The sequence below is a fragment of the Mauremys mutica genome, chromosome 11 (genome assembly GCF_020497125.1).
Source record: "Mauremys mutica isolate MM-2020 ecotype Southern chromosome 11, ASM2049712v1, whole genome shotgun sequence".
In the NCBI taxonomy this organism is placed as follows: domain Eukaryota; kingdom Metazoa; phylum Chordata; order Testudines; family Geoemydidae; genus Mauremys; species Mauremys mutica.
Genome location: NC_059082.1, coordinates 16,064,923 through 16,353,280, shown reverse-complemented (window position 1 = coordinate 16,353,280; position 288,358 = coordinate 16,064,923). Strand labels below are relative to the sequence as shown.

The 288,358-nt window shown below is 43.2% G+C and overlaps 5 protein-coding genes across 5 annotated transcripts; 1 reads left to right on the top strand and 4 right to left on the bottom strand.

Moving 5' to 3' along the window:
- Positions 1 to 19,563: 19,563 nt before the first annotated feature.
- Positions 19,564 to 22,645, bottom strand: TLNRD1 (talin rod domain containing 1). Its single transcript, XM_044981098.1, has one exon. It carries the CDS (start codon positions 21,376 to 21,378, stop codon positions 20,311 to 20,313), a length of 1,068 nt encoding a protein of 355 aa, XP_044837033.1. The 5' UTR covers positions 21,379 to 22,645; the 3' UTR covers positions 19,564 to 20,310.
- A 13,526-nt stretch (positions 22,646 to 36,171) lies between these two features.
- MESD (mesoderm development LRP chaperone) lies at positions 36,172 to 46,505 on the top strand. The gene is made up of 3 exons (XM_044981100.1): positions 36,172 to 36,520; positions 42,048 to 42,280; positions 44,525 to 46,505. The coding sequence occupies exons 1-3, from the start codon at positions 36,350 to 36,352 to the stop codon at positions 44,781 to 44,783; spliced, it is 663 nt and encodes a 220-aa protein (XP_044837035.1). The 5' UTR covers positions 36,172 to 36,349; the 3' UTR covers positions 44,784 to 46,505.
- Positions 46,506 to 73,319: 26,814 nt separating this feature from the next.
- LOC123344548 (cell migration inducing hyaluronidase 1) lies at positions 73,320 to 217,349 on the bottom strand. Its single transcript, XM_044980893.1, has 29 exons — positions 217,264 to 217,349; positions 140,851 to 140,953; positions 137,592 to 137,744; positions 136,757 to 136,895; positions 134,266 to 134,502; positions 132,771 to 132,950; positions 127,255 to 127,325; positions 126,411 to 126,506; positions 125,642 to 125,763; positions 123,128 to 123,269; positions 121,865 to 122,056; positions 111,304 to 111,479; positions 110,310 to 110,519; positions 103,088 to 103,293; positions 101,296 to 101,365; positions 100,302 to 100,430; positions 98,941 to 99,026; positions 95,748 to 95,879; positions 93,661 to 93,696; positions 93,398 to 93,553; positions 91,779 to 91,959; positions 89,669 to 89,884; positions 88,762 to 88,973; positions 88,132 to 88,317; positions 86,700 to 86,904; positions 85,801 to 85,890; positions 85,319 to 85,476; positions 80,343 to 80,443; positions 73,320 to 78,280 (listed from the first exon to the last, which is right to left on the bottom strand). Exons 2-29 carry the CDS (start codon positions 140,906 to 140,908, stop codon positions 78,153 to 78,155), a joined length of 4,068 nt encoding a protein of 1,355 aa, XP_044836828.1. The 5' UTR covers positions 140,909 to 140,953; positions 217,264 to 217,349; the 3' UTR covers positions 73,320 to 78,152.
- On the bottom strand, positions 152,060 to 229,122 carry LOC123344547 (cell surface hyaluronidase-like). The gene is made up of 25 exons (XM_044980892.1): positions 228,978 to 229,122; positions 228,174 to 228,450; positions 222,561 to 222,620; positions 216,464 to 216,604; positions 215,497 to 216,052; positions 214,517 to 214,686; positions 214,069 to 214,257; positions 213,530 to 213,699; positions 212,130 to 212,339; positions 207,633 to 207,838; positions 205,878 to 205,947; positions 205,058 to 205,186; positions 203,812 to 203,897; positions 202,236 to 202,367; positions 202,081 to 202,116; positions 201,023 to 201,175; positions 198,239 to 198,416; positions 191,551 to 191,766; positions 181,555 to 181,763; positions 167,423 to 167,605; positions 163,364 to 163,583; positions 161,307 to 161,408; positions 157,640 to 157,800; positions 155,641 to 155,750; positions 152,060 to 152,416 (listed from the first exon to the last, which is right to left on the bottom strand). Exons 2-25 carry the CDS (start codon positions 228,436 to 228,438, stop codon positions 152,262 to 152,264), a joined length of 4,107 nt encoding a protein of 1,368 aa, XP_044836827.1. The 5' UTR covers positions 228,439 to 228,450; positions 228,978 to 229,122; the 3' UTR covers positions 152,060 to 152,261.
- A 3,179-nt stretch (positions 229,123 to 232,301) lies between these two features.
- ABHD17C (abhydrolase domain containing 17C, depalmitoylase) lies at positions 232,302 to 287,336 on the bottom strand. The gene is made up of 3 exons (XM_044980894.1): positions 286,388 to 287,336; positions 238,868 to 239,047; positions 232,302 to 233,809 (listed from the first exon to the last, which is right to left on the bottom strand). The coding sequence occupies exons 1-3, from the start codon at positions 286,927 to 286,929 to the stop codon at positions 233,590 to 233,592; spliced, it is 942 nt and encodes a 313-aa protein (XP_044836829.1). The 5' UTR covers positions 286,930 to 287,336; the 3' UTR covers positions 232,302 to 233,589.
- Between the last annotated feature and the right edge of the window lie 1,022 nt (positions 287,337 to 288,358).

Here is a 288,358-nt window from a genome sequence, read left to right as displayed (position 1 = left end):
TTTTCGGTACTGACGTATTGTACAAGGATATGTGAGAGGTTGGATTGCTACAATGGTTGCCATTAAAAAGAAACGCTAGTTGACAATAGCTCGTCTTAATTAATTCGCCTCTTAGAGTTGGTAGAGGAACTCTCACCTTTTCATGGGGGGCTGGGGGTGTGTGTGTGTGTGTGTGTGTGTGTGTGTGTGTGTGTGTGTGTGTGTGTGTGTGTGTGTGTGTCCTCGCTATATGTACCATTCTATGTATCTGATGAAGTGGGCTGTAGCCCACGAAAGCTTATGCTCAAATAAACTTGTTAGTCTCTAAAGGGCCACAAGGACTCCTGTTCTTTTAGCTTTTGCCATCAGTCACCACAACAGTGGTATTTGAGAACAGGTAATAACAGAATAGAGTGGTAACATAGAACAGGAAATAAGCATACAGAAAAACTCTGGTGCCTGTGGGCAAATAAGCATACAGAAAAACTCTGGTGCCTGTGGGCAAATGTTAATGTTTTAATAGCCACTGTTCAAAACAAATCAGTCACTTTGGTGACTTTCAGTACAATAATCTCAAAGTTAAGATTGGTATAAAAGTGAAAAAATGCCAGCAGAAATTTTCTAGCCATTCATGTACTGCTCTGCCTTTTAGGCTCAAACTGGGTTTTGTTTTGGTTAGACTCTACATTTCTTTGGTTTGGCTGGTTTGAATCCCAGTGTGAACTAGAATGACGAACTGCAGCCCTAAAACAAAAGGCCTCTTCTACTGACCTTTACATTAGGCCTTGAATGGCATTTATAACTAGTTTAGCTTTCAGTCCCATTTGAGCTGTACCTGGAAAGGTGGCTGTTCCTGAGTGAGCCTGGATAGTCTCCTCTCACAAGAGGACTTCAAAGCCAAAAATTCAGTCACTTTACCTTCCATTTCTAATGCTGTCTTGAGGGAGAGAATTTTTGATAGAAAGCTGCAGATCCTAGAGCTTGATGCATGAGAACAGATCAGTGCTCCATCTATTCCCATTTCCTGTCTCTGATATTGAGCAATGCCACATGCTGTAGAGGAGGCATACCTTGCCAACCCCTCCATGCCTTCCAGCTTGTGAAATACTGTGCCCTTGGGGATGGGCCATTTCTTCTTGACCCCAGCTGGTCAGTAGTTTATGCCCGGATGCACAGGCCTTTAATTTATTATTGCTAGTGATAATGTTCAGATGCCTCTATTCTTATTCACATAAAGGTCAAATCCTTTGAATATCACTACAAGTATTTGTTGCAATAATATTCTGCAGCAAGTTATGTTGCAAGAAAAGTTCCATGAGCCTGTAATAAGTTCTCAGAGGGGCTTCCTGAGGAGAGACTCCCTGACTTCAGATTCCCTCCTCACATTTGGCCAGAGGAGGGAATCCTCTGCATATGCAGCATACCACAGGTTCACTGTGGGCACACAGTGTTCATGGCCTTCACTATTTAAATTGTACCATGCAACAGCTGCACATAGGGCTCAGTTGTGCCTGACAGACACAATAAGGGGGTGTGCAGAGCTGCCTATCATCCTCTGAGAAGAACTATACTTGGGAGGCTCAATACTCAGAACGCCTATGAAAATGCAGTATGCTACTCCCTGGATATCCACCCGGGAGACCTGTTTCATTTGGGATGGCTAGTGCCTTCAGGGGCACTATTAGGGAGCACTCCATGCAGCAAATGGGATTCCAGCTCGACAACTGTATGGATTACCTCTAGGTGCTGCCATTTGGCCTCTCTGCATGTATTGTTGCTGTCACGCACATTTTTCATGTAGATGGCATAATTATTGTGGCAGTGACTCTGGTGGCTCCTGTTTGCTCTTCTAACAATTTCTATTCTCTAAGTCCATTACTGTAGGGGTCCTAGCTTTTACTATCAGAAAGACTTTTTTTGCTTCATAATCTCTTAAGTACAGTATTGATTTATAAAAGTATATCCCCCTTCCTTCTTCGTGGCTGTTTCTCATCTGCTTTTAGTATACCTTTTGATCATACTTTTGACAGTCACTCATCCAATTCCTCTTTAAGTAACCCTCCTTCCCCCCAGCCAACAAACTAAAGGAAACAAGTGTTCATGGTCCATTTGCTGGAGGGTACATGCAAATTAAGCATAGGCGTGTACACACAGTCACCTAGGGAAAGCAAAGTATTGGTTAGGAGAGTTATCTGTAAAACACTACCCATCTCTTCCCCAGGAGCCGGTGTGGGGGATTCCTCCAGCAGGGTTGGTTTCCATTGTTGTGGCTGTATCTTTGATATTTTGTCAGGTATCTACAACCGGGGCCAGCCATCTTCTTGTATATTTTATATTAAAAGAAGAATCAGTCAGCAAGTGCTGCTAGATTCTATATAACTATCCAGAAAAGGCTGGTACTATGGCATAAGTAAGCACTTTTGAGGCTTTGTTAGTCTTGTTCTCTCAAATCTCCCCATGTCTATTTCTGATCCCAACCCTCTTGGAGGCGGGACAGGGGGAGGAGGAGTTCCCCAGTGTGCCTGAAATATTGAACTACTCCCAAAGGACAAAACCTAAACAAACAGTATCCTGCTGCTTGTCACACCCAATCCTTCCCTAACCTAAACAGCCACTGACCTGCTTATCGCCCTCAGTCAACAACTCTGTGAAGGTTTTATTGTGAGAGGGGAAAGCCTTTTACTGCTTTCACTGGTTTTATTGCTACCTCTGTACATTACATGCCTTAAACAGCCAGCTGTGTGTGCTTGCCATTTAGAGAGGTAGGCATGCACAGAAACGGATGCTAAATTAGTCAGTTACTGCAATAGTCTTAGGACATCCTGTGTTGAAGGGGGGGAAGGCGGGGGGGGGGGCAGAAATCATGACAGAACAACCTTTGATTGACATACTTCCCCTTCTTGGTACATCCTGTCCGTTCAAATATTTCTGTCAGGACTAAATCCCACCTCTATTTTGAACTGACTGGTTGAGCTTTTCATAGGCAATCAATCACTAATGCATGCTTTGGCTCCTGCAAGGTATCCACATCACAATGGAAACAAACCATGCACCTCTAATGCCAACTGCTAACTCACCACAAAAGTAAACAGGGATTGACAGCCTTGATATGAGACGCCACAAGAATTCAGGGCTAGCTGGAAAAAAATGACGATCACTTAACACAAAACAGAAAGCTCTTGAGATCAAATGTCAGATCCTTGAATGCGATCTCCAATAGTCCCATATCAGTCTTTCGAGAAGTGCACCAACCCTTCCCCCATCACACAGCTGTATTGAGCCTATGGCATTTGAATTCAGTTCAGAGCTATTTTCAAGGTGACAAGAACTTTTTCTACCCTATTGTCAAGCAGAAGTTCTTAGCATTGTATAAAGCCCTTTTCACCTGTGGCTCTTAAAGCACTTCATAAAAGGTGGATAGGCAGAACCAGGTCTCAGGACTCCAAGTCCTATGCCCAATCCACTAAACCATGCATTGCAGACAACAAAATATGCATCATGTGTGAACAGTTTAATAGAAAATGCAAATACATATTTTAAATTTCATATCAATCCAATGGACTAAAACAGGAATGCACTGTCCTACTAGATAATTAGCAGTTACTTTTTAAAATGTGTGTATCATATATAATGTCCAGCCACCTTTGTAAAGCGCTTTGAGATCCATGGACAAAGAGCACTATTTAGTATATGTGTGCAAGAATAGGAACATCAGGAGAGAACAGGGAAAGGTGGGAGGGTGAAATTCACCCAATACAGATGGACTGCACAAGGCCCTAAATCCACATAGCTCCCACTTAAACCCTTAATAAAGAGCTTACCTGGGGTGCGGTCCCTCAACGCTGAAGTAAATTTCATCCTTACACTATTTTTATGGTCTAGACTGAAGTGTGAATAAAGCAGTAACATAACAAAAGTTGACTGTTCCTTTTGGCATAAGGAGCTGAACTTGGAACAAACTCGGTTAAACGTATGTAACCGTAAAAGGGCTGCTTGCCAATTCCTGGAGAGGAAAGATTTTTAAATAGCCACTGCACTATAGCTCTGGCCTACAGAGCAAATAGTGTAGGCTGAATTTACTGGGATCTTCGGGTCTGAGTGCACAGTAAATGGAATTCACGCGCCTTTCCAAGTCACCTCCTGTGCCCTGAACAGGCAGCCCTAAAGTGAAATACTCCCCCCACACCCCCAACCCCTTAGGGTTGTGCAAACCCATGCTCTTAGCAGTAGCTAAAGGAGAAGAACACCTATCTCCACTTCACTGCAATTGAGGAAAGAATGGAAATGAGAAACAGGTAAGTTGCTGAGCTAATCTTGCATACAAAGCAGCTTCCAACTCTCTTCGCTGATGATTTTTAAGATCAAAATTTTTTACTTGTATTCCATTAAAAAAAAAACCTGGCCCAGGAGTACGTGCTATATACACAGATGAAAGCAGCAAAATGCTCTAAATGACTTCAGCAGGAAACTACTGGGAAGAGGAGTGGTGTGTTTTCTGACAGACCCATTGCACATTTCTAGGAAAAACTTTTCAAGCTCTTGTGTCCTGAAATGAAACAGAATTTTACAGGATTGCCTCACTGCAGAGGTTTTCTACAACACTCCTTCCCTGAATCCCAGGCTATATGCACTAGATGAACTCCTTTAAAACACATCCCAGCGTCAATGGTTCAGAAAAAAAAGAGAGAGGAAGAAAGCTCTAAAGACAGCAAGTTTAAAATCAGCACCAATAGGACCAAAACCTGTCTCAGATAAAATGCATATTTTGTTCTGCTCACATTCATAAATCCTTCTCTCACCAGCCATACACATGCCTCATATAAAATGCTCAGTGAGCTCAGAATCTACCCACATCGTAGTGATGACAAAGCATGAGACTACTGCAGTCTCCATGATGGAGAAGCTGAGTAATAACTGACTCCAGCCAACTAGATCACTGGGGTGTAAGGTCATCCTGGAACTCCATTTCCATTATTTCTTCTGGGTAAAATTGCTCTGGGAACAATCCTCTTTTCTAGCATAACGTAATCAAGAACTAGAAAGTCACTGCCACTTACCACAGGGTTGCAATTCCTGGCCCGACTGGCTGTGTTGGGAATTTAAATGATGTCTCCACCCTAGCAGCATGTGGAACCAATGTAATGGCTAATACAAATCAGGCTTAAAATGGAGTAGTGCTGCAGTTCCTGCTGTTTTTGTAAGCCAGCAAGAATGATTTTTGGACAAAACCATAAGCATTAAAGGGAACCAAAAAAAAAAAAAATCAAAAAAATCAGCAGAAGTGAGGAATGGCTTCTAATCTAACAATATACACCAAGAAACATCCTAGTGACCAAAAAAAACAAAACACAAAACAACCCACCATCAGTGGGCTGTATTACATAATACCGTACTCAGGAGCAAGTCAATGAAAAGAATGCAATTTTTCACCAACCCTGGATTATTTTGTGGGGGAGAGATGTACAGTTCTTTACCTGCATTTTAAACAATGCTCAGAACCCGCTACATCCGAAAAGGTTAAGATATGTGGCCTAAGGGTGAACGGTAGTGGCTCCCCAGTGAAACTTTCACTCCAGGAAGTGAGGTAGTTTCTTGACTCTAAACTAGGTTTGGCTAAAAGTGTTGTTAACAAGCATTAACGGAGGTCTACAATACAGTTCCCTTGCTCAGCTGTGCACATTTCCCTGTTGAACATATGCCAGGGCCCAGCATTTAGTGTGCCATCTTGACCCAAGCTAACTCTGGAAGAGCCCTGAGTCTCCAATTTACAGCTCTAGATCACACAATGAGTCACAAGAGTTAACACACACATTAATTCTGCCCATCAGGCAACATCCAGCCTCATTTCTTTTCTCCTAACCGCCAGAGACAGTCTTTTTTTGTTACATTTGAAGTCACTGGCAGGACATGTTGAGAAAAACCATTCATGTTATCACTAGAGTTGCCTTTTCAAAACTCTCTGCCTATGCACATAAGTCCTAGTCTACGGCTAATGTAAAGCCATACTTTTAGCATGTCATTGTTTCCCCATTGTCTCCCTCCTTCCCGGGCTTCCTTTAGCACAGTTCTCCCACTCACGGGTAGCTGACTAGACTGCCACAAGGGCTGCCGGCCTGACACAGAACCCTGCCTTGTAGTTGTTGGATCTTTTGGGTCTCGTGGATGAGCTGTGATTTCTGGGCTTCGGAACGAGTGCCAGCCATTCCTTTCATTCAACATATTTGGAGAGTACTGTCACCGAACACGTCAGATTCGTGTTAGATTAAGTACTGCTGAAGGGGTTAAACTGCCTTTGACAAATAGATCTCCAGCTCTACATTAATCCAGCTTAAAATTATATGTTTCTTACATGTTCCAGGAGCAATTCTCAAGGGTTTATTTAATTGTATAATGTGGCATTATGAAAAGTCCTGCCAGTTTTACCTGGCTATCTCTACTGTTTTTTTAAGAAACATTTTCTATGGACGATTTGGCCAATCCCAGGCTTCCTGCCCACCCAAGGTCCCTATCCCTCCTGCGTAGGGTCTGCTATTCCCCAGGGAGAACGTACCCTTTTGGGGCCACAAGGGTGTGGGGAGTGAAGCTTTAATCACAGACCACAGGAAGGACCACAACACCCCAGCAGCCCGAAATGTTTCTGACTGGATTTCTCCATGTCCCTTCTGCAGGAATATCTTCAGACCATCTCCATGCCAGTTAAGTGGAACCCCTGCCCATACACTGCTTGCTGGGATCATAGGCAAAGCCGACACTTTCAAAGATCATACTCCATCAGTAAAGACTGAAGGTCAGTGGTGAAAACTATGAGCAAGATCACTGGTCCCCAAACTTCTCCGGGTTGCGCGCCCCTGCCCCCAACCATTTCTGCACAGAGCCGGGGATGGGTATGGGGCCATGAGATGGGGGTGAGGATGCAGACAGGGGTAAAGGGGCCGAGGCTGGGGGCAGAGCGGGGCTGGGTGGTGCTCCCTCCTTGCCCCCCGTGGGGGCTGGCCCAGGCCCAGCTGTGCCCCCCTCGAACGGTCCTCTGTGCTCCCCAACGGGGGGAACACCCCACAGTTTGGGGACCTCTGGGCTAGATCCAGTCTCACTGAAAACAATGAACGTTTTGCCATTGACTTCAATGGGTACAAGACTACCATGTAGGCACAAGGCCACTAATTTTTGTTTAGGTAATGCCAAGGGTTAACAAGGGGAAGTGACTGGCCTTGACAACACACACTCCCATTCAAAAAGCTCCCAAGAGCGTTTTATAATTCCACAAACAGATGGGGAAGGGGAAGGAGATTGAGGGAATCTCTTACAAGCATAGGAGTCTGGAATTCCTTGGGATACATGGAATTTTTTCAGTCAATCTCAGTAAGATGCAGAATGCATAATCCAGCATTAAACACAAACACTACACACACTAAACCTGTCCAGAACAGAATAACTCTAGGTAGAAATCACTGCAAACTAGATCAGAATGACTTTTTTTTTTGTTTTACTGAATATACTCCACTAAACATTAATTCCTAAGTAGCTGGAGAGTGGGGGATGAGACAGTGATGCACTCTCAGGAGGTTGTGACAAAAGGAAATAGTTTAAAAATAATTTGCTTCAGTCTTGAAAAAGTCCTGAAACAAGCTTCTACAAATGCAACGACCATTACAATTATTAAGCTAAACCTCTCATCTTCTGACCCGGGTAATTTTTTTTCCCCAGAATTAATCTTCGTAAAATGATTAGGTAGGGTTATTTCGTCGTGAGTGAAGAGGATTCAGATGTGTGACTGAAGTAAACTAGATAAAGACTTTTTAGAAAATGAAGCCAGGTGATCTATTTGAGGTCAGCGGACAGACTGGACCTAGAGGACAGATATAAGTGAAGGGGGAATGTATGTAAAATGACTTTAAGGAAGTATCTTACTGAGTGCAGTGAGTAAGTGGAGTTAAGCAGTAAGTATATGGCCTCTAGTATGTGAAAGGGGTATTAATTACTTTTGAACCCTTCGCTCTGTCTGAGAGACCAGGAGGGAGTGTCTCACTGATCATGCTTCCCCACTGCAACTGGCAATGGGTTTTCTTTCAATGTCTGGCACCAATAAATAAATAATAAAAAGAGAAAACGTTTATTTTTTTATTTAAAAAGACGTCTAGACTAGAGATAGTAATGAAACAACCCTTCAGCTCATTTCTTTCTTCTGATCCTACATAACCACACTAGCTGGAAAAAGCTGCATTTATTTTTTTTTAAATTGGATAAATCCAGGTCTTACAGTATTTTAAACTTAATTATTCTGTAGGAGTAAAAAGGTATTTTACATAAATAAAATAAACGTCTGAACTAGGGCATCTGAAAGAGTCCCTTTTAGACTTGTCCTAAAATATTTTTGATGTTTTATTCCCTGTCTATATTTGTTTCTACCGTGGTACCATGAATTATGAGATTCATTTTAAAAACAGTGCAAACAACCAGAACATCAAAGGCTCCCAAGAGTGCAGAGGATATTCAGCACCTTGCAGGATAGGACCCTGAGTGAGTTACTTAAAAGGGATATAATGTGAGCCAATGACTGCAATAGATAAATCTTCCTTAAGTACAACAAATTCTTACTATAACAGTCTCTAAGGGGAGGGAAATATCCAACATAGTTTAAGTTAAATGAGCACAACAAAGAAGCAATCGCTAACGTAACATTCCTGAAAAAAGAACGAGGAGTACTTGTGACACCTTAGAGACTAACAAATTTATTTGGCCATAAGCTTTCGTAGCCTAAAACCTACTGGAAAGGCTTTGAAAAATCCACTATTTGGCAACTCATATTTTTATTAGATGGATATATTAGTTTTTAAAAAAAAATCTGTCTACTCAGCAAACCCCTCAGCCCCATGAGCTACGTTTCAAAGCATATTTATCCCCCAAAGAGCCATTCACAGACTGCATTGTCGTTTTCAAAGGAAAAGACAAAGGATTTCAAAGATATTTGAGTGGGTTATTTCATCCCATCACTACAGAGCAAGTGTAGCATGTGCTCTCTGTTTTAGAATAGAACAGCACAGAATACAAGATGTAATTAAAACATTTCTTTTATCAAACGAGCGAGATCTTATAAAATAATTAGCAGATAATTCAGGCCTTTTTGTCTTATTCAAGGAAAAAACTTTCCACTCAAGTCAATGAAGAATTTTGTCTGTGTAAAACATACAGGATCGGATCCCTGTGTGGAAGTTCTCAGTATTACAAGTAGCCTACCTACAATTGAGTCTGCACAGGAAGACCCATTGTGCCCACACGGAAGACCCATTGAAGTCAACACACTTTTGCAGATTATAATACTAGCCTCACATAAATCAATCAAAGCAGCCTATCTGATCTTTAGTTGTGCCATGCCAATAAACTTAATCCTGTATAGTAAATAACATGCACTTTCTTCCTTCATATCCAAACAACAGATGTGTTAAACAAACACCCTACCCAACCTTCACGCAGGGCGTTTGAAAATTAAAATGAAAAGGAAGTGTTTGGGGGCTATTTTTGATTATAGTGTCCTTTAAAGACTACTAGGGAAATGGATAATTACACAAAGCACTTCTTTCCTAATTGGAAACAAATGAAGACCATCTTGAAAAACTACTCTCGAAATCCCGTGAGATGATGACACAGGCAGGAGCTAAGAATTTTTGCTCCTGTAAGATTTAAAAACAAACAAACAAACAAACCCAAGTGAGCAGATTTCGAGCCCAATACAGAGATCTATTAGGAGATGCAGCAATAAACAAACTGTTGTTAGACTTTACAAAGTGGTGTAGTCGATCCAGGCACTGGTTCTTTATTACTGAATTCAAAGTTCAGGATCAAGCCAAGACAAAAAGCTTTTCGGGATACCTAGCCCCTTAAAAATGTTTGTGTAAAGTTATAGTTAGACCAAACAAAAAAACTAAATGCTACATAGCTGGGACATTTGCACTTGAAGCTTCAACATCAACAACATTAACTTAGTGACTAACACCCATCTTCTCTCCACCGGCAGGCTAGAGATCCAACCCCAAACTACCTCCTCTACAAAACAGATGAACCAACACCAAAAAAGCTGCCACATAAAAGAAATGTAAGTCTGCTTTGTGTATCGGAATTGCATTGTTATTGGCTTTTGACATACTATGTAAGGCACGCTTCTAGGATATATTGATTACAGGAGAATTTCTATTCTGCATTTTGGAAGGATGCATGAGGTGGAATCTGGAACCAGTACATGTGGAACAAAGGTATACTTCCAGCCTGATCTGGATGGTGTAGTCTCAGACCATAATTTGCAGGGGAAATGACGTACCCTGGAGCATACAATATAGGGAGAGTGCATGGAGTACAGTGCAGTCTCTGTTCCACATCAGGGTGTTGTACTGGGCATGGAAGATGGAGGAGGTGAAGCCTCTGGCTAATAAATGAATGTAATATGCAAGGTGCTGGCATGTGAATTATGAGAAGGAAGTGGGGTGGAGCAGTCAGCCAGAAACAGAGCATGGTCAGAGGCAGTGCCACTGACCCATACTGGAAAGCCGGGATAGTGGCCAGGAAACAAGGGTAATTTACAATGGAAACTTAATTGCATTTGCAACACAACCTTGTAGTGTTTTGTTTTATTTTTACCACAACATTCTATTAACTTTTTTTAAAAACCCACATACTGTCAAACTTTATCACAGAATTCATAGTTTTTCTTCCTTAATAGTCACATCACATTCCCATGCCCACCGATCTCAAACAACTTCATCTTAATCTTGCTTGTTAAGATTTTTCAGACCTGTCTTTCATTACCAGAACTAACAAACGTTACAGACTCCAGTGACATAGCCAGCAGAACGTAAATCGGGGTTATTTCAAATGTGATTCTCGTGATTTCACAAAACTCCACTGGCCGATCCTCTGGAGCCACTCTTCAGGCCAATGGAGGACCAGTCTAACCACCCAAGCTCGGCCCCACTGGGTCAGAGCTTGGGTGGCTAGACTGAGTCATCATCAGTGAAGCAACGTCCACTCTGTTGTTTTTGTGCACTAGCTCAAGCCCTGCTAGCAGGAGTCTGTCTAGCCAGGTTAGGAGGCTCACTCCCAGCTGCAGAGTAGACATACCCCAAGAAGTCACAAGTTCCACAGGCATAGACTGTTAGGATAAGCTCCTCTAGTATGGCGTTCACCTCATTTATTTACCAGGTTTCTGAAAGAAGTTACAATACATCTCTGTATGAGTGCCTGACAGAATTCCCACCATTAATTGAACATGTGTAATTTTAGTATACTGGTCCAGGGCACAAGTTCTCATTAAGGACTTATGCATAAGACCAATTTCAATTTTACAAAGTAACCAATTTTTTTAAAAACTATAAGAAAAAAATAGTTCACTTGCACATCAAAAACACACCCCTATTTTTGTGTGTCCCATCATTCAGAAGTTATTTCTCCAATAACTTCCAACTTAAAAATAAAAAAGGGCTCATGGGTTTGTTTGTTTTTTGGCCAGGCACATAGCAAGAGAAGTTTCATTCTTACAGGTGTCCTAAGCCAGCAGAAAGGGGTCAAAAATATGGCCTAAAATTAAAACATTCCGTTTTAATTATGGAGTTGCTACTATGACTCTAATATTGTAAAGTCAAGTTTATTCTGTGGTAAATTTTTTAATGAGACCAATTTTAACATCAAGGTTACAGATTCAAGCACACAATAGGCAGAATATGCAAAAGTTAAGCTTCCCATAGTAATCTTAACTTGCCACCCTGCACACCCAGCTCTGTGCATCTCTTCTAAAAGGCAATCAGGTGGTGCATTTTCAGAGTGCAAAACTGAGCCCCAGACACATTAAGGTTACATTGGCTAGTAATTCAAGAGAGTCCACATAGAATCATAGAATGTTAGGGTTGGAAGGGACCTCAGGAGGTCATCTAGTCCAACCCCCTGCTCAAAGCAGGACCAATCCCCAGATTTTTACCCCAGTTCTCCAAATGGCCCCCTCAAGGACTGAACTCACAACCCTGGGTTTACCAGGCCAATGCTCAAACCACTGAGTGGACAAATTAAAATCCTAGCATACTGAGAAAATCTTTATGGGAAATGGCAGGTTTTTACTTGATGCATCTACAGCTGCTCTACAAACACAATCCCAGGGACCCACATGCCTGCTGCAATACCTGTGAGATGATTCATGGCCAATGAATCAACAGAATAATAGATTCAGTGGTCACCCTCTTACAACTTTCCCTAGCACCTTCTAAACAACTTTCAGGGATGGACTGGTATACATGGTCCTGGCTCAGCGTGTGGGGATGGACTAGATGGCCTCGCAAGGTTCCTTCCAGCCCTACGTTATGTGGAGATCTTAGTTCCACTGCATATGAGGCAGAGAGTCCCACAGTACATCCAGGTTTCTCTGTATGTATAAATATCTCCTGTCTGTGTGTTCCATTCTATGCATCCGAAGAAGTGAGCTTTAGCTCACGAAAGCTCATGCTACAATAAATTTGTTAGTCTTTAAGGTGCCACAAGTACTCCTGTTTTTTTACAGTACATCCACTCCATAGCCATCTAACTCCTTTCAACAGACCCACTCAGGTTCTGCTGCATTAGGAACCATCAGCAGCCCCTGATGAATGAATATTGACCAAACGAAAACCAAGCTAACAATACCCATATAAAGAAAAAGGTACCATCCACTAAAAGCTAAACAAAAGCAAATTAACATTGGTCTGGCATTATTGCTGATGATCCACTGCACTAGTGCACCCTGCGGTCCTGAATGATTGATCATGCCAAGAAATAAGCATTTGAAAGGGTAGGAAGTAATGGTGGTTTCAATTCCCTTGATTTTAGGGCTCTCTAGACACTGGTCTGTTCTCTAGTGTAAATTACACTGACTACAAAGGGCCTCGGGGGGCGATTCTGACGCCTGGGGATCGGGGGTGCCCAGGCTAGGCCTCCTTTCTCCTGACCAGACCCCAAACCTTGAGTCAGGAAGATGGGAGACATAGGAGCTGCTATGGCAGTTCTAAATCATTCTATATGGCTAATTAAGCTAATTCAGGAGTGTTTTGTGATGCTGGAGCTGCACATGCAGCCTATCATACCAATGTACCAGACCCTATGAATTATTTAGAGCCGGGGTTGGCAACCTCTGGCACGCGGCTCGCCAGGGTAAGCACCCTGGCGGTCCAGGCTAGTTTACCTGCTGCGTCAGCAGGTTCGGCCAATCGCGGCTCCCACTGGCCGTGATTTGCCGTCCCAGGCCAATGGGGGCAGCAGGAAGCACCAAGGGAGCCGCAATTGGCCGAAACTGCCGACGCAGCAGGTAAAAAAAACTGACCCGGCCCGCCAGGGTGCTTACCCTGGCGAGCTGCATGCCAGAGGTTGCCGACCCCTGATTTAGAACAATACCAGCAGCCACTATAGTCCAGATTGTACCGGAGTTTCCAGTTTAAGCCCTGATCCTGCAACAGGATCTGCAAAGAAGAATCTCTGAGCCTGTGCAGAGTCCCACTGATTTCAGTGGAACTCTGTATGGACACAGAGGTCCAGTCATGTGGCTCTTGTTGCAGGACTGTCCCTGATCTGTGCTTTTTAGGATTCTGTATATTTATTGACTAGACCAGTGTTAGGAAGTGCCATTTCCCTGCCTCCCAAACAAACATACCTGAAAGACAACTATCAAATATTTGTGTATAAACAAAAACCCAGAAAAAAAACAACTACTTTGAGACATCCTTTCTTTCAATCATTTCACCTCAAACTAATTCAATTTAAAACTAAGCAAGTTGTTAGTAATAATCACTTTTGATAGTTTGGGAAAAAACCTTCAAAATATTTAGCTTTCAAAAGTGTTTAACACCACAAACCGAAAGAGCGGCATCTGGCAACCAGCAGGATTTCAAAATATATTAAATGGTATTTACATAAAAGTGAGGCTATCAATACAGTACAGCAATCACAACTTTTACCGCCAGGAGAAACCTTTAACATAAAAGAGAAATTATAAAAATTAAATTAGAACAGTATCAAGGGTCTGGCAAACCACCAAAAAGCCAGGAAATTCTGAGTTAATGCTGACACTCCATTCTTGACTGTGTCTAAATATAGTATCATGTAGTGTATTGTATGATAAAAATCATTTACTGCTGAGAGAACTTTGCAATCGTGTGATAGACTACAGCATGTTGTTAATGAGAGTCTGAATCTGTGTCCATACATTTCCTAGCTTGGCAATATAAGCCAGACTCTTGATGTTATTTTAACATAGTTTGTGAAAACAACATTATATTACCAAGAATATAAATTGACATTGATTTCAGTGGGCTATGGATCAGGCCCTTAATGCCCATAGGGAGCCTTTCAAAAGCATTTATAGTTATGCTGATTATTAGGCTAATTTATACAAATTCAAAAAGATCTGATAGAATAACTCTTTACACTATGTATTCAGAGTCAACAACTTCCTATAAATAAATCAGGAGTTTCTTGGGGGAATCTGATGTCTTAAGGGATCTATAATGGAAGAAAAAGCCGTTCACTTAGTAGGCGGCCAGTTTGATTTTTGGCCCAGAGTGGGAGTTACCCAAAACTATAGATGTCAAATGAATGAATGGTCTCAGTCCAATTTCCGATAGACAGATGTTCATGTCACCACTGAGGCTGTGGCTACACTTAGCACTTCAAAGCGCTGCCACGGTAGCGCTGCCGCGGCAGCGCTTTGAAGCACTAAGTGTAGTCAAAGCGCCAGCGCTGGGAGAGAGCTCTCCCAGCGCTGTCCGTACTCCACCTCCCTGTGGGGAATAACGGACAGCGCTGGGAGCCGCGCTCCCAGCGCTGGGGCTTTGACCACACTGGTGCTTTGCAGCGCCGCAATTTGCAGCGCTGGAGAGGGTGTGTTTTCACACCCTGCTGCAGCGCTGCAAATTTGTAAGTGTAGCCAAGCCCTCATCTTTGCTGGCTTCTCAGCAGTGAGCCAAAGGATTTAACTGAATGGACCGGAGACCAATCTAGGAGGTCTGTGGGAAGAGGACTTTTGTCTTCCTAGCTGTAAATCTGGCATTTTTCACAGGCACTAAGATAACATAAAATTTTAAAGACATCTAAGACACAGGCCCTTCTCAGACCCTTCCACTTCTAAAGCCCTGAGAGCCAAAGGTAAGCTAGCAAAGACTACAATTTCTAACAAATCGTCCTGTCAGGGTAACAGTGTTTGCCACTCTCACATAATGGTGTGGCCCTCCAAACCTGTGGAATATCCTGAGATCCTCAGGCAAATTCCACAAATGCCCCATGGCTACTCCACAGGCCCCTTGTTCCCTCTGGCAGCACAGCTCCCAACGGCAGCCAGAATGTACCTAATCCGATCCTTCCATACAGAGAGCAATCTGACAGCTTGGAAAGGGCATCCGTATCATTTACTGGATCAGTCCCAGCATTAGCTAGCATAGGGAAATTCCTGGTGGTTTACAGGAGATATTACCCCTGTGGAGCATTTCCTCTTTCTTGGCTCCACCCCTTCTCTAATCAGGCACACCCCCTAACACTACAGAGCTGCAGACACCATAACGGCTCAAGCCCTTCTCCCTCTGACAGAAGTCTAGCTAAGAGCAGGTTTTCTGCCTCTGATCATTTCCTGTAGCAAAAAGTGAAGGGGATGGTAAGACCCATTCCCCTCCCCCTCCTCCCCCAGTTTTGCAAATAGCAAGGATAGCTTTAAATAGTCAACCTTACTTACTTTTAGTTTTCAGTTATACTTTTTGTGGCTAGTTTACAGGTTCTCCTGCAGTTTTTACATTTTTTGAAAACAACAAGCAAATTGCTCTTAACTTCTAAGCCCTTGCAGTTACTTCTTTAGTCAAACTGCATTATAATGGAGAAAGAAACAAGGTAACCGTCAACCTACAGACAATATGAAAGTGCTTTTTTCCTCGTTATGGCGATAGTGTTATTTTTGGCTGACATGATGCTCCTTGCACAGTGAGCTTCAAAAAAAAAAAAAAAAGGGTTAACCCTTTTACTCAGTGTACTAGTAGAATAGATCTGCTACAAATGGGACATAAGCTGCCTGAAAAATTAAGTTTGCTGCTGTCAAACAACATTTGATCCAGCAAAAACTCTCACACACCTGACTTGACAATGAAATCAACAGCACTACTTGCTTGCCATAGGGCTAAGCATATGAGTAAGTATTTGGACAACTGGGGCCTAAAGTATGAAGTACAAAACCAGATGATAATCAAAGACCCTCTATAATGGCTTTCTACCTACAAAGGTGGAAGGAGAAAAAACAAAAACAATACCACCCTCACCACACACACACACATATAGAAATACTTCCTTCTATGACTCATTTTCTCTGACTTGGAAAATCCAAAGTGTATCAACAACATACATATATTGCTGGAATACTTCCTCCTATACCAGACTTGACTATTCCATGATAATTATCACAATACATGTTTTGTTTTGTTTTTTTTTATAAACGTGAGACTAAATTTTTTTTTTAATATTCTACTGCTTTGTAATTAAGTTATGCTTTTTCCAGCTGAAAAGCTGCCATTTTTTTGGTTACTCATTAATTCCGTGCAAAAAAAATCTGTATCAGTTCATATCAAAAGTCTTTTTCCGCCCCCAATTTTTTTACATTCAAAGTATGTGAATACATTTTCAGGGATATACTCTGAACTCAATCCATAGGCATGCAGTTCCCTTTGTCATCAGGGGAAGTTCCGCTATGGAACGAAATCAGCACATGGCCTACCTTAAGTATTTTGAGAGGTGTTTAAATAATTAGTTTTTAAATTTATGGTAAATTATTTTTGCCAAGTTACTGATTACATTTTTTTTTTAAGTCTCCACTAATGAAAATCATGACCCTGACAACTGTATTTCTCAGACTTTATTCCCAGGTTTCATTTAACAATGAAACATAATTCACGCCTCACAAGGAAAAGAAATCTAGAGCAGCACATTTTACTTCAGAACACCTAGAAAAACTAAATTCTGAAGTAAGTTACATCTGTACATCAGAGAGTGGGGAGAAATCTGTGGCATTATTGTTAAAACCAAAGTAATATACTAAAGCACTCAAAAAAAAAATCTTACCACAACAAAATCAACACTATTGTGATTAATAATCTATTGCCTTTCATATTCAGAGGTAATAAGACTTTACTGTTTCATATAACCTCACTAACAACATATAAATGCATCAAAATGAGTCTAATTATACAGCAATGACTATTCAATAGTCAATAATTATTAAGTTCACACATCAAAAGACACAGGAGGACATTACTTTTCTGTCAGTCACACTACAGAGCTGCCCTTCAGAATCCTTGGCTTATATATCTGGAAGCAGGTTTGGGAAATTTAGGTCATAGCAAATTAAAATAAATTAGAGCTAGATGATACCACCTAGATACATGCACAGAGGGGACCCTCCGAAAGATGTCTCAGGGGAGGGAGAAGCAGGTGAAGGCAGTAGCTGCCTTCATAGCACCACTCCTACGGATCCTATCCTACAGACACCTCTCACTTGGTCCAGGGTCTGTGCTAAACAAAAGGGTGGCGCCCACTCCTCATCCCCTATCCCTCCCCAGGGAAGTTAGTCAAAAAAAGATAATACCTGCTGGGACTTATCTTTTCCACTGAACATCTCTTCTTCCGTCCTAAGGACGGCTGTGATCAGGGAGAGGCCCTGGTAGCTTGGTTTTAATGGAGACAGACTACTAAGAAGACAAGGAAGGAGGGGCCATAGGAATCACTGACAGTGCAGTGGCACAGCAACTCCATGTAGATGCCCCTGGCCTGCTGTGGGTTCCCAACGGCCTCCAAAACCATTCCTGAGGAAGACAAACCCTGCCATCCTGATGGGAATGTGAATGTGGGGAATCTGAGGGAATCCTCATGTAGATTTCCTCCAAGGGAGTTTCCTCCTGTGGGCTCTTCCTGTGGGAGATTATCTGAGCCAAAGTTAGAAAGTTATGCCTGAAGAAACTGGATCAGATTGCATTAAGAGGGTTTACACTAGAGTTATACAGATGCAGTCATTATATCTGTGTTGCATAAATTACACAGAATAAATTAGTAACTTAGTGAGGAACACACAAAGGCATTAAACTCAAGGCTGCGCCTCCAAAAATAAAATTCCTAGCCACAGAGGTTGCTGAACTCCAATTAGTTTCAATAAGGAAAATACCCTAATTTCAGGATCCATTGAATTTCAGTAAGGAAAAAACTAGCAAACATCCTTCCAAATCCAATGAAATACTGTACAAATAGATACATATAATCTCATCTTAAAAAACGTTCAGACTGTTAGGGCCTAGTGCAGTGTATCTCAAACTGTGGTCGCCGCTTGTGTAGGGAAAGCCCCTGGCGCGCCGGGCCGGTTTGTTTACCTGCCCTGTCCACAGGTCCAGCCGATCGCGGCTCCCGCTGGCCGCGGTTTGCTGCTCCAGGCCAATGGGAGCTGCTGGAAGCGGCGCGGGCCAAGGGACATACTGGCCGCCGCTTCCAGCAGCCCCCATTGGCCTGCAGCAGTGAACCGCGGCCACTGGGAGCTGCGATCGGCCGGACCTGCGGACGGGGCAGGTAAACAAACCGGCCCGGCGCGCCAGGGGCTTTCCCTACACAAGCGACGACCCCAGTTTGAGAAACGCTGGCCTAGTGAATCAAGTGATCTTTTTCTTATGTTTGAGGCTAGGAAAATAAAAGCACCATATCTGCCACCAGCCTTGCTGTAATAGGAAGACACTTCAATAGTCTAGGACAGTTTATATTCTAATGCAGACATCAGCTTTACTTCTTGTTAAAACAAATACAATAGTCTATGGCAGTGGTCCAAAACATGGTAGTAATATTTTTTTAGGTACAGTTTTAGACAATTCCTGTAAAATTCTATAGTACTGTTTATATGCCAAGTCTAACTTCCACTGCTGGACCAGGCCTTCCTAGGTAGGTCTCTTAGTCAGCGAACCTTTAATTGTACCTGCATTATCAAACTTGTTATACTTGACCTATGTCAAAGAATTACAAATGCAAGTCTTTGTGGGATCATAGGGCCTGATCCTGCAAAGCTTTATGTACAAAAGCAGGCCCAATGAAATCAATGGGACTTCATCTGCAGGTAAAAGTTTGCAGGAATAAGTCTTCCAACCAAAACTCACAGGCTTAACATATTAGAATCCATAATACCAACAAAAGCTAAAATACACAGTAAAACTTCTCGAAGACTACATGAAACTTACTTAACTTGACAATATAGATTTGCAAACCCTCCCTGTGCCACCCAGAACCAACAACCACTTCTTTACAAGTGTGTGATCTCTACACATAGTATGGTCCAGCTTTTAAAAAAAAAAAATAGACTAATTCAATGGGTTCTCTTTTGGGGGAAGGAACAGGAGTGGGGAAAATGGGAAGAAAAGTATTTGTTAGAATAAAATAAATTGAATTCAAGTCTGCATGCTGCTCTGTCTAAATTACAGCTGCATTTGTACCATGCATTCCCTGGGGAAAGTGACATATAATGCAAACAGGCCTAGTTGTTCAATTATTCAGGTTTTAAGAGAGTCACAGAAAGACATCTGAGAAACATAACATTTTAATAGATGAAATAAATACTCCAGTACATGCAAGATAAAAACTGACATTGGAAAAAAAATTAAAAATCATTTTAGTTATAGTGTAATTTTTTGTTTGTTTAAACACTCACAGTAGCTTTTCCCCCAGTTTGGAAATCAACACATGGAAAACATAATCACAATCTCCACTCCTGCACACCAAATGCACTTCTCTAACCTAACACTTGATTCAAAAGAAATTAGATCCCCCGTTCTCCTCCCCCCTCCCGAAAGTAGCTACATCCATCATCTAGGTGGTGTTGGTTTGTTTTTATACGTGAAAACTGAGGTAACTTCTTTTTCCCGCACAACTGAACAGTGGAATTTAGAAGGGAAATTTTGGAAGACAAGACAAGACAAAACTTTAAAAACCGCACCCAGCGCGATTAAAGCTTTTTAGATTCCCCCACCTCCTCGGGTATAAAACTTTTTTGATTACCTTTTGTTTGTATATAGACCTTATTGATTGATGGAAAATATATTTGTGAATAATTACTCAATTACAAAAATGCCTAAATTGGCCACTAATTATTTTGTCCACCTCTTCTTGTGTATATATAGTTTAGGTATGTTGCTGCTGTGTTCCCTCACCACATAAAATCAAAGGATTGGGCTCATCTAAGCAAATTCTTTGGTATACAAAAACCAGGGCTTGGGGAGGTGGGATATTATTTTCCTTTAGTAATGACTGAGATCTAAATGGGGGTGGAGGTTAATTCACAGAATTGGAGTTCACTGGCGGTAAAGTCCTGGGTGAAGATCTTTCTCTTAGTGCCTGAGATAGCAGGTTGCAACCTTCTGAGACGGCGCAAGCCGAGTTCCTCAACCTTTCCCTGTAATCTGTCATTTTGGTGCTACTTTCTGGGTGTTGGGCTATATCCCTGAGGCATTGGGTCAGGAGCACGCAAGCAGATACCACGCTCATGGCCCCTCCTAGAATGGCAGTTTGCACAGCTTTGCCCTCTGGATTAATGGTGGCAGCTTTACCCAAAAACTGGGGCTCAGTGGCAAAGCCCACCAGAGCATGGACAGATTGCACCAAGGGTCCACTGAACAAGACGCACCGGTTCCTGGTCAGCTCACTGGGTGAAGTCTTGACCTCCTTGACACATGCCAGGAGGGCAGAGGCGCTGGTGCTCATGCACTTGACGCTGAGTTTGAACTGCTCCTTGGCAAACCTATCCTTGGATTTCTCACTGGCCAAGACACAGGCATCTGTCAGGAATTTCAAGTTCTTGGACATGTTCTGGGAAACCTCCAGCAGGAGCTGAGGGCTCATGTCTGGCAAAGGGGTGTTTTTTAAGATCCCACAGCCATGCTCCACCTCGTGCCTGCATCTGGTCACCTTGTAGCGATCCACCAAGCCGGGCAGAGCAGGCTGAGCCCCTGGGGTCTCCACAGCAGCCAGGTAGGCAGCATGGGCAGAGCACTCAGTGAGGGAGACCACCAGGTTCCCCATATCCACCAGGCTGTCCCCCACTTCCCCGAAGCGCCCCATGTTGAGCTGGCTCTGGACATCGTGGGTCAGGATGGAGAGCCCCTTGGTCCTGGCAATGATCGTGTCCCTGCACTTCTCGAAGGACTCCCCGAAGACCGAGAGGCTCTCGGTGTTCACCGGCCTGGTCTCGCTGGACAGCAGGAGCAGATCCGCCACCAGTTGCATCTTGATCTTGCAGTGGTCGCAGATGGAGACGAGTTTCTTCCTCTGCAGCGAGCTGCTGCTGGGGACGGCGCTGCTGGACACCTCGCTAGTGGACTTGCCAGAGCCACCGCTAGCCATCGCGCCGGGGGGGCACTCGCATGCCTCTTGCGACCCCACTGCCACCGCCTCTCCCGCCGCCCGAGCAGTCCCGACTGAGCCCGGCAGGATCGCTCTGCCTTTCCCGCACCATCATTCCATTAATCTCCGCGAGTAAAAAAAAAGCCTCTGGGCGCCGGGGCTGGGGCTGCTGGGAGTGGGTGGGTGGAAAAGCAAAATCCTCCGCACTTGAGCGAGCCCCGGCCTCTCCCCTTTGCAATGCACTGGCTAGACCTCCGGGCCAGCGGCGGGGTGCTGCTCTGGGGGAGCCGCCGGGTCCCTTCCCGGCATGATCTAGGCTTTGTAGTTATGTTGCACGCTGATCTGTGCCGCGGTGGTTGGTTTGCTTCCCGGCAGCTGGATTTTGCAAAGTTCCCTCTTCACGGTGAATAAATGACGGATGCAAACCGGCTGACATGAATTAGAAAAGAAACACCCAACTTATTACCGTGTAACTCCTTCAAAAAAAAATCCCACTGCTCCGAAAGGAGGCGACTGCGAACCATGTGCTCCTCCTTTACATGTCCCCGAGAAGTCAGTCGCAGGCGGCGGCAGACCCGCATCTCCTGGTATCAGGAAGCACAGCCGAGGGTGTGGCCCGGTCGCGCTGCACGAGCCCTGGAGGAGCTGGGCACAGACTTAGTGTTTGCGCTGCTGGGCTCGCGGGCTGTTTGCACACACCCCAGCTCGGTGCAACGGGCGGGGCGGGGAGAGCAAAAGCGCCACCGGATCCGGCAGCTGGCGGGGAGGGAGGGATCCTCTCCCCTTCCCCTTCCCTCTGTGGCTGGCTCACGCCTTCCTTCCTTGCTCATGCATCCAGCCGCCCCGAGCTCGCTCCCGGCCGCCTGGCTCCATCCCCTCCTCGCTGCGGGCCCTCCGGACGTGGGCGCATCCGCTCCGACTGCGCCCGGCTCCTCGGTGGCCTCCTGCTGCCGCGGCACGAACTTAGACTCTCGCCGCCAACAAGGGTGGTGGCTCCGGGCTGCAGCCGCGGCAGATGCTGCGACCCGCTCGGCCTGGCTCTGCTCCTGCCATTTTTCTGGCCGAATCACCAACTTCCAGGGACGGGACGGGGGGGGGGGGGGGAACAGCCCTTCGGCCGCCTTCTCTCCTCCGATTCCTCTGCCCGGGCCCTCAAACAAACTACTGGGAAGAGGCGGCTGCTGCCGCGGCTCTGCCAGCCAGACGCTGCATGGCTCTAAGGGAGGCTGCTTCGCCCACTCCTCCCCCGCCGCCGCCTCCCCGTTGCCTTTGCTGTAACCTCGCTTAAGCCTATAGAAATCTTTTGTGCGGTGTCACCGCCCTTCGTTCAAATCCTGCCCTCCCCCCTCCGGCGCTCTCCACGCCCGCTGCTTGACGCTCCTCCCAGGGAAAGGGGGCAGCAGCGCCTGGCTGCGGCCAGCCCGGTCCCATTCATCCGCCCCGGCGGCGCGCCCCGCACAGCCATGGCTCTACGCGCCGCTGCTTTGAACCTCTCCCCCCGCCCCACCTCCCCTGGGTCCTGTGCCTGGGTCTGGGGCTGTCGCGGGTGCCAACAGCGCGGCTCAGTCTGTCAGGAGCTTTTGTGGCTAGAAGCGGGTTAGCGTCATCCAGAGGGGAGGTGATTAAAAAGCAGGTGATTGATTCATAAATAAAACCTCTCTCAAATAAACACAAGAGGGAGGAGATGAAAGGGACGGCAGAACACAAGGAAAATAAAATGCACAAGGGAAGGGGCTTGCCTCGCCTGATCAGCCTCTATGGATTGGCTTATGGTTGCTCACTGACCAATTAGGTGAAAGCACATAATATGCAATGCAGTCATATTAGTTGGAGATGGAAAAGATACTGTGGTGAAAAAAAGGCAATTGATGCGGGGGGGGACCATTCCCACACCCACACGCAAATTGACCAGTTCACAAAGACTACGGTGTCAGATGAATATATCAAAGGCTCTGTCACAGCTACATGTAGAGTTCCCTTGCTGCGGATTTCCATGTTGGATTAATTCTATCTGCAACTACAGTACTGCTACTCTGAGTAGGGATTTTTTAGTGGGAGTTTGATATACCTATTCAATTCCCAGCATTATTGCAACTTGTTCTGTATTATACAATGAAGTAAAATACTTTGCACAAGCATGGTCTTAAGTTTAATAGTATATCAGGTTTGCAATACAGAATGCAATTTGTGAATTAGTAAAGTGCAATAGAGGAATCTGGTTCATAGTTCAGTTCATATTGTCATAATTTACTGAAAACTTTTTGTTGTGTTAGTTTGTTGTAATGGGTCGGCCACTGTCAAGTCAGTTGAGGACCCAAACTTAGTTTTTATAAAAGGTAGGTGTTGTAAAACCAAATATAAATAGAAAAAATAGAGTGTATTTATAATGCCAAATATTACCTTTTTCTGTTTATATCTAAACTTTCCCCTGCACTGTTTGCAGTGACCTTGTACGTTGGCCGAGGCAGGGACAAGTTTGAATCCTATTTTGGTCCGGTGTGAAAATGAATTTTGGTGCTCTCCTTACATTTGTGCACATCACATTTTAAAGATCTGTTGCTATCTGTCAGAACTTTTTCACTGGGGAAGGCAGGATCCTGCTTCTGATGATGTTAAGGAAAAAAAAACGCTTTCCTCTGACTGATTTCCCTTCCAGAACTTATCAAGGGCAGTATAAGAAGATTCTTGGCATAACATCTCATCCAATACAAGAAAGTTTTGGAGGCAATAGAGTTGTCTTAAATAAAAATTAAATGAAAATTACTTTTTTTAAAGATACAACTGTTTGTCATATTTAATGGGACATTTCCATAGAAAATTTACATTTCAGTAAAGTGGTGGTGAATGATGCACAATATTTGAAGTCCATAGGTCTGATTCTCAGCTATTACACCATTTTTATGCTAGTGTAATTCTGTTGAAGTGAATGGATTTCCAGCAGCATAAAACTGGTGTAATACAATGTAGACTCAGGCCCAGCCTGTGACCAGGGCCGGCTCCAGGCACCGGCTTATCAAGCAGGTGCTTGGGGCGGCAACTCCGGAGGGGGGCGGCACTTTAAGGTATTCGGCGGCAATTCGGCGGAGGGTCCCTCACTCCCACTTGGAGCGAAGGACCTCCCGCTGAATTACCGCAGATCGCGGCTTTTTTTTTTTTTTTTCTGCTTGAGGCGACAAAACCCCTGTAGCCAGCCCTGCCTGTGACCACATGTTACGTTTTTATATATTTTGCTGCTGCTGCTAACTCAGCAAAGCAAGGGTTAAATAGTAATATTAATCTTTTGACTTCTTTCATATCACTTTGACTTTCTTATAAGTCAAACTCCTTGTTACACATGTAACGCTGGGTTTAGCAGGCCAATGCTCAAACCACTGAGCTATCCCTCCCCCCTAACTAACTATAAATTAGTTTATATTTTCAAATATTTCCAGCCATACTCATGGGAAAACCAGATATTTTCTGTACCAAGATGAGCACCTATTATTTAAATCTTAACTTAGGTAATTGTTGAGGATGGCCAAAGTTGAAGAAGGCTTTGAAAGCTCATCTTGGAAGCTGTTTAGTCTCTGCACTGGCAGAAAGAACTAGTAGATAACCTATTCGATCTTTTCCATCTCTAGACTCTGTGGCCCCGGTTCTCCATTATATTAAGTCTGCTTTGTGCCATTCCTCCTGGGCCAAAGCAGACAGATCCTTGGGTTGGGTAGAATCTCTGTAGCATCTCCTGTACCACCTTTCCTCCCAGCTGCCAGCACGAGGGACATGGCTGATCTTTACAATCCTGGCAATTCCTAGCTGCTGGAATGTCCCATGGGGCCATTAGCAACCAACACAATTTAAAGCAGACAACCTTTAGGCTTCTCTAAGTTGCCCCAGAAGACTGGAACACTGCTCACTAGCCTCACGATTGGGGATGAGCAAAAATAGCAAATGTTGCCCTTCGGTGTGTTGCTGAAACTCTGACTCTGAATTACTGTTTGTCCTTTACAGTGTATTTTTCCTCCCCAGTGACAGTTGGTGTTCTGCTCCTCTGCACATGAAATGTATGACCGTGACCAAGCCATGTGATTTGGTTTATTGCTAATCATAGAGCTGGGAGAATTTGTTTAGTGTGTCCTCTAATTTCTATACTAGGACATGCATAAATCTCTTGAAGCATCTGCTACTGAATTCTTCCCACTGACGTGCTGCATTAGTGCCTCTGTAAGCGCCATATATTCTGCACCACAAGCCAGATAGAGCGCAAGCATTGTAGACACAGATTTCGATTGATCTTGCGACAGATTTGTTTGCTTAGATTTTCAGCAGTTGACTGAATGCCCTATTGGCCTTTTTGACTCACCTGATCATTTTTATCTGAGAGTGATGTGAGCAGGATGAACAACAATTCTGAAAGCAATTATGTTAGCAGGATGCACACCGTTCTGAAACAAAAAAAATGTTGCTGCAGAGCTGGTGGAGTGTGTTTTGGGTGTGTCCAGAATATGGCAGTTCTTCACCCTCGATGCACCCTCTCTTCATAGTGACAATGGTGGTTATTATAGCAGTTTTAGGTAAGGTCATAATTTTAAAGTAAAGTTAAGACAGATTCTCAATAGGTATTAATAGGCTTAGCTCTAGTGACTAGTGGAGCTACACCAATTTACACCAGCTAAATTTCTGGTCCTTACATTTTTAGGATCCAATATAGATGCAGCTACATTGTTTAAGATTAAACTTTTAAATGACTCAATAGTGTCTTTATTAGCTCTTTAGAAAGATCTTTACAAAGAGAACCTCTGCAGATCTGCTGGGCTCCACAGCTGCAGAGGTCAAAGAGTAACTCTAGGACATTTTTTAATAGTCCGTCCGACAAACTGGTAAACAAAGATACCATACCTCCTATTTTGTGCTTCCTAGCTTGATTATCAGACATGGAAATCAGGTGGCAGTGCTTGACTTTCAAGAGATTCCACTGAGCATGTCTGAGGCTCAAACCACTCTCAAGGCTAAAAATTGCTTGCATTGCTACATTGGAAGGGATTAAAAATGCTTTTTAATATGGATTAGCAGTGTGTGGCAGGCTGACTCACTTGTGTGAGCTCTTCTCTTTGGCCACGTTCATGCTTCCCTTTCCTTGTGCTTAATAAAACAAAAATGAAAAGCTTTAATTAGCTGGGTGGAGTTTTGTTTCCTGAATCTTTCGATCATGTTATAAAGTTAATTTCTCTAGATCAGCTTGGGCTTCCATATTGCAGAAACTTGAACTTTTTTATTGCTTAATAGAAATGTTGTGAAAGATTGATTTGTCAGTGTGACAGATATGGAGATGCTATTTAATAATGCAAGAATACTTGTAACCATTTGATGAATTGTTCCCTGGTCAGTGAGGGGAGGGTATTATATAGAGTATAGATTATAAGATTTTCCTGAATTAAAGCACTTAGCAAGTTTAATAGGGGGTTGTGGGAAGAAGAAATAGGAAGGCAACACAATGGCTCCCCAGATAAGTAACCTCTGACCAAACACTTGAGGTGGCAATTACAAGACAATGGCACTAAGAACCAGCTTGAAATTACACAGCTGTTTTGCCAGGCTGGGAAGTAGAGATCAAAATGACATTAAACAGTTAAAAAGCCCTTTTCAGGAGAAGACAGGAGAGAGAGAGTGTGTGTGTGTGAGAGAGAGACAGAGAGACAGAGATGATTGTCAGAAAGACAGGCTAACTGACACAGAGAGATGGTCTGCAGAGCAGGCTGAAAGAAATTGGATCTTCCTAGATCCCGGAAATGATAAGCCTTAGGGAAACACAGGCAAGTGTGTAGACTGCTTTCTTGTTTTTAAGATCTGTTTTCTTTTAAATACTTTGATTCTAAATAAATAATATGTTACTTTAAGAAAGCTGTCTAGTCACTGGTTACAACTGTCATTGCTCCATGAGGGAACACAATGGCAGGGTCAGAGCCCAAGTCAGACCTGCCAAAGTAATCAGGGTTGATACACCAGGGACTGCAACTCAAAGCCTGTTTTGAGAGCAGGAGAATCCCATGATTTCATCCCAAGAGCCATGATAGCCCAAGTCCTGAGACCTGGATTGGGGGTGCACTCAATGAGGCCAGGAGGAGTTACAGACGTAGTTAAACTGGTAACTGTGACAGTCGGCAAAATACAAATAACACAAATGTTATATCTTTGCACAAGTTTAATTTTTTCATATTTTAAAATCATTTTATGTATTTAGTTTTTGACATAGTAGCAGTGTTCTTTTTTTTTTTTAAGACCTGATTTTTCACATTTTGAGCAACTTTAGTTTCACACTGTATGATCAAAAGTTCTATATGCGACATAAGAAACATACAATTAAATAAAAATACCAGCACCTTAAACGTCACAATTATGTTTGAAATGTGTTTAGTTCCTGTTGCTGCATATGACATCAGAAGAAAACAACTGTTTTTCATTTTGTGCTCCTTTTTTATTTGACACAACTTTGTGTATAGTTCTTTTCACTGTTTCCCATATATAGTTAGTTTCCCCCTACTGTTTGTGTGGGTCTTTCACACAGCAACAGAAAAGAGAAAAACATTTAATGAAAAAGAAAATGTAGCTATAAAACTGCTCTGCCACTCTTTGGAAAGCTGCAGCATACATTTTCTATGCTGGCCCAATCTGAGAGCTCTAATGGCCTCCACATCGTGTTTCCATCTTCCCTCCCTACAAGCCATTTCATGAGGCTGGCACCTAGAGCTAGGCAGAGGGCAAAGTGGCTCCTTGTGGCCTCTCTCTTCTCTTTGCACACCCAAACATGGCCAGACACAATCTAGCATGCTTGTAGACACAGACTGGTATGAAATTGCAAAGCACTTTATAGAGTTGTGAATACCAGATTGATAAGAATGGTCCAACATAAATAGGAATCCCAGACCTTCCCTTAAAACCCTTAGGTCTGTTTTTGTTAAGATCAAAAGTGTTCTGTACAAAATGTGCAGAGGCCCACCCTTCCTGGATTGCACTTTTGGTAAATGGGTTGTGTCCTGCAGCTGTACAGCTCTGAAAGGTTTTTTGTTTTTTTTTAAATGTATATCATCAGACTGCTTTAATAGATGTTTTTCACGTGATCCCTGCAGGAATTCCCCAATCTTACAATCTCCCCACATTGTGTGTGTTCTGTAAGGAGATCTGCTAATAATTAGATGTATCTCATTCTGGCACCTTAACTCCCATTGAGTAGTAACTTACTCTGCAAGTAGTCATACTAAAAATCAATGGGACTCCTTGCAAAATAAGGTACCCCTTACTCTGAGTAAGGGTGCCAGAACTGGACTGTAAATAACCTAAAACCAAACTGAGACTCTAAAATTAATTTAACTTGGAATGGGAAATTAGACTACAAATGGAGTCCCTAGGGGAGATGCATGAGCCTCATCCAACATTCATTTCCCCTAATTCTTTCCTAACATGATCATCTGAATCTATGTGATCAATATGTAGGTATAATCAGTGAAAATTTGCAGTTCAAATAAAAGCAAATTTTACAGTGAGACTAACATCAACATGGATATTCTACAGCATTGCAGAGATTAAAGATAATGTCTAGCCCTACTGGAGCTGATTGAATAATGCAGCACTCGGACAGAATTTATATCCATGGAATTTGTGCCAGCCGGTGAAACCAATGGATTCCAGCAACAAATCTGGCACAGCACTTCCCCCAAAAGCTCAGTTTAGTCTGTCAGGATGCAGTTAATTCATAATGGCATTATATAAATAAAATACATGACTGTGTATGTATGTGTATGGTTAATTGTAAAGCTATGGCCAAGTCTAAACTCCAGACCAGTATAGCCCTGAATTTTGGAGAAGTCAGTGTCTGAATCAGAGTTTCATGGCTGGCTCAGACTATGACCTAGATCCCAACCAACCCAAACTTTGGAGAAGTTTGGATTCAGTCCTGAATTTTGCAGCTTCAGCCTATATCTGGGCTCTGGCTAGCTGTTCTCTAAACCTAACCAAGCTACTTAGTGTGTATTCTCACTTCATGAGTGAAATGGATTCAAGGCTCCTGACGTCATACTGAGGTCATGTCTACACTACAAACTTTTGCTGCTGCAAGTTATATTGGCCACCACAGTTTATTGCTTGTGTGCATGCATACTTGGCTCCCCGTGTTGATGGTGTGCGTACTCCCCAGGGGTGCTTTTGTCAATGCACCATGGATAGGTATCCAAGTGTGCAATGCATCTGTGTCCAACACATTGTCTTTTAGGATGTTTTGACAATGCATGGTGGCTCAGAAATGTGCCAGGGGGACTGGGAGCAAGAGGTTAACTTCCCAGCAAGCAACTTTCTCCATCCCATAACATCATCCATATCCAATAATTTTTTTTTTAAATCTCACACATCCATGTGACCCTGCTTGTTGCCCACCATCTCTGACAGAAGCTCATAGCTTTGAACTATTATCATGAGCACTGCAAGCCCAGGATGCATGATCCTCCAGCATTGCTGTGTTACATAGTGAAAACCAATTCAAGGTTGTTGGTAGCACAGAGCAGCTGCAGATCATGGAGTGCTGCTTCTGGGCCTCAGAAACGAGCACGGACTGATGGGATTGCATTGTCATGCAGGTTATGCCCGACAACGAGTGACTGCAAAACTTTCAGATGCACAACCTCCAAGGCCACAATCCTGGATCTATATGCCAAACTCACCCCAGACCTCCAGCTCAGGGACACTAGAATGAGAGCTGCATTGACAATAGAGAATTGAGTGGTGACTGCACTGTGGAAACTTGTAATTTTGGATTGATTCTGGTCAGTGGGAAAACATTCTGGAAGTGGAAAATCCACTGTGGGGGCCATTAAAAGTCTCCTGTTATGCAGCACTGTGACTCTTGGCAATGCAGGACATAGTGGATGGAGTTGCAGCAACGTGCTTCCTGAACTGCAGTGGAGCAACAGGCAGCACACATATCCCTATTTTGGCACTGGACCAGCTTGCCACAGAGAATGTCAACAAAAAGGGTCACTTTTCTATGATTATGCAAGCACTGGTGTATCACTGGCAATGCTTCACCCACATCAGTGTTGGCTGGTCAGGGAAGGTGCAGGATGCTTGCATCTTTAAGAACATAGGAATGCTCAGAAAGCTGCAAGCCAGGACTTCCTTTTCCAACCAGTGGATTACCATTGGCAATGTTGAAATGATAATAGTGATCCTGGTGGACCCAGTCTACCCTTGCTTCCCTGGCTCATAAAGCCATATACTTGCCACAACAGCACCAAAGAAAGATTCAACGACCAGCTCAGCAGGGGCAGAATGACAGTTGAATGTACTTTTGGTAGAATGAAAGGATGCTGGCACGGTTTACTCATAAGACTGGATATCAGTGAAAAAAATATCCCAATGGTTATAGCTACCTGTTGTGTCCAGCACAGTACCTTGTGAAGCTAAGGGGAGAAGGGCGCAGGTGAAGCAGCTATCTGCTGAGTTCAAACAGCCTGACACAAGGGCTATTAGAAAAGCTCAGTACAAAGCTATAGGGCGCAGGGAGGCTTTGAAGGAGCACTTTAACAGCAAGCCACAGTAACATGTTACGGTAGACTGTGATCTACCTGGCCCTGCAGTTTTGAGGGCTATTAGGAATTGTGTGGTGCTTGGTGTACATCTATGAATATATCACTGTCAATACACCTATTCATTTTGTGGTGCTCACTGTACATTTAGGATTATTACACTGTCACTGATCCTATTAGTTGTCATACTGTACAACAAGGGTAGGCAACCTATGGCACGTGTGCCAAAGGCAGCACGCGAGCTGATTTTCAGTGGCACTCACACTGCCCGGGTCCTGGCCACCGGTCTGTTGGGTAAAATCTGTTTCTGACCTGGTTTATGTAATGTCCATCTTGGATTTGTAAAAGGACAGCTAAGCTTCCATCTTGGATACTCTTCTTCTCAGATGATTTAGTGCCCTTTCAGCCTTTTGCAAATCAAGGAGAGGAAAGGTCAAGGCAGTTAGAGTCATGTGACAGCCATAATCTGCCTAGCAACTGCAGGTTATTTAGTGAGTGGCACACCTGTCACTCAGAGCTGTCCATCTGAGTGGCAGCCAGTGTCCCACACAGTTCAGCTAGCTGCCAGGAGCCCCAGAGGGACCAGGACTCATAGGACTTTAGATTCTTGGTCTCCATTAACATACTTGCTCTCAACTGCTACACGTCATTAGTGAGCGCATACTTGCACTGGACTACGAGGTCAAGCAGAGACTGTGTGGGCAAGCACTGAAGACCTACCTGAGGGAGAAGATCTACCCAAGAGGGAGAAGACCTGCTCAGAGGGAGAAGAATACCCAGTTCCTGAGTTTCTGTTTGGTGTCCAGCGCCCCTGATTTTCACTATTCCTGTCGGTATCCTGAGATTTTGTCATTGTGTCCCTGTCTTCAGGATATGGTACTGTAATACCCATTGTGGTTTTCCTCTGCTTTACATCCATAGGTTAAGGGGGTTTAAGGGCTCTGAGCTTCGCGCTTTGGTAAATGTTAACAACCGAGTGTGTCTTGCTTATGTTGTTTATTGTCTGAAGGGTTCCTTGTCTAGTTTACTGACTAGTGACATAATAAATATTTGTGTGTTACATCTTATTCTGCCTCTGTCTTAATAAATCACCCGATGATAGATGCGGGAGGAGGTGGGATCTGCAGACAACCCATCTTCTGATCTGTGTAGACCATAGTTAAACTGTTTTGGGCTAACAGGTCCGGGGGGGCTCTGCATTTTAATTTAATTTTAAATGAAGCTTCTTAAACATTTTAAAAACCTTATTTACTTTACATACAACAATCGTTTAGTTATATATTATAGACTTATAGAAAGAGACCCTCCTAAAAAGTTAAAATGTATTACCGGCACGCAAAACCTTATATTAGAGTGTATACTCGGTACACCACTTCTGAAAGGTTGCCGACCAGTGCTGTACAATAACATGTAAGTGGGTGCTTTCAGTACCATCCGGCATTCTGTAGCACATGGAACAGAACTTAACAAGGGGAAATATCCATTTTGGGGACACCCCTACAGCAAGCATGGCTCTCACTGGTCAATATGTGTGAAGCTGTGGTTGTCCTAACTGTCTCCCAGTATGGAATGAGAGGACGCAACCCCTGATGCCACATGGAATATTGAGGGGGATTAAGGGAGGTGCTAAAATTGAGTTATCCAGGGATTGCAAAGGTGGGGGGGCGAGCCCGTGATTGTTGAACCTGTAGGTCCACAAGAGTCTACAGCATCTGTGTTTGCTGCTGGAAAAGCCCCATTATGTCCTGGTGAATCTCCCTCTCCTTTTCCTGTTGTAACTCCTGGGCCTCTCTCATGTCCACTCTTTCCTTCACCATATAGTCTGCAATATTCATCCTCCAGGCCCTCTGCTCATGGTCTGATGAAGCACTGGCTTGTAGGATCTTGCTCAATGTGTCATCTCAAGACCTCTTCTTTCTCCTCATCTGGTTCAGGCATTCCAGGAGGTGTGGAGGGGGAACCCCTCAAGGCCACTACAGCAGCAGCTACAGACAAAACCCAGAGAGGTACCATTGTCAGTATAGTCACAATGGAAAGTGAAAATTAAGATTCAGAACTCCCTTCCCTTGCTCCCCTAAAGTTTTATGCTTATTAACAAGACATGCTTATTGACGCTTCGCATGGCACCATTCACAGTATCAGCCATGGTAAGTATGGCCCACTAGGGATGAAGGAAATGAGGAAAGAATTGTTCAACTGCATGAAACTATGAATATAGAGCAATGGCATTGATTATGCGCACCATTTTCCACAAGCAGTGGTGATTTTAGCGGATATCTCACTTCTGAGTGTAACAAAGGCACAGAGAGCACAGCTGCTGCTGGCATCCTGAAGCTGCCCAGACTCATATTCTGCTAGGCTGTTAATTGCAATGGTGTCTTATGAAGTTATCACTGACTGGCATGGGAAAGCATCCTACCACAGAGGGGAGGGATAGCTCAGTGGTTTGAGCAGTGGCCTGCTAAACCCAGGGTTGTGAGTTCAATCCTTGAGGGGGGCCACTTAGGGATCTGGGGCAAAATCAGTACTTGGTCCTGCTAGTGAAGGCAGGGGGCCAGACTCAATGACCTTTCAAGGTCCTTTCTAGTTCTAAGAGATGGGTACCGGTATATCTTTATATTATAATAAGGCTGCCATCCCTAGGAACCTTTGTGAAAGGATTGCTGAGAACATGAATGTTTCAAAGATCTTTCAGGATTCAAGGGGCATCCTTGTGTACATAAATGAACTGCTCCATATCCCTCCCCCCCTCGCCTAAATCTACAGGGAAATAGAATGCAGATAACTTTACCTCTGTTGTACTGCTATCTTTTCTAGTACAAATTAACAAAATGTCGATAGCTGCATCCTATTAAGTTGGGAACACCATTATTGTAATGGGAACTGCTCATATACACTTAGCTCAAACTTCCTTCCCCTGGATCAAGCTCACCTGTGCTCAACTGCTAGGTCTGACTGGATTGCGGTGGAGGCTCAAATGGGTCCTGGCTTGCAGCATAACTGGACCCCCAGCTGCATGTCCTCCAGCTACCTCTTCTTCCTCCTTCTCCTAATATTTATCGAACAGCAGGAGCAGCAGGCCAAAGTGCTGGCCTTGCAGTGAGCTGAGGCTGCGGGGGAGGGGGGACAGCAGGGGAGGGGCCGGGGGCTAGCCTCCCCCACCAGGAGCTCAAGGGCCAGGCAGGACAGTCTGGATGTGGCCTGTGGGCCGTAGTTTGCCCACCTCTGTTCTATGCTATATACTTAGGATTGCATTATTCTTGTTTTCCACGAGTATCACTGGGGTAGGAAGAACCATAAAGCTCACAAACATTCCCCTTGCTAAGGCCCTGATCCTGCAAATGGCTTCATGCAAGCCATAATTGATTTGAGTGAGGTTCTCCTCACACAGAGACAGTTGTAAGATCCTAGCCTAGTACAAGAAACACTTCTTTCCCTGAAATTCAGAATACAACATACAAAAACTTTAGTACATTTAGAAGGAATGCATAATATTGTGCATTATAGGATATTCAGAACCATCTGCTCACCTGACTCATACAAATAGTTCTATTTAGGTAAAGTGAACTACTCAGGCAAGCAGAACTTGTATGTGCAATAGGAGCACCAGAAGACAAAGTAAAGAGGGGTTTTTTGGTTTTGGAGGGAAAATGTGGTATTAGAGACAATATTTAAAATTAGAAACTTAGTGGTATGTATTTTTTTATTTGCATAGACCAAAATCAGAGACAGAGATCCAGCTTTCTAAACTTTGAATATTTAGTCTGTAAATGTGAATGTTTTCAGTAAATGTAAATATCTTCCAGCAGTAAGAATGTTACCAGAATCATCTTTAATAAAAGCAACATTAACTATGGCAATCTGATATATCAGACCAGATATTAGATACAGTGCCAAATCCTTGAACAAATATGTTAATTAATAATTTATGGGACAGCTTTGTGAAATGGCAGCTAATTAAAACACTGATTTGGTTACTGTTCATTTAATAAGCTAGAGGAATAGGCTTATGGTTTAACAGCTTCCTGTTTCTTCTGCTCATTTGTAGTAAAAATGTTAGAAAATGATAACATATGGTTTTTACAGCCCTAGCTGAGCACACCATGGCAGACCAAGGCGGTTGTAACTAGGGTGACCAGATAGCAAATGTGAAAAATCGGGACGGGGGTGGGGGTAATAGGCATCTATAAGAAAAAGCCCCAAATATCGGGACTGTCCCTATAAAATCAGGACATCTGGTCACCGTAGCTGTAACAGACCCAAACCTTGGATCGCATGGGCTCTTAGATTTGTTGGGTCTGGAACAGAAGCCGGTCACTGCTTTAAACTCCAGACTTCTGGGCATACACTCAGGCACATCCTCTATCCAGCTTCCTTTCCTTTGATATGGACTCCAGTCCACCTGCCAAGATCCTGAAAGCAGTGCTGGCTTAGAAGCTATGACCCCTCATGGTTTCCTTTCCAAGCTGCCTTAGAAGCTATGACCCCTCATGGTTTCAACCTTCAGAGACTACATGGCAGTTAAAGCAAGTCTTCTGCTACAATTGCATGAGATCTCTGGGACATGTTCCAAAAGCCAGAGGATCTCCAACACTGGGAGCCAATCCTTACAGCACAGACTAAACATATCTGCAGTATTGCCAACTCTCATGCTTTTGTCATGAGTCTCATGATACTTATTGTTTTCTTTAAAGCCCCAGCTCCGGGAGTCAAGTGGATATGTGATGATTTCAGCCGCCTTTCTTAAAGAAAAAGTTTCTAGCCCTCATGGCTGCAGAGACAGCTTCAAAATGTGACCCCAGAAGGCTCAAAAAGCAGAAGGCAAGTACAAAGAACACGAAATCTATTATTTTTACCTAGTCTCATGATTTTAAAGCCAATTTCAAGCTTGACTCATGACTTTTGAGCATTTGGGGTTGGCAATGCCGCATCCGTTCCCCCAACTGAAGGAAAGGCGAGGGCAGCAATCACTTACAGATGTTAAAACTTTACATTACTTTCTGAACGGTCTTTTCAAACCTAGGGTCTCTTTCGTAACAGTGATCGGGCCGAACCCCGCACTGGGTTACGCCCAGGCAGTCCCCTGGCCTCCAGGAGGGCTTGAGCTGCGCTGGGCCTACGTGTGCAGGGGCTGCCCCCGGTGTCATGCCAGGCTGGGAGTGGATGGGTGACGCCTCCCTGTTAAAGGTGAGGCGGGCGGCACTTCTGCCTTTGGGCTCCCATCCCTGACCGGTCTCTGGCCAGCCCCTGCTGCCGCTCCCTCACAGGCTGGTGGCAGCTGCTGCCCTACCCCCATCTCCCGCCTCCCTCGCCCGGATCTCAGGCCGGGCCCCCGGGCAGAGGCCGAGCCGCTGTTGCCCCCGCCCCCGGAGGCAGGACTCGGAGGAGGCACCTCCTCCCCGCGGCGCCCGGAGAAGATGGCGGCGGCCGCTAGCTGGGCCGGCCTGGGCCTGGTGCTGCTGTTGCTGGCCGCGGCCGCCGGGGCTGGCGAGCCGGAGGGGAAGCGGCGGGCCCAGCCCGCCAAGAAGAAGAAGGACATTCGGGATTATAACGATGCGGACATGGCGCGGCTGCTGGAGCAGTGGGAGGTACGGGCTGGGGCGGGGCTCCGCGGCGCCCCCCCTCACCGAGCTCCCCTCAGTCCCCCGCCGCTCCCCGGTGTCCACGTGGTGCGCCCCCCCCCTGCGCTCAGCTTCCCGACCCCCGCTGCTTAGCCCTGAGCTGAATCGACATGTGCTCCCCGCGTCCCCATCGCTGCCCGCTCCTTCCCCTCCCGCGCCACGGGGCTCCGCGCAGCTCGGCCGCGGCCGACGGGAGGGCGCCCTCCTGCCCCAGCGGGCGGCGGGACGCTTCCCCAAAGCTGCTGTTGGAGCCGTGTCCGGCTGGGCGGGGAGCGCTGGGCGGGGGAGAACCGGCCGGGGTTCCCCTGGCAGGGGGTGGGGGGCGAGCTGTGCTCGTGGGGTCGGGGTTCCCTTGCCGACAAAGGGGTTCGGCCCCGCTGTGACACATTCCACCTCCATCAGGTAGAGGCGATAAAAGGTTGTGTGTGGGGGAGGGGATGGAATAGGTAGGATCCTAGGCCCCGCATGACACCCTCCCCATCTCCCTGAAAGCCCCAGTTACAGCCTGGGATGAGTATAAGTAACCCTGGGAGTTGGCAGTTTGCGCCCTGTCCACTTTACCATGGCCAGAACTTGATTCCCTTCCTGCTGGAGAGCTCTGCTGGGGTCAAAGCTCATGAGCAAGTAGATAGTTATTTTGTGAGATTGAATGAACAGATACATGGTTTCTACTAGGTAGTTGTGGTTGAGAGCACAAATTAAGGTACCACGTATCATCAGTTATTTAGTTCAGCTAATTGTAGCCCACCTTATTTTCCACTATCTCTTCCCAACTAGACTGACTTTCAAAGTAGTTACTATTCGAGGCCCCAATCTTGCGGATGTGTACTACTCATACATGTTAACAACTTCATTTATTAAACAGTAATAAGTCACCAGGGCCAAATGTTATTCGCCCAAGAGTTCTGAAGGAACTCAAATATGAAAGTGCAGAACTACTAAGTGTGGTATGTAACCTATTGCTTAAATCAGTCTGTTACATTAGCTATCCACCAGTCAGCTGGTAAAGGCCAATTTTTAAAAAAAGGGCTTCTGAGGCATTCCTGGCAATTACAGGCTGGTAAGCCTAACTTCAGTACCAGGCAGATGGGCTGAAATTATACTAAAGGACAGAATTATCAGACACACAGATGAACACAGTTAGTTGGAGGAGAGTCAACACACCTTTTGAAAAGGGAAATCATACCTCACCAATCTATTAGAATTCTTTGAGGCGATCAACAAATGTGGATCAGGGTGATATAGTGGATATAGTGTACTTGGACTTTCAGAAAGCCTTTGACAAGATCCCTCACCAAGGGTTCTTAAGCAAACTAAGCAGTTATAGGCTAAGATTGATGGATCAGTAACTGGCTAAAAGGAAACAATTGGAAGGAGTAAATGGTGATTTTTTCATGATGGAGAGAGGTGAATAGCAGTGTCTTCCAGGGATCTGTACTGGGGCTATTACTGTTCAAACATATTCATACGAGGTCTGGAAAATGGGGTACACAATGATGTGGCAAAGTTTGGAGATGATACAAAATTACTCAAGATAGTTAGGTCCAAAGCTGACTGCAGCGAGTTACAAAGGGATCTCACAAAACTGGGGTGGTTTGGGCAACAGAATGGCAGGTGACATTCAGTGTTGTCAAATGCAAAGTAATGCACACTGGAAAACATAATCCCAGCTATACATACAAAATGATGACTGCCAGATGATGGGATGGATCACTCAATAATTGCCTGGTTCTGTTCATTCCCTTTGAAGAATCTGACATCAGCCGCTCTAGCAGGGGTAGGCAACCTATGGCACCATGCCGAAGGTGGCACACAAGCTGATTTTCAGCGGCACTCACACTGCCCAGGTCCTGGCCACCGATCGAGGGGGCGGGGGGCCTCTGCATTTTAATTAAATTTTAAATGAATCTTCTTAAACATTTTAAAAACCTTATTTACTTTACATACAACAATAGTTTAGTTATATATTATAGACTTATAGAAAGAGACCTTCTAAAAACATTACAATGTATTACCGGCATGCGAAACCTTAAATTAGAGTGCATAAATGAAGACTCGGCACACTACTTCTGAAAGGTTGCTGACCCCTGCGCTATAGGAAGAAAGGATACTGGGCTAGATGGATCATTGGCCATACTGGGTCAGATGGTTCTTATGTTCTGTTTACTTTCCTTTATTGCCTGTTTCCTGTCTCCCTGTGGGTCCTTCTGTCGCTACAGTGTCTTCTATTTCTTTTCTCCCCATCTGCTGCCTTTTCTATTTGTCTCTCCCAAATGCCGCAGATCCTTCTGATTCCATTCCTTCCCCTACGGTTGTGGTTCAGAATGTTTTGTGCTGTTTTTGAAAGCAGCAGGGGTAAAAATATATCACTTTTATCTGTACCCAGTTTCACAGGGTTTCAAGTCAATGTGTGGGAACTGGTTTTTGCATGTGCCTTTTGCACAGGAGATTTTTGTAGAGAAGAAAAAAAGCCATCTGATTCTGCTGAACTGTGTATTTTTGTTGAGCAGCTTCTGAACTTCTCATTCTATGAACTGGCACTAAGGCCTTGTCTATAGGAAAAAAGCATTGCATTAGAAATTGTGTTACCTAATATGTTTTAACTAAAATGATGTTAAAACATGATTTAACCCTTGGTTTAAAATGATGGTAATCATGACTAGCTAATATGTTTCCTTGTGGAGAGCCTTATTTTTTTAGTGTTTCCTATCTCTATGGTAACCAACAGCAAGGCTTGGAAAGTGGGAGTCACGCCCTGCCTTCCCAGGGGGCTGCCAAAAGAGCACACAGGCCTTGTGAGGCTGAAGAATTTGTAAGATGGCTATATATGCACTCCTCATGTCCCCCTGCCTTCGCCACCCCCTCCCCCAACCTTCTGGGTGTCAGAAGGAAAATTTGAAGTAGTTGTAAATGTGTGGGATGAGGAAACTGGAAGTGTCAGATAAAGGGCAGAGGAAGAAAAGGAGAGTTATAACAGAGCATGTGATTGATAAAAATGAGACCATATGGAAGAATGATTGTGGTGTTAGGAGTCAGGAAATATTAAAATTCAAATCCTGGCTCAGCTACTAACTTACTATCTGGCTTTGGACAAGTTACTTTACCCCTCTATCTCAGGTTTCCCGCTTGTATAATGAGAATATTTGCCAGTCTCACAGGGATGTTGAGGATTAATTCCTGATTATTAAATAATCTACCATATAGCTTTTTATATACACAGGGCATAATCTTCAACTGTTCTGAACTCATTCTTGACACAGTTGAGGGAGGAAGGCAAAGGTACCGCTAAGCTGCCCTTATCCCTGCCTCGAACCTGCGAGCACATGGGACTGAATCAGACATGTAATAGTTAAAGGAGTTTAAGTGTTTTTAATTTATGCTTTTAATGGCTCCAGGGGGAATTAAAGAGGGCAATGATTGGCCAGCACGCATTGTGCTCAGGCCTTGCCCATTATACTGGGGGGAGACAAGTAGCATAGAGCACACTACATCTTCTTTATGCCACCCAAGGGTTCCCATATGTCAGGGTAATCTCTAACAGCCCCATCACGATTGCTTTCCCTCTACTTTGTATAGTCTGTAGAGCATAAGAGAGCCAGAAGTCGAACCAAAATCTGGGCCAGAATTCTTTCCATGGCTAAAATTTATGTTCTTTAAAACCATTTATTATGGCACTAATTTTAAACTTCGACATACCCCAGAGTTGGCTCAGAGCTAAAATCATAAATTACCATAAGCTTTTTTGGCTAATTCTGTTATAGAAATATATACAATACAGTATATGGAAATCAATCACAAAGACCGTTCATTTTAGGAAGGGGTTTGTGAGGAGAAAACAGATAAAGAAGAAGTGTATGGGTGTCATTTAATCCATTTAGTACTTTCTTTGTGAAACTTCATGTTCGTACATGCCTGGCAGACTTACCTATTCATTTTATACTGAAAATCACATATTTGTCTTGCTTTTAGTGATTAGTTTTGGACTTCACACAGTAATACATATCTCTTTTTATAAAGCTTTCTGAGAGATCTTCAAGTGATGAAGTGCCATGTACAGAAGCTGTCAATCACTCCTTTTGGTGGAAGGTTATACTTACTCAAACCAAAGCAATACTACTTTGAGAAAACGAATAAATTTTCATAGCCATTCAGCTAATTGATATTAATAGGCATGTGTTGTTACAGCAGTCTTAGCCAGTTTGTGTAATGTATAAGGATTAGTTGAAACTTTGTATTCCTAGCTCCTCTTTTCACAAGTACAAAATAAACTACATTTGTGTGGCTTAAACTAATTTTAGAATAGTACTGAGAGTTGCTTTTCTGTTTCCTAAAAATTATTTCTCAGTAATATGCTTTACACTTTCACAATACTTTTACAGACATGGCCTTTCTCAGCATCCCCAAAAAGTGTTCTTCCCAGTTTTCAGGAATGGGGACTAAGGCAGAGAGAATAAGGATGGGATTTTCAGAAGCGTTTGTGATCTTTTTCCCCATGGAGTTTGTGCTAGTAGATCACTTACATGCTTGTGAAAAATCCACCATAAATGATTTATTGAAGGCTACACAGTAAGTTGGTAGCAGAGCTGGGAGCATACTTAGAATTTCTGAGCTCAGTCCACTAGACAACTACACCTCTACCCCCATATAACGTGACACGATATAACATGAATTTGGATATAACGCAGTAAAGCAGCGCTCCGGGGGGCGGGGCTGCGCACTCCGGCAGATCAAAGCAAGTTCAATATAATGCGGTTTCACCTATAACTCAGTAAGATTTTTTTTTTTTTTTTTTTTGGCTCCCAAAGACAGTGTTATATCGGGGTAGAGGTGTATTCTCTCCTCTCTTTGGCCATGTTTTGTATATACAACTCACAAAAGTTCAGTCAAAACCAGTTTGCAAGCAGTGAAGAAGGAAAAACTTTAATACCTATTTAAGAAGTAACACTGTAATTCCCCAAAGTAAAAGACTGCAGAACAGCGTAGTGATAGAAATTCAATTTAAAACCCTGGGTCAGTCAGTAAAAAAGCAAACTCCACTTGTTCCAGACAGGAAAACAGCTGCAGCCATTCATCCGAACCAGCATTGTCTTTTCCTGTCTCCATCATGTGGTCGGAGGATAATACCTGATTCATAAGCTGGTATAGGGCATGGTGTAGAAATGAAGGTAAATGTACAGGGAACCTAAATTAAAAAAAAAAAAAAATTCAGGAAGAGCTACTAACTCTTAAGGGTGTGTGTGTACATGTACATTGCAACACTGCTTTTGTATGTTCCACAAAGTATACAAGGTGCATGCAATTTTGCTATATTTGTCTTTATTTTGGAATCCTCATAATTAAACACATCTTGCTCTTTATCACAAGCAGTATCTAATAATTTTCTAAACTAAACAGTGACAAATGTCAAAAGAATAGTTTTGCAATGGGTTGGAGTTTATATTGAGGTGGTGTGTTAAGTTTAATGTGTAATTAAAATCTGTTTGTTTCAAAACAGAAAGATGATGACATAGAAGAGGGAGATCTTCCTGAACACAAAAGGCCATCAGCACCAATAGACTTCTCCGAAATTGATCCAAGCAAGCCTGAGAGTATCCTGAAAATGACAAAAAAAGGGAAGACTCTTATGATGTTTGTCACAGTGTCAGGCAATCCCACTGAAAAGGAGACTGAGGAAATTACCAGCCTGTGGCAGGGAAGTCTCTTCAATGCAAACTATGATGTACAAAGGTAAACAATCGTCTTCAAAGTTCTGTATGGCTTTGACAGGACCCTGATGTTTCTTTCTCGAAGTGTTCTTCAGAGCTGTTCTGTTTCTCTCAGTCTGTATCTTTGCTCTCCTAAATCACTGTTTATACCTTTTTAACCTTCCTTCAAGCCTCCTTGGTCGTAATGTGGTCAGGTATACAAAGCTTTTTAAGACTTAAGGTATGTCTATACTGTAAACGTGAATCCACCTATATGAGGTCGACTTACAGCCACCACAGTAATCTCTGTGGTAGTGCATGTCCACACTATTCTCCTTGGGTCGGTGGTGCTTATCCTCACCAGCAGCACTTCCACCAACCTAAAAGGGGCAGTGTGGGGAACTGAGAGCCCAGTCTCTCAGCTCTGCTGGCCGCTTCCTGCCAGTAGAGCCCCGAGTGCCCTGAGTGGGCAGGGAGCCGCCCGGGCTTCTTGCCCTGGCTCTCAGACGGGAGCAGCGTCCAGCTGCCCAGCTCTCCGGGGGAACAGAGGCTTTTTTTTTTCCTGCGTGAAATTGACAAGACAGCCAATGTAAGGGATGCAGCCTCTACACAGACACTGCATCACCCTAACTACACCAACTAAGCCTTACACCTCTCATGGAGGTGGAGTTATTATATCAGTGTTGTAGGGCACTTTCATCGGTGGGAGGAAGGCTGTAATGTAGACATTGACATAATTAGGTTGACATAGGTCGACATATGGCAGCTTAACTGTATAGTGTAGACCAGCCCTTAGTCATAGCGTCTGTATGGCCTAACTCAATCCAGCCATCTGTCTTTTTAATTGTAATTGTTTATGTACTTGATGAGAAAGTATTCCACCCGGAAGTCTGTGTCACCACTAAGCTTTTAATTCCTTTTACTAAAAATAAACTTTCAGAGATCCTTTCGAAATAGAAGGCTGATAGATTGCCTGTGCTGGTGAGGAGGCAGACGGAGTTCTGTTGCTATACTGATCTTACATCCAGTAATGGAATACTGTTTATTTCTTTTTCTGTGAAAGAGATTTAATGCATGTTGGCAGTTTATTTATTAGTTACTTAATAGAATCTTGTTGTAATATTTTTCATATATTCTTAAATATTCATCAACTACATTTTTGAAACATGGGCAGATGTGTCTTTCTGTGGTTTCCTTGAAGGCACCAAGTCTCAACACAGCCAAAAACATTAGATAATTTAATGTCCTGGTTCTTACTTAGTTTTTGAGCTTATATTCTTCACTTTCCTCTTTGCTTTGTTTTATACATATTAATGAGTATTTATTGTAAGTAAGGCTACGGTTTAGTCACGGGTATTTTTAGTAAAAGTCACGAGCAGTAAACAAAAATTCACAGCCCGTGACCAGTCTCTGACTTCTACTAAAAATACCCATGACTAAAACTTGTGGGGGTGGGTTTGCCTACCTGCCTCCGCGCCCGCCCCCCAGCAGCAGCAGACTCAGTTTGGGTGTGGGAGCGGGCAAGGGGTTGGGGCCCGGGACGGGGTGAGGCTGGCTCTGGGCGATGCCTGCCTGGGGAGCTCCCCGAAGTGGTGACACCCATCTTGCTCAGCTCCGTCCTAAGCAGGGGGGCCAGATAGTTCTGCGCGCTGCCTCAGCCTGCAGGTGCTGCCCTGCAGCTCCCATTTGCTGCGGTTCCCTGCCAATAGGAGCTGCGAAGCCAGCGCTCTGAACAGAGGCAGCCCACAGAGCTGCCTGGCCATGCCTCCACCTAGCAGCTGAGCAAGGGCAATGTTACCGCTTCTGGAGCCCCCCAGGTAAGCAGTGGCCAGAATCTGCCTCACCCCATCCTGTGCCCCAACCCCTGCCCCCTCCCACACTCAAACTCTGCTGCTGGGTGCGCGGTGACCAGACTGCAGCAGTAGCCGATGCGACTGGCACAGGAGCTGCCTGAGCCAGGCACACCGGCCACTGCAGAAGTCATGGAGGTCACGGAATCTGTGACTTCTGTGACAAACTCGCAGGCTTAATTATAAGATATCAACACTTTTATGTGTAGCTAATAGCAGTAGTTGTATAACAGCAAATTTCCTGGTGAGACTAATAAGAAATTGTACTTGCTGCCATGGTGTGTTTTTTGGGATGAGCACGATCTGCTTTTTTTAAAAAGCAGATGTACCACTTAATGCTACTAAGTGCACCCTGCTCTTGGAATAGCTCTAAATGAAACATAATGTTTTTAGTACTTCAAAGACCAAATGCTAATTGACAGGTTTTTTTCATCTAGGTTTATTGTTGGCTCAAATCGTGCCATCTATATGCTACGTGATGGGAGCTATGCGTGGGAGATCAAAGACTTTCTGGTAAATCAGGAGAGGTGTGCAGATGTAACTCTAGAAGGTCAGGTGTACCCTGGCAAAGGAGCAGAAGAAAGTGAAAAAGTAAAAAATAAAACCAAACCAGAGAAAAAGAAAAAAGATGCAGACAAGAAATCGAAACCCCTCAAAGAAGACAACCGAGCTACCAAACAGAGAGAAGATCTATGACAAACAAATTAACCAGACTGAATGTAGTAAATAGAAAATCAACACTTTTGTTGTTCACAGAGGAAACCAACTGTCTCTAAGTTTTGCAGCCTTACCCATACAATTTCTGGCTATTTAGGGGGGCGGGGGTGGGAATAAGAAGACAAAGGATTACTGTATTTAAGAGAGTGTATGTTTAAATGCACCAATTTACTTCTTAATGTTGGGCATTTACTTACTAACAGCAAAGTTAACGTTTAATGTTTTGGGGTTACCTACTTTAGATAGCAACTTTCTTATGTTTTACTCAATTGGTTTAAGGTTAAAATAAGCACCAATGCATCTGATGTTATGGACTTTGTTCATATGACAAGAAAGGAAAAGGAATTGTGATCCTTACAGTGCACCAAAGTTAATGTGTAGTAGTAGTTGGCCATTGTGGTTAGGTAAGTCAGTTATGTCAATGATTCACATAGTCACTGCTAGGTAGTAGACTAAACTGGCACAGTATGTTCCTGGCAGCCATTATACAGACTCTGCTCAGTGAGTAATATTCGCTATGATTTTAATTGATTGTACTCTGATTTTAGGCAGAGTATACCCTCAGAGTACCACAGCTGGCATTGAAATAGGTGCTTGGATGCATAATATAAGATAGACAAATACAAAAACTGTTTTGTTTGTACTCTGAATTGGCAAAAGCAAGGAGATTCTCAGGACCCGATTCTCTAGTCATCTATATCTGCGAAAATGAGGCCTAACCCTATAGGCATCAATGGAGTTACAATGCCATTCTGAAAATGGTTTAAGTGAAAGAAGAATCAGGCCCATGGCCAATCCCCAGATGTATTTAGGTGCCTAACTCCCATTGAATTCAGTGGGAGCTAGATGCCTAAATACCTTTGAGGATCTGGGCCTTGATGTGTAAACTGCCAGTCCAGTTTTTGTTTCAGCAGGCAGAGTTCTTACAGAGTAAAAGACAAGTGAGTTAATAGAGAAGCAGCCTTAACTCTGAATTTGTTTTTTATTGGTTTGAGAGCTTTTAGAACTCTCTATATAAGTATTAATTGCAGTGTGAGGAAAATTGATGTACTACTAGCCATCTAGGGCCTGACCATTCTGTCAGTTACATGCTAACAGCTCCCATTAAAATGAGTTAGGGGGAGAATTTGTTGGTTTCTAATAATTGGTTCAGTCTACTTGAATACTTCCTCATTAAATAATTAAATCCGTCTCCTTTTGCAACAACCATAAATACTGGGAAAGTTGATTGCGGGTGGGGATGGAGGATTTAAATCCTCTTCAAAAGACAACTTGTTTAAATAAAAGGGTTTTTTTATTCTGTGTCCACATATATGTATGACTTTTGAAGTTTTCCCTCAAATATGTTGAGGAATAAATGCATAATGACCCTGAGCACACACCGATTTCAGGATGAGAGGCACAGTGTTAGATACCTGTTTGATATTACTGAAATAAAGTTACTTTGCTTTTTAAGGTCCCAAAATTCATGTGTTTTTTTAATAAATAAAAGGTCCTAACTTGAACCATAATGGTTAATCTTTTTACATTGAAGTATTTTGTAAGTGGTTGATTTAGTGAGTGTTTGTTTCAGAATAAGAATGTAACTAGATTTGCACACAAGTAGAACCTGGTTTAGTTTGTTTGTTTCAAAATTCACCTTTTACAATTGTGGTCATGATATATTCGTTTCAGTAAATTTATCTTTTGGTCACAGGCTCATCCCTGTCTGGTTTCCATAATTACTCACAAGTAAAGACTAAAATATTTTGATGAAACATGCAGGTATTAATATGCGTATCTTCACTCTTCCCCTTGCAGATCTTTGTGTGAACTAAAGATTAGATTGTAGTGAATTGCAGTCAGAAAGATTGCTGTAAATGTATATCTGCCCAATACTCGGAGTGAAAAGCTATAAAGCATTTGTGTCTTGGGGATTAATTATATTGCTTTTCTGCACTACTATTCATGGCAAAGATACAGAGCAGTTCAGACAACTCTGTAGATATTTGATATTCAGAATGTTTTCTGCTCTTGTAAACACATTGTTGTCTCATCTATCATTGATCTGTTGCTTGCAGGTACTCATTCTGCATTGCCTTTATTTGGAGTATTGTGTCATTTTTCAGGAAGGAATCACAAGCAAACTCAAATAAAAATCTGTAAGATCCAGTGTTTCTTAGTATATAACAAACAAGTTATAATTTACCTTGTAAATTATAGAATACTCTTAACACAGGCCTTGAATCCTTTAGAAACTAAGGATATTTTTAGTATGGCTATAGAGACTTTTAACATGGCTATTCTAATCTCTGAAGAGACTACAGAGTGTTTCAATTGTATAATATATACCAGATGCATGCTGGAACATTTTATCCAGTTTGACAAAAACTATGCAGTATGATTCAGTTCAAACACAAGTGTAAATTTAAAAAATATTACAGATACTGTAAAAACAACTAAGTTGTGTGAGGGGAAAAATAATTAAAAATTAAAACTATCCAAAATACAACTTACAAATGAAGTTCAAGCCAACATTTTAAAATTTGGATGTCTAAAGTTAAATATCTTAATCCATATTTAGGTAAATAACAGTAGCCTGATTCAGTAGTGCTAAACGCTCAACAGCAGGGGTCTGTCTAAAGTGGGAAAAGGTGTAGTTTTATTTTAAACCTGATCTAGCTAACATAATTTGAAACAACACTTACTTAGACATGAGCTGTTAAACTGTCAGCATTAGGTGCTAAATAGTGTTTCAAATCATGTTATCGGGCTTGGTTTTTTTTATATAATAAGCATTAGACAGACTTAATAGGCATATAGCTGACTATTAATTAGTTAATGCTTTTTGATCCTCAAATTAGAAAAGTATATGGTATTACATTCACCCAGATCTCTTATACTCCATTTTTCTTAACTCTCTCCTACCCACACATTCCAAGGCCAACAGATAGTGTTATGCCTATTAATGTTACTTCACTGCACCTCTTAAATCTCCTTTGAATGCCATGATCCTATTGAAAGCACAGGAAATTGTCACTTTGTTTATTCTCTTCACTGTTCCTCTTTCAATTGTTAGGATACTAACTAGCATCTCCAAAACAAAGAGATAGGGATCGGAAAGGAAGAGGAGAGAGCTGAGTACTTTTAGTTTTGAACCCTGTCCTGCCAGACTGCCAGAGTCCTGTGTTTGTTCTGGACGTCCATTTTCTAGAATTCCATTTTAAGTTCTTGCACACAGTTCACCTGTATTTTCCTTCAGTGACACTTTTTGCATCGGATGTGACCTTGGGACAATGAGCAGAGTATGTGTAATGAAGGGACAATTTACAACAGTGGCTGAATATCCTCAGTGAAGATGCTGAGGAGCAGTGAACTAAGCAGGAATCCAAGCCAACTGGTGGATCCCAACATGCAACTCTGCATTTGATATGCTGCTTTTAAGCTTAAACGGATGTCTGAGACAAAGTTGGCCGGTTTTGGCTACCGGCACAGCTTGTCTGGAAATATTCCCTGTACAGCCAAGCGGGTGATGTAATATGTATGTCAGTGATCCATTTTAGAGAGAACTCTGTAGCCTGATTTCCCCCCCCCCCATTGTCTTGTTTACAGAGTTGCATGAAAACCAAATCTGTGCTTTCATCAAAGCTAAATGGTTGCCTGCCTGCCTTTGCAGCAGATGTGCTGTAGCAGCGACACTGCAAAAAGTTTTCATCGAAAATCTAACATGCTAGTATAAATTATTTCTGTGGATTGCAAGTTTTACAAAAGCTAAATGTCATGCCTCAGTTAGCCAACTTTGGGGTTATACTACATAAGGTTTTGTTACTGAATCTTTATAGGCAAACTACATTGATAGTTCTAATTCTATGGTCAGCGCTTACATCTCTGATAAATATAGGCATGAATTTTTACAGTACTTTGTAGAAACACCATGATGAACTATTTTATCTATTTCAGTGAGTATCATCATTATTCTGAAACTTCCTGGTTAGAAGTCCAGTACAATGATGCAACTTCCATTGACAGAGGACTTGATCTTGTTTCCATTGGTTTCAATGGGAGCTTTGTCACGGACTTCAATTGGAGCGGGATTGGGGCCCCTCGCCTCACACAAAAGAAATGCTGAATGCAGCAGCTGAATTGAATGCCAGGGGCTGAACTTTTAGAGAAAGACTTTAGCATAATGCTGAAACACCATTGCCTATGGCGAAGTAGGTGGTGGTAGTGTTTACACAAATAATATTTTCAGGGCAGCATTTGTTGAAAAATCATTATATACAATGTAATGAATTGTTTTAATAAAACTTACTGTAAAACTAATGTCCGTTACTAGCCTTTTCTCTTAGAATCATAGAATCTCAGGGTTGGAAGGGACCTCAGGAGGTCATCTAGTCCAACCCCCTGCTCAAAGCAGGACCAAACCCAACTAAATCATCCCAACCAGGGCTTTATCAAGTCTGACCTTAAAAACCTCTAAGGAAGGAGGTTTTTAAGGTCTTGATCTGTTGCACAGTACTCTCCTATTACAAACCATTTGCAGACAAGGAAGATGACTTCTCATTTCTTCAGTAAGTTCTGTTTAGCTTGTTAATGCATTTCCTTACACTTCCATCTAGTGGTATAAATAAAAACGTTTTAAAAACTCGACTAACTCCATTATGGAACATCTAAAACTATACAGCCGATAATATTTTGTATTTTAACAGAGGAATCTTTAATCTGCTCTGCAAAGAGTAATGTTGGCTTCTGCCCCCCAAAAAGACTTCATCAGTGGCAGATGCAAAAGGTATTTTCTAAACATGGTGTCTTCCATTTTTAAACTTTCAAAGTTAAACTCTTAAGAACTCAAATGTTTTACAAAGATTTGGAGGAACCTAACGACATCAGGCTTTGGATGATGCCCTACAATGATGGTCTGTGAACTTAACATAAGAATGGCTATAGTGGGTTAGAGCAATGGTTCATCTAGCCCAGTATCCTAACTTCCAGCAAGGGCTAGTGCCAGATGCTACAGAAGGAATTAACAGAAAAGGGCAATTTATTGAGTAATCCATTCTGTCATCAAGTCCCAGCTTTTAGGGACACCCAGAGCATGGGGTTGTGTCCTTGACCATCTTGGCTTACAGCTATTGGTGGACCTATCTTCCATGAATTTATCTAATTGTTTAAATCCAGTTATAGTTTTGACCATCACAACATCCCCTGGCACTGAGTTCCAGAGATTGACTGAGTTGTGTGAAGAAATACTTTTTGTTTATTTTAAACCTGCTGCCTATTAATTTCATTGGGTGACCCTTGATTCTGTGAAGGGGGAAATAACATTTCTTGACTCTTTCTCCACACCATTCATGATTTTATAGACCTCTATCGTATCCTCTCTTAGTTGTCTCTTTTCTAAACTCAACAGTCAGAAATGCCTTAATTTTTCCCCATATGGAAGCTGTTCCATCCCCTTAATCATTTTGGTGCCCTTCTCTGTATTTTTCCAATTTTAATTTTTTTTAGATGGGGCAACCAGAACCACACATTCTATTTGAGGTGTGGACATACTATAGACTTATATAGTGACATATTATTTTCTGTTTTATTATCTATCCCTTTCCTAATGGTTCATAAGATTGTTTTTGACCGCTGCTGCACATTGAATGGAAGTTTTCAGAGAGCTATCTACGACTCCAAGATCTCTTTCCTGAATGGTAACAGCTAATTTAGACCCCATCATCTTATGTATAGTTGAGTTTATGTTTTCCAATGGGCATTACCTTGCATTTATCAACATTTAATTTCATCTACAATTTTGTTGCCCAATCACCCAGTTTTGTATAATCCATTTGTAACTCTTTGCAGTCATCTTTGGGCTTAACTATTTTGAGTGGTTTTTTTGTATCATCTGCAGACTTTGCCACCTCACTGTTTACTCTCTTTTCCAGATCATTTATGAATATGCTGAACAGCACTGGTCCCAGTACAGTTCCTAGGGGGAACCTGCTATTTACCCCTTTCCATTATAAAAACTGACCATTTATTCCTATCCTTTGTTTCCTATCTTTTAACCAGTTATTAATCCATGAGAGGGGGACTTTCCCTATTATCCCATGGGCCTTGTCTACACTACCGCGGTAAGTGGACCTAAGTTACGCCACTCCAGCTACATGAATAACATAGCTGGAGTTGGCGTAGCTTAGGTCAACTTACCGCGGTGTCTGCGCTGCGTCCATGGGAGATGCTCTCCCATCAACTTACCTTAATTGTCTCGTTCCGGTGGAATACCAGAGTCGACCGGAGAGCGCTCTGCAGTCAATTTAGCTGGTTTTCACTAGCAGCATCGATCCCTGGAAAGTGTAGACATAGTCATGATGGCCTACTTTGCACAAGAGCTTTTGGTGAGGGACCTTGTTGAAGGCTTTCTGAAAGTCCAAGTGCACTATATCCACTGGATCACTCTTGTCCATATGTTTGTTGACCCCTGCAAAGAATTCTAATAGATGGTTAAGGCATGATTTTCCCTTTACAAAAGCCATGTTGACTCTTCCCCAACATATTGTGTCAAAAAAAATTGCTGTTAGTTTTTGTCTTTTGCTAATTGCTCTTCAAATTCTTTCTGACCTGCCTAATTATACTTTTATATTCGACTTGCCAGAGTTTTTGTTCCTTTCTATTTTCCTCAGTAGGATTTGCCCTTCAATTTTTAAAAGATTTTATTTAGCCATGGTGGACTTTATTTTTGGTAATCTTACTCTTTTTTCCATTTAGGGTATACATATAGTTTGAGCCGCTACTATGGTGTTTTTAAAACTTTCTATGCAGCTTTCAGGCATTTCACTCTTTTGAGTGTTCCTTTTTATTTTTGTTTAACCTCATTTTTGTATAGTTCCCCCTTTTTGAAGTTAAATGCTACTTTGGTGAGTTTCTTTGGTATTTTCCCCCGTACAAGGATGTTAAATTTAATTACACTATGGTTGCTTTTACCAAGTGGTTCAGCTATATTCACCTCTTGGACCATATCCTGTGTGCACTACTTGGGACTAAATCAAGAATTGCTTCTCTCTTGTGGGTTCCTGAACTAGCTACTCCAAGAAGCAGTCATTAGTGGTAATTGCAGAGCCATTGGCCATTATCTTTGAAAACTCGGGGCAATCAGGAGAGGTTCCGGACAATTGGAAAAAGGTAAATATAATGTCCATCTTTAACAAAAGGGAAGAAGGAGAACCTGGGGAACTACAGACCGGTCAGCCTCACCTCAGTCTCTGGAAAAATCATGGAGCAGGTCCTCAAGGAAACCATTTTAAAGCATTTGGAGGAGAGGAAGGTGATCAGGAACAGTCAACATGGATTCACTAAGGACAAGTCATGCCTGACCAACCTGATTGCCCTCTATGATGAGACATCTGGTTCTGTGGATATGGGGAAAGCAGTGGACATAATATATCTTGACTTTAGCAAAGCTTCTGATACGATCTCCCACAGTATTCTTGCCAGCAAGTTTAAAAAGTATGGATTGGATGAATGGACTATAAGGTGGACAGAAAGCTGGCTAGATTGTCAGGCTCAACAGGTAGTGATCAATGGCTCAATATCTAGTTGGCAGCCGGTGTCAAGTGAAGTACCCCAGGGGTCGGTCCTGGGGCCGGTTTTGTTCAACATCTTTATTAATGATCTGAATGATGGGATGGATTGCACCCTCAGCAAGTTCACAGATGGCACTAAGCTCGGGGGAGAGGTAGATACGCTGGAGGGTAGGAATAGAGTCCAGAACAACCTAGACAAATTGGAGGATTAGTCCAAAAGAAATCTGAGGCTCAACAAGGACAAGTGCGGAGTCCTGCATTTAGGACGGAGGAATCCCATGCACTGCTACAGGCTAGGGACCGACTGGCTAAGCAGCAGTTCTGCAGAAAAGGACCTTGGGATTTCAGTGGACGAGAAGCTGGGTATGAGTCAACAGTATGCCCTTATTGCCAAGAAGGCTAACAGCATATTGGGTTGCATTAGTAGGAGCATTGCCAGCAGATCGAGGGAAGTGATTATTCCCCTCTATTCAGCACTGGTGAGGCCACATCTGGAGTATTGCGTCCAATTTTGGACCTCTCACTACAGAAAGGATGTGGACAAATTGGAGAGAGTCCAGCGGAGAGCAGTGAAAATGATCAGGAGGCTGGGACACATGACTTACGAGGAGAGGCTGAGGGAACTGGGGTTGTTTACTCTGCAGAAGAGAAGAGTGAGCGCGGATTTAATAGCAGGCTTCAACTACCTGAAGAGGGGTTCCAAAAAGGATGGAGCTCGGCTGTTCTCTGTGGTGGCAGATGATAGAACAAAGAGCAATGGTCCCAAGTTGCAGTGGGGAGGTCTTGGTTGGCTATTAGGAAACACTATTTCACTAGGAGGCTGGTGAAGCCCTGGAATGGGTTACCTAGGGAGGTGGTGGAATCTTCTTCTTTGGGCTGTAGCCCACAAAAGCTTATGCTCAAATAAATTTGTTAGTCTCTAAGGTGCCACAAGTACGCCTTTAACTTTTTAATTTTACATGCCAGCAATCTGGTTCCATTTTGGTTTAGATGGAGTCCATCTTTCCTGTATAGGCGGCTCCTTTACACAAAGGTTCTCCATTTCCTAATACATCTAAATCCCTCCTGTGAACACCATCATCTCATCCATGCTTTGAGACGGGCAGTTCTGTTGGTCTAACTGGCCTGCACGTGGCACTGGAAGCATTTCAGACACAGGTGGCGTGTGGACCTTTGGGTGGAGGAGGCTAGCTCCCAGTCCTGGAGTGCAGGGCAGGCGGGTGGTGCCCGCCCAGCCCCAGAGTGCTGGGAGGGCAGGTGACATGGCTCCAGCGGTGGGAGGTCGGACGGCATGGCCTCAGAGTGCTGGACGGGCGGCGCAGCCCAGCCCTGAAGTTCTGGAAGGGTGCAGGGCATGGCCACAGCCCCAGAGTGCTGTCTGGGTGGGCAGCATGCACGGCCCCAGTGCCAGCCGGAGCCCAAGCTGGGGCCACTGCACAAGGGAACTGGGATGAGTGGGCCAGAGCAGGAAGCAGGAGGGGGCCTGGGGGCGGAGCATGAGTGGGGCCACGCCAGGCACAGCCTTCCCCAGCCTATGATACTTGTTGCCCACTATTTTAGAGAATGTTACCATGGAGATCCTGGCTTTTAATCTCTTAGCTAGCACTAAATTTGCCCCCCTAGGACTTGTCTCCTACCTTTCCCTGTGTGTGTGTGCAGGGGGGAGGGGTTTGCGGGGGAAGAAAGGGGAGGTGGCCCTAAGTTCAGTGAGCATTTCTTAGGTGTAGCTGGCGCTCCTGCTCCTGCACTAAAGTCCGACACAAAACTTTCATTTGCTGTACCTGGTCTCTTGCTTATGAATTGTTTTTTTAAAACCCCTGTTCTTGCTGAGTTATCCCCATCTCCTTGTCAAGGGATGAGGGAATCAAAGGATGGCAGGCTGGAGCCTCCTTAGGAAGCTCTCAGCATTGCCTGGCAGGCTGCTAGTCTTCTTAGCGCAAAAAGCCCAGCTGCCCCCCGTTCCCTCCGAAACAGACCATATTATAAAACTGCAATCAAACAGGCACATGGCAAGCAAGCTCACAACAAACTCACCTCAAGGATCACGTAGTGGTGCCTCCTTCACCGGGAGAACTCCCTCACAAAACTCTTGTTTGCTGCGCCTGCTTGCTAACTTTCCTAACCCCCTGCCCCAATCTCGCTCTTCCCTGCCACCCTCCATTTTCAGAGGTGCTAAGCGCCAGCAATTTCAAGTCCATCTTGGGAACTGAGGTCAGCTACACCCTTGAAAAATTAAACCTTAGTTGTGTCCAGGTGGGCACCCAAAAAAATTGAGGTACCCAAACTTAGTGGATATGCTTGAAGTTATGCTCTTAAACTGAGCCACAGAAAGGTTAACTTGCTTTCTGTAGCAAAACAAGGTATAAAAGTGCTTACCTACCTCAGACAGGTGTTATATGGCAACTTTGCTATAGAAAATTATTTGGCTGTTGTCTGGCAGTGGCAGATTATGTATACGAGAGCAGCAAGGGTCAAAGCAATATTCTTGAGCATTATTTAAATGCCTATATTTTATTGGATAAAGCATGTCACAATTTAGCTCTAAGCTTGTAGTTCAAAAAGTTATATATTTTTTGCCTAACTGTTTCTCCATTTTGGTTCTGTGGGAGGCTACTGAAGTTGGCGATATTGCATCTAACTCTGCCTTAACATGGGCATAAATTGGGAGTAATTCCATTTTAGTCGATGGAGTCACTTCAGTGTAAACTCAGAAGTGGGCCCAGTAGCTACTACTACTAAACCCCAGTAGCAATCTGAATTCTATTAAAGGCTTTCTGAACAAATTTACTTAGTAATAAGTGATGAATTCAGGCTATATTGGGCAGTTCCTGCTCTTTTGCTTCAAATAGGTTGCGGTGTGCTTCTAATGATTGATGCTTAGCAAATATTTGATGCAGTAAGCATTTGGGAACATAAGCAGCTGCTTCATACAGATTTATATTAAGTACACAAAGACACTTACATTTTACAGCCACTAGTGATGATAAATTGTCTGAGTCCACCATTTCGCATTTTAGCTTAAACTAAATATAGCATACATTTGGGATGCTGTAGTATAGAGGGGGATGTAGTTATTGCCAACTGCATATTTATATATGATGTAGTGGGAGTCATGCTGTTCAGCCTGATGTATTTTTAAACACCATTTGCCAATAGTTAACCCTGATGCAAGCAATCCTGTATTATAAAAATAAAGGCCCCAAATTTTCAAACCCATCTGTTTACAGTTAGGCAGCTGAATCCATTTCTTGGCACCCACATACAAATAATATGTTTTTCAAAGCTATGGTGCATGTAAATATTTCCTGCTTACAAATGCTATGCAGTTCTCATCTACTTCAGTAGGCTTTCTGCATGCTCAGCTTACCTGAAAAAATGGAGGGTCTGATCTTTAGGTGGCTAACTATGGCTTTAGGACCCTTAATTTATGCACGTGGCATAGAACATTTTGGCACCTCTTTATACGTAGATGGCATTTTACTTTTGAAGTTGAGCTCTGAGTGGCTTGAAAGCCTGTACGTTACACCACCAGACGTTGGGCCACTAAAAGATCCTAGCACACCCACCTTGTCTCTCAGTCTCAGGGCTCTCCCTAGAGGGGTGCGGGGCCCGGGACAAATCAGCCCATATGGGCTCCCCTTAACATTTTTTTATACGAGTGAAATCTGGTGTGGGGAGGGGACAATGCAGCGTCACAGAGTGGCACTGTGCTAGGGGAAAAAGGGCCCCTTGTGCTGTGGGGGGGGTCCTGGACAAGGGAGGGGTCCAGGATGGAAGGGCAATGGATGGGGTCAGCCTGGCACTGGCGGGTTCTGGTGGCTGGTGTGGTGGTGAGCGAGCAAGAAAAAGAAACACACCGTACGCTTCCTGCCAGTGAGTGTGGGCCTGACCCCTACTGCTGGTGCCAAGCTTCCCCCCCCGCCCTCCTGGCTAACACCCCCCAGGCCAGCCTCCTCCCCCCCCAGCACTCCTAACACCCCCCCCCCCGGGATGGCCTTGCTCCCCCCACACGACACTTGCACATTGACTCACCCCCCCCCCCAAAGCGCGGTGAGCAGTCATCCCAATTTGCCATACCCAAGGGGCAGCTCTGCTCACTGCACTATCCACTGTTAGCTGATTATAGTGTTACAGGAGCAGTGTGCCACATAGTTCTGTGCTCGTTAGCCCCTTGATGAGTTAGGCCTGGATTCTTTGGTGCACCCAAGCTGCACTTGACATAGGACTAGGGTAAAGTTGGCAGGGAGGGAGTACACAAAAGTGACTTTACAGTTGGCTGCTCTGTTGCATTCAGCTGTCCAGGGTCCTTGGGGGCCATTCTGGTAGCTGGAGTTTAGCAGTACGCTAGTCACATGCAGGTTTCCTCAGCCATGCCCCCAGCAGTGGAGGACAAGGCCATTGAGCTGCCACACCAGCCTTATGCCAGTAGACGGTTCCCCCTGACCTGGGGACCTCCTTAGAAGGCTGGTTAAGCAGGTTTTACAGCCCCTTTGTCCCTTGCGGGTAGGCCTGCACTGCATACTTCTTTCAGCAGCTCGTGGCGTACATACCTGCATAACGCCCCTCCCCTGCCCCAGCACAGGTAGAAATAGTTTGGAGCTGGTGAGACAAGTAGAGGAAAGAGGGAGGTATGTGAGTATATGCCCTACACAGCTCTCTACTCACCCAAGTCATGCCACCCCCCCGCACACTGCTCCCCTCTGTAGGAAAAGACTTGCCCGGTGGGAGCCCTTCCCAGCCACAAGGAAAGGCTCAGGGAGCTGATGAAGATTTTCCCCAATGTCTCCCCCCACCAGAATTTTTCACAGACGGTAGATTCAGAGACCAAGTAAGATTTATTGGGAGCTGGGGACAAAGAACAACCCCCCACCCCCGTAACGCCCACCCACGGGGCCCTGCCCCTCTGCCCCAAGGCCTGGCCAGAAGCTGGTTCCCTGGAGCCGAGCCCTGGCTGCGGCGGCGAGAGGGGCTCCTGGAGTGTGTGAGGAGGTGAGCGGCCGGCTGGGCTCGTCGGCGCTGAGCCCGTAGCCCCACAGCCGGCGATCCTCACCTTCCCACCCGCTGGGGCTGGGCCAGGGCGTGGTGAGGCTGAAGAGCAGCAGGTCCGGGGGGGGGGGCGGGGGGGCTCTCCAGGTCTTCGGACACAAGCATGTTGGGGGTGAGGGCGGTGAGTACAAACTGATCCACCTCGGCCACCAGCAGCGCCGCGAAGCCCAGGGAGGTGGGGCCGTGTTCTCTGTGCCACCCCGCAGCTGCACTGCCACCTGGAAGTACTCCTGCTCCATGCTGCCCAGCAGCTCCACCCACATGGGGATGGAGTTGCGGCTGGGCCAGAGCTCAGCTGCCATGTGCTGGAAGCGGATCCCATGTTTGGGGGTGGGAAGCCTAGTGCTGGGGCGGCTGGGGTGTGGGTGGTGGGGGAGAGAGAGCCCAGTGCTGGAGTGGCGGGGGGGGGTGCATTGGTGGGCGGGGAGGAGACCAGGGCTTGGGGGGGGTCAGCCAAAAAATGTTTTGCTTGGGACGGCAAAAAAAACCTAGAGCCGGGCCTGAGTGGGAGACCTTGTTGTGCAGGGTGAATGGAGGACCCTGCTGTAGGGGTAGCACACAGGACCCCTTGCAGGGAGGAGTTTCGGGGGGGGGGGCATGCTATGGGAGAATGAGCGTTTGCAGCACCCCTGGTGGGTCAAAGGAGCTGGGGAACCCTGCTATGGGCAGGTGACACAGAACCCTTGACAAACAGGCATGGGGCCATTTCAGTGAGACTATGAAACAGAGAGGGATGGGAGAGTGACACACAACGAGCTTGTGGAGCAGAAATGAAGGATTGCCAAGAGCCCCTGATCCATACAATGAGCTTGGCTACGGAGTGTGTTTGGTGCTGACTACAATTTACCACTACAAAAGTAGACAGTGCCTTAGTCCACTTGCAAATGTATGGCACCTTCTTATGTAGTAAGGGGTGGTTTTGCTCCCTTTTTGGGTAAAATGTAACATGACCTCATCAAAACAGTAGGAACAGGTTTAACTAGGACCAGGACTGTAACCAGAGCACTAGTTCTTAAATGAAAGGCCTTCAAGGATTTTACAGGTAGTGTAGCAGGGGACAGATTATGATGCTGCACTGTAAATAGAAGACGTGTTTTCTCTCCATACATTATGTATTCCTAGGTTCAACATCAGCCAGAAAATGGGCTGATGGAGTAAGACTATTGTATGTATAACATAACTCAGGGGTTCTCAGACTTTTGTACTGGTGACCCCTTTCACACAGCAAGCTTCTGAGTGCGACCCCGCCTTTATAAAAACTTTTTTATATATTTAACACCATTATAAATGCTGGAGGCAAAGCAGGGTTTGGGATGGAGGTTGACAGCTCGCGACCCCCTGAGGGGGCCTGATCCCAAGTTTGAGAACCCCTGACGTAACTGTATCATAGAAGGGCACTTACTGCACTTACCGCAGCCAGTAAGTCCAAAGGCATAATTTAAACTACAGAATTCTGTCCCTCTCCATGCTGACCAATCCTCAACTAACCCCACCAAATCCTTTGCCTTAACTGCATCTAAGTCTGTAGCAGTAGATGTCAATATGAAAGTTGCTGTAATATGGCAGTAGTGATAAACTCAGTCAATTTCACGCAAAGGGATTAGGAAATCAACCTGGGGGTTGTAACATGGAAGAGTGTTCAAGCCAGATCTGAAGGCCATGTCTGATTCTGACTTTAGCTGCACATTGAAATGCTGGAGCTGGACCTCACTTAGCTTAAAAGACTAGAATTGAAATGTTTACCAACAAAAGGCTGGAGCAATGATAAGTCTCCTTTTTGTGAAGTACCATCATTTTCAGTTGAAAATGAACTGGCTTTAGTTCTTAAGTGAGACTAATTTCCCCGCCCGGTTGTATTCCACTGCACAGAAACAACAAAGAATAAATGAGTGGCACTGAATCTTGTACTATGAGCTCTTCTCTTTGCAACTTCGCTTTGTGTAAGCCACACACCTTCTGGGTGTGATGTTCTGTCCCATCTATTGGGGTGTGGTTTGAGAGAGAGAGAGAGAGAGAGAGAGAGAGAGAGAGAGAGAGAGAGAGAGAGAGAGAGAGAGAGAGAGAGAGAGAGAGAGAGAGAGAGAGAGAGAGAGAGAGAGAGAGAGAGAGAGAGAGAGAGAGAGAGAGAGAGAGAGAGAGAGAGAGAGAGAGAGAGCTAGCTCTACATGATTGTTGGCTCTTAGCTCCTGTGGTAGACACTCATGCACTTAAGCTCCAGCAGTCCCATGTTCAATCCTGACCAACGATGACCAGGATCTGTCAGTGTTACATTTGTGCCTCTTAGCAAAGCTATTGATTTATGTTTTAAAATGGCCTTCTGCAAGATGATGTGGAATCCCTGTCATTGGTGGTTTTTTTAAAAAGAATAGGCTAAACAAACATGATTTAGGTCAGTGGTGGACAACCTGCGGCCTGTCAGGGTAAACCGCTGGCGGGCTGTGAGACAGTTTGTTTACACTGACCGTCCGCAGGCACAGCCGCCCACAGTGCCCAGTGGCTGCGGTTCGCACGTCCCTGCTTGCACTGCTTCCCTGCTACCTGGTGACTGTTATGGTGATTTACACCAGCTGGTGATCTGGCCCCATATTATCCAGAACGCATCAGCGGCGATCCCTCAAAGTTGAGGGTGATTGTCTTTCATGGATTATCCATTTCAAGTTAACTGTGGGACCACTGATGGCTGCTGAGGCCTATTCTAGAGCCACAGACTCTACCACATTGCAGGTATGTATTTCCGAGCAGGATGGGTGAACATGCAATGCTAGTTCGAGCCATAGTGTGCTCTTTCTGTTACTCCTGTTTTACCATTACCAGGAGTCACATCTGGTTCTCAAAGTGCTGAGCGCCCTACCTCAAGCAAGTCCTCCAGTGTTGTCAGTCCTGAGCTATACATTCCCATGAGTTAATGTCAATATTACATTTCCTCATATTAGCCTTGAGGACCTCTCTGTAGTGTTTTTTTCTAATGCCCTCCTCTAGCACATTTGCCTTGGCTGAATTGAGACTTGAGATCTCGTTTTGGCAGTCTGAAATCAGGCATCTGGACAACGTGACCTGCCCAGGGAATTTGATGATAGCTAATCATCATTACGATGCTCATGATATTGGCTTGCAAGAGGACGCTGATGTTTAATTCAAAGCATCTCACGCATACAGCATTTATGATACTTCTCCAATGCCTTAAGATGTGTCATCTATATTGTCCACAGTTCAGACCCATACGCTAGGGCTTTGTAAACCATAAGTTTGGTTTTAATTCTGATGTCACAGTCCTCAAACACCCTCTTTCTCAAATGACCAGAAGCTCAGCTAGCACATTTGATCTGGTACTGGATTTCTTCCTCAATGTCAACTGTCTATGACAGCAGCAAAGAGTCCTGTGGCACCTTATAGACTAACAGATGTATTGGAGCATGAGCTTTCGTAGGTGAATACCCACTTCGTTGGATGCAGTTTTAAACCCATTACATGCATCCATCGAAGTGGGTATTCACCCACGAAAGCTCATGCTCCAATACGTCTGTTAGTCTATAAGGACTCTTTGCTGCTTTTACAGATCCAGACTAACATGGCTACCCCTCTGATGTCTGTGACAGGTGGCCTTCAAGATGTGGGAAATGCACAAGGTTCTCTAAAAGATTATCATGGAGCTGTGTTGCTGGTGCTGGAAACTGTGTACCAGGAGCTTGCTGACAGAGACCCTTTGTCTTCTGAATGATGAGTATCAGTCCCATTTTCTGGTATGCGTCAACAAAGACATTGATGATCGCCTGAAGCTCTGTTTTCGAGTGAGCACACACTCCAGCATCGTCAGCATACTGAAGCGCGATGACTAGGCTCAGCAGTGTTTTGGTTCTGGACTGGACGTGGCCCTGGTCGAACAGCTTACCGTCCATTCACTAGATGTAGCTACAACTACACGTGTTCTATATACACAGGTGATGGGATAAATTCAATTTCAGTCTCATTAGCATATGTACAGCTCTAGGCTGAACACTCTGGGCTAGATCCAGAGCTGCATTGGGACACAAAGCTGTGCTGAAGCCAGCTTACCTGGCTCCTAGAAGATCCCAGGGTAGAGGGGAGCTCATGGGGTGAGGTGGCCGGGGCATAGTCACTGCAGTCACTTCTACACTACTGCTCCCGCCAGCCCGTCAGCCAACATAGGGGCTAAGGGACAGGGGGCACAGCAGAGGTTCCTCTGTTTCAACAATCTACAGCTGCTGGACTGGTGCCTTGGGGCTGTAAGCAGCCAGTACAAATTCCATTGGCATATCAGCCTTGTTAAACATGACCCACACAGGAGGCAGTGCAAAGTGCGGCATGGGCAATACACCCTGCCCAAAGAACCCTGGGCAGGAGGGAGTAGCAAAATAACCAGGTCCTACTGTTACAGCCTCTAGAGCTCGTGCAGGCAAAGAGAAACCAGCAGGTTATGCCCTTTTGTTGGCTTGTGTTACAAGGAAGGGAAAATACCTTTACTGTATTTGCTAGTGAAGTTACTTCCGAATGGACAGTTACCGAAAGTGAGGCTGCACAGAGGATGCTGGATTGTGAGCAGTTTTAAACCCATTATTGTCATAGGGGGTTATAAGAGGCCTTGCTACAAGGGCATAGTTCTTTGCCTTTCTGTCAAGGATCAGCTAGTCAGTCTCTCAACTCCCTTCATTTCAAGTCGCCAACAATCCCTCTGTTTTCCCATTACATAAGAAAAACCTAAACGAACAACAAATACCCTAGAAAGTGGGATTTTTTAAAAAAAGGCAGATGCTGCCAGTAAACAAAAACAATGCAACATGTGAGGCACTGGAGCCAGACTAGGAACATTCAACAAATATGTGTGAAGTGAAGTGTTACAAAGTGCTCATTTCCCCAAAACTGGATTAAGTCAGGCTACAATTTGCTTCAGAGTATGAAACGTGCAGAACTTTTTACAATGGCCCTCCCACATCCACATCTCCTTCGCTTTTATAGCGCATCGTAGGCATCAGTCTCTCAATCCAGATCAATGAATGAAATCCCAAAGATGCTTCCGGTTCCATTCAGTGGCTCCTTCCTTTGGGGAGTTAAAGGCTAACACCAGTGCACATGGGGAATGTTCTGCAATAATGATGCATGAGTGCACCCCTTCTGAAGGAAAATAATAGCTGGATGTGACCATACTAAAATGACTCCAATGTCAGATTTTTTTAAACCCACCCCTCTCACTCATCTTCACAGATGGAGGAATAAATGAATAATAATATTGCCAGTTTGGGGAACACTTGAGAACATAATAAATAACAAAACTATATGTACCACTACTTCCAGTTTCTTTTAAAGACATCAGTGTAGCACTTTCTCTTGCTACGGAAGGGATTTCAAAACAGGTAACAGTTAGTCATTTCTCTTGTAATCTTTAAAGGAATCAAATACTTACATCTGCTAGAGTAATCCTGCAAAGCCTTGGAAAATAATGTTTTGAACTGCCTAAATGGAATGGTCAATAGCCACTAGAAGGCAGTCACGTATAAGGGAAAAACTTCAAAAGCAGATTACTGTACCAGATGTCTCTGAACCAGTTATGCATGGCGCTCAGAAATCTAATTCTACAGTCATGAGTTGTTAGGATCCTACCTTGTTTACTGTCATTTTAAAGTATTGCTTTATGTGAACCAGGAGCTTTCATAGCCAGTCAGAAGGGAAAAGAACCCGCATCTCTGTCTTGTATTAATGTTTTGTAGAAATACTGGTAACCTTTCAAAGAGTGTCAGCTTTTTAGCTGGGCACCTGTGCAGTATCTGATTTCAGGCAGAATCTCTGAGGTGCAATTGCTAAATTGGTGGACTAAGTGTGAACATCTGTTACCAGGTCTAACATGCTTATAGACATGAAAACATGTCCATAATTCCAAGGTAAAGCCCAAGGCGAAGAATGCTGTCTGGGGATAATAGTCTCCTGTTGATCAGCAAAGCTGAGGCATTTATGGAAAGTAAATGGGTTGCAGGCAAAAACCAAGTGGTGTATTTCTGAATCGAGAGCTATTAGCCCCATGACAGTCTTTTATCACATCAACTCCATTTCTGTTCCACTGTATGAGTGGCCCAAATGGTCACAACAGCACTGCAATGGTCAGTTTGTACGTACAGCTTTGAGGTGTGGGGCTTTGTGCTTGGGGGTAGGTGACCGTGATGCTTCAACAGTAGAGCAGCGTCACTGAGAATCTTTAGTGCAGCCCTATTAAATGCTGGGCTGCCTGAGGCCTGGGCTACACTACAAAGTTGTGGCAGCTTAACTTTATATGTTTCGTTTAAGTTTTGCATGCTCCCACACCTAAATTTGTCTCCTGTCAATGTAGCAACCCTCTTACAGCGACACAATAACACCACCTCTTCGAACGACGCAGAATCAGTCAACCTGCTTCCATCAAAATAGTGCCAGTGTAGACACTGCATTACCCGTGTCAACCCTAACAGTCCTCCAGCAACTGTCCCACAATGCCCTGGCCCTGCAACAGGGGCCACTCCAGTCACAATTTTGAATTCCACTGCCCAGAGGTCACAGTCAACAGAACCAACCCTCCCCCCCCCCCAATGCTTTTAAATCCCCAGCATGTTTTGGAAATGCCTTTTCCTGGGTTTCCACCTTGGTGAGCATCCAGCCATTCTGGCTCCATGCATACAGTGAGCTCCATCTAGACGTGTTCCTGCCTGAAACAGGACAGAAGTCCTGCATCCCCTCAGTCTGTGGGAGACAAGGCTATACAAGCCCAGCTGCAGAGCAACCAGAGGACTATAGAGAACTGTGCAGCTTGCACAGGGGATGCCATGCCTGGGGCACAACAGAGATGAGCCTCAATGCTGGGTGAAGCCAGGGAACGTCGGGAAGCAGAGCAGAAGACAGGGAGGGCAATGACAAATCTGGGGCCACCCTGAATACCTGCCGCTTCACAATGAACCGCATGCCATACTTGATGGGGACCCCCACCAACACCCTGAATGCAGGGATGCTGAGCGCCATTGAACTAAACCATAAACCCTACATATAATGGAAACCACTTCAAGCTAGGGGAGTGTGGCAGCACCCCCATTTCCAGCTCCTATGGCTGAATGTGACCACAGACACTTGGTGAGGGCTGGGCGAGAAAACCCCTCCAGTGCACAGCGAGGAGGAGGGGATAAAGTAGGTGACACAAACAATGCGACGACCCTGCAGAGCTTCAAAATTCTGCCAGAGTTGAGCCAGTCCGGTCAGGTGAGAACAGCTGAGCCTGGGGAGGAAGCGGTAGGAAGCTCAGGTAGGTGTATTGAGGCACTAGTTCTTATCAGCATGTTTGTTTCCCTTTTCAGAATCTTCCCCTTCCGCTGCCTGTGTGCTTGTTTCAAAATGGTTCCCATCTGCTCATTCAGAGAACAAAGGTGTTGACCTTTCATTTGTCGCTTTAGTTTTGAAAACAGCAGTAGAAAGACAATTAAAATGAATACATGGGCAGGCATGTATAGCTGCCACTTCAATGAAGTATACGTGGTAGGAAATGAATTAAAAAAGCTTAGGGTAGATTAGTCTGAATTACACAGTTCAATACAGAGCATTGTCCTATGCTCTGCTTGAGCTAGAGTCGGCGTGGTGGTTACTTTTGGTGTGTTGTTCTAGGCAGGGTGGGGGGGAAGTCTCCCCAGGAGGAGTACAGTACGTTATTTATATGAACAGGGATGTCCCTTTTATCCCCTTGAACAATCATGATGACACTTCCATGGAGCTACCCTCAACCCTCTCTCAAATGTTCCTAGGAATGGGGGCCTGGTTTCTGCCCCCACAGTAGGAGACATTCCCATGCCATTCTCCAGTGTGGGCCACTGGCACCATTACAGTAAACAGGACAAGAGCGTACGGGCCCTGCTGGCTTTGGCACATCTGTAGCCACTGCTTTCTTTGGGCCTTTATCACCCTCTGGAGTGAGATAGCCAAAATGTGCCTGTGAAAATATTGGCAATATTCAGTGCATGGTCCCTATATGCATACACAGGGCAATCCAGCATTGAAACCTCCCTTGCAACAAGTCCCCACCCTTGCTATGCCATATACACCATGGCTTAAGCTGTAGAGCAGTGCTGTAATGAGCTTGTCATAACTATAAGGGGAAGGGTAACAGCCCTCCTGTGTACAATACTATAAAATCCCTCCTGGCCAGAGACACCAAAATCCTTTTACCTGTAAAGGGTTAAGAAGCTCAGGTAACCTAGCTGACACCTGACCCAAAGGACCTATAAGGGGACAAAATACTTTCAAATCTTGGTGTGGGGAAGGCTTTTGTTTGTGTGCTCTTTGTTTTGGGGGTTGTTCGCTCGTGGGACTTAGAGGGACCAGACATCAATCCATGCTTTCTAAATCTTTCTAAACCAGTCTCTCATATTTCAAACTTGTAAGTAACAGCCAGGCAAGGCATGTTAGTTTTATCTTTGTTTTCTCAACTTGTAAATATTCCTTTTGCTAAAGGGTTTACCTTTGTTTGCTGTAACCGTGAATCTAAGGCTAGAGGGGGTTCCTCTGGGCTCTATGAATCTGATTACCCTGTAAAGTTATTTTCCATCCTGATTTTATAGAGATGATATTTACCTTTCTTCCTTTAATTAAAAGCCTTCTTTTTAAAAACTTGATTGATTTTTCCTTGTTTTAAGATCCAAGGAGGTTGGATCTGGACTCACCAGGAATTGGTGGCGGGCGGGGGGAAGGAGGGGGAATAGTTAATTTCTCCTTGTTTTAAGATCCAAGGGTTTGGATCGGGGTTCACCAGGAACTTGGTGGAGAAGTCTCTCAAGGCTACTCAGGGAAGGGTTATAGTACTTGGTAGGAAAATATTCTGCGGGGGAGGTAGACAGAGTTTCCCAAATAACTCATAAATAATTTGGGTGGTGGCAGCAAAACCAGATCTAAGCTGGTAGTTAAGCTTAGAGGTTCTCATGCAGGTCCCCACATCTGTATCCTAGAGTTCAGAGTGAGGAAGGAACCTTGACAGAGCTGCTCCAAAGCTAATCTGGCACTTTGATTTTTTTTTTTAACTGAAGAGCTTTATGGGGAAAATGTCAGGAAATGCTGAGACATTTTTCTGTTATACCTGTAAATCTAATGCTGTATCTGTCTCTTTTTATCAGCAGCCTCAACCGAGGGGAGGTGGCCATTCCATGCCTGATCAGGCCAAGAAAGAAGCAGACCTGCGAGCTCTCCATGACCACAGGGGCTGAATGACCCAGACCAGGAACAGAGAGAGCAGATGCTGGAGGAGGGCATAGCGACCAAGAGACGGCATCTGGAAGAGCACCAGCACATTATGGCTGCGCTCAGGCAAGAAACGCAGATGTTGCAAAACATTACGGAGGTAAGAATAGGTTGGCCAAACATCTGTGGTTTACTTGGTCTTGCCTCAGTGCAGGGGGTTGGACTTGATGACTACTCAATGACATTTTCAGCCCTACATTTCTATGATTCTATTATTCTAAATACCCAATGACTCCTTACACAGCATTTTGATTCCATGGAAAACTCCATGGTCACTGCTCCTCATACCCCCCTGCAGGTGGCAGCAAGGCCTGAACCTTTACCAGTGCACAGCAGCGGGGGAACAAGGAGAACTATGATTATGTCTACATTGACCTGTGTTAACTACAGGATCAGCCAGCAAGCCCAGTGCACTATTTGTTTTCACCATGAATGAAGCTCTTTAGTATGGTCAGTGACGTTTTCTCATGTACTTTTTGTGATAAATATCAATCTTCAGCTTGTTTATTTGCTCTTCAGGCTTGTTCATTTGCACACAATAAAGTTTTAGTTTTTGAAAGCCAGAGTATATTTATTTATTAGTTTGCAAAGCACCATCCCCTCATACACACGATTTCTAACAACCGTCACTGCCCTCCCTCCATATTTAATGTCTTTATACAGGGAATCAGACAAGTGCTCAAAAGCATCACATAACACTACTGTGGCCAACTGTTAAAATGATCTTTTGAGGCCTCTGTCAGCCAGATAGCTTCACAGTTGGCTCTTCTAATTGGCCTTGTGTCTGGCTGTTCAAAATCAGCAGGCAGCCGGTCCACCTCGCCCTTCCCTCGGCCCTTTGCTTCACAAATATTACATAAAACACAACACGCCGCAGTAATGCTAGGAATGTTTGTCTCACTGAGATCCAAGCTAGTCATGAGACATTGCCAGTGAGTTCAAAGTCTATCAAGTGCACATTCAACTGTCATCCTGCATCTGCTCAGCCGGTAGCTGAATCGTTCCTTGGTTCTCTTGAAGTGGCCAGCATACAGGTTCATGAGCCATGGGATCAAGGAGTGGGAGCAAGGGGCATTTCAGCATCACCGGTGGTAATATGCTAGTCAGGGAAGACAGGCCCTACTTGCAACTTTGGGGGAAGTCCTGTGTTTTAAAGATGCAAGAATCATGCACTTACCCTGACCAGGCCACATTAACAGCAGTGAAGCATCCATGATGAGCCACCGGCACTTGCATAACCATGGGAAAATCCCCCTTTTGGCTTACATGCTCTCTAGCAAGGTCTGGTGGTGCCAGAATAGGGCTATACCCCACCAGAGTGCAGGACCCCCCATTGCTTCAACCCCATCTCCTGTTTCCTGCACATTGCCAAGAGTTGCAGTCCTGTGCCACAGGAAACACTTAATGGCCTTGCACACTTGGATGACAACAGCCCCCCACTGTGGATTTTCCAACGCCGAATGTGCCCATGCCCAATGGCAATCCTGTGTTGCAAGCTTCCATAGCACAATCACCATTTGTTTTTCCAGCGTTGATGCAGCTTTCATTCTGGTGCCCCAGGCTGGAGGGAGCTCGATACACAGAACCAGGAATACGGTCTTTTGCATCCGAAACTTCTGCAGCTACTGCTCTTCACACAATGCTATCCTACTACTCAGTGCTCATTTTTTCTGGCCCATAAGTGCCTATCCGTAGTGTGACATTGCTCAACCTAAGATTTGCATTCACCATCTACATCAGCCATTCCTCCTCCTTGGGTAGCTCATCTTCGTCACCCACCACCAGTAGTAGTGGTAGTTGGTGACGTTCCACTAACAGAGGAGAATCCTGCATCCTGTATTAGCGACTGACATGAGAATTGCACTGTGCAGGGTGCATGTTGCTGTTGGAGAGATTGCAGAGATCTAAAAACGATGCAAAGAACTGTGGGAATTTTAAAAGAGGCATGAAAATTATGGGCTGGAATAACCATTATGGGATGAGAAAGTGAAACTGTGGGCACTTGACCCCCTAGTTCGCAGAAATCCCTGGGCAAATTGCTGATAGCCTACAAAGCACTTCAAAAATGTCCCAGAAGGTATTGCCTTGGAGGCAGCCCAGGCACTGGGTTATGTACCCTTTATGCACCGCATCTTCTGCTGACACAACCACTTGTGCTGAGGGTGTGCAGGACTGACACAACAGCCAGGCCTGCATGCACTCCAGCAACATACAAAGGTCAGCGGCTGTAAGCTGACATAACTTCAGGCAGCCAAACTTTGGGGTGTAGGTACAACTGGAGAGTCTGGCAGCGAGCAGGAGCACGGCAGTGACAACCCTGTGAGCACACAAATGAGCACCACAGAAACCAAGAGAAACTCCATGCTGGGGATTATGCAGCATCAAGCCTAGCATGATCTTGCTGGGGAACTATCATGCTAAAGGTTTTGGGGTGCTACCTGTCCCACCTGAGCTACAGTGCCACTGGCTTTAGAAGCAGGGGTGTTCCCCATCCCTGAGCTTTACCACTTGCCTTGCCTGGAGGTTCCTCACAGGGAGCAGCAGCTAAGTAACGCCTTGAAGCCACAGGGAGTTTCAGCGGAATCCACCTGGATAGAGGAGTAGACTGTACACACCTTCCAAAGATCCCAAGCATGGGTATGTCTCCATTGTCTACGTAACAAGAAATGAAGAGTAAGAATTATCCTGTAGCATCAGCAGTCCCAACTATTCTGCTAGGCACAGGGCAGACAAAAGACAGTCTCTGCCCAAAGAGCTTACAGTCGGCGTGTAAGACAAATAGTGAAAGCAACCAAAAGGGGAGGTCTGGAGGATGGGGCAATGGTGATACAAACACAGCCACTAGCTTTGTGCACAGGTTGAAGGGTTAGGGTAGGTGGCTTGCTTGGATCATCATCAGCAGTCCTGGCTCAGAATTACACTCTCATAAAATCTCCATTGTTCCTTGGGCGAATGTAGGCTTCTTAAGCGTGGCATGGCTCTTTCCTCTGTCCCAGCCTCCAAGGATGGAGACCCAGCTACTTTCAGTTCAAAAGTTCAACTACGTCCACACTTCCCAGAGTGCCTCTTGTTTCTCCTCTGGTGCCTTAGTTGTCTGTGGTTTCTTGCTACTCAGGCTTATACAGTCTGTTGGGGTGGGTTTTTTTCCAGGCTTCAGTTTGTCCTTCCCCCCCCCTTTCTCTGGATTCCAATTATGCTCAGGGCCAGGCTGCTCTTTCCAGCTCTGCTTCAGCTTTGGCACCCTGCCGTTCTCCATTGTATCTGGGGTTTATTTTCTTTCTTCTTCAAGTCCTCTCCCAGCAGAGACTTTAATTTTTCACTGTCATGTGCTTAGTAGCTGATTTATTCCTGGTCTCTTTGCTTTACATCATTAGACCCGCTGACAAGATCTTGTACTGCCTTTTGCTTTCATCAAACGCTTTCAAGTTTTTCCCTGTACATTTCCAGCTACATTTCTGGCTCTGCTTTTGTTTCGGCACTCGTTCCTTCCTTCTCCACTTGCCTTCGGCGGCTTTGTTTTCAGCCGAGCTGCCTGTTATTAGAGGCCAATGTCCTTTCATGCTCCGGAGTCCCCGGTCCTTTTTATACTTCAACTTTTAAAAAAGGCTCTTTCTAGGCTCTCAAATGCCAGGACAGGCACCAGGAGCCAGGGGCCTTGGAAGTCCTCCACTTTACACTGGAAGGTGCGTTTGGTATTAGCAGGCAAGTCGCTCAGCTGAGTTGGAACTGGAACAGCTTTGCTTAAAAGTGAAAAACCTATTTGTATGTGTCCAAAAGATGAAAACAGATTTTTTTTATTAAAAATAAAGGCCTCAGTTTTCTTAGCCAGCCAAGGTGGGCTTGGCACACGCCCAGGAGGAGGGCAAACATGGCCTAAAGGCAATGGTGCTGGAACCTCAATGGCCACGCCCCTCACTTTTTAACATGGGTGTAGTTTGGGGGGAGGGAATAGGGGGAAGCATTTCCCCTCCCAAACTGCAAGCCTTGGGCAGGCGTGGAGCGGTGCCGGCCGGGGCCGTGCTTCGTGATCCCCGAGAAGCACAGCCCCCTGCTGGTGCTGCTCCATGCCTGCCCAAGGCTTGCAGTCTGGGGGAAGCAATGCTGCCCCCTGCCTCCCCCAAACTATGCCCATGTTAAAAATGGGGCAGCGGCATGGCCCACTGGCCCCCTCCAGTTCTGGTGCCCCCAGTTCTACAAAGGTTCCGGTGGCCTTGCCTTAAGCCCTCTTTGCATCTCCTCCTGTGCTGTGATTCTGGGACAGTGACAGTGATCATGGACAGGGATTCCCCGGCCACACCTCTTTTTGCCCGACATTGTCCCTGCACCACCAATGAGAGCGGGACTGTCTATGCATTGCCATATCAACGCTACCACAGCCGAGGACCCGCCTGCACTGGGGGAATTCTCCAATGGCTGGTTAACCCGGAGTTAGCGCTGCTTGGTGACCCAGCTGGCTTCATTTGTGACCTTACGGATGGGCAGCTGCAGATATACCCTCAAAGCTGCTGCCAGAGGCAAGTGTTATGTAGTACTGGGGCCACTGAGCCTGCACCCAGGCTAGTCACCCATTGATTTCAGGGAGTGCATGCCAGAGTGCAGGACTGGGCCCAGGGTTTAGACTGCACTATACATAAAGGTTAGCAAATTACAGGGGGCCCTACAACCCCAGCTGAGGGAGGGGCCACATTGCCCCAGGAGCAGGGGCACAATCATGTGCATGCTTCATCCTTGTGCCAGGGTGAAGTAGTCGGTACCAGCTCGTTCCCCGGTGCAGCGTCTGCCCAGGCCTGGAAGACAAGCTGTAGGGCGCAGGGAAGAGGGGGGTGCAATAGGCCCTGAGACCTGTGGCAGAACAGCAGCTCTAGCCAGAAAGCAGGACGGGGGCCCAGCGAGCCCCTGCTGCCTGCCAGGCACTGACCCTGACCCCACCCCTCTCTGCAGGGAGCATCGAGCGGCTGGCCCAGAATGCTCCTGCCCATTACACAGGGGCCCAGCAGCTCACTGCCCTGCTAAGCCACCGCCGCCTCTGGCCACCACCAACTGGGACAGGTGCTGCCACCACCTCCCGCCGCAGCCTCCTCCATTGCCCTGCACTGCAGGAGGTGAGTCCTGCTGGTTGGTGTCAGTCACCTGGCAAATGACCCCTGCCACTGCCTCCCCATCCCCAGCCTCCCTCCCTTGGCTGTCTGAGTGCTGTCCTCAGCCTCTTGCTCGCTCCCTGGCTCTCCCTCTGCGTGCTAGCAGAGCTCAGTGTTCACCCTGCTTGACCTCAGCCAGGCTTTGCAATCCCAAGGGCGATGGAGACCTTGCCTAATGGGGGTTGGCTGTTGACTTTGGAAAGACAGAGACGTGTGTGTCAATTCCTACTCCCCCTTTTGCCCTGATTAAACCCTGTTGCAAACATTTGAGTTTTTCCTTTCCAAGCCAGAGGAGGAAAATCTCTCACGGTGCCTGCCCTGTTTGGTGTGTGTCATGGCAAGTCACTGAGTGTGAAAGGGAAAGCAAAGGGACTACCACCCCAGCCCTCCTCCAGTTCTCACTGATCACGTGCTGCCAAGCCCCAGGGAATGTATTCTCCTCCCTCTCATTCGCCAGGGTATGGATATGTACTTTGTATCATCATGTGATGAATATACCGTTTGATACGTAGGTTTGGCAGAATTAACATTTTTTAATATAATTTTGTCAGATAATGTCTGTGTATTGGCAACACACCATGCCATGCCACTCTTACTTTTGTACTGCTGCTGGTAGCAATGCTCTCTTCAGAGCCGGGTGCCCGGCTAGCAGCTGCCCCTGTCCAGCTGCCCAACCTGGGCTTAATTTGTGCCATGGCTTGCCGGAGCTGTGCCTCGGCACCTTTTTCCATTACAAATTAAGCACTGCCCCCACCTCCCCTCTCTCTGAAATGGGTTGGGCTTTTTTTTTTTTTGAAAGGCAGAGCTGGTTTTTTTTCTCCTCATGAGACGTGGCATGAGATGCAGGATGATGATGGCACAGGCTCGGGTGGAAGGGAGGATATGAGGGAAGGGACAGGAGCAGAGGGGAAGACAGGGAGGGAAGGGACAGGAGGGGACAGGAGCTTCAGTGCTGCCTTTGATCTCATCTTCCATTTGTTGCATGTAAGTGATTTGGAGATTTCACACATATCATTGATTTCAACCAGAAAGGAGTTTGTAGCTGCCATGCCTGAATCACTTAGGAGGGTGATACCATGCCCTTTAAAATGCTAATTACTATCACTAGACTTGGTTCAAAAATGTGTGCTCGGATGTTGGAAATACTGATTTCCTGCCACCAAAGTCTCATTTTAGGAATGCTGCCTCTGAAAGGTTTTATAGAGACAGTCTGTTTGGCTCAACCCCACTATGGAAAATGTAACACGCTAATATAATGATTGCCCTGATTATCAGAACCTCATAGGGATACATGGATACTCATGAAAAAATAAAATCAGGATTTTTTTTCTGCTGTATACTCACGCTTATTTCATGCATGTCATAAAAAATAATCGTCACCTAAAGTACTCTAGGTTCTGGTTAACAGCGGTTATAGAACAAGCAAGCAGCATGGCGGGAACAGGCACACACAGTCAAAAGGATATGTAAACAAATAGCAGTTCACTGCCATAAAGTTATAATGAAGAGTACAAGAGACAAAGTCATAATTTGGCATTGAATATTTATTCTGATAAACTTTTTTGTATTCCAGGCTACTACATATTAATTCTGTTGTAAGCAAAAACTTTTGGAATGAATCTTCCAAAAGCTTCTGTCAGCATAAACTAGACAGTCAATGCATTGCCACATTCTGTGGACCTAAAACTTTCAAGTGCAAAGCAGATTATCTGAAAAGACATATTTCCAACCTCCTTAACAGCTTGGACAATGCTAAAATCCAGTAACAGGTCTTCAAATCTCTGCAAATTTAGGTCTCATAGTGCCTTTGTAATAAATAAATAGAAAATATATCTTTTTCATTGTGAAGTCTATAGGAAAATGTACAAAACACTATACATCTAATTCCGAAAAAGGACCAGCTATTTCGGCAACAGGTAAAACAAGCATTTGAACTGACACACCCCCACCCCAAAATTGCCCTAATGATGACAACTGTATATGTAGGCTAATGTGAAAATATTTGCAGCAATAAAACCTTACAGACAGGATATTTACAGTTTGTGAACGGGACAGCTTAAATAATGTACAAGCTACAAGGAGTCAGTCAATTCACTATTTGCAGAGGAACACACGTACAACCTCTAGAATCCACAAATATTTAAAAAATGATATATCAGAACTACTGCTTGGTGATATTAGGCCAAATTCTGCCGCCAGTTCCATGCACTTAACTCCCATTGAGCCAATGGGAGCGGCTTGCATTTCGGGGACGAATCTGGCCCATTATGCCGAGCCATGTTCTCTGTCTAAGGCTTAACAAGTTGCAGTGATCCTATCCTAAGTATTTACAGAGTAAGACCCATCCCCTTCCTCCTAAATGGGCCCACGTGACTATCCTTGCATGTCAGAACAAAATAGACTTTTATTTTCCTGGATAAGATGTGATTTAAAAAACAAGTATATTTCCTAGTGCCAAGTCTTATGATTTCACCCTGAGAATTCCAAAAATTGTGAAAATTAGAAGCTACACTTCAGTACAAATGCAACTTGCCTTTTTGTATTAGTTAAACAAAGAACTCGACTCCTGCTCCATTGGGTTTGATTGTACTAAGTCGATAGGTGCTCAGCTACTACAATATAAAGACGTGATTGGCTAGAATAGCAAAGGGCAAAAACAGGATGTTTTTGGAAAACCAAATCCAAACCCAGAGGGGTTTTGATCCTGGTTCCTCTCCTAAAACCTTCAGAATAAAAAAATTCTGGTCTTGGCCCATTTCTAGTCTTTTTCATTCATTATATCGTACATATGATCTGCTAATACAGAGCAATAGATGCCGTTGTACCTACAGTACAGCCTCGATTATGGGACTATTGTGGAGGACACTGAATGCATTCAGATAGCCAGGGTTCTGAATAATCAAGGATTTTTTAATGTAATTACTAGACTTAAGGGATAGGACCCTGTTTTGGCTAACAGAGAGTTTCAGATAAATGAGATTTGTATAATCGAGGTTGAACTGTAAGTGAGACTAATCTTTTTTAAGGAATAGTTGTGATCTGGGGATGGAAAGAACCCAAATCATCATAAGACATTGGGAGAGAAATATATATATTTTTGAGAGCTATGCCCTTTCACACTGCATCCAGTGGAATTGGCCCAAATGGCATGAATGGTTTAGAGCAGACATGCCTTTGCTTGACTGAGGAATCCTTCATTAATAGACAGTAAAGAAGCCAGGGAAAAGGGAAATAACCCTGGATCCTTTTAAAAAAAATGCAACACTCTTGAAATTCCACTAAGGGAAACAGTATAGAAAAACAGTGTAGAAAAAAGCAATTCCAGTTTTTAAACCCAGGAAGGGCTGGAGGGGCACATACCTACATTAGAGCCTGAATACCACTTATAACTGACTCACACAGCAACCTGGTCTAAAAACAGTGCCAGAAAGGTCTTTTGGAATTCAGCACCTGCACAGTGACACCATGTGCAATGACACACGGATTCATGGCTGCTTCATTCCAATCCAGAGCTGACATTTTAGATACAGTGAAAAAAAAAAAGACACTCAGAAAAAAGTCCTATTTAAAAAGACAACCCAACAATGGAATTTTTGGGGGTAGTGGAGGGGAAGGAAACACAGCTGTGCTGGCATATGGACAATTTGCCTACTTCAAGAAGCCATTTTTTTTTCGGATGTTACCTGAACAGAAGCCACTTGAGACACCTGCATGACATCTTTGGGAAACACACAGCATTGCATCTTGTGTATTTTTAAACAATATATAGTGTTTTTAGAAGGGTAAGATACATTTCCCAGCTTAATGAAGTGTGCTGGCAAGCAGTTCTGGTTTACACTCAAATTTGCTCGTCATCCATTTTTTTTTAAACTTAGAATATTATGTTTTGAAGGAAAGGGGGCAGAAAATACACAAGATTACATTATTTGGGGAGGAGATGTGTCTTCTGGGATCAACTTTTCCTCTTCAGCCCTTCCATGTGATCTCAAAGCCCCCTACATCTTAGTGATTCACCCTCCAGCAAAAAAAGCTAGCTCCCTCTGGAGCCTATTAACATACTCACATACTCACTGGCCAGAAGAGACTACAGGCAAGTAATGCACAACACATTGGGCCTGATCCTGTCCCCCTTGATTGCACTGGAAGTACAATTTAATCCTCACCCTTGATTAGGGATGGAGTAAGATGACTCCCCAGCATTCCCTGCCTGGGGGTGAGAGACCCAAGTGTGGATCCTCTCGGTAGCACGTCATGTAGGCACAGTCCACTGGGCTGGCTCTGAAGATTTATGTTTGAAGGAATGTGTGAGAAAGTCTGAGTAAGTGTGAAGTGCTTGGTTGTCAGGTCTTTTCCACCAGTCTGTGGCTGCTTGCCTGGGAAAAACACAGAATCATGACAACAACTATTTAAAAGTATAACCTTGGGAATACCAGTTGTTGGTTATGGGATTAAGCAGAAATAGCAGGTTCCATTATGACCATATTTGGTTTGCACATATGTGACCCTAACAGCACCCCAACGCCAGAGGGTAAGGGGTGCCCTGGTTTCTAGCAGTGCGCCTCCGTCGGCCTAACCAGCTCAGTGTACCCCAATTTACTGTATCTAAAAGATGCCATGTAAGATATCATAGGCAAACTGGTAACAAGTTGGTCATTAATATTATTGCTGGTGCATGTATGAAAACTTATAAAAGTGCACTGGAAATATGTTCTTAAAAATGTGTTTGGCAGGTAGGGCATAAGGCACCCTGCCCTTGACAAAGGAACGTGGTCCCACCTGCACAAAGGTGTCTCTGATGTCGTCATTTGAGCCAAGAAAGACAATGGAAGTACATTTACATAAAAGGTAAACAAAGCCATCAAACTAGCGAGTTGGAGAGAGAGCCACTATCACGACGGGAGGAGACGACTGCAAAAATGAACATGGTGTCAGCTCCTGGGTGGACCCAGTAAGCTGAGCCCCCCAGCAGGCTTCCTGACTTTGAAAACAAAGAAAACTTTGAGGATATAAGCAGAGAGAAAAAGCCTTTTTGGCATCCTTCATCTGAAGAGATAAAGAAACGAAGTGCTTTGAGCTCTGTGTTGGTTCAGAGTTAAGAACTGGCCAGCCATGCTGGAAGAACAAGTGTGGTGAGAAAACTACTTTGAACAAGAGACTCTAGTTTAAGTTAGGTTTTAGTCTTAGAAGTGTATTTTTACTTTTGTTTGTTTGTTTGTAGCCATTTTGGTCCCAGTTCTGTCTACTTGGTATCACTTCAATATCATTTCCTTGTTAATAAACTTAATCTTGTTTTAGTACACCACCATCTCAGTGCAGTGTTTCAAACTGAAGAGTGAAATCCTCAGCCAAACTAACAGGCTGGTGCTGCGTACTCTCTCACCAAAGGAGCAACGAACTTGATAAGGTTTGGTGAATGCTACAGAGAGAGGGGCTGAGCACCACAGGGGAGACTGTTTTGGGTAGACTCCAGACAGAAGAGGCTGATGGTGTCACCCAGCAAGGAGTAATCAAGCAGATGGAAGCCAGGGTGAGATCACTGAGCTGGCTGCTGGTGTCAGAGTTCTGAGCCATAGCTGCATAGTATGGAAGCAACCAGGGCAAGTGGTGACACAACCCCTTATTGGTCTGGGTGAACCCAAAGCATCACAATATGTTAAATCACTCCTATGCCATTTCTTTCCCCGCTATGTACCATCAGCTGAAATGTGATAACTCCCCAGTGGTTCAGCACGTACAGTTTAGTCTCAGGATTCTATGGCAGTTTGACAGAATAGTGCAGAAGCTTTCAAATAAATTCTCATTGTTTGACCATGCTTTGCAGCTTTAAGATACTGACTATAATTTATGATTTCTGATCCAAATTTTCAGCCAGCCTCTGAATTTGCATTCCCAGTTTTGTGCGAGCAGCTGATTGCACTCTCAAAAACAGCAGAGAGTGGATGCAATCAGTCCCATGGGAAAATTCTGAGTCTTGTATGAGAATTAGATTTGACATTCATACCTGAGAGGCTCACAAGGGATGTAGAGGCAGAACATGACCAGGCCATGTAAAAGGCACTGACGCTCCCCTCCCCACTATTTGAAAACAGTTTTGCCCCAGATATTAGCTTAGAAAATAAAGGTAAATCTGGTTTCAGCGAGCAGATCAATAGGGCAGGATCAAACAAGATGTGCAGCACAAGGAATGCTATTTGTCACATGTGGCCATCTACCCACTTGCAATAATGCTTTCTTCATGTACAGCAACAAAGAAATGCTACATCTCTGGAGCGCTGTGGCACAGTGCCTGTTGTGAGTAGAGTCAGTAGTCCTTTTCTATTGGGGCAGTGCTAACAGCAGGAAGGCAAAGCATGGTGTCCTCATAATTTCATTTTCTTCACCACAGGGATTGGCACAACTTGATAGATTTTAGCTGCATCCTCCTCGGTGATCAGTTTCACCCAGACTGGTCGAAAGCTGCCTTTGAATCCGACAAAAGCCATTTTATCTGAAAACCAACAGCAATAAATTGGTATTGCAGCTGACTGCAAACAAGTGGAAGCACTTTTATAGATTCAGAGGAAACCACTGAGATCATTTAGCCTGGCCTCCTGTACCACACAGGCCACAGAACACCCCCCAAATAATTCCTACAGCAGATTTTTTAGAAAAACATCCAACCTTGATTTAAAAAATGTCAGTGATGGAGAATCCACTATGACCCTTGGTAAACTGTTCCAATGGTTAATTACGCTCATTAAATGTATGCCTTTGCATTTGTCTAGTTTCAACTTCCAGCCATTGGATTGTGTTATACCTTTCTCCGCTAGAATGACGAGCCCATTATTAAATATTTGTTCCCCGTGTAGATACTTCTAGTCTGTAACCAAGTCACCCCTTAAACTTCTCTTTGACTTCATGCCACTCACACACATGCAAACTTCGTGGAGCTAACCACTACGCACTCTACCTGTGTTAAAGAGGGTGCTCTGGTTATAAAATTTTCTGTTGTATGTGTTAGATGTTTGTAAGGTCACACTCTGCTGTGTGTTGCAGAGAGGAACACCACAATGTTGAAAAGTCCTGTTTTTGATATTTTCCAAATAAAACGGTTCAACATTTAGTTTTGAAACAATCCTTTGTTTCACATTTTGTATGAAATTATGTATCGTAATCTAATACACATTTCGAAAGTCAGAATCAAAACGAATGGCCCAAAATATCACTTTTCAGAATTGTCCTTTGCAGAGAATTTTGAAATTTTTAGCTTTTATTCCTATTTTGAACAAAGGGGAATTTGGAAATCTTGAAATTCTTTGCAAAACAAAATTTCTGTCCTCCACACAGCTCTGCCCACAATGACTTGTTTTAGCCAAACAACATGGTAAATTTGGTTCTTGATAAACAGGAACCTCACAATTAGGTCCAAACCAATTGGACTCTTCTAACTTTGCCTCTGACTCTAGGTGCACCCTGATCTTTCTGAACCATCTTGTATGTAATGGTGCTGGCTGGAGACTCCATTTTCGATTCTTACTAGTTCCTTTATCTCAAAGAAAATACCTGCTAAAGTTACACAGTAGCTTCCAATGGCAAACTCTCTGGGTGTGCGTCTTGATGCAGTGTAAATATGTACAATTCCAGAGCAGATATCAACCAACAATTTCTCAATGACAATATCATACAGTCAGTTACAGACACACTGGATGCTGGGGCTAGGTGTGGTAGTTTGAATATATGATTTATCTCTGAACCAATGGCCATCTTAAAAGAAATCATTAGTGGAATCAGAGGACTAGAGAAGTTAGAGATGGAAAAGAGGTACCAGAGCTGTCTCCCCTGAAGTAAGTTCTCTACCTTCTCTAAAACTATGTCATTACTTTTGGGAACAGCATTTAGCAATGGTCATTGCTGTGACAGTGTGCAGAGATGTACTGCCTTATAGAGGATGCACTTTCAAGAGGGAACTCAAAGCAATTCTGTGTTAATCATAGCACTGCAGGCAGAGAATATTGTTAAGTAGATATGGAAGATTTAGGCATGTGCAAGCAAAGCAGGATTTAATAAGCCTTGGTTTAAAATAGCTGTTTAGTTGTGCTGATACTTGGCACTCTGGTTTAACAGTCTGGATGTTTAGGAGACACCTGGACACACTCAGAATGGTCTTTAATTTGGTATTTTCACTCCCCACCACTTGGAAGGATGCTATCTGGGCACTTCTTCCACGAAGGGTACCAAAATGCGCTGCCTTCTCTACAGCTGGTGCGGATGCCATCTCAGCATCCATTCAGCACCGGGATGTTGTAAGTGTGGCTTCTCCTTATGCCTTATTCCCCAACGACAGACACCGCACTGAGCCTGGGTGGCAGGAATCCTGAGGTCTTTCCCAAACTGTCCTCTAGGAGGGAGGTCTGCATCTCTCTCACTGACACATGAGTCCAGTTGAGAAGCACAGTGCCCCACTTATTTGTGCAAGGTCAGTTTACTAGCAGAAGTTGGTATATTAAAGGTTTTTAACTTGTTAGGTTAACAAATCAAAAGTTTATATTTATGTTTTTAAAATTCCTTACCTTTTAACTTAAAACCCTTCTCAACTCCAAGTTTTTCCAGTACTTTAGTCCAGGGTCCTTTTGAAATGAATCTGCCTTTGGATGCCATCACCACTATAGAACTAAAAAAAACAAAGCCATTTATAAACAAACGAGCAATAGTTAAACCTTTGTCACTTGTCTGATTTAAGCACTGGTGTCTGCCATCAGTGTGACACTGGGACACCAGCGAACTAGATGTTCTCCAATGACTTAACCACATATTCACTTTTCCATGTATGCAAAATCCATTAGAAAGCATATTTAATTTGCTCATTTTACACGGAGTTTCTAGAGCGGTTTAAATGTTGAAAATCAGCATTTCCATCACATGCCACTCTGAGAGGAATGTGCTTCATCTGGGATGCACTAAGCAGTTCTCATTTAACTCTTTTGTTTTCATATCAGCAACGGACTAAATCTCAAATAAATTCACCTTCCTAGAATCTGTGCAGAGGGTCAATTTTCCTTCTTTTTGAGTGCATGTTTGATGTAAATGTGCATTATTAGTGTCCTTATAAATAGCACGGTGTCTTCCAAAAGGTCCTCGGTTGCTTTATAAACTCAGACTGAAGTACAAATGATGTACAGTTCAGAGATCAGATCACCTTACCTATCACAAATCTGCAGCAACCTCTGGGGTAAAATTTAGCAGCTGTTTAAGCAACACTATAAAACAGGTTAGGGCAGAAAGTGAAGAAAAATCCCCTATCAAATTGAACCCGGAAGGGGCATTCTGTAGACAGAACCATCCAAGCTGAAGTATAGGCAGGTTAATGAGGTTAGCAACCCTATTCTTCTGCAAGGTGCCAAGACCTCTCCAGCGACTGCACCAAGAAATCCTGACCCTATTGAAGAAAATGGGAGTTTTGCCATTGACTTTGATGAGGCACAGATGGGCTCTGGTCCTTGCAGTCAAGTGTGCACCTCTTCATTAAAGAAGTGTTGCAGGGTGATTGATAAAATGTTTGACTAGTTTAATTGATTTTATTCTATCTTGCAAGCTCTCCAGGTGAGGTGTCCCAGTGATGTGAATGGGTGCTCTGCAGGTAGAAAGCCTTGATGGATCAGCCCGATTGTGTTACAGTAGTACAAACTGTCACTATAATTAGCCATCCAAGAGTTCTTTGTTTTCCAGATATTATTACATAGAACACAACTGCTGTGCTGCTGAATGGACTAGCTACATCTTAACATAACAATTCCATTAAAATCCATTGTAATGGGATAATGGCAATACAGCAATTACAAGGAAAAACCAGGAACAAAAGGGTTAATAGTCACTAAGGCCTGATCTCCACTTAAAACTTGGAAAATTCACACTCCTGAGAGATGTAGTTAAGCCAACCTAAGCCCCAGTATAGACACTGCTAGGTCGATGGAAGAATTTTTCCATCAACCTAGCTACCATCTCTCAAGCAGGTGGATTAGTTACAGCAATGTAAAAGCCTCTTCCATCACTGTAGAAAGTGTCTACACTACAGTGCATCATACCTGTGCCACTGTAGTGTAGACAAACCTTTAGTCTGTTTTTAGCTTAAACCTCAGCTGTTACGTTTAATACTTGCACTGTTATAAAACTAATTGGGTTAACAGCATCTATTTAGTTACATTCTTGGTCTGATATTAGGGGGTTTTTTTCCACTTTACTAAAAAATCATTTATTTCAGCTAAGTCTTTCCTGTCTTGAAGCTTTAAAAAAATAGCTTTGACTTGTTCCAGCTATTTGCTTTGGGAAACTCATCACAAAAGTATGAACATACACAAAATATGAAAACTTGGCCTGCAGTAAATTCCTAGAGTGAACTAACAGGCTCTGTCATTCCAGGGAAAAAAAGCAAGTAAAAATGTATAGTTCAAACAGATTAATCACAGCAGACTCCATTTTTCTTTCCTGGATAAATGGTATGTTTAACAGCTATAGCTAAAATGTTTGGCTATATCCCATTTCCAGAAAGCAGGCAGGAGAATGGAGGAAAGGGCTAAGAGAACATTTCAGAAGAGCAGGAGAACAATCCAAGGTTACTACCCTATTAAATACATATTGCAAAATTAGGATCTGTGAAGTGTTAACTGTTCTTCACATCTATTGACTTCCATGGGAGTTGAGGGCTCAGCAGGTCCAAAGATCATGTTCATAGGCCTTGCCCACACACACACACACACACACACACACACACACACAAGTTGTACTGCTTTAATTTACTCCTTGGGGAATTCTGCACCACTGTGCATGCACAAAATTAATGTCTCCCGCAGATTTCTTTGCTTCCCCGCAGAAAAATGACTCTCACAGGGAAGCAAAGGGAAGCTGCAAAAACAGTCATGCACGACTCCCTAGCAATGCAGGTACAATATCCCAGGCCCCCAGCGCAGCCGGCAGAGAGGTAAATCACTGTGGGGCTGGAAACACTCCAGCCAGTGGCTCCTACCCTGAGCCGGGGGTCAGCTGCTAGTCCCGGCTGGGCTGGAGGCAGGAGAGGTTGGGACTTCCTCTTCTCCTGCAAGGAGCAGCTGGGTCTGTGTCAGACACCCTCCCCCAAAAAACCTCCCCCAGCTGCAGGAAGCTCAGTATCCTCCCCTGCTTCCTGCCCTCATCACTCCTCAGCTGTGGGGGGAGGGGTCACTATACGGGGGGAGCTGCTCCCCCATCCACCCAACCCCTGTGCCTCTGGACCTCCCATACCCAGACACCCACACCATCCTCACCCCGTACACCCAGAACTCCCCTAGTTCTCCATACCCAGACACCACCCCATTGCATGTCAACCCTTGCATCTGGAACCCTCCTGAACCCAGACCCCCTGCTTCCGGACCCCTGCACCCAGACCACCCCACACTGAGTTCCCTACACTCAAACCTCCACCCTGGGCTAGGTTGACCAGATGTCCCGATTTTATAGGGACGGTCCTGATTTTGGGGGCTTTTTCTTATATAGGCACCTATTACCCCCTACCCTCTGTCCCAATTTTTTACACTTGCTATCTGGTCACCCTACCCTGGGCCCCCACACCGACAGCCAACTGTCTGCACCCAGACTCCCACCCCACCAAGCCCCACTCCCCCAGCACCCAGACCCCCCTACTAAGACCCCCCACACCCAGACCCCTCTGCTGAGCCCCAACAACCTTCACCTGGAAGCCTCTGTAGAGTCCCATTGCCCCTGCACCTCGAAATCCCCCTCCCAATGAGCCTCTGTGGGGAAAGCACCACAAAAATAAGGTGTTGGACTACACAAAAATGAGGAGGTTGGTTAAACAGAAATTAAAAGGTACAGCACCAGAAGTAAAATTCCTGCAAGCTGCATGGAAACTTTGTAAAGACTCCATAATAGAGACTCAACTTAAATGTATACCCCAAATTAAAAAACATAGTAAGAGAACCAAAAAGAGAGCCACCGTGGCTAAACAACAAAGTAAGAGAAGCAGTGAAGGCAAAAAGGCATCCTCTAAAAAGTAGAAGTTAAATCCAAGTGAGGAAAATAGAAAGGAGCGTAAACTCTGGCAAATGAAGTATAAAAATATAATTAGGAAGGCCAAAAAAGAATTTGAAGAATAGCTAGCCAAAGCCTCAAAAAGAAATAGCAATTTTTTTAAGTACATCAGAAGCAGGAAGCCTGCTAAACAACCAGTGCGGTCACTGAATGATCAAGATGCTAAAGGAGCACTCAAGGACAATAAGGCCATTGCGGAGAAACTAGATGAATTCTTTGCATCGGTCTTCACAGTTGAGGATGTGAGGGAGATTCCCAAACCTGAGCCATTCTTTTTAGGTTACAATCTGAGGAACCGTCCCAAATTGATGTGTCATTAGAGGAGGTTTTGGAACAAATTGATAAACTAAACAGTAATAAGTCACCAGGACCAGATGGTTTTCATCCAAGAGTTCTGGTGGCACTCAAATGTGAAATTGCAGAACTACAAACTGTAGTCTGTAACCTATCATTTAAATTAGCTTCTGTACCAAATGACTGGAGGATAGCTAATGTGATGCCAATTTTTAAAAAGGGCTCCAGAAGTGATCCTGGCAGTTACAGGCCAATAAGCTTGACTTCAGTCCTGGGCAAACTGGTTGAAACTATAGTAAAGAACAAAACTGTCAGATGCATAGGTGAACATAACTTGTTGGGGAAGAGTCAACATGTTTTTTTGTAAAGGGAAATCATACCTCACCAATCTACTAGAATTCTTTGAGGGGGTCAAAAAGCATGTAGACAAGGGGGATCCAGTGGATATAGTGTACTTAGATTTTCAGAAAGCCTTTAACAAGGTCCCTCACCAATGGCTCTTAAGCAAAGTAAGCTGTCATGGGATAAGAAGGAAGGTCCTCTCATGGATCAGTAACTTGATACAAGATAAGAATAAATACCTCTACCAACAATTACGTGTATTAATACTCTACAAACCAATATCAGCAGAGAACACAATCCTCAATTTAAGAAGCATTGATATGGTTTCTATTAGTATTTAAGGCTGGCTAGACTACTGTGCTCCAAGATACAGCCGCTCGGAACATGTGTTTGGTACTCAACAGTCTAGTTTCATTGCTCTGGATCTTTGGCTAGCATGCTTACAGAAATCAAAACACACCGCACATATGTTTAGGGATGGAACACATGCACATAACATGCATATATTTTATCAGTGGCATCTGATGAGAACTAATAGATTACTCAGGCAATATGAAAACATGTTAGGAGCATTGTGGTTTAGGAACTGATAATGACAGTTTTTTCACAGGTTTACAGTCCATGCCTTAGAGCCACTTTGAAACTCAGCATTTGGATTCTGATGAAGTTGATACTGAGCCATGTCATGCAACTGAATCATGTCATGAACCATGTCATTAAGATTTTGTAACTCAGCCATATCAGGTGACCAGGGCTAAGAAAAAGGATCAGCATTTCAGCAACAATCCTGGATCCTAAAGTTTTATTACACACTGGATTATTTACTCACTTGTTTTTGATGTTGGTGACATAATTGTCTATCTGCGTTGGGATACCCTGTAGAATAGAGTTTTTGAAACTTATTCGGTCAACAATTTTTCCATGTTCCCCATCAATCACAACAAGTTGGATACCGTCATCAGCAAGGAAAAACTTCTTATTATCAACCTGCAGAAAACAAAATACTCTTGATGTGCCAAAGAAATCCAAGTTCATAACAGTTAACTGTAAGAAGCCTCATGACTGTGGCATGGCAGCGTTGAACTGCTCTTTGCTTCAAGGGATAGGATTCCCTATCTCCTAGCTTGGACCAATTTGAATTTTTGCCTATTATGTTGTACTACTCATATTCGTAAGAGACATAGCCTGAATGACCTAATTCCTCGAAACGATCAGTGGTAGTTTCCTCAGTAAATTCTGGGTGAACCCCCAGAATTTTAACCTATGTATTTCTAAAAGTCCAACAAATGTGGCTGAGAAGGAACCACTTACCTCAATGTATGCAAAGTCATCCCTGAGGTGGAAGTATCTGGTCTTGAAGGTTTGTATTTTCAACTCTAGGAAATGGTCCTTATTATTCTGCTTAAAATTAGAAAACGGTGTTTACCACTTTTGTACATTCCCCAAATGCTATTTATTTTAAACCAAGAGCTTCCTAGCAGTTTAATCAACAATAAAAAAGTACCTAATATGTTGACACTTGAACATGAACCTGTCTTTCAGCAGAAGCCTTGATATGCAAACGTCCACACTGCTATTTTCATCCCCACAGCCTGAGCTCTGTGAGCCTGAGTCAGTTGACCTGAGCTCTGAAACGTAGTGCCCCGGGTTTTTCTTTGCAGCACAGACATACCCTTAGCTATGCAATCCCCCCTCTGGCATTGCTTCTGCTATTAGGCAGGCGTGGCTTGCAGCCATGCAGCAGAACTCTCATCAGAGCACAATCAAGTTCTCCTGAGCAACCCGTCGCCCTGCTCATCACTTTGTGTGTTGTGTTTCTGTGCGCAGCACTCCACCCCTGACCATTAGATCAAATTCTTACTGTGAAATGCAGTCTTCAGTACCCCAGAGCTATCCCCATTGCCCCCATGAGTATCCAGCACCTATCCCTAGGAGGCAGGCATATAGTATGGAAAAGTAACTGTTAGGGAACACCTGCTGCAGCTTTAAGTATCTCTTCCTTTTATGAATCTGGGTTTTCTGTACTAGCTGGTGGCTGGTTTAGGTTGCTTTACACTTCTGGACCATTTCAGGAAGTTATGCACGGGGTAGAGTAGTTCTTATAGAGATGATCTCCATGGCTACATGGAATGATGCATGATAAAGCTTGTAAATTTACAAGGAAACAGAAGAACCGTCACAGAAATGTAATAGCAAACAAGGTACTTTACCAGTTGTGTGTTAGAGAGCTTCTTAGGCATCGGCACATCTACTACTGCATTTTCCGCGTACTTTGGGTAGGCCTTGGCTTCACAGTCACTGATTCCAGCGTTCTTTGGGATCACAGCTTTGATCCTTATTCTCTCACAGCCTTGGACTGAGCAGAAGGCAAACTTCTCCTTCTCATTCTGGGCTTTGAGTTTCAGAAACAGCAGCCTGCAGATTGGGGGTGACAACGCACAAATCACGGGGCGTTACACACCAAAACGAATAGGTCCAGGTTATAATAGAGTACGTCTCAGTGCTTTGTGATAACAAATGTGTAATACGGCCATCCTAGACTGATGCTAATAGAATATTTATACCACATCTCGCATTATGTATTTATATAGCTCTAGAGGTCTGTTATTTTTACATAAATCAGTGTGTGTATATATATTTATTCGGGGGGGGGGGGGATGATATTCCCTGTGAATCAGGGGTGGAGGAATAGGAGGGAGAGCAAAAGGGAGTTACTAAGAATGGAAGTGGGGGGGATGGGCAGCCCATCCAGGCTGGGAAGGGGCTTCCTGGTAGTTCTGATGGCCATTCCTACAGCAGTTCCTCCATGGCTGGTGCCCTGCACTTCCCCATCCCTCACCAGGAGCTTGGAGCCATGTGCACTATTGCCCCCTTGCTCCCTGTCCAGGTGCCAGTCCCCTGTGCCATCCTCCACCCCACCCTGGCAGCTAGTGCATGTGTTCCTGCCCCTCCGTCAGGCCAGGTGTCTCCACTGGGGCCCATGGTGACTGGAAGGTGGCCAAGGAGACCTTCCTGCTCCCCAGTGGTCAGTCCAATCTCATGTACCACAGCAACCCCAGTCCCTCCTCCATGAGATATTGTGGGGATGGAAACATAGATCCACTCCCTCCCAATATTCCCATCGAGGGAGCGCTAGCCCCCCAGTATTTATTATAAATATACATGTCTTTCTCTCTCTATATATATAAACCAGCCTCAATTTCGTATAAGAAAGAGTCCTATCCCTCAAGGGGTAAATTTGTCCTGTTCAAATCCACTGGGCAGCTATGCATCACCCATGTCGATGCTCATAAATGGTTCTGGTTTAAGATTCCGAGATCGAATTTTTGAAATGAGAAGGGCTTTATGCTTGTTCAGCCTAACTTCATTGCTATGAATTGGGTCCTCTTTCTGTTTTTCCTTTGACTCTACTGTACATTCATTTGGCACTAGGAGCCACTGGAGGCGAGGGGCTGTGGCTGGGAGCACATGAATGAAGGGCAGCCACCATAAGTCAGAAGGAAATGAAAAGTTGATCGGGTCTCAAGGAATCTGTTTGTTGTGATCCCAGTTTGCATCTGAATGTTGGTCTTGGCCAAAACACTTTCTGGGTCAGATGGGCTCTCTCATATCTGTCTCGTTGACCAAGGGCTATTTCCTTACCCAGTGTCCTCATCCCAGTAATAGTATCCCTTGGTAGGATATCTGTACTCCAATTTGTCCATCTGCAAGGTCCTATAGAAGGTCCCTGTTTTGTATGTTTTCTTCAAGAGACGATTGTGGATGTCTGAGAGAATGGAAAATGTTGTCCCTTTAGGATAACACAACCCTAGCTGGATCCAGTCGTTCCTAAAATAGCAAAGAGCCACATTATAACAAATAATAGACACATGACTATGACTTTCCTGGGCACGTCATCAGCCAAGTTAAATAGTTCACTCTGAAATGTAACACTTTTTTCCTGGCCGGTTAACATAATTTAGCCTTTAAGAGAACATCTATGTGCTACTTAAGCAATATAGGCTACACTCATCCCTGATCTAATACCATTGGCATCTATTCACCAGGGATTAATTTGATCCTAGGCATCTAAAAAAATGTATTTGGAGGGACATAAGTATCACGACAAATTAAAAGATGGGGCAGTTCAGAGTGGGCTTCATGGAATAATGATGTCAACCCCGAAAGAACTCCTCATGACTATTTCAGTAACATCACTCTTTAACCATTTACAGCTACATTACTGAGTTGGGCTGCTACTTTTGTGCGGTAGGGTTTGGAGGGATCACTCACTTGTTGAAGTTGATGAGCCATATAGCCAGTTCCTCGGGTGCCGTCTTGTCCCAGTGGACGGTATAACCTTTCTGCAGTGTTATAACTGGCTGATACTGCTGGTAAGGAGAACTTTTGCTTAAAGCCCCCTCCAAGTAGAGAGGATGACTGTGGTAGTCGTTTTTGATTATTTTCATTCTCAGGGTGGCTGACTTGTAGGCCTGGATGTATATCTAGATTAGGGAAACAGTCACAATTGGTTTAATAAGATAGATGGCTACAAATTGGCTTTAAGTATATTATTCTGAAAACACTCCCAGTACCTAAAACAAAGCTAAAAAAGGTCACGGCACATAGGAGAGAGTGAAGGACTTGTTCCAGGCAGTGGTACCAGGTGCTTTTGTGGGAAGAAGAATAGTTTTGTGGCTAAGTCACAGGAATGGAAGTTAGGAGATCCAGATTCTATTCTGGCCTCTACAAGAGACTTCCTACGAGACTGTGGGTAAGTCACCTAACTTAGCTGTGACACAATTTCCTCCATAAAAATGTGGAAAATAACACTTCCCTATCTTAGAGTCAGTTTGTGAAACTTAATTTATGAATGCTTCTGACATGCTTGGAGATCTTTGGAGGGAAGTTGCTACAGAAGTGCAGTGTTCTTTTCATTGTTGCATATTCATGGCCAAAATTTTTAAAGTGCCTCTGAAAATGTACCATAATATCGACAGGCAAACTCGTGTGTGTGTGGAAAACCATGCAGGTAGATGCACTGCCAAATGCTATGACACCCCGAGTGTCCTATAAAAGTGCATATTTCTGAGTTCAAGATGACTTCAAGCCCTACCGTACTGGGAAATTTAAAATAGCTATAAACCTATCACCTGTACGCCAAACGCAATGCCAGTGGTGTAATGTAAATTCTTTGTACCTGTGCATAGTGCCCACTGCAGATGGCACCTCTCCAATCTGGCACATCAATACAGTCTGGGTGTTTGATCAACCAGTTATCTTCCTTTATAAGGTATGAGCCGGGATATTCCGACACAGAGCCATCTACATCATGAAAAACTGATGTTTTATCACCATCCATATTCAGGTCATTGAACCAGGGTCCAGGTTCTCCAAAGAACACTCTTGAAGTAATCTAAACAGAACAATGACATATATTTACATACCAGAGGAGCAATTCAAGTATTTTAAGTACTTAGCATTTTAAGTGAAGGACAATTCTGTGGTTGTTTGAATGGCTTGAATTGTTTGATTTTAACTAGCATTGTAAAATAGTTGGGACAAGAAGTGGCATTTGGATTTGCCAGACACTGTAGGGATGGGGAAATTTAATTGTACATTAGGGCCAATATTTTAAAAAATGGTCATTGATTTTGGGTGCCTCCAATTTTGGGTCCTCAACTTGAGACATCTTAGATCTGGTTTTCAGAAGCTCTGAGCACCCACAGCTCCAGTTGAAGTCAATGGAGCTTCAGCACCTGTGGAAGGAAATCAGGCTCTGAGTAACTCAGGCTGGGTGCCCTCCAAAAAGGAGCACCCAAAATCTGTGGCCACTTTTGGTAGTGTTGGTCTTGTCAGCTAGCAGAAATTTCAGTGACATTTGCTAGAATATTTGAGTTGCCCCCCCTCCCCCGTCTACATACTGCATGCATGGTCAGTGCTTGAGGCTAAAGCAGAGCTAAGTCACGCACAGCAGAAGTCTGCTGGGTCATAAGCCCTTTCCTGTTGACCATGAATGAAAGAGGTAGACGACAAACCACCAGCATTCTATTCCTGGCCTCCATCCCGGGGTTCACATTTTGTTGGAAGGTTCAGGGACATTTTTATTTTATCTGATCCAGTTCATGTGTTCCTACTTCTTCTTCTTCTTCTTCTTCATTTTTTAAAATCTGTATGCTACATAAAGTTGCACTTACACTGGGAACAATCAGCAGCCTCCCCGGGGACATGGCTGCTTATGTGACTTCTGACCAGTGGTTCTTATCCAAGTTAAATAAATTGAATGTCACAAACCAGTCTGATGAAATGTGGCTGAGGCTGGGTTGGACACTTTGGGGGATTTTTTTCTCCCTACCAGACACTTGGCACAAAGATTTTCAATCAACTTTTCTCATGAAATTTTAGCATATCTGGTATTTAGTAAACATGAGGCAATCAGAATCATTCGTTCAATCCACAGATGTCTGTAAATACACTTGCAAGGCTTGTTAATTGGATTAAACAGCTGCTAGGTACATTTCATCAGGAAGAGGGACACTCTCAGGACCAGCAGGCATATATTTGTTCAAGCAGATGCAAAAATACCTGTCCATTTCTTTCTCACCAGGATTAGTTCTAACTAATTTCTTGGTTTGGTTCAAACAAGCACCCAAAAGTTCACATGTTTATTCAAAGCAGATCGGAACCTTTTGGGCCAAATTCTGCTCTCATTTACATTTGCGGGACTGATGTCAATGGAATTACCAGATGTAAATAAGAACAGAATTCAACCTAGATTCTGCTCACAGGGATGTTCCTTGGTATTTCTTCCTTCTGATTGGGCTGGAACTTTTATAAGAACAGCCTTTCTATGCTGGCACTTCAACATCTTACCCCACCTGGAACCAAAGGGGACTTATTCTCCTCTCACCTGTACTGGTTTTACTCCAACTGTACCTCTCTTAACTTCAGTAGAATTACTCTTTGTAGATGGGAATGGAATCAGGCCTATGGTAGCTCAGAGGCTCACGGAAATAGAAATGCTATTTATTTATATGGGAAACAAGCTTTGGGGGAAATAGGTCCGGTTCTGGTTTGCTCTGAGTTTGTGAGAAAGTTGGGCTTGTTTATTTTTTTTAATTCAAACCAGTTTTCTTATCCCTAATTTACACCGAATTTGCTAAAAAAGTGGCAATCATTGGGTCTAGGTTGTTAGGCTTCCAATTCTGATGTTGGTTTTTCCCAGTGGCCATTTCGTGAATCACATTTTTCACCATCACACTCACGTCCAAAACCAAATGACAAGGAGCCCATTTGAAGGAATAACTCACGGGAACGTCTTCAAATAGAACATCTGTGACGTTGTTATTGGGGCAGCTCTGCCAGGCATTGTTGAGCCGGAATGCCAGGGCACTTGTGTGGCGACCATCCAGTGCAGCAAACTTGCGAAACGTACAGTTTTGGACATTGACCGGCCCATCATAGAACTGAATCCCTCGAATTGGAAAATTGCTGAAACATATTTGAAAAACAGAGAGAAGGAGATTTGGTCAGAATGAGTTACCATCAATCTGTATCTTAGATAATGGATAGCCACATGATGCTTGCTCTGTAGCTGATATTATTTTGCCCAGCCAGCAGGATAACTCTGAATTAGTGCTGCTTTTGTTTTAGCCTGTGCAATCCTTCAGTTCTTAGGAGTTCAGTCAAGGTCTCTCGTGTCTAAGCAGATCATCTTTATCTGTACTCCTAAAGGCAAGGAACACTGGATAATGCCAAGGCACTGACTTAAAAAGAAAAAATTCATGCTGCAATCACAAACAAGTTCTGCAGCAGTAGCAAAACCTGTAACCGATCACATCTGCACTCCTCATTCTGAATCACTGCAGGGCTAAAATCCCAAGACAGCTGGCACAAATAAAATAAAAACTGGCCTTCAAAGAAGCAAAAACCTGTTGCACTGCCTAGGATACAGTTTTAAGGGAGCTGACACACTGCAGAGCACATTAACCCAGACATCATTTAGATACCAGTGGAAAGGTAGAGAAGACACATGCTTTTTCACATTCTTATTTGAGTGACTGTGATGTTTTAACCCTTTAACGGGCTTGGATAAAACATGTCAAGGATTGCTCATAATAAACAAGACCACAATCCCTTACTCACATGACCGGCCCTTCCTCACACAAGAATTTCTCATTCAAGTGAGTGCTCCTTGCCTTCGGGAGTTCTTACACACAACTTCCACTGAAGACAAAGGACTGTAGAACAGGGTACTAAAAAACCATTTCACTATTGGTATAGAGGATAGGCCGACTGGGCCTCCATTGACAAGCAGAACTGGGGAGTGTCATGCAGAAAGATACGACATTCAAGCTCTTTGTGCCCTGGAGGCTTCTCTTGGGGTGGTTACATTTTTAAAAACAACAAGAAAATATCCTTGCCTTTGCAAAACCAACTCAGAGCACCGAGATCACGGACGAGGTCACCTGTGAAATTCACAGGCAGCTTGTAAAACATTTAACAAGGGCACAAAGATCGTGCGACCCCAGCAGCAAGTCTGCTTGGTCCAAAGCCCGGGCAGGGGTCCTGAGAGATTTCCTTGGTGACTGGCAGCTGATACGGGTGGAGATTGCGGCATTGCCCGACCCTTGCTGACTACATGTACACAGCTGAAAAGCTTGGCCCAGTTAGCAAACTCTTCCTCTACTTTAGCCGCCCTCCCGAGCCCCATTCACGAAGCAGGTATTGATGCTGTCCTGGCACCCTGCAAGCACATGCCTGCCAGCAGCAGCTGCACAATGAGGACCTTGAGAACAAGAGACATGAAACAAAATCCTCTGTGTATAATTTCTTCAGTTTAAATTACACCAAATAGTGCTGAAAAAATATATAAACTTAAACAAACAGAAAGGATGGGAACTGTTCACTTGTGCTGGGCAAAACTTACTGGCCTATGGGGAGAGTCCTTCCACTGTGATCCAGGCCTCCGGGCCCCCAAATGTGGTTGTCCATGGTCTCGGTCCCCACGTTTTTACTCTCACCGACAAACAGGCTGTTCTTTATTTCTTGCTTTGAACCATCGTCATGTGGGAAAGTTCCGCCGCTAGGAGAGACAGGACTGTATGTTAAAGGGGTTGCTTATGGCAAACTCTATTTTGGAAACATAGGCCAAAGTAGGGGGATGGCAAACTAGGAACGAATAATGCTTACCTTGCCAAGGTCAGGCCAATGCCGTTGTCAGCAAATCTGCAATGAGAGAAAAGAGTGGGGAGGTGCTTCACACGCAACGATACAGAGCCTTTGTTCTTCCCAAAGGTAGGCAATGCCAAACTGAGATATCCAAACCAGTAAGGATTTTAATATGAACAAGGAGGGATGGGGTTAATTAACAAAATTAAGCTCCCTTATGTTAAGTGGGAGGGTGGGGCCAACTAAAAGCGTTAGCAATTTTGTTCATATTCCAGTTTGTGAAAAAAAGTTTTCTAGCATGGCTCATAAGGTGTATAGATCCAGTGCAGTGGTAGTTTGATAGATCTTTAACTGGGATTATATCCTGCCATTGCAGGGAGAAGGACTAATTGGATACTGATCAGTCTCTCCCCTCCCCCACATCTCTGTCTACCATGACCCTTTCAAAGTTATTTAAGGAAGTCCTGTATGTCTCAAACTATTTTCTTTCATGTAATAATCCTCTGCCCTACACACATTCCCCCCTTATGCACCTCTGTGTTTATTACTCAAGTCATATAGCCTTTCTATGCAGTAGCTTAAAAGGGTGTAGAAGGTTCTGACTTCTGTTTCATCAGTGATCAGACACAGACTGGAGAGAGACCTGAATCAAAACTTTGGATCAAAACGCTACTGAGCTTTGGTGAGATTCAAACTCCGAATCTGGACCTGGATCTTAATTTTACAAATGGTTCTTATTTTTATAATGGGCCAGACCAGAATGCCAGTTCCAAACACCCCCCAAACTTGGAGGACGTTAGAATCCAGATACAGAGATTAATGTTATAGTTTGAACCCATCTCTATTGTATACTGACACAAGCATCACCATTACAACTTGGTGCTAGAATTTAAACTGTCACGCACAAGACAAAAATCAGTGGGAACAGAATAAAAACAATCTCCTTGATTCAGTCAGTAGGTGGTAGCATATTACATGCTATCTACTTTTCATGTATTATTCTTCCAGCCCCATGAAATGTTCATGTACTGCATGCCACATTAATATTTGCTTTGTTAATGTAATACATAGGTCTTACTGTAGCAACAGAAATGAAAATTAACTCTGTGATTATGGCTATAAAAACAAGTTACAGTTTGAAGGCTGCAGCCTCAGATGCACTCCAAAGGACACTGCCAAAAACTGATAAGATGGAGAAACTATTTAGAAACTATGGTATTTCAGTAACGAATGCAAATGTCGAAATAACATGCAACTAATCTGAAAAGGCAGGAATGTTAAACATTTTTGGCTAACACAGTCCATATGAAGGACAGTAACAAGAAGACTTGATATCATATTTCTGTCCATTCTGACCTACTTTCATTCTTGCTTGTCTCACGGACTCACTAAGGCCAGTTTATAGCCAGTGGTCACTTTAAAAGGCTTGGATTATTCTAAGGTAAGGCAGTTTTTGCAGGCACTGGATACTACATACGGGCAGACAATTGTACTAGCGTAGTGCAATGTACCCTGTAAACTAGCTTTTACTTTTTTGCCTTGGTTAACTTGCTATCAAGATACTGGATCAGAAGCAGAAATTGAAGAAGATCATCCATTCCCAAGTGCAAAGAGAGTCTGTTCTGAGCAGCACAGGAAACTGCTTTCAAAGGGCGTACAATGTGCATTTTCCCAATTCCTCTCCCTCTCTATCATGATGCATAGTTTTATGTCTGTTTCCTTGGTACTGGCTTATTCAGCACAATGCTGAACCGCATAAAACTGAACCATGACCCAAGCTTAGCCGGGGAGGCTGGTTAGGCTTATGATTTATTTTGTTTATTTTAAGCTCTTCGTTTTTCATATAGAATGGTTTATTTGAGCCAATTTTTGCTGCCGCTTTGAAAATCTGTACAAAGAGCACACTCAAAAACAATTCACCAGACTCTTCCCTTCGGACAAAACAGGTTTTGTTTGCGTAAAATAATGCCTGTGTTTTCTTAATGTTTCATTTTTATTTTAATCATCACCATATGCAAGGTGCAAAGCGATATAAATAGTCTAACCACAACTATGCTTGCCATGAACACGGAGTTCAACTCCGAGGGTTGAAATAAGGCAAAACTCACTGGCAGTCATCCAGCCATACGTCTCCACCCCTCAGCCAGGCTCCATGTTCCTGGTTCTTGTACGCAATAAAGCGTTCAATTATCGCAGGCTCCCTAGGCTTCAAAGGGTCAGCATCTTTGTGTGGACTATATCTGCAAACACAAGAAGAGCAGAAACTGTTGTCAGTGGAAGGCAGTCTACCCCAGTGAGATTCAACTGCTGCATTGACTTGTTAAACCTTATTTCTGCTAAACACAGGAATTGTAACGCTGAATCAGACCTATGGACCATTCAGTCCTGTAGCCTCTCTCTGACAGTGGCCAGTACCAGCTACCAGGAATGGGCGAGAAAAGCTCCAATAGTCAGTCGTGAAATAACCCGTCCCAGGAAAAGTTTCTTCCTTTAGTTAAATGTTGGTTTATGTCCCAAAGCATGACACTGTATCCTTTCTAACTCTTGGGATTATTTAAAATCCTCCCAACTATAACTTTGGAGATTCTTATTATCTATACAAATGTCCAATTCTTTTCTTTTAATCCTGCTCAACTCTTGGCCACATGGATATATTGTGGCAGTGAGTTCCGCAGGCTAACTGCGCATTGTGTGGAAAAGCAAAGATGGTATAAAAGTGAAAGCATTTTGAGGAGACCATGATGACATCTTCTTTGCTGCTCCTACCATAAGTCACCCAGGCCACTAATAATGAGATTTATTAGCTCGCAAGCTCTCACACATGGTGAAATGATGGTCTGGGGAGTCATGGAGGAAAAAGGCAGGGATAAATGGAAACAGCAGTAAAGCATTTCCACAGTTGTTGTCTGTCAGCCTGCACCTGGGTAACAGCATTTGTGTAAGCCCAGATAGAAAGATGTTAAGTTGGGTGACAAGGTGGGGAAGGTAATATCTTTTATTGTACCAACCTCTGTGTAGCTCAAAAACTCGTCTCGCTCACCAACAGAAGTTGGTCTAATAAAAGGTATTACCTCATCCACCTTGTCTCTCTAATATTCTGGGACCAACACAGCTACAACTACACTGCATGTTGGGGTGTCATTTATTCCTGCTCTTCGGGGGCAGCTATCCTTATCATTACTAAGGCCTGGGGATCGATTTAAGTTACGCAACTTCAGCTACGTGAATAATGTAGCTGAAGTCGATGTACTCAGATCTACTTACGTTCTCCTGTCGACTCCGCCTGCGCCTCTCACCCTGGTGGAGTACGGGAGTCAACAAGAGAGCGCTCAGCAGTTGATTTATTGTGTCTAGATTCTTGTGGACACAAGAACAAATGGGTATAAACTGGACACTAGGAAGTTTAGACTTGAAATTAGACGAAGGTTTCTAACCATTAGAGGAGTGAAGTTCTGGAACAGCCTTCCAAGGGGAGTAGTGGGGGCAAAAGACATATCTGGCTTTAAGACTAAGCTTGATAAGTTTATGGAAGGGATGGTATGATGGGATAGCCTAATTTTGGCAATTAATTTTGGCAATTGATCTTTGATTATCAGCAGGTAAGTACGCCCAGTGGTCTGTGATGGGATGTTAGATGGGATGGGATCTGAGTTACTGCAGAGAATTCTTTCCTGGGTGCTGGCGGGTGAGTCTTGCCCACATGCTCAGGGTTTATCTGATCGCCATATTTGGGGTCAGGAAGGAATTTTCCTCCGGGGCAGATTGGCAGAGGCCCTGGAGGTTTTTTGCCTTCCTCTGCAGCATGGGGCATGGGTCACTTGCTGGAGGATTCTCTGCAGCTTGAGGTCTTCAAACCACAATTTGAAGACTTCAATAACTCAGACATAGGTTAGGGGTTTGTTATAGAAGTGGATGGGTAAGATTCTGTGGCCTGCTTTGTACAGGAGGTCAGACTAGATGATCATAATGGTCCTTTCTGACCTTAAAGTCTATGAGTCTAAACCCCGCTGGATTGACCACTGCCCGTCGATCCAGTGGGTAATATAGACAAGCCCTAAGTGTCTTCTGTCAAATACAATGCAGTTTAGAAAAATCTGACAGATTGGCATCCATGTCAGTGCCAGTAATGGGCAGCACTGAGATTAAACTTCATGGGTCAGAAATGTGGAGTGAAGCCAGGCTGTCAAATCATTAACAGATATTCAACAGCATTTTATTTCACTTAATAAGCCATCACATCAACCTAAATTGAGCATAATGATCATAAGAGTCCAACAAATGAACATCACTTTGCCGGCTTCATCATTATGAGGTCACTTGGTATTCATGGTGAAATCACAGATCCCAGTGAATTCTCTAGACACTAACAAACATTCACTTTCGGATGGATTCTGTCTCATTTACACCAGTGTATATCTGGAATAACTCTCTCGGAAGTAGGAGTTAGCATGGATTGATACTTCTCTAACAGAAAGCAGAATATGAAGTCTATGGAGTTATTCTCAATTTACAACAGTTCTACGCAACACAGAATCTGTCCCAGGAAGTCTGACTGTCATTCAGCAACACTCTTTAATTGCTAAGCTTTTAGGGCTCATTCCAGCCTTCAAATTGGAAGGCACAAACTTTTTTGGAATCAGCTACTGTGTGTATACGCCATAGCCAGTTTTCCAAGGCACATATTCTGGTGTATGAAGAGGCAACATCAAACTCTCGGCTGTAGATGCTTACTGCAGCAATGGAAGGGGTTCTTCTGTCGCTATAGTAAATCCACTTCTCTGAGAGGCGGTAGTTAGGTTGACCAAGAATTATGCTGTAGACCTAGCACTGTATACCCTGGGGTTTAGGTGAGCTTAACTCTCTCTCTCTCTCTTAAGGGCTGTGATTTTTCCACATCCCTGAGTGACGTAACTCGGTTGACTTAACTTTCTAGTGTAGAACAGTCCTTGGTAGAATTCTGAAGTATTATCAGGGGTTTTAAAACAATCACCCTAATGGGTTGAGTTTACACTCCTCACCAGCTAGCTTGTAAAATCAACTACTGTGGTTATACCTGGCTGTGTGGGAAGTACCAAACCCACCAATGAGATTCATGGAGAGTGTCGGACTGCAATGGAACGGGTAGGCCGCACCCCATCGATGGCAAGGAGAAAGTGAAGCCTTTTGCTCATTAGGGAATTTTATACAACACCTACTGACAACAATGAAGAAATTCCCATTGACTCCAGGGGAAGCAAGATCCAGCCCTCAAACTGTGTTATACACATAACTTTCCAAATCAAACCATGGACAATGCATTACCTCCCCGAAATCAGTGTCAGGAAAGGCCTTTTGTCCTTAGCAGATGCTGGTGTGGTTTTGACTCCATTATCAATGATCATGCCAGCCTGGGGAGGAAAAGGAACTTTGTGATGTATTTATACGCTTGAAAATGATGATGTCGTTTTAAGTTTCTGGGCCAAATCTTCAAGCTGGTGTAAAACACCAAGGTTTTTTTTTTTTTAAGTCAAAGGCATTATCCTGATTTACACCAGCTGAGGATCTGGCCTTCTACATTTAAAACACCACCTAGACCAACACCAGTGAAAGATGGTGCAACATTTAAAGTACAAAGCAAAGATTTTTAAGAAGGACCAGAATTTGTTAAATTTGTCCTGATCACTTAAGCAAAACGTCACTCTCTTCAAAGTCACTAGCTCTCTCTGACTTGGGTAGGTGCCTTATGCTTTTGGAGAATCTTTAGCTAACAACATGGCTCTCCAGAAAAATATTTGTATTTTATTAGAATTATTACCACTCCAGTTGGAGATGAATTGAAATACCAGCCCCTTGCTAAGTAAAAATCCATTCCCGTTGATAGTCAAGCAACCTGGCTGTGAAATCCTGCCCAGAAGTGCTGCTCCTAGAAGATGTGCATCTGAGAATTGTGTCATAGCATCATCCACTCGCTGTGTCCTATAATGCATCATTTCAGCATGGCCCACTTTCAAGGTTACTGTTTCTGCAAGTGGCATGAGAAACAGGAGGATTGTCCACTCTACCACCTTCTGTCTGCAGCCCCTTAAAAAGCCCCTTGTGTTTTCCAGCACCTGTTCAACCCATCTCACTAGCCAATTAAATACATGCTGCAATCTAAAGACATTAAGTAACAGATGAAGGCTCAGAAGCTCAGTGAACAGTTTCCCAGGGTAATATGTCTGGGCTGAATAAGTAAAGAGATTTAGAAAGTGATTAGACTGAGCTTATATTATTTCGTCTACCAGATGCTATTTGATCAATGGCTAACATTGGCAGCAATGATCTATAACCAGGCAAGCTGCCAAAAGATGCAGCTTGCAGCACCATTTTAGAAGAGCAAAAGCAGACCGATGACCTGGTGGAAAGGAGTGACAATAAGACCCTCTTATCTCTCAACGTCCCATGAGAAAGTTTAGACGTTAGCCCAAGAATAGTAAAGTGAATCCAATGTAAACAGAATCTGTAATTCTATTATACCAGCAAACAAGCCACTTTGTTTGTAGATACATATGCTGAAAATTAGTTTGCAGTTGCTTGTAGTGACTCAGAAATCACAGGACTTAACGGCTTGCAGGCTCAGAAAGCTGGAGAAATCGAGTGGTGTTTTTAGACATGAAGATAGTTTTCATTGCGTGCAGACTCACCCGGTAGTTGGAATGTGCCCGATTGTTGTAGAATTTCCCCATTGGAATGTGCTCAGTGTAGCCTGGAGAATATATCCCTTCTGAGGGGCCCGTAGGCACATGGTGAAAAACAAACCAAAACCCTGTTTCCTGCCAAAGGGAATAGACAGCGTGAGCCTTCACTTGAACTTTACAGATTTACATCAGTACAGGGGCTTACCAGGAAATAGTGCGAGGTGAAAGCCAGCAGATTTCAGGACACATAACAGTAGGTGGTATTGCTCTGTAACTCTATGGAAAAGACCCCCCCCCCCTGCACACACACACACGAAAGCAGTTAGGGCCAGCATTTCCAGGCCACCTCAAATTAGCCTCCGGCATCCATACTGAGGCACCTACAAGTAAACTGGCCTGATTTTCTGAGGTGCTGAGCACCCACAAACCCTACTTTCATCAATGAGAGCTTCAGGCGCTCAGCATCATTGAAAAATCAGACCACTTATTTAGGTGCCCAAAATTGATATAGGTGCCTACATTTAAGCATGGAGATTTGGAAACTGTGGGCAACATACTTTAGTTTGTTTATTTTTTCAATTAAAAATAAACAAACAAAGACAATTGAGCTGAGTTAGAGTTTCCCTAGAATTCGCATTAGCATGGATTTAAATGTCACAGCCCTACATACCATTCAAGTACTGGTTTAGGACTGAGCCTGTCTCCATTGCGGCCAATAGGAGCTTTACCATTGACTTAATGGAAGTAGGAAGGTTGGGTCTTTAATTTATACAGGCTCTGGTTTGGGAATTTTGTTAAAAGTAATCCAGATCTGCAGTCCCTAACTTCAGCAAATGACCAGAAAAGGGCAGGTGAAGCAAAGGAGATTGCATTTGCAGCACTAGCTGCATCAATATATGGCTTTTAGAAATGCCTGAGCAGTGGAAACAGTGAGAACCAAAAGTTGCGGGGCTTTTGCAGTTGTTCTGAATTTTCCCAAATAAGAAACCTTTGTACTCACTTCGGATCCTGCAGCTGCACAGTTTATAAGGTTGTTATGCGGATTGGCCATCCAGAAGGTGGATACAGCACTGCAGATCAGGAACAAAGAAGAGCATGAAAGTGACACCCGAAGCGCACACAAAGGAGTTAGCATTTCATTGCATACAGTACAGGCAGGTCAGATCATAAAGCGGATAAGCTACTGCCTAGAGGGTGTAGAAACTGGGGTTTCTTTCTCTCTCTCTCATCATATCACAGCTGTCACCATCATCTGCAGATGCAGCAAAATGGCCTTATCTTTAAAGACCTCAGGAATTAAATGAAGAATTTCTACTGAAATCCCAATCCTGGTATGAAGCTGTTAGCTGTCAATTATATTTCATGATAAGGTAAATGTGTCATTGCACAAGTCATAGACAAGAAAAGCCCTACAATGGGGCTCCAGGTTCCCTGGAGACTGGTTTAGCCAGGGTTTTGACAAAGTGTTTCTATGGGCTTTTCATAGCAATCTCCTAGCATCTGCACTTTCCACATGCTACTGTGCTTCACTGCCATCCCCCACTGGCTTCTCAGTCCATGGCCAGATTCTCATATCCATCCTTAGACTGAATACTCCCACTGAAATCAAGAGGACTATTCACAGAGTAAGGTACAAAGCAACATGTGTAAAAATGGACAGAATCTGGCCCTATAATTTTATTTCAAAAATTCGATAAGAAGCTGGAAAAAAAAGAGTTAGCCCTCTGATGTCACAAAGCCTAAAACTTGCTGTTAGCTAGCCGTAGTTACCAGTGAAACCCTAGCTCCAGAATGCGTGCATTGATTGTGCGGGTTCATAGACAGAGAGGGCAGCCATGCTGGCCATGTTTCTCCTATACTTCATCTAAGTCGATCTTTACAGAGTAATGGGATAAACTGCAAAAAGAACTCTGGCTAAAGTGCTTTTCATTTCAACCACTCCTGAGATCCATCCCATAAATCTGCCCTGTTGAGGTTTTGTGGATCTGAAAAGACACATTAGAAGATTGGATCTTGCAAGATGGGAGATGAGGTTGCTTAGCACTTTCTAGGAGGCACTCAGCAGTTTGCCAGGCTGGGCTTAGAGTTTGCCTCAAATAGAAATGGGCTTTAAGAACTTTCATGCACTCACTTATACAGTGACTAGTAGCAAGGACTCTATGCTTAGGCAATCTTTGATATTCCATAGCCACGTTCCAAGGTCTTGCTGAACTACATTGAATTCAACTCTTCGGTTTGAGTTTACTCCCTTACAGTATATGCCAAGTGGATGCAAAATATGACTGTTGGGACAGATTCTTCCACCCTTCCTTACCCTGAATAGTACCCTTACTCCACAAGGAATTCCACTGTAATCAGTGGGACTAGCTGCAGAATAGAGTACGACTCAGTATGAATAAAAGTGGAAGTGTCTGTCCCTTTCTGAATGTAATAGCATTTTATACCCACATAATGGGGGTGTAAATGAGATGCAAGGCAATGCAGAGTCAGGGCCATTTGTCTTCATACTGCACTTTGAAAGGGATGCATGCAAGAATATCTGCGATAACAAGCACTTTAGTTGACCTTACACTAAAAATACTAAGCAAAATTATACCCTGCCTGTGTAAATGTATAAATAGCATGGAAACATCCTGCAGAGACAACCACCCTATCTTTTTGAGCACACGACCCATATTCCTGACAGCAGAGTACTCAACTATATACACCCAATCCTGTGTTTCATGGATAAAAAAAGTCAAATCCTACAAGGCGAGGGAAAGATCAAACAAACAAAAAAGATTTCCACTTACTTGCAATCCTGCCTGGGTTTGGGGATGTACCCTGGGTATGCCCCTTCTGTAATCATCTTGCACATTTTACTGTCTCGGTCAGATGGCAGGAGAGTGCTAGGTTTAACGAGCAGCCCAAGGCAGTGATCAAATGTGTTGCGTTCCTCTGGCCCATCCTCAGTAAAGAAGCAGTGTCCCAGGGTGTTGTAGCCCACAACGTCCTTAATCTGCATGTACAAAAATGGAGCTGCATTCAGATTTAGTTTTCCAGGCACTTAGAGATAATAATAAATAATAATAATGCTATTAATTATTATTATTTTACTGTGGAGCCTCAGTCAGAGACCAGGACCCTATTGTATCAGGAGCCGTACAACCACGTTGAACATAAAGACGGTCCTTGTCCCAATGAATTTACATATTAAGTGATAGTGTAAGCTTTTAAGATTCAATTAGAATTTGCCATTTCATATGAAATGCTAATTACACTCTGCCGTAATCTGCATGTCGAGCAAGTGATAATATTATAATAAAAGACAAAAAAACTTGAGAAGACAAAGAGATGGGAATGGGGGGGACATCAGATATTTAAGCCACATCTGGGCTCATTCATCTTTGTGCGCAGTTACACAAACAGAGAGGTGGATGGACTAAAATGTATCCCCTGAAGTGAAAAAAAAATATTTTTCCAGGCTATCAGAGATGCTGCTAGTTGTTTACTGGACAGACTGAGTTGTTTTAGGTCTGACCTGACCCTTTTTCCAACTGATGACAAGAGCTTTACTTGATATTGAAACAAACCAGCTGGTGTTAGTCAGCGTAGTTCCATTGAAAACCCTGCAGTTCACATGTAGTTCACACTGCAGCCCTATTGTCTCTCGCAGAGCTGTGCTGATTGATCCCAGTTGAAGATCTGAGGTAAAATTTCCAGAAGCAACTAAATGACTTAGAAGCCTAAAACCAGGGCTGGGTGGAAATCATCATTTCCATTTCATGGAAAACACTGAGGTTTCAGAATGGTTTTTGTTCTGATGTGGAACAAACTTGAGACCTTTCCAAGTTCTTTGTGAACAGTGGGGGAGAGCAAGAGATCTCCAGAACCACCAGATGATAGAAAACTCCCATGGGATGTGGGAGATCCAATGTCAATTCACTGCTCTGCCTGGTACCCCCTCTCCCTGGCCCAATGAATACTCATTTGTCTATACAAAGCGGAACAGCTCCAACAGGAGACACTGAAATGAACTCTGGAGCATGGAATGGGAGACCCAGGCTCAAGTCTCTGCTTTGCCAGATTCAGAGCAGGTATTTGAACATGGCTCTCCCACACCTCAGGTGAGTACCCTAAGCTCTGGGCTACTGATTATTCTGGGGTTGCCATCTCCAACCAGATCTTCCTGATGAGGTTTGTGTGGAAACCAAGACATTTCAACCAAACAGTTCAGTTTAGACCAGTGGTTCTCAAACTGGGGCCACCAGTTGTCCAGAGAAAGCCCCGACGGGCCGGGCCAGTTTGTTTACCTGCCGGGTCCACACGTTCGGCCAATCACAGCTCCCACTGGCTGTGATTTGCCGATCCTGGCCAATGGGTGCTGCGGGAAGCGGCAGCCAGGAAATCCCTTGTCCCGTGCCACTTCCTGCAGCCCCCATTGGCCTGGAGTGGCGAACCGCGGCCAGTGGGAGCCACGATCGGCCGAACCTGCAGACCCGGCAGGTAAACAAACCGGTCCGGCCCACCAGGGGCTTTCCCTGAACAAGTGGCGGCCCCAGTTTGAGAACCACTGGTTTAGATAAAACAGCTTTTCCAGTAGGAAGAAGTTTTGTTGAAAACTTTGCAACCAGTTCTACCTAAGACCCATTTTCAGAACTGATTTAAGCTCTTGACAGACCAAGTTCCATTGACTTTAAATGAGACTTGGGCTCCTGGATACCTCCATCACTTTTGAAAATGGATGTAGACACTTTTGAAGTGTTCTCTGCTCTTTATCTCAGAGGTTTCAGCCAAGGGGAACCAATTTCCAGGGCTGAACTTGAAATGGTTAAATATATATACTCAGGCAGAATACTTTGCCTGCCAGATCTATTACACACTGCCATGTGCAAACACATGTATTATGCATAGCCCATGGTCCAGTGTAAATAGTCAAGCTTCTGAACACAAATCATCACAGTAAATTAAAGACTGTTAAAATTACATGCAGTGTAATACATTCTATTAAATTACTTCTCTGAAATTTGCTGCTAACTCTCTCAATTCAATTAGATAGCCAAGCAAGTCTAATACCACCAGTATTTCAGTGTAAAATGAGTGTGCTGTGCCATTTTAATAATCCAGCCTTGGAAAGCATGAAATTTGCCAGCCTTGCAGTTAGAAACACCTATTGGATACTAGAACATTTCATGAAAATTAACTAAACTATCCTCCAGAGGAGTATCACCATACCTTTACATCAGCAAGGCCTTTAGTCACAGGGATGCCAAAACTGCAACTGACCAGCTGTGTAAATCTATTATTTTTCCTGAGTACACTGGCAATGCTTTAGAGACACATATATGGTGTTTCTGGAGTGTTTAGCTGCTGAAAGCTGACAAGTGACTTCTCAAATAATTCCTCAGCTACCTGCTACACCAATTCATCACACCAGTGAACTCTGGAACTAGATCTGTATTGGTGTAATTAATACATCAGGACTGAAAAGTGAAAAACTGATGTATTACTTAGAACACAGCTAGGGAACAACAAATCCCTGTATAGGTTCAGCGAAAACCACGAGGCGTCCTTGGGGTATCTTAGAGACTAAAAATGTGTTTGTCTCTAAGGTGCCACAAGGACTCCTTGTGGTTTTTGCTGATACAGACTAACACGGCTACCACTCTGAAACCTGTATAGGTTCAGTACCATTGCAGAGGTAAACATCTGCTAGTATTGTAAGAGGGAAGCCAATATATTGGCATAGGCTGGAATGCTGTACTGTATTATCTCCTTTGGCAGATATCCTAATGTAGGATTCTGGCTCTGGGGCCAGATCCTCAGCTGGTATAAGTCAGAATAACTCCACTGAAGTCAAAGTAGCTACACTGATTTACACCAGCTGATTTACTTGTCACCCTTTACTTGATTAATTATTTTTCCTGTTTCTGGCCCCTGGGATGACTCAGACTGGAAACTGACAAATGTGGAACTGTTTCATTTTCAGATTCTCATGCACCAGCACAGTGCTGAAAAGTTTGGGAACTGCTGGACAAGATTTATTTGTTAAAAAAAATGCATTGGGGGGAAAAATTAAATTTCACAAAAACCTTACAATTAGTCTATACGCTTATTTTAAGAGTGTGATTTATGGCTAGATTTGACAGTGCCCTTTTAAATAAAGCAATTGCCATGTAGCGCAGTTGGATTACTGAGAGCAGATATCACTATAGCAGTTAGATAACACTGCTGCTTATCCCTAGCAGCACAGCTCTCTCTTGAGTTCTGCCAGACAGTTTATCAGCCTTCATTTAATGTGCATCCTTGATAACAGCTTCCATTTCAGCCTACACACTATGGGCCAGTTCAGTGGCTCTGACCAGGGTGTAAGTAGCAGCAGAATTTGTTCAATGGGGTTGCAGTGGTATAATGGAGAAGGAAAGTTGGCCAGCGTATTGCAGCAATCATGGACATTTTCAATTACATAATTACGGCAACAAGGCCATTTCAACCAGTTTGGTTTGAGAAGGGCCCTCTGTACCCTTAAAGTGAACATATGCTTGTGGACAAGCGTAGAACATATTTGGTTCGAGCCAGCCACAGCTATTTATTTATTGTCCAGAGACAGGCTTTCAGCATCAGTGTGTAAATGCACAGGAAGAAGACTCTGCCACCAGGAGCAAACAGTGACATCTGTTTATTTTTTCTTTCTAATATTTTATAGTGTTGACATTTCTGAGCCTGCTGCCAAGGGTGCTAAAAGCAAAATAATTTGTGACACTAGTAACCTGAGAGCCCAGTGAGGCGTCTGCATGAAAATCTCCAAGCTGCTTTAACAATGACTTAACTGTTACAAAATACCCACGTGCCTCCCCCCTCATTCACCAAAGCATTAAGCAAGCCCTTAACTATAGGCCTGTGAGCTGTCCCATTGAAACCAATGGAAATACTGGAAGTCAATGGGACCACTCACATACCTAAAGATAATCATCTGATCAAGTACTTTGCTGGTTCGAGGCCTAATATTCCAGCAACTTTTTTGTGTGTGTCTACTAAGAGGCTAGTTCATTCAAAGATCACCAAGGCAACTGGTCTCCTGGCAGGTTATGCCTTGGGTCTATCTGCTCATAGAGGCATTGAATGATATGTGAGGAGAAGCGGGCAGGAGATTACTGTTTCCGGATTTTCTCTTCTATAACTTAGCTAACTTAAATAAATGGTGCCCAGATACTACAGTGAAGTAGTATCTACTTGCATCTGAAGCAGATACTTGCAAGTATCTACTTGCATCTGAAGAAGTGGGTATTCACCCACGAAAGCTCATGCTGCAAAACGTCTGTTAGTCTATAAGGTGACACAGGATTCTTTGCTGCTTTTACAAATACTACAGTGAAGACCATCTTAGAAGTGCAGGTAATAAAAACAGTACTTTCCTCGTTGGAGATTTGGCTGTGTTTTTGTGACTTCCGGTAGTATCTCAAGGGGGAAAGAAACCTAGATTTCATAGCAGAAGAGCGCGCTGCAGGATCAGCTGAGGAGGAATTGCTCGGGATATACGTCCAATTATAGGGTAATAAGATCGAATGCATTTTTAATTGAAATGAACTACATCTGTGTAGTTTATCAAACTATTAGAAATCCTCTTTTGTGATGCAATGGGACAAACAGCTAGACTGCACAGCATGGAATTTATTTCACAGAGCATTTCATTTCAACAGAGGGCAACAAACATGCAGCTGAAATAAAATGTGCAAAATCACTTTTTTGGAGGTAATGAGTGTAGATTAGTAAATTATACATTTTTTAAAGTAAAACAATAATCAGATTAAATGATCAATGTAGGGGTTTTTTTTATAGTTGCATTTCTCTTTTAGTGGAGGTTTCTTTTAAATAACTTGCCATGAAACAAACTCTAAGGCCCCTCAAAGAATCACAGTTGTTGAGTAACAACACCAGAATTAAGCAGTTTTCTTCGATCACATCAGCCTGTCTGCATTTCATCATTGCTGTCTTGGCTGGAAAAGCCTGAGAACAGGGATCTTTACAATATTTCCTAGTCACAATGACATGGTTTTCATTTGGAAAAGGCACAAGGGACTGAAAATTTCCAAATACCCTGTATAAATCCATCCAGCTGAACCGTGAAATGCCACTCTCTGGGTATTTGGTTTGGCAGTAAGAACAAGTATCAGTCAATAGAGACACAGGGTTTAAAATTAGAATCAGAGCTGAGGTTTTAGTCATCCCTCTGCTAATCAACAGCTGTGCAACCGCCACATAGCTAGAAGATGTGTTTATGGTGCCATTATTAGGAACCTTCTCATTACTTGACAAACAGACTCCTGGCAATTCTCTTCTTCCAGGCTGTGCGTTAGTTACATTCTTAACTACACTGAGCTGCTAGATGGATGGCTTTAAATTGGAAAGCAGCTATACTCCTTGGATGCCTACTAAAATTTAGACAAGGTAAAGTAGAACAGATTTTTCAGAAACCAAGTCTACAGCAGATTTTAGGATCCTGTTGAAAACAAAATAAGGGATGAAAAATGTTGAGCTTGAACACTGCAAGCTCTTACAATGGTTCAATGAAAAGTTAGTGCAGGTGTTTTTAAAATACCAGTGATATATTGGGAAAATTCCTAGTGCTCAATGACCATCATTTGGCACAGCCAGTGGCATGGCATGCTGGTGGTCTCATGTTAAAACACTGATCTCTTATGCACAGGGTTGAGATCTTGGCTGGTTAAAGACCTGTTAAAAACACTTTTGTATATTGGCTCAGATTCTTTTTTTCACATGTGGTGCCAACATAGGAAAAATGTGGGATTCCCGAGGAACCATCAGGTATGTTGAGGCCACTGTTTTGGATTGATGCTTGGGAAAAGCTGAGAAGTCAGTCCTGATGTTTGTTACATGCCTTTAAAAGCTCTGCTTTCAAAACACATTTCTGAACCTTTTCTGAATGTGGTGCCAAGGTTTCTCTCTCTCACATTCACAAAATGAATGTATATGGTGGTTGGTTATATGGTTTCAGTACTAACACCCAAACTGTCCTCTTTGGCCTTGGGCCTAGATATCCACAAGCAGTTGGGTGGAGCGGACATGGGGTCCAAGCTCTAATTTCTAACGAGCGCAGCTTTCAAAATAATCTTAACAACAACATAAAGTTAAAGTTGAGGAACACACTAAAGGTAAATGTGATGAACAGAACCTGCTTCTATTTGAGAAGGCACTAAGACGACAAACAGTGCTCCATGACAAAGCTCTCAGAGCTAGCATAACGGTGATACAGAAGGTGTGCATTTGCTGATCAAAGCCTTTTTGAATTAAACTCAGCTCCAGTCCATGTACTGTTCATGCCCCAGGGAAGCAGCACTGATGGAGTCTTATGAAAATGTGAGAATGTTTTTCATTATGTTCTTTACTCTGAAGTAGAGTGATTGCCTAGAGGCGCAGGGAGTTTGCTGCTGTTGCTATGGTCATTACATGCGCTCTCCTGTGCTGTAACTTACCTGATCAATAGATGTTGTACTATAGGAAACCTTCAGGATTACCTTAGTGTTCTGACAAACAGCTCTGTTAAATCAGAGGTCTCTGACTGCTTACCTTGTGAATGGGAATTTCAAACAAAAATCCTTATTAGCAATTTAAAGTAACCTTAGACCTGGTGATTACCTTCTTTAACAGTAAACTATTTGTTTATAGATAGATTCCACAACCCATTGTAGATGGGATTGTCTGCAGGAATCTCTGAATACAGTGGCATTTGAAAGCCCTGTCAGCTTTGAGTCAGGTATAAAATTTGGTCCCTGGTTTTACATTCTTATGTTGGATTTGTGTTTTAGACACATGTTGAAATATATTCATATTAATATCACTCAATAAATCCAAGGCAAAAGAGAAGAGCATTTGGTCTAACTCTACAATTCTATCAGTAATGAGACTTGTTTCAGGGACCTGAGTAACATTTTCATGTTATTAGGGACAGCAATTGGGCTGGGAATCAAATGACATCTTGATCAGGAAGGCAGTCATCAAACTGCTGTTTCTTACCAGCAAGCCATTGGAGCCGTGGACTGTGACACAGCGCGAGAAGGTGTGGTGAATGGAGACGCCCTTCACATAGGATGGAGGGTGGTAGCCTCCCTTCTCATCCACATCTCCAGCCAAGTGGAAGTGAATTGGATAGTGTCCCATTCTCTGCTGGCCCATATGTTTCAATTCTAAACCTTCAATATGGGCAGCTTTAAAACCAAGACCAATCTGCAGAACAAATAAAACACTAGTCAAGTGGCAGTAGGAACATCTGGCGGCTTGTTTCATATTATTCACTGTTGCATGCAGTGTTGTTGTAGCTGTGTCTGTCCCAAGATACTAGAGAGACAAGGGGGTGGTGGTGAGGTAATATTGTTTATTGAACCAACTTCTGTTGGGGGAGAGAGACAAGCTTTCGAGCTTACACAGTGCTTGAAGAAGTAGTCTGTGTAAGCTCGAAAGCTTGTCACTCTCCCCAGTGGAAGTTGGTCCAATAAAATATATTACCTCACCCCCCCTGGTCTCTCTGTTTCATATTACTCAGGCAGAGCAAGTCTTAGACTATGATGGTTGATAGAGGGGGGGTAGAATTTGGAGTAATCATAAACCATTGCACAGCAGATGCTTCCTAGTTTGCAAACTCAGCCAAACCTGTTTGCATTTAATGCTTTTCATAAAGCAATTGTGCTAGATTTAAGGGGAGATGGGCTTGAACTGAAGCCCCAGATCTGAGCACCACCAAACCCTAGGGAAGCTGGATTTTGGATCCAAACTCTGCAACCCGTGAGTGCTGAGCCCCAGCCAGTCTGGCAGGGTAATGTTTGAAGGGGTGTGGTGAGCCCTGCGAAGAAGAGAGAAGCAGGAGGTGAATCTATGGTCTGCTCTAGGAAGGGCTTGTTTACGTTGCAGGCCTCCACTCACAGGACATTCCCTGCCATGCCATGGCCCCCTTACTAGGTGCATGATGTTTGGTTCTGTGTAGAAGGGTATCAGTAAAGGACTTATACAATACCTTGATGTGTCCCCCAAAGGTGTCAAAATCAAAGAAGGTGCATAAACCATTGCTATAGTCATAGCATTGCTTCTCCATCTCTCCCATCACCACTATGTTTTGGCTTAGCAGCCCTACTTCCGCCCTCATGTCCACTCCGTCGATCACTTCTCCTATGTGAAGGTAGGCTGCTCTCCCTAAGGGAACAAGATGCATGTCCATGTTTATTCTGAAAACACCACATGTACCAGCTGACTCTTACTGCTGGTGGGGGCTGGGGCGGTAATGAACTAAGCACCCGAGTCCACAAAATCTGTTGGCAGGCACCTCAAGGGTGGGGAAGCCCAGAGCACAAGAGTCACAAAGTCCGATGGAGATATCCTCTACAGAGGATGTAGGATTTGTGGGGTTTGCTTGGGTCAATTCGGTAGGCCCTAAAATAACAGCTTCTGTTAACTGTGTCCAGTTTCTCCACCTTTAAAAGAGACTATACAGTAACCTAAAAAGAAGAATTTTTACACTGCCTGGAACACAACTAGGTTTGTACTGTAGCCTGATGCATCAGGAAAAGTTTAGCTGCAAGCGACGAGGTGTCAGACCTATTGAACACTGGGAATCCTCCCACTATATCAGCACAGAATTAATTTTTCATAGTTGTAGCTATAATTATGGGACACTGGGAAAGACTCGGGGTGTATGACATGGCTCATGGGTCGCTGGTGGCCAAATCCCACAGAAACTAGTAGGTGCTTTGCTGCTACCTTCATCAGGAGCAGACTGGGCCACTCTGTGCAGAAATCCTGAATAAACTGCAGCGTGTGACCCACCCCAGCTGCTAATCCAGGGGATGGGCTAGAAGAACCCACATGTGGTTTCCAAGCCACTTCACCACTGTAAATGCTGATCCACTGGCCCCTCCCTCAACCCACACTCAATGCTTCCTTCTGTGCCAGCTCAGTCCAAACTGGTGGGGAGCTCTGCACGCAGAAGTGCAGTGGCCCCCTGCCAGGCCATGCTGCACCTAACTACCTTGAGGGTTCAAGGAATCAAAGACTTTGCGTGGACTGGCTAGAAAGGGGTGAATTCCAGCCAGCGTGAACAACGAGAAAGCAAAATAATCTCAGCGCTGTAATTTCATTAAAACATATGCATGATGCACGCCTTCTTCCTGGCTCGGCTTGCTTGAAGAAAAAGAAGCAGGAAAGGCTTATTTGACTGACTACATTTCACATTATTCCAGTAAAAATAGGCAATAAACTCGCTAAGTAAACACTGTGCTATAAAGAACGTTACACTGGCATGTATTTCATTTCAGCAGAGACCTACACAGCAGTAATTAGAAACAAAGGGCAGGCTTGATGCTGAGAGATCTCTGAGAGGCACTTCCTGTTTGAGCAGAATCATCACGCGGGAAGAGGGGGTTTTAAAAAAATTGACGTGGCCTCTTTTTAAATGAAACATGATGTTCTCACTTGATCGTAAAGCTAAAGAGACATCAGTTTGATACCGGTTATCCTCCTTTAGCCTTCCAGTGAAAGGTAACATGGTTTAGGGGATAAGGCACTATGCTGGGAGCCAGGAGAGCTACATTCTTTTCTGGCTCTGACACTGGCTAAATTACTTGCATTTCTCTTTACCTCAGTTTCTCCATCTGTAAAGCACCTTGAAATCCTTGGATGAAAAGTGCTAAGCTATTACACAGAAGCATTACAATGACAGACACAGGACAGGCTTCCTGATTATCAGAAGAAGGGCATCTCTTTTATCCATTGTGTCTAGTAACTTTATTCCTCTTCTAGTGAAAAATGGGACCAACTACACTCTGTTCAGAGGAAAAAGGAAGTGTAGACGAACACTGATAGGGACTAATTCTTTGATGCGGTGTTAGCCATATCAGTCACTAGCCATATCACCCTTCAGTCGTTACCCCTTCCCTCTTCGAACCTGCATCATAATGGTAGGCCTACATGTGGAACAGAATAGCCCATTGGTAGTGTTCCTTGAGTCAGCTGGAAGGGTTGCTAGAGAACTAAAGTAATTCCCCCACCCCTGTGATGAACGTGCTGCTTCTACAGTGTTCCCAGACCAGAAGTAAGGGCCCAAGCTTGAAGTCTGGCCTCAGTTCTCTTGTTTTGTCACAAGGTTACGCGGTGAGCGGTTTTTTTTGCATATGATCAGTCTGGGACCCACTAGTTCTCACAAGATCACTCAACTGGAACAGACACACCCTAACTGAAAAGGGGTGTTAGTGCCCTTGTTTGTGCACATCAGTCAGTGCACAGACCTGTCACTGGCCCCCGCACAAGGAGACTCTATGGTGGATGGTTGAGACACTGCAAATCAAGGGAGCCCCAATAGTAGGGCTGTTTTCTTGAATGTTATTTTCAGTTATCTCCCATCATTGGCCTCTCCCTTACATACTGAAACACAAAGGGAAGTTCAGATAATCAGATTTTGAACAGCTCTTGGATTTGCAGTACTGCAATTAAAACAGATAGTTTTATTATTTGTGAGTGTTGAGCTCCGGCATAAATGTCATGATTGCATGTATTTAATATAATTTAATTCCAGCACAGACATGCACAAAATTTAAGCACTGACAAGAATGTTAAATATTCACTAACCAGCTTCTAAATATAACTTTGTTGGGTGTATGCTTTTGCTCACTTGGCTTGATGTGAGATAAGAAAATTGCCTTGCATCTTTCTGTTTACAATGTAAAAGTGTAGTTCTAAAATGGTGCCTTTAACGGGCGGTTTCAAAAAAACAACAAACCACCTCTTGTAACAGCAGCCAGAACTTCACACTCCCCTTAACAATGTAATAGTTGGGCCATACTGCAGAAAAGGTGGGGATGCTTCTTGGAAGAGACTACTGCTCCGAAGTCCTCATGTAATGTAAATTCCATGTGGAAAACAAAGCCAGGCGTCTCCACATAGCAATGAGCATGTGGGCTTTACTGATGGTTCCCATTAAACACTTGGCATTCATGGGGCACATTCAGAGACAGATGTGAAAGAAATCTGCTCGAGAGGTCACAAGGAGACAGGACCATCTCACTCTGTAGCACGGTAAATTGAGTTTGAAATTAAGTTGTTGCTTACAGCCGGCATGCTGAGAGTTGCTTGCTGGAAGTAGGCAGTTTGCCGACAAGTGACATTTGGGACACCTGCCGTATGAAAGCCCAGCATCAGTGACTTGCAAACCAGTTCCATAGTGGTTTGGTCAGAAGAAAGAGAACTTTGCTGCTTTGAATATTGTCTTCATTGTTTGAACACCAGAGCTATTTTTGTGATTGTCCAAAAATTAGCGAAGCCAGATGCAAAGCAGTTTACAGTTTTCATGGGCTCAGTATTGCTGGCATCACTCAGAGGGATGTCAAGTATCAGCTAGATGGCTCCCACCAATAGCAGTCAGCAGCTGAAACTTATTTTCATAACCAGAATGATGTGGTTAGCCACATTGCATGGCCAGTGTGGCAGAATCAAAAACTTGCTTGATTTATCATGTGCCATCACACTAGAGAATTAAACTAACAAAATACAAATATACACAGAAATAAGTCACTTTAGTCTGTGTGTCTATCTAACGGAGGCCCTGGTTTGGCAAAGCCAAGTCCATCCCTACTCAGCAATGCAATTAATCACACACTTAAAATTAAGTATGTGCTTAAATTCCATTAAAGTCAATAGGATTTAAGCATGTTCTTAAAGGTAAGCATGTGCTTTGGTGAACAGGGATGGCTTGTTGAACCAGGGCCAGACAGAAGCAAAATAGAACGGCAAATCAGAACCACTCTAAATTCTATGGAGGTTCATATTCAGAGCTTCGTATCAGAATGTAACCCTCAAACTTTGATTCTGGGTTCTAATCAAAACCAGAAGGAACCTGGGGATCAGATTTAGGAATGTATTTTTAGGCACCTAGTGGGATTTTCAAAAGCACCTAGGCAGCTAACTCCCAATGGGATCTTTAGGGGCCTAAGTCATTTTTGAAAATGGGATTTTTGGCTAAAAGGTAATAATAATTGGAGATATACCTATCTCCTAGAACTGGAAGGGACCTTGAAAAGTCATTGAGTCCAGCCCCCTGCCTTCACTAGCAGGACCAAGTACTGATTTTTTGCCCCAGATCCCTAAATGGCCCCCTTGAGGATTGAACTCACAACCCTGGGTTTAGCAGGCCAATGCTCAAACCACTGAGCTATCCCCCCTCCTCTAGGTGCTTTTGAAAATTGTACCCTTAATCTGATAGAAACACTGCAGCCTCAGACAGTGTTTAACTAATCTGTCTGCCTGTTTTTCCATTTGGTTGTCTCTCCATCAACCTATCAATCTGTAAAATATGTACTTCACTGATGTACATATTTCCATTTTTGGCTATTTAAATTAACCAATATTCAAATTAAATTCATGTTCATAGATTTTTTCCCCCTTGGATTAAAAAAAGAGAGAGAGAGTCTCCCTGGTTTTCAGTTTTTTGGGACCCCGACCCCATTAGCACCATGGAATATTTAAAATTATTCATTTTTCTAGCATTCAAGCAAAGCACGTACAACCACAACATTAGCTACAGTCTGTTCTATCTAATGTGGCTGAAAGCCTTTCCCCACTTCTTATCACTCTTTATAATCATCCAGATGTAAAAGAATTGTCATTTATTTCAGAACAATATTAAAAATTGATTTCCTCTAGATCTGCATTCTATGACCTCCCAGAGATTTTATTTCTCAAGGATGCTCCTGGCTGTTTTTTCTCTCAAACAAAATATTTGGGTTTTTTTTATGTTTAATCTTGCACATATCCTGGGCCTGATCCAAAGCCACATTGAAGTCAACGGAACTACTCCCACTGATTGCAACGGGCTTCGGATCAGCCTTTCTCCAAGGAGCTTTTGCTACATCTTTTAAGCCATGTCTACACTTGGAGCAAGGGGTGCGATTTCCAGCTTAAGCCGATATTCGCTTGTTAGCGCTTGTGCAGCTAGAGTGCTAAAAACAGTAGCGTAGCTGTGTTAGCACAGGCAGCAGTAGCACATGTTAGCCACCACATTACGCAACGAGGGGGTTCAGGCAGGCTTGAACTCGGGGCAGCTAGTCTGTGCCACTGCTTTCCACACCATGGCTACACTACTATACTTAGTGTGCTGGCTCAATAAGAGGCAACATGAGTAGGTCTACTTGAGCTGGGAATCACACCCTTAGCTCCAAGGGTAGACAGCCATAAAGCAAATGCTGCACACAACCTTGCCTATTTGATTCACATTTTCTTTATATTGCTTATGTTTAATGGCAAACACTCTTTCCTGCTATCCATCTTCCTACAGAATCCTCACTGGTCTGCAATATATTGACGGCATTTCCCATTTTTATTCTGGCTGTAGCTGGCCAGCGGAGAATTCCCCTGAACCTCACACCCAGAATGCAGCCACTTAATTAGTTTTACGAGAGAGCCTGACAAATTTATGAGTGGGATTGTATGATGGAATTGCCTGTGCTGGGGAGGGGCAGGGCTCAGCAGCCCTGCGGGTCCCTTCCGGGTCATGTCTTATGTTCCTAAAATCTCATGCTTCTGGGTTTCAGCTGTCCACGTGCAGGGGTCAGAAAGGGATTCCCTCCCCCCCGCGTTGCGTTTTGGGTTTTGTTTTGTTTTTGAAAATCTTCTTCCTCTGAAGCATCAGAGATGGCCACTGCTGGCACTGGGACAGTGCTGTGAGGTCAGTGCTTAATTTGCAATTTGCCTGGGCTCAAGCACTTTTTTTTTTAAACGTTCATAACTGACGTGGCAAGCCCAGAGGTGCCGGAGCTCTGAACTGCCAGGCCCTGGCACCAATTAATCTATGTGAGGTGGTGCAGAGAATTCTCTCTCTCGGGTTCTGGATTGGCTGGTTCTTCCTCACCTGTTCAGGGGCTAACTGATCATCATATTTGGGGTTGGGAAGGAATTTCCCCCCTAGTCAGATTGGCAGTGACCGTGGATTTTTCCCCGATTTTCTGCAATGTGGGGCCTGGATCATCTGGGAATATCTCACTTAATCAATTGCCTGATGCTGCAGGGGCCTCCGGCACTGGTGCACCTCGGAGGTTTCTAGTCTCTGCCTGTGGCACACAATAATTTAGTCTCCTGAGGGTTGTAATGAATTGGATTAATTTCAATTGTTGGGTTAAATGTGTGAGTGCTCATCTCATTGCCTGTAACTGTTTGTTAGTACTTTCTGCTGTAGCTAATAAATCTGACAGGGTAGTTCTTCCTATAAATATTAGGGGTTTTTTCCAAACTTGTCTATGACCCAATAGGCCTCCCTCTTGAGAACAGCCTGTTGTTTTTTTCCTAATTCCCCTTGAAACAAAACCCCTTGTACCTGGCATTGGGAGTGTGAGGTGGAAAAGATGGAATTTTGATTGAGAAATATTAAGAATTTCTCCCTCTCCCCCATTTCTAAAAATCAAACCTGTTCCCACCTTTTTTGAAATGCTGGGTTAACATTTATTCAGGGTTTTTTCTTTACATCTGCTGCCAGACAAACGCCAGGGCTAGAGGAAGAAGCATCAAAAGACAGCTAGAAAGGGCCTTTTTTGTGATAAATCCCCCAAGAAACATGGTCTCCTGAGGTTTCTGAGCTAAATGGTGCACGTCTGTAGAAGGTATGGAGAGTTTAAATCGGCACCTAAACTTTTGGGTGCATATAACAAACCTGGACATTGGCTCTCCATTACCCTGCACCTTGTGCAGTCATTTACAGGGCCAAGCTGGTACAAAGTGCTACTAAAACAAGAACGGTAGCATTTTACACTCTTTGCCCTGGTGTAAATATCTGCAATGGAGAATCCAGCTCAACACCTTTTGAGGAGATGGCTGAATCTGGCATATTTTAGAAGACAAGAGATCAAGAATTTTCCTACTAGCTTAGTGTAGAAGAGCTCAATAAGCCAACTCATGTATCGGAGCTGGAATGGAGAAATTGTCCCCACATCTGTTCTTCGGTAAGTTCCTAATTCTAAAGCTCTTCTCCCATATTTTAGCATTACCAGATAACAAACTCAGTAATTATTCAGTCTCTGCAACCATACCAGTTGGATTCTAGATGTGTGTGAGATGCAGTTGTAATCACAGATTTACTAATGGGTGGGATAATATGAGTAATTAGGCCAACCATAAGTAGAGTATTTTTTTTAAATCATGCTTTATCAAGTACAGTATATGCACAAAAGGTTGTTTCATCATGTATATTCCATTCACGGTGAAACTTATCAGCATTGTTAGTAACTTCATATACAGCCACAAAGATACAGATAAGACTGGTTTCCTGGGGAAACCACAAGAAATACTCGATCTTTCATCCTATCCTACTGTAATAACACAACCCTTCCTTCCTCCTTCTCTCCCTCCTCTGACTTGCACTGTGTTCCCCCAGTTTTGCAGAATCCGGAGATAAAACATCAAACAGTTTTAATCATTTCCTCACAGAAAATAATCTAGACATAAAAATGACAAGTGAAGACAGTTAAACAAAGGAGGAGAGAGAGCGGGGAGGAGTTTCCATTTCAATACATGACAATTTTACTGGGACTGGTGACCTCCAAGTTTGAGCCTCATGGAAGTAACAACTTTCAAATCAATACAACTGCTCACCTGAGTAAGTGTTTGCAAGAATGGTTCCTTAGGCGCCTGCTTTAGCTATTTTGGCTGGAATTTTTAAAGAACCATAAGAGAATTAGGCACCCAAATCCTATTGCAGTCCAATGGAAGTAGGCTATCTAATTCCCTTAGGCTCTTTTAAAAATCCCATCCTTAGTGCTCTAATATTCATCTTTTTACTGCTACTTAAGCCACTTGTAGTCAGTAAAGCAAGTATGACATCTCAGCAGGAAGTGTCAAATATAAATAGTATATGAGCTGGCTAACTAGTTTAACTTATCTGGCAAAATATCCAAAGCTGTATCTGTTAAAATATTAAAACATTAGAACACTGATTATAATAAGACTTTTGCTCTGCCAAATTGATATTCCACAAAAATCCTTACAGCCATATTGTTAAATGGACACTTCAGTAGTTTAGTCCTGACATTTATGTTTAGTTAAAAAAAAGAAACAACCCCAACAAACCAAACTGGTTAAAGGGGACAAAACCTATTATGAGTAGAACTATTTTTATAATTTGTTTGTTATTTCCAACGGGCAGATTTTTGGAGCTCTGAGTTCCTAACTCAAACTGCGTTTACATCTTTCTATATGAAGATCCTTCACTGGAACTGATACGGAAAACTGAGAAGAATGAAGTAGACTGTGGAAGAAGACAGAAAAAAAACAGTCTTTTCTGCCCAATCCTGCATGTTATCTGAATATGATACAATGGGACTGTTCACCTGTCTAAACACTGCAGCATCGGGCCTACCGCTTGCTAGTCATTTTAAATGAAGTCACAGAGAAGAATGGAATGAGATCTCAAGGTGAAAGTCCCAACTGTACACAATCAAGGACAGTCCCTTGACCTACTTGTCTTCTCGTGAGGATGGAGGAGATTTCAATCTTTCACATTATTCCTTTCAACTAGACTGAACTATGTCAGAGTCATGCAGGATTCTTCCATTTTATTTTTAGTGTGTGGGATTTTGCTATAAGAAAGTTGGATGCAGTTATTATTGGGTCAAATTGTGCCCCGACTTATATAACCAGAGAAATCCCATTGACGTCAATGGAGTTGCAGGGGTGTAAGACAGGGCAGACTGTGTGTCATCTGTGGTAATAAAAGGGATGTCCAAATTCTCCTAACAACTAATTGGAAACAGAGCACAAATACTTCAACAAGTATTTCCACTTAGATCTCTACTTGAAATCACATGGTTTCTCCCCCCCCACCCCCCCGTCTATTCACTTTCCTAATATTAACTCAATGGAAATTGTTGTAGAAGATGAATATAAATAAATTATAAAAATTGTAGAGAGCCGGGAAGACCCAAGGAGAGTCTTAGAAATGTATTAATCTGCGGTCTTCAGTTTTATTGACCATTTTCCAAGATTGTTCTCACAATGTACTTTGCATCATTATAGATTGATGCAGGTTTTCCAATAGCTCAAGTGTTTCATGAGAATAATATTCAGCTGGCAGTCGCATTCTCTGGGGGAGTGCTTGTCACCTTAAGTCATAAGACTATGATGAATTCAAAGTCAGAATAATATTTTTTTTGGCTTAACCAATATCCCTCTTTTTGCCTGTTGAAGAATGAATGACTAGAGCCCTTCCAAAAAAACAGTGCAGGAGGAAACACTTGTATCCTTCAGAAAGGGCTGCATCAGAGATAATGATGCATGAAGTAGTTAATGTTGCAGAGCTGAGCAAACTGCCTGGTGCACTGATTGTTCTAAGTGGGAGTATGTTTTCTCAAAATGAATTTACATTAAGTGTATGTTAAAAATCTCTCCTCAAATGAATCTGACTCACCATTATTATCTCTTATTTAAACACTGGCAGTTCATTGGCAATGCAACATGTCTGAATTACCACCATAACCATTCAGCTATGCTACATTTTTTACATGATTTTTTGTTGTTGTAAAGAACGGTACTGGAAAGTCCTCTGTCTATTGACAGAATGGGTAGCTAATGCACTATATCTCCACACTACCCATCGATGTGCCAAAACCAAGTTCTGGAAGGGAAAGAGGACCTGACAGACTCAGGGGAAGATTTAAAAGCCATTTGTTGTGTTTTGGAAAATCTCTGCCTGACATCTGTGCCTCTCTGCTGAAATGGACAATAAGGTGTCACTTTGTGGTGGCTGTATTTTTTTAACTGGATTTAGAACACAAAGACCATTGAAGAACAATTAGACAGCAATGATTTTTCACCGCCAGCAGCCTGTTCCAGATTTGAGCTAGTCCTCCAGAAAAAAAAAAAAAAAAAAAAAACCTTTGTATCACTACATCCACCTTCCCATTTCCTGTGTCTCAGATCAATTCACTCAGCATTCTACAGCAACTCTGGTTTACTCAAGCACTGTGGTTTGAGATTATATGGCTGGTCATGTGACTTTAGGGACATATAGTTAACACAACTCCACTATGTCATGTGCTCTATATAGATACTAAAAACAGATGGTTTTAACAGAGTAGTATTTTATAAATGGGATACTGTGTTTCTGCCTAAATATATCTGCATGGCATAAATAACCAACTGTACAATAACACAGAGCCTTAAAAATCTCTCATGACCTGCTCCTCCTCTCCCTTTGATAACAAAGGACTTCATCTTATGCTTTTCAGAAGCTGATCCTCTTCTAGAGCACATCAAATCCTATAAACTCCCTGCAAAGTGCTTGGGAGATAAGATCTAGAGCTGGATGCTTGGGAAGAAAGATGGAAAACCTACATATAAACCTGAAGGCACTAGCATCACTTAAAGATGTCGGGTGATTTTCAGATAGCAAAAAGGTACAGATTTCACAATAGCATCAACAAACTGAAGGCCAAATTCAGCTCTCATTCACCTCTCTGCAACACCTTTGGTTTAAATGGAGCTTCTTGGGTCTGAAGGAGAGAAGAATGTGCCCATAGAAACATGCAAATGACCAGATAAATCCTCACCTGATACCTTGACCTCATTAGGCCCACAGGCTCTGCACGGCAAGACTTGGAATTCTTCCGCCTGGTACATGGAATAATCCGTACTGGCAACAACAAGTCTATCTCCAGCCTTCCATGATCGTGCATCATCTGCCAGCCTCAAGATTGTGCTGTTCACATTGGTATCAATGCTTACAGTAAGCTTTGGTCTCACTAGGAAGCAAAAAGGGGATGGCAGAGAATTCAGCTCACTGAACCTTAAATTATCTGCTAACTTCTCTGGGCATTTTTGATACTAACAAAATTTAGTAGTTTACTGATCCAACATAAATGTTACAGCTCTCCCAAGTACGTTCTTGGCTGGGTTTGGTTTGTGAAAAACAAAACAAAACAAACAAACAATAAAAGGCCCATTCATTAGTTATTGGCGAGTAGATTTTCCACTAGCCATTTAACTAAATTTAAATGTAGCCCTTAGTGGCTCAATTCACCACACCCACTTAGCTCCAGCAGTTATGGTTGCGCTGCACTGTTATTTACAGTAGCCATAAACCTCCCAGAAGTGGTTTTTAACATAATGACTGCTTTTTTCCCCAAGATAACTGCCTTCCATCTTTATCTCCCTACTAAATGAACATTAAAGAATCACATGTAATGACCAGTATGAGGGCAGGTATTGCTTAAATGAATAATTGCAAAAGAAATAATTACTTTGAGAAAAACATTGCTTCCCAACAGCATTAGCATGAAACACAGTCTCCTCGCTTGCTGAAGGAATAATCCTGCCCCATCTTGAAATGCTTTAGGAAGCGTGGAGCTTGTTACAGGTCTTGCCAAAGTATCTGTACAGTATTACTGAGGTTTGTTGACATCACGTCATTCCACGTAGTGCTCAGGAATCTCTCTCTCGAGATACTCTATTGAAGACTTGTCTGGGTTCACCCTAATATCCCAGCCAAAAATCAGCTTGAGGAGCTACATTGGACCAAATTCAGTTCTACAGTAAATAGAGGTTACTCCCATTTACATCAGTAGGAGGTGCTCCATTCGGCCTGGTTTGGCCCATCCTGTCTACCTGTGGCTAAGTGCTCAGTCAGGGACCCAGACTTCGGAAGAAAGCAAAGAATGCAACATGGAAATCAAAGGGTTTCCCCAGTGAATTATTGTGTTTGGTATCAAATTTCTGCTTTCTATAAAATAGCCAGCTCAGAAGGGGGAAAATTCAAAATGGGATTTCTGCTCTGAATAACATGACAGCTGGGCGTTAAAAAGTGAGTCACATACCAGGTTTGCCACACAGGAACCGCACTCGGTAATTCTGGCAGCCTTCGTCTGTCTGATCCTTACCATGGCACATAAACCTATAATCGTGGCCGCTTTTGTAGAAAACCTCAGTTGTTAAATTGGCTCCAGAGAGTGTAGCTGCCTAGGATGAGAATAGAAATGCACAGGGGTGGTCATTAAACATGAATGGCGTTTGCATCCTCTTACTCTTTCTCTGCATGGAATGAGGGTGATCACTGAGCATTAAGATGATGCACAATGACCATGTAATAAAACAGGATGAATGATCCTGGGTAGAATCCAGTTATATACTCTAGTAGGTTCATGCACCATAACTTTTTTATGCAGACCACATGGATTTAATACTAGGTGAATCATGTCACTCCCACATCTATATTAGGACTTGTTTCCAAAAAAAAAACCCCAAAAAAACCAGGACTCTGAGCTTGGCTAATGCTGCGTTGTTTCCCTCGATTTTAGATCGTCACTAGTCTGAGGTCAGATTCAGATTCTGAATGCAGATGGATGGGCCCAAACAAACTCATGGCTGTCAAGCTTCTCAACGTTTCTCATTTCGTTACCTGGGGCCAGACTGTGTCTGATCCTTGCAGGAGAAAGGAGGTGGGAGTCTTCTCTCTCTCTCCCTTGCAAGGGCCAGGGATAATTGTTATCTCTATACTCCGGGAGCACTAGGAATGCTCCCTCATGCACCCTGAGGTCACAAATTGCCCCAAAGGGGGCAAGAAGAGGGGGGCCTCTGCTCTCCCACATACAACCCAGCCTGTGGAGCTGGCTGGGTATGCTGGGAGGGGATCAGGTTACACCACCCCAAGGGATGATTCAATATGTCAAGCATGCGTTCCTCCTGGGGCAGTGAAATCCATACCATCCCCCTTCAAGGCTGGGATTCAATACCACAGTCTAGACCTCTGTTTGCAACCTTTTTTGCCATTGCATAAAAATGCTACACATTGCATAGGACCAGCCAAATAACCTTCATTTTAAAAAGGCACGAGGCTCATAAATGAGTCACCATCTAAATTAGGGGCCTGATCCTGCAACTCCTACTCACTCATATAGGCATGCTCACTGCAATCAATGGGAAACGTGCCCGTGGCTACACATTTCTTGCTCTATTTTGATTCTTCTTGTGCTTAGCATCGTTGGGGCAGGTTAGTTCTGATTACTCAACATCCTCAGCTGGTGTAAACTGATGCAGTCAATGGGCTACACTGATTTACAGCAGCTGAGGATTTAGAAGCTCATGATTTATAACTTTTCAGAAACAGAAAAATATGGTGTTTCTTGTTTCACTTTTAATACATATGAACAAAAGCAACTATTACTTAAATTAGTATCTGGCCTAGTGGCTCTCATGTTCTGAACTGAAATCCCTCTTCCAACACATGAACAAAAGCTGAAATGCAACTAGAGTCAGTTTTACCATTGACCTGGAAGTAATAGTGAACAATGAGGAAAAAAACTGTTCCACAACGAGTAAATTGTCCTGGAAGCCCTTGTTCGTACAGGTAGTCCTCATTGCATGAGTAGTCCAATTAAATTTAATGCAACTATTCTTGCGAGCAAGGGCTACTCAGGTGAGTAAGAGTTTGCTGGATCAATTCCTACATGCCTTAATGCTCAAGCCAACCCTGTAAAAATCCCACAGTACCAATCATTTTATGGTCTTCTGTTAAGCAGCACTTGAGCTGCGGAATTTTATCAACTGGACATTTAAGTATGCAGAGGGAATTTGTCAATGAAAGCCATTTTTCCTTCACACATTAAGTAGTTTTTTCAGTCATAACAAGGTGTACATTTCCCCCTCAACATGTACATTCAAGGATTTAATTACATGTTTCGCACAATGGAATTCAGACTTCTTTCTACCAAAGAAAAAGCAATGGACTTTAAAAAATGACTGCAAGCCCAAAGACATTTTCCCTCATAACCTAATGCAACCTGTAGTTTTAATATTATGATCACATTTTGTGCTTAATTTTTCAGACAGCTTCCATTCTAAGGCCATTTTAGACCCTTGGAAAATTTCCATCCTCTCTTTTTTCCCATTAATCTTCCTGTAGGAAACTACATATTTTGTAGTGCATAGATGCTGTCCACAACCCCATCCACAGCCCTCAAGGTTCCAGAAGTGAGAACTTGAAGAAGAAGATCCAATTCTACAACTCTTCCTCACACCAGTAGTCCTATTGGCTGACCTGGGACTGGTTGTGTGAATAAGGGTTGCAGGATCAGATTCAGAATGAGGAATATAGTTTGTCTTATGAGCCTCCCATTAGTGTTAAACATTTGCCAGCATTGTGGCCAGTCTATGTGCAAGAGCATCAAGAGACGTCTAGAAACAAAATGCATTCACACTCACAACACGGTCACCAAGAAGGCCTGAGGTCTACTAGAACTTTCTTGACTTTGATGCTGCCGTTGGTTGCTTACTATACTGCTATTGCACATCAGGCAAGCTAATCTATAGGGAAAATGGGGAGTTTGTCCTACCTGGATATCAAGGGGGTGACTACAGATTTTGCCTGGGTTTGCCGCTCTGAGGTCAGAAAGTTTCTCCGTGTCTTTGGATCTTGCCTTTTTGGGCTTCTCAAACCACTCTGTCCATTCTACATCTGGAGACAAACAGGAAAGATCGCTTTATAGAAAGCCATACTTAATGCAGCAAAAATGCACTTACCAGCATTTAGTCTCAAATACCATGAACAAGTTACTTCAATAACTGCCTAGTTCCTGGTTCTCCTGGCCAGTCTGGCAGCTACTTTACTGATGCTATGAAGTGTAGCAAGGCAAGGGAGCATGGAATTATTTAAAAGCTACATGGTTTGAGTATATAGCATGAGCATTTCTAACAGCTGTGGAACTCAAATTGTGCCCTTCTCTCTAGAGCCCTCTGTATACAGTACATTCAAGTCTGCTTGTAATCAGCTGCTGTTCGTTAAAGGAATCGCCATTCTGACAAGTGGTGACCACATAATCAAAAGAAATAAGAGGACGTATGTTGGTTTGGTCTTAACACATGGACTGTCACATTCAATGCAAAAAAGACAAAGGATTCAAATCACACAGAGAGTCTTGCAGGGGTTGGAAATTGAGATGCTGCTTGTGTTCTTGTTTGGATTAAAGGCAACCTTAGCAGATATCAGACCCTTTCTTTCTAAAAAGAGGGAATGTGATTGGTGTGAGAAAAAGGAATATTTAAAAAAGCGATTAGCACTGTTTAAGCGCTGTCACTCTGCTAGCAGGCAAACAGATGGCTCACCTTGAACCCACTCACTGGTTGAAGACACATTAAAATGCTCTCCATTCTCAGCCTGGAATAGTTTGAATACTTTGGCCACTGCTGACCCTTTGTGTCCTGTAAAACAATTAACAACAATTTCATGGTTTGCAAGCGATAGAAGCTACTTAATAGGAATGGAGCAAGCCCCTGTTTGTCTCTCTTGGGAGACTAGAGCAGATTCAGTAATTGCCCTCAAAATTTCCAGCAAAATTGTTCCTCCTTCTCTTAGAATGATTTTTCAGATTTTTTCTTCTGCTCAGACTTGATTTTTTGCTAATTCCTCCTCTACAAAAGCAAAGTGAATTAAGCAAATCATATTTTTTTGTTTTATTTTGCATTTTTTGTTCGCTAGTTTACATTGTGAAAAAACAGGTCATTATCTTTATTTAGAAAATACTATGGTATTCCACAGCAAATAGCCTCAAAAACTAGTATAGGCTGCAGGGTTTTGACTCTCATGGTACAATATCAGGTCTTAGATTTGCATCTCATGTTAACTAAGATCGTTCCACTGATTTATGTCAAAAAGATGGATACATAATTTGGCTTCAATAGAACTATACTGATTTATATTAGCTGAGAATCTGGTCCTGTATTTCTGTGTACGAGTGGCCTGTGTCAAATCCCATCCAACTGCATGACAACATGGGGATAATGTAAGGAGGTAAGACTCCTGTTCACAGCTTCAATGTGGTGTCGTATCAGACAGTACAAACATCACGGAACAAATTTATCCCTTACATAATTACACTGACTTCCATGGAATTAAACCAGGGAGGAACTTGCCCAGGCAATTTCAAGCAAGCATTTGCTTCTGCATTACCTAGATATTCAATGTGGTCTTCAACAGAAGAGGAAGGGTTTCCTTTTACTGTAATAAAACTCCAAGGATGCCTGAGAAATCAAGATGAGAAATGATTATATTATTTCATCTGGTACTTGCATGCATCATTTGTTTTCTCCTCCCTGGTGCACCATCTTCAAGACAGACAGATTTATGTGACACTGCAGTTTGTTTTACACTGACAATATCTTAACCCTTAATATGCTTTGCTAAATATGCAACAAGAGAAATGAGGTTTAAAGACAAATATCTTCTTGATATAATTAATCATAGTGTTGTAAAAATGTAACAGGTGGACTTCTTTTTTTATTGAATATCTAAAGAGGCTTTTGTGTGATAGCAACATGGAACACTGGCAATGCCTTTGGGTGGCTGCAATGCTTCCCCCCGCCCCCCCCAAAAAACTTTAAAATAGCCAAATTCGGTTAAGCAAATTGAATTTGTACTGAAATGGTGCAGGTCAGGTTTCAGCCTGTAGTGAGCTGTGGGGGTTTATAATGGACTCTGTTTTATTGATTTTCTGGCAAAAACTGCTATCAGAGGTGCTACAAGAATAGATTTTCTTTACTTTGAACTGTGATCAGGAATGGGGGTTTATGAGCCACGATCACTGGTTCAGCTCCAGCCCCAGGTCAGTAATAAGTGAAGTTTGTTACTATCTGATGGTCACAGGTGAACTCAGTCCAGTATCTACTAGAGAGTTAACAGCAATGCTAGAAATACTAGCATGTGAACTGAACTGGTTTGGGGAACAGAGACTAAATTGCCCTCTCAACTTTGGAGATGAACCCTCTAGAGAAGGGCACTAATGGGTCAGAGCAGGGAGTTTTGTCCTGCTGCTGAATGTGATTTACTGTTATGTGTCTAAATAGACTTCAGCCGTGAATGTTATTAATTAATAATGTGCATCACAACAGAACAAGAAGTGCATTGTGGGACTTCCACTATAGTAGAGAGGCCCCAACATTTAGCAAATAAAAACCCCATTAGAGAAATCCTCTGTCTCTTGGCAAAACTTCCATTGATTTCAATAAAGTCAGGACTTCATGCTAGGAGTCCAAGCCAGTACCTCACACATTGCATTTGATGGTAACTGGAATGTAGGTGAGTTTAAAACCTGCCCTCAGGTGTCTATAGAAAATATATAAGGACGCTAAAAGCCAACTATCAAAAACACACTATATATTACCAGCCATGTCACCTTTATTAGGGCTTGATTCTGTTCCCATTGAAGTCAACGGCTAAATTCACCTTGACTTCAATAGGAGCAGACTCTGAGTAGGCATGGTCCCATGGTGAGAATGGGGGTGACATATACAGCCCCTGTTAATGTAAAGAAAATGGCTTCTCAAAAAATCAAGGCAACTCCAGCAGCTCATCAGTGGCCTGACCACAGGACAGACCAAGGGGAAGCTGCGAAGCTGCCAGCACAACTGCCTGAGGCGTCTGCCAGGGAACCAGATGCTCCTGCTGGAAAACTTTCCTGCACACTGAGTGCCAAAGGCATTGGAGTGCTGTGATCTCCATCCAGAGAGAAAGAGAGGGGTGGGACGGTGGAAGAAATGACATTTTATCACTCAGCAGGCAGGACAGACTTCCCCCCGCCTCCCACCGACTTCCTTTTTTTGGGGTTAACAAAAATAAAAACAAATGACAAAAATATGATTAAAAAATAAACAAGGCCAAAAGCATTCAAAATACATTGCAGAACAGTTCAGTTTGTTCTTAAACTAATATTTGCACCCGTTTCGTTCTTCCCAGTATTTAGTTCCCCGAGATAGTTTATGGCTAATAGCATGGTTAAGCCAGTTCATCCTAATGCACGTGGCCACATGTAACATGTCCTGATGGCGTGAAATGCGAGGACTGAATTCCACTCTCCTTTATGCCTGTATGAACCCAGAGTAGCACCACTGATGCCAGTGTGAGGTTCTGATTAGAACTGTTAGCAGCTAGTGCTGAAAGAGTTTGTCTTGATTGATTTATTTAAAAAAAAAAAGCTCATTATTTAAAGGGCACATTCATTTCTCAGTGAGACAAAGAAGGGGAAGCTCTTCTATTCATTCTGATTTTTCTGGATTCAGCAAATGGGCAACAGGAACAGACATCATGAGCCAGATGCTCAGCTGGTGTAAATCATCATTCCTTTGACTTTAATGGAGCAATGCTGATTTATGGCAGCTCAGGACCTGGTTTAGTGTGACAAAAGTGGAGACAGATGGTTTCTATCTGTCTATCAATCTCCCTGTGTAGCCCATAGTACCAGAAAATTACCCAGGCAGTGACTGAATAACCCGATTCATTTGGCACTTTCAAAAAATGCGAAACAAATCTCTCACCCCAAAATTACTAGCTGGGGTTGCACCAGTTATTGTCTCAGCAACATTCACAACCTGTCATCAGCAATGGACAGAGCGCTGTGCAGATCTGGCACACAGGTGTTTGATTTAGTACCGTCAGGCCGTCAACAAGCCAACAGATGTTTTAGGGTGATCAGAAAGAGAGAGCAATCAATCCACTGCCCATTGTCTGACTCCTCCTCTGCAGTGTAGTTTAGAGGGTGGATATATAATCTAGCAAATCGCCCAGAGTCATTTTTACAAAACTACAGAACTTTATACTGTCCAGAATGAGCAGGGACTTTTTAACTTTGACAGGCACTTACTTTAGCAGTACTAAAAATGTGCCTAAGTGTAGAGTGCACTGAAAATCACTAACTACTACAGAGTAAAAACCTAACAAGAGGCAGCGTGGCATTCAGACTTTCTTGTATGATTATGTAGCTGTTGATATGCAGTATCCAGGCACAGGTTCAAAAATGACAATAAAATAACCTCCAGTCCCTTTCCCTCACTATCTACTGCACTGCAGAGGAGAAAGGGGTCAGATATAATGATCTTTGTTATTATCTGATTCTGGTACAAATATAGGTTTGCAGTTGAGTTTCTGCTCAGAGTAGAGATGGGTCTAAGCTGCAGAATTCAGAACCAAATGAGGTTGTTCCAGTTCAGGCTTTGGGTTCATCCTGGTGTAGAGAAAGGAGCCAGTTGCGAAGTTTGGGATCTGGTTCTGGATAAAGGCATCCCCAGGTTTCAGGGTGTTTGTGAGTCATGTGTTATTTGTGGACCAAACCTTGCAATCCTTAACTCAGGCAAAACTCAGAGAACATTGGCCTCAGTAAATAATGACTTCAACGGGAACTTTGCCTGAGTAAGGATTCCAGGCTTTGATCGTGTATAATTTAGAAGCTAATAATTAGGCACCGGGGCATTGTGGAACAGAGAATCTTTGCTAGTTTGTTATCCTGATCGATTTTTAAAATAACATTTTCAAAAGTGCCTAAGTAAGTTAGGTGTCTAACTCCCATTGAAAGTGTGAGGTGTCTAAAGATGTAGACAGGTGCCTAGTGGGTTTTGAAAATCCCACTAGGCAGCTGTCTACGTCTTTAGACACCTAATACTTATATAAATCGGTCACAGGAGACCAAGACTCATTAAAAAGTCATTGGGACTTCAGAGGTAACGTTTTTTAAAGTGGCAGATGCACTTAACTAGTACACAGGGATGCAAGTATTTTTACAAACCTGTATGTTACACAGTGATCACCCTTAAAGGGTCAACGTTTGCCATGAATTACCACATCAGAATACCCAAGATGTCGCTGTTATTTCCTGTCAATAAGAGGTGCATGCTCCCCACACACGCCAGGTTTTTGCACTTGCTCAAAATTCCATATATAAAATGGAACTGGGGGGACTCTGGCCAGACAACTTTTAGAGGTCCTGTACTAAATCAGTAAGGGCGCTCCCTGAGTGATCCGGAGCAGCACTCTGGCTGTGTGGTCACAACACTGAAATTTGACCTGGCTGCTCCTCGATACAGACAGAGCTGTGGCCAGGCCAAATTTCAGTGAGTGGCATTGCAGGCGGGTGCACAGGGTCACAATGCCACTCAAATTTGGCTTGGCCACCCTTCCATCCAGATGGAAGGGCATCCATGCCAAATTATGTTGCAACTTGGTGCCCAGGGAGTCTGTTCCTGTGGGGTGGAGTTCAGGGGAGCCTGCTGAGAACTCGACTCCTGGCAGCACTGACTCATGCAATGTGTGGGTAAGAGGGGGAGACTCGCCAGCCAAGGGAAATCCAGGGTCTCTGTGGCGGGGGATGAGTGGGCACTGGAATGAGTTCCAGCCAGTGAGGCGGGGGGAAGGAGAACTTTCCCTCTTACCCAAGAAATACCTGAGTTGGCACCACTGTTCCCTATTTTAAAATATAGAAAAATGCTGCAGTAGCTCAAGTAGCAGCGTGGCAAGTGTTAGCTTTTAGATGGCAACTGCTAGTTCATGGCAGAGCTGAGTCATAACACAATGAATCAGATTCTCAGGAGCTGGAAATTAACATTAAAATGCCACTGTTGGATAAAAATACCAGGAGCAGTTTCACCAAAATTATGAAAAAAAAAAATTTTCCCCATTGCAGGATTGGAAAAAAGATGTAGGATTTTCAAAGTCTCTTTCTGTGTCTCAAAATTAGAATTACAGAAGCAGAAATCTGGCTGGCCATTGGGCCATAACATGGACTGTGGGTATCTGGGAGGAAATAGTGGGTTTTTTGTTTGTTCAGTTTTTGTCCTATTTTTTTTTTTGCAGACTAGGTTGTTTCATTAGGAATTCTCAACACAGTGCATCCAATTCCCTGTAACAGATAAGGGACTCTCACGGCTAAGTTTCCTTATATACCAGAATGAAAATGTTCTCCATCTGCAGGTACCTAATTGTCACACAAAGATTGGCCTTTGGCTCTGTTCTTGAAGGATTTTTTAAAAATGGTCCACAATGACTCCTCCAGACTTTACATAGACTATGACCTATTGGGTAACAAACAACCACTTTTTAAAAATGCAGAGCAACGTGATAAACTAGGACTCCAACTGGGCAAATAGTACATATTCTCTAAAACAGTATGTGTGCCAACATATACTGTATATTGGCCAAAGGGCTTTTAGAGTCTACAGGGTAAATATAATGCATACTAAATTATATGCTGCACAAATCCCAAATATACATAATATATTTTCCAGAATGTCTGTCTATGTATTTAGCCAGGGCTATATGGCTGTTATACTAGCCCTAAAGTTTGTTTACCCAAGAGAACGATATGTATATACAATACACTGGATTTATACATACATCTTAAATCTCTAGGGTATGGCATGGAAACAAACAGGAATGGATAATTTGTGGGGTTATCATGGAAAAATACAGGCCTTTTAATGTGAATCATGTGTTATTCCTCAAACTCCTAATAAAAATGCCCAATATAGACAGTGAATGCATCTTAGGCTATTTAATTAACTGCTAAAAGTTCGCACAGAAAAAAGGAAAAAATTTTCACAGTGTGAAAGAACGTTGTGCCTTTGAGAGAGTAGAATTATCTGGCTACATGAAAAGCATAATAAGTGCTCTGTGCTGGCAGAACTGGCAGGATAGGCACATACCTAAACCCAAGATGGAGGAAATGCTTGCTGCCCAGTTTGGTCATTGCTTTCCTGGCTGAGTCATCCAAGTTTCTAGACCCTTCATCATTCACTGCTACTGACAGGATCATGCCATTGTCAATTGCTCTCAAATACTGGACAAGACGGGCACTTTCCCCTTTCAGTTTGTAGGTATCGAACCTAAAGGAAAGAAAATAAGCATTTACACCAGGGAGCATCACACCTTCTGTATATTCCCTCTGGTTAAAAATAGGTATTATATAGAGAGATCTACATGTTTGTATTGCTACAGATACCATTATACATCATTCCTTGCAAAAGTGCTACTTAATAGTATAGTGAAATGGAATGATTATTATACTGGTTTGTTTAAAAGAATACATTATGGTTTTCCATAAAACTAATTCAGAGAATTGCCTAAGATCTAGATAATGAAACAGCAAAATTGTAACAATAACCGTCCCATTTGAGAAATAGTGGCAGGTGAAAAAAGTAGGTGGGTATGTAGGAAGAGAAAAAAAAAACGTTTTTTCTTTTACTGATATACTTTCTAGGATGGTGTTTAGAATTGTTTTTTATCCTAGTTAAAAAAAAGCGTGCCACTACCGGAGTAATACATTACTTATTGTGCAGTTATTTCCTTTTGTAACACCGGATTAGAAATAAGATGCATGCCTGCATTTAAAAAAAAAAACCCTAGCTCTCAGATGAAAACCCCTACAACCAGCAGTTCTTCATAAACATTTTTAAAGCTTCGAATATTTAAAACTGTTAATTGTCTTAATTAGTGGTAACATGTTTTCTTAGAGAAGGGACCCAAATTTGATTGAAATAAGCACAAGGAAAAATGCATCACTTCACTTATTTTTGGTGTGAGACTACAGTGCTGCTTCAGTTGGAATTCAGCCAGCAGCTCTGCATCTCCTTTGAAGTCAATGAGAGGTTTGTCTGAGGCAGTTATTCAGAGCCCGGTTAGGATACTAGCTTGCTTAGATTGTAAGTTTAATGGGGCCCGATCCATCTTTTTGTTCTGTGTTTTACAGCTGTCAGCACAATAGGGTCCTGGTTCACGACTAAGGTCCTAGGAACTACCACAAAACATATAAAATAATAATAATTTCATATGTAATAAATCTAGTACTTGCTAATAACCCATGAGAAAGGAAGTTTCTGGGTAAAATGCCCAGAAAAACCTAAGGACCCCGTGATACGACTGTCTTTGATCCACATTAAGGGCCCGATCCTGCAAGGTGCTGAGCACCATCTACTCTTGCTGACTTTGCAGGGAGCTGAAGTCATTCATCATCTTGCAGGATTGGGCCCTAATTTGGTTATGGAGACTACGGAATTGAAAAAAGCTATAGTGAGGCATACAATGAGACCTACATAACTCTGTCACTGGAAATTCCCTTTGCCCATCTCTGATCTGACGGTGATGCTGCCTTCAAGGTAATGTCAAAAGTTTCCAGATACTGATGGCTCTACACTGACTCACCGATCTGAATGGATGACTGCCCCTGTTTTTGGGTCAATAACATGGACAATGACACCTCGATGCCCCCAGCTCCTTTCAAAGTAGTAGCCACCTTCTTCCATGCCACCAGGGTGAAGAGTCTTGTTTAGAAAAGTCCAGGACAACTTTTTCTCACCATGGATCTCAAGGGTTCCACCTCGACTGACTCCAATATATTTTTGCCCAAAGTCAGCGTCTGGCTGGATGCCATCATCTGCTCTGTAGGGTAAAAAATATACACAGATAGATGAATTAGAATATTTTACTACCAAGCCAACACGAAGCCTCCCACCAAGTGCGGATAGTGCCCGACAGAAGAGGAAGCAACATGTTTAGAATGTATTTCTTTCAAGAGATCCTAAGGAATGCAAAATGCTGGGACTATAGAAAATAAATTCTTTGTCTGAAATAACACTAAACAACAGCGGTCAGACAATTTAGGACAGACATGGCAGCTGACTCATTATCACCAGTTTGTTCTTTTAGATTACTATCGACATTCCACTTTGGAGGCTTGTTGACACACAAAAGTTGTACTGGTAGGAAAGCAGTACAACACACCTAGTGTGGATATAGTTATATTGGTATAAATGGGCTTACACAAGGATAGCTTTTCCCATATGGGAAGGGGAATATGCTATGCTGCTATATCTGCATGCACACTAGCGGTTGTAACTGTATAACTATTTTTTTTTAAAGCAAACCACATCCCTAGCTGAAGTAGTTATATCAGTATAAAAGCTGTGTATCAACCAGGCCTGAATGAATAGAAAGTAATATTTACCAACTTGAAACAGTAAAGCACTTTGCACAGAAGTGAAGTCTATTTCTTTGACTGAGTTACCTCTAGTGACACTACACCCCATATTCTTCATAGAGATATTGTTAGAATATGAACATGGCATAACTAAGATATGTTTCACGTAAGATGGATCGTGTGAGGTATCATTGGAAAGGTTATGATGTAAGGACTATGATTATCCTATTTGTATGCATGTATCATTTCTGTATCTGAAGTTAAGAATATTGCCTATGTAACAATTACAACTGTGTTTATACCTGGGGAATGCCCACCAGACAGTAGGCAATCAGCCTGGATGGGCCATTAGGGAGAACAATAGGACTCTGAAGATGCTAATCTCCCACCTTCCTGAGAAGCTTCCTGGGATGCTGCTTTGACATGGCAAGGTCATGTATCATGTCACCTGGTACTGGACCCCATCTTGGCCTACTAGTATTTGTCCACTAATAGTGGTGGGGACCAAATGGGGAAACAAAGGATTCCCACCATATATAAATCCCATTTAAGGCAGGGAAGTGAGTTAATCTAGGTCTGTTCTTCACTGAATCCTTGCCCAAGATGACTGCTGACAACACCTAAGACTGATCTGGGGAAGAAAGGACTGGACCCAAGCTAGAAGGTGTCTGGCCTGTGAAAGGAATATCTGGAGTTCTAAACTGCAAGCAAGAGCAGTTCGTCTACAAGAAACTCTGCAACCTGCTTAAAACAACATTTAGGGTGAGAAATTACTACTTGTAGCCAGTTTCTTTAGTGGATTAAGTTTAGTTTGCGTGTTTGCTTCATTTGCTCAGCAATCTGCTTTGCTCTGTTTGCTACGCCTTGTAATCACTTAAAATCTATCCTTTGTAGTTAATAAATTTGGTTTTGGTTTCTATAAACCAGTTTGTGCAATTCATAACTGGGGGGCAAAAAGCTGTGCAGATCTTCCTCCACATTGAAGGAGGGAGCGAATTTCATGAACTTAAACTGTACGGTTTTCTGTGCCACACAAGACAATACAATTCTGGGTTTACACTCCAGAGGGGGTGTACCCTTGAGTGCTGGGGAATTCTCGAGCTGAGTCTTCACACGCAGTGTCTGTGTCTTTCTGCAGCTGGCGGTGGCCCTGCCAGTGTGTGCGGGAGGAGGTTTCAGAGCCTGGCTCAGCAGGGCAGTGTAACGGAACCCAGACTGGTGGAACTGGCAGGCTCAGTGGTACCCCAGTACATCAGGGACACCTGTCACACCTCTCCCTCTCTCTGGCATAAGGAGGAAAGAAATTTAGGCAGGAAAATTTTCAGACCAAGGTAACCGCAAGAAAATAATGGAAACGTTGGGCCTTTTTTCCTGTGACTTTAAAATATTTGAAAGAATGGATAGGCTACAAAACCTCTTGAGCAAGACAGCTAATGAGATCAATTGGTGGTGAAATATGTGGCAGTTTTGTGATAGGTCAAACAGGACTCAAAACCAGGTCCCAAAGTTTCTCTCTCGCTTTTTTTTTTGGTAAAGTTAATTAGCTCAATAGGCCAAGAAGCCTCCCACAAAGCATTGTTTGCATGAGTGATTCATATTTAATGTCAGTGAAACCTTAACTGCGATTATTATTTTGTATCTCTGTGTTGTGAAAGGGAACATGTAATACAGAGATCTAGCACTAAGTTAGGGGATTCATGTTCTTTAGGTACATACCGCCCATATAAGATGATCATCACATTACTTTGGTATGGACATAGCTCACTGCCGATATGTAGCTCTCCTCCATTTTCAATCAATATATGTCGAGTTCGCAAAACTATAGGCTGTGTATTGTCCTTAATTACCAGTTTTCCTAAGGAAAAAAATAATGGTATGAAGTTTTAAAACATAGCAAGTCACCAGAGTTAGTGGTGCTATTGTGCAAAAAGCAGGGCCAGCTTTCCCAATTACATGAGAGAGAAATGTCAAACATATTCCCCAAAACTGCTTTAGGGCCAGATCCTAAAGTGTTTATTTGGCTTTGACTCAGACAAACTCTCACTGAACTCAATGGAGTTTTGTATAGAGAAGGACTGAATAGGAGACTGCACAAGGACTTACGAGTTAATGCTGAATAAAAGTGGTTAATGCTAGCAGTCATCAGCAACAAAATAGGATACTGTCCTTTTAGTCAAAGAGTAAACACATATCTGCCTTGTCCTGAGACCCTAAGAATATCCTTGCTTCATTATGACATTATCTGTACAGCAAATTGCTAGGATAGGGTTTACAAAGGAAACTGTAGGACCAGAACTATTAATCAAGTTGATGTATTTTTGTAAATTCTCCAGAGAAGACAACAAACAAGCTACTCTTAGCTGCCCAGAGCTGATATCATCCCTATCATCACCCACCCTGGTACGAAATTGAAGTTGGCATTATCCAATATTTGCTCTACCTCATAGCACCCTGGAGGAAGCTGTCCCTGTGCCATGTGCGCTGATCTAAGTAGACCTAATGGAGAACCCTTGTCCCCTGGCTTGGCTCTCAGGCTGGCAGAAGGATTTACCTCCGTCTGTGATGTGGATAGAGTGGACGGTTGCAGAGGAAGAGAGAAGGAGCTTCCTGCCTTTGCTGATTTCAATGTGTTGCTCTTCATCATGACCAGCGTTCCAGGGTTCCAGCTCAGGATCCTGATCAGGACACGCTGAGGCTGCTTCTGCTGATAGAGATGAAGGGAGATGATACAATTATCCTGGATTCACTCAAGAAAGAAAATGTTACATCTATGCCCTTGATGTTGTCATGCTCGATAAATTACATTCAAAGAGGATGCCTCTTCCCTGAAATGCAAAGATGTCCCACCTTGATTGGACTGTATTTGGGTCATGATAACAGGAAAACGATAAGTTTGGGAACATAGATTCATAGCCTATCAGGGCTGGAAGGGACCTCAGGAGGTCATCTAGTCCAAACCCCTGCTCAAAGTAGAACCAATCCCCCAGCTAAATCATCCCAGCCAGGGCTTTGTCAAGCCTGACCTTAAAAACCTCTAAAAAAGGAGATTCCATCACCTCCCTAGGTAACCCATTCCAGTGCTTCACCATCCTCCTAAGGAAAACCTTTTTCACAATATCCAACCTAAACCTCCCCTACTGCAACTTGAGACCATTACTCCATGCTCTGCTGGACTCAGGAAGCACAAAAAACCTTACTACCTTGCACAGCAAAACATCACTGGTCCCACCGCATCAAGATAATGGTAGAGAAAAGGGGAGGATTTTGCCCTTAATGTTACAGCTCTGCCTGTCAATGTCCAGCTATAATATGGGCAGTCTGTCACTAGCTGCACAAAGGTGTCTGCTCTGGGGAGCAAATGAAAAAGGAGAAAATAAGACCCAACCTGAACCATCACCTAAACATGAGCTAATGCCAAACAATACCTGTGAGGTTGGTAAACTTAAAGGGGGAAAAAAGCCATACATTTCTACAACCTTTACTCTTCAGTTGGGATTGGAAGCATGAATGGTTTAAATACCATAATAGCCAGGATAGTTCTCAGGGAGATTCCAGTCTGACCAAAGCCAGGAAGAGCTAGAAATCTCATGAGAGAATGGTTGGCTTCATTATATCTTTCACACAGAAGAGAAGGATCCACCCTCCCGAGGGTTGCACATCATTGGTCTCCACATACATACACACACATCTCAATTGTGCTCATGCACCAAACCCAAGGGCATCTCATGTTACAAGTATTTAAGATAAGATATTTCTCTGCTTTAATCTTACCCAACACATTAGCCCCACGTCTACTCTAGTTCAACAAGGGGTGTGTGTGTGTGTGTGTTTGTTTCATGATGGTTAAAAACTTCCTAATGAAAGAAGATTGTTTAAACTCCCATTGTCCTCAATGAATCCTTTCCCGCAGGTTCTCATCAGTTCTTGGAACTTCGCCTAGTGCGATCAGTTTTAAGACTCTCTCACTGTCAAGATCTCCCTCACTGACATCAAGAAATACTGACACAATTAGGGAGCTATATAGTCTGTATTCTTTTGCCACTAGAAAACAAGAAGGACAATTGGAATTCTGTAACATCCTGAACAAAATCTGTCCATCTGCAGTCAGTTTTCCTGTCAGATCCCAAATCAACTCCAACTCTTAAGAAAACAATAGAATTTGATCAGCCACTGGTTTGGTGTCTCTGAAGGACATCCTCTATTGAGACTCCAAAGGACCAGTTATCTAGGGTAGCAAGTGACATTTCATGTGTGCAACATGTGTCCTGGCTCTAGATGAGTTCTTTATACAGAAATGCAGGGATCGCGTCAAAGAATGCTAATAATTGTGGAGCGTGATTCAAACACTGAAAAACATTGAGGACTCAAATCAAATATGTGCACCAGCTCAAACTGGAGTGATTCCATTGGTATCAATGGTATTCCTCCCAATTTACACTGGAGCAGAATAGATCAGACTCAGGCTCCTGATCTCTACTGGGAGACGTACAGAATTAATAAGAGTAGCCTGAAAAAGAAATAATTCAGGCAGTAGATAGAACTTGCATTGCAAGCAGATGCCTGAAAATAACACTAATTTGAATAGACAACAGTCAAAAGAAATGATCGAGGGTTCTACAAGGGACAAGAATAATTGGAAGTGTGCTCACATCGAGATTATAAAAATCAATCACAGACACTGACATTTGAGTCAAATGTAAAGGTGTAATCTTCCAAACAGGCTAAGCTGGATGGGTAAAAGGCAGCTCATTCTTATTATTTGTTTTTCGTGGGTGCTTTCCCAACATTCAAGAAAAGACAGCACCAGCCCTGAGGAATTCAGAGTCTAACAACAGGCAGAGAAGTAGACAGAGGTTAGGGGGAGGGGATTTACTCTTATGACTTGGATTTAAATTAGCAAAAGCCAGGATAATTCAGAGTTAAAGGTCCAAGCTCCTTTCTTAACCCATTCATACCAGGAGCAGTGGAGAAACTCTACAATCCAATCCTAGTCTGTGTTCTCCAGCAAGACATCCATTGCCAGCCATAGAAGGACTGAAACAGCTAAAGGGTTAACTGGTTCTCTAGTACCCATTTACTTCATCACAGATCTAATGTCAGCCTTATCTATGAATCTCCTGGTCTTTTTGCACTCAGATGCCAGCTCCCCTTCAGGGCACTCTGTGGAATTAGCTAAGTTTCCTTTTGGGCCTAAAATTCCCAAAGCAAAGCAGAGAGTGTACCTCATGTTGTTGCTTAATGATGGCTTTGGGGGTTAAATTAGGGAGAATTAAAAAAAAGTCAGAAACAAATCAGCCATACTTAGAATATAGAGAATACCACAGTGAGGAGAGATGTAGCTGGGAAAGGGTGAACCTAATGCATGAAATGCTTTTACATTTATCAGCAAGACCCAGAGAAGGACCGAGGAAGCATCCTGGGACAGGATGGCTTTTTGCTCTCCCCATAATTTCTAATGTTCTAGCCGTGAGGGCAGAGCTAGGACAATGCAATAAAATGCTCAAAGCACATCTCAGAATGACAGCTCTTGGGCTATTTTATAAACTTGGCTTATTCAGCTTCTTCACTTCACATAGCATTTTCAATTGCTTAGTAGTTTTCTCCTTTGCCTTTAACGAAGCTGCTCTAAACTAGGGAGGCTGGTGAACTTGGGAAACAAATCCTGTTATGTATTTCCCCACACTGCTTGTGCTATAAGCTCCCTGCAGACACTGCATCAAGGACTGAAAAGACACCTGACCTACAGCTGCACTTTCCCGAGTTACAAATACTGTTGTTATTTAGATACCATCTGTTGGCTGGAAACTTACCTGTGCGTACAGAAGAGATTACAAATAGAAGAGAAACAAAACTGATGACCAGGTCCATCCTGGGAAGGGACGCTGCTTTCAGTATTCTTAGTTCTGTGGAGACCTGTGACAAAGAACACCAAGACAGGAATTAGATCTTTGTCAACTCAAGCATATTTTAAGCAAAAGTTACACAGGACATGGAGAAAGGGTTACAGCCTGTTTTCTGACTAAGCAGGTCTTCACTTTTCACCCTTCTTGACTTGTTAGAGAAGAACAGGAAAACAAGAACACCCCTCACCCAACATATTCCCCTTTGTTAGGTTTAATATTCAGATATTCAAACATGTACACAGAAGGAAATCACAACATGTGACAGGAAACCTCTTAGGAATGCAGTATAAACACATATGGTATCAGGACTGTGGATGGCTGCATACTCACATGTGCAACCCTCCCCCCCAGAATGAAAACAACACAGGATCAGATTTTCAGAGTGGCCTCAATGTGAGTACCTTAAAGCATATGCCTGTGTTCTGGCAACCGTGTTCAGTGCATCCCAAAATTCTGACCTGTGGTCACAGTTGCAGTTTTGAATCTGCACCTTCTGGACTTTTGGGTGCTCAGTCACTCAGCCACTCCAAATTGCAATTCTGGGAACAAAGCTAAAGGATGCTTTTAGAAATTTCCCCCCTGAAGATCTAGCTTCAGTGTCATGAAATTTAGATTTGGAGTGGGCTGGAGCGCTGTCTTTAAGTAATCCCACTGTGTCTAGGATTACTGTGATTATAGCCCATATGCTAAGAGGCCTGATTATGCAACTCTGCCTCATGCTGGTGAGAGTTCATGGACATGAATAGTCCCACGGAGGTCAAGGGTTATGTATTTCTGTGCATACTACTTATGTAAAATGTTCACTAGTATGTATTTGTAAGGCACTGTTTAAAATCCATATTCTTTAACCAGTATAGTCCTTGGAGCCATTACATTTCATTGTGCAATTCTGTAGTGATGGACTTTTAAAGAAACTTGTTTGTAATCTGTATAATGGTTATAACATAATACAGAGTCAGCATATGATTAGACAGATTGTTCATTCATCTGTTATATCCATAGGGTTCTTCTGTATATCAACTAACATCAGTTTAGGCTCCTCTTCGTATTTACATACATTTGCTTTTAAAGTAACTGATAGTTGTGTGAGCATCTTGAGAGCAGTCTCTTCAAACACAATGTTTGGTTGCAAATAAGACCCTTAGGTTCTTTTCCAAATTAAATAAACCTCGTTATGCAGACACAAGGAACCTATTCATATTGCAAAGTAAAAGAGTGTCAAATATTTGTTTAGAAAAATCACATTGGTTTGGAGTTATACAGGTAAAAACAATAAAAGATAACTCTGGGGAGCTCCAATTTCTTACCTAAGAAAACTTCAATTATTGTACTTATCCTAATTAAAAAAAAACCCCAAGATTTAGTCTGGAACAAATTCCACAGCTGAAATAAATACAGGAGGTGTCCGCGCTGTGCATGTAAATGGTAAAATTTTAATTACAACTACTTACCCAAAACATATTGCCATGAAATTTGAGGCATTGTATTAAAAGTAGCATTATAACCAAATTTGTCAAGAATAGGGTGATCAGATGTCCTGATTTTATAGAGACAGTCCTGATATTTGGGGCTTTGTCTTATATAGGCACCTATTATCCCCCACTCCCTGTCCCGATTTTTCACACTTGCAGTCTGGTCACCCTGGTCAAGAAACTTCCCAACGGGAAATAAGTTTGCTTGTACAGTTGTAGGGCATAGTAACATGAGGATTGCTGGTCACATGGCTCATGCCCACTGAGTGAAAGCAACATTCTATCCATGAGTGACAATACAGACAGCATGCCACGTGATACTCAGTGTTAAAAAGGATATTGCAGGATAGTAGAGAAAAAGCAATACACACAGTAATAGTGTTGGTCTGAATTTTGTCATCAAACCTTCCCACCAAACTCCCCCCCCCCCAAAAAAAGGAAGCCATTTTCATCAAAATGATTTGAAGAACATGCCAACTTTGACAAAATAGATGAAGTGAAACATTTCAATAATGTTAAAACATCCTGTTTTGGCATTTTCAGTATCAAACACTTTGATTTTTCATTTCAAAATGACTTTTCCAAATGAAATAGAAACATTTCATTTTAATTTTGACTTTTTAACTTTCTTCAAACTGTTTTTTATATAAAAACACTTTGAAGAAAGTTAAAAAGTCAAAATTAAAATGAAATGTTTCTGTTTTATCAAAACGAAATGTCCCAGGTGTTTAAAAACATGACTTTTTTAGAATTTCATTTTTCTGGAAATTAAAAAAATTTTTCATTCCATTTTGGAACTGGTGAAATTTCAAAATAATGGAATTTCCTGCAAAATGGAAAATCTATTTTCTGCCTAGCTCTACTCAGTAATGGCTTAATCTCCGATTGATGTACATTTTCAGTGAGTAGTAACCGTTCAGTAGGATTGTGGTCAGAACTAAGCAGCATGTGTCTGACCATTTAACAGTGTCAACATTTTATACGCTAACAATGTTATAGTAAGTGTTATTGAAGTACCAGTGACCATTAAAAAGTCAACATTTGCCCACTGTTATTACACAATCTGATTTGAAATAGGGTAAGTATTGTCTATTTTAAGTATAAGCACAAACTGTGCTGTTGTGATACCGCAGTATAGCGGTGCATGTGGAAGCGACTTTGTAATGATGACTGAGGCACATCAGTTTTGTTTGAAGGCATACATTTTCTAAAATGAATGGTTTGGTCTTTCATTTATAACACATTGGTTAGATACAAAAGGTATGAAGTTTGACAGTGATAGCATGCATTTTCTATCTCATTATTGGGTAGTAAAGAAATTTCTTTGCCAGCATGCAAGGACAGTTGTCACTTCCTCTGGCCATTGCTTCCTTTGGAGGCAACAGCTATGGTTTACTGCCAGACAGTGCCAAATGGCTTTGTCCTCAAGCTCGCACAGCATGGTGTGGACCAAGAATACAACATTTAAAATATAGATATTTTTGGAGATGCCGCTTGTGTTGGGCCCAAATAACTTCTGCAGAATCTAAACTGCTGTGATTAAAACAAGCTCTTTCCTGTTCTCTGACTAAATGGAAGGGGGGCTCAGTTCAGTTCTCAGTGTTCACTAGCACTGTTAGTACAAACTGGCATCCTTTTTGGATGTCCCAGAGAGGCCAAGGAGAACAAGTTCCGCTCCCACTACAAACAGTGCCTCTGCTGGGCCAGATTTGAATTACACTGACAGAGCCATGTGGGAAAAATACAGTTCCTGTTCTGGGGATAAACAGAAGATCTCAGGTTCCATGGGTGTCAATTCAACACCTTTCACAAGTGCTAGAGTCAAACAATTAAAAAAAAAATTAAGAAGGGGAAAAATGACTCTTTTCATTCATGCCTTCCGTGCGGGAGGGTTTCAGAATAGTGCCTGCTGCAAATGGGTTGTTTTGTTAGCTTAGAGTCATGTGGGAATAAAGCAATCAAGCTCCAGCTTACTTGAACGGACGCCATATTATTAAGTTCAACTATGAAGTAATAATTTCTGTCAACAAATGGCTATATATATTCAAATATTCTGAAAGCGTAAGGGCTGTGAAAGAATCCTTCTAAATAAATCTTGAATGTTTCTCAAACTCCATCCGCAAATTCTCTGTTGGGTGAGAAAAGTTTTTTTCATTTAGCCGTTAAAAGCCACCTGGCAATTGTGAGTGGGAGTCATATCCCTACGTCTGGCAAGACACACTCTTTGGAAGGATCCAACAGCTGGGAATCATTTCAAAAAGAGTGAATATTAGCAGACAATGCTAAAAGTAGATACAGGAAGCCATTAGTCAGTGCTTAGATGGCTGCTACTGCAGGTGTCAATAGTCATAATGCACTAGAAAGCATTAAAGAATTCTGTAGAAAGGAGCCCCCTGATCTATCTAGTTCTTCGCAGTTGTATGCTGAAGCAGACAGAGAACAGATGGTGCTGAGGGGAAAATGTAAACATACATTTAAAGACAGCTTGAGATTTAAAAAAATTCATAATGAAATCATAAGTGTGGGCTCCCTAAAGCTCCTCAGTAAGTGGGGCACAGGTGGGGGAAGGGAGAATTACTCTTCTCCTCACAGGTACGTCTCGTGGTTGTCAGGGTAATAGCCCAATCTGACTGATGACTGCAAAGAACATTGAAAGTCATTTTGTGTTACAGATGTCTTTGGTGCTATTAAACTGGTAACAATGTAGAGGAACATGCTCAGTTGAAAGAGAAGCCTGTAATCTCCACACTAACTGGAAAGTGGAAAATGGGCAGAAATGGCAAGCATTTAAACAGGAGCACTCCCTTTCTTTTTTCTCCTCTCACAGTATAGCGGGTAGGACGCTGGACTGGGACTCAGGAGATTGGGGTTAAATTTCTGACTCAATAACGGATTTCCTGCATGATCCTGGGCAAGTCACTTAATCTCTCTGTGCCTCAGTTCCCCTCTGTAAAATGGGGATAAATGACATTTCCCTTCCTCACAGGGGTATTGTGAGGATAGTATTCATTACTGATTATGAGGTATTCAATTATTACTACAATGCTGAAGCCATAGAAGTACCAAGACAGGTAGATAGTTATCTAGTAGCCTAGACACCCTGGCCAAGATTTTCAAAAGTGACTCATGACTGTGGATAGCTCAGATTCTGGGACCAATACGATATACCTGGAATGGGGCTGATCATTAGAATGTGGGTCCTCAACACTTTCTGAAAATGAAGCTCCTTTAGGGTGTCTGAAGGTAGGCATCCAAAAATGGCTGGGGACACCTGAAGTCACTAGTAGTTACTTATGAAAAGTTTGGCCTATGGGCCTGAGCCTTCTCACACTGAAGTCAAGGAAGAACTTTTATAAACTAGAACGGAAAATGGACATGGGAAAGTATATAGCACCTTAGCTACTCTAGAATCTCTTTGTAAGATCGGTGGTCCACAGAGCAGATTTGCACAGAACAGTACACATACTTAAAGAGAGATAAAAGAGATGATCTGGTGTTTCTTTTAATGGAATTGCCAAGCTGAGTGATATCAGAGAGACAACATCACCAGATTGTGTGTCCCACTGCATGCTGTGCTTGGTGAAAACTGGAGCTTTCATTATACTTAGGAAAGATTAGTCTGAACCCATGCATTTCAGTGTTTTGGTGGCCAGTTCAGAAGTGCATCGAAAGCTTCCTTGTTCATGTGCAAAGCGCTCTGGGCTGATCAGGAAACTGATTTCTGAGAAAGGAATGGGAGGTTTAATTAGCGCCTATGCTGTCCTTTTACTGCCATCACACTTGTGATGACAGTTCACATTCCCTATGCTGAGAGAATATTGCTCTTTGCCTGTAACCGGCCATTTCACATCTTAACTCAAGCTGGGAAAACTGACTTGACAAGTACATTTGGCTTTCTTCACCTTGGATACATCCGCCTTTCTTTACACTGACATTCCTGAGCTAGGGTGAACCATCGCACAGCAGGCTGCTAATACATTTCTGTAGTTATTTAAAAGCCTTCATCCAGCCCTGCCACCATGCAAACAAATATCCAGGGATTTCCAATTCAAATGCTTGCACGACCTTAGCCCCAGTGACATAAATGCAGCATTGTTAAATCTTAAATGGTACTGTACATGAGTTTGATGTTGTTTTTGACATCTGTACATTAGGCAGATTTTTTGTGGCAAGGCAAGGGAAAAGGGAACCAAATAAAGATGATGATCTTGAAGTAGAATAGTTGAACCAATCATTCTTTACAATTGGCTTAATACTTGAGCCAGAAACAGAACCTAATCGCTCTCTCTCAACCTGGATTCCCTATCAATTTATCTAACATTTTCCTCTCCTGGGAAGGGGATTTAGTTCAGTTCCTCTCTACGTATACTTGCTGCAAGTTCTTTCATTCTGATTCCTCCAAGCAGATCCTGGGAGGTGCTGAGTGCTTTTATCTCCTACCAATTTCAGAGGAAGTTGAAGAAGGAGAGCACTTCATAAAAATCAGACCCACAGGCCTCTAAAGTTTTGGGCAGCATTTTTCAAAACACGTAGGTCATTTAGAAGCCTAAGTCCCACTTTCAAAAGTGATTTAGGCACGAAGGAGGCTACGTCTCACAAAGTCAATGAGACTTAGGTGGTTTAAAAATGTCTACCCTTTGCAAATAAAGGAGAAGGAAAGCCTTTGTGTATTACTCAGGAAGATGGCCAGTTGTCTCAGACTGGCAGTTGGTGGCATAATGTAATGCGCATATTGGCTGCATTTGGAGGTGGGTGCATTTACACATTTGCTAAGACGCAGCACAGGAATTTTTTGCAAATACAGCTAAGTTCCCTGGACAAATGGGGCCAAGTTTTGAAGAGGTCTAAGCCAGCCTCTTTATTTGCACCCACACACTCATATATGCAGTTTTTAGTGCACGCGCCATTGAAATTTAGAAGCAGCTTTTGAAACATTTGTCTCTGGTATCCTCAGGGGCGGCTTTAGGTATTTTGCCGCCCCAAGCACGGCAGGCAGGGTGCATTCGGCGGCTTGCCTGTGGGAGGTCCCCGGTCCCACGGATTCAGCAGCACACCTGCGGGAGGTCCGCCGAAGCCGCGGGACCAGCGGACCCTCCGCAGGCATGCCGCCGAAGGCAACCTGCCTGCCGCCCTCGCGGCGACCGGCAGAGTGCCCCCCGTGGCTTGCCACCCCAGGCACACGCTTGGCGTGCTGGTGTCTGGAGCCGCCCCTGGGTATCCTGAGTGTCCAGGTGGAAATAGTGTCCTTTGTTGAATGTTCATAGCTTTGGGGTCTCTTTAACCCTGATTGGAAGGAAAGTTTTTCCAGCATCCCAACGGGATAGTCACACAGCACTACCCAGGGTTCCACATTGGGATGCAAATATTTTTCTTTTTGCTTTTGTGGCACTTTACTCTTTGTGTCTGGCTCACCGTAGCTCCTTGCCTGTTTCCCCTGGACACTTGCCACTTGGCTTAATTTTGGGAGGAAAGGTATTCTTCAGAAGGTTGGGTACACGACTCTCCTTCCCCCAGCTTCTCCTTCACCAGCTGTTAGCTTTAGACTGGGTTTAGGACTCTGCGTTATATTACTAGGATTCAGGATCTGGACCTGTCTGATATGATCAAATAAATCTCCAGGATAATAAAGAGCATGTACCATCAGTGATTTGTTCCAATGTTGGGGCTCAAACTCACAGCCAAATACCTCTTGCTCTTATGGCCTCAGAAAACTGAATTGGGTTATAACAGGACTTCAAAAGGACTTAACAGTGCTGCTTGAAGGGTTCAGTCTTCATCTTATCTAGATTTTTATATAACACTCATCACCTCATATAGAGCTTGATCCTGCTTCCTTTTCCTCCAGTGGCCCATGGAATTTATCACATCACTTTGTACATTACCTTTTGAACCTCATCAAGGTCTTCCTCAGTCTGGCTAATGATCCAGAAAAAAAGCTCTGTTACCTGTTGTTTTGGCAATGAATCCACAATCCACTCCTTTCCTCAGGCAGTTTCTCTCTGACCACCTCAGGTGTCCTACCTCATAGGCTCAAGAGATCAAGTCACTCAGAGTGCTCTGAATCGCGTCAGCTTTGTAGCACAATGGCTTGGTCCCACGTCAGTGGCATGACGTTGCTGGACAGTGAGTATGCAAGCCATTCATCAGAGAGCAAGAATCTAGCCAACAAAACACTAACCTCAACATGTAAAAGTCTCTTTGGTTGTTTCAGCTGTGAAGTCTTCAAAGCACAGAACAGATATTAGTAATGCAGCCCTCACCTCCCTGGCCCATAACTTGTGCACATGTATCAAAAATTCAAAGGAGAAACAAAGCAGTAGTGCAGAATATGGGTCTACTCAGTGAAATAAGGCTTAGCTTTAATATGCAACGCTCCCATTACATAATATACTGAGGAAAGAAGTGGAGTTAATTCTATAGAAGGACTAGTATAAAATTACCAATCTATCCAAAATAATTTCTATAAGGCTATCTATTAACATGGCTTTATACACACACATTGGAGACATATAGGTATGTTTATAGACATTACATTCACATACGTGTATACAAATTTTATACATATAGTATAAAAATGATGTCAACATCTATGCATTAACATTTCTGATAGGACTGACTCCATCACTTGAGTCAGAATTTCACTCACCTCATTCAGTTTCAGTCAAGGGAGATGCCAAAAGCAAGATGGAGTCATGATGACCACACATGGGGAGAGTTTGAAGGCCCCTGGCCTGGCCTTTCATTTTGAACTATCTTCCCTTCCATTCAATCTGTTTGACCCCCTCATTGAAGCTGAAATTGTCACACAACTAGACAGACAATTAACTGTTTCAATGGGGCTGAGAAACATGCTGCACCTTTGCTAAATCTTGCTCACCAACCTAGGCATCATCTGGGCCAACAGGACAGGAGCTCGTATACCATGGTGATGAAGATAACCAGACAAACAACCTATACTTTAACTGTGTGTCACTAATAAGACGAAAATTACTGTTTGCAGTGTTCATTGACAAACACCGGCAGGTACAGCAAGTCCCATTTCCCCCACTGAATTATGGGAAAGCTCTTGCTGCTCTCACTCAACACACTCATTCTGCTCCACAAGAGATCATCAAGTGCTTCATTCATACCACTGAACTGCATATGCATTCAAAAAAAAAAAATCATGCCGAGTGCATCTTCACATTTCTAGAAAATCCCTAAATTGTGTCCATCAACTGCAGTGACAGAACTTCATTTGGAAAAGATAGAACGGGAACGAGAAGCGATTCTGCTGAATGCACCTAGGATGCACTTAAGTTCTTATTACAGTATTTAGGCTACTGGACGTCGGTTCTCTGATCTGAGCGGAGGATCACATGATCTTTAATTCACAATCAGTTTTACCTGTAATTTTAGTTTTTCCTTTTATATAGCTTTCCTGGGAATTTAGTGTTGATTGACAGCTGAGGAGACCAGCACTCCTCCTATCCATAGAGCAAAGATAACAGTATTGCAAGCGTCCCCATCACTGACCTGCCAGTGATCTGAAACTAGAAGGATAACCCCCAGAGATGAGAAAATATTCTGGATGATGATGCAATCCATTAGTTTTTGGCCTCAGCCAAAACTGCTAACAAAGTTGTCAATTAGTGCTAGTTGCACTGCTGATTGTTCTATGAACAACTGCCTCCTAGGAAATGCACTGAGGAACATGCCATTTTATAAACAAAGAAAAAGAAATAAAAATTGCTGATTTATTTTTTGGGGTACAAAGGTTATCAAAATAGTCCCCTGGCATCTAACTCTCCATGTACTCTGCAGTCTGTAGACATAGGAAACACTAATTTCAATTTAAAACTGTAAAAGCCCTTGTCCAGCTTTTGACATCTAGCACAGTGTAAAATCTCAGATAAATCCATTTCCTCAGTAATAATAGGAACAAAATCATCATGTCATCTGTTTACACTGCAAGTTTACTCTAGTCAGCAGCTGACTGAGGAGTCTTTAGGTGAAGTCCTGGGCCCCCTGAAGTTAATGGGAGTTTTGCCATTGACTTCAAATGGGAGCAGGATTCTACTTTTTCCCACCCTCCCAAATAATATCCTTTCCTTGTTGCATCCACACACCTGCTGGTTCAAATCAGGCCCATCACCAAGATCAGCGAAGCACCTAAAATGTGACCTTAATTAATAAATGTCTAATACCCTGAAGGAGTTTGGAAAACATTTTACGGACAATCTCATCGTTATTAGCAGTCAATCAAATCTAAATACATTTCACATTTTAGTCCAATTGGTTTTTAAAATTCTCAGCATTTTGGATTGCTGCACCTCTCAAAACAGATATTTACCTGCATGGTTTCAAAATTACCTCTCCTTTATTGTTATTATCGGTAGCACAATGTTAACCAAAATTCCAGTGCAGTCACTGCCAGATAAGTCAATACCTGGTTGTCAATATCAGTTGTTTCCCACTTTCCATTCAATGATATTATGTCTTAATTACTGCAAGAAGCAGCAGTTTAAAGAAAAACCACACAGAAAGAGCCTGTATGTGCCAGCAATGGCCCAGACACTCTGCCTTACACAACCAAACTGCTATTGACATCAGCAGGAGAAAAGTCCACGTGAGCATCACCTGAGGAAGGTAAGATTTGGCCTTACCATACCAGGACAACTTATCTCGATTCATATACTTAGGAGCTTTTAATCAAATTTTCTTGCCAGTAGAGTAGACATGATTTCACCAGTCATTAGCTACAGATAGAAACAATTGCACAACAGTTGTATATAATAAGCCTGATGAGAAAGAAGATATTACAAGATTATTGTGAGCTTATCTGTTGATGTACATTGATTTTATTAACTTTAGTTCATCTATGGAGCTGTGGCAGATGTTTTTTCTTGTTAATTTTGTGTTTTGTTTTTAAAGCAGACCTAGATTTGAATGGAGGTCATTGGATTCCGGAGTGCAAATTAAAGACAGAATGAAGGGTAGGAGTCAGGGGCGGCTCTAGAAATTCCGCCGCCCCAAGTAGGGCGGTGCGCCGCGCCGCCCTTCCCCGATCCCGCGGGTGGGGCAGAAGTGCCTGCGGACGGTCCCGTGGTCCCGCGGCTCCGGTGGAGCATCCGCAGCCATGCCTGCGGGAGCTCCGTCCGAGCCGCGGGACCAGTGCACCCGCCGCAGTCATGCCTGCGGGAGCTCAAGCCGAGCCGTGGGAAGAGGGGACCCTCCGCAGTCATGCCTGCGGCAGGTCCGCTCGTCCCGGGGCTCCGGTGGACCACCCGCAGGCATGACTGCGGAAGGTCCGCCGGAGCCAAATGCCGGCCTGCCAGGACAATGCCGCCCCACGCGCCTCCTTGGCGCGCTGGGGTCTGGAGCCGGCCCTGGTAGGAGTTGTTGCCTACCTCTGATGGGGTTCACCTCCTTCCCTGGATACTGTGAACTTTTCTTTGCCAAATTTCATTCCTGACTCATATGCTTCCGAAGAGCAAATTTTCACCTTTGGAATGCACCGGATTGTACCAAATGGCAGGTATTTTCTGGTTTCCTTGGGAAAAAGTAGCCTTTAGGGCCTTTAACTATCTCCCAACCCAGCAAAACCATTCCATCCACGCATTACTTGAAAAACAAAGCTTAACCCACACTTTGTAAGATCAGAATATATTTATTAGTTATAAAAAATACAAATGAAAAATCAGCCTGACACAAACCCATAAAAACAACACCATCCAAAGTTACACTGTGAGTTGCAGGATTTGCCTGGCTGATGTTAAGCCAACAACAACGCAGCAAGATTAAATTGTCTGATTTCCCCAGCCACTCTGGAGTTGTTTTGTAAGTGGTTCAGATACAGAAAGAATTCTAAAACTCTGCAGAGTTAGCTGAACATTTGTATTCTCTCAACATCAAGGGAACGTAATGCTGTAGAAAAGCAGCTTTCTGATTAGCAGCTTGGTTAAGGATTTTAATCCAGGAGGGTCTGGCCTGTCCTTTATATCCAAGCATAGCAAAACTCCCTGAAAAAGGAGAGACAAAAAGAGTGACCCTCTGTATCACTGGGTTAAGGGAATAACCGTTTATTGTCATGACACAAACTCACTGCACAGATCAAGGAAACATTTTGGCCATCCCTTTGCTTGGATTATAGTAACATAGCATTTTATAAGACATAAGGAAGGAGGAAGGAGAGGAACAATGCCTGAGATAAACCACATTGAAGCAGTATTCTGATTGCACTGTCCTCAGGAATTTCAATTAACTAACTGTGACGGAGGTCCCAGGTTTGAGTTAGTGGGACTATTGTTCTGTTGTCTGTTTTTAAATGCTGTTATTTTTTCATATCTGACTGGATGAAAATGGCTAGGGAATTTTGAATCCTTATTTTATTAGGTTAGATCAGTTTTCTCGGCCATGCCTAGGCCGTTGTTCCCTGTGTTGACTCCCCATAGACTGTGGGCTCAATCCTACTCATGCAACAGGACTATTAATGTAAACACTTTTCACCTGAGTAAAAGTTGCAGTTCCAGGCAACAAGATCCCAATCCTGTTCCCGCTAAGGTGAATGGCAGTTTTGACAGTGGCTTCAGTGCAATCAGGTTCAAACCACATGCATTTAGAGGAAATGTTTCATCCCTCATTAACATATAATCACCTCTGGAGTGGATTGTGCACTGTTAAAATAGCTGCCAGACAATGTCAGAGTTGTGGAGTCAAATACTGCATACAACTGAAGCATCAGGGGGAATTTTAATATAATTACCCAGATTCAAGTTTGGGACTAACACCCTGGTGCTTCTGAAAAGCCAGTTCTTTGGTTTCTTATTTCATCCAAAAGAGAGCAGCAACACACTGTCACTTAGCATCATGCTGAAGTATTAGTTCATTACTGACTCAAATAATGCTACCTACCAAACTATCAGCACCTTTAGCTTCCTGCATCAACATGGATTTTCATTAAGATAGGTGATTCTGTGTGAAGCATTTCCATTTCTTTCTACACCACGAGAGTAGTGATACAGAGAGCCACAGTGGAGGACAGAATCATGCATGTAAAGTACCCTGAATGGAGCTAATCAGGAAGGGTTTTAGACCCCCAAAAAAATTACACAAAAAAAAAAGTTTTCAATTTTCTTCAAAAATTTCTGTGTTTTCATCAAAAAACTGAAAACATTTTGGTTTTCTGCCAAAGACTGAAATTTTTAGGGTTTCAATGGCTAAAAAAATGAAAATTATTTTCTGCAAAGTTAAAAAACAGCTGATCAGTAACTAAAATGAGCACAAAGGCACACCCACCCTCCTTGCTCTGAAGTGTATGCTCTCCACTTATTATAAGAATAATATGAGTGAGTTAACATGGCTACTTAAACCAGGCATCAGAGTAAGTTTAAATAATTTTTTTCTGGATAAGTTACTTCACTGCTGTAAACAGATGCCAAATTAAAAAAGAAGTGTGACTGAAAATACAGCCAGCTCCAATTCTGACCTCTGCTTAAGAGGTATCAAACTGAATCACAGATGGCTGGCTGGCTGATTTTCTTATCAACTAAAGGAATTACTCCACAAAAGCGGTACTTGGCCGACCTTCTATTTTCCAGTAGGATTACTGTGTGGAAATACGGCCCCACCAGTACAGTGTGCACATGGCTGCTACATTCACACTAAACCTTTGACAAGAATTTCAGCTAAAATCAGCAAGAGACAGGAAATCCAAGATTAAGTCTGTTGGTCTGGGGCACTACAGCCTAATCGAGTACCTCTGATATTCTTGGAGCTATGCAGTTCTTCAGCACAATGGTGGGAGGTACTTGGTTTCAAATCCTGTCCTCAGGTGCATGCATGCAACTCCTTTGGAAGGGGAATTGTGTGCATTTGGGGGTGGAATTTGATCTGGAGGACGGAAGTGCAGACGTAAATCTGGCTGTCCCTTCATTTGATTATTCTGCTCCCACAGAAGTCAATGGGAGTTTTATCTGCCGCAGCAGCTGGGTCAGGCGCTAGCTCACTTTAAGAAGGTCCGACCTTGCTATGTTTTCTCAGTCTGAAGAGAGCGGGCGTTTGACCTGCCTAAGGACCAACTGGGCCACAGTTTTGTATCACTATATTACCCCCACATTCCTTTTTGTTCCTTTACAAATATCTTTATTGATTTTAAAACAAGGATATGAAACTCTAGGTGGCCTGATTAAACCATCGATGCCAATGGAAAGAAATCCATTGACTGCAGTGGGCTTTGGATGGGGACCCGGGAGGGCAACAAACTCTGGACAACCAACCAAAAGGCACTTCACCTTCCTTGCAGAAGTCAATCCACTGACTGGAAACTGAAGTGGTACTGAGGGTGGGATAGGTACCCCAGCAAAGACAGTGCTAGCCACTTCCATTAAAGGGAATGATGGAAAAACACCTAGTCCAGATTGCAATCTAGTTCATCCAAAATTATCTCAAATTTTTTGGTCTGGAAATAAGGCTGGAAAACAACTTTTTAGATCTGGGTTTCTTCATCTCCCAGTTGGGTTGTGACTACAGTGAGAAAAGCCCTCGTTACGTATTTGGTATTTTGGAATGTCTGCTTCTAGTCTTGGGAAGTGCAGAGGTGCAAAAAAAACACTAAAAAGAACAGAGATCAATTGTCTGGTTTCAGTTTTGAGAAAAAGGCTCAGCTTCTTATTTTTATCTGAACTGAAGGGGCACTTCATTATAGATTACTTGATCACTGTAAAATGTCTTGCTACTGCAAATGATCTGCAGGAAATCAAGGTAAAAGTATAAGTAGGGTTGTCCAAAACTGGTGATTTTTTTTCCATCGTGATCTACATTTTGCTCTCATCTGAACTTCATTTCAGGGTATTTTTCTTTCTCATTAAACTTAACTTCATGGCTGGTTTTTCCTCTGAAAACATTTGAATTTTAAAGTTGGAGTCTACCCTTTGATCGGAAACTGATTAATTTCCACTGGAAAAATGGGGCTTTTTTTTTTTTTTTTTGGAGTGAAAAGTTCACAAAATGTGGCTATTTATTGGTGAGACCGGTTCAGTTTTAGATTTGTAACAAAGGGTAAAAATTCCTCAAATTTCTGCCTAGCTCTGAGGCTCGAGCTTTTCGACATTTTTCCCTAGATCATATTGGTATAGTATATATTTATAAACTCAGAAGGTGGTGCCTGTACATTTTTGCTAGACAAATGCACTTTCCATTTTAGTCAAAGAAGGCATGGCAGTGTAATTCACATAAATATAGTCACCTTTTTTGTGGAAGACAATAGGCTTTGCAGAACCTAACCTTGTAAAAACAGACATTTCAGAGCTTCCCATCATTTCTGACCCGTCTTTAGAGCACACAAGAACAACTGAGCTGAAAAGAAAGACAATTATTATAGCACAATAGCATAAGACTATTCTTGCTAAGTGTCTGTTGCATCTTTATGCCCCAATTCAGGAAAGCCCTTAAGCATATGCTTAAGTCCCATTGACTTCAATCACACACAACAATGCTTTAAGTTAAGCATGTGCTTCAATGCTTTCCTGAATCAGGGCTTTACCTTTTCAATGTCACCTTCATTTCATTCTGAACCAAAACAAAGCAAAAATGATTGTAAAAGCATATCCTACATAGGGTGTTGATATCTACCCCCCCAGGAAAAATTCACTTGAAATACAATATAGTCCCAAACTCAAACACATTCATAACATCTGCATTTTGCATCTGATTCTCAATCAAGCCTGAGGCCGGCTTCCAACCTCACAGATGCAATTTTGAGCCCACAATGAATTGCACCTGCAATGAATTATAGGCCCAGTTGATAGCATTCAGGTGACCGACTACCTGTTTGTGCCTGTGAAATATGCACCCAGACCATGTATGTATGTATGTGTGAATAGATTATTTCATATATTCACACATACATATGATGGCGTGTCCACCCCACACAAGCCCATGAGTGGTTACGGTGGTTAGCTGGGCCAATTAACTCCTCAGGTTGCACCTGGAGGAGGAGCCAGGGAGCAGGGTTAATTAGATGAGGCTCAGCTGGATGGGAAAAAGAAGGCATATAAAGCCTAGTAGCTGACAGCAGCAGTCTGCAGTTGCTCCCTGGGAGAAAAGAGATGTGAGGGGCTGGCAAACCCAGAAAAGGAGGGAGAGACACAAGAGGCCCAGGGAGAGACAGTAAGGTCCAGGAGAGACCAGACCTTGGCTGCTGAGTACAGGATCTGAGTTGGAACCTAGAGTTCTACTCCTGAGGGTGGATCAGGGTTCTCCTATCAGCCACTAGGGAAGTGGCTCAGACCAGGCAGTGGAGAACAGACTGCCTGGGACAGTTTGAATGGGAAGACTGATATCCCAGAAGGGAGGACCAGAGTGACCTGGCCAGAGCTGGAGCGAGTGGGGCTGCAGGGTGAGAGAGAATGATGGGTGGAGAGATCTTCAGAGGAGGGCACAGCACCCAGAAAGAGCTAATCCCCAGAGGGACCAGGAGGTGGCACCCCTAGCAGTGAATGGATCCTGTGACAATACACATGGGATAGCTCAGCAGTGTTTGTATCCATGGTCATGAACTGCTCGGAAATGCCTTGGAGTGAAAGTCTGTTTTCTGGTTATTTGACCTGCTTTTACCAGCAGCCAAGAATTTTTCTATAAATCTCTGCTGTTCCATGTTTATGTGGTGATACAGAAAACCACAAGGAATGTGGAACAGACACAGAGATGATCCAGCTCACTGCCGAAGCACATCTAAGGTAACAGAGCCGGTAGGTCAATTAACTGGCTTGCCCAAGACAAGTCCTGTGGGAGAGTCTGGCACACCTCTGATTCTTCTCCTTCAAAAAAAGCAAACAACCACCAGCAAGAATAAACAAACTCTCTCTTTTCAGCAATGGAAAAAATGAGTTATCCCCTGCCAGGAAATTGCTGCCGTTTCAGTTGGACACCAGGGTAAGTTAACAGAACTGCAAATGTCATTGCAAAAGGCCTTATGTACCTCACGGTGGAAAACAAACTGTTAACTTAAATGGAAGTGCCAGTTTTCCAGAAAATTTGTCTCCATCTGCAGTCTGTGTAACCCTCTGAGAGAAGCATAGTGATTTATTTTTTTTAATTTTCTGGAGAAAATTAGATTTTTGGAAAAGCTTCAGTCTGTCAGATTTCACCAGGCACAAGATCAGCTATGAAAAGTAGGTCATTTTCCTCTTTGTCTATCACCCACATGTTGCTACATGAATTTAAACTTTCAGCACCCTGCTTACCTCTCTTCTACAGATGTTTGAACATAATCAGTTATTGCACTGGCAGCATTTATAGCACTAACTGTGTCAAAGTGCCGCCTACTCACGACTGCGCCTGAACATGCGTCTAGCACCAAGAAGAATATCCCCCGGCTATTGAACAGGAAAATTTCATCATTTATCTGCAACCAAAATACAGGTTAGGATTAGCTGAAGCAGACTGTGGACAAATAGGCAGCTTTAAACTCTGGTCCTATCTCTTGTGTTTGTAATTCCCTTCTCACAGACAAGTGAGAACATCAAGCATTTATACTCTAAAATTTATCATTAATATGTAAGAGGTACCAACTCCTGAAGAGGTTTTATCACTGGAGATAATGAAGAATAATAGTTTTTCCTAAGTCTGGTGAGCTGTGTGCTATATGAAAATAGAGGAAGTCGGGGTCTGCCTCAAAGAACCTAGTTTCTATATTAAAACAATAGAGTTGTGAAACACAATACACCGGTGGTCACATTTTCAGCCTACTTTTAATCAAGCCTCTGTTCACACAGGTGCATTTAAGGTCAGTTAGATGTCTCAGTACCTGGTTTAAAAAATGGTTCTTTCCCTTGACAACTTCAATTTTTTCAGTGGAAATTTGATTACTAAGAAAATTGTCAAGCAGAAATATTTTGATTGGGGAAATGCTGCCACCGGCGTCATGGGAGTTGTAGTTCAGGTACCTTATGCTCCAGTTCTCCTCAACAGAAATTTAGAACTAGGACTACTCAATACCATGGCATGGTATTGAAGCTCATGTAGTTCTCCATCAGGGAGCTGCATAACTATGGGTAAGGCTAAGATTTCGTCATGGATATTTTAGTAAAAGTCGCGGGCAATAAACAACAATCCATGGAGGCCTGTGACCTGTCTCACTTACTAAGAATACTCTGGAGGAACACTGCCAGGGCTTGAAACTGCTCCAGCCCCAGCAGGGGCGACTCTAGGATTTCTGCTGCCCCAAGCAGGGTGGCACGCCGCGGGGGGTGCTCTGCCGGTCGCCGGTCCCGCGGCGCCGGTGGACCTCTCGCAGACGTGCCTGCGGAGGGTCCACTGGTCCCGCGGCTCCGGTGGACCTCCCGCAGGCATGCCTGCGGATGCTCCACCAGAGCCGCGGGACCAGCGGCCCATCCGCAGGCGTGCCTGCGGGAAGTCCGCCGGAGCCGCCTGCCGCCCGCGCGCGCTTGGTGCGCTGGGGTCTGGAGCCGGCCCTGAGCCCCAGCCACTGTTCCGGTGGCCCCGGGGCTGGTCTGCCAGTCCACTGTTCTGGTGGCTGCTGTTCCAACAAATCCGGGGCTGACACCTGCCCCAGAAGAAATTCCAGAAAGTCACAGAATCTGTGCCCTCAATGACAGAATTGTAATCTTAACTATGGGTGACCTTCTGTACTAATACCTTATGACAGTGTTTCCCAAAATTGGAACGCTGCTTGTGTAGGGAAAGCCCCTGGTGGGCCGGGCCAGTTTGTTTACCTATGGCATCCACAGGTCTGGCCGATTGCAGCTCCCATTGGCCACAGTTCGCTGCTCCAGTTCAATGGGGGCCGCTGGAAGCGGCAGCCAGGACGTCTCTTGGCCCACGCCACTTTCAGAAGCTCCCATTGGCCTGGAGCAGCAAACCGCAGCCAGTGGGAGCTGCGATCAGCCTGACCTGCAGACGGGGCAGGTAAACAAACCAACTCGGCCCGCCAGGGGCTTTCCCTACACAAGTGGCATACCATGTTTGGGAAACACTGCCTTATGGAATGAGATACATAGGCACACTGATGAAATGGAAGCATTAACTCTAAATTTATTTTGATCCTTCAATGTTATTCTTAAAGTAAGGTTTAAAAACAATACAGCAAGAGCTGGATAGATTTTTATTAGGATTTCTGCATAAAAGGCATAACATGGCATGAGGTGAATCTAGTGCTCAAATGGTTTAAAACCTTCTGGACCCTTATTACCATTACAGGGTTGCCAATTTTGGTTGGACATATTCCTGGAGATTTAATAACATGACAATCCTTAATTAAAGATTAATCTTTGGCCTGGAGTCTCCAGGAATTAATCCTGCAGGGTTGGCAACTCTAATCACCAATGAGTTCAAATCTCATGCTTCTGATGTGTGCTCTCCAAGGAATACAGGCCCAAGGTGGATGAGCCTGGATATACATTGGCCAAAACCCAGCAAAAAAAACTGCTAGGGCTGCTTTTCCCTGCAACAGGATATGCAAAGTTAAGAGCACCGAGATTTCAGGGTTGGAAGGAGGAGGGAGTTCCAACAGGAAAAAAAGAATTGGGAAGGGGCCACTGCAGGGTCACAGAATAAAAGGAAACGCGAGGATAACTCTGGGTCAAGGGTAGGTATTAATTGTGGGTCATGGAGCGGTGGAGAGAAGCTGTTTAGGATGCCAATAACTGAGACGTTTCTGACACAAATCACAGATGAATGTGTCAGTTTCCAAACCTGGGAGACTTCATTTTGCCAAATTTAAGACTTATTTGGAAACAGCAGGTTATAAATTAAGAACCACACTTGAGGCTTGAGTTTCATTTGGTAAAACAAGAGTTCTGGACTGCTGCATAGCTTGTTCTTTTGAGTGTTTTCCCCGCAATTCTCTAGGCCTTTACTTTCCAGATACATGTTTTCACAATTAAATTTCCTTTGAAAAATAATGGCTTGAAAATACCCTTGGCTTCTCCCATCATTTCTAAATAGGTCTGTGTGGGAATAAACTGCATAGGGTACCTTATACATTCATTTTACTGTTCAGTGCAGCCAGTAATGCATCCTCAGTTAATTCATCCTTGATTTGAAGGGGTTGCAGAGGAACCAATGCAGCTGACAATAAATCCCAGCTACTCTGAATCCATAAGGATGGCACACTAGCCTGAGCTGGCATTCATTAGCAGTAACAGCATCTCAAATGCACAGGTACACTCTGACCGTACATATGCAAGCATACTGTCTAATGAGAGAAACTTGAAAGATGCGCAGATATGACCCCATAGCTGTAAATCCCAGAGTACTAAATAGAGCTGGTCATAAATTATAGAATAATAATTTTGGGTCATAACAGAAAATGAAATTTTGAAAAATTTCTAGTAAAAAGCTAATTTAGTTTGGGTCAATTATTTTCAGTTTCAACCATTTTTAAATGTTTGAATTTATTTTTAAAGTAAAAAATTGTAAACTTCAACCTAAATCAAAAGGCTTCATTTAGAAACCATCAAAAACATTTCAAATTAACTAAAATAATTCAGCAAAAACATGAATTTGTGAAATGAATCTGCATTTTTTACACTGAAAATGTGTGAAATTTTGCCCAGCTCTAAATGATAATCTGGTTTATATCAGCTACAAAACAGTGACCTGGGGTTTTGATTTTACTTTCTGAACAACAGAATGGTGGATTTTAATCCGATAAAGGGCTTCTTTATTAAGGCCCCCATACTGGTCCTATTACAGTTAAAACTCCCACTGACTTTATTTAGAGCCAAATGCTAGTCCCCATAATTATAAATAAGAGAAACAATGCATATGAATCTTCTAATTTAGCTTCCCATTTCTATTGCTTTCACTGTCTTCAAGATTTTTCAGTGACTTTTACAGGAGATGAATTCCCCTATTTAATCACGAATTCAAGTCTGGTAGAAAGCATACCTTAATGAAAGCTGACTTCGAGTGATTCTGTATGTCAGCTCTACTGACCGACTGGATCTGGATTCTTACATATTTGGTTGAGGGTTTACTAGTGATAGCAACCTGTAATTATATGAAGGGAAGAAGCTTGGTGGGGAAAAAAGTAGCTCTCAAACAATTGCTCATTAACAAAAAATTGTATCAACTGCCCATTTCACCCTACCACACACCCCTGGAATGCCATCCTGCAAATACTCCAAAATGCATATTTTTGCAAGTTATGAACCTTAATCACAAACACATGTACAACTCATTAAACATTTAGCCTGATGGGAAGAGATTAGGATAAAAATGATAAGAATAGTTACTCAAAATCAATCTAAATCAAGTATAGATACCTCCAAATACAGGGTTGTTAGTGCCTAAATACCTTGGTTATACTTGCCTATAAACTCCAGCTCTTTCTTACCCTCCCTGGCCCCTCCATCCTCCTGTATAAAAAACTTGGTGCAGAACAAGAATGCATTTAGAAAACGGATCATTTGTTGCTGAAAGATATGCAAAGGGGAGTGGACTGTTTCAATAATCTAACCCTCTGCTGGTTTTTTTTGTTTGTTTGTTTTCATTCTGTCTCATCTTATTTCCACCACCATATATTTCTGACTTTTACTGACAACAGGCTTGATTCCATGATTCTCATATCTATTAATTAGTGCTATTCTGCAAGCAGCCCCACTGGTTTCAATGGCATTCATTGCAGAGTAAGCATAAGAGCACATGCTTAACTTCCCTTATGTGAGTAAAAGGTACTAGAACTGAATGCAAAATGGGACAGAATTTTGAATGCCAATTTTTTTTGGGGGGTGGGGGGCAACTCTGGTAAAAGGCAGGGCAATAAACAACTCATGAACATTGTTGTAAAAATATCATCCTTTGTTAACTTTCAGTGTTGATAATGTCATTGCAATTGTTTGAATTTTGAAAATTCTAGATCCATTAAAAAAGATAAGCACATGCATAGGTGTTTGCAGGATCAGGGTGTAAAGGACTACTTAGTGTGAATCTAAAGATGCCATAGAAAGTAGAACTGAGTTACTGTACCTTTTTTTGGCAACAGAATTACATGTTTAAGTAAAGATGCAATCTGGATGGCTATGCCTATGTGTAAATCACATATTGAACCTCTCTGAATGCTTCATTAGAAACCATCAGTTCTACAGGTACCATTCATGAAAGGAAAAGATTTTTCCAAAGGTCTGGGAAACACAGTGTCCTCTGATCTGTGTGGAATGCCCCTGCATTAATTAATTCAGGGAAGTCCTATGGAATGTTATACAGGTGATCAGACTAGAGATTGTCACAATGGGGCCCTTCTGTCTTTATAATCTATGAACTGGTCTACTCCTTGGCTCATTCTGAAATTAATTGCATTGTCTTTTTGAATCAGGATATCGTATACTTCACTTGGGCAACAGTCATTGTTCAAAAGAATTTCATCACATTAGCTAATACGCTGAGTACAATGTCATATAATCAGTTAAGTGTTAAGGATGCACATGCCTTGTCTGTGCATTATAGACTAGATTCTGCTCTCTGTTACACTGGTGTGAATCTGGGATGACTTCACTTGATTTACAGTGGTGTAAATCCAAAGAAAGGGAGATCAGAATCTGCATGGCTATTCATTTAAAATACAGATAGATCATGATCATCATACCCTGGCTTGAAGAACAGCATTTTATATTTTTATATATAAAAATAAAATATTGTACATTTGGATTCAAAGCTAAATACATCTCAACAATCCCAGTGACAATTTTAGTTGCTACAAATATGCGCTTCATTTGCTTCTACTTAACTGACCTCGGAGGAGTTGTCTGTCTCTGCAGCATACTATAAAATGCTGTAGAAAACCAGACCCTCCTACTACGCTATCCTACCTTCTGGTCATGTTCAGGAGCAGAGGGAATTGCCTAGGGCCTTCTGCATACCTTGTGAAAATTACCTTCTTAGAAAGATGCTTACGTTCTACAGAGGAAGTTCTGATTGGCATTGCAAAATAGTATTCAGTTCTGTACCTGTGGGGCTCCACACTGGCTGCAAGGCACAGTCAGCCGCTGAGACACTGAGTGCTGTGTAGCTGGTCTCCTGTTATTCTCCAGGAAAGGGTTCAGGGCACAACTCCAGGAATCCTTCGAGGACATATGTGTGATGATTTTAATGCGTTCACAGCCTCGCTGAGAGCAATAACTGTGCCCTTTTCGAGCTTCATGAGCTTGGAGGACGATAAATAGGTACCTGACAAATGAGACCATTACAAAATGAAAGAAAGGATCAGAGCTACCCGGAGTGCTAGCAGAGGAGTATTGGCAAGAGACAGGATCTGTACTGCATGAAACTCCCCCTTGTAATGTTTTTCTGAGGAAAGTTACTTCAATACCTTCCTCCTATTTAGTACCCCATAATACAGCACACTGTGCACAAACCAGCAAGTCAGGTTCTGCCTGGTCCCAGGGGCGCTGGAACAGTCTGTATAGTGGAGGTGCTGAAAGCCATTGAACCAAACTGTAAACCCTGCATATAATGGAAATCACTTCAAGCCAGGGGGTGCAGCAGCACCCTCAGCACCCCTAGTTTCAGCTCCTATGTCTGGCTCTGCATGAGGGTGCAAATAGCTCCTTGTCATTGTGCCTTGGTGTGGAGGCCTGGAACAACTGCTGTCCTTGCACTTGAGTACAAATTCTACACAAGTATATTACCACTAGACCACCTAGAGGGAGCCAGCCACCTCCCCCCACCATTCCAAAGAGCTACCAGAGCTGGGCTGCATCTAGCCAGAGAATGGAGTAGCAGCCATATTCTCCCTATATCCTGGAGGTATTATGCCTGGCAGAGAGGACTCTAGCAGCTCCTACTGGGGCTCTCTGCCTTTGCATTGCCTCATCCCAGACTGTCTCTTCCAGGCAAAATTCATCTCAAAGTGTGCAGAAGTAACACTTGAAGCAGCCACTGTACCAATTCTCTGATTCTTAGGCTCATTTTTCTAGCTGTTCTAAGTATGTTTTCAACTTTGTCTATTTTGTAGTTTAGGCTGGATTAAATCACAAACAGCTCAGCTACACTATCAGGGAAATACCTGAGCTTTATCGAAAAGGGTTAATTTTAATGCTCCTTCTTCTAGGCAAATGGAAACAAATAAGTACACTTGGTTCATCTCCAGCGATTTAGCACATGTGGCTGAAAAGAGAAGGGGGAACATCCCACGGATTATGAAATAAAAGCTAATAAAACCTCCAAAAACTCAACGTCTATTTTTGGTCAGCCTAAAAAAAGCAAAGCTTAGCTAAATAAAAAACAAACAGCCCTGTAGTTCCAGAACCGAGTCAGGTCAGGCCCATCAATCTGTGTTCAAAGTCGAAAAGAACAGCAGGCAGCTCACGGCTCTGTCCCCTGCATACCCTCATGAGTAACTACTTTCGCATGCACTTCCCTGGTAAATAATCTGTTTGCACCATTTGGGTAACATTTTGTACAGATTGAAAGAGAGAACAAATGAGCAAATAATTATTTCACAATTCCTATCATGAGAACACATTTACAGCATTGCTGAGTCCCACATGGCATAATGTACACTCCAGGAGTTGATTGGTCACATACAGTGTTTGAATGAATGACTATTTTCCTTTTTTTATTTTAAAATCTGATATTTGTGACCTGACTTCAATGTTCGTTGCACTGGTAGGTTAGGTACAATGGGCAGTGCACATTGTGTACAAAGGTGCACATACCTTTTTTGCAAGTATTTTAGCAGAACACTAAGCTGTGGTTTCTCTATTTTTCTTTAATGGAAGATATTTGGGTCTCATTAATATTACTACTATTCATTATTTGTATGATGGTAGAAGCCACAGGTCTCAAAAATCGCAGCCCCATTGCGCTGGTCACTGGTAAGAGAGTTCTTGCCTTAAAGACCTTACAATCTAAATAGACAAGACAAAAGGATTATTTTCCCCATTTAATAGAGGGGCAACTGAGTCAGAGCATAAATGACTTGTCCAAAGTCACACAGGAAGTCTGTGGCAGAGCTGAGCCTAGAACCTAGATCACCTGAGTCCCCCATCCAGTGTCTTAAGCACAAGACGTGTCTATCCCAAGGATATTAGTTTATTGGCTAGGAAGAGTTTCAGCAAAGTGGAGAAGGGTGAGAGAGGTTATAACATTTGGACTTGCGGGGATTCTGTATTCCCCTGTGGTTCTTAATGCTGTTTCTGTTCATTGTTTTGTTTTTAAATTCACTTTTTTTTTGTTTGTTTTTGTTTCCCACAAGCACTGCTCTGCAAAATTCAATACTGGGGGCCTAATTCTGCTCTCACACATCTGTGAAACCTCTCACATACCTGTGAAACCCCACTGCCGGCCATGGGAGCCACATGGTTATAAACAGAGGGAAAGTTTTGGGCTCAGGAGCACATTTTGTCTGCCCCTAGAATTTCTTTTGAAAGGTACCTGAGGGGCAACTCTGCCTCTTCTTTAAGGCTTGCCTCACACTGTCAAAATGTGAGAATTATCCAGAGCTTCCCCTTTTGAACCCGCTCAGGCACACAAACTGTGAAAGAACAGGAGTACTCGTGGCACCTTAAAGACTAACAAATTTATTTTAGCATGTTCTTTTTGCAGATACAGACTAACACGGCTGCTACTCTGAAACTGTGAAAGGTAGTTCTAAGTCTCTCAGCCACACCGTGCACTGGAATCACCACCCTAGGATGGTCACCTACTCCAGATAGATAGTCTCTTGATGTGTGATGTTTTTAATATGTATATCAACATGACGACCACCATTCTAGTGATGTGGACACCAGTGGGGGGGTGTAGCCCCAGCACTTTCAAAGGATCTGAAGCCAGGAGAGAGAGAGAGAGAAGCAACTTTCTCAGGGGGAAGGGGGAAATTACTGAATCTTAACACAATTATTGTTTTTGTGTTTTCCCCTTAATTTCGCTTTCGTGAATGACAGTTCAAAGTTCCACAGCCTGTCACAAAGATGCTCTTCATAACCCTGCATTTTATATCCCTGTAATACAGACAGTGGGCCAAACTGTGTTCTCTCTGTGACACACGTGTAAATCTGGAGCGACTCGACTTCCAAGAGGTTATTCCAAATTTACACCGGAGCATAGCTTAACCCCCCATCTTAAAATTTTCTATTGGAAGGAGCACAGACGGTTTGCAGAGTGAAGATGGAACAGGTCTGGTGTCAGGCAGAAATATAGACACTAGTAGTGTCTGTCATATCAATCTGAATAAACATTAAAAAATCAATATGATAATATTTATGTTCTGATATCACTTGACTGTCAATTCCAGCAAAAGGCTAAAATATATTGCTTCTGCAGATAGCACCACAATAAGCAGAACTTGCAGACCTGGGCATTGGAGGTCAGATAAAATAAGACACCCACACACCCTGAAACTTTGCCCAAAAGTCTAATCAAGACTAACTAGTTTAGAAGTTTGCAAATGCTTGGTTATCTTCCCTCATTAATTTATATTTTCTTCACCCAGAATTCCCTTTTTCAGCTGGAAGTGAGAGTGCCAAAATAGCACAAGACAGACTGTTCTGGCAGGATTTAAGCTCAGAGAATGCAGATAAGCTTGTAAACTTCTGCCTTGGGATTTGGTTCTTACTGGAATCAATGCCAAATTTTGAGGATCAAACGGGACTAACTTAGTGCTGCCAAGTTCCACCCAGAAGCTTGAGGAAGTTTTTTTGGAAGGTGATGGATGGCTTACAGGACTGATGCCATTTTTTCTTCACCCTCCCCCCCTCCCCCACCATTTTGGTTTCCTGCTTTGCTACCCTTTTGCCTCTTCTGCTCTCTTCCCTGCCCCAAATTAACTATCCAACTTCCCCCTTCCTCACCCTAGTGATGCACAGCTTCTCATCACCAATACATTCTTCACTCTCAGAAACATGCCTGAAAGACATTAGAGTGAGGAGCCAAGCACTGAACACAGAGGTAGCAGTGGGAGATAAGGAAAGGCAGATGAGGGAGAAGAGTCCCTAATGTGGGATGCTCTTTCCTTAAGATGGCTGTCCTGGCAAGTCTTGAGGCCTGTGGTTAGGAGTCCCACTCACCCCAATGCACTGTCGAAGTAGAAGAGCCGCTCGCCTGTTCTGTTGAGCACGCTGGGCCAGGAAGGGGCTGCTAGGTAGTGTTTTACATTGTGCACTCTCCCCGTCTGTCGCTGGTAGATGTCTGCCACAATGGTGAAAACAGCCTCCTTGGGATAACATAATGCAACGTGCAGCCAGTCTCCTCTGTTGGCAAAATGGTGCAAGGGAGTGAGGAGAGAGATAAAATATATGCTTGTAAGTGTTCAAGGAATTGAAAAGAAATGAGAAAAGGTCTCCTGCTGCAAGCATAATATTTAAGGGGTAGAAAGAGTCTTTGTTTTCAACACCCCTTCCCCTTTTGAAAAAGCCCAACCAAACTAACTTGGGGATTCACCTTGTTTGGAAGCAACTGCTTCTTGTCACTATAGGCCCAATCCAAAGACCACTAGGTCCACAGAAAAGACTCCCATTGACTTCACTGGGCTTTGAATTGGGCTCCAGAACTGCTTTAAAATCAGAGAATTGCTCTCAGCATCCAATACGACCCGGAGACAGCAATTCTCCAGGCTTTATTAGAGGACAGAATTTCTTTTCATGATGTCCATTGTCATCTCTTGAAAGGCCATTAGGCTTGGTATTGTTCATCTAGCAGGAGGAGCCGGTTTCAAGCAGACATTTCAACAGGGGCACCGATACAGGAATTATATAGAAATCTCTGAGCTGAACCAGAGCCATACTTTAAAGAGACTTGCTTCTTCCGCTTTATAGCAAAGTTTATTATTGTGGTTTCCATTAAAAGCCCTCTCTCCAATATTAAAAACTTATAATAAATAGGGCTATAGTTAGAGGGTCTTTTAACTCCAGTCTTCCAGAATTTCAGCAATGTGCTGATGACAGCCAACTGAGAAGAATGCGAGTTGACTTTACGCCCTGGCTCTACTACGGCTATTTCCACTGCCACTGTTGCGGAGAGGAAAACTGGTTTAAACCTGTAAACCTATGTTACAAGTAGCAGGACCATGCAAGGTGTTACAGTACAGTTCAGAAACCAACTGGGGAGAATTTTCCAGCAAATCATGGTTTCCAGATGCATTTAGCTTAGAGAATTTTTTGTAGAACAAGAGAAAGAAGCTGCAAGTCATAGAAAGGCTACGTAAGAGAGGGGGGGAAACAAAGGGGAAAAAAAAGTGTGGCTTTCATTGTTTCTGGTTCTCCTATTCAGTGACTCTGTGCCACATATAGGCATCTGAACCATTGGCGTGGTTAACTTTACCGATTGTCCCAAAGAGAAGATGGGATTCTGGGATTTCTGACTGTTGATGTTTTAAAATATTTTTAAGAATACTTGGATTCCTGTTTACACGGTGGGATGTGGTTCAGAGACAGAGAAAACCCTGTATATCCTCCAGTGTCTTTTCAAGGCCCTACACCTCTGGAGTAGAAATGAATTTATTATTCCACTCAGCTGCTCTGTGAGGGCTGTATGGCTTATACAGTGCAGAGCTGCCAGCCAGCCATGCACACGTAGCCGTAAATGGAGGCAAATGGATTTGGTTTGGGGAGTTCTGGGAATCTAAAAGCCAAGACTTTTGCTAAGTGTCTCCGCATTAGCTGCACTGAAGGCAAAAGCCAATCCCATTAGAGCCGTTCAAGTTCCTCCTGGTTTTCCCATCTTGGTTTATGTTTAAAAAACAAACAAAACCACCTATTCCACCTTGTAATATAGGGCAAGCGGTTCTAGAATAATAAGCCACATTCCTATACCCAGGCCCCATCACACTGAGCCAAATACTAACCTCTAGATTTTAAGTAACTCCAACTGCGTCACAACTCAGCACAACTAGAGACAAGAGACATTTTCAGACATATTGGCCTCCAACTAGAGGAACTACACTAGAGCCATGGTCATGGAATATTTTTAGGATAGTGTCCCAAGAACACAACTGTTTCTTAAGGGTGATTTTTTTCCCCTCTCTTTGCATTGCTTTAGCACATTGGGTTCCCTGGAGATGCTGCCACAGAAACATCCCGACACCTCCTTGAGAGGCTGGGAACTGACTCTTGCGCAGTGTTACAGTCCCATGGGGGAGAAAAGCACTAAATACAAACAAGAAAGCGAATGGGGAAGGAAGACACATGAGAGAACAGCTGAGACGGTTGAGTGTCCCCAGGCACTAAAGCCTTTTGCCAACATGATGGGGCTGACTGGATTTTGGAAAGAAATGTATTGAGGGTGAGATCTCTTCATGAAAACAAGCCTTTCTTTGCGAATGTTCTCACAGGCATACATAAGCCTTAAGGATATTACCACAGCAAAGCTTTAGAACAGTGGGGAGGGAGAGGAAAAAGTCTGGAGTCGTCAGTTAAATATAAAAACAAAAACAATTGATTAAATACATTTAAACAAGATGCAATAAAACAGCCTCTTATTTAATGCTAGTTTTGTTTTGAACTCTCATGTTAGCTACTTTGGCTATTTTGTAAAGGGGGTGGGGGGTGGTTGTTTTGTATGAGTCATTGACAACCATCATCCATACATTTTGCTTTGCTTGTCTGTGGCACCCAGGACAAGCAAAGCAGTGATAACAGATGATGCCATGTAGGACCCTGCACTGCTTTTGGTGAGCAGAAATGTACAAGGTCAGAGCCCTTCTGCCAGGACCGGCTCTAGGCACCAGCAAACCAAGCACATGCTTGGGGCGGCACAATTCCAGGGATAGCATTCTGGGTGGTTTAGGGTTTTTGGTTGGTTTTTTTTTTTGCTTCGACAGTTGGACTCTCAGAGGTTGTTTTTTTTTTTTTTTTTGCTTGGGGCGGCAAAAAACCTAGAGCTGGTCCTGCTCTCTGCAACCATTGCCAGGACTGCAAGGGAAATGCAGCCTCCCGATACAGTGGCTGTAAACAATCAGGCAATGTAGCTTAATGGGTCAGCAGAAGATTTAGGCTGAGATGACTGCACACAAAAGAAAAGATGGGAGCTATTCCTGCTCACTGTTGAGTGATGAATGTAGAGAACTTTGAGGCTGGAACTTTAGCTGCAGGAAGCCTTATATTCTCTCTCTCTCACACACACACACACACACACCTTGGTTGTTTTTTTTGGAGAGCAGTTAAATTATGGCTCCTCCGTGTTTCTGAACTTAAACCTCTCTGTTTGGATTCTTGTTTTCAGCTGGAGAAGTAACAGCTAGAACTCTCACAGATGAATCAAGCTAAATTTAGACTGGCATGCATCTCTGAGCCAAAATGGGCCATGTTCCGCCTTTCCTAACATGTAAGCAATATCAGCTGGGATTTTCCAAAGCCACTGAAAGCCAATAGGGCTTGTGTTCCTCCATCATTTTTCTGAGCTGCTCCTGTTATCATAAAGAGAAACGTTTACAAATATTATATTTTTATATCTGTAAAGGGATGCCTTGATTTTAATTCATCTTTTGGAACAGACTAGATTCTAAAAGTAGTTGTAGTACTTCACCTGCCTGAGTCCCCTGTGAGAATCTGCAGTTTTCGATTCCCTCATGCTGAATGAAAGATCAAACTAAAAGGGAATGGTGATTAGCAGATTGTACAAAAGGAAGCAGTGAAACCAACTGTAGATAAAATACTGTCAAATGTAGAAAGCAGACAGATTTTCTTCTTTTAGTTATGAGGATTTACTTGTAACAATGGGTTAACAATTTTCAAGCAGAAAGTCTGATTTTTTGGAGTTGATCCTTTAAAATGAAATTAAAATCAAAGTCAGATATTTTAGAAGCTTTAATGAAAGAAAATAGCTGTGTTTACAACCTTTACTGGTGACCTTATTCCTTTCATTCTCATAGTAGGGGATTAAAAATTTTTTTGGGGGAGGTCAGTTTCCTCTCTGTTTTTTCACCAGACTATTGGCACCTGAAGAAGCAAAGCTAAATAACAACTGGTACAAAGTCAAGGTTTACTGAGTCCTACCAAATATTTTCAAATATTAAACTGAATATTTAAAATGTCTACTGGCACAGGCATCTCTCAGCGCTGCAGCTTCTGCTCCTGTGTTACTGTCATTCAACAATCCACACAGTGTGTTTCATATATTTTTTTTATGCATTTGCTTAGCACTGTTTATTTTCTCTTGGAAATGGCTGTCTTGTGGCCTTTTTTTATTGCAATATTGATATTTGCTGTTCTGACTCCCCAAGTGAAGCAAAAATACCAAAATGTTTAAAAGGTTCCTTTGGCTGTTGCCAGCTGCTGAACTTCTCGATCAAATGAAGCAACAAGGGGGAAGTGGAAAAAGGAAAGAGAAGCATAGAATATCCGGGATGCAAAGGACCTCAGGAGGTCATCTAGTCCAAAACCCTGCTCAAAGCAGGATCAATCCCCAGACAGATTTTTGCCCCAGATACCTAAATGGATCCCTCAAGGATTGACCTCACAACCCTGGGTTTGGCAGGCCAATGCTCAAACCACTGAGCTATCCTTCCCCACAAAAACACACCAGTTCAGAGATTTCCTATTATTGGACACAGGATAGATCTATAGTTTACTACTGTCCCATAGTAATTCCAGCAAAAGCTGAACCTCCCTCTACTGTTCAGTTCAAAGCACAGCTCCAAAAGACCCAGAAGAGTGCCTAAGACCCCAAATGAAAGACCCAAAGGAAAAAGTTTGACATATTCCCTTAGTACACACAAAATATTTTATATTCACAGGGTCTAGATTTTGCATTTCTGATGCTAGTAGTTTCTAGGAATAAACAAGGAAATACAGTAATGCCTGATTTTTCTGGTATGGTGATAAATCTGCATCTGAAGTGAGAATGGTATAACTTGCAGTGGTACAGACAAGAGGTTCAGCTAAGTTTAACAAGAGTGTCCATCTGTTTGCTGCCCGCTCCTACAGGCAGAGGGCAAAGAAAGTTCTTGGACCATATAGGTTTAGGTGGAGCATTGCCCTCTAGAGGCTGGAATGTCAGACCTGAGCAAAATGTGTGTGACCATGTCTACAATGCACTTTCATCAATAAAACTTTGGTTGCTCAAGGGTGTGGGGAGGGAAAAAAACAAAAACCAAAACACACCACCACACCCCTGACTGACAAAAAGCACTGGTGTGGACAGTGCTTTGTCGGTGGGCGAGCATCTCCCACCGACAAAGCTACAGCCCTTTGTTGGGGGTGGTTTTATTTTGTTGGCAGGAGAGCTGTCTCCTGCCAAAGAGTGGCTACACTGCGTGCCTTACAGTGGCATGGCGTTAGTGGCACAGCTGTGCCTCTGTAAGCTGCTCAGCGGAGACACAGCCATCGTTGCTGGCCTATGGAGAACATAAGGAGCCCGGAAACGGTTCTCGCTACTGGAGATTCTAAAGGTGCAGCGTTCTGTCCCTAAAAACCACCATGAAGATTTTGTGGACATGATTTGTTCTATGGCTGATGACTATGAAATCTACAAACCAAATTCTGATCTCACGGGTGAAAATCTGGAGTACCAGTGCAGAACAGAATGTGGCTAGAGAATTAGGCTGTGTCTACACTAGTACTTTTATCAGTGAAACTTTTGTCAGTCAGGGCTGTGAAAAAATACAAACCCAAAACACACCCCAGACTGACATAAGTTTCGCCGACAAAAGCACTGGTGTTGACAGCACTATGTTGGCAGGAGACGCTCTTCCGCAGACACAGCTACCACCCCTTGTTGGGGTGGTTTAATGATGCTGGTGGGAGAGCTCTCTCCTGTCAATACAGAGCAGCTACACAGATAGGAGATCTTACAGCTACACTGCTGTAGGGGCTGTAATGTAATCATAGCCTAAATAGCAGAGAAAAAAAATTCAGTGGTTATAGCTGCCTGCAGCACATGTTGGGAATTAATAAAGATTAACTGAATTCCAAAATATAGAAGTCAGGAGAATGGGAGATTTTTGCTCACTAGGTCAGTTTCCCCCAAACTATTACTACTCTGAGTTAAAAATGGCCCTCTGATTCCCCCCCCCCCGCAACCTATACAAGCACAATGAAATGTATTTTCAAAGCATGTCATTTGATTCCTATTCACATCAATAAGAAAGTTTCAAATATAAATCCTCACGCACTGCTCTGAAAGTTAATATCCCAATGGGTAATACAAATCACACAGAGAGAATTCTGAAGTGAAGATGACAAAAAAGATCATACTCCAAGCTTTCACTCCATCTTAGCAGCAAATCCCAAGAGGTGCTCAGCATCTGCATTTCCCATTGACCTCAGTGAGAAGGCAGTTTGAGTGATCAGTTCACTTCTCCTAGGAGTCTTCAGATACAGTGAACTGTCTGGCTGCAGGCTCGTTATCTGTCCACCAAAAGCTCAGATAACGAGCCAAGTTCAGCCAAGTTAACAACACAGCAGCCATCTCCTGAAGGCTAACTCCACTCCAGTGCTTGACTTGGAAAGGGGAGTGTGATGTACTCTCCGCTCATGATTGGAAAAAAGGCTGAGAACAAACCTGAGACTATCTTCACTGCCCTCCTCCACCCCCCAATTCCCACACCTTCCATTTCAGCAGACTGGCCTTGAGTCCATGTTTCCCAGTAGCTCACTAGAGCTGTCCATCCCACTCCTCAAATTTCTTTTTAAGGCTTTTTCTTCAGTTCCAGTCCATTAAGCACATTCAAGTCCTCACAGGGACAAGACAGCTACCAGGCAAACAGCCAGCAATTTTCCTTTTCAAGGCCTTGGTAAGACTAGCCGCTTCTGAAAAACAACTCACTACAGTTCTAGTGACAAATGGAGAGCATGTTACATTGCCAGAGCGGTGTGAACCAATTAACAGAGCCTAAATCTGCATAGATAATTGACAGAGATAGTTAATATTCACACACACCGTTTCATTTTCACATTTATGCCACTTTAGGCAAAGGGGGTTATATTTTTGAGGTCCAACAAATTAAAGCTCCAACCCTACTGGTGATAGCTAGGAGGCATGGAAAAGGAGTCAGCACAGTATTTGGCTAATAGAACCTTACATTCAGACTACAAAGAAAACCTGTACTGAAATATTAGGAGTTTCACTGACATCATATTTTTTCCCTAACACACTGGCTTTCTTGACAGTAACAATTTCATTTTTTTAATTTTCTCTCCTTAACTGGATTATCCAGTACTGTATTGCTATTTTTCTGTGAACATGTCACACACACATATGGTAAGAACAGGTCTGTGGGACCTGTGAAATTCACAGCCACAAGACCCGCTGGTTTGGGGGAAGGGAGAGGAAAAAAAAAATAAAGAAAAATCTCAGCTTCCAGTGGGTGAGAAAAGAAAAAGTAACATGTCTAGCCCTTTTCCTCCTGGAGACAGCCTTGAAAATGAAACCCAAAATAAACCGAAGTAAATGACTTCCTAGGGTAGAAAAGAACATGCAGCTGGGTTCTGCATCTGCAATAGAAGGCTGGGAGTAGGGATGGATCTACAGATTGCCTGACCCACACATTCTTCCCATATGTTTATTATGTAAAATGAGTCAGTTAAGAGTCACCTCACTAACCTTCCCCAATATCCTCAGGCCAGCCCTGGCCACAGAAGTGGACAGGAGGACAGGTTTGGGGACAGAGGGTGACAAAAGCTGTTTCACAGGCTTACTCAAAAACATTAGTGCCAACTCCACATATGCTACTACAGTAACAATATGCAACTACAGCTAAGCAACTCGCATTCCAAGGTTTCTGTAAACATTTCAGCTCCTTTCTTAACAGTAAAACACCTCACTACAGCTCCAATCTATTTGATTAACCTAATGGATCAAAGATAAGTAAGAAAAATTATTTTTGAGACACAGAGAGTTTAAATATATTTACTAATTTCTATGTTATTTGGATATTTGAATTTGAACTGGGATATAATCAGCATATTTAGGGCCAGATGGTGATACCCTAACTCACATCTAATAGCACATTATTATTATTATTATTATTGATTATTTGCATCCTGGCTGCACCTAGAGGCCCCAACCAACCATCAGTGACTTATTGTGCTAATTACAGTATATACATATAACAAAAAGATGGTTGCAGCCCTAAAGCTGCCAATAGCAATTTGATTTGCAGAAAAGTTGCTTTCATCTTCCTGTGTATTTATCAGTGCAGGTAATAATGGCAGAAGCAAAGGGTTGCTCATACACTAGTTAATTTATAAAAGAATAAAACCACAACTTAAAAAAAAAATCTCCATCAGCTGGGCATGTTTGCAACAAGCTCATTCTAGCCTGGTTTTATTTGCTTTGTTTTCCTCCAGATTGCATCACTGGTAAAGAATTTAATTGTACACAAGATAAGTAGCTACAAGCATGAATCATACTAAAAAAGCAGCTGTAGGCAATAATCCCTTCAAAGTTCAAACCAGCTCATATGAAGCCAAATACTATTAGTGCCTTGGCATTTCATCTGGGGAGCTGGAGAATATAGACGGTTTGCTTATGCTGAAGGGCACATTATGATAATTTAGGTCATTTAGATCAAAACACTCATCCAGATCTCACTTTGCTAAACATGGAAAAAGTGTTAAAGTGCCACCTTTTCATCTAGGAGTTAGACATGGGCCCAAATCAGAACCTCAAATTTGAGGCATGGGGAACAGGGGAGTGGTGAAGAGGCAATCTGAACCTACCTCTGTGGTTTGAGTTCTGGGTCAGATTCAAAATAACTCCTTTTTTCCAGTTCCTGTTCAGAAAATTTCAACACTATTGAATATGATCACAAACCCTAGCTCTGGTAGAGCCTGGAACCAGACCTTCAGACCTCAGTCTAATACAAATGAGAATCCAAACACAGCCTCCTGTGCCCATTTTTATAGAAATGTAAATATTCAGCCCTTCCATATGCCGGTGTCTGAGTCCAAAGAAAACATGAATACATCCAATTTCATTCACTTCCAATCAGAATAGTACAAAACCAAAGCCCCCCAGTCCTTCCCCACCACTGAAACCTTTGCAGAGGTGCAATGAAGTGCTGAGCACCTCTTACGACGTGCTGAGTATATCAGCTTCTATTGACATCAGTGGACACTTAGCATCCGGCCACGAGACAGTACCAATGAATAAAGCATTATGAAGACTGCCATGAGAGTTTCCACAGTCCATGGCAATAAGGCAGATCAGAGCATCCGCAGGGAGGTTTTGTGGGGGATTGTGAGGATTTGACTGTAAGTGACCTCACCAATTTATTAAGTCTGTTATTCAGCTACACCCTGGTATTTCCCTCAGTCAGCTGAATCACAGCGGATGGGGGAAAAGTGTTTCTCTCTTAGCGTTAACAAGTACAGCGGTATTAGCTGCTGCTCATTAGTAATGCTGAATGTACAGCCTAATTGCCCTTGCTTTTCAGGCTATTTCCATAGTACAATTTACCACATGATGCTTTGGACATTTACTTTGAGGTGATTTGAGCCCTCTTTAGATTTTCCTGATAACACAAATAAACCCTACTGATTTACTGCACTGAACCATGCATTTGATAATCGTCTTTGCTTTAGCCTCTTGCAAGATTAGAGAATCTGCACACAGACAAAGACTAGGTCATTAAATTAAAGGACTTTGCCTACTGTATGAAGTGCCAATCTTTGGACCATTTCTCCAGAGTCTGAGAGGAGACACTTACCAGAGACACACAATGTTCCCTATAGTCTCCGCCTAGCTTTCCAGATTCTCTCCCCCTCCCTTCTCCCTCACCTAACAAGCTTCTGTGGTTCTTTGTGCTTCACAAATGGATATTAGTGCTGAGCAGAGCCCTTAACCTAGTTTTTACAGATAATTTCCATCCCTCCATGAAGAACAAAAACACAAGGGAACATTGAAACAGCCTCGATGAGGAATATCGGCCAACAGAGAGATGAGACACATTGTGGAGAGGTCTTAGGTCTCTGTTCATGAAACTTTCACACACAATTTATGCTGGACAAGAACAAGCTTCAGAATATTTTGATAGGTTCTACGGGACTTTATTCCCGATAATTAAAATTCCCGATAATTAAAATTCCAGTTGGTATTCTCTTTCTGCTCAGTTGCCAAAATGTTTGCAAGTTACCAGGTCCTATGTTAATAGTTTCAAGAGCCCTCAATAGCACACCTTCATCTTATCCTTATACTACAACTCACATCCACCTGACTACCCTATGCACTAGAAGACAAAAAAGTGTTCCTTTCTGAGCCAGCCTGGACATGCCCAACACTAATTTAAAGCTCAATCTGCAGATTTTAACGACTTTGATTTTCTATATCAAATCAACTGGTGAACCAACTGCCATACCCAACAAGTCACATGGATTTCTCACTGGAAAGGAAATCAGTTTTCTTCATGCAACATACCTGTACAAGAGTTTCCACCCCAGAGCCACAGATGGCAGCAAGTGGTGGTTCAAGAGGTCAAGTTTTTGTTTGATTTACATTTTTTAGTGGAAACTGAAGGAATTTCGAGGGGAGGGGTGTCACAATTACTGTAATCCTCACGTAGCCATCGAAATCAACACTGAAGAGGTACCTCCATGACATGCCCTCAGCTAGTCACAAATAAAAGGGAGGGCTCCTCCTAAGTGCTTGGGCTCCAAATAGCATCCTAGATACATGCTTGTGCAGCGCTGCTGGACACAATGGGTTAGATTCTCACCTGGAGTCGATTCACATTGACTCCAACTGAGGCATCTCCATTTACCCCTCTGACCCACCTAGTGAATTTCAATGCTCCAGGCTTTCAAACCAGTGATACTTAGACTGAGGGTCAGGGGCTGCAAGTGGCTCTTTACTGTGTTTCCTGCCACTCACTGTGTGATTTAATTATTAACCAATCAGGATGCTTTTACTGTGTTATTAACCAATTGTAGAATACCTGGTCAGTCAGTTTGCTCTGAGTACATTCATTCACACATACACAGAACATGAAATAATGAATTCATGCTACTGTGGCTCTTTTGGGCAGTGTTGATCACAAATTTGGCTCCTGAACCACTGAGGTCTGAGTATCACTGTCTTAAACAGATATCTGAACTAAATGTAAATTACCGTTGTTGGGATTTATCGAATTTCTGGTGGCAATGAAGGAGTTAACCATACAAGTATTCAGCATCAGTATTATGCCTGACTGCTGGAGCAATCCAAATCCTGGTACGCATCCCACTGTCAAATTCTTTATTTCCCCCTGACCTTCTTTTAGCCAACTCAAAATAGTTATTCCAGAAACACTATTGCTGCCTAGCTGAAACATCAGTATCCCTGCTATCCACTGCTCTACCAATGCCAGGTAAACATAAAGCTGCACTGCAATTACTACTCCCAAGACACTGCTATTAAGCTTATCATTCATTCTTCTTGGTTTTGCTCAATATGCACTTTGTACATTCTTCACTATGTCAAGAGTGTTCATTTTTTGGTTGATTATTCACAGTACTCTGTGTTTAAAAAAACAAACAAGAAGAAATATTAAGGCAGGTAAAAACTTCCCAAGGGGTCTAACTTGGATTGTCTACATTTTGACTTGTTATTTCTTCCATTCCAAAAATAATAAGAATGCTGCACTGAAGTAACGGTCACTTTGGAAATGCTTAACGGACAGTGTTTTTAATCAAAATCCTCTTTTCCCCTCAGTTACTTTGCCCTTCCATGAGAACCTCTTTTCTCAGTGCTTCCCCTGTGCAGCCTAAACTCTTCATCATTCCCATTACATCATTTGAGTTCTTGCCCTACTTAGAGTGTCTAGTCTATTCAGAATGAACAGGAACTTGCGACGCTTGTTTCTTTCTAGACTCTTGCTAGTAAGAAGTTTTATATGAAGCAAAATTGTGGTTTTCTTTCAGTGTATTTCTTCAAACCAGACAGCCTGACAACTGTTTCTTGATCAGAAAAAAAAAAAACAAAAAACTAAGGACAGGCAGCTTTCCCCCATTCAACTGATTTGATCGTGGTTCTCTTGTTGTTGTCTTTTGTGAAACTAACCATACTGCGGGGCTTTGAATACATGATACGTGATTTATGTTGCTGCCTGAATAAGGGACCAGATCTCTGGCTGGGTATTGTCAGAGACCCAGGGGCTGTGTATAAATTTGAATCTGTTTTAATACTGTGGGACAGAGCCTCTACTGGAGTAAAAACTAGCCTGGCTCCCCTGGAGTCACCAGTTACACCAGCTGAGGATTTAGCTCTATAATTGCAAGGAAAATTACTTTTAAAATAGGAAAATAAATGACAAAACTAGGGCTTGCCCACAGATGACAAACTGACTTTTCTTCTCTGTGAAAGTACAAGATCTTGAAAACTCTTAGACATTAATAGCTCCTCCATGGCAAGAGCGTGTGCGAGGTGTGACACACATACCCAACACACATATCTTGGGACTTACACCATGGCCTATATCTACCTTCATCTTTAAATCATAGGAGAAGTTTGCAGGGACTACATCTCAGCACAGTCACTGGGGAAGGCTGCTGGGAGTATGATAGAGCACTTCATGCTGGGATACATGATCTCTATGAACAGCATCTCCATACTGGAGATTGAGAATGTCCTTCTCCGGCGGCAGCTGAGAGTCATTTGGACAAAGCTACCAGCAAGTATTCAAAATGGATTTTGGTTGGGCAAAGCATAAACACCTCTCCTGTATGAGCATTGCCCACAAATTTGGGCAGAATTTGACCCAAAAAATTCAGCACAAAAATTCAAGGAAACCAACACCATTCAAAACAGAGCCAAAAATGCTACCTTCAGCTAAAACCTGTGCAATTTAACTGTCTTGGAGGGGCAGAGTTAGATATTCTCTATGGGCTCGATTTGCAAAGGTATTTAGGCACCTAAAGATGCAAAGACTCCTAACCTGCTTATACACTTTTGAAAATCCCACTACATGCTTACCTGCATCTTTGGCACCTAAATACTTTGTGACTCTTGCCCTATGTCAGTGTTTCCCAAATTTGGGACGCTGCTTGTGTAGGGAAAGCCCCTGGTGGGCTGGCCTGGTTTGTTTACCTGCCATGTCCGCAGGTCTGGCTGATCGTGCTTAACAGTGGCCATGGTTCGCTGCTCCAGGCCAATGGGAGATGCTGGAAGTGGCGTGGGCCAAAGGATGTACTGGCTGTCGCTTCCGGCAGCTCCCATTGGTCTGCAGCAGCGAACAACGGCCACTGGGAAGCATGATCAGCCAGACCTGCGGACACGGCAGGTAATCAAACCGGCCCGGCCTGCCAGGGGCTTTCCCTACACAAGCAGCCTCCCAAGTTTGGGAAACAGTGCCCTACGTGATTAAGGCAAAATGTAATAACGCAAGAGTTAGTTTGCACAACTCTGCTCTTTTACTGTATCATCCTAACAGGACTCAAGAAGTTATATGTGCTAAAGAACCTGTGTGTCAATTACAGAGTTTTTTATATTGCTCATCACTGTAGTACCCAAGTATCTATTTTGACAATGTAAATAATGGGTGTGCCTCACATATTGTGAGGCTCTCTCTCCTCTCAATTACACCAGATCCAATCAGGTGCAGCTGCACTGAAGTGGATGGAAGCATGCCAATGTAAAACCCGTGTACATGTGATAAGAATCAGTCCCTTTACCCAATAGTCAAAACAGGAGAGATTGGGAGGCAGGGCAATGGAACAACCTGCAGGGGAAAAATAAGTCTAAAGTGCATATGTCCCAGTTTTATATAGAGGAGGTGCAAGAAAACATGGAAACTGGAACAGAATAGAGTTTTATCAGTTTTGAAATATTTCAGCAGACTCCTGGTATTTTTAAACTTGATACAAGTAAAGAATGAAATTGCAGTGTTTAGGACAGAGAAAATGTGACTCTCCATACACATTCAAATACATTTCTACACTTTATATTTATAGGAAATAAATTGGGTGTGCAGCAACTAGTGTGAACAAATGAGAAAGAGCACGAGGTCTCCTTTGGATCCAATTTCGGGGACAGCATGCTAGTTGTAAGCTGGATTTTTATTTCAAAACTTACTGGAAGGAGAAAAAAGTCTCTGCGCATCAGAAAGGCTGCAGTAACGTGAACACAGAGGCATTTGTTTGTAATTGAGACTATCATAAACAACTTACTGCAGCTCTCTCAGAAGTTGCTGATATTGTGCCAAAAGATAAATCAGCAGGACCCTGGAAAAACAACAAAGCAATACTCACATCAGAGACAGAACACATTCAAAGGAAATCTTGGGTGGTACCTGTTGAAGTTGATTGGGTACAGAATGACATCCTCGGGTGCTCTCCCATCCCAATGAATGGTATAGGCCTGCTCCAGCATCACTACAGGTTGGTACTGTTGGTATGGTACTCCTCTATTCACTCCCTGCAGCCTCAGGGGATGAGAATGGTATGTTGCTCTGGCAATAGATAAGGTCAGATTCTCAGGACGTCTGGCCTGAATATAAAGCTGAGGGTGAAAAACAAACAAACAAACATTCATTAAGCCAACCGGGTCTCACCTTAACATCTGTGTTTGATCATCATTTCCTTTAAATGGCTTTGCTGATGGAACGTTCAGAACATTCTGAAAGCCACCGAAACATTTCTGACTCCAGTAATGCAGCACATCAAAACCAGTTTTTGTAGCTATCTGCATGTCATTTTATGGCGTACAAAAGGACCAGAGCACCAACCAATGTTTACAACTCAAACTCGAAGCAAAAAGGGGTGATTCAGAAAATATTACTAGGTGCTTTTTTCCCTTATAAATGCAAAACAATTACATTTTAAATGAAGGGCCACAGGCCTGATCCAAAGTTCACTGAGGTCTTTGGAGGTCTTTCATCGACTTCAATGGACTTTGGATCAGACCCATAATCTGTTGTGGAATCCACATCTCTATTCCACTCTGAAGCATTTGGGGGCTGGAACATACAACGAGGGTCCTCGTAAACTTTCCCACATTCCAAATAGTGTGTTACGTGATCCACAGCACTATTCTTCTGCATTGAGCCTAACAGATGCACCCCTCCCTCACAGGGATCAGGATGTGGATTGGCTCAGCACATTCCTAAGAATGAATTTTTGCCCTGACTCTAACTTCATGTGAAAGCCAATTTTTGTTGAAAAGCTATTTTAGCCTTTAGGTCAGAGGTGGGCAAACTACGGCCCACGGGCCACATCCGGCCCGCAGGATGGTCCTGCCCAGCCCCTGAGCTGCCAGACAGGGAGGCTAGTCCCCGGCCCCTCCCCCACAGCCACGCTGCTGCACGGAGAGCGCTCTGGCCTGCCGCTCTTGCTGGGCTGCGCGGCTTGCGCCCGCTCACCTCCCAGGCTTTCCAATAAGCCAGTCCTGCCGCTCTGAGCAGCATGATAAGGGGGCACAGAGCGGAGGGGTTGGATAAGGTGTGGAGTCCCTGGAGGGTGGTTAGGGGACAGGAAGCAGGGGGCGGTTGGATGGGGTGGAGGTTCAGGGGTGTGTATCAGGGGATGGGGGGGTTGGATAGGCATGGGAGTCCGGGGGGGGGGCTTTCAGGAGTCGGGGGTGTGGATAGGGAGCAGATAGGGGACAGGCTGTTTGGGGAGGCACAGCCTTCCCTATCCGGCCCTCCATACTGTTTCGCAACCCCGATGTGGCCCTCGGGCCAAAACATTTGCCCACCCCTGCTTTAGGTAGAACTCCTAATGTACAGTAGCCTTCCCATATCAGGAATACCAAGGCAGTAGCTGGATAGAGGTATATTCAGATCTGCTAATGTAACGTTAGCCCTTTAAAACATTGTGCAGTGCAGCCATACTCCCTGGAAGATTTAAAATAAATTGGGAGCAGCTTAGGACACATACAATCTTGCTTCACTATCTCATATACTGGTCAAAAGGAAAATGCACCCATCTTCAGCTGACTAGCACTTTAAAATTTTAAATTAAAAAAAGCATACATGAATGAGCTTGTTTCTACAAGAAAATTCATTTAGTGCTACCTCTTCTGAAACAAAGATTTCACACCTTGAAGAAGAGCAAAATGGAGGCAATCCTCTGTCAACAGCTTTTACTACCACTGGGGAGAATGAGAGGGGGGCAACAAAGCCTAGTAGACGGAGCACTGGACTGGGAGTCAGGAGACCTGGATTCTGATCAAAGCTCTGCCATTAATCACCTGTGAGACCCTAGGCTATTCACCTTTATGTGCCTCTTTTCCCCGCTAATCTGTTGTCTGCTTTGTCTATTTTGACCATAAGCTCTTCAAGGAAGGCAGGGACTGTCTCTTACTAGGGGTATGTACAAGATCAAGCACATTAGGGACCTTATCTTATCTCTAGGTCCTAACATAATAATAATTCAACAGAGAACATAGTGTATTTAAAAGGAGTTGCTCCATGGGCATGACAGACTATGTGCAGAACCACAGCCCAGAAGCAGGGGCGGCTCCAGGCACCAGCACGCCAAGCACGTGCTTGGGGCGGCAAGCCACTGGGGGCGCTCTGCCGGTCGCCGCGAGGGCAGCAGGCATGCCGCCGAAGGCAGCCTGCCCGCCGTGCTTGTGGCGGCAAAATGCCTAGAGCCGCCCCTACCAAGAAGCTGGGTCTGGCCTGCACCTCACTTTTCTGTCAGGCATAACATACAGCTCAAAATGTTGCATCCAGTTGCTGCTTCCTTCTTGGAATCTAACTTCTTGGTGACAAAAAAATTGATTTGATAAGAGAAAGTGGTGGGGGGGTCCAGCACAGGGGTTATGTAACCTGTGGTCTGCTTTGTGGCATGATATTTTTAGAAGCGTCTCAGCTTGAGATTTCATGCCTGGGTGTCTATAGGCAGACTGAGCTCCACAACAAACAACAACAACAAAAAGTGACCTGATTTTCACTTTCAGGTCCTATTGACTTCAGTGAAGCTGAGGATACTCAGTGCCCCTGAAAATTTGGTTAAGCGTATAACTATGGGGTTAGCAACCTTACTGTAGGCACCTAAGATTGAAAAATTTGGCCTAAAGTCACAAGAGATCATTCAAAAAAAAAATTGATCCTCAATTTTTAGACATTTGCTCAAATCCTGCTCTCACTTACATTGACTTAGATAGGATTGCTCCAGAGTAATCATAATTACATCTCTGATCCTGGCAGTACATAAAGTACCACTGGGGGCTGGCACCTTTTAGGATCAGACCAAATATTAGAATTAACTTGTTCTCCTTCCCCCTCCCCCTGTTGAAACCATAAATCATAATTTAGTAAAATAAATTTCCCAAGTGAAGCACATTTGCTCACTCCTCAATGGCTCAAGGAAAAGTGAATGTCTTAAGTTCAAATGTAAAACTTCTTTTAAATTTATGAAACTAAAGAAAATCCATTTGCCCTTTACATACAAGCCCCAGATCAGGAGGTTAAAAGCACAGTCACTGCCCCCAGGTTGAAATTCTGTATAACCCACACCACAGGAGGACAGATTAGATTATCATAATGGGACCTTCTCGCCTTAGTGTCTTTGAATTTATGTATTATTCTTGAATTGAATGGTGTTTTTCTGAGTACGGAATGTTGGAATCATGTCTGACACTGCAAAATAATTCTCTAGACCTCTTTCCACATGAAAGTCAGTAGAATTCATCATGTCACTCTAACCTTTGTATTTCATGGTTCTTCTCCCTGCCCTCCAAATACATGTCTCAGGATAGGCAGAAATTCCTTACATTCCAGGATGGAAAAGAAAAGCATCCTAAATACTTTAACTGCTGAAAAGAAGTGGCCAAGGGTTGTGAACTAGGCAGTCCACTGCACTTACTGTTAATAGGTTCAAGAAAGGATAGAAGAGTTTACGATATGCTTCCAAACTATGTTTTTTTATCATCTTGTGTCAGATAAGTTATCTGGCAGTAAAATTTTCTTAATGTCTTGGGACAAGGTTACAGGCTTAACTAAAAGTATAATAATTACAGTTGCTTTATAAACACTGTATCATTGTCAATGAATAAAAATGCAAGCCTTGCGGTTAGCTACAAATATTTGTAAACTTACTTCATTTCCCATTCCAGCCAACACATGCAGGATTTCCAGAATTGTAATCAAGTATCTTTTTAGCTACACAGTACAGAGTACATATGCTGGATACTTTGAAACTTGCCTGTTCATTTTTATTATTAAAATATCAAATGCTGAAAGTCCTGATCCAGCAATGAACTCCATGCAGACAGGCCCTTGCACTCATGTGCAGCCCCAGTGAAGCCAACAGGTTTAGGGGACAGGAGCTCAAGTATCAGACTCACAGTCAAGTCCTCTTGTTATCCATGGAACTGAATAAGAAGCCTCACTGCAAGTTTCCCCATGCCACCCTGCCTGTGGACTTCATCCCTGACCTGGAGGGATAGATCACACCTAGGGAAAAGGAAGGAGCCAAGGCTATGTCTACACTAGCACTTTTGTTGGTCAAGGGTGTGAACTTTCCTCCTCCCACTGACATAAGTTTCACCAACAAAAGTGCCAGTGTGGACAGTGCTATGTCGGCGGGAGAGCTTCTCCTGCCAACACGGCTACTGCCATTCATGGGGGTGGTTTAATTATACCGACGGGAGAGCTCTCTCCTGTCAGCATAGAATGGCTAGACCTTACAGCGGAACAGCTGTGCTACTCTAAGGTCTATAATGTAGACATAATTTATGTCTCTGCCTATTCAATCCCTGACTTTGCTGAGTCTGCCATCCAGGATGCCAATTAGCACTAGTTCTAGCAGTGATTTCATGATTTGGAAGCCTGCTCTCTGTGGATTGAACTTAGTCCATTTTATATAGCCCCAAAATAGACAACAACAACTTTTGGTTACTACTGCACTGGCTGAAGTCAAAACATCTACACAGCAACCAGACACCCCCTGCTAGCCCATGCCAGCTGACCCAGGATGGTGGCACTCAAGCTGCGGGGCTATTCAATTGCTGTGTAGGCTTCTGGGCTCAAGTTGGAGCTCAAGCTCTGGAACTCTCCTGCACCTTGAAGGGTCGTAGAGCCCAGGTTCCAGGAAGCCTACACAGCAGTGAAACAGCCCCACAGCCTGAGCTCTGCAAGGCAGAGTCGGCTGACATGGGCCAGCCCTGGGTTCTTCTTTGCAGTGTAGACTTACATGTAGACTGCATATCACTACCCTAAGCAGCTCAGTCTCCTGAAAACTTGACACAAACACCGATATTTACCTACTCTTCTTATAATGTCATGACAAAGTCCCTTTCCTTTTCTTCAGTCCTTCATTCCATAACATCTTTACTCTATTCACCTGAAACTGAAGAAAAGAAAAAAAAACAATCTCCACATATTTCTGGAGCAAGAACTTTGGTATATGTGAACTAATCATCTCTCTCCAAGGAGGAGGCAGAGACATAGCAAGAGAACTTTGTTCTAGAATAATAGAACCCAGCTTCCCTTTGCTCCAGTATATATGTTTACATAAATAAATAAAAATAAATAAATAATCCAATAGGAGGAAGAGAAGTGGGCAAAATATTCTAAAATGTGAAGAGTGATGAGAGCCTGATCTAGCATAAGGAGAAGAGACAGCTATTTGGTAAGAAGAATCCTAAAGGGAATCTTATAATGGCTCATTTAGATGTGATTAACACAGTAATCCAGAAGGATTTAGTCCCATCTCAGTTTACACTGAGAGATTATTTAGTAGATTGTGAAATTAATGAGAAGTTCCCTTCGTAACTCACATGTTATTTATTATCCACCTGGATAAAGAGTGTGAAGATAAGCAACATACAAGGTATATACACACACAATAAATTCTTGACTTCTGGACTACGGCAATATCTGTTTCCCATCTAATGATCTAATTCAGACATTGTTTTTATTCCTGCTATAGTGCTGACTGATGAGTTTGGGCATCAGACCTCAATCCAAAGTTCAAAACTAAGCGCAAAACCTTGGGTAAGATCTAAGATGCAGTTTCTTCAGTAATCCTTTAGAGCCCATACATGAGCCTGGAAAGCTGGTAACTTCCAAAAGAAGAGCTATTTCCCATGACAAGAATTTTGTCTATGGAGTTATACAGCTTGCAATGGCCAACTATACTGAAGACCTCAATATTCTTTGGAAGATCCCTTTTTAGTTCCATAAAACATGCTGGGAGACATTCCGATACCCATTACACCAGCATGAATCCAGAGCAGCTTTGCTGAAGTCAGCAGAGTTATTCTGCATTTACACTGGTGTGTAAGTGAGATCAGAATGTGATCCCCTAATTGCACCTGAAGACACAACTAGCTTAGAAACCTTGTTAACTTTTCATTTTCTAAGGACTCAACTCTGTGAGGTTTTAAGCCTCCTTAAATCCCAATGATTCAAATTGAGCCCTAATGGATTCTATAATCTTCTCTATCTCCCAAAAAGCAACCTTTCCTAGCATGGTTTAGAAAAATTCTGAGAGCAGCTACCTGCAATATTTCTTGGGTGTTTTATAGTGTATGCATTCAGGAATGATGATGGAAATATCAAAGTCATAACTGGCTAACTAGGCTTTGAATATGTCAGCAGATGCCAATGGAAAAATTATATTTATATTATATATATATATATATATATATAAACTAAGCAGAGAGGATGCATATATCCACTCTACAAGTGTTTTTGACAAAATAAAAGCATTAAGAGAAATGGAACAACTTCCTGCCTCTATTAGAATACCTCAACCAAATGAAGAAAAATGGACCAAGTGGGGTGAATTGATTAAAAATAAATAATAGCTCTAAATTTTGATAATAGTACTATAGTATACTGCCTCAACTCAGCTGCATTCCCCTATCTTTTAGTGCTTACATCAGAAAATCGCTTGTTCTGCCAATTAGTAGTTTAAAAAAATAAGTGTTTCCCAGCGTCTTCTGATGAACACCTCAGGTGCTGCTTGGAAGGCATGTGAGAAGAGAATAAAAACCTGGATTAAACTGCTCAGCTGAAGTCAACGTGGCAATGGGCAGGCACGATGTGTAACCATTTTAAAGTGCCCAAGTCAATCTTGGACCAACAGAATTTGAGTGTGTCCTAGAGACTCTGCAGGAAACTCAGAGTTGCCAACACTCATGATTTTATTGAGAGTCTTGTTATGTTTGGTATTTTTCTTAAAGCTCCAGCTCATAGAATCATATTATAGGAGAAGCTCAGTTTTCATTAAAAACAGAAAGGAAGTTTCCAGCAGAGTAAAGCATGAAAACATTGAATCCTAAAGGCTCAATACTTAGGAAGCAAATAAAAGACCCCAGAATTTTTTTTAATCTCATGATTTTTAAGCATGTGAAGTTGGCAATATTGGAAATGAAAGTGGTGGTGCTCCTCAGGGACCCCTGCTGGCAGCCCCATCCAGGCAGCAATCTGAAACCAGGAGAGGTAAGGGGTTGTGATGCTGGCTGCTTATAGGTGGGAGTAAGGGAATATAGGAACAAAGACAGCTCTGGAATTCACACAGTGATGCCTCAGGTAGGCTAGAGAAAAGTAACATGAGGTGAGAGAATCAGACCAGAGAACTCTCAGGAATGACAAGCTTCCAGTTAGTCCTCAAAACTCGGCTGAGTTAGAAATACTGCAGGAGGAATGGACTTTTCTATAGTATTTCCACTTTGGGTGCTCATCAGAACCAAGGGGGAAAAAGCCAAAGCAGTGAACTGAAAAAAGCAGTGAACTGAACTATCAAAACTTTCTCCAAAAAAAAAATTGGCTTAAGTTCCAAAAGAAGGGTTTGGTTCATATTTTATATGACCTAGCTTGCCCATCCCTAATCTAAATACCTTCGTCTCAGTTCAGCTGTGTAAAGAGCAACAACTCCCATTGACTGAAATTACACTTTCACCTGCTTGTGCCATGGATGAATATAATGTCTTGTCTTTTAGAGCTACATGGGAGGGGAAAGAAAAGCACATTTTGTAATGGAGTTTCTAAGATTAAAGTAAACCAAAGGCTTCCTCGTCTTTCTCCATGATTGGGTTCATTCTTTTATGCTTTTGAACTGAGATATGTAGTGCCAGATTTAGAGCACACACAAATCATCAGACCCAGCAACTTTGGTGTTGCAGTAAAGTATTCAAATGACTATTCTGCAAATTAAATCAGCTCCTATTATGTAGAAGCAACTATCTTCACTGCTTTCATTTCAGATTCATATTGATTTCCCCACCTAAGGGCTCATAAAGTGAAGTTTTTAGTATGTACTTTATTCACCCAGCTGGATGCTGATTGGGTGAAAGGAGCTGGTAAGGGACAGATCCCAGGGAAGTGAATGTTTATTCTTGCCTGAACTCAGCCAAGGAAAGTTTCTATGGTGGAAAAACCGCCTCACACTGTAGAGTGCCATAATGGGAAGAATATAAATAGAAATAAAAATATAGATTCCGACTTGTTTATCATTCTGAATTTAACCCTTGAGTCACCAGAGATGGTGATGCCTCACACACTCTCTCTCTCTCTCTCTCTGATTTATGGGGTTGCTACATATGAGCCCAATCCTATTTCCACTGCAGTCAGCAACAAAAACCCTCACTGGACTTCAATTGGGCAAGATCAGGCTCATACTTAGTGGAGCGCACAGCTAGCTATTTCAGACAAAACAAACCTGATTAATCAGTGCTGTATGGGGGCACCTCTAACACTGCACAGTCTTGAATAACTTAGGCAGGATTTTGTTCTGTGCTATAGCTGTCATAGTGATGGCTAATGAATGCATGAGGAGACATGCATGTGCAGTATGCCCCATCAGACATACAAGAATCTTAAAGAAACATGTGCCCTCACAGTACATACTGTGGACTTTAAGACCGTATTCCCACCTTCTCACCCCCCAATATACCCTCCTGTCTTATATCCATCAGTTTATTTGGGGGGAGGGGAACACTTGGGGAGGCAGTCTTGATCACATTTTTTTTTATCATCATTAAAAATGAAGATATTCTGTCTTGAGAACAGGTCACTTTAATGAACAGCTCAAGCATTTTCAGTGTAATTCTTCTTGTGTATGGCATGTCTCTTTTGCACTGTGCCACTGCAGAAATGAAGTGCCCATCTCCCCGTAAGTGAAGAAAGAATATCAAAGATCAGAGAGGAGAATATTACAGCTCCTTTCGAGACACACATCTCATCTCATCTTATGGGCTCAGATGCCAGCTTTATAAACACAATCCACACCTTGCCAGGTACATCTGCTGCCTCGTGGTTCAATTTCTTATGTGATTGCATAGCACCTAATAGCTGTCATGTAAATAATAAATATAACACCACTTGGGGTGATTAATGTGTTTTTAGTCAAAAGGGCCCTAAGAATGCAAGAAACTAGTGATTTCCGTTCATAATCCATACATTTGTATTCTCTCATTTTCTCTTTAGGAGTAATATGATTAAGGCTGGTCCGAAGGTAGTGGGTTATCTCAATTGATTGTTCACAGTCAGTTACAGATTGATCTACTTGTATGATTAATACTACTACTTAGCACAAAGACAGGCCTTCTTGTTTTCAGGGCTCTTTACAAATACTTACAAACTGAGCATCATAATCCTCCTGTTATATAACCAAGTAAGTATTACTCTGCCTCTGTTTATACATAGGGAAATTAAAGTCAAGGGCCTAATTCTGGAGCCTCATTCACAAGAAGGAAGGGCTCCAGGATTGGGCACCAAGTGATTAAGTCAATGCCTCTTAGACAACTTGTAGCCATCCTGGCTTCCAGTCCAAACCTAACTAGTTTGTTATATTATTAACACCACGTTTTCCCTTAGTACCCTAGCTGGGTGTCACAGGACATACCATGGTGTATCTGCTTAGCATGAGGGCCCGGGCAAGATTTTCAACTAAATGTAACTTTAAAGCAGGTTATATACTTTGCTTTGCTGTATGGCTGTAAAAATATAGCCTCTAGAGGCGGGGGGAGTGGCATGGAGAGACGGATAGAGAGGCTGCTTTCTTTTTCCCCAGACATTAAACAAATCCCTGATCTACATTACAGAATTACTACTGTATAACTAAAATCGCTCCAGGGTGTGAATAATCCACAACCCTGAGCGGCGTAGTTATACCAACCTAAGAGATGATAGATAGTGCTATGTCGGTGGGAGAGCTACCGCCTCTCTCTACCTAAACCAGATCCACAGTACTAATGCTTGCATCAAGACTGATTTGAAATATTACACTGGGGATGGTAAAATGCTTCATTGCTAGTAGTGCCCTGATTCAGCCCATTAATAAAAACACCCACTCCCAACCTTTCCAGATCCATTACAATCTCCCAGTGTTACCTGTGCATATTTCCCACTGCATATCATTCCATTCCACCGTGGGACAGTAAGACATCCCGGATGACGAAGCAGGTAGTTGTCTGCTCTCCCTATGAAGGTGTCTGGGTATCCCGTCACCGAACCATCCAGGTCATGGAAAATAGAAACTTTGTCACCATCATTATCATTGTCTCCAAACCACTGGCCTGATCTGCCAAAAAACACCTTGAGTCCAACCTATAGAGAGCCAAAAGAGGAGTTACTGGTGTAGCCATAACTGATTACTGGGCATAGATGTGACATACATTAATATAGCTCTGTCAGGAACACTTTTGACATAGAAAATCCTATGGGTTTGGAGCACCACACCAAGACTTAAGCTACTAATGCATCCTGGATTTAGAAACAATTTTGATGGTATAAAGTTTATTTACTGGGATTTTTGTCTTCCCTTGTTTCTTAATGAGGAAGGATGTTTTCATGAAAACAGGATCTTTGGTTCTTAGAAATTCATCTGTTCCTGCTGCTTACTCCTTGAAGTAATAAGCAGAAGAATGTGACTTTAAGGGATTAAGCAGCATTGGAAGCATATGAAATGATTAAGGAACAAACATGCTTTACATGGAAATGTCAGAAAAGTAATTTTTTTATAAATGTTCCCACTTAGTCTCATAAAACTGTGTGAAACAGCAGCTTTTTTCAGAATTCCCATTAGTAAATATTCCAACATATGATTTGGACACTGTTCTTTTTGGAAAGCAAACAAAACAAAATAGAAGCTAAAACCTCAGTTGCTCTCCCTATGCATAACCTCAGTTTTTGGGATGGCTAAACATCAAAGCAAAAAGCATAAGCCTATTATAAAAATACAACAAAGTAGGGAACCTGCAGATGTTAAGCAAAAAGGTGTTGACTATTTGGATGTCTGTAGAGAAAGCAAATGAATAGGGCACAAGGCGACGGTGAAGGTAAGTGTTTTAGGTCAGGTAATTTTGCTGACTCCCTGAGTAATAATGTGTGCTACACAAGACAATAGTGGCTTGATCATGCAGACCCAAGGAAGAAATCTTATTTCCATTAGGCCCGTTGACTTTAATGGGACTACTTACATGAGTAAGAAATAATTACTCATGGGAGCAAGGGTTTGCAGGTAAGGCAGCAAATCTACTAAGGTCTTTGAAAGCTCAATTTTATAATGCCCATTGGGTAAGAACTTACCACTATCCTTACTCACATGAGAAGTCCTATTATTTAAATGGGACTACCTCACAAGGGTAACAACTACTTGCATGAGTAAAGGTTGCAGGAATGGGCCCTTAATTTATGTTTTAGTTAGTCTAGGCTTTTTCTATTACTTTAAAATCAAATCAGATCCTATAACCACTTTTCCTTCCTTCTCCTAACCTAATTCCTAGCCTCTTACTGAATCAGTCCTTAAAAAAAAAAAAAAAAAAACCCACACACACCACCAACCAAAACACACTGAATTGTAAGGTTTGTTTTTGAGCAGTTTCTTTTCTTATTTCCCCGCTGGAAACCTCTGCCAAAGGAGCTATTTGGTAAAGAAGAAGGATCCTGATGGATACTTTTTTTTGTAATATCTAAAAGAGGAAATATTAGTAAAATGTAAACGTTATCCTGCAGTTCAAAGCTCTACTATAAATACCTTGCACCAGTGCATTTCTGGGTTTAAATATGGACACTCTAACGGCAAGAGAACAGAGACCTCAAAACAAAGTACAGTGTGTACAGTTTCCATTTAATTAGCACACTAAGTTTTTCCAGACACAACACAGAAAGTTTTGTTTAAACCCTAATCTTTCTCCTGCATTCTCCTGTAAACTGTGAGAATGAGAAATAAAATGGCTATTCTAAAAATTCAAGTTAAAGATTACAGTAAAGTGGACAAAAGAATCACTGCTAAATGGTGTGAATTTATGAGCCAATCCTAATAATTGGAGATATACCAATCTCCTAGAACTGGAAGGGACCTTGAAAGGTCATTGAGTCCAGCCCCCTGCCTTCACTAGCAGGACCAATTTTTGCCCCAGATCTCTAAGTGGCCCTCTCAAGGATTGAACTCACAACCCTGGGTTTAGCAGGCCAATGCTCAAACCACTGAGCTATCCCTCCCCTAGGAAATACCATCTTTTGTACTGTAGACACAGAAAGGAATCAGCTTCCAGGTATAAAGTTTTGGGAACAGGGATAAAAAGCACAAGACTGATTTATCTATATCTGTCATATCATGACTTTTATGGACTTTAGTGGGAACTCTGTCTAAGTGAAGACTATAGAAGTTGGACATCATTTTGAAGATCTTCACGTATATACTATTTAGAGTGATAAATTATATGGACTACATGGTGGGTGATAGGTATAAAGATCTCTTTACTCAGGGGGTTGGAGTATTAGAATAGCAACTATAGGGAGATGGATTAGTAGACTGAGGATTAGTAAACAGATATGTGAAATTTAATCATCAAATGCCTCTCCAATTTAATTACATGGATATCATCTCCACATATATAGTATATACACACATGAACATGCACCTACACACCCTATAGGGAAAAGCCCTATAGGCTTCAATAGAAAATTGTAACTTTTCTATAGATTTTTGTTAAATTAACCAGTGGAATTGAATATGGAATTGCATCTTTTCATCAAAATTCTATGGGATGGTGCAAAACACCCATAGAAAGAATATCCCTGTCTACTACTACTATCAATATTTTTACAGAAATGGGTTGCAAGGGAAATTTGTTAACCAGTGTGGACCTACCCCTGTTTTACAGTCACAACTCCCGAATCATTATTGTGCCTCTCATTTTGAAGCAGAGATTAAGGTCCTGATCCTTCAAGCTGATCAGTGCAGGCAGATCCCGATACCTATGCAGACCCCCCCCTGAATTTAGTGTAGCTTTAGAGGGCAGGGATCCTCCTGCATGGAGCAGCTTGCAGGACTGGGACCCAAATCAGGTAAGAAGGAACCATCTCTCTTGTATTATAGAAAAATATGGCCCACAACATAAGACATCTGTTTCTATGGGGTCTGATCCCAAGCCCATTGACTTCTGTGGAGTTGAGGGCTCAGTTCTGCAACATAAAGATGCTTTTTTACTTCAGTGGGAACAAGACTGGCCCCTTAAGCCCACAGCCCTTTTCTTTTGCTCCCCCTGCCTCCCATCTTCAGGGCAGAAATGGTTTGTGATCAAGTGCAGCACATTTATCTTCCTGGTTTTTGTCTGGGGCTTTTATGGGGGGAGAGGGGGGATCCACACTATCGGAATTGCCATTTTTAAAGTGCATGAAAACTTCAGTTTTGCCTGGCACTCAGGAAACACCATGGTAAGACGGCATAGTCCTAATATAAAGGCAACTGCTTACATTACAAAGTGCTCCCCTCCTATTCACATAGCTACACAAATCCTGCCAGTGTAAACGCCCTTTCAGCAATTGTGTGCTATAATGGGGAGTCATTAGGCTGGATCCAGGCCCCTCCTCCCCCCAAATATGGCTCCTCTGTGCACTTCCAGCAATGCAAAGGGCCATAAAGCTGTCCTGAACAGGGAGCTGGGGATTCCCCTGGCATGGGCAAATCCATAGATGGTAAAGAGCTGCCACAGCCTGCTGTCAATGGGCAGAGCTCCATCTCCAAACTCCAGCTATTCCTGGTAGCTGGAAAAACCACCACAGGAGCCATTAACGGTCAAAGTTAGAACATGCTCAGGGGGCTGAACCAGTCCTGGGCTACCTGAGGATCCTTTGAGCTCAAATGGTGACCTACCACCACCTTTCTCCCCCAGGAGCTGGCACGGCCTGCCATAAAGGGGCACAGCTCAGACAGACCCAAAGACTGGGGCTGACATTTTTATTATTCATTAATTTTTTTACACATTTATGAATAGTACAATGGAAAGCTTTCCTAGGAAACTACGCACGAACTCTGAATGACCTAAAGAGGATATTTCCTCCTACCTGTCTAGATTCTAGCTATGGGACATGGAGGGTATGTCTACATTGCAGCTGGGAGCAAACCTCCCAGCTCGGTAGTCACTCGCACTAGTGGGACTCAAGCTAGTGTGCTGAAGACAGCAGCATGGATGTTCCAACTCGGGCTGGAGCTCAGCCTCCCAAGCTTGAGTGCCCAGGTTGAAACATTAACATGGATATTTTTAGTGTACTAGTTCAAGTCTGTCTACTTGGGCAGGGAGGCTTGGTCCCAGCTGCAGTATAGGTATATCCACACAGACCCATGGCACTACATGGCCATCTGAATCTTGTGTAGGCAGAGGACCAATGGCTGCTTTGAAGATAGCCTTTTAATAGCACTTTATAAGCATTGTTATTCGTTTTATTTCCTGTAAATGCACAGATTTTCCTTCCCTCATATGCAAGCTTTGTGTTTGTCAACAGAAATGTGAATAATACTTTTGTAGAGCGCACTGTTTTGCTTTTCTGTTTCACTTAACAATTTGTTTTTATATTGTAATTAAGCAAGACCTGACTAGTTTTATTATTTAGTTATCTAATCAATGAGCTGATTAGCTTGAACAATTAATATGATTATGCCCCCAGCATGACTAATAGCTTTAGTATCATTATGCAACTTGCAATAAGGTTTGTTTGGGTTTTTTTTGTTTTTTTAAGAAGTGACAGTAAAAATAAGCCATCCTTTAGGGAACTTCTTTCAAAATTAATAAACAGAAGCCTATCGATGGAAATTAAACAGCTTAGGGGCTCTATGTTAATTATATGTTATCCAATAAAGCCATTTGCCACAGAGCAATATGCAAGAGGACCTTGCAGTTTTACTTCAGAATCAGCAGCTCTGGATTCAATCTGGATAAAGCAGAATCAAAGTGAAAGGTGTTTTTAGTAACTGCTGTGGCAGAGGTGGTTAACTGCCTTTTTTTTTTTAAATGGTTGGCAAAATATAAGGTAAAGAGACATTTGTTGGGAATGGACAAACAGGAAGTAATTACTTGGATAATGTAACTAACGTTTTATAATAAACTCAGCATGTGTTATTTAAGCATGTTTGTCTTTAATTCAGATTGCAGAAGCATTGAATAACTCCTCTGAAAGGTTCTGCTTTGCAGACCTCAGATCTTAAAGGTGTTGCTGTAATAAACTGTCTCCCAGACCTGAAAAGGTGCAGTGACATTAAACAGGCTCAGACCTCAAAAAGTGCTACAACTTTACACATCTGCATTTTCAAATTTTTCTACAGGTAACGATCCACTAATAGGCCTAAAAACATATGCATTTGGAGTTAAAAACCCCATCTGACAGCCCTTACTCAGGTTACACTCCCACTAGCCTCAGATCCACTGCAAGATCAGACCTGTGCATTTTATGTTTCCCTCTAAGCATACTCCTCATTCCATGCTGAATGTTGCATCTTCATTGTGGCTAGTTCCCCTGAGGGAAGCAAAGAATGTACAACTAAATTATCCCTTACCCTTGTTCGGACTTCAGGTGTGACATACATGGGTAATACAGAGGTCTGATTTATTTAAATGCACTAGGATGAAGTGCACTTTATTTTCACAACAGTACCACAGGAGTGACTGTGCTAACACAACCTTTATATAAAATATGCTCCTGTTGTGTGGATAAGGTGTGATGGAGGAAAGGCAGAAAAGCTGCCTGCTCAGCCAAAGAAAATGAGGTCTGTCAATATTAGAGCTGTGGAAAACTTCCCTACAAACAAACCCAAACCTTGAGCTAAGGTTATAGAGGTTCATGAACCACACAGAGGGCCTGGGCCTTGTTTTGGGCAGGCCAGGGATAGGTTACAATCCCCAGAAGGAAGCCACCTGGAGGTCAGTAATTTTTCATGGTTTCAGGCCAACCCAGGCAACTTGTAGTGATTTTGTGAGAGTTTGGTTTTGAGTTTTACTGGCTCAAATGAACCAAGAAACTCAAAAGCCAAACTCAAAGAGATGTGAATGCCGCATGAATCCACGAGAAAGGCTAGAACACCTAAAGCATTTTACAACTCCTGTCAGCATGCAAATATGGGAGCTGATTCGGCAGTCCTTCCTCTTGCTCAATCCCCACTGTGATCCACAGAACTTTCAGGGAAGACCCCAGGATCAGGCCCAAGGTTCTCTCTAGGTATCTAAGGGTATGGCTACACTACCCACTGGATCGGCAGGCAGCCATCAATCCAGCAGGGGTCAATTTATCATGTCTAGTCTAGACACGATAAATCGATCCCCGAGCGCTCTCCCGTTGATTCCTGTACTCCACCGCCGTGAGAGGCGCAGGTGGAGGTGACGGGGGAGCAGCAGCAGTGAGTAGGTCTAAGTACGTCGACTTCAGCTATGTTATTCACGTAGCTGAAGTTGTGTAACTTAAATCAATTCCCCCCCTCGCAATGTAGACCAGGCCTTAGAATTGTACTACAACTTTCTGGCACTCATGCTTGTTGAAGTTTGATTTGTGTAGCTCCCAATCACTGGGCCAGATCCTCAACTAGAATAAATCAACATAGCTCCGTTGAGGTAGATAGCGCTATGGATGACTTACATTAACTGAGATCTGGGCCTCTATGTTAAGACCTTATGCTATTGCAGATTTTGCATCTCTACTCACCCAGAAGTAAGATGTCTCTTGAGTAAACCTCTCAGCACGGTTAAACACTTTTGAAAGTCAAACAAGCTCAACCAAAACCCATACTCCTATTTTTCTCACTTACACTTCTCTCCATCCTGATCTGGGACACGTTGTTCTGAGGGCTTATCTGCCAGGAATTCTTCATGAAGAAACCAATGGCGCTTGAGTATCGGTCCACAGTGGGAGTAAACTTTCTGAAAGTGCATTTCACCAGCCGAACAGGCCCATCATAAATCTGGAATCCACGGATAGGGAACGTCCTAGGGAAGTTTCAAAATGAACAGAATTCCAGTTTAGACATGTGGGCAGGATCAGTGCTTTCCTTCAAAAAGCACAGAGACACTACATTTGTCTCTAGCAGTTACACCCTCTTCCCATTCCCTAAATCAGGATCGTGCTGCTCTAGCCCATGAGGTGCTGAACAACCTCATCACCTTGTAAGAGGCACCCAGCTCTCCCCAGCTAAGGCTCAGAAGAGGAGCAGTGGTTAAGTGAGTGATCTCAGAAATAAAATCCCAGTCCAGAGCAGGATCTTGCCTCACCACACTTTATGGCCCCTTATGGCCAGTCAGCTGGGGCAAAACACCTTAAATAAACAGCTTCCTGGGGAGTCCGCGGAGGTCAGAGAAATCCCAGGGACTGTAGGGCCAGTGTAGTGGCTCCTCTGATACTTCTCCAGCCCAGCCCAGCCATAGGCATAGCTGGGGGGCTGTAACATCAGTCTAATCCCCTGCTTCTGTAATGGCCTCTTGAGAGCAGCCACCCGCTGGTTCAACTTAGAACAACTTGGATTTTCCTCTCCCCACAAGCTGCTCCAGGCATCACACGGTCATCCCCAAGGATATGGCCCATAACATTTTATAGTTGTAAGATTACATCTTCAGGGCTGGCCTGTGGAATATGGCCATGTTGCACAGGATATCAAAAATCTAGGAGATGCCATTGCAGTCTCAGGTGAGTATTGATCCCCCTTTCTTGTTTACAATACTGAATTCTGTGTTACGCAGGTGCTGTGTGACTAATGAATGGCCTACGGTACCTTCATAAAAGATAATGAAAGGGGCCAGTGGAGACATGTTTACAATTAATTTGTTCAGAAATTTAGGTAAAGCTGGATTGCTCAAGCATCAGAAGCAGAAAGCCTGCGTGTACCCTCTTATCGATTACAGACTCCACAGTTGCATTCAGTGTTGTATTATATACAGCGAGATGCAAGAGTGAGATTTTCTCTCTTTGAATTTGACTGTAAGTGTCTATCCCAGGCTCTAGGTGCTTTAACCAACTAAATTAAAATACAAAAAAAACCAGCACCCCAGCATATAGTGCAATGGGAAAACCAGAGGTACATGTGGGAAAACCCAGTCCTTGATCCCGAGCTCACTGAAACCAAAGGGCTTTGGGTCAGGCCTTTACAATGCCACTGCCTGTGCTATAGCTATTCAGCAGATGGGACTGATTTTAAATGCACTTTAGATTTAGAATTTTATTCTGTTGAAAGATGAGACAGTGTGTCAAGTAGCAATATTCCTTCTTTCCAGGTTTGCAGTTCCTACCAATAAACACAGGTTATTAAAAGGTGAACACTGAAATGCAATGGAGCATTCCAAATGGTTGCCTGATAATAACAGTGGCTCTAATTGTTCTGTAGAGATTCAATTTCATAGCCAGGAATCTCCTGTGGTTATACAGGTCTAAGGGCTACTTGCATGCCGGGCATGTTATAACCAACCAGCAAATAGTCTATTGTTACTCATTGCTTTTTTAAAAACAACATTCCTTAATAGATGTTTGTCATGAATGACAATTGTTTTGGAGTTTCTATTTGCTCAAGGCGTGGGCAATTATAGAAATATGGGGGTGTGAATTGACTGTTAAAGAGGCGAGCTGTATTCCTGTAAAGGGAGCTAACATACAGCCCTAGAAAGAGAAGTGAGATCCTGAGTGACTTTTCTTTTGCTTTCTTTGTCAAACTGGTCATATGTTGTTCGGAGAGGAAGAAAATAAATGTACACTCACTGGAAAAATAAAATCAAAAGAAAAATAGCATCCAGTCGCTTGTTTGGTGACTTCAGTGGGAGATGTGCCTGTGTCAGGAATGACGAATCAGGTGCTTACTCAGTAAAGGGTATGTCTATACTGCAACTAAACACCTGTGTCTGGCCCATGTCAGCTGACTCTGGCTCAGGCTGCAGAGTGATAAAACTGCACTATAGACGGTTGTGCTTGGAGCTATGGGACTCTTCCCCCACTCCCTCACGGGGTCCCAGAGCCCAAACATCTACACCAGACTTTTACAGCCCCATAGCCTAAGCCCCATGAACCCAAGTCAGCTGACATAGGCCAGCCACGCGTGTTTAATTACAATTTAGACATACCCTAAGGGAGATCAAATGTGTGCCAAAGTGGAGTTGGATGCTAAGGTGTACAGGCAGTCTTGTCTCCCCACCCCTTCAGTTCAAATGGAAAATTATCCAGCTTTCCCTATGATGCCACACTGGCATGTCTGGGTACAGAACAATATTTACAACTGAGTTATAGTGTAACCAAGAGAGCCGTCAGCCCAGACATTGGCTGCAATTGTAGCACTGAAAAAAGTTCTTGGTTTCTTTCAAACTTTCTAATCCACTCTCCAATGACTAATAAATTAGGCAGAAAAATTACATCAAAGACATCCAGTTGTTAAAGCTCTCACTGCATTTGTCTGGAGAATGGGTTTTATTTGGATATTCATTGGTTATGGCCTGTATAATAAATTTAAACATCCATTTACATTACCCTTTAGTAGTCACATTCATTTCAAAGGCTTTTCTTCTATCACATTTTTCTTATGCTAATATCAAGGATAAATGCCAGATGAATAACCTACTTGTTTCTGGGTAGTGTTCTATATTCTCCATTTGCCCCTCTTCCCCAGTAGCTGTTTTGTCCTCCCTGGGAGCCAATGTTGTTGCTTTCTCCAACAAAGATGGAATGTGCAACTTCCAGGCTGGAACCCTCATCTGTTGGGAAAGTTCCATCACTAGAATCAGACAAAGAAAAATGGAAGGTAACTATGTGGCACAGTTCAAAAGAATAATTAATGAATAATTTAAAGGAGCTTTTAATTGCACTTCTGAAACGGTCATTTTTAATCTGAAGAGATGAATCTGCAGGAATTAAAAAACAAACAGTCTTTAGAAACCAGCCAATTAGTATTAAGCACCAGTAATAATGCTAATTTAGTAGTTCAGGCAACTACACTTAGGTCTGATTTTTATATAGCATCCTCCATCCTAAAGCATTTTACAAAGCATGAGCCAAACTCCAGTTCAGAACTGGGAAGTTACAAATTCTTTGAAAAGTGTGAAAAAACAAAAAACACAGCTAGGGTCTGATCCAAAGCTCACTGAAGTCAATGGAAAGATTCCCATTGTCTGCGACTGGCCTTTGGATCAGGCTCTTAAATCACATTTTATCTCAGAGAGGTTTCTGGTTTACAACAGAACAAACCTTTCCATTACCTGCAGGTAGTAGGAATGTGGTCAGAAGAACCATTCTACAGCCACACAGAGGGCCTTTTCCTGCCACTTCTGCATGGAAATATACCAAAGGTATGGACATTTTTGGTCTTGCCTTGACGAGACTGAGTACGAATCTCCTTAGCATGCACCAGAATGTTTAGTCTAAGGGTTTAGAATCTACAGCCCAAAAGTCATAATGTCTGATTATTGACATATTCCCCAGACACGATAAGGCAAAGAAATTAAAATGCCATATTGCCATTTTCATTAATAACTATTACGGGAGAGACCTGCTGTGGTTTGGGAAGGACATGTGAGATTCTTGCATCTTAATCTGAGCACCAGGGAAGCACCTTCCATTCTTTAATGTTTTAAATTGTGGAGAACCCTGAAAAACACAGCATACCGAGAGAAATGAAATTACCTAGCTAGGGTGAGTCCAATTCCATTGTCTGAAAACCTAAAAAGAAGAAACACAAATGTGTAACATCAGACATGCCTAGTAACTTAATTTGTCCTACAGACCCACTTATGTCAGTAATGAGCAGAAGGATATAAACTGTAATTACAGTCACCTACCCACAGTTGCGGAAAATAATGTCACCGCCCCTGGCCCAGGCCCCATGGTCGTTATTTTTAAAAGCGATGAGGCCATCAATTAAGGCAGGAACTCGTGGTTTTACAGGGTCAGCATCCTGATGTGGGCGGAACCTGAAGCAAGGAATCTAGTTATTATACCAGAGCAATGGGAAATAACCTTAAACACAGGAGGTCCTGTCAGTCACAGTCACTGATGGGTTTCAGGGAAGTAATTTTGTTTCTATTTTCAGCTGAATTTATGTATCCTGGATCACATTCAAAACAATAGCTTCATTTTGGTACTGCATCTTATTGCAAGGCTAACACAGAATAAACATTAAGAGTGAAATTCTGGCCCCAGTGAAGTCAATGGAAAAGCACCCATTGATTTCAATGGAGCCAGGATTTCTCTCTCAGGGTGGATTTTCAGAAGGATCTACATGATTTAGGAGCACACAGTAACATTTGCAAAAGCACCTGTCACTTGGCTGCTTTTAGAAATCCTACCCACAAGCCCCATTGAGTTTCAATGGGACTTGTGTTCCTAAATCACATTGGCATTTTGAAACTCCCACCCTGCAAGAAGATGCCAACTGATGATAATTAAGTGACATGCATGAGCTATTATTCCAGTCTTAAAGTGGGACTCCCATGTCTGAAAGCTTTACTCAGCATGAATTTATAGATTTTCCAATCACTTCTAGAATATTTCTTGCCACACTTGCTGATTACTGAACACTGCTGAATTTGGGAAGGAAAAAAAATCCCCTTATTCTTCCCCAGTCCATCTTCACATTGCAGAAGGATGAAACTGAAACTCATGGGGCTGTATTGTCCCCTCTGCTCCCAGAAGCAAGGGGGCCGAGGGAGGAGGGAAGCCACAAAAAGGAGAAGTGTCACTTCCGCTGCATTATTGTCCCTATCCTTCAACTCCATGGGAAACTCTCAGTGCTCTGTGAAGCTCACAATGTACGAGTGAGGTGGGGCTAGCCAGGACACAGCAGAAGAGAATGGCTGATCTCTGCAGCATTGCTCCACGTAAGCCCACAGGATTCTAGTGGGTTAGCCAATAGCATTAAGTACTCACTTTCCCTCTCTGTGACATGAATCCCTGGAAGCTTCCCTCTCCCCCGCCCCCCCATAAATGTATAGACAAAAAGAGACACCCGTGTGTGAAGATTATTGCAAGCAGATTATGTAACAGATGGCTGAGATTGTACCCAAAATCATAGGCACTAATTATGTTGTGAAATTGATTTTCTCATCTAGATTTCAGCTAAGTCATTGATAACAATAGTTAACCAAATTATGAAAACTCCATTATTTTCAAGGACTCTTCTGCCAACATCTCAGAGCTCAAAGTGCACATTTGTCATTTTTTAAGCAATACTAAAATTAATTCAGCACACAGTTCTGAAATATTTGCCTCTTTATATCCCAGGTTGTGGGTCTATATTCTCAGGCTATTCCATCCATAACAAGGTCCAGCAACCCGCCGAGTATACTGCGGGCTCCTGAAAACACCAGAAGCAATAAAATGAACCCAAACATTTTTATCCATACAGCATTTACTCACCTGGCATTATCTACAGTAAGATACTCTCGAGGATTTTCAGCACTGGCTTTTGTTGTCTTTACTCCTTTTCCAATAAACAAGCCAGCCTGAAAAATATATAGGAATTCAATTATTTTAACAAGGAGACCACACAGCACAAGCTAAAGAAGATCAAAAGGTATTATAAATGGAACACAAACATGTTTAAGGCACTGTAAGCCCTCTGCATGCCAGTGCTTTCCATCCCAAGGATTGGCCTCTGTGCCATTTGGATGTTATCACATTATTACAGTGGCCTTAGTGGAATACATCAAAGTCAGGGCAGAATGCTACAGTGCTATGCCCTTTACATAGTCATTTAAGTGGGCTTCTGAGCCAGAACAAAGAATTTAAACCCCCTCACACCAGGAAATAAAGCATCCCTGCTGGCCCCGGGAGACAAAGAATGATGTTGCAGAGAGAGAACAGTGCTCCTGCTGAGAGGCAAGACCTTAATTCCTCTTAGATTTGTAATTTCTTTACAATCAAAGCAGAACATGATCCAGTGTAGTGAAGTTAAAGATTGCAATGCAGTGTTATTGCAGAGATGAACCAGCACATACATGGATAGAGCAAGATAAAGTTGTATGAAGTTCTCTTTATCTATTAAAGTATATCCTAATAAAACCACCACCACTACCACCACAACGTCCCAAATTTGATACAGTAACATTTGCCTCCTCTCCATCTGGAATCCTGAGCAATAATGAAAAAAGGATTCTTATTTGTAGATTCTGTCTTTATGCCTACAGCGCATTTAGACAAAATGTTTTCATGGAATTACCTTCGAGTGAGATTAAAGTTATTGCAATTATTTGGGGGGGAGGGAAGAAGGCAGACCAGGATTTGGCCCTACCCCAGCTATTTTGCAGGGCTCTGGTCACACACCCACACCCACCCACCATTGCAGTAGAGAGTAGCCTACAGCCTTCTACCCTTTACACTACATCTACTGCTACGTGCCTTATGTCTACACTACATCTACTACTGCATGCATTCCTCTGTGCTGTGTGGCACAGAGCAGCATACCACCCACAATCTCAGTTTGTTCATCTGTATAATAGAAATAATACCACCCAGGTACATTGCAGAGATGTTGAGACAACTGTTTAGTCAGTGTCTGAACAGCACTATGAAAGTGTTTCTAGCCCATGCGACCTGAGAGCTACCTACAGTAAGTGCTAAATCTTATTACGTTTGTGCAAATGTAGGAAAATCTTTTACATGCCTTGAAATTAGAATGGACTCTGTTGTTGTAAAATATCCCCAAGGGAGTAAACTCCGCCTGTGCTTCTGGGTATTGTCCCTCAGACTGTCCGGTTGGAAGCCGGTGGAAGATGTACCATATCCCAACATCCTAAAACACAATAAAAAGGTTGAGACTCTGGAGCAGTACAATAAATTCTCAGATCCTATAGTATTTAGTTTTGCCAGCTGCACCAATATAAATACAGTATATGAAATCAAATTTTCAAAGAAACTTCTTACACAGCCTGCAAAATGAGCAGGCACCACTTTGTGCATACAAAACCAACACATCTGTCTACACAAGCTTACTCCGCTTGCATGCATAAATGCTCATCCGAGCACACACCTGCGGACTTTGCATGCACATATATTGGGGTATGAAGGAGAAGGGTAGATGAAATTTTGGCTTAGGGAACATACCATCATTCATACACAGGATTTGCATGTATAGCTGGGGTTCCAGTTCTTTATTAAACATTATTATTAAATACAATGGTCACCATTAAAGAGTCAACATTTGCCAACAGAAAACCACACATTTATTTCCTTCTTTACATAAGGGGAAACTGTGGTGTCACATATAAGGTTCTGTGCACATGGATGATCTCTGGACACAAACAGAACTTTCCAGTTCACTAGCAGTGATATTGTACCAGGTCAATAAATTACCTAATTGCCTTTGGCCTTATGCAGCAATAGGCACCCAGATTCTACATTAAAAATGTGATACCTTTCACACCAATGGCATCAATAAGTGGATTGAAGGTGATATATGGCCCTTGCTGGTTAAATTATATTACCTGAGCACCAGCTGCTGCATTCTCTATCAAATTGTTGTTTGGGTTAGCAATCCAGAATGTGCTGACAGCCCTGAAAATAAAAACACAAAATGATCCTAAGGAGTAACGAAACAGGAAGGGCTAAGCTTTTATAACATTGCATTAGACTTTAGCCACAACACTCCCATTGATTTTAAAACTCCATACATACTCTTCATGAAAAATAAAAGCAATGATGTCAGACATGTTCATTTATGGTCCTACATACTGAAAGCATTAAGTTATATGAGGCTATTCACACAAAAATCTGTGCTCTGTTAAAATCAAGTAAGGAAACCCGAGGTCATTTTTTCAAGAATTTGCTAGGGACAGAATTAAATAGCTATGGAAAATGTCTAAAAACTGAACTTCTGTTCTTCTTTAGAGCTGGGAGTGAGGGAGGAAGGTCTAACTCCTTACAGCTTTACGATCCATTCAGAAGGACACCAGAATAAGCATCCTCTGCAAACAGATTATTAATGGGATTAAAGAGCGATACTAATTCCTTTGCTCAAATTAAGGACACTATCAAGCAGAAAGATTCATGGTGGAACAGACAAAAGCTAGTTATATTTATGCAAACATTATGGTTTATTAAAGCAGATTTCCCTTTTTGTTTAAGAAAAATAAATTTGATGGACAATATATACCACATGTAAGGAAAAAATATATATAAGTATTTACTCATAGAAGCTAATTTGATCATTTTTAAATCAGAAAATTCTAACAAACATTTATTTCTTAACCATCCTATTGCATGTGTAGGGTTTCCATGCTCATGGGAACAGTCCTAAATCAACATGAGTATCCTAGTGGATTGGATGCTTTGCAAGAATGGCCCAAATACCTGCAATATACCTGTGTTAGCCACAACAGCACAGGAGTATTCCCAATGAAGTCAATGGGATTACTTGGGCAAGTAAAAATCATCAGGATGTGGCCCTTAAATTTTATCCCGGAAAATACAGGGGTCCTGGGCTAAACTATGCTCTCATCAGCAACCCTAGTTGAGTCAATAGGATCATATTCGTACCCATATTACAATGGACCATTTCTTCAGTTTGGATGTGTACTCCAGCCACCAATAATAAGGACTTTTTTTATTTCCTCTGAGCAAAGTGCAACAAAACATGGCTAATTATAACTTATGCTAATCTTTACATTTGATCCCCTAATGTATTCATGTGCTAATGGCTAATTTACTCTAGACGCTATGATCCAAATTCATCATTGGTGCAAAAAAAATTAAAAAAAAAAAAAGGGGGGGGGGGAGGGAACTCCCTTTGAAGTGAATGGGATTTATGTCTGCTTATGCCAGGCTGAAATGAGCCCCATTTATCAGACAGATTTCATGGAACCTTCATTATCCCAATTCAAAAGGATTCAGAGACGAGCAAAACACTATATTGTGTTTCTCTCTCACTAGAAACAGTGACAAGAATGGAACTCAATAAATAATTAATTGACTGAGATTCAGGTCTCTATTAGCACAGACCTCCATGACCCTCCACCTCAAGACACTTTACCTAGTAGCTAATATTTATTTAAAAAATAGAAACTTACAGTAGAAGCTAAATTGGTCACGACCCCAATAGTACCATGTGTCAAACTTGGGAAAACAAACCCCACTCTGTAAACACCTTAGTTTCACCTCAGTATCATAAATTTAGTACTTTCAAGACCAGATGCCAGATGCTATATAAAAGTGAAGACTTATTGTATTCGTTGAGGGCTTACATGCAGTCGGTGCTTGGTATAGGTACATAATTCCCATAGACATTGCTACGCATTGCGAGGCATGTGGCTTCATTGCGGTCTGAAGGCAAGATTGTTCCAGGCTTGGTAAGGAGGCCCAAATTGTGGTAAAATGTATTGCGTTGCTCCAGCCCATCTTCAAGGAAAAAACAGTGACCCAAAGTATCATAGCCAATAGTATCTTTCACCTGAACCAATTATACAAAGCATGGGTTACATGTTAACTACAAAGATATTTGTTATTGATAAACTTCAAAAACCTTTAAGACCAGTTTTGCCACCCTCACTCACACTGAATGGTATTTTCATCTGTGAGTAGTCCTGAAACTAAATCCAGAGTAAGATATACTCAGTAAGGGTAGGGTCACCAGATAGCTACTGTGGGGAAAAAAAAAAAGCCACCACTGGAAAAATGGGACGGGGGAAAAAATAGGCGCCTATATAAGAAAAAGTCCCCAAAAACTGGGACTGTCACTTTAAAAAACAGGACATCTGGTCACCCTAAGTAAAGGTGAACTAATTTGGCCCTTACTAAATTCAGGGTCTTATCTTCCTCACATTGCAGTCAACAGCAAAACTCCCATTAACTTTAATCTGATTAGGATCATATGCATAATTAATAGCAAATGCTGCAATTCTAGGTTTGAAACTGTACTGGATTCTATGTGAGAATATTTGATACAGATACAGTATTGTGATATTTATCAGCATGAGTATGTTACTCTAGATTTCTTTGAGATATTTCCCAAGTGGGCCTGGGGGGTCGGGGGTGAAGTGATTCAGTAAGTGTTTTAATGCAGAAAAATTTGCACTACTAAATTCAATAAGATGTTTCATCTACATTCTCTGGTTATTAATTCTCCTAATGATTTGCAGAGGTTGCAACCCATCATGTCTGCATTCTTAAGATTAACTTGACACGTGCACAAAAATATTTCATTAAAACATACTAAGACCAAGCGGACTTAGCATAAGCCTGCTTTGATGTACAGCATTACAGTGAGGATTTCTAAAATGTCTTCATAACTGAAAATACTAAAAATCAGACCAGTTAAAATACTGAGCATTTTTTGCCAAATCTTATTTGACAGGTTTCAATGAAACTTTTAAGCTAACTCTATACTTTAAATGTCAGCACATTTACTTGCAGTCTTTACATGGACATTACTCAAATCAAGGGCGGCTCTAGGATTTGCGCTGCCCCAAGCACGGCGGCATGCCGCGGGGGGCGCTCTGGCGGTCGCCGGTCCCGTGGCTCCGGTGGCCCTCCCGCAGGCGTGCCTGGGGATTCTCCGCAGGCATGCCTGCGGGAGGGCCACCGGAGCCGCCTGCCGCCCTCCCACGGGACGCCGCCCCAAGCGCGCGCTTGGCGCACTGGGGTCTGGAGCCGGCCCTGACTCAAATTGAGGTCAGTGGGAATTTTGCATGTATAAGGAGCAAGACTAAATAATATGACCCTACACGGTTTCCTCTAGATACAGAGGGATAGTTAAACCAGATATAGTATATGAATCTGCGGAAAAGGATGATTATTATTGTAAGTGTACTTGTATTCAGTGTTTATCTACTGTATACAAGTATACTTACAGTATATGAATCAGGAAAGCAGTATGAGAATTGTATGGTACAGACTTATATAATAATTTCAAGTGACACAGTTGCCAATTCCCACTGGCATTCATTTTCCCCTGATAATCAACTCTCTAAATTGGAATCAGCAGCTTTTGTATCTGTCTCAATGAGATGTCTAGAGAGCACTTAATATACAGGCAAAAAAAACCACAACACACACACACACTTCTCTTACCGACTGCAGTTTTTGGAAGCCCACTGACAATATTCCCACTCAGAATTCAGGAGCACATGCTCAGACTGAGAGGGTCAGTTGCAACAAGCCTGAGCAATCTAGAAGCAGTGGCACTGAGGAGAGTGCTAGTCAGTTCAGCCTTGCTAACAGATAGCTAAACCCATTTCTGAGCTAACAATGCCACATGTCTTTGCCAACCTCCTAAGAATGGTAATGTTCTATCTAAATATGTCCTTTAGTGTGATGGGCAGGAACAGTGCTGAGGATGCTTTCAATCAGCAGTGAGCTAAGGAATAAACACATAAGACCAAGTACTCCTCTTTGGAAGAAAATAATGATTAACAATAAATCTCTCCATGCCAGAAAGACAGAATTTCAGTTGCATCCTTAATTCTCATGGATCTGGCTGAGGGTTGCAAACTTGGATTTTAGATCCATGGTGAATGATGAGCCAAAAGCTGACCCTGTGCCTTGAAGCAAGATTTAACTTTTAATTCAGGTGGGTTTTTTGTTTAAGCCAGAACAAGACAGGAGCTCCCTAGCAATTTTAATATCTGAAACTACACTGACCACACACCTAATTGGGAATAACACTGTTTAAAGATCATTTATATTTGCACTGAAAAAAATCAGGGTCCAAAGAAATAGTCCTGCAATCATAATTTTGGCCTGATTATCCTGGTGTATTCATTAATATATATTACAGATCGAAACCAAAGGTTTGGAAAAGAAGTACCGTACTACCTATCACACTGTGATATTGGGAGTAGCAGACTATTGTATGTTTAAGAATGAAACTGTGTCCACTCAGTAGCCTTGTGTTCCAGTAGTGTTTCCAATATCAGATAATTAGGATGCTTCCAAATGCTGAATTATATATAGCTCAGCAATACAATATAAGTGACCTTCATGCTCTGCAACTTTATACAGTAATGACTACAGTGTTCGGTGGCATGTGTTGTGCATGTCAGTGAAGTAGCAGGCATGTCACAACCCGCTTTTCAGCTGTGATAAGTAACCTAAACTGTGCTGCGAGGCTGCTGACTGTGTGCCATGTCTGTGCCATGTCACAAAGAGCTGACATCGGACGTGGCTTTCATCTTGTTGACAGGTACACAATTGTGCCACAAAATGCTGCATCTCACCTCATATTTTACTAAGTGCTCCAGTTTATTCATTCATGATAGCATAGAACTGGGGGGAAACCCTGTATCAAAGTTTCTCTTCTCCAAACTCTGAAGCATCACAACATAAGGCCAAATTAATGTGCATATTATATATATTTTAACATATTACTCAATTGTTCATGCACTGAGATATTTGTTCCCGTCTGAAACCTCAGATTGGTCTGAGAGGACTAGCTATAGATTTATTTTAATTACTGCACTGGAACAAAATGATTTCCTTCACAGATTCAGCTAGTACATTTATCTACTCATTGATCTGGGGACTCAGAGCCTTTGCAAACCCATATGCTATCCCCTGCAGGGCTAGATTTTGCATTTGGGTTTCTAATTTAGTTGACAGATGTGGAATCTCAGTCAAACAGCTCCCTACTGACTACACTTTTGACAAGTCTCAAGAGCGCAAGTTATTCCAGTTAGGTCAACATTAATATATCCTCTAATTGTTCATCTGATTCAAAAGGTCTAATATAAATAAATGATTATATTTGTGAGGAAGGAAAAGGAAGACACTACTTATTCCATCAACTTTTGGAGGTTCTGCCAACACAAACACTTAAGATATGAGGAACCAATCAACCCTTTTTGGAGGAGATCTGGCCAATGCAAACAGATCTTCAGGCCCACAGAAGGTGCTTTCAGCCCCTGACTCACTTACAAGTACAGTACCAAATGGGCACATACTGCAAAAGCAGTATTAATATGTACATGTATAGGAGCAAGAACAACGTTTCATGAAGAGTGCATAGGGATCATGGATAGATCAGGGTGGGGGAGGATTATGACTAAACACAGGTAACATGCCCCACAAGTACTTCCCTGCCAGTGGGGCCTCACTTCAGCACACCATGCTATTTCATGGGGGGGTAAGGAAAACATGGAGATGCAGTGGAGAAGTTTCCTGAACAAATCTTGGCACTTTCTTGGTTGGGTGCACAGTTTCTGGTAAGCCCCTTTCCACAGTAACCTCTGCCATAGAGTTTGACCCAACGCCAAATTCCCAAGCTCTGTTGTTTTTGCAGTGGGCATTTTGGCCCTTCTTGCTCACATTTCTTCCCCCTTGGTTTTACAAATATTTTTGTATTAGTCCAACATTGTTCCTGGCTTCAACTATAGCTCTTGATTGTATCACTGTTGCAAATTCCAAGATCGGTAACTTTACCATGTGTTGATGAAGATGACTGTGACAGTGTGAAACTTTCACTGAACAGATTGCTCAGAACAATCAAAGATTTCACTATCTAATCATTCTTAATTATAAACATAATACACAGAACTTGACATTTCTTTCAACTAGTAGGGCCACTATAGTGTCAATTCTAAAATTTAACCATTTCAAGGTTCAATCCAACAGATACACTAGGAAAAAAAAGTCACACTTCAAAATACGTAATTGCATGGCGTTAACGTGTGTCAGGACATATTACACATTTTTTTAACGTTCAGCAAAATAAAAGAAGTAGTTTGTCAGTAAAATGTATCTCTTACCAGAAGGCCATGTGTTCCATGAATGGCAACACACCTAGAGAAACAGTGGTGTATGGCCAGATTATCAAGGTAAGTAGGGGATTCATAGCCTCCTTTCTCATCCACGTCTCCAGTCAAGTGAAAATGAACGGGATAGCTGCCCAGTATTTGCTGCCCCATGTTTTTTAATTCCACCCCTGCCATGTGAACGGAGGTAAAATTCCTTTGGATCTATTGAGACAAATACAGACCTAAGGAAAGAATTTGCAGTACAAGAGTGTGACAGCAAAAAAACCAAACAATTGTTAAACAAGCATCAAGTAACAAAGTGCTTGATCCTGCAAAGTGCTAATCTGCTTCCACTGACTTCAGTATAGGATTGGGCCCAAAGGTTGCATCTTTCTACATCTGTCTCAACTTCCCAAATACCGAATGGGTAGTGGTGTCCAAAATGAATAGTCTTGAACCATTTATAGACTTTATTCCTGGCAATATACACACTTATTTAATAGCTACAGAAAAAAAAATACTACTGCCAGCTACCAAAAAGTCATATTCAACATCTTTAAGGTGCCACCAAAAGTCTATATTTCCTGGTAGCTACATCTCAATCAAATGCTATTGGGCTAGATCCTCTGCATAGCGCAATTGATTTCAGCACCTCACCTCGCTGAGGGTACTCTGATTAACATCAGCTGAGGGTCCATCCAGTTATTTGGAGGGGAAAAGGGGGGGGGGGAACAAAAACAACAACAACAACAAAAACCAACAACCACCTCTCCAAAAAACACAATGGCCCAGATTGTGATTGGGATCTGCATGGCTGCACAGAGGTAAAGCTCTAGCGTGGATCCTTGCTTCCTTGAACAGCTGCCCAGGGGCCACTCACAATAGTAGACATTGTGCTCTGGAAAACACAGGGAATGCTTGCTCCCACTATCCTACAGAGATGAGTACACTGAAAGTGAAAAGGGATGTGAACATGGGATCAGGGCCCACCCCACCACCACATGGGCCTGTGAAGCAGGCTTGATGCACTGAGGGATGCAGTGCTCCATCCTAGTGAATAAAGCAAACTGTGCCTCTGGAGGGAGTAAAGTCTCCTTCTTGGGTAGTGTAACTTCCCAATGACCCCCACTCAGGGCTATGGCTTACAAAAAATGAACTAACCCAGAGGAAGATAGAAGTGTATATTACACCTTATATTAGAGGTGAGCCAGAGGGTGTAATTTCATTGTGGATCAAATAGCTCAAATAGCTAATTTGCAAATAGCTCAATAACCTTTTAGTATTCTCTCTCATTACATACAAATACATACCTGCTGTACCTGGGGAAAAAACTGTCATTTTACATTACTCATGTATAAAGTTGGATAGTAAATAAATATCTGAAGTTGAGAGAGAGGACAAAAGCCACTTACTTTAATCTGTCCTCCGAATGTGTCATAGGAGAAAAACTGGCATTGATTTTGTCCATAACAAGAGTCCTCCATTTCTCCCTGAATAAGTATATTTCTAGTCAGGAGACCAACTTCTGCCCTCATGTCTATGCCATCTACAACTTCCCCGATATGAAGATAAAGTGGGCTGCCTGTGGGGAAAAAAAAGTTATATTTGAATTTAGCTAAGTTTACTATCTTCATTCACCACACAGTTCTAAACACATACACAATTTTCTCACAAGATTCAGTCAGTCATTTTAATTATAATAAATTTCTATGTGTTTCACAACTGTGAAGGGTCAGATCCTGCAAGTGCTTATGTTGAAATCACTAAGCAACCAGCCAGCAAACACCGGCGAGTAGTCTCATTGCCTTCAATGGACAACACTTTTTTGTGTAAATTTACATGCCTAAGTATTTGCAGGACTGGGCCCCAATTTTGCAAACTTCAGCTAAAGTGGAGTTAAAAAGTGACAAATATTTTTTGCACAGAAATAGCTTAAGAACGTATTTCATACCATCAATCTTCACTTGATTACTTTTACATTCAGGGCAAGGAAGGAGATTAAATTCTTCAGCTTGATGCATGGAATAGTCAGTGCTAGCAATGACTATCCTATCACCAGGTAGCCAACTTGTAACCTCATCCACTAAGTTAAGAATTATGCCTTTGGACACTTCCACTCTAAATCCATTATAAGGAATTCCTAGGGGGAAAAACAGTCAGTTATTCTTTACTGCTGTGTACCAGTGCATTTTGGATAATTGCATAGAGTATCTACTCAATCAATTAATGAAATAATTCAAGGTCTCATATCCTTTTATGGGGCATAAAGACTATGCCCAATTATTATTTCATGACACTTTTTGTCTGTGATCCCCATGCATCTGACCAAGTTCTATAATATTAGTCTAAATTAGTTCAGATTTTAATGGCAGAAGAAAAAAGAAAAGAGCACACTATACCTTTTACCCATCCACTGAAAGCAGTGACTCTAAAATTGATTCCTTCATAGGTTTGAAAATCTCTTCCTGCTATTGCTATCCCAGTTGTTCCAGTCCCTTGATACTGTTTTCTATCTTCTGTTGTTGAAAACTGACCACCTCCAAGGATCCCAACCAGAGCCCAGGGCTGCCTGAGTAAGATCAAGAAGAGTCTGATCATATTGACAGAAATACACCCTGTACCCCACAACCTTGAAAGGGCCTTTGTACACAGAGTCCCTGTTACAGAAAGTATTCTTAAAATAAAGCAAGCCTGGATTCTAGAATAGTCTCCCACACAGCTCCCTTAATGGCTGTTTTCTTTAATATTTTATACACCAGTGGCTTGAAAAATATTATTTTTTCCCATTTACAGAAGTTTGCTTGCTTTGATCTTATTAGTACACTATGCACCTGGGTATGAGTTTATACATAGTTTGGCGATCGTGCTTGTTAAAAGTAACGTTGAATTCAAAAACCCTCTTAGATGATAGGGAGTTCCTCTTACAATCTGGAGCTGACAGCTGTCAGCTGTTAGGAAAGAGGCCCAGGAGCTGTCCATGGTGGCGCTACAGGTTTCCTAACGCCTCCCTGCCACGTGTCCGATAACAAAAGCTCTGCCCTGGAACACACACACACACTCTAGCGCTGACAGACACCATGTTCATGTCCTTGTGGAAAAGCCTGATCCGGACCCCGAAAAAAGTTAGTTCTAGCCCGGTGTCCCCCTCTTTGGCGGCCACACACTAGTGCTGACTTCCCGCAGAATCAGCCAGCCTGGGGCTAGTTTGCGTTTAGCTTGCGTTGTGACCCCAGGCTGGACCAGAGGGACACGTGGACTAGGCTACAGCACATTCAATATTCTCTGCCCAGAGGGCGAGGACTGAAGATTTGGGGCTCGTGCATGATTTCCGCGCGGGACTGAAGCAAATCTCCACCCGAACACCCCGCCCCGGTCTCACCTGTACCCCAGATGCAGGATGTGTTTGCTATGCAGAAGCTCCTTGAGGAGGAGTCGGGTCTCCAGAGTCAAACTCTTCGCGGCTGAGTCTCCTACTGCGGCTGCCACCACCTTGCCCGGAGCTTGGGTGGCTAGAAACTCCCGCAGCCTCCTGCTCTCATCGGCCAGCAGGTGCGTGTCAAAGCGAGCAGCGGCCACCACCTGGGCTGTGTCCGCATCAATGATCCGGATGTTGAGGCCTCGGCTGCTCCAGCGCTTCTCGGACTGGTAGGATCCATAGGGGAGCCCGCCCGCGTACAGGGTTTGGTCCAGCAGCGTCCAGGAGCGAGGCTTCCTCCCGTGTAATTCCAGGGTCCCCCCTCTGTCCACGCCCAGGAATTTCTTTCCGTAGTTCTCCACCTCCGGCTCCTCGGTGGCCTTCCCGTACAGCGAGATGGTGGCCCGGGAGCGGTAGGGGCACCGCGGGGAGCCAATGTGCAGCGCCCCGCCAGCCTGAATAAGGATGTAGCGGGCCCTTAAGGCGATGGGCTGCTGCTGATCTGCAAACACCAGCGCCCCTGGAAGGGAAGTGGGGAGACTCGCAGCGACTCCTGCCCGGCTTTGCTGGGCACCTGGCAGCCCGGCTAGCAGGGCGCAAGCCCCCTTCAGCCACCGGCAGGCGCGGCACACAGGATCCCGGGGGCTGCAAGCGGAGGGGACCAGTGCAAATCTCCCCGACACGCCAGGACCCCCGCCCCCATCCAGGCTACGGGTAAGGCTCGGAGCCGGGGGACGCCCAGGTTTAGTGTCCAGTGACGCCCCCCCTTGAGGGGATCATCCCAGCGGGTCAGGCCCCCGCGGTTCCCTGGGGGCCTGCTCCCTTCCCAGGTTCTGGCCATGCCCGGCTGCAGCTCTCCCCCCAGACAGGGCTCCGAGCGGCTGGCCAGGCTCAGGGGAAGGCGGGCGCCAGGCCCCTGTTGGCTCCTTACCTCCGTCCTGAATGCGCAGCGAGTGGAAAGTCGCGGAGCTCTCCAGCCTCAGGGCCTCCCCCCTGCCGATGACCACCGAGCGGCTGCCGTCGTGCCCGGGGCGCCAGGGAGTCAGGTGCGGGGCGCGCTCGGGACACGGCCCTGCAACATACAGGCGCACACGCCGGTTCAGTGCAGCCCGCCGCGCTCTGCCCGCAGCCCGGCTCCGAGCCCGGGGGATACGCACCTGTTGCGCCGGAGTTCGCCGCTCCACCCCTCTGGCAGGGGGCTGGGGGCAGGCCCAGGCGAGGAGACGGGCCGGGAGGAGGAGGAGGCCGCAGCACTGGCGAGACGCCCCCCGAGGCTCCTTGGTCGCGCTCGGACTCGTGCGCCCCCGGGGAGCCGCGGTTCCATCCGGTCCTTGAGCCCTGCCCGGCTCGCGGCGGGGCTTTGCCGGCCGGAGCCCGGAGGAGCAGCAGGCACCTGCTGCCCGGGCCGGAGGATCCCCCAGGCGAAGGTGGCAGCGGCTGGGATCGCCCCGCACGCGGCGGGCGATGGACGCGCCAAGCCCCAGAGACAGACACAGACACTTCGTTCAAAGCCTTTTATTCCCACCGGCCCCCGCTCTCCGGCGCCCCTGCGGAGTAAAGCGGCGCTGGGTAAACGCTCCCCGGCCCGCAGGCACGTGGGCTCCGGCGCAGACACAGCGACGTCCCCCGGCAAAACCCAGCCCAGCCGCGGCACCGGACAGGACGCAGCGACAGAGCCGGGCCGCCGCGGGGCAGAGCCGCCAGGGGACCAACGTGCTCCGAGCCGCTTACCGAGCCACGGCTGCTAGGCAGGGCTCCCTCCGCCGCTCCACGGACCGGACCGGGGACAGCTGGCGGGCGCTGAGGTGAAAGCGGCTCCTGAGCGCCCGGCCGCTTCTCCAATCCGGCCGGGCTCCCCAGCCTCCCTATTTATAGCCCATCTCCCGGCCTCCGGCGCGGCCCCCGCTGTTTACAGCCGCCGAGCCGCTGGCTCCGCCCACCCCGGTGACGCCGGCTCCTCCTGGACCCGCCGTGCGGCTCCCCAGATGGCAGGAGCCGAGCCGAGCTCCCGCCGGCGGGCATCCCCGCCCGGCCTGCAGGGGGCGCGCGCCGAGCGTTCCGCGCGCACGTGGCCGGACCTGTCAGGCGGCTGCAAGAAATTCCCTGAAACGGGGAGTGGGGGAGAGGTGCCCATTCCCTGCTAACATCAGAGTGTCCCCTGCGGGTTGCAGCTGCCGCCTCTCTGCTACCTTCCAGTGAGGGTCAGACGGAGGGAACGGGTGGCTTGGACTTCCTCTGTCGCTTGCACAGTACAGGCTTCACCTTAAAGCTACCTGGGGGCCCTTATCCTCACCGGCAGGGAGCTAAACTTTTCTGCAGGGAAATCGGTAGAGGCGGTGAGCAGTAAAGGGAAAGCTGTTGCCAGACACACAGGCTGGGAAGCCCCAGGCTACATGCTTAAGGAGTGAGGTGGGTTCCTCTTGCTACCCTAAACAAAGGCTGTAGGCAAAGTAGGTGGCAAGGGACACCTGCCTAGGACCAGATTTGGATGGCTAAGGATAATTTAGAGAGACAAAGTGGCGAGGTTATATCTTTTATTGGACCGATTTCTGTTGGTGAGAGAAAAGTTTTGGAGCTTACAGAGAGCTCTTCCTTTGGCAGTTAATCTTGCAAAATCAGTCTAATTAAATCAGCCTCACCCTTTTCTCCGGGATGTGTAGCCGGAGGGCAGCTGGGAATGACTTTTTGTTTAAAGAACTCCAATGGGGAGGACTCAGAACAAGAATGCATGAAAATTGCAGGAGGTAGGATACCACTGGTCTGAGGCTGACACACCCATGGAGAGGTCATCCGTCCCACAACAGTCACTGTAATGCTGTAGAAAATACCTTCAGGGGTTATTCCAACAAGTCTTGGGCCTGATCCAATGGGCTTTGGATCAGGTCCCTTGCTCTTAAATGATCTGCTCCTGCTCCCATTGATTGCAGTAGTCTTTAGACTGGAGTAGAAAGTCCATTTCAGATTCCATTTTTTTTTCTGAATCAAAGTTATCAGTATTTCTTATGCTGTTAAATGCAGCATAAAAGACCAGAGATTCTGCCAGGCAATATGTAAATATATTTGAGCACAGATTTGTGGCCACTGAGCTAATTCATTCCCTCATCAAATCCTTCACTAACCATTTAAAAAACCTCAATCCAGAGGAGAGGGACAGCTGGAAGTGAGGAGGCAAATCTACCAGCCACAAATACCACAAAGAGCCAAGGCTAAAGAGGAGCCCACTGTGCAAAGCCATAAGTGCTGCTGATCATGAACAATAAGGGAAGGGAGATACATTCATGTGCCATCATCTGGTCTCACTGTTTCAATCTGTTGCCTCAAAAAGATTTCTTCTGACGTAGGGGACAGGACCAATTAAATTGTTTGGAGATCTCTGGAGTCTGAATTCACCTGTCGTAAATGTGCAGAATTTCAGGTAAAAGAGAACTAGAACTTATTTTCCATAGGCATTTATCCAAATGTCCGTTGCATCCCCTGACTGTCGTATTCACCTTCAACTAAAATGTTCATTCTAGAGGAAAATAAAGGTTAATAGACTTGACGAAAATAAAAATAACAGGTTGAGAAATTATATTCAAGCTGTATGTATTATGCTAATACATCAGTACTGGAACTAAATGTATTAAAGGCCTGGGTTATCACTAAATGAGCCCCCTCCCAGCCTACACTTGCCTTAGGGTCCTATGCAACAGTCATTACTTAGGCCAAATTCTCTCTGATTTCAGAGGGACTTTTGCCAGAGGAAGAACTGCAGGCTCAGCCTTTAAATCTTTATTCGTATGCTTGCAGAGATCTCCGGATTCTTAGATTTAAGTAATTTCCAAAATCTCTCTCTCTCAGTGGTGTTAGTAGCAGCACAGCTATCATGGTTTGATTCTTTTCCTGAGGAAAAGGTTGCCTTGAGGTGAGCAATTTAGAGGCAATTTTCTCCCAGTATTGAAAAGTTCCTAACTGGCATGTGGGCAAAACTGTGGAACAAATTAGACTAGAAACATCTCTATGCTTTTCTGAGAATCCACTTCAGGACTATTTAGGAAATATTACTATCCAAGAGCTGACACTAAAGAGGTGAAATGGGGCAGATTTCACCCTTGACAAACCTCGTTTTCAGGATTATTTTTCTTTTTCAAATAAACTCCAGATTAAAGTTTACACAATACTCTTCAACTACGCAAGATGTTCTCTCAGCACAAGAACATTTCCAACCATGCAAACATCCTCACACCTTCACACAGGAAGACAGAACATCCTGTCTCATCAGCCTTTCCTAGCAAAAGGACCTCATTTTGCTGTTACTCTTACTCTTTTTTTTAGGCTAATCAGTAGTAATCCATCCTGATAAAAACAAAATGGGTCATGCCATTCTTTCCTAATGGACTACCTGATATTAGGAAACTTTTAACAATCCAAGCCCCAACATGTTGCAATAAATGTAATATTTTGCATGAAAAGTTTAATTGGATTGACTGGGATCTAGTGAGGTCTCATTTAAAGGGAATGACAAAAAAATAGCTGATTCATGATGGAGACATTTTGACTAATAGTTTGTTCCCACAATGCCCCTGACTTTCTTCTGGCAGTAGACACAAAATTCACACAGGAACGAAGGGATGGTACTTCCTGTGTAAGCACTTTCCTCCCTGGTAAACTCCCTCTGTGAATGATATCCTGTTTCCTTAATACTGCTCAGAGGGTGGAAGGAAAAGCAGGGTCAGTTTTCACTAAGTAGTTCCCATGGAATAGTTTGAACAAAAGTACCCTACCTAACGCAGTCCCTGTTTCTACAACACAACCCAGTCTGTCTACTTTAGATAAAAACTGGATGCTCAAGACAGTTTTCAAATGCACACAATACACATACACATTAGCATAAATTATATAAATAGCTTGGGCAACATATGTGTATGTATCTATGCACACATTAAATATATACATGTATACACACACACACATATATATATATATATATATATAAATAGAGAGAGAATGAATTAGTGTTTTGATCTGTATTGTTTTGATATTCTTTTTTAATATTTCTTAATTACATAGATATAAAATCAGAAGCTACAAAAAAGCCAATAGACTGGTTTACCAGATAGGGATGGTCCACATCTGGTTTTAAATTCTACCAACAGGGGTCACCCTTGCACATGGTTAGCATACTCAGTCCTAATATCTTTCAGATGATCTCTCCAGGGCCCTTTTCATGAACAATACTGAGTAAGTCTTATTCCAGGATTTGTACTGAATTAACTGCTTGCAAGGATCACTTAAACCACTATACTTGCTATGACTGCCGGTTTAGGCTGGAATGGGTCAAAGCAGGAATCCATTTCATAAGAATTCATATATAATGTGACACTTCATCCTGAAAATGGATAACACGAGTCTCCAACTTATACGCCACCATTAAAACACAACGTATTTTCAATAACTAAATATAAAACTTGCCTCTTCTCATCTGCAAATGCTACTGAATATTCTGTGCTGATATTTGTTTTCTCAACAAAAGTTATATTACTTGCATCTCTCTGTAGGCAAATACATTCAGTTTAGTCTTGAGAAAATCAGAATACATCAAAGTATTTCAATTTGTTCTAATGGCTTAAAAACGTCAGTACAACCACCTCATCCAGAAATGCTTTGTATAATACACAACAAATTATTGATCATTATTTGTATTAAAGTAACACTCCAAGACCCCTGTCAGAATTGGGGGGGGGGGGCATTGTGCTGGACATTGCACAGCCATAACATTCCCTTTAATGGCTCTTGACTTTCAGAGGTGGTCTTCTAACAGAATGCTACTCAACTTTTCCAGGCAACTGTACCAATTAACCTGTCAGTCAGTGACCTCTACAGTCTGCATCCAGAATCTTTCTAGCATCCCCAACTCTGCAGCCAGCAAATTCTCCTTTCTCCTACCTACCTTAATGGATCCTTTCCTACTAGATTTTGAACACCTTCATCTCCCACTAAAGTCAATATGGAAATTCAGGTGCTCAGCATTTCACAGGAGATGCTTCACAATGCACTTTGCCAGTTTGGGCGTTTAATAATGAACACTGGGTCAAGGCTTTTACAGGGCCGCAGTGAGACACCTATAACCCTCTCCTACTGGATTCTGCATGATCCTGTCTGCTTGTAGCAAACTATCAGCACAACAGGCCAGATTGCAGGAGGCTGGTTTACAGCAGCCCATGCTCCACTGTGGGTTACAGGTCAGACAAGGGAATGAGAAGCGGGCAGCAGTGTCAGAACAGAGGCAGAATATCAAGCCTTTCATTAAGGGGCTGATCCTATAACCCATGCCATTAATCCCACTGAAGCCAGTGAGTAAGCATTGCAGGAACGGGCCTTATGGTGTGGGAGGAAATGGAAAGAGGGGAGGAAGATGGGCAACCAAGTACTAATCAATGGCAAAAGCTGGAAGCACCAGTGCTTAGAAGCCACCATTCTAACATGTATCCTTAAGCTCATAGGTGAATCAATTAAACATCATTTGTCACATGAGGCTGGTAAACATAGAGGCAAGCAGAAAATGTTAAGAACGCAGGAAACATGCATTCTCCTTAGATACGTACCACTTTGTTTCACTTCAGACTTAAACAACATTCTCCTTGTTTTAAGCATTTGCTTCTTTAGTAGTGAGAAGGCTTTGGATTGCTGGGCCTCAGCCAATACTCCCATATCCCTGAGGACCTTAAGCACACGGTATAACAACAGTGGCTTCAGTTTAGATTGCAGCAGCTTGAGAGGGTTGATCTGAATTTTGGGTGGGTTGACTTCCTTATCACAGTTATGAAATCGAAATATACTCCAAGCAAGCTTAGGTCCAAAGGCATCCATAAAAACATATCTGTAAAGCTTAAGGAGCATGTCACAGGATAACTGCTCTTCCTTTGATTTCTGAGTCAGGTTCTGATTTGTTACCAACCTTCTTCTTTCCTCATGACTTACAAGAGCATTACTTCTAAGAAGGCTGTAGAGTTTATATGAGCCAGGAGTCCCTGGGAGAATTTTCTTACCGTGAAATAGTCCTTCATAATCCAGATCCCACAAAGAACTGTTGGGATTCAGGCTATTTTCTGAAATAATCATAAATACAGTAAAAACCTATTAGGCATAACCATGGAAGAACATATTTCCTCCTAGCAGAGTTATAAAAATATACATTTAAGAATGTTTCACTATATTACTGAATATATTTTGGCTTACTGCACCAAAAATGTATTTTGGCAGACTTACTGTATGTATGAATAGCCAAATGAATAGACTACAATGATGACTCCTGTATTTTAGCTATTGGTGCTTTACTCTGGTCAAAGATTGTAATCTAAGAACCATTTTGTGTATTTTCTGGTCTAAACTAGTATCTTACTCAACTGTTGTTATAGTCTATGTAAGTGTTATTGTATGTACATTCCTGAACAAGAACTAATGACCATGACAATGCATTCTGTTCTGTATAATTTCTCTCCCTGTGCTTAGCCTACTCAGCTCTTGGGCCCAGATCTGGGGCCTGATTCAACTCTTATTCAAGTAAATGGGAATCTTTACACAGACTTGAATGGGAGTTGGATAGGGCCCCTGCTGTAGAGTTTACCCTCGCACTCTAGAATGTTTTCCCAGTGCGGAAGTGGGCAGCATTTTGGCTCCACCCCACTATCCTCCAGATGGCAAGGGGCCAGCTTCACCTTTTCAAGAGCTGCATTAACTTAGGCCCAGATCCTCAATGGTATTTAGGCGCCCAACTCCCATTGAAATCTGTGGGAGTTTGGTGTCTAAATACCTTTGAGAATCCATGCACTACTTTCTCCCTGGAGCAATAGAGAGATGGAAGAGGAATCGTGACTCCCTGAAACTTTCCAGGTTTGCTTCTGAGGTAGAGCAAGTTACACACCACCCTCTACTCCAGGCTGAACCTAAAGGCTCAATCTAGCCCCCTAACACTAATAAATACAACAATTAAGTGTAATTAAAATACCCTCTGGCTTTACAATAAATAATACATCTTATCAGCCTGAAAATCTCAGACATGATCACTGCAATAATTAAAAGGAATAAGAAAACCAAACCAACCAAGTGTGCCACCCCAAAGGCTTATAAAATAGGTTTTTAAATAATATCAAGGTAACTGCTCCATGTCATGTCCTCAGAACCCTGGAATAAACCTGGAGCCTTCCTGATCCACAGTTTCCTTTTCTTTTATGCTTTTGAAGGAAATGACTAGATTTTAAGGGGTTTTGTGTTTACCAGAATGGCTCTGTCCTCTTGCATTTTAGAAGCTTAAAATGTACACCTCTACCTCGATATAACACTCTCCTTGGGAGCCAAAAAATCTTACCGCGTTATAGGTGAAACCGTGTTATATTGCTTTGATCCACCAGAGTGTGCAGCCCCCCCACCCCCAGCACTGCTTTACCGCGTTATATCCAAATTCGTTTTATATCGGGTGGCGTTATATCGTGGTAGTGGTGTATTTGATTTCAAGATAATGGCTAACAGCTCATTGCTGGATGGATGGGTGGAAACATTAAACTCAGACAATCATCAGAAGGTTGACTTGCATGTAGTAATCCTATTAGTTCAAATTTTATAAAATTGTTGGTTTTTTTCACGCTTCAAAAAAGCATATCCAGGGCTATAAGTTCATAGTCGTACTAAATAACCCTTTACTACATCATAGCTGTGATATGACTGTTTTATTAGGTGGTGGTGGGAATGTATAACTATCTCAGAATTATTATATCATAATAGTAAATAACAATACTTTGCATTTCTATAGCATCTTTCATCTGGAGGATCTCAAAGCACTTAAAAACTTTGTTAAATTAAAGCTCACTACACCCTTGTGACATAGATTCATAGATTGTAAAGCTGGAAGGGACCTCAAGAGGTCATCGAGTCCAGTCCCCTGCCCTCATGGCAGGACCAAATACTATCTAGACAATCCCTGATAGCCATTTATCTAACCTACTCTTAAATATCCCCAGAGATGGAGATTCCGCCACCTCCCTAGGCAGTTTATTCCAGTGTTTAACCACCCTGACAGTTAGGAACTTTTTCCTAATGTCCAACCTAAATCTCCCGTGCTGCAGTTTAAGCCCATTGCTTCTTGTTCTATCCTTAGAGGCTAAGCTGAACACGTTTTCTCCCTCCTCCTTATGACACCGTTTTAGATACCTGAAAACTGCTATCATGTCCCCTCTCAGTCTTCACTTTTCCAAACTAAACAAGCCCAATTCTTTCAGCCTTCCTTCATAGGTCATGTTCTCTAGACCTTTAATCATTCTTGTTGCTCTTCTCCGGACCCTCTCCAATTTCTCCACATCTTTCTTGAAATGAGGTGCCCAGAACTGGACACAATACTCCAGTTGAGGCCTAAACAGCGCAGAGTAGAGCGGAAGAATGATTTCTCGTGTCTTGCTCACAACACACCTGTTAATGCATCTCAGAATCATGTTTGCTTTTTTTGCAACAGCATCACACTGTTGACTCATATTTAGCTTGTGGTCCACTATAACCCCTAGATCCCTTTCTGCCGTACTCTTTCCTGATTTCTGATAGTCTCTTCCTAGATAGTCTGATAGTCTCTTCCTAGATAGTCTCTTCCCATTCTGTATGTGTGAAATTGATTGTTCCTTCCTAAGTGGAGCACTTTGCATTTGTCTTTATTAAACTTCATCCTGTTTACCTCAGGACATTTCTCCAATTTGTCCAGATCATTTTGAATTATGACCCTATCCTTGAAAGCAGTTGCAAACCCCCCAGTTTGGTATCATCTGCAAACTTAATAAGTGTACTTTCTATGCCAATATCTAAGTCGTTGTGAAGATATTGAACAGAGCTAGTCCCAAAACAGACCCCTGCGGAATCCCACTTGTTATACCTTTCCAGCAGGATTGGGAACCATTAATAACTACTCTCTGAGTACGGTAATCCAGCCAGTTATGCACCCACCTTATAGTAGCCCCATCTAAGTTGTATTTGCCTAGTTTATTGATAAGAATATCATGCGAGACCATATCAAATGCTTACTAAAGTCTAGGTATACCACATCTACCACTTCTCCCTTATCCACAAGATGAGTTATCCTATCAAAAAAAGCTATCAGATTGGTTTGCCATGATTTGTTCTTTACAAATCCATGCTGGCTATTCCCTATCACCTTACCATCTTCCAAGTGTTTGCAGATGATTTCCTTAATTACTTGTTCCATTATCTTCCCTGGCACATAAATTAAACTAACTGGTGTATAGTTTCCAGGGTTGTTTTTATTTCCCTTTTTATAGATGGGCACTATATTTGCCCTTTTCCAGTCTTCTGGAATCTCTCCTGTCTCCCAGGATTTTCCAAAGATAATAGCTAGAGGCTCAGATACCTCCTCTATTAGCTTACTGAGTATTCTAGGATGCATTTCATCAGGTCCTGGTGACTTGCAGGCATCTAACTTTTCTAAGTGATTTTTAACTTGTTCTTTTTTTATTTTATCTTCCAAACCCACCCCCTTCCCATTAGCATTCACTATGTTAGGCATTCCTTCAGACTTCTCGGTGAAGACCAAAAACAAAGAAGTCATTAAGCATCTCTGCCATTTCCAAGTTTCCTGTTACTGTTTCCCCCTCCTCACTGAGCAGTGGGCCTACCCTGTCCTTGGTCTTCTTCTTGCTTCTAATGTGTTTCCCTTTATTCCTGTAGCTAGTTTGAGCTCATTTTGTGCCTTTGCCTTTCTAATCTTGCTCCTGCATTCCTGTGTTGTTTGCCTATATTCATCCTTTGTAATTTGATCTAGTTTCTATTTTTATATGACTTCTTTTTATTTTTTATATCATGCAAGATCTCGTGGTTAAGTCAAGCTGGTCTTTTGCCACATTTTCTATCTTTCCTACCCAGCAGAATAGCTTGCTTTTGGGCCCTTAATAGTGTCCCTTTGAAATACTGCCAATTCTCCTCAGTTGTTTTCCCCCTCAGTCTTGATTCCCATGGAACCTTACCTATCAGCTCTCTGAGCTTACCAAAATCCGCCTTCCTGAAATCCATTGTCTCTATTTTCCTGTACTCCCTTCTACCCTTCCTTAGAATTGTGAACTCTATGATTTCATGATCGCTTTCACCCAAGCTGCCTTCCATTTTCAAATTCTCGAATTCCTCCCTATTTGTTAAAATAAAATCTAGAACAGCGTCCCCCCAATAACTACTATGCCCATTTTACAGATGGGCAAACTGAAGCACAGGGAGGTTTGCCAAAGATTAGATGATAAAGTCAGTCACAGAGCCAGGAACAGAACTCAGCTGGAGCCTAACTATCCTATTATTGAGCAGGGGGTTGGACTAGCTGACCTCCTGAGGTCCCTTCCAACCCTGATATTCTATGATTCTATGATTAACTGTGTACACAACTCCCCCTGAAATCAAATGACTGGACAATTAGTCCCGAGGAATCCTGAATCCCAGCTTCCTGTTCTGACCAGTACAGCCTTGATCCAAAACTCACAGCTGTAAATGGAAAGCCTCCCATTAATTTCAATGGGCTTTGGATCAAAACCCCTGGGCGCTATCTAAATAGATTGCATTTTGCAGCCATGACACCACACTTAGTAAATTTAAAATATTTCTGGTTTGGAGTTTTTCCAATGAAAACCCAAAAAGTGTTGGTAGTAAATGTTAGTCATTTTTCCCCATGGAAAACTCAAAACATTTCCTAACTATATGTACTAATAATAAGCAATATTTTGTTTTAAACAATACATATATCTGCTAACCTTTTCAAATGAACCTAGCACTATGTCATGTGTTCTAAGCATCTGAGTTAAAGATAAAGTATTTAAGACTGTGATTTTATCTTTATAATTACCAGCAATCATCTGAAAGATAAACTAAAGATCCTATTAGGGGCCTGCTTGTAAATCAAAAAGGGAAGAAGCACCAATTGGGTTTGCTGTCTCCACTCAAGAGAGATCCAGGACTGGAAGTAGAGGGGCAGAGCTGTGTAATGGAAATTTGCGCATGGCCTATGTGTACATGCTTGAACTCAGCTAGTGCTCACTTTGGGGCAGGGGAGAGAGAGAAATGCAACTCAGATTATGGAGAGAATAAAGGAGATAAATGTAAGTCATTACCAGGAAGAGAATAATCAAATAATAGTGTTCTGTGTATTCGCCCTTCTCCCAAGGGCTAAAGTACTATGTGTTAAGAAGCGGGTATGGAATTAAACCACAAAATTCTGATCTAGATGCTGATTTTGGACACTCAGGGGCTCCGAATTGAGGAGAAAATGTGGATCTGGGGAAGTCCAGAGGAATTGCCAAACAGTATGAAAGATGGGAGTGTGTATTCACCATGCTGTGGCAAAATGGACAGAACTCTGGGTTCTAGTGTTTTAAATGCCCAAGCACTGTTGATTCGGCAGGCTCGCAGGCCTCCGCTTTCTGCTTGTGAGCCAGATAAAGAAAGCAGCTTTGCTGCCAGCGCTGCCCATTGGAAAGCTCTGCATTGTCCACTGCATTTGTAATTTGAGCTGCAAACTACTGGTCCTCATGTCATTCTAGCCAGCCTCACGCGTCAGCTGCACCATCAACGCTACATTAACCAACCCACGGCGGAGCGCGTGCGGGAGACACAGACAATGTTTTACTAACTGGTTAAACTTGTCGCTTGAGAACCTGGGCAACGAGGCAGGAGCAGCAGCAGGTTGGCAAGTACCAGGGCACGGGGGTTGGGTGCAGAGAGACGCACATCGTTGGCTTTCTTCTTCGGGCGACGCTCAGCCGGCTGCAGCCCCGCTGCTCTGCTCTCCGCCGGCAGGGAAGGTGACCTGGAAGCCATGGCAGCAGGCGAGCGGGCAGTTCTGCTAACGGGAGGCGCTGCTGCATGAGGGGGCTTGGAGGCGGAGGGCAGAGACATGGGATTGTAAACCTGCAACCAGGGCAGATGGAGAGACGGTCTCCAGCCGTTCGCTCGCTCCCGCCCGCGCCGCTTTCCTCCCCTGCAGCCCCGGTCCCCGCCGCCTGGCCCCCGCGCTGCACAAGCACCGAGCGGGGGAACCCGAGAGCTCCGCCACCCACCAGCCTTGCGGGACTCCCCGAGCCCCGCTCCCCTCCGCCGCCCAGCCGGGCTCTGCGCTCTGCGGAGCGAGGCCCCGGCGCCCAGCCCCCGGATCGCAGAGCGCGGCGCAGGGCGCCAGGCTGCAGCGCGCACGATGCCCCCTGCCGTCCGCTGGGCACCGACCAGCCACGTCTCAGCCCCAGCCGCGCTAAGCGCCCGTCTCCGTGCGGGAAGCGCCAGGGCCCTTGCCCGGCGGCTGGGCGCCCTGCTGGGGCCGGGGCTGCAGGCGGCCCCGAGGAGGGCTGGGAGCGCCCGGAGCCGCGGCGAGCTCGGTGCTTGCCGGGTTCCCCCGGCCGCCTGCTCCTCCTCTGCTCTGCGGCGGCGCCACCGCTTCTTACCTGGCAGCCCGGCTCCCGGGGACTCCCTTCCACCCCTAGAGCGCACGGGGGAAAGCCGGCCCCTACCCTGCCCCACTAGCCGGCCCTGCCGCAACCTGCCGGCGCGGAGTGGCTGAAGCCAGGCGCAGAGGGGATGCACCACCAGGCACTTCAGGCCGGTCCTGGAGGTCCTGTTCCCATCCCCCCATTAGTCTTCGGGAACGTGGAGTTGGCCAGGCAGCCGTATAGGACCTCCCCCAGCTCCGGGCTAGGTAGATCAAGTGCAAAGGTACCTCGAGCTGTTATTTTCTAAGCTACGGCTGTTAGGAAAGGAGGTAGCAAGAAGCAGCAGAGGGAAGTTTCTCCTCAATCTGCCTTCAGGAGAAATCCAAAATGAAGGAGTTAGTTAGGTTCTCTGTGTGAGTAAGACTGGCCAGTCGACCACAGCACACCTGGCTAGTAAAGAGACACCTCCGCATTACAGTATAAGGAATAGAAAGTAGGTTGATGCAATTCTTTTCAAAGGCAATTCTTCTTAAGTATACAGGTAAATATTTCAATAGGCTTGTACTGAGTAACAGAATTTAGGCCAACCTTGCTATTCTCCTTGATTTAGTGAATCCAGATTATTTTATTCTAGAAAGTTGAGCTAGTTACTCCTCCCCCACTAAATAATTATAGGCCTACTGAAATCTAGGAGACATTTTTACACATCGAAAATAGATTAGGGAACATTTAAAATTCAAGTGATAAACATCTCCAAAGATCAGTGGGTGCACTGAATATTGCAGATCCAGAGCACTAATCTAAAAACAGAGTTTGGTGCTTATTTAGAGGGCTAATGAGTCAGCACCCCATGTAAGATTGCCCCAATTAGGGGAAGGGCCTGGACACATTCCAGCAGAAAGTAACAATGATAAAGGATCTCCCTAAGAGTAGAAGATAAGTCTAATTAGCCTATATCACTACACAGTAGATAATTAAGCAGTGGAGGGGGCATAACATAACATATATAGGGAAGAGTCTGAAAATTAAGTGGTAGGGTACCAAAATTAGAACCAGAATGAATATATTAGATATGTAAACAGTGTGCATCAGATTCCCAAATGCTGCCATACCAGCTGTAACTGAAGTCAAGAAAAAAAAGTATTTAGATGTATAGTTGTGCTCCATGCCATCTTTCTACCCCAAAATTCTACTACATAAAGCCATCATGGCTGTCCCATGTAAAAAATAAATGGAAGCAACATACACACCTAAGAAAAAAAATGTTAGGAAACATTACATCCTAAAAGACCAACTAAATACTCTAACAACATGGTTTACAAAACAGCATATAGTCAGCAATTAATTTTCAGAGACACATTGATAGCTCTAACACATGCTTACACTAGGGTAAGGGCATATCTAAATGTAAGAACAAAATTATATTACAAATTTGAGTTGGTGGGAGGATTTTTTTTTTTGTCAGCTGGAGTTTAGCAAAAGTCCCATTGATTATATTTTTTGCAAACCCAGAGCATTTTAAATAACAGTTCAAAGCCCCTCCCCCATAGTATCACTGCATTACTTCTCCTGATGCAAAAAGATCCTATGCTCATGCTATTCTCTTTCAATAAAGGGTGTCCTGGATTTGCTCTTGTATAAGCTGTTCCATGAGTCAGTCATGGATTTTTAATTAAAATTTAATTCTGACATCCCATACATCATTTTTTTAAACAGGTGGGAGATTTTTAAATGTATGAATTAGAAACATTAAAATGCCCAAAGTCAGGGAATGATAATTACAAAAATTACTGGGCTGAAGAGAGTTCAATATAGATTATATAGGCTTTTTCACTGAAGAGTTTGATAGCATCACACAACTCACAGAATTGATTCAAGCATGGGAACATTGTTGAATGCACTGAAAATTCTTTGAGGGTAAATTTATTGAATTGAAGGAAGAAAGCAACAAGACCTAGGGGTCATTGCAGGGATTGTTATTTAATGTTTTCACTGATGACAGGGAAAGTTTAAAACATGTTAATGAAATTCAGATTATATGGAATTGGAAGGAATTACTGACATTAACCAGAACAGAGAAACATCAAGGGACCTATACATATTAAAAATTGGCAGAAAGTTTGGGTAAATGGAAAAAATCTGAAGTAAGTTTACAGTTTTAGAGAAAGATCTGGAAAACGCTGGAGCTGAAAAATCTAGTGGTGAGGATACCCAGGATGTGTTTGCAATGCAATAGCAAATATCAGTGAAAAATCCTATTGCAAGATAGGGCTGAATATGTAGACATTTCAAGGAGCAGCAAAGAGACGATGATTCCAACCCTATACGAGGCTGATGTGACCACATTTGGAGAACTGTATTCAGCTATGGGCACCTCATTACTAGAAGGATATTGACAAATTTGAGCAAATTCAAAGCCTATCAAGTGATTGAGGAAACCAGGGGAAGTGATTTATAAAGGAAAGATTAAAAAAGAGCTAAGTGGAACGTGTCTAAGCAATATTTAAAAGTGACTGCATTATGCAGGGGAGGGGAAGAGACACTCTGGCCGAAATTTTCAGAAGTGACAAAGTGGTAAGCATTTCCTGAAAAAGCAGGCCTCTAAATTGTCTGAAGTTGGACACTCAGAACTGGAGAAACTGAAAGTCCCTAGTCACATTTGAATGCATAGGCCTGTATCTACAAATGGAGAGTATACACAGCAGGGGCCCCACTCTTTCACCACAGGGTCTGAACAACTCCCACAGATGTTGTTAATAGGATTTGCTGTCCCCCGAGTTGGAAAGGAATTGCTTGGACTATTTAAAATCTGACTGGACAAGGTCTATTGCAAAGAACCAGCCTGGACTGGCAAGGAGAGGGACTGGATGACCTAACTGACCTTTTCTATCTTTAATTTCTAGGATTCAGGGATAGAAATGAAAATTTCAATTTTACTTTAATTACTGGGGCACTACAGCTCTAAATCAATCTCAGAGACAGCATGCACACCGTGCTGTGCTGACATTATTAGTTAATTGCGTTCTTGTCACAAGATCTCATGATGACCATATTCAAACATTGCTCCCAGCCATGATTTTCAATATTTAAACAGTACGTCAAGAATCCTTACCCAATAACACCAGTTTACATTCCATTCACATACAAAATTGAGCAGAATGGCAGGTTTGCTCTTTACAAAAAAGGCACAAAATAATCCTAAACATTTAACATTAAAATGCAAGGTTAGGCTATCAGATTATTTGGTATTTTCTCCCCCTTCCAAAATATAATTTTTCCATACCTCATGTTTGCTGCCTTTGTATGAAAACTATAGAACAAATGAGATTCACAATTCAATATGCTCTAATCCATGCATCCTTTATTCCATTACAACCACTGTGTTGCATTCTAGCAACAGTACACAAACTGCAATCAACCGCGATCAATTTTTACAACAATCTGAGGCTTACAGTACATTTAAGGCCTTTACATTTGGAAAAAATTAGACCTATAGTAGTAGTGTAACAATTGTAAGTGTCTTGCATTTCTGATGCATATTCTGTGCGATTCCAGTGTCAAAGAATCAAATTACTTCTAAACTAAAAAGATTAGTTCAATGAAAATTTAGTTACATAAATTCATCAAAACATAAAATGTTAATTTTTTGCCCTGGAAATCTTATAAAATTTTAATAGCAAAATAATATAGGGATAAAAACATATTTTAACAAAATGTATTCAATCATATACAAACCAGAATTTTGCAGTTTATTGTATTTAGACTTAAATTAAAACTACCAATTAAGAATCTATGCACAATGTAAATTCAAATATGTACAGTACTTTTAAAAAGTCTACAGGAATGCTTTACAGAAGGAAATGTTATGGCTCTTATTCAGACCATCTGAATATTAAAAGGAGTTTTCTATTAATGAATTTATACATTATTTTTATTAAACAAAAACAATTTAGTCAATTTTTCCTTAAGAATATTCCAGTTATATTTATACAGAAAATGGCTGAGAGGTTGCTACAGAATTTAGCCCCATGTATTAGTTTTGTTTTTTTTTCCCCCCCAGGAAAGAATAGGACATCTTAAATAATTTACTTGGGAATATCAGTAAGTTAAATAAAGATCACTAAGAGGAAAGACCTCATCACAATAACTTGCCAGTTACAATACCACAGCTAGAAATTTACAAAGAAAGTACTCCCTTAGATCGAACCCATGAATCGATTGTTAAGAACAAGCTGCAGTTCATAACAGTTGTGTTCCATATACTGAGAACACTGAAAAAAAGTCTCATAGGACAGAATTATAAATGATCAGAAGATAGAGAAAACTGATTTTAGAATATTAATATAGCACTAGATAAAAAGTGTCCCCATATTCAGCTAGTATCCCCTTGTCCTCCAGGGTAATGAAACTAAAAGTCATTGGAATTACAGTAGTTGACCATATTGTGTGCATTAGTAGAACAATTTCCAGATATAAAAGACAAGTTTCATCAGATGATGATTAGAACACCCTAAAGACCGGTATTTCTTCATAGTATAAAGCTATTACAGCTATCCAGTTAAAGCATGTGCAAAAACAGGTAATTTCTTCCATTCACAGTAACTGAGGTAAAATCAAGTAGGCTTCTTCAGGAGTTGGGGAGTTCATGAGATATGAACTGTTTTAGTCTTTCTAGGTATTGTGCATAAAGCTCTATGTCGTTATGCCCAGCCCCTTCCACCCAGAGGGGCTCCACTGCACGTGGACATCGCTCATACATTGCCAGGCCATGGGAGAAATCTATTACCTCATCTTCAGTACCATGAATTACCAACACAGGAGAGGTTACTTTAGATATCTTGTCAATGCTGGAGGGATGGAAAAGAAAGAGAAGTTACTCAGGCTTTTAGTTTTTACATTTGTAATACCAAAGAAAACAAAGTTGAATTAATCACTAAACACAATTAAGGAATATTGTATTTTTTTTAAAATGGATGCCCCCACTTGATGCCCCACTGACTTACCCACAAAACAGGCACAGATAACTGAGAGTGCAAGCTGCCCTTTTATCGCCATCTTGCTATCAATCTCTTCAATGGCAAGAAGTCTGTTCCCTCTCCTGCCTGGTCAAATCTTTGGCTTATTAGTGACTATCATACCAGCTAGCATGTGGACATCTGTCTAACTCAGAACCAACTTGAGCCCACCAATGCATTCCCACAGAGGATGAAACTTAAGTCACCATGTCTGAATTTGAGCTAGTGACCAATGTAGCCTACTACTAAGCTAGCGACATTCACTCCCTAATTCACTATGTCCCTTTGATTAAAAAAATCGTTTAGAAAGCATCCTTATCTATGTTTTTTACCCCAGAGATGAATACAGATTCTTTTAAAGGATTAATTCATTTCAAGATTAATTTGAAAATATAGTTTTCTAAACGCCAATATATCATATTTAGACAACAATTTACATATACAATTATTTGTTGCTTCCCCATCAAGTACCAGAATGAACTAAATATACTATACTTTTCATAACAGGTAAATACATCTCAATCTAAAAATATTTGATGAGTGTGGACACCAAGAAAAGAAAGGAACTATTTAGGGTGGTACAAGGGGATAGAACTAGAAATAAGGAGATGAAATTAGGAAAAGGAAGAGTTGGCTTCCTTGTTAGCAAGTTTTCTTAACAGTGATATCTATTATACTGTGGAAGAGTTCCCCAAGTGGCGAGAACTCCATCGCTCTGGACATCTGAAATAAGACATCAGAAGATCTATTGTAGTGAACAATCTTGAACTGACAGAATAACTAGAGTAGACAACTTTTTCCCACCTCTAATTTCTATGATTTGTTAAATAAAGTTGAACAATAATTAAAGGGAGTCAGGATTTTGCTATTCCCAGAAGAAGTAAAACATCTAGATGTGAAAGTGACTACACAAAAGTGAAGCTGTATCTATCCAGTCGCTCAAAATGAGTAAAAACCAAAAATATAGCCAAGCCAATGTGACAATTTATAAATAAATGTAACATTTTGAAAATACAGATAATTCAATTCAAAAATTTAATATGAACCGGAACAGAGAATTTCACATGTGTAAAAGCTCAGCATTAGGTGTACTGTGGGATTCTAGGTAACAGCTATTGCTAAACAAACATTTTGGTCTCTCTGCATCCCAGTATCTCTTCAAAACAGACTGTACAAGCTTAAAACAGTAAAAAGTTAAGTCTTTTGATTTTGAGATTAGATTCTACGTAGGAAAACATTAAATATGGACTAGTCAGGTTTAGCTTTTTCCATGTGGAATACAGATAAGGACTTTAAGAACATTAGAGAGAGACTGTCAATGTAAGACATGTACAATTGTAGTTTTTATTTGCATCCGCAGGTGAAGAATACCACAATTAAATGGCAATTTAGTTTAAAAAAAAGTCTTAAAACCCAATGGACTGCCGGCCACTGAGTAAAGATTTCATAATAGGCATGTCAGCTATGTGCAGTTATGTACACAAAAGGCTTTTTATATATCACTCTTACTAGCTAGCTACTGTTTTTAATATATTTTAAAAGCTGAGAAACCCCCATCATTGCAGCATCCAGGTAACTAGCTTAACAGTTTGTGAATACAGATGATGAATTGTCATTCAAGAAAAAATATTTGTATTTTGCAAAAAATTGGAAAGCATCCCATTGCCAACTCAGCTACGTGTAAGGCAGTATTTAAACTGCACATTAGCCTACTTGGTATTCTCAGCCACACCACTCTGCAGCTAGGAAATCTACAGAGATTACATTCTCATGGGGTCCCAACATAAAATGCACATAACAGCAATTCTCCAAAGGTGTATATAAACATATTGTTTCCTACAGTAAAGGCAGACAGCTGAGCTGTACACATTAATGAAAATGCACAAATGTTTATTTCCCTTGTTTTAAGTATAAGTGAAGTGAGTCACAGCAATGACCAGATCAGTAGAAGGTTAATAAAAAAATACTGTACAACATCTCTGCTGTCAAGCTTTAAACACCCCCCCCACACGTATTTACTTTTTAAACTGTTTGATTTGGCTCATTTAATTTAATCACTGCTACACAATCTTGTGAATAAAGTAATTAAAAACCTTAGCTTTTTCTCCTCTAGAAGTATTAATTTTAATCATAAATGTTAGAAATTAAAAAACTCTAAGATAAGAACAACGCACAAGTTTGAGAGTGAGATCTTTTAAACTACTAATACACCCTCAGTGAATTCACATTTTAACTTGCTGAGAAGTGTACTAAGGATGACGACTTCACAAAAAACTTGTAGCTCTATAAGCTTGAAGATCATGTATTTTAAAGAAGCAGTTGTCTCACTAGCTACAGTCTGCCTTCCTAAAACACTCTCTTTAAATGTTAGCTGTTACGATCAAGTTAAGATAAAACATAACAAATAGAATGAATTCCACTGCTATATCCTAGCTACAAAGGGTCCACCTACATGGTGAACCCCCCTCTCTCCATCCCCGCAGCAAGTCTCAGAGCCTGGGCCAATGATACAGGCTAAAAATAGCAGCGTAGACATTCTCGCTGGGGCTGGAGCCTGGGCTCCGAGACCCACCGCCTTTGCCTGGTTTCAGAGTCTGAGTGAGAACGTGTACCTGCCAATTTTAGCACCATAGCGTGAGCCCTGCAAGCCCAAGTCAGTTGACCTGGGTTCCGAGACTCATTGTCCCATTTTTTTTTTTGCAGTGTAGATGTACCCAAAGTCTGCAGCAGGTCACAGAGCTCAACTCTGCACAAGTCTCCATGGAGTCTGCTCATCTTCTCCCTTCCCCGGCTACAGGAAACTACTTGGGGTATTTTTTCCTCTCAGACTTTTGCATGCATCGTCTGAAGATCAGTAACACTAGCAATGGATGACAGTCTCAGAAGACAATGCTACTATATATGACTATAATGCTCAAATGAGGATCCTTTCTCTGGAAAAAGTTGCATGGAATACTTAATAGCAGACATTCAAGTCCCTAGAGAATCAGGGATGGCTTCTGTAGCTGCAAAGTACACTCTGCAGCATAGTGTCATAGTCGTAAATGTTAAACAATACTGCTTCCACCAAACGGCCTTGTACAGCTCAGATTTAGACAAGGATTAGAACTATTTGTACTTGAGAGATGCCTCCCAGAGAAGTCAAACAAGAATCTGGTGCTGATTACTCAAAGCAAATTTGACTACTCAGTTAACAGTCACTGCAATAAGCAGCAGGTGGATAAAGACAGTAGTTCTCAACCCAGGTTAAGCATACCTTGGGGGTACGCACAGGTCTTCCATGGGGTACATCAACTTATTTAGATAGATATTTTCCTAGTTTTACAACAAGCTACATAAAAAGCACTAGTGAAGTCAGTACAAACTAAAATTTCATGCAACGACTTGTTTATTCTGCTTTATATAGTATACACTGAAATGCAAGTACGTGTATATTCGGATTGATTTATTTTATCATTATGTGGTAAAAAATGGGAAAGCAAGCAATTTTTCAGCAACATGTATTTTTATGTCTGATTTTGTAAGCAAGTAGTTTTTAAGTGAGATGAAATTTGGGGTACACAAGATAAATCAGACTCCTAAAGGGGTACTGTAGTCTGGAAAGGTTGAGAGTATTTTCTTACACTTTACAAAATGTTGTAATATGTTCTGGTTTATTAAAGCTATTTTCAGATGCAAATTAGATAAAGTGTGTTCATTAGTATGAAGTTTTAATAATTAAAGAAGGAGGAGTTAAAATAAATTACATCTGGCTTCTTTGTCATAGTAGCCCCACAAAATTGATTCTTCGAGGTTCTATTGTGTGGAATTTGGGCCTCCACCTTTCTCCCTCACTCAGAAAAAAAGAATGATTGTGCTCTGGAAGATGCAGTTTCTGCTTTGAACATGAATCCTTGTGGACATCCCACTACAAACATTTGTAAGTGTTGCAAAAACAACTGCAACACTGAAGGGTGCTCCCTGGTCCCTCATTTTCACTCTTAGGATGTAAATTTCACTTGCTTTTACAACTCAGTGTTTGATACAGTTTAGGATTCCTGGAACAGCTGTTAGCATCTAGAATGTAAAAGCCTAAACAATAGAGACAAGTGTATTCCTTATCCTGAAACTAATCACGTTTAACTTTCAATGCCGCATTTTAAAGATTTTTAGCTCATTTTAAAGACAACAGCTGAAGTTCTGCCAAATATCTTATCAATTGATCTGAGGTGCCCCCCATTACGGTGGTATCTGAACACCTCAATCTTAATGCCTTTATCCTCACAACCCCCTTGCGAGACAAGGAAATATTTTACAAACGGGGACCTGAGGCAGAGAGACTCACAGGAAGCCTGTGGCAGAGCTGGTCACAGAGTCCTAGGCTAGTGCCCTAACCACTGCGCCATCCTTCCTCTCTTCCTTTATGCAGTAGCAGACATTATCCAGCACCTTTAGTCTATTGTTTTTGTAGAGCAGTATCAGCAGTTAACAAGAAGCCTAAAATTCTTTCCACATATATTTGTTGACACCACGTACCTTTTAAATCAGAGTTGGCTGAGCAATGTACACTTCTAAAGGGGTGTTACTTTTTAGCTACAAGCACTTGACAGCGCAACTATAGCTAACAGTTACCAGTCCAAATTTAACATACAATGGATTAGTGAACTGTGGACGAGCATTAAAAATTGAAATGATAAATAGCTGTAAAGATTGTAGGGTTTTCTTTATTTGCTTATTTAGCAAATTAACATGCCAGTTTGAGACTACAAGCTACTCAGTGGCAAATGAATATATTTATTATCTGTGCCTGTTCAGAGTTCAAGATGGATGTCACAATACAAATAAAAGAATATACTATAGAAAAGTTTAAGGTGACCATAGAGCTATCCCTCCAGCAATATTTGCACATACCTTGGGAAAGCATCAAAGCAATATGTTTTCCTGGTGTCAGGAAAAGCTACCCGTAATCCAGACATCAAAGGAGAATGAAGGATTACAGCTGCACACTCATACCGAGATGCCAGGTCCACTGTCGGGACAGTTCCAATACTCTGACCATACAGAATTATGTTCTCAGGACTCACACCATACCTGCAAAGAGAATTAGAAAATATCGCTTAATTCTTTTTTTTTTTTTTTTTTTTTTTTTACAACCTATATCAAATGAAGAACAGTGACAGGGACAAAACACACGTTCTACCCACTGCAGCTCTCCAAAATCCACTCCCAGCATATAGGAAAGTATCAAGTCTGTATGTAATGGAATAAATCATTATTGAAGTATTATGTACTAATTAGAACACTTTCAGGATTATCAGCATGCTGGTTACTCTCAACCATACTTGTGAATGTTCAGGAATCTATCTTCCACAACACAGTGCCGTAAACTGTGTTTGACACTGAAAAAAGGAATCTTACAGGAATTGCTATCTTAACGCTGACACTCGGTCTCCTGTTTAAAAAAAGCTCTTTGTTATATAAAAACAGTCGGATTCAACCCAAGAGGAGATATAATCAAGATCAAATGAACTGGGAATTAAGTACAATTGCCTTATTTACATAGTTAATAAAATGCAAGATGGATGGATCTTAATTATTCCCATCCATTCTGCTAGCATCCTAGTCTGTGTGCTGTATAGTTCAGACCCTAGTTTACTTATAGCTCAAGTTACAGTAATCTGCTGCTACAAAGCATCACTAATATCACAATCTCAAATACTCAGAAATATCAAAAAGTTGATTTAAAATATTAAATTACTTTCCAGGGTAATCTCAAATTTGTAGGATAAACAATATTTGGTCACCACAATATTTAACACACAAATTATTGCTGCTATTCTGAGAGTCACAGGATATTACCCACAGAGCCTCAATGTCCAGCCCACTTTATTACAAGCGGCACAAAGAAATAATTCACTGCAGAGGAATGCATGTTTCCGGTAGGAAATATTTTTTAGTCTGTTTGTAAGAGTGCATTTTCCCAATGATGATAGGCCCCATTGTCACTAATACTATCATTGCTATGGCAATGGAAGTCAGAACTTACAGCTGGGATTCCACCAGGTGTATGGGGGCAGGTTTTCAGTCCCTTTGGATGTGAAATGGATAGCAGCCTAGTGCACACATGACTGGCTGCTTTACCAGAAACCCACCAGCAAGCAATCAGCTGCTCCTATGGCAGCAGTAAAAGGGATAGGGAAGCATAGGCGCCGACTCCGTGGGTGCTCCGGGGTTGGAGCACGCACAGGGAAAAATTGGTGGGTGATCTGCACCTACCGGCAGCCAAGCTCCCCTCCCTGCCCCACCTCGTCCCCGAGCATGCCACATCCCTGCTTCTCCACCTAACTCCCAGTGCTTGCCTCTGCAAAACAGCTGGAACAGCAGGAACGCGCGTGCTCAGGAGAGGAGGCGGGGAAGAGGCTAGACTGGGGTGGGGATTTGGGGAAGGGGTTGGAATGGGGGTGAGCAGGGGTGGGAGGGGGCAGGACAGGTGGGGAGTAGGGCGGGGCCGGGGGTAGAGGGGGGTCAAGCACCCACTGGTGCCAACAGAAGTTGGTGCCTATGTAGGGAAGAAAAGTTACTGAGAAGGGGGAACACAGTACTAATCATCCTAGGACAGGTTACAGTCTGATACTTAATTTTATAATAGAGCAAGACTTATTTGGATTGTAGTCTCTTTGAGACAGGGACTGCGCCTTCCCAGACGTTTGTACAATGCTTAACACACTGTAACATTACTGCAATATAAGTAAGCAACTATAATAAAAATTTGTCCCCGGAGTGAACTCTATGCTCCTAGTGGCCTGTCACAGCCAGTCTGATGTCTTTCAAGATGTAATGCTCATTTAAGGCAAATTTTCCCTAGCTGGCAGAGAGGGCCCTGGATGCAGCGAAACCCTGTATGGTTCTGTTGCACGGGAAGAGAATCTGAGGAGTGAAATCCTGGCTCCACTGACTTAAATGGGGGTAGAATTTCTTTCCAGAAGTCATTTGAAAAGAATCTGCACTCACTTCATAGTACAGTGCAGCCAACAGATTTGGGAGCAGTGCACCCAACTATGCTGATCCATCCACCAGCCATTTCACCCTGTTACTCAGAGAGATGGGTGCAGTCAGAGCAGAGACCACCACAACCTAAAAGTTGCAGCAGCGTGTGTGCGTGTGTATAGAATTCCACCGATTATTAATATTGCAGTAGGGCCTAGAGGCACCAATCAGGCATTCACTGTGCTAGATAATGTACAAACATACAGTGAAGAGATGTCCCTCTTCCAAAGAGTTTACAATCTAAGCATATGGTAAAGAAAACAGCAGGTAGATGAAGGGGAAGCACAAAGCAACAGTGATCTGCTCCCTAGAGTGCAAGCTTTGTAACCCTGTCTTTGCCCAGAGGCTAGGATTTTCCCCATTTGCTCATTTTCACCACTTTTGGTTTTATTTGGTTTCTGTAAGTGGTTTATGGTTTGTTGTGTCAGCAAAGCACGTGGCTACCACTGTGATAGGCCCTCTAGAAGCAAAAAAGTTAAGGTACAATCTGCATTTTGCAGGAAGCAAATCAGTTAAAGTAGGATGCCGTGTGAAGTGCTATAAACATTGGGGATTTCTACATTGCAATCAGCCCTGTTTCACTGACTGTCAGAGCCATTAAAAGTTTAGTTCTGATTATATCATGGCTGTGAAGTGGCATTTTTGCTATATTTGTCTTTAAAGAATTAAGACGCTAATATTGTCCTTTATGGTATAAAGTGCAATGTGCTGAAACATGCACTGAGTCAAGTGACAAGGGTGTAACTGGTACCAGAATTAACAGTGACACAAAGCAGGAAGGGCGACTAAAGATTGGTTTAGTTACATAGTTGTCATGTCTACATCACTTCTAGCTAATCAGCATCAAGCAATTAGATAGTGGAAGTTCCTATAACTAGTTAAATTATCTCTCTCTTTCCCTTTGCCCTTGCTCCTTTTGATCAGAAGAGTGCCACATCTTTCAGACAAATTCACCTCGAAACAGCTGAACAAAACACTCGTATTTATATTTTACATATTTACTGCAGGGCCAAAGGACATTTGATGATTCAAGAGCAAGGTCCATGAACAGGTGAAACAGAATCTAAACACCTGCCGTTTTAAGTTTTGATTGGTGATGTCTCAGCTCCTTAAAATAATAAACATTTTATAAGAAGGGAGCAGTCAGAAGGAAAGTGAATCACAGGAGAGGACAAGCATGGGTAGAAAGAGAGCAGAGGGAGTAGAACCTGAAGTCAAGAAGAGAAGAAAGGAAGGAGTGAGGAAAACAACCTGGCAAGAAAGAGTGCAGTGGGGGAGGGAAGAAAGCGAAAAAAAAATATTTTGAAAAGACTAATTCTTTTCCTCAGGATTCTGTCACCACTCATTTTCCTTCTTAAAGGAAGAATGTTAGTCCACCACCCAAAGAGCGGCTCTTAAAAATATCCTCCATGAAATAAATGAGCTTTGGTCTCTGTGTAAACAGAAGTCCATGTGACTGAATGGAAGACCCAAGCTACAATTTGCGGGTATGCAATTGTGTTGTTTCTACAGAGCTCATCTTATCTGCCTGTAAGTCTAAAAACCGTTGAGGTGGGGAGCGCAGTGCAGGGGAACAGTGCAATTTGGAGAAAGGAGCAAATCTTGAAGCATCTACAAAAGTTATATAGGCACAAGAAAGACTACAGTGTAGCCTCACATACAAAACAAAAAGAGACCACGTCTTTTACTTTTAAAATGGTTGACAGCTGCAAAACATTGTTTTTTCTCTTGCAGAAACATGCCAACACTTATTTTTTCCTATTGACCCCCACTCATAGGTGAAAAGGTTCACAAGTATTTGCAATCACAATACACCCACTACAGCAGGGTTTTTCAGCCTGTGGGTCGGGACCCAAAATTGAGTCACCAGAGTTTTTTCAAAGGGTTGCGTGGCAGCTCCGGTCCCACAGGGCTGGCTGGGCTCACTTCCCTGCTCCAGCCTCTGCAACCTCTGGGGTTCCAGCGTCACTCAGGTTTGACCCAACCATCATGACAACGAGAGTCCAGCAACACCACTCTCACAAATTTGGTCCAGTTGGGGGATGGGGCCAAACCTGAGTGGCACTGCAATCCCCTAGGTTGCAATGCCCACAGGAGCTGCCATTGTGGGTGAACTCAACCCCTCCAGGGGGCAGGACCCACCTGAAACCAACCCAGGGTCTCCACCATCAAACTATTTACTACGTCATAAGCCATGAACATTTACAAATGGGTCCTGAGCCCAACAAGGTTGAGAACCACTGCTGAGAGGACATAGTTGCTGGCTACAAACAGACTGAAACTGGTGACTACTCTGCTTGTTCCCAGACACATCACTAGGTCAAACTCTGAAACAGAGACTCAGGCCATCTCAACGTGTCTATTTTTGGGTGGGATCAGTCTCTTTGAAAAACCAATTTTGGTTAGTCCCTCCCCACCGTTCTCATACCCAACATTTAGCTTTCATATTTACTATATCTAGGTACCGTTTGAAATGAAAGTGCCTGCATTGTAAGCAGAGGCTGCCTTGCTTTTTTCCCTGGGCTTCAGAAATACAGAGCAATAAGTCCCTTTCAAAAGGAACAATTTGGAATTTGACGGCATTATGTGTCCGTCTCTCACGGGGAGCTCCAGTAAACCGTCTTCAAGTAACACTAAATAATTTAGTTTGCAAATATCTAAAATAAATCCAGCACATTTCAGCTAAATAGACAAACCTGCCATATTGAGAGGCGATTACAGATTTCTAGAACATTTTTATTAGAGCACATCGCATAACCTACTTCTTTTTTTTAAAGTCTTTATTGCTACCCTTTATATAAAAAACTTAAACCTCCAGCATGGATACTTTCAAGGCACCTACCTTTTAAGGTAACTGCTAGGTCTACTCCTTGTGGAATTCTGCGGCACTGCGCATGTGAAGAATCTATGTTCCCTGCATATTTCTTTGCTTCCCCACAGAAAAATGACTTTCTGACAAGGAAGCAAAGGGAAGCCACAAGAGCAGTCATGCAGTCCTCTCCAGCAGTATGTTTTGGGTGCCCAGAGCAGCCAGCAGAGAGGTAAATCACTGTGGGAGAGGAGGCAGGACTGGGGAAGACCTGACTGGTGGCTCCTACCCTGTGCTGGGCTCAGCTGCTGGTCCCGGCTGGGCTGGGGAGAATGAGACTCTCTTCCCCTGCCCGGCATCCAGGGCCAGGTCAGACCCACCCCCAGATTTCTCCCCCAGCTGCAGGAAGCTCTGCAAACTCCCATCCCCCTGGCTTCCTGAATCCATCGCTCCTCAGCTGCAGCGGGAGCCAGGGCCGGCTCCAGGCACCAGCTTATCAAGCAGGTGCTTGGGGCAGCAACCCCAGAGCGGGGCGGCACTTTCAGGTATTCAGCGGAGGGTCCCTCACTCCCGCCTGGAGCGAAGGACCTCCCGCTGAATTGCCACCGATCGCGGCTTTATTTATTTATTTGGCTGCTTGGGGCGGCAAAACCCCTGGAGCCGGCCCTGGGGGGAGCTGCTCCCACATTCACCCAACCCCCATGCATCCAGACCCACTCATACCCAAACCCTCCAGTCAAGCCTCACCCCACCACGCACTCAGAACCCCCCAATGAGTCCCACTCCCCTTGTACCTGGACCACCCCGACAAGCCACCCGCACCCTGATCCCCACCCCACTGAGCCCCATCCCACTGAGCCCCACTGCCCCAGCATCTGAACCCCCCATTAAGCCCCTCACACCCTGACCCCTCTGCCGAGCTCTATCCCCCGCACACCCAGACCCCCCCATCCTGAGCCCAAACCAACTTAACCTGGACCCCCTGCAGAGTCCATTACCATTGCACCCAGAACCCCCCAAATAGCTCCTATGCATCCAAATCCCCCCGCACCCGGATCCCCCACTGAGCCGCCTGTACCCAGATTGTTTCTCAACCCACACAGAACCCTCTCAACTCATACTTGGATCCTGAATTGCAGAATTTTAAAATACGCACAGCATTTTTAAATTTTTGGCACTGAATGCCCTCAGGAGTATATGTCTCATGTTATAAAGTTAGAACAAAGATTTCCTGCATATTTGTTTTTAAATTTCTGAGTTTTTGTAGAAGCATCTAGGATCTTTAGACAGTATAAACTAGTATAAAGACCTAGGGTCAATAAACAGCATGGAATTCTTTATTGCCAAACATATCATTCATCCTTAAAACTCAGATGATTTGGATCAGTTCTAAATTTCAGCATCTGGAAGTACTTAGGTAATGTTTCCACTTCTTTAAAAAAAAAATTAAATTGGTGGATAGAGTTATCCTTTATAGAACTGCCTCACCAGTCTAGAGAGAAATCCACAGGAAGTCAGTTATTTTTACAATGGGGGAAGTGATAGACGTTTGACTTCTGTTTCAGAATTGGACTGATTCATGTGATTAGTACCACTGATTTCTTTTTTTAAAAATCAGAGGACTCATACCAGTAAATAAATACTATGCCAGGCAGCGTGTTTGGGGTTGGGAAGGAGTTTTTCCTGAGGTCAGAGTGGCAGAGGTGAGGGGGAGGGGGAGAGGAGTTTTGCCTTCCTTGCAGCATGGGGCAAGGATCACTTTCTGGGGCCTGGTCTACACTAGGCGTTTAAATCGGTTTTAGGAGCGTAAAACCGATTTAACGCCAAAACCGTCCACACTAGGAGGCACCTTATATCGATTTTAATGGCTCTTTAAACCGGTTTCTGTACTCCTCCCTAACGAGAGGAGTAACGCTAGTATCGGTATTAACATATCGGATTAGGGTTAGTGTGGACGCTGATCGACGGTATTGGCCTCCGGGAGCTATCCCACAGTGCACCAGTGACCGCTCTGGACCGCAATCTGAACTCGGATGCAGTGGTCAGGTAAACAGGAAAAGCCCCGCGAACTTTTGAATATTTCCTGTTTGCCCAGCGTGGAGCTCCGATCAGCACGGGTGGCGATGCAGTCCGAAATCAAAATAAAAAAAAGAGCTCCCGCATGGACCATGCGGATGTGATCGCTGTAAGGGCAGGCAAATCCGTTCTATCCGTTCTATCAGCGCTCCGTTACAGAAGATGAAATTCAGAATCCTTTTTTAAAAATCTCCAGACAGACGCCATAGCAGGGACTCAGCGCACTGCAGCGTGACAAGCGTAACGGAAAGCCAAAGAATCAAATGGATGCGCATGGACTGGAGGACTGAAGCTATCCCACAGTTCCTGCAGCCTCCTAAAATTATTTGCATTCTTGGCTGAGCTCCAAATGCTTCTAGGGTCAAACACAGTGCCCGCGGGTCAGGGCATAGCTTGGCAATCTACTCACCCACCCCCCCCACCCCCAGAAGCGAAAGGTAAAACAATCCTCTGACTCTTTTACATGTCACCTTATCTTTACTGAATGCTGCAGATAGACGCGATAGTGCAGCACTCAACACCAACATCCTTGCTCCCCCCCCCGCCATGGGCGGCTGATGGTACAAAAGGATGGAAATCCATCTTCATCATCAGCATAAGCTGATCGTGCAAAAAGATGGAAATCCATCCTCATCATCAGCCTCAGCTGATGGTACAAAAGGACTGGTAACCGTCCTCGTCATCAGCCTATTGGCCCTAATTTTTTCTGGTGGATGGATGGTGCAATATGGCTGGTAACCATCCTCATCATAGCAACAGGGGGCTGAGCTCCATCAGCCCCCACCCTTCATGTGTAAAGAAAAGATTCAGTTGCCCCTGGACTAGCAGTGGGATGCTGGGCTTCTCTCCTACACACTGCTTAATGTCCTGTCTGGACTATCATAGCAGCTGGAGGCTGCCTTCCACTCATTTCTCACTAACAAGTCAGTGTGTCTTATTCCTGCATTCTTTATTAATTCATCACACAAGTGGGGGGACAATGCTACGGTAGCCAAGAAAGGCTGGGGGAAGAACGGAATCAACAGGTGGGGTTGTTACAGGAGCACCCCCTGTGAATAGCATACAGATAATAATTTCTGCGGGCTCTGACACAGAGCAGGTGGTTCTCTAGCACACTTGCCTATATTAGGCAGCACTGATTCTATTTTTAGATACCAAAAAGGAGGGATTGACTCAGGGAGTCATTCCCAATTTTTGCTTTTGCGCCCCTGGCTGATCGGCCAGGGGCACTTATGACAGCAGCCAATGGTACAAAACGATGGAAGGTACAATATGGCTAGTAACCACTCTTGGCTTTTGCACCCCTGGCTGATTGACCAGGGGCACTAGCAGCAAATGGTACAAAAGGACTGGTAGCCATGATCATCCTCAGTTCCAATTTATGGAAGGGTTTGGATGGTGCAATATGGCTAGTAACCATCTCTGCTGTCATGCAAAAGCAAAAGCATGCTTCTGTGTAGCGCTGCTGAATCGCCTGTGTGAGCGGCATCTAGTACACATACGGTGAGAGTCACAAACGGCAAAAAAAGCTCCATGATTGCCATGCTATGGCATCTGCCAGGGCAATCCAGGGGAAAAAGGCGCGAAATGCTTGTCTGCCGTTGCTTTCCCAGACGAAGGAGTGACTGACGACATTTACCCAGAACCACCCGCGACAATGATTTTTGCCCCATCAGGCACTGGGATCTCAACCCGGAAGTTCCAAGGGGCGGGGGAGGCTGCGGGAACTATGGGATAGCTAGGGAATAGCTACCCACAGTGCAACGCTCCAGAAATCGACGCTAGCCTCGGACCATGGACGCACACCACCGATTTAATGTGTTTAGTGTGGCCGCGCGCACTCGATTTTATAAAATCTGTTTTACAAAACCGGTTTATGCAAATTCGGAATAGTCCCGTAGTGTAGACGTACCCTGGTTTGAACTAGAGAAGATGGTGAATTCTCTGTAACTTGAGGTCTTCCAAACAAGATCTGAGGACCTCAGTAACACAGCCAGGGGCTATGGGCCTACTACAGGAGTGAGTGGATGAGATTGTGTGGCCTGCAGCATGCAGGTCAGACTTGATGATCACGACGGTCACTTCTGGTCTTGAAGTCTGTGAGTGTTTGCATGACTGGACACAGACTGCATTTCAGGTCATGCCTCAGCGGATACCTCTCTTGCATTTAGACCAGAATACCACAGGTTTAAGTCCCTTACTAGAAGCCAACAATGACACTGCAGGGAATCTCTGACTTGGAAGGGGTGGGATGCAACACTATAAAGTATCAATCTTCAAATGAGAAAATTAAAATATTTTGAGCACTACAGAAAACCTGAAAACTGCAGTACATGAGCAATATCCTTTTTGCCAGTCACTGGTAGAAGATTCCTTGACTTCACTTTAAAAAGCCTTAACATGCACAGTAAAACATGGAAATTCATTCATTCTCATTACACTATTCTAATTTTTTTCATTGTAATGGAAAGTATATACTACCACAGAACCTAGGGCTGCACTAATTCATCACTTTTACTTTTCCACTGCAATAAGAGCAAAAAAATGTCTGCACAATAGCCTGGTTTATGAAGTTATGTGAAAAATGACCAAACAGTGTTGGTTGGGTTGGTTATTTTTGGCATATAGCCTAACATACTGCCACAGAGGCAGACAAAAAGTAGACAACAGTCGAAACAAAACACCAGATGTGGCTCTGTGAATGTGTCCACGCTTGGAATAATTCAAACAGAGGCCAGAAATATTTAATCAAGGGATGTTACAGAGTTTGATTTCACTAAGCCTAAATTACTTCTGATGATTTGATGCGTCTCAGAGAATAAAAGAAATAGCCATTTATCATTAACTTATGGCACTGGGAAATCCCCATGCTAATTAACACAGACACACACTGTAACCATAGTATTAGTTAATACAGGTTAGCCTTTTAGAGACCATTTCAAAGTGGAAGCTCTCTTATTTCTAACATTTCTTAGAAGTTTAAAAATTTTTATTCTCTTCCATTTGAAAAGTTGATCTTTACCCTTGTGTTCCCAATGGAGTAGGAAATAAATGTGGTTCCCTTTATTATGCCCCTGAAAAGAGAATAAGTTAATTGGTGCTTTATATATTCACTGCCTTCCTTTCATTATATTTAGCTACTTCTATTATATTCAAGAGTAATGCAAGGAACCTACAGGCTTGTATCCTGTAAGACAGGGGTCCCCAACGCGGCGCCTGCGGGCGCATCTAAATGCTCCCACGTCCTGTCCGGCGGTCGAGCGTTTGCCAAAATGCCGCCTAAATTCGGCTCGACCGCCGCCATTGTCCTTCGTCTGGCGCCCACCAGACGAAAAGGTTGGGGACCACTGCTGTAAGACATTAGGTTCAGCAACTTAGCATAAGGCTTGAGGCCTATATGAACTTTGAACAGATAAAAACAGCCCAAACGCCACATACTGGGGAGCTGAAAATAGGCATTTAAGGGGAATTTTTGACCACAGGAACAGCCACCCACAATGTTTAAGAGTCCACCCACAAGAGTGTCATGACGTACATAACAGCTACATGAGCTACACCTGCAAATAACCGACCGCAAGAGGGTCATGGTAACCAATTGACGTATATGATAATAAGTTGAAATCATTCATATACTAACCTATAGGAGAAGCACATGCTAACGTTAGTAAGGTGAGGATATACAAATAAGGAAAAGGTGAAATACCCCTACTGAATATGCAAACAAACATCCATATTATAAAAGTTACATCCCAGCCTGGGGCAGTAGAAGGAAATCTAGTTCTCTGGAAGTGCCAGAATGGTGGTCACTGGTGATGAGAGGAGAAGGTGATGGTGCTGAGGAAGGTGATGGCTAACATTTCAGGTTGTTCTACAATGGATGGCGCGAGTATATGGGTGTGCAAATGTACATTCTGTAGTATCTTTATCTGCCTTACTGAGTTGGGGTGTTTGTGACTGTGCTAAATGTATTAAACTATTTGTAAATATAGAACAGTTCCTATAGTGTGAGTGTGCAGCTGTACACATCAGGGTTCCCAACTATATAATAATTTGAATAATACTGGGCCTGATCTCGGGACAAGAACCTCTCAATCCTCAAAGTGATCATTGGGAATTCTTAAGAAATCAATGTTATATATAGCTATAGATAGATCGGGCTACATGCTGGAGAAACAGAATAAAATACTGACTGTTTATATCCCAAAGGCTAGTTTTGTCCAATCCTAATGCAGTTAGGCAGGGTGGTAAAGAACACAGACGCCAACTCTGTGGGTGCTCCGGTGCTGGAGTACCCACAGGGAAAAATTGGTGGGTGAGCTCCCCACTGCCCCGCCCCAGCTCACCTCCGCCTCCTCCCCTGAGCGCGCGCCTCTTCTCCCCGCTAGCTCCAGCGCTTGCCGCCTGGGAGGGAGGAGGGGGAATGTGGCCACGCTCAGAGAAGAGGCAGGGCCAGGGCGGGGATTTGGAGAAGGAGTCCAAAAGGGGCAGGGAGAGGGCGGATTTGGCGGTGGGAACTTTGGGGGAGGGGTTGGAATGGGGGCGGGGCAGGGGTGGAGTCGGGTCGGGGGGGCACGAGCACCCATCAGCGCCAGGAAAAGTTGGCACCTATGGTAGAGAAGGGAGCTAGGCCCCACACCAGATCATGTGGTCTTGTTAGGGCTGCCTGGATTATGGCACTAGTACCCTGTGATATATTCAGCGACTTCCCTCTACAAGGAAATGGACAGGAAGTGGGAGGAGCCATGGCTCTACCAGCCCACTGGGTAGGAAGGAAAGCAGCACTCTTTTCAGGGCTGCAGCAACTTATTCTTCCTCAGGACAAGAGGAGTCAACTCCTTGTGGTAGTACAGCTACACATCATCAAATCCTCAGGGCTGAGCTCAAAGGTTCAGTCTCACCCTATCTGCGACAATGGATTCTATTACTTATTTATTTTATTAACTCAACAATGAAAAACTTCAGGTGATCTATGGCGTGGTGAGTAACTAAGCAGTATAGAGCTTGTCCTACACAGCCCGGCTAGGTACGGAAAGGACATCTTATGGAGTTTTGGGTGTAATCATGCAGTATATTACATTTGAAGTTAGATTTGTATGCCATTTATGTAAAAGAGAATATTACTCTTCCAAAGTTGATGGAACTTTTACTTGTATTTGCAGGTCATTTAACCAGATTCAGAATCCAATAGCTAGTCCACACTAATGTAAGAATGTTTACTTTTTTAAAGCTGGTGAAAATTTCTGACCTAAGAATAATAAAGCTACTTTTAATAAGAACTATGGGATAGGTAGTCAATAGTTTTTATAATTACATAAATATATTTTGCAGACACCCTCCCATATTAGTCTAAAATGTAGTTCTAAAAGAGCATGTTTGTACCAGTGATTTCCATTAGAAAGTTCTATATTTCAAGACTATATTCACTGCTCACCATCTTCCCCTGCAAAAAGATATAGAGAAAGCATGCAAAAGTATCAAATATTTCACTCTAACTGTAGGTAAGATTACACACAGCATTAAGCAAGGTCTTTATAATGTGTGTAAGAACTAGGACTGGCAGAATTTCGGAAGTAGGTATTTTTGCAAATTTAGAGTCCAATCCTGCAAAAGCATAATATTGGGTATAATGCTAACCACTGTAAACAGGGCCTGGAAACAGCGTGTACATGCCCATATACCATGCTTCTCTGAAGCTACCACCTTGCTGTCCAGAATTTGAACTTTCATTTAAAAATCTAAGGCCTGGTCTACACTTAAAATATAGGTTGACACAGCTATGGTGCTTAGAGGTAAAAAATCCAAACCCTCTAGTTCCGTAGCTATGCCAATCTGTGTTAGATACACAGCTAAGTTGATAGAAGAATGCTTCTGTTGACCTAGCTACTGTCACTCCGGGAGATGGTGTTCCTACAGCGATGGAAAAATCCCTTTTGTTGCTGTAAATTGCATCCAGACTAAGGCCACATCTACACTACCACTTATGTCAGCAAAACTTATGTCGCTCATGGGTGTGAAGAAAACATCCCGAGTGACATACATTTCTCTGGCATAAGCGCTTGTGTGCACAGCGCTATGTCAGCAGGAGAGCTTCTCCCACTGACATAGGTATCGCTGCTCATTGAGGTGGTTTTATTATGTTGACAGGAGAGCGCTCTCTCCTCGGCATAGAGCAGCTACACCAGGGGTCGGCAACCTTTCAGAAGTGGTGTGCCAAGTCTTCATTTATTTGCTGTAATTTAAGGTTTCACGTGCCAGTAAGACATTTTACATTTACAGGGGCTGGTGGACGGAACCCCAGACTGGCAGCGGGCTGAGTGGGGCCAGCGGCCGGGACCCCACACCAGCAGCGGGCTGAGCCGCTCATCTCACTGCCGGTCTGGGATTCTGTCCACCGGCCCCTGCCAGCTGGGGTCGCGGCCGCCGGCCCTGCTCAGCCCACTGCCGGCCCAGGGTTCCATGCATTCAGGCCAGCAGCGTGCTGAGCGGGGCCGGCGGCCGGGACCCCAGACCAGCAGCTGAGATCCCAGGCCAGCAGCAGCGTGCCACTGCAAATCAGCTTGTGTGCCATAGGTTGCCGACCCCTGGGCTACATGAACAATCTTATAGCAGGACAGCTGCATCAGTACAGCTATCCTATCATACCATCTCCTCCATAAACTTATCTAGCTTAATCTTAAAGTCATGGAGGTCCTTCGCCCCCACTGTTTCCAGCCTACCAAAAGAAACAGTGGGGGCGAAGGACCTCCATGACTTTAAGATTAAGCTAGATAAGTTTATGGAGGAGATGGTATGATAGGATAACGGGCTTAGTCAATAGGTCAATTAAGTGCCACACTGGTAATTAGTACAATGGGTCAATGATAGGATATTGTTAGCCTTTTTCCAGAGGGTATGGCTGGAGAGTCTTGCCTGCATGCTCGGGGTTCAGCTGACCGCCATATTTGGGGTCGGGAAGGAATTTTCCTCCAGGGTAGATTGGCAGTGGCCCTGGAGGTTTTTTGCCTTCCTCCGAAGCATGGGGCAGGGGTCGCTTGCTTAAGGAGTGGGTGGATCGGCTTATGTGGCCTGCATCTTGCAGGAAGTCAGACTAGATGATCATAATGGTCCCTTCTGATCTTGAATTCTATGATTCTATGCTGTAAATTCGCTAGTGTAGACATGGCCTAAGTGATGATGCTCTCCTAACTACGGTGCCATAGCTATGCTGCTATAATCCCTGTAAGTGTAGTTGTGGTTTAAGAATCACTCTGGCTGTTAATAGTTCTGAAGAAAACCTCGGAAATACAAACCGAGCATAACCAATGCAGAGAGGTCTGCAAACAGCCTGGAACAATGGAGGTGTGACTTGCCCGTTACCTTACTGCAAAGCAGCTGGAGGCAGAGCAGACATACCCAGGCTAGCTTGACTGAACTAGCAGGCTAAAAATAGCAGTGCAGTTACAGCAGCAAAGAGAGCGGCTCAGGCTAGCTGTCTCAGTACCATTCCACCTGACCCCTTGGGTACGTCCTTGGGCAGCTAGCTATGCTGCTGCAGCCACACTGCTATTTTTAGCCCAGCCGGAACTCACACCTCCCAGCTGCTGTGTAGACAGGCAAACCCTCAGGGAGATGTTAACATCACCGGGCAGCTGAGTTAATTTTATTGTTAGCTATCTCATCCCTCATTTAAGAGCAGATGGGGACGGTCCCAGCGCTATACAATTTACTCTGTGTGAAGTCTAGTTTTGGAGCCGCAAAGTGGGTGCTGCTTGGGAGATACCACCATTTTCTCACCCCCTTCCCGCAAACAAGAGAAGCCACGCCAAAAGAGATGAGCAGAACCCTTGGGCATATAAAAGCTGCACCAGTGGGGAGATCACTCACCTAGCCCGGTGGACACAAGTGGCACATATATTGTGAACATTTGCACAATTTACTGTAAGCGGTGTCATATTTTGGCAAGTCATGCGGGTGGAGCTTGGAATCACTTTCACCCAGAGACGACCCATACCTGCTGATAGTGGGGGAGGGGAGGGAGCGAACAATTTAATGGTTTTGCTGCCCCTGGAACACCTCAAGTCATGTCCCACTCTGACAGGCCCCTTCCTTACCCTCAGTCTCCCCTCCCCCAAAACAGCAGCCCCTCCCTGCAGCTCCCAGTTGTTGCTTCTGCCTCTTCTCCCGGGGTGCAGCTTGCTGGCTCAAGCAGCTGCCACACAGGGAGGGGGCCCAGCCGCACTATGTGACTGAGCAGGGCAAGCAAAGCCTGGTGGAAATCTGGGGGGGCACATGATCCTGCATGCTCACCCCACGTGTTGCCTCTGCCTCCACCCCACTCTACTAAATTCATTCAAATACCACGATAATAAATCCCCACACACAACACATTAGGAAGTATTATACTCACTAGTAAACAAACATTTGCAAGATTAGACTCTTAAAGAGAAAAATCCAGCTGTTTTAAGAAGTCATTAAGTATCCTGAATTTTGAAATCGGGGAGGGGAATGTCCTCCAGATTCTAATTGTGCATGCACATGATTAAAATAAACCTTTTTAAATATTAATTGTGAAGGACTCATAATGCAGCATCACTTTCCTCCTAGTGGAAATTCCATTTAGGTACCTATATGCTGTCTCACCATCACAATCCCTGAGCATCTGCCATTCCTCTTGGCTCTGGAGTGTTATCAGGGCAAGCTGAAATTGTGACCTAGATTTCAAGTGTTTCATTTCTGCACTGCAAAGCTGGTCTTCATTGGAGTTTTGAAGTACTCCTAGCCTCAAGAGAGAGGTGATCTTGGGACACGAACAGAAATCTATTTGTTACACAGCTAGGAGGTGAGAAGCTGCTTTTCTCAGTTGACAATTTTTGGTTTCTTACGTTTTAAAAATGTACTGAAGTATTACTAAGGGTCTAATCCTGCAACCATTTATTACTGGGGCAGTGCTGGCACACTTTGGCAAACTGTAAAAAAATGTGCAATTATAAATTCTATGCACATATCCTGAGCTATCTGCGTAATTCCTAAAAATACCTGGCACAAAATTTCTAGATCCAAGAGCAAAAATTAAATAGTTCACTTCTTCTTCTAAAACTTAGAAGGGAACAGAACTAAAACTTTGGCTCATTCTTCATAAATAATTCACTGATTAATCTATGGTTATCTGCCTTTCAGAATCAGGATCAGGCTATTGCAAAAAAAAAAACCATTTACCATCTCTAAACATAACATCCATAAACCAGACTGGGAGAAGAATCATCTCCAATTCTTGCTCTCGATAAAACAAACAAACAAACCAACTGCATACCTGTTCCCGCAGCATCAATGGGTACCCTGAGTTATCTTCACCTACATATGGTTCTCTTCCTGCGCCCCACAAACTTCATTATGCAGAGATTCAGATCACACACTGAATGCATGTTTAGCATATCCTAGCTTTGGTTTGTTTAAAACTAGAGCTTTGGAGTTACTTAAATGCAAAAGTAACTCCAAAATTAATTAAGATGCTCTGTAGTGCACAAGCATGTATGACAGAAATTTTACGTTTTATTTATCATAGACAGGAAACCTTCACTGACCACAGCAGTAATAACTCAAAAAAACCCAGCCAGCTACATTCCATTATATACTCCTTATTGTAACCAGTGTACAAAATCTACACAACACACTCTCTGGAGTACATTTAAATAATCTGAGACATCGGGGAGATGATGTTACTTTCACAGGGATCAAAGCCTACAGTGCCTTCTGGAACGAGGAATTCATTACCTCCATTCCCAGAAATACACTTGTCCCTTCCCTGTTGTATTTCTATTCCAGCTGCACACATTGCACTGAATGTTGTGTAATACAAAACAGTTGAGTAATATTCTGGTACACTCCTCACAAGGTGTATGATTACAGTGCCAGACAACTAGAAATCTGACAATGCTTCTGTTGTGGCAGAAAGCCTCCACTTTAATACTCTGAATCCTAAACTCAGCAGCAGGAACCAAGAGGAAATGAGATGAACTGTATCCCAAAAACTGGCTCTTATAAAAAGTTTGTTAGGCTATTCAGGAAAACAAAGGGAGTTTTATATATTTCAATGATCTTTTAATGCCATGATATAAAACGCTGTATATTAGAAAAACAGATTTTAGACAATGTCAAAATAAGTTCATGCATCCTAGGTAGGCCGTATCCCTCCAACTTCATTAGAAGGTAACCAGAACAAACTAAATATAAGGTTTTACATTGCATTTGCAATCCCAGAAGATGTACCTTTCAGTCATTTCTAAAGTTTCAATCATTTCCAAGGGGGAGAACCCTGCCCTACTTCAAAGGCTGGAAGTCTTTATGTTGAGCCAGGGCATTTACAACATCAGGGGCAGCTCTAGACATTTTGCCGCCCCAAGCATGGCGGCATGCCGGGGGGGCGCTCTGCCGGTCGCCGGTCCTAGGGCTCCGGTGGACATCTCGCAGGCACGCAGGAGCCGTGGGACCAGCGGACCCTCCGCAGGCGCGCCTGCGGGAGGTCCACCGGAGCTGCCTGCCGCCCTCCCGGCGACCGGCAGAGCGCCCCCCGTGGCATGCCGCCCCAAACACGCGCTTAGCCTGCTGGGGCCTGAAGCCGCCCCTGCAGAACATTCTTGCTCAGCTTCTCAAAGTTAGGCTGCCTTGGTTGTCCAGGGTATCCCCTTTCCTACCACCTTCAGGCCTGGTCTACACTGGGGGGGGGGGGGGGGGCGGTGTCAATGTAAGATACGCAACTTCAGCTACGGGAATAGCGTAGCTGAAGTCGACGTATCTTATTTCGACTTACCTCCCGTCCTCATGGCGCGGGATCGACGGCCATGGCTCCCCCGTCGACTCCACTTCTGCCTCTCACCCTGGTGGAGTTCCAGAGTCGACAGGAGTGCGTTCAGAGATCGAGCGCTACCTGCCGATCCAGCGGGTAGTGTGGACGTACCCTTCATGGTAGTGGGAGATTGCAGGCTCATAGGCCTGAAATCCCGATGTCCCTTTGCACCTCTACAGAGGAGCACTACATTATTCTATAAGAAATCTTATTCCACTCTCAATATCAGGGTATCTGGTGCTTAGGGAATTAAAACTCAACAAGGGGATTAACATCTGTCAAGTGGGGTTTCCCTCGGCACTGTTCTGCTAGGGTAAAACAATGCATTTTCCTTCTCAAGAATACAGACACTACACATTTTAAGAGAAAGCAAGGTAGAAGTGCATTTTGAATTTATATTGGAAGCCTGAAAGCTTGAAAAATTAAGGCCAAGGCTAAGTGTGACAAGACTCAATAGGGAGCCAGCAGAGCACAGCAGTAGTATGCACTCAGCAGCCTGTGTTGCTGATGAGGCAAGCTGCATCATTCTGTACCAGCTGTAATCCCCCCCCCCCACACACACACACAGAGCTGATGGTTTCAAAGCACAAGTAAATTGCATTATAATAATCCAGTCTGGAGTTGACAAAAATATGCATGATCAAGGGTAGGTCTTCATTGCCAAGAATGGGATGCAGTTTCTAGCATTTGGCGGAAGCAAAATGGGTTTCTTGCAGATACTGCTATGTGAGAATCCAGCATCAGCCGGAAGTCTAAAGCAGCATTTCTCAAACTGGGGTCTGCGGACACTACTCCAGGGGGTCCGTGGGCCCGCTAATCAACTCCTCCCCTTCCCTCGCTCCCTCCCAGCGCCTCCTGCATGCTGGGGAACAGCTGTTCCCCGCCATGCAGGAGGTGTTGGGAGGGAGGGGGAGGAGTGGGGATGAGGTGCACTCAAGGGAGGGGGTGGAATCATGTCCAGGACCGCTAGCCCTGCTGATCAACTCCTCCCCCTCCCTCCCAGTGCTTCCTTGGTGCGCAAGAGGCACTGGGAGGGAGGGGGAGGCGCAGAGAAGGAAAGAGGTGGGGAAAGAGGAGGGGAAGGGGTGGAGCGGGGGTGGGAAGAGGTGGGGTGGGGATGGGGTTTTGGGGAAAGGGGTGGAGTGGGGGCAGGACCTGGGGCTGAGCAGGGGCCTTGGGGGTCCACAAATTTTTTAAAAATCAAAATGGGAGTCCTCAGATTGCTAAAAAGTTTGAGAACCACTGGTCTAAAGTAACCCCTAACTACAGCCTGGCTTACTGTGTGGAGACAGATCCTCTGTTGGTGGAGCCAGCACTGTAGCAACAAGCTCTTCCAAGGGTTTCCCATCTGTGCCAACAAACATAACCTTTGCCTCTTCATTTGTGGAAAGATCTCAGCCAGACCCGGACAGGTGGGTGACTCTGCAGAGCTCACCGTAAGTGCAATCACTAAGTGAGGACTGAAGTAGGACCCAACATTTCACTATCCTGTTGTGTACAACTCCAGTGCACAACTCCAGGAATCCGGATCACTTTTTGTGGCTACATTTCTGCTGCCTGTGGTTACCCAGGAAACTAGGCCACAGACACAGAGACCCACCCAGAGAAACACACACCTGGGAAACTCTTGATCCCACCTAGGTCCAGCAACTGCAGCCCTCTCCCTAGTAAGGAGAGTGGAAATCTAAGGCCAGGGTAAGGATAGAACATATGGGGGGCTGGGGGCAAATGACAAGAAACGATAACATTTTGCAATATTCATGTCAAAAGTTATATCAGTTCCAAGTTTCTTTTTTCAATTCCTCTCCCCCTCCCCACCTGCAAGATTGTGTGCAGGAAAGCAGAGCTCCCTATTCCAAGAAATAAAATTAAAGACCTGCAAGATATGTGATATTGTGAAACAACTAATGAGACAATAATCAAGGGCAGCAGAGTCATTTTGCTAGGATTTCCAGCTCTAGTCAATTTCATAAGTGCATTTATTTTTTATTTTGTGCTCAGGATAAAAAGATTAACAGCCCTGGAGACTATAATCTTCAGATGGGTCTACAAAACAGGCACTGAGAGCTTCACTTACTCAGTGTACCTCAACTCTGATCTGGGCATGATTTCTTAATTTCTGTTGAAGGCTTCAGTGAGTGTTAATTGTGGAAGTGTTTTTTGTACTGTGTACATCTGTCCACTGGGATCAGAATGTGATCACCAAACCTATTACATACAGAGCAAGAGAATTTTTGGTCAAAGTCACCAGATTAGACCCCTGCTTTTTCATAACAGAGTAGGTCATCTTTAATGTCCAGGAAAGACAGACAAGACTTTAAATCTTAAGTTTTCTCCTGAAAGTTCACACATTAAACTGCACTGTATGTAGTTTAAATTGCTCGAGAAGAACATAGGTTGAAGTAAATTTGGCTTCAGTTTGAACCTATAGTCCCAGGATATTTAACATTTCAAATTGGGTGCTTAAATTAATTATTCACGCTGGCAAAGTGCTGGACTTTCAGAAGCTTGTATCTAGGCTACCATAAGGCCTGTTTTGGTGGGCCTAAAGAGGGCGTGTTTTTCAACTGCATTAGCTCAACCGAGTTAGCTTAGCACAACAGAAAGTCCCTGCCAAGGTACAAGTGTAGGCAATGTCTGCACCACAGATGTTACAGCAGCACAGCTACAGAAAGAGAAGAGGTTTTTCCATTGTTGTAGTTAATCCACCCTTCTGAGAGGTGGTTAGTTCAAGAGAAGACTTCTGAGCCTTGTTGTAGAGACCACTGGTGCAGGTTGACTTAACTGTTTCTCAAGGTTGTGAATTTTTCACACCCTTGAGCAACATAGCTAGATTGACTCAAGTTTTAGGTGTACACCAGGCCTACAGGCTTCTCTTCACTGCAAAGTTAACTTGAGTGTTGACTCTAACTTGACTACTTGTGTCTAACTTGACACACAAAAAACCTTTAACTAAAGCATTGTTGTGCTTTTTACTCAAATTGGCTGGCCCAAGAGGGAGCACAGGTGAGCGCCACTCATCAGCTGCTAACATGACCACTTTGCAGTGTGGACACAGGGTAATGCCACTCAAGTGCTGTTAGTCCTCCAATACCTACTCACAATTCCCCCGCATGTGATCAGAAAGGACAAGTTCTCCCACAATACACTGCAAAATAATTCAGAGTGCAACTCATCCTACTGCAGCCCCAAGAATCATGGAGTCTGGCTCCTGCCATCTTAGTGCTACACATGCGTGAGGCAGCACCAGTATGGACACAGCAGCTCGTGTGTTATTTCACAATGTAGCCAAGAAAGGCTAACTCAAGAGGTGTAATCTGAGTTAGATCTGAGAAAATACATACCCTAACACGCAGCTAACAGAACTTCCAACATGTCAGCCTGCATTTTGACAGGGCTTTTCATATAATGTTATGCTGACTCAACTGGAGGGGGAGGCAACAACACCTTTTTGCCTATCAAGCTAGCCAAAGCACACTGGTCACCTACTTCTTGTGAACTGTAGTGCTAGGCGTTAATGTTAATGTATATGGACTTAAACAGTGAAATTCAACCATCACAGTGGATGGAGATTTCAATTTAAGTGTGAAATGTATTTGAAATTTCAAGCCTGTAGGTTTGCGCAGCTAGTGTGCATGTGTTAAATTTCAATGAACTAAAAAGGTATGAGCACTCCATGGAGCAAGGGACAGAAACAAAAATAAACTTAAAATCCTTTCGCGGAAGACTGACTATCTTCTGCCAAGTAAAAACTGTAAATGAAGGGGAAAAAATGTTAAACTGAAGACTGTCAGAAGCCCAGCTCAGCAGCAGAGAGCTGTTCCACCTGCCAGACATAGGAAATAAAAATAACTTTGTAATGTCAGCCCCTAAAGGGTTAGTTCCAGTTAGGCAAACCATTGAACTTCCTATCTCCACCTACTATAGGACGATTATAAGGCCCACAATCTGGAATGTATCATTCCACAGAACACACAAGATATAGACTGAAATCTGTAAAACGAGTCTGTGTACAACTGGTACATCATTCCTGGTAACAAATTAAATTATCCAAAAACACTTGAGACCCATCAAGTTGATCATATTACTCTTTGATCCTGCACAGACTTATGCATGTGCTTAACTTTACACAGATGAGCAGTCCCCATTGAACTCAAAAGCAACTGCAGTCTTCTTGCAACTCTTTCCTTCCTTTCACCCTTCATTTTTCTTTCTACCTGTTTGTCATGTCATGTCTTTAGTTTGGGTGTAAAGTCTTAAAGGCAGGGATGTTTCTACTAAATGGTCTACAAATCACCTAATGCTCTTTTAGATGCGATGAAAAAAAGAAAGTGATAAATAATGCTAACTGATTATTTTAGTAATATTTTATCAGTGTCATTCGCAGGCTACTGAAGTTGAAATACTTAGCACTCATGCAGCACTTTGACTTAAAAGTCCTTTATAAACATTAATAAACTAAGTGAAGTAGGTCTTTATGCACTAATGCAGGGGTTATCAAACTGGGGCCGCCGCTTGCATAGGGAAAGCTCCTGGCGGGCCGGGCCGGTTTGTTTACCTGCTGGGTCTGCAGGTTTGGCCAACTGCAGCTCCCACTGGCCGCGGTTCACTGCTCCAGGCCAATGGGGGCTGCGGGAAGCGGCGCGGGATAAGGGATTTTCTGGCTGCTGCTTCCCGTGGCCCCCATTGGCCTGGAGCAGCAAACCGCAGCCAGTGGGAGCCGCAATTGACCAAACCTGCAGACCTGGCAGGTAAACAAACCGGCCCAGCCCGCCAGGGGCTTTCCTTACACAAGCAGCAGCCCTACTTTGAGAACAACTGCACTAATGTAATAATAAATAATAATATACTCATTATGAAGCTGGAGGAACTGAATAAGATGGGTCTATGTCAGAGCCAGAATCAGAAAAAGTTCTACAAGTAAGTGGACAAATAGGCTACACAGCCTCCTTCCATCCAAAAGCGTCAATGCAGCTCTGCTAGCTCATGATTTGTGGCTCACCAACAGTTAAGATTTTAAAATTAAGGGTACCTAATGTACTAGAAATCAGTAGGGTCTGAGCTTGTGGATCCTTTTGCGATAGCCAGACCTATGTCTACAGCATTTAGCCTAACCATTCATCTCTTAATTTTTAAGAGATGCATGCACTTAAAATATTAATATATTGGGGATTGATTAATCAACTGGTTGTTGAACATGGTGAGCCAACTAGAAGCAAGTTTTTAATTAGGTTCTCACACAGTGCATAAGAGTATACATACACATTAAAACAAGATCAAATAAAGTTACTAAATAACATTAGATCTACTCTTTAAACTGTGGTTTAAAAGTGAAAAAGAACAAACTTTAGTAAGTACTGCAACACAATGAACTTTGTTACAATGAGGAGCTGTTCACACAAGTGTTTGCTTTGGAAGAGGTGGAAAATATTCAGAGCCTAACAGGGGAACACAGCCACTCTCCTGGTGATTCTTTCCTGCCTTTTCTTGGCTATGCTTTCCCAGCTTGTTCCTTTTAGGGCACTGATTAAATTCAAACAGAACATGTAAATGATACTGCCAAAGGAAGAAGATAGCCAGATGAATTCCCAACTCTGGGAAAACAAGCTGTAAGGATTGGGCAGAATTAGAAAGGATTTTCCTATACCTTTATGGTAGCAAGGAGGTCTCCTAAGACTGTGACTTCTCTGTTTCTGTCTCTCTCTTCCCTCCTTTCCCCATTTTTATGTTGACTTTTAAGTCAAAGTTATCTCACTTAGGAATCTTTTGTTTTGATGCTAAAATCCTTATATACAGAATTTCACCCAGAGTGAGTTTTTATAGCCATGTTATAACCCATAAAAAAATGAAGCATTAAAATGGAAAGGTGATACAAATAGTGGATGGATTAAAGTGTCTTTACAAACAAATACACAGATAAGCATTCATCTTATTTTGATGAAAAGCCTACCACTGATAGATCTTAACCACCCTATGTGAGGTCAGCTGCAGAAGATCCCTTTCTTGGTATTAACTGTAAGTGAGGTGCTTATCTACAACTGAAGCACAAAGCAGATAATAAAGATAGCTTCAGCAAAAATTGGGACATGAAGGCCTTCTGCATCACTTTTTTCAATGTGGAATATCTTTAAACATCCCAAAATTCTTAATATTCTCTCTACATACACCTATGGTAGAAGGCAGCAATCAGCTAAGTGCATGCTACGCAACAGAAGTGGGAGGGGAAATTTTGGGAAAAGGAAAACTGGGACAAATCTTGGCTCATATGGAGAGGACAGTCAGATCTGTAACTCCCATGGAAAACAGAGAGGTCTTTGGTTTTTATGCTCTCATCTGATAGAATGAAAACTACATAGCACTCAGTTTATCACAGTACTGGAGTCAGGATTCCTGGGTTCTAGTCCCACCACATGGTCTTTAGCACGTCATTTAACCTTTGGGTTAGTTCCCTAACTATAAAATGGGGACAATATTTACCTAGCTCACAGGGAAGTTGAAAGAATAAATTCACTAGTGTTTGTATAGAGCTTTAACACTCCTGATAGTAAGCAGCTATGGCATTTCCTAACAAATATCAGCAACACTTCTTTTGAGGTGGGAAATCTACGTGCATGTAATAGGTTGTTAGAAAAAGGAGGGTGATACAGCGTTCTCCTTATCCACTGAGGACAGGGGAAAGAGTATGAGCTTAAATTGCAACAAGGGAGATTTAGGTTAGACATTAGGAACATTTTCTAACTGTAAGGGTTGCTAAGCATGGGAATAAGTTACCTAGGGAGGTTGTAGAATTGCCATGACGGGAGGTTTTTAAGAACAGGTCAGACAAACAGGTGTGAGGGATGGTCTAGATCAGGGGTCGGCAACCTTTGGCATGCAGCTCACCAGGGTAAACATTCTAGGGGGCCAGGCCAGTTTGTTTACCTGCCGTGTCCGCAGGTGCGGCCGATCGCGGCTCCCACTGGCCGCAGTTCACTGGTCCAGGCCAATGGGGGGCAGCGGGAAGTGGTGGCCAGCACATCCCTCGGCCTGCGCCACTTCCTGCCGCCCCCACTGGCCTGGAGCGGCGAACCACAGCCAGGGGGAGCCGCAATTGGCCGAACCTGCGGACACGGCAGGTAAACAAACTGGCCCGGCCCGCCAAGGTGCTTACCGACCACTGGTCTAGATAATACTTCATCCTGCCTCAGTGCAGGGGACTGGACTAGATGACCTATTGAGATTCCTTCTGGTCCTACATTTCTATTATTAAAACTGTCTGAGCCATACTAAACGAAATCCTAACCTGACAGCAACCAGTTGGGAAAAAACCCAGTTTCTTAGCTTGCTTAGGAAAAGTAGGCAACTGAGAATAGCACTTGGAGACATGACAGTATCGGGGTTGACAATGTGAAGATCAAGGCGCAGGCATGAACAGAAATCTCCCAGGTCTTTCTTCTCAGACAGAACCCAAGCTGTTCTGGGAAACCATTCCTCCACCTCCAGGACCCTCACATTGGTGTCTTTCAAGGCTCAACTCTCTCCCTCATCCTATCCAAAATCTACATGAAATCACTGGGACAGCTAGTCATAACATGGGCTGCAGGGCCAACGGTCTTTAGTTACATGATCACATACTATTTTTCCCACAGGATCCTGGCCTCATTCAGTGCACAGAAAGGACAATCCTCATTTAATGAGCAGCTATTTGATATTTTGTTTTCTCTTTGTTGTTCAGTGTGTGGCTCCAGGTCTTATTTACTTCACGCTTTTCAAACCCTGCTCTGAGGCAGAACTATTCGTTTCCTCATCGTCTTTTCTATGGCCCTTCTCATTATAATATCGGAGTGTTTCACAAACATTAAAATTTATTTTCACAACACTCTTGTGAGATGAGAATTATTATTGTCACTTTATAGATGGGGAGCTGAAGCACAGAGACATTAAATCAGAAGTATCCACTAATTTTGGATGCCCAAATTTGAGGCTACTAGGGCCTGATTTACTTAGCATTATATAGCACTTCGTATGTTCAGATCTCAGTTCCGACAGACTTCAATTGCAGCTGTGAATGTAAATCAGACCCCAAGGCCTCAAGTCAGGCACCCAGAAAACACCACACACAAAGTGACCATCTTTGAAAAGTTTGGTTTAACTGACTTGTCCAGCATCACATAGGAACTCTGTGGCAGAATCAGAGATAAAGTCCAATTTCCCAGGGCAGCGTTCAAATTCCTTCATCGTGAGACTATCCTTTCTCTTCCAGCAACGCCCTGCCTCATTCACTACACACCTTCCAGCTTCTGCCACGAATGAAGCTGGATCCTTCAGATAACAGCCTCCTTTACTACACAACCCTGATTCATCCCCAGACCAGCTGCATCCTGTACACTGAATGAGGTGGGAGTTCTGTGAGGAAAGAAAAGGTATGCAATCATGTAAAGATTATCATAATGCAAACACACAAGGGAGCTGAATTATTAATTCTGGCGCTTCTTAACTTGTGAGTGCTTGACGCTGCAATCTTAATAACGGTCTTTAACATAGTTGTGTGTGTATATGTATAATTTCCTAGGTTTTTTTAAAAAAGCAAACAAAACAGATATTCCATCTGTTGGCACATGGATCATCAGCAGGGTTGGAACCTTTAGATGTTAGATGCATTGCACAGACCTCTGCCACTTGAGCCAATGGAGTAATTTGCAGTAGTTTGTCATCCTCTACGTGGACAAGCAAAGGGGGGTGAGGTGAGGAGAAATGGGACACACTGCTAGTGGATTTTACAGATATTTGCTGGAATCAGACGTATGGTGAGATTAAGGAATCTTGGATTCAACTGGGTCTAGTGGGCATAGACTAACCATTTCCCTACAAGTCTGACCCCTTCTGTCCTATCCCCTGCAACTTGTCTCTTTCTCAGTCCGGTCTCTTCCCCATCCCTGGTTTCTCATACCAGTACCACTTACCTTGCCCAGCAAGTCCTGGTATCACCTCTCCAGACTCCCTCTCTTCCACTCAAGAGCCTGTTCCCTTGACCAGTTAGTTCCAGTCTTCCCCCATCTTAACTCCCAGTTTCCCACCCTCAGGCTCCAGTCCCAGCCTACTTCGTCCCTCCATCCAGTACAGCTCTCGACCCCTCTATATTCTCCATGCTGCCTAGGCCCAAAGGGAATAACAGCACAGGAGAGACAGGCTTCCTGACCTGAACTGAAATTGTAGGGAATGTCCAGCTCAGCCCCTGTCTGGGCTGCATAGAATACTCCCCAGGGCATTCTGTGCCAAAAAAATAAAATTATGCACAATTTTAAAATTCGGTAAATTTTATTTGTCAATAAATGTGGAGTCTCCAGCATGGCATTGGGGATCACAGGCCACTACAGAGGTCGGAGATCACTGTGCAGCTCCCCCTCAGGACACGGACTTAGGCCATGGCTACACTTGCAAATTTTCAGCGCTGCAGCAGGGTGTGAAAACACACCCTCTCCAGCGCTGCAAATTGCGGCGCTGCAAAGCACCAGTGTGGTCAAAGCCACACTGTACGTTATTCCCCACAGGGAGGTGGAGTACGGACAGCGCTGGGAGAGCTCTCTCCCAGTGCTGGCGCTTTGACTACACTTAGAGCTTCAAAGCGCTGCCGCGGCAGCGCTTTGAAGTGCAAGTATAGCCATAGCCTTAGTGGTGAGGCTGCACCCAACCCTGACACAGCGCAAGGACAGAGCCTGCCCCAGAAACACTCCGGAGCCCTGCCCCTCTGTGCACCAGGTGTGGGCAGGCAGGCTCAGCAAGACAGGATCCAAGAGTGGAGGGGCTTAGTGTGGGGGAATCCAGGTGTGGGTTGAGAGGGTTGGGGGGGGCGGCAAATCTGGGGGGGGCAGCTCAGTGTGGGATCCAGGTGTAGGGGGGGATCTGGATGCATAGGGGCTTGTTGGGGGGTTCTAGGTACAATGGAAATTGGACTCTGCAAGGGGTCCAGATGAAGGTGGTTGAGACTCAGGAGGGAGGGTCGGGGGGGGGAATAAAACTTGGCAGGGGGGTCTGGGTTGGGGGGACCAAGATGCTGGGGGAGTGAGGCTCAGTGGGGTGGGGATCCAGGTGCAGGTGGTTGGGGATCGGTGGGGTGCAGATACAGGTGGCTCATTGGGGTGCTCCAGGTGCAGGGGGAGTGGGGCTCAGAGGATTCTGAGTGGGGGGGGCTTGGCAGAAGGGCCACGGGGAGGGCCACATGACCGCTCTTGTGACTTCCCTTTACTTCCCCACAGGAAAAAATGACTTTCTGATAGGGAAGCAAAGAAATCTGCGGGGGACATAAATTCTGCGCATGTGTAGAGGTGAAGAATTCCCCCACAAGTAATAGAATCTCCAGGGAATTTAGCTGTGAAGCTCTCGCAAGTCTCTGAGCAGGTGCGATCTGCAGTTTTTCAAAGGCTTATTCTTTGGCCAGATATGGCAAAAGGCACACCCTTGACACACAGGCCCCCTCAACTCGGCAAAACATCAAGGCACTGCTCCAAAGCATGGAGATGCCAGAGCTTCTAAAACAAACAAAAAATGCCATGGGCATTTAACATGGGCAATATAGTATGTATTTTCCCAAGCCTCATTCTCAGAAATGGAAAACTTCAACCGAAATGATTTTCACAAGAAATTCAGCTTCAGGCAGACACTGGAATGGGAAATTTCAGCCCAAACAGTTAAAGTTTGGCAACGTTATAAGCAACTGAAAACAGGGAAAATAGATGGGAAATGTTGGACAACCTTAATTATAGTCCATGCTACCAGCCCCACCTATAATACACAATCATACGAACAACCTAAACCTGTCTCTTGCCAGCAAGAAATTGAACATCTTTGTTGCTTGAATATACTCATGGGAGACGTTCAGCTACTATAGTGATGGGAACCAACATAAAAACCTGCATACATGGAATTGCAAAGTATTCTATTCCTACTATCTTGGAAGGATGATGGGTTGACTTGCCTATGCCAGAATTTGAATCCAAGGCCTCAGGGAGCCTAAGCATATGAAGCCAATGCTTAGACCACTAAGCTAATCCATGCAGCATTCTTTCCTACACTAGTTTTTTTTTTAAAATGACCTCTTGGCACCTTAAATGTTTAGGTCCCAGTTACACTCTCATACAAAACTGAGATAGATTAAAAATTAGATTAAGAATCAGCAGGATTAGCAGCACCAGATGTTCTAGCAACAAACAGCGAGCTTTGGATAACTGGTTCAGAGCTTACATCAAGTTTTCCAGCCAAAATGTTTATCTTCACAAACCCAGGGACTGATCTGTTTCTTTCAGTTAATATTCGGAATTGTGAATATTAGGAAGTTAACATCAAATTGCTTGGCTCAAATGAAAGTGTTGCTGAAAACTGCTTTGTGCTCTCCAGGCACATGACAGCTTAACACTGGACAGAACAAATCAGTTACTAAAAGGCCAACAGGATTAGCATTTGCATTTGGTTACTGGGCAAACAAGTTTTACACCACTAAGTTTAATAATATAATTACATTACAGTATGAGATACTAAACTAAGAAATATAATTAAGAAAAGAAGTGATCAGAGCATTTCTTTTTGGCATGGAGCAGGCTTGGGGGTTTGGTTTTTTGGGGGTTTTTTTTTTGGGGGGGGGGGGGGGTTGCTGGAATATCCTGGTCTATAAATTTAGAAAGTTACCATGCTTCTTGGTAAGAAAATTCAGTCCTAAAACAATCATGTACATTTGTTCTCCTCCCACAATTACAACTCTTTTTCACTGTTTGAGCTACTACTTAGTAAAAGGCATTTTGCCAGTATAGTTTCAAAATAAAGAGGTTTAAATTGTCAAGTAGCTATGCTGCATACCATGTACTTCTCCTGCAGCTACTGTATCTAGGTAACAGGACTGCCTTTAGTTCTGAAAGCAATTGGTGAAAGGTTTCACTGGTCAAATTTATTTTCCCTGATAATAGCATGTCTACCAATTATCATGCAGCTACTCCAGTAGTGACAGTAGTGTCTGGCTCTAGCTCAAGGATTATTAATATATTTGCTTAAGTGGTGCACTCCAACAGATGTTAGTCAGGAGGGTTGGAGGGCACAACATCAAAGGCTGTCCATTTAAAGATATACTAACATGGATCAGAAGGAATGACAGCAGCTTCAAGTCGTTCAGTGTTCTCTCTAGCCCAGTGTTTCCCAAACTTGGGACGCCGCTTGTGTAGGGAAAGCCCCTGATGGGCCAGGCCGGTTTGTTTACCTGCCGCATACGCAGGTCCAACCGATCGCAGCTCCCACTGGCCACTGTTCGCTGCTCCAGGCCAATGGGAGCTGCTGGAAGCGGTGCGGGCCAAGGGACGTACTGGCTGCCACTTCCAGCAGCTCCCATTGACCTGGAGCAGCAAACCGCGGCCAGTGGGAGCCACGATCGGCCAGACCTGCGGACAGGGCAGGTAAACAAACTGGCCCGCCAGGGGCTTTCCCTAAAGAAGCAGCATCCCAAGTTTGGGAAACACTGATCTAGCCCTATATGTTTGCCCTGTGCTGTGATTCTGACAATCTAAACAGACCTAGTACTTGGGTAGGGCACCTCTGTGCAACACAATGGTCACAAGAAGCTAGTACTAGCAGTTCTACTCAAGTATCACTCTTTTTTGAGTTAATGAACCAATGCCCCAGCCTGGCATTAAGCAGCCTTGTGCTGTTAGAACAGGGGTAGGCAACCTATGGCATAGGCAACATGCAAGCTGATTTTCAGTGGCACTCACACTGCCTGGGTCCTGGCCACCGGTCTGGGGGGCTCTGCATTTTAATTTAATTTTAAATGAAGCTTCTTAAACATTTAAAAATCTTATTTACTTCACATACAACAATAGTTTAGTTATATATTATAGACTTATAGAAAGAGACCTTCTACAAATGTTAAAATGTATTACTGGCATGCGAAACCTTAAATCAGTGTGAATAAATGAAGACCTGGCACACCACTTCTGAAAGGTTGCCGACCCGTGTTAGAAGTTACCATCTCTTGGATAAGAACTAACGTTGACATTTTGATCACTTTTAAAAAGTCAAATATACCATGTCACTTTTTGAAAGAGTAGATGCACTAATGTCTACAACATAGTCAAATTCCAGCTTAGGTAACTACACTCTGCCTATGTATAGTCTCTGTGGTTTCAATTAAATAATGAACCCACTTCTACAGCCAATCTGTTGCTGTGCACACATACTGGTCACATTTAACCCCAGAGGTGGTTGAATTTCAATGGTAGGTGCAGAATTGTTTCTTTCCTCCCTTAGCACAATGGGAGCCTTCAGGGTGAAAGGCACAATGGAAGTGTTGCAACAGCATCTTCTTATACAGACAAAACCACGCATGGCAGAGATGTATACAGTGTTCCTATGTTGTACCTCAAAACTGGGAAAGAAGGGGGGAGAATAGCTGGTTAATTCCAGTAAGAAAAGGAAAAGAGCTACATTTAACTTAACACGGATTCCTTTCCCAGAATTAGCACTGCTTTCAGAACAAAACCCATTAGTGAGAATTACTGTGACTGTCCCATCAGAGAGACAGAACACCCTGGGTTAAGTCCCTGCTGCTGCCGACCCATGACCGATTTAGAACTGGATCCAGAGGAAAAGCATCCCAGACTCATACCCCAAAGTACTCCATTCATTGCGAAAGTCGTTAAATTGAAGCATATTTAAGAAGAGTTTGCTGGGAGGATAGGAAAGTTTAAGTGGGACAGAGAGATGGACAGTTTCAATGTAGGTCAGTAGTGTGTGTTCACTGGCCTATGTGAAATGGATTTGAGGTCTCAGGTCAGCTCTGGTGGAAAGATGCCCAATTAAATTTGTATTTGGCACGAACTTGTTGGCATTTTCCACACAGAAGTAAAGGATCACAGAGACTGAACAACTCTCTCAGCTCCTAGAGGTGGTCTCTCCTTTACCATTTTCAAAAGTGCTCAGTGGTGGCTTAACTCTGAACTCACTGAAGTCAATGGTAAAATTCCCACCCTCTTCAATGAGAGCAGGAGGTAGGTCAATACTGAGTGCTTGTCAAAATCCTACCATTGACCACAAAACTTCAGATAAGTCACATTCGAAAGATGGCCACATTTTTCTTTTAAGCCATCTCTCATTTGGCTTTCAAGCCAAGAACCAATTCTGACTGAATTTTATTTAAGAGAAAGCAATGGTATTTGATTATGTATTCCCCCAAAGTTAGGATCCTCTGCATTTGTAGTACATTTTAGTACAGATCTTAATAAGAGACTGTAGAACTACTATATTATTGGTTTTGCAGGTAAGGGGTTTTTCAAGTGAACATTTTTCAAATAATTGTCCAGAGGGAGCTGATGGGAAGGGTCAGAGGGTTACCGTATTAGAAACTGTAACAAGTGGCTAGAGGTTTACTGTAAATGTAAACCTTGCAGTATACTGGCCAAGTTCCAGATAAGTCACAACTTGCTATTTTAACTACTGTACTGACATCTCAAAGGTGATTCTAGCGTCAGTTTCCTGCAACGTGTGGAGAGCCAGAGCATAATTATTAACCAGTCTGAGGCAAAGGTTAAATGTACGTAACCATTGTACATAAAAATAGCAGAACTGGTGTTGAAACAAAAGAGACTTCTCCATGTAACAACTTGAGAGAGATTCATGAAGTTAAACTTGATACAGAACATTCATACCTAGATTGCTACAACAGTAGAGTTCTGCTACAAGTTTAGCAACATTAAGGCTCTGACTTCACTACAAAAAAATAAGTGAGTTTTTACATCAAGACAACTAACAATGTAAAATCGTTATTCAGAGAAGGAACAGGTAGATATCATGATGTAGCTAGCTGAGTTCAACCCAGTATCCCCACCCACCTGGGGTTTACTCCTATTAGCTATATTGAGCTAAAAGCGACCTCTGCCTAGTCTCCATAAGGATTTTACATCAAGTTAGCTATCTTAATGTAAAGCTACACTTTTGGCAGTGAAGACATAGCCATAATGAATTAAGAGTATGCCAAAGTCGAATTTTCCAAATAAGCCCTGTGAAGTCACACTTGAGAAACACAAGAAAAGAATTTAGAAAGCAGCCATTCATCTCAAGCTCTTTTTGCCCTTCATATTACACTATCTAGCACTCCGAGAGAGACATACTCCACTTGAGAGAAAGGTTTTATTTCCTTCTGAAACTTTTGTACCCATTCCTTCTACAAGTAACTCCTGAGATTACTATAACTCAGTAGTCAGAGAATTTTCAAAGTGTCTATTTCCAGGATGTGCACAGGACAGGGTTTTGTACATAATCAGTTTCCCTGTTTGTTGCTGGTGGACTTTCTCCCTTCCCCAGGCTCTTCAAGAAGGTGTTTACCACCAACAGCTAAACGGAACCTGAACCAGCAGCAGGCAGTTGTGTGCAGACAGAAAGGGAGAGGGAAGGAAAGTCTTATGTTGTGAGCAAAAACCCTTCTACCAATCCTATTTAAAATTAAAAAGGAAATCTAAAAAACCTCAGGACATGCCATTTAAAGGGTGCTCTGTCAGAAAAAAATATTTTTGAAGTTAGTTTCAAAAGATGTGAGTGTCCCATTACACAGCAATGCAAGTTTTTTTTATTTTATAAAGACAAATAAAATGCATATGACCATGTAACAGTGAATTTGATTTAGCAGTCATAACATATCAATATCTGAAGTAGTTTGCCAGTGTTCTGTTAAAAAATTTCATCACTGGAGAGTTCCCAGGTGACAATGCATGCCGTGTAGAGAAACTTGCCTGACACAGATGCATGCAGCATATCACAGTAAACAGCTGATAAATGAGCCTCAATTTAGCATGTATTTCATACAATGGGGTCAAAGTTTCTAATACAGAATTTCAACAAGTAAAGTTCAAACATTCTGCTGGCCCAAAGTCTTCCTGGAAACAGAAGCCCCCTCACAAATAAACCAAGGTGTCTGAAGAAAATCCAATGAATTTCACATAGAGGAAAGTGAAAACCAAGCTTATAACAAACTGAACAGTAAGAACTTACCAGAGAATCATAGAATCGTAGAATTCAAGATCAGAAGGGACCATTATGATCATCTAGTCTGACCTCCTGCAAGATGCAGGCCACATAAGCCGATCCACCCACTCCTGAAATAATTCTCTCCCTTGACTCTGCTGTTGAATGCTCCAAATCATGATTTAAAGACTTCAAGTAGCAGATAATCCACCCGCAAGCGACCCCTGCCCCATGCTTCGGAGGAAGGCGAAAAACCTCCAGGGCCACTGCCAATCTACCCTGGAGGAAAATTCCTTCCCGACCCCAAATATGGCGATCAGCTGAACCCCGAGCATGTGGGCAAGACTCTCCAGCCAGACCCTCTGGAAAAGGCTAACAATATCCCAACATTGACCCTTTGTACTAATTACCAGTGTGGCACGTTATTGACCTATTGACTAAACCCGTTATCCTATCATACCATCCCCTCCATAAACTTATCCAGCTTAATCTTAAGTCCTGGAGGTCCTTCGCCCCCACTGTTTCCCTTGGTAGGCTGTTCCAGAATTGCACTCCTCTGATGGTTAGAAACCTTCGTCTAATTTCAAGCCTAAATTTCCTGACTGACAATTTATATCCGTTTGTCCTCGTGTCCACATTAGCACTGAGCTGAAATAATTCCTCTCCTTCCCTGGTATTTATCCCTCTGATATATTTAAAGAGTGCAATCATATCTCCTCTTATCCTTCTTTTGGTTAAGGAAAACAAACCGAGCTCCTCAAGTCTCCTTTCATACGACAGGCTCTCCATTCCTGCATTAAGATAAGGATCCTTTAAATTCTTCCCTCTGCAGACTGAGGTATTCTTAATTAATGAACCCATCTGGACTCAAACCCACGTGGGAGTTTCCTAATTTGCAAATAATTATTTTGTTGAACTGTTACAAAAACACTTCATGAATTGCAAGGATTCTCCCACAAACATTCAAGTGCTCATCTCAGCTAACTGCTACCGTACTGGCAGGAATAAAGTTATTCAGCCAGATTTTGCCATTTTAGTACAACTACTTTCTGCCTTTGCATCATCTGGTCTTAAAGCCAACATATCCAGCCTAGGAGGCTCACACCAGTGCCAGGGGAAGACCTTCTGGTGATATAAAACCAATTTAGAATCTCTTATGCCACTCTACTCCGCCCACCCCCACCCCACCATATATTACTGCCTACATGGCTGGGAACAGTGCTTAATTTGTGCCAAGGCTTGCCAGGGCTGAGCCCCAGCACTTCTAGACTTGGTAGTTCATAGCCCTGGTACCTCTGGGCTTGCCGCATCAATTATGAAAGGAAAAAATTGCTTGAGCCCCAGCACCTTTCATTACAAATTAAGCCCCGGATGGGAAAGAGGGACATCACCAGGACACCACTACGCTACACAAATTCTAATCTGTGTTGTGCGCCTTTCTGGGATTGTTTGAAGCCAGCTTAATGTAATGCCCAAGGGACCTGCTTTGCCCACAGCAGCCCTAGGAACAGGGTAGTACAAGCTTTACGCTCCTTCCCAGCGCCTAAAACTTGCATCCTGTTCCGCTTCTCCCACTGGGCAATTCTACATCCAAAAGCAACTTTCTTGTCCCTCAAATTAGATCTGTAAACATAGCAAAACTGATAGAAATCCTGCACTTCAACTGCCAGCCCTGCAAACCACCTAGAAGCTGAAAAATCAAGCTGGGTTCTTTGCATGCAACAACAAAAACCCAGCTTGCCTATCCGATGCCAGGTTGAGAGGGAAAGACTAGCAGTTAGGGGAAACATTTCTCTTGCTAATTGAACAAATCTGATATGGCTGTAATTGACCCAAGGACATACAGACCCTGCCCTATACCCTTTTTTACAGGCAATTTTCAGAAGAGGCATGTACTTTAAGAAAACTGATGCCACATTGATTCACTAACAATTGTTAACTTTCCTCATCCAAGTCTCTGGTTGTTCATCTAAAAAGTGAAGAGCAACAGTCAACACAGAAGATGAAAGAACCACCATCTGTTCCTGAAAATTGCTTGTTCACAAATAGTTCCCATTCATCACAATGATTAATCACAGCTGGAATGCTAAACACGCTACTCTTGCCTCAGCTCTCACATCAAGTTCTCATCCTCCCATCAAGGCCCTGCACTTGTCCACCCCGTCTCCACCGATTCCCTCCTCCCTCTGCCGGAACTCCTCCCAAATTCTTCTTGTTTCTTTCTACCACTCCCTTCCTATCCCTCCAACCATCCTCTCCATTCAAATCCCTCCTTTTAATGAATATGTAAGCGCCAAAATTCTAGCATTGAAGATTTTCAGAGACTGGACCCGATCATCTTGTGCATCATGCTAGTGCTCTGTAACTTGTGCAAGCTCCATGGGCAAAGGACTGTACATTGACAGCACTCAACTAATGAGCATTTTGCAGTGGTCACTCAATATTCTGCATCATACTGCAGGATGTTGAAGTTGCCCTGAGGCAGAGGGGACCTTGTTAAGTCTTACTTCTTATTATCTTAAGTTCAATCCCCCCTGTAATGCCCGATGAAGAGCTTTAGCTCAGCTATGTATCAGATAAGCATTAGATATACCTGTAAGCTGCTTCAGAGATTCAGCAGTTTGATTTTAACTGATCCACAGGTTTGGGGAAAGATTTTTCCCATGGAATAGCAGGATATTTTTCCAAAATGCATAACACACATATATAGTATAAGTCTAGATCTTCCATCCTTTCTTATTCAGAACATCCTAAAGATAAAATCAGTAGTTAATATATTCAAGAAGTGAATGTAAAGTGGCTACAGATAAACACTGTACTCAACCATGAGGACTGTATATGCCACACTGAAGAGATTCTGTCAAATATATGGGGCCTAAACTTGCAAGTTGATGAGTGCATTCAACATCTCTGGACTCAGCGGCAGTTAAGGTTACTCGCAAGAGTTACTCAGTGTCCATAAAGAAAAAAAATGGCAGTTTTTCTGTGGCTGAGAGGCCAAACAACGCTGAGTATGGGCATTGGTACATTAATTTAAACTGGCACAAGAATCACTTCGTTCATGGCCTATCTCAACATCTCCCAAACACTGCCTTGAAACTGATTCATCTTTACCTGTGGAGGAAGTGCTGGTTAGTCATTAAATGCATCACTGGCTTGAGAAAAACAATGTTCTTTAACCACCCATTTATTAGTGTTTGCATAGTTCTGATAGGTACATTCTTTGCTGGGTGTAACTCAAGACTTTACAGACTAATTTTCTACTGATCCTCTTAAAACAAACTTGCGAAAGGGTTTAAGGTGAAAATTACCATAACCTCACTTCCTCGCTTTCCTGTGGCAATCTAAAACAGAATTTAAAACAAAAGAAATTAAAGCAAGCTAGACTCCATAAGGCAGGTGCCATCAACATCTCCTTTAAATTACTGTATACCTAAGCAAGGAAGTCATTAAAAGAATCGTAAAACTGAAATGGACTTAGCTAGAAAAAAAATAAACTTTTTTCCTTTAGTCTACTCAGTCTTTTAAAGTCCATTTACTCAAACAGTGTCAAAGTTTGGCCACCAAGTTTGCTGACAGTTGGCCCATATTTTTGTTGTAGTTGTAACATTTTCCCCCATATAATTTATTCATGGCAAGTATACCCTTGGTTCTCTGAAGTCCCAGATAACATTACTAATTATGTTTTACTTGAACACACAAGTAACGAGCTTCCGTAAGCTTAGCCTAGCACTTAAAGGCACACCATGGGTAACCGAGGGGTGCACTTTATTTAAAAAAAAACAAAAAAACCAAAAATACTCATTTGTGCCTACTCCACACTGATCTAAATGCTTCCAGTAGTATGCACACATCAGACCTTGCAAGCCAGCCTCTTTAAGGCAGGTAATGGGCAGGCAGAAAAGTATCCAGAGAGATCACGAACCTCTGATAAGGAGAAAGGGAAAGGCTAAAACCATTCTCTCTCAACTATCTCACAGCACTTAATCTACTACATCGCACTGAAGGCAGAAGGATACCTTGAGTTCCTAAACACGGATGTGGGCACACTTCATGACCACTCAGAGTATGTCTATACTGCACCTGGAAGCGAGCACCCATCCTGAGCAGACAGACACATACATACTCTGCTCGAGCTAGTATGCTAAAAATAGCAGTATGGACATTGTGCCACGAGCAGCAGCACTGGCTAGCCACTCTAGCACAAGCCCACCGGACCCACTAGGTTTGCACTTGGGCAGCTAGCTCTTGCCATCACCCATGCCACAACGTCCACACTGCTATTTTTACCATGCCAACTTGAGAAGAGCATGCACCCAGCCTCCATTTTAGAGTTCTTTATATCTAGTATATCTGTAATTAGGTCAGAACTACACCCCTGAACCTTTTATGATGAGAGGGTAAACAAAAAGCTGGTATGTCCAGTTTGGACAGATGAATTTTAAGGCTGTCTACACCCAAGACAACTAAAAAACAAAAACCAAAGCTTATTTTGTTGTTATCACCAACAGCAGCTAAAAACAAAGCTAACAAAACTATTCTTGGCAATTAAATATATATCAATGATGGAAATTTAGCTTTCAAGTCTGCTTTGATCTTACAGTCAGTGACTATCTTTGCTAAATGTTACAGTTTTTCTAAAGACAAAGAAAACAATCTACATAACATAACACTAAAATCTGATGCACAAAGTTATTAAAAATGTTTACCAGAATACCAGTGGCAGCTATCTACTTGCCTGTGGCATGCTAATCATTTGAATTAACATATGTTCGTTGTGCAGTTAGCTGTATAATACATTGCTGCACAAGGTAACATTACCCTATTTTGCAGTCATATTTTTGATCAAATTTGTGTTCCATGTGATTCTAATTGCACTGTTCACCAGGATATGCACATACTTTCTAAATTTTAGGGGGGGGGAACAATTTCTCCAAAAATAAAAAGAGTGTACATTACATAACCGCTTGCAGCCCTCACACCATAATCTCTTTAAAAGGGCCAAAAATAGGAAATACCACCCAGTAAAATCCAAGAGTCACACAGAATGCTTGGGAAAAATTCCAAATCCAAACAAATTTATGAAGACTACAGTTTATGAAGTCAGATTCCAAGGAAGTATGTGCAGAGCAGGTAGATGCCAAAAGAGCCAGCAAAAAAAGTTTTTGAACTTTTGCAACCAACATTAAGGAATGAAGGAACATCATACTAATATGAAATCTTTTTCTGAGTCTCTCTCTTCCTATACTATTTTGAAAAGCCACAATATCTGCAGCTTAAACGGAACTAGAACGAAACTTGCCCATCACGTGAAACACTAAAAATGAGGAAGTACTGTAAAGTAAATGTATTATTTTATTATACTGAATATATTTACATCGGTAGTGAACAAAATCTGTGATACCTACTTAACATTATTAACTGGTCCACTTTTCTTACATTATGCACATCTGATTAAGTCTAGGATACAAACAGGTACGATGTGATTTGTAGCAAGTGCTAGAACTATTATACAAAAAAATTAAAGGAAACGTGCTGATAAACTATAGCAATTAATAGGTCACACCGGGATCATACTGTTTGAGCATGTGTGTATCTGGGGTCGGAGTTTACTCCAGACACAAATAATACCAAAGAGATACATTTGGGAGAAGGTTTGAGGAGTTTCAAGAATCTTAACACCCTTCACCCCAAATGTACATAATATAAATTGCTCAACTAACTAGCTCCTGAAAAAAGATTAAGGTACACCTCTACCCCGATATAACACTGTCCTCAGGAGCCAAAAAATCTTACCGCGTTATATCGAACTTGTTTTGATCCGATGGAGTCTGCAGCCCCGCTCCCCTGGAGCGCTGCTTTACTGCGTTATATCGGGTTGCATTATATTGGGGTAGAGGTGTACAAGGCTAATTCTCTAAAGCAGTGTTTCCCAAACTTGGGACACCGCTTGTGTAGGGAAAGTCCCTGGTGGGCCGGGGCGGTTTGTTTACCGGCCGCATTCGCAGGTCTGGCCGATCGCAGCTCCCACTGGCCACGGTTCGCTGCTCTGGGCCAATGGGAGCTGCTGTAAGTGGCGGCCAGTACGTCCCTCGGCCCACGCCACTTCCAGCAGCTCCCATTGGCCTGGAGCAGCGAACCACGGCCAGTGGGAGCCGCGATCGGCCGGACCTGCGGACGTGGCCGGTAAACAAACCGCCCCGACCCACCAGGGGCTTTCCCTACACAAACAGCGTCTCATGTTTGGGAAACACTGCTCTAAAAGAAAAACAACAAGGAGTCCGGTGGCACCTTAAAGACTAACAGAAAGAACTTCAAGGGACTATGCTAATTAAACAAACCTCAAGTCAGTTATTCAAATATTCAACTAAACTGAATGATTTGATCTGAATTCTTTGAAACAAGATTTTATGCTAGAGGGCTGTTCAAGCAAGATTATGTCAAAGAAAATTAAAGTGGCAGTTTAAGTGTGCTGATAAAAATGGTAACTGCTATTTTCGTCTCTGAAAAAATATATTAATTAACATGGGCTATACCTTTCTACTCAGACAGTCACCACTCTGATTTAGAAAAGTGCTAGGACCGCCTCAGGTGATTAGTTACCTTCCCTGAAAGAATTCAGGCAGTTATGTGCTCTGGCTTTAATGAAAATTATTTGCAATTTATTTTTTTTAAGGCAAGTTTTGCAAAGAAAATTGCACTGGGTGGGAATGGGGTGTGGGAAGAGAAGACCAACAAAACAGATATCTCTTTTCCTTTTCTCAACCCCTCCCCCCCAACCCTCCTTAATGTAGCTTGGATAAAGTGACAGTTCAGACTAGAAGAGATCTTTAAAATCTGCATGTCTGGGAAAAAAATAGTTCCGGATTGATATATCATGAATACTAAATGAATGGAAAATAATCTCCTACCAGAAACACTTGGATTCTATTGTGTAATATTGAAGTCTGACTCCTTCAGTACTGGTGACTCAATGGATAGAACTAGCAGATCTCTACTGACTGAAGTATAAATCAAAGTTGAACTGTTCTGATGCTCTATTATGGGTTGAAAGGCCATACCTAAATAAATTACTCCACAGATCTTTTGATATTCGAGTCTTTCAAGGATTCAGACATAACCAGCTACAACCTCTTCATCCATTTCACAGCATCCAGATAGCAGACTGCAGAGTTTCACTTTGATACTATATTTCAGAGTCAAAGAGTTAGGGAAGTGATGCCTTCTTTCATTCATGTAGGATTTTTAAAATCACTTCACAAATCTTTCCTGGAGAGTTTAGGGAATGTATACATTGATTTTATCACTCCTACATATCTGAAGCACATCAGCGTAAGCTAAAAAATATGAAGAGTGGGGGGAGAGGCTCCGGTTTAGCCATCACTCACTCCCATCAACACCAATCAATAACTGCACACAGCCCAGGAGATCAGTTTACGATTTTATCTAATTTATTTTCTATTGAGTGAAACTGGATGTAGAATTTAACTCACAGATTTAACAAAGACATTTAATTAAATATCATGATGACAGTAAGAGAATACTATACCCATTACCAGAGTCTTTCAAGCATTACACAATCTGCAATTGACTCAAGTACAGGCAACATAGAAGTAGGGAAAATATCAAAGAATAATGATGGGAAAAATGTTTGTGGTCATGCTCGAGAGTTTAAACATAATACCCAAACTGGATGATTGGGAATGTGTATCCTATTCATAAGGCTAACAGAATTTACCTTAATATAGGATTGTTGAAATGTTTTTAATATTTCACAAGTAATTCGGGGGAGGGGAAGGGGGGGGAAGGGAGAGTCAAGCTATAGGAATCATACGTATCAGCCGCCCTCTCAGTCAATCAAATATTAGGATAAAAGTTAATTATATCACCACAAACAGCAAAGAACACTAAACCTAATTAGACCTTGACATAAAAGACAAAGGGTCTGAAAAACTTTCTATTATGCCCAGTTCTATCTGTAGAACAAATTAAAGCAAAATAGACTGACCAAACTGAAACAAAGAATCTAACTCACAGAAAGTGTCACCTAATCCAGGAATTACCAAAATAAAATATTTAGGTCCTTGATGGGAGTGTGTTAATTAACTGGAAGAAGATTTATCTCAGCCTGAACTCCTCAGTTTATGAGCACACCGTAATTATAAAGGCTCTAGCAAGTTTGTTAAAGTGCTGAACCAGCTTTTGACAGAAGTAGTCTTTTCTGCAGATGCAGAAAGAATATTTTCTTCACTTCAGTTTATTCAATTAGTTCAAACCAATGACTGGTTTATTCAAAGTTAACAAACCAGTTGGGAGTAGAAAAAGCAAGAAAACTTTTCTTCTCCATCTATAAATAAAAGCTAGGTGAGAGAGGATGAGATCTACTAGTTCTAAAATCTTGAAGGACAACAGCAAGCAGAAAAAAATATCTATTCAATTCACTTAGTAAAGATAATACTTTGTTTAATAAATCAGTTAATTTAAAATGCAAAATATGTTTTGATGTACTTTTTGATAAACTTTTGTATGTATCCAGCACATTTGAAGTAGTTTTATTCAATAAACAATTTTAAAATGCCATTTTTGTGCACTGTTTGTTGAACTTGACACAAATCACAAGTAAAACATCAGTCATCTAGTAAGAAATGCATCGTTCACCATTTTTTTAACAAAAATGTAAAAATTAAGGATCTATAAAAATGTAATTTAAGCTATATAGTTGCTTAATAAATGTGCATCAATATAGCGTATCCCGATTAGCAAAAAGAAGCACCAAGTTAAGCGTAAAGGCTATATTTAGTTGCAAATCAACACGTTTTAATGGTTATCAACCAATGAGAATCACCCTCTCTTTAGGAAAATACCTAAAAAGTACAAATGGCAAAACAAGAGTAAAACTGATTACTAAAATCAAGGATTCCTGCCTGCTTATTTCAATCATGATTAAAAATCAGTGATTTAAATTCTGTTGATTTAAACCAGTCTACCCTGAAGCAAAATAATCGGAAATACTGATCAATTTTTCTCCATTTATAAGCTTAAAAACAGCAACCCCCATGCTTCAGTCTATGCAGATGTTTAAAAATAAAACTAATCCCTTAAAATGAGTTTATAATAGAAATCCTTTCAGATCTTTAATTGTAACAACGGTTAGAGGCACTTCCCACTGACTTCCCAAAGTTCAGTGCTTTGACTTTCTTTAAAGCTTCAGCAACAAACATGTACAGCTTAATATTATTTTAATAGTCTTAACATTATAATCTAACATAGGTTGTCATAATTTCTAATTTAATTTTAAATAGATTTTTAAATACCTGTATTTAATTTAAATTAAAAAAAATCCAATTTGTAATTTTTATCCACCATACACCGGACCCTCGCTAGAACGCGTGTCTATATAGCGCAAATTCACATATAACGCGGTCGCGGCCAAGGAGCCCAAATTTAATTACTTTAATTGCAAATCATTTTAACGTAGTCCCCCACTATAACATGGTCCCCGCGTTAACACGGTACCGTGCATGGATCCCAAATCCCACGTTCTAGTGAGGGTCCGGTGTATTTTGCTTACCTCCAGCTCAGAGATTAGACCTTTTTATATTTAAAGAAATGACAGATTAATATATCTTCTAGTTCAGTGGTTCTCAAACTTTAGCAAACCAAGGCCCACCCTTTTGATTAAAAGAATGTGGGGACCCCCTGCCCCACCCCTTTGCTGAAGCCCCGCCCCTGCCCCGACCGCTCTCCAAAAGCCCTTCTCCCGCTTGTTCCATCCCCCTTCCCTCTGTCACTCGCTCTCCCCCACCCTCACTCACTTTCACTGGGCTGGGGAAGGGGGTTAGGGTGCAGGGGGCATGCGATGAGGGGTTTGGGGTGCGGGACAGGGCTCAGGGCTAGGGTAGGGATTGGGGTATGGGAGGGGGGTGAAGGCACCAGCTGGAGGTGCAGGCTCTGGGCTGGGGCAGGCAGTTGGGGTACTGGAGGGGGCTCCAGCTGGGAGTGCAGGCTCTGGGATGGGGCCAGAGATGAGTGGACTGGGATACAGAAAGGGGATTCAGGCTGGGGCAGGGAGTTGGGGTGCAGGGGAGGGGTGAGGGCTCCAGCTCGGGGTGTGTTCTCTGGGGTGGGGCCGGGGATGTGGGGTTTGGAGTGCAGAAGCAGGCTCAAGGCTGAGGGTTCAGGGGGTGCGGGCTCCGGGAGAGAGCTTGGGTGTGGGAGGGGACTCTGGGCTGGGGCAGAGGGTTGGGTCTGGAAGTGGGTTCGGGGTCCCAGCGGCGCTTACTGCAGCTCACAGGAAGCAGCTGCCAGGTCCCTGCAGCCCCATGGCGCATGGGCAGCCAGTGAGGCTCCGCATGCTGCGCTCGTGCCCGCAGGTGCCACCCCTGCAGCTCCCACTGGTCGCGGTTCCCAGCCAATGGGAGCTGCAGAGCCGGCACTCGGGCGTGGGCAGCACATGGAGCCTCCCTGGCCACCCATGTGCCTAGGTTCTACAGGACCTGGCAGACACTTCCAGGAGCCGTGCAGAACCAAGGCAGGTAAGAAGCACTGGGAGGGAGGAAGAGGAGTTGATCAGTGGGGCCTGCAGACCCCCGGGATACCCTCACAGACCCCGAGAGTCATGGAACCCAGTTTGAGAAACACTGTTCTAGTTCACATACTGAGTAAAGAATTAATAAAAGTTGAGGTGCTTATGTAGCCTGATCTATAGATTACTTAAGAATTCCCAGTTATCACTTTGAGACTTGACAGGTTTGTGTTCCAAGATCAGGCCCGTTAATATTCAAATTATTATATAGTTGGGAACCTCGATGTGCACAGTTGCAACACTCACTATAGGAACTCCTGTATATTTACAAATAGCAGCTAGTGAACACATTAAAACTACTTTTCATATGGTTTATTTTCAATCCATTGCCTATTACAGACAAAATATTAAAATACAATTTGTTAATATAAATTCGTTGTATACACGGTCAACAGCTCAATGAGCATGTTAAAATACATAGCGGTAAAGAGAACCGTTCCTGCACACTCCCATTAAGAATTAATGCCAGTCTTGCCTGACTACTGATGGTAATATTAAATACATATTGATAAAATCAGTATTAACTTTACTAAAACTACTAGTACTTTACAGGGGAATTGTGAAACTAAAATTGAGTAAAATTCAGAAATGTACCAAACATTCCCCTCTTGCAGCCAGGCAGAGGCCTGGGTTATTCTGCAAAAATGTTTGGTTTTATTATCAAAATCATCGTTGGGTCCCATGTCTATCCTTTCAGGCTAATTAGACACATCCTGAAAACTTCTTTCTTGGATGTCACCAACACTGGCAGGCACAGACAACAAATGACTCTTCCAGATCAGTAACATTTCAAGCTGAAGATTCTAAGGGTGTCTTTGGTGAACTCAGAAGAACCTACAGGGACACCTAAATGCTTCCCGTGGCCTCGTTAGCAAGAGGCACTTTTCAATGTATTTCAGGACATGACTTAATTTAGCATTGCACTTCATTACAATATGTCTAAGTATTGTGAATTTAAGGTGGAAATCAAAGCATACACAGACTCCATTGGAGCAGTATTACTGACAGAAAACCAGGTCCAAATGAGCCTTAAATATTACTGTAATGGTATAGCGTTCAAGTATAACACATGTATTTTAACATATTATGGATCAGGCTTGCATTATTATAATGAAAGCGCTTACAGATATCGTGTCTCAGTTCTAATGCTGCTCGAAATTCTGAATAGTGGCTGTGAAACTGAGCAGAATCTTGTTAATTTTGATATGCTGCTTAGAAAATATATGAGGAAATGTCTGCAGGCTCAGGAAGACAATTTTGTGCTGGTTCATATTTAAAAGATTTTCTTTACAACTAGGAAGCCAGAGATTTTTTTAAAAGATAAAAGCTTACATTCTTAAGCAACTGATCCCTTAGCTGGCATCATCAATACATATATTTACTAAGGAAATCTTCCTCCTCACCAGCAGTGAGTCAATGTACACACAAGCACACACATTTAAGTATACATATCTCTGTCAGAATCATGTAAATCTCCATGGCCAGAATCAACATGTGTCAATAAGGCACCAACTTCATTGATTATACCATTTATTTTGACTCCTGAGAGCCGTGACAATTATAAAGTCTAAATCTGTTAATGTAATGTTAAGAATTGGAACATACAAACACACAACAAGGAGCATCCTCCTTCACTGAACAAGTATCACCTTGTCTGCCTTAGGAAATAAAGAAAGAAAGCAGCACTTTTACCTGTGGGTAAAATAAAGCCACAAAACAGGTTTAGATCAGTCTTGTAAAATTCTATTCACTTGAAGCAGATCATTTTTAAGAGGCAAGTTAATTATTTAGTCTTGCAATCTAGAAGAATGGACAAAGAATGCGTTCCTAGATTGGTAAATTTTCATGGCAATTTTTCAAGTTTGATTTAGACGATACTAAAGGTGGGGCTAGTGAGGGGGGGGAACAAATCACAGTCACCTTAATACTTGGCTCTTATTTAGCACTTCTCCTCCCTTAGATCGTATCCATCATGGGCCTAAGTATTACAACACATTTGATCCTTTCTTTCATTACACTAGGCAACATCACATGCACTAGTTAGTTCTTTACAAATTAACTAACTCAATTTTTCAAGCAGTTTCAGTATTCCCAGGAGTTGTCCAAGAGCCCTGGAAATGCAACTCAGTTAACCCACAAAACAACAGGTACAGTATATACAGCAAAAGGGTAAGCTTTCCTACACCTACTTTCCCACCCAACAGCATGCTTCAAACTTGACCCAGACAGGTCACTGCCAGAGGCAAGAGGACAGTTTGGACTCCATGCCTATTTAATCCCTGGATGCTCCATCTGCAAACAGGGAGATTCAATTAGCAGCAATTCTGTTGATGGTTTGTGAGGTGGATACCTGCCCCCAGGAATCGGCTGAAATCACCTACTCATTTCACACTGGCCAGGTTGTTCTGGGAGGATGCAAGACCTCAGGCTGCCAGGCAGGGAATTCAGCTCTGAGTTGTCCCCTCCTCTCCTGCCCCACTGCTAAAGAGGAAGGCCTATGTTATAGAGTTTCCATGGAACATGGGGACTCCCAACCTCTAATTCCCATCAGATAGTTACTTTTTTTTGGTCATCACTAACCTGATCTACATTCAAACTTGTTACCCAAACTTTGTCTATATGTGGAGTTAGCCCCTATTCACCACTGCTGGCCAACAAATGTTGCAAGTGCACCAGTGCAAACCCCAATCATAGACAAAGTTCTGATTTGCAGCCACTGAGCTCAACCTGGTGTCAAGCTGGGATAAGCTCAATCATTGCACATTACAGCTTCCTTTATCAATGGAGGTAGGCAGTGGTGTGGCTACATCAGTTGTTGGCTAGTGATGACTGAATCCCAGATATAGAGATGACCCAATAAGCAAAATCTCATTACCAATCCAAGCCATGCAGTTCCTCATGTGACTGTTGCTGGTGCCCCTGAAGGCATAAAAAAAAAACCTAACAGACACTTCTTACCAGGTTAAGAAGTGTATACAGACTTCTTCCTCCCACCCCTTAGCAGGTTAAGTATACAGATGTCGAGTTTAACAGGGTGAGAGCTGTATGCAGAAATACCCATATTCCTTAGCAGGCCAAGAGCCATGCTCTGGTACCTTGTCCCCAACATCAATTTACCTTGTCCTGAGGGCCTGCCAGGCTGCGTCTATGTCTGCATACAGGTTTTTCTCAGAGGGTTTGCCTGAGCTCACCCCGTAGCCAGAGTAGTCGTAGGAGAAGACGTTGCAGTTGATGCGAGAGCCAAGGCCAATGTAGAAGCTGCACATCTGGCCCAGATCCACAGCATTGCCATGCGAGAAGAGCAGCGTATACCGGCTGGCAGGGGCACAGCGCACAAACATGCACCCCAGCCTGTTATCCCGAGATGTGCGAGAAAAGAAAACCTCTACGGCATCCAACTCCCGCTGTGAATACTGCCAGTCCGCCCGCTCACTCAAGTGCAGACTGCAGCTGCCCGTTCCTGTTGGGGTCCCAGACCCTGCTGCTGCCGCCCCAGCCTCCTGCTGCTGCTGCTGCTCAGGCTGTAGTACTGTATACGTGGGCTCCGGGGGCAAGAAAGCCAACTTGGCAGCAATGCGGCTAGGGCAAGGTGGGCAGCAGAACAGCCAGCACAGCTCGCCCAGAGAGAAACCGTTCATTCTGGGGCCTTGTTCTGGCATCAGCGACGCTGGAGAAAAATTTACCCACACTGGGGGGGGGAAATTCAGAGTCCACCCACCGCAACCCACTCTCAGCCTTGCGAGAGCAACACCCCCAAAATGCAAACTGCAACTGTCCCCCCAAAACTGGAAGCCACCAAAACCAATCCAGCCCTCCAAATCTAAGAAATCTAGTGTGTGAGGGGGGAGGGAATGCAAAATATAAATCAAGTGCAACCCTCCTTCAGAACCTGCTACAATAAATCCAACTCCCCCAAATGGGCTGAAATCACCTAGTCATTTCACACTGCCCAGGTTGCTCTGGAGCACCTAAAAAAATTAATCAAGCCCCCCCCAAAATCTATCTGACTCAGTGCAGCTCCCCAAAACCAGAATTAAAATCTAATTCCCCTCATATAAGACCTGCCCCCAATACAACCCCCCAAAACCACTAAATGAAAGATTTCCCGCCCCCCAAAAAAACCGCAACTCCTCACAATAACCCCAAGCCCAATGCCCCACCCCGGCTCTGCACCCAGTGCCTGGCCCAATCCTGCAGCCCCTCAGTGCAGCCCAACCCCCAGACACCGACCAACTGCGACCGGCCCCCGGATCCCCCCACAGAGCCCCGAGCGGATCGACCCCCCCAGGCAGACCCTCGCTGAAGGGCCCCGGCCCCGCGCTGGCAGGCGGCGTCCCCTCAGCCTCGGCTCCCCCCGGGCAGGGCCATGCCGGCTGCGGCGCGGAGACAGTAGCAGGCAGCGGCCATGTCCCGGCTCCCCTCACCGCTTCCGGGTTAGGCAGGGGCCGCCCGGCCCGCCCCGGTACCTGCGGAGCGGCGCACACCAGCGGGGCGCAGCGCCCGGCCCGGCCGCCCACAGGCCCCGCCGCGCGGCTCGCTGCTGCCCCCTAACCCAGCGCGCGGGCACAGATGGGGAGGGAGGGAGGGGAGGGCGTAGTAGCCGCAGCGCTAGAGAGAACCCGGACTCTCCGCGTGGACCCGCCTCCTGGCCCTTTAAGAGAACCCCACGAGCGCCTCCGTCACGTGCGAGGGGCCCCCCGCTCTCGCGCCCCCGGCCCATCTCCTCCGCGCATGCGCTGCGAGGCTCGTGTGCGTTCCACCCTGGCTGGAGAGTGGGTGCTTCGGGCAGCAGCTCTGCCCTAGTCCGGGCGGCGGCGGGCGGGGGGCTTCCCTCTCTCTCTCTCTCTCTCTCTCTCCCCCGCCCCGCGTGGGATTCTTCACGGAGAGGGGCCGACTGGCTTCCCCCAGCTCCGGGTGCCCCTGCTCAGGGCTCTTGCCTGCTCTGCTTGTACAGTTTGCCCCATCCCCTTAAATGAAGCGGTGGCCTCTGGACTCTCCCCAGGGCACACAAGCCCAGTGATAAATACATGCATCTGTGCTGGAACTGGGGGTGCTGCTGCACCCCCGGCTTGAAGTGGTTTCCAGTAT

Excerpts from the sequence above, each read along its gene's own strand:
- TLNRD1 (XM_044981098.1), bottom strand. The coding sequence starts at position 21,378 with ATGGCTAGCGGTGGCTCTGGCAAGTCCACTAGCGAGGTGTCCAGCAGC.
- MESD (XM_044981100.1), top strand. The coding sequence starts at position 36,350 with ATGGCGGCGGCCGCTAGCTGGGCCGGCCTGGGCCTGGTGCTGCTGTTG. Across the intron at positions 36,521-42,047 it reads GGCTGCTGGAGCAGTGGGAG|AAAGATGATGACATAGAAGA; the intron begins GTACGGGCTGGG and ends GTTTCAAAACAG. Across the intron at positions 42,281-44,524 it reads GCAAACTATGATGTACAAAG|GTTTATTGTTGGCTCAAATC; the intron begins GTAAACAATCGT and ends TTTTTCATCTAG.
- LOC123344548 (XM_044980893.1), bottom strand. The coding sequence starts at position 140,908 with ATGGACCTGGTCATCAGTTTTGTTTCTCTTCTATTTGTAATCTCTTCT. Across the intron at positions 89,885-91,778 it reads TTCTATTTGAAGACGTTCCC|ATTACTTCAAGAGTGTTCTT; the intron begins GTGAGTTATTCC and ends TGTTCTGTTTAG. Across the intron at positions 85,477-85,800 it reads ATGACTTTGCATACATTGAG|GTTGATAATAAGAAGTTTTT; the intron begins GTAAGTGGTTCC and ends TGTTTTCTGCAG.
- LOC123344547 (XM_044980892.1), bottom strand. The coding sequence starts at position 228,438 with ATGTCTCTGCCCTCCGCCTCCAAGCCCCCTCATGCAGCAGCGCCTCCC. Across the intron at positions 198,417-201,022 it reads AGAACACTACCCAGAAACAA|GACGTTCCCTATCCGTGGAT; the intron begins GTAGGTTATTCA and ends AAACTTCCCTAG. Across the intron at positions 157,801-161,306 it reads CGAAGTCAGCTTTCATTAAG|ATAAATGATGAAATTTTCCT; the intron begins GTATGCTTTCTA and ends TTTTGGTTGCAG.
- ABHD17C (XM_044980894.1), bottom strand. The coding sequence starts at position 286,929 with ATGCCAGAACAAGGCCCCAGAATGAACGGTTTCTCTCTGGGCGAGCTG. Across the intron at positions 239,048-286,387 it reads TGGCAGGCCCTCAGGACAAG|GTATGGTGTGAGTCCTGAGA; the intron begins GTAAATTGATGT and ends TTCTCTTTGCAG. Across the intron at positions 233,810-238,867 it reads TGCTTTGATGCTTTCCCAAG|CATTGACAAGATATCTAAAG; the intron begins GTATGTGCAAAT and ends CCATCCCTCCAG.